The 239,786-nt window shown below is 28.9% G+C and overlaps 8 protein-coding genes and 1 pseudogene across 14 annotated transcripts; 3 read left to right on the forward strand and 6 right to left on the reverse strand.

The window, feature by feature from the left end:
- Positions 1 to 8,594: 8,594 nt before the first annotated feature.
- Positions 8,595 to 16,772, reverse strand: LOC112688241 (putative gustatory receptor 28a). Of its 3 annotated transcripts, none has more exons than XM_025561342.1 (6): positions 16,273 to 16,772; positions 14,325 to 14,823; positions 11,079 to 11,400; positions 9,558 to 9,626; positions 9,293 to 9,382; positions 8,595 to 9,082 (listed from the first exon to the last, which is right to left on the reverse strand). In XM_025561342.1, the coding sequence occupies exons 1-6, from the start codon at positions 16,430 to 16,432 to the stop codon at positions 8,942 to 8,944; spliced, it is 1,281 nt and encodes a 426-aa protein (XP_025417127.1). In that variant the 5' UTR covers positions 16,433 to 16,772; the 3' UTR covers positions 8,595 to 8,941. The 3 variants fall into 3 exon arrangements, with proteins under 3 accessions (XP_025417127.1, XP_025417126.1, XP_025417128.1); XM_025561341.1 differs by having other exon boundaries at positions 9,555 to 9,626; XM_025561343.1 differs by having other exon boundaries at positions 9,555 to 9,626; positions 14,325 to 15,070; positions 16,273 to 16,358.
- Positions 16,773 to 17,991: 1,219 nt separating this feature from the next.
- On the forward strand, positions 17,992 to 19,217 carry LOC112688209 (annotated as a pseudogene).
- Positions 19,218 to 20,354: 1,137 nt separating this feature from the next.
- On the reverse strand, positions 20,355 to 24,501 carry LOC112688130 (armadillo repeat-containing protein 6 homolog). The gene is made up of 8 exons (XM_025561178.1): positions 24,167 to 24,501; positions 23,815 to 24,109; positions 22,552 to 22,682; positions 22,210 to 22,414; positions 21,539 to 21,687; positions 21,297 to 21,416; positions 21,065 to 21,214; positions 20,355 to 20,643 (listed from the first exon to the last, which is right to left on the reverse strand). The coding sequence occupies exons 1-8, from the start codon at positions 24,272 to 24,274 to the stop codon at positions 20,431 to 20,433; spliced, it is 1,371 nt and encodes a 456-aa protein (XP_025416963.1). The 5' UTR covers positions 24,275 to 24,501; the 3' UTR covers positions 20,355 to 20,430.
- A 2,790-nt stretch (positions 24,502 to 27,291) lies between these two features.
- LOC112688108 (ras-related protein Rab-10) lies at positions 27,292 to 34,621 on the forward strand. Its single transcript, XM_025561135.1, has 4 exons — positions 27,292 to 27,980; positions 33,321 to 33,381; positions 33,680 to 33,818; positions 34,316 to 34,621. The coding sequence occupies exons 1-4, from the start codon at positions 27,854 to 27,856 to the stop codon at positions 34,589 to 34,591; spliced, it is 603 nt and encodes a 200-aa protein (XP_025416920.1). The 5' UTR covers positions 27,292 to 27,853; the 3' UTR covers positions 34,592 to 34,621.
- A 992-nt stretch (positions 34,622 to 35,613) lies between these two features.
- Positions 35,614 to 60,611, reverse strand: LOC112688110 (protein tilB homolog). The gene is made up of 9 exons (XM_025561138.1): positions 60,374 to 60,611; positions 59,266 to 59,433; positions 48,476 to 48,650; positions 39,312 to 39,490; positions 39,140 to 39,236; positions 38,540 to 38,770; positions 37,162 to 37,327; positions 36,638 to 36,702; positions 35,614 to 36,301 (listed from the first exon to the last, which is right to left on the reverse strand). The coding sequence occupies exons 1-9, from the start codon at positions 60,381 to 60,383 to the stop codon at positions 36,169 to 36,171; spliced, it is 1,224 nt and encodes a 407-aa protein (XP_025416923.1). The 5' UTR covers positions 60,384 to 60,611; the 3' UTR covers positions 35,614 to 36,168.
- On the reverse strand, positions 52,162 to 54,996 carry LOC112688109 (transcription initiation factor TFIID subunit 5). Its single transcript, XM_025561137.1, has 2 exons — positions 53,972 to 54,996; positions 52,162 to 53,307 (listed from the first exon to the last, which is right to left on the reverse strand). The coding sequence occupies exons 1-2, from the start codon at positions 54,875 to 54,877 to the stop codon at positions 52,204 to 52,206; spliced, it is 2,010 nt and encodes a 669-aa protein (XP_025416922.1). The 5' UTR covers positions 54,878 to 54,996; the 3' UTR covers positions 52,162 to 52,203.
- Positions 60,612 to 60,858: 247 nt separating the features above from the next.
- Positions 60,859 to 70,221, forward strand: LOC112688198 (uridine-cytidine kinase-like 1). Of its 2 annotated transcripts, XM_025561272.1 has the most exons (12): positions 60,859 to 61,137; positions 63,902 to 63,981; positions 64,048 to 64,178; positions 64,473 to 64,646; positions 64,779 to 64,885; positions 64,975 to 65,145; positions 66,025 to 66,096; positions 66,399 to 66,650; positions 69,108 to 69,317; positions 69,378 to 69,563; positions 69,625 to 69,790; positions 69,850 to 70,221. In XM_025561272.1, the coding sequence occupies exons 3-12, from the start codon at positions 64,139 to 64,141 to the stop codon at positions 70,002 to 70,004; spliced, it is 1,533 nt and encodes a 510-aa protein (XP_025417057.1). In that variant the 5' UTR covers positions 60,859 to 61,137; positions 63,902 to 63,981; positions 64,048 to 64,138; the 3' UTR covers positions 70,005 to 70,221. The 2 variants fall into 2 exon arrangements, with proteins under 2 accessions (XP_025417057.1, XP_025417056.1); XM_025561271.1 differs by lacking the exon at positions 63,902 to 63,981 and having other exon boundaries at positions 61,085 to 61,137.
- A 663-nt stretch (positions 70,222 to 70,884) lies between these two features.
- Positions 70,885 to 74,001, reverse strand: LOC112688225 (tigger transposable element-derived protein 6-like). Its single transcript, XM_025561323.1, has 3 exons — positions 73,748 to 74,001; positions 73,351 to 73,657; positions 70,885 to 71,019 (listed from the first exon to the last, which is right to left on the reverse strand). Exons 1-3 carry the CDS (start codon positions 73,999 to 74,001, stop codon positions 70,885 to 70,887), a joined length of 696 nt encoding a protein of 231 aa, XP_025417108.1.
- A 9,128-nt stretch (positions 74,002 to 83,129) lies between these two features.
- On the reverse strand, positions 83,130 to 232,190 carry LOC112688205. Of its 4 annotated transcripts, none has more exons than XM_025561282.1 (9): positions 231,894 to 232,190; positions 206,755 to 206,913; positions 137,060 to 137,183; positions 134,670 to 134,755; positions 114,087 to 114,182; positions 100,304 to 100,366; positions 89,410 to 89,493; positions 86,187 to 86,481; positions 83,130 to 83,507 (listed from the first exon to the last, which is right to left on the reverse strand). In XM_025561282.1, exons 2-9 carry the CDS (start codon positions 206,827 to 206,829, stop codon positions 83,389 to 83,391), a joined length of 942 nt encoding a protein of 313 aa, XP_025417067.1. In that variant the 5' UTR covers positions 206,830 to 206,913; positions 231,894 to 232,190; the 3' UTR covers positions 83,130 to 83,388. The 4 variants fall into 4 exon arrangements, with proteins under 4 accessions (XP_025417067.1, XP_025417068.1, XP_025417069.1 ...); XM_025561283.1 differs by having other exon boundaries at positions 231,691 to 232,190; XM_025561284.1 differs by having other exon boundaries at positions 231,658 to 232,190.
- Between the last annotated feature and the right edge of the window lie 7,596 nt (positions 232,191 to 239,786).

The following is a 239,786-nucleotide window of genomic DNA, read 5'->3' on the forward strand; positions in this document are numbered from 1 at the left end:
ATATTTTACACGTAAATCCGACGAATATTTGACGATCAGACCGAACGAGGTAAGTATAAAAATGTCTTAAAATGAACAAAACGTAACGTGAAAGAAAACGTTATATACGTACGCGCATATAACATGCGTATAAGTATTCTTTACTGTACATCTCGGGATAATTTACAACAACGCACCGAACATCGTGTACGTCATACATCCACCGCCGGTTAGCTTCACACCAATAAGACCGGAAATGGTTTATCGAACGTTTTTCGCGTTCGAAAACTGTTACCTTCAAACCTCGTACAATTCATGGGAGTCGGGCTTAAAATCGCACGCACATATTTCATGTTTTCCTATACGCGAATCTGTATCAGATTCTATCTTTGTGTACGAAACTTTATTCTGAAACCAAACGATTTCTAATCACGCATCTCAAATCTTCAGGATTCCGTGAGTGTGAGAATAAATATTTAAACAATACACGCCTGCCGCTTTAATCCACTTCGCGTTCCAATAACACGAATTAAAAAACAACGCCAACGTTACGAATATTATGTTTGTTTGCGACGAGACGAAGTCGGAGAATATAAGCAAAACGGTACATAAGAACAGAGGACGTCACCTTTAATTCGAAGTTTTTCCGTGTTTTCCTTGTACAGCCTTCGGTTACTGCACCTACTGCTAATAACTCCCGTAAACATTTCACACAAAGGCTTTTTATGTGCACATAAAAAAAAAAAAATCAATGACAAATTTTTATGACTGAGTGAACCGTTGTAACTTTCGTCGGTTGGCCGCTTTCCAAGTTGCCTTTTTTCTCTTTTTTCATGATTCATTTTAATGTAACGAAATCCCACAAATGTGTTTGACTTCTTAATTTCGGTCGTGAAATCGTTACAAGTTGAAGGTCGAAATTTTCCAGAAGAACTTAACATTTATTACGACGAGTCTGAAACCTTTCGTAACATTTTCGACCATATAATAAGATATTAGCAAAACACTGAGCAGTTTTTTGGCAACTCGTATAACATTTCTACTAATGTCTTAGTAAAATATTTGTTCCTTCTGTTACGTGCAAAACCCGAATAATATCTCAATGGTAGTGCTTAAATTTTGTAAAAAAAAAAAAAATTATAAAAATAAATGAATATGCGATCTTCAAATTTTAACTTAATAATTTCATCCTCATAAACTCACACCATTTTGTATTGGTTAAAATATATATTGAATACAATTTTATTTACTTACAGTTGTTTTAAATATTAAAATGTTTGATATTTATGATTTTCGAAGGCGTCTTTTTTTCACGTTGTACCTTCTTTTTTTTATTTCATTTTCTATTTATGCTTAGACTTTTTGACAGTCAAAGTTCTTATTTTATAAAAATATGTAATCGCTTATTTCATACTCTTACGGCTTAATCCATGTTTTCCGTGGGTACTGTGCCGTTCGGTGTCAAGCGTTCATTATCCAGTACTCAACATTTAAATTGAGGATTAACAGTATATGTTTGTACACGTCATGGAAAAATATTACTCTTTCGTTAAAAGTATGAGGTATTTCATGTCGTCGTAAGCGAGCCAAGTTTAAATTGATCCAGAAAAAAAATCGTAGACATCGAATTGCGAAAATATATTTTCTCGGTACCCGATATTTATAACCGTGACCATTTGTACTTCGCATTATGGCTTATGTTATTAGAAACAAAATAAATATCGTATTTCTGTTTACACTATTTTTCTCACGTATACTCGTACACGATAATAACAGTATTATAAACTTAAATATTGTTTACGCTCTGGACTCTTGAGTATACAAGAGAAAATTATATAAAACAACTCGGCTAATACAACCATTGTGAAGAAAAATCGATGGAGAAGAATATTGAATAATTTAATGGTACGAGTTAATCTCGTACTTTTAACGTTTGTTTTATACTATACTTCGGTAAATAAACAATACATAGAATTATATATATATATATTAGATAATAATTCTCGTAGACCTGAATAGTTAAAATTGTTGCGATACATTTGATACTTGCGTACAATTTAAATTTTATATCGTACAAGTAATGAAGTAATAAATTAATAAATTATATACTTAAAAAATAACTTCGATATTCCAGAGATTGCTTAAAAAAATAGGTAAGCACTATTATGTTAACTAATCATATGCATCTCGATTTACTTTCACGATAAATATACTTTTTTTCAATACATCCATATAAAAGACTGATCGCAAGTGATCGATAGCCTCTTCTAGATGATTTTAGGGGTTGGTAACATTTTTAGACTGATTCTAAGTAAAAGTTCGATTTCATTTTTTCACATGTACAATGGATAGTTATTGATTATTAAAATATTAATTGTTGCGTTATTATACAATTAATTTAAACGTCATCGAATATTTATTATAAAATATCAATCAAGAAAAATTGAATGGAGCCTTTACCTAAAAAATCCAAAAAAAAAAAAACACAAAATAATGTAGACATTAATTCAAAAACTCAAAATATCAAAAAGATTTTTTTTCAATTTACCATTCGTCAGCTAGGGAGTTATTCTTATTCTCGCTAACAAAGACAAGAAATTCCTTAGCGTTAAAATGATGAAGTTCAGAGTTGGAAATGTAAATACTTGGAAAATTTCATTCAGATTTGTATTTTTTAAAAATGTTAATTTATATCCAGAGTCACCTACATGCAAATTACTTTTTAAACCATAAAGATTTAAAAAAATTGTCGATTTACTAATTTTTTCAGTTATTTAGATCTAATATTGAAGTACCTTCTAAATAACTGTATGCACAAATGAGTTTTCTTTTTCTTATCACAGTTAGCTGCAATGTATGTGCATAATCAAATTGTTTTTTTGCGCAAACGAATAGCGAAAAAAGTAAATGTTCGCAAACGAGTTGTAGCCCTAGGTACCCATTTTTTATATATATATATATTATATTCTATTTTTGGTAAATAATTTCATTTATTCATTTATTTGAGAAAATTAGTTTTCCTTTTTACTATTATCTAAATACTTATAATTACTTAAAATATAAAAATAATAAGAACATTTTTATGTATTGAAAATGATAAATTAAGTATTAATAAAAATATAAATATTACTTGGTTACCAATATTACAATAACATTTCATCAATTGAGAACGGCTGGGCCGATTTAGCTTAAATTTTTTTAAACTTGTTCGTAATTATTCGAAAAAGGTTTTTACGAAAACATTTTTTGGAAAAGTGCTATTGTTTAATAAATCGTAGTTTAATTTAATAATTTTTAACCCGGTCGATAACTACGGAATTGAAAATTAATTATTAAATGAAACTATTAAAAAACTATTAAAAAACTATTAAAAACTATTTAAGAACTATTAATTTTATTTTTGGTATTAAATGACGGGTATTGCATAAATATTAAACAACAAGATCCTGCAACAGTTGCTAAAACAAAAATGTTAGTTTGAAGGATTATTATGCATACGGTTGATGATTAGACGCGATCATGACAACGTTATTTTACGACGTCGTGAACTTTGTCAACAATTCATGGTCGACATGTATGTAAAGATAGAGAGAGCGAACGATTTCGATACTTGCGTTCAATCAAAAAAAGCTGCGTGCGGAAGATTCTCAAAACAATTGTTAAATATCGGTGATGAGAAAGTTACTCCAGATAAAACAGGATGCACAAAATTCTCGACTCATTTCTGCACAATCATTGATTCGCAAGATGCTCTCATTGACCAGATATTTCTAATGTATACAGACAATATACAAATCATGAGTGGCTGGCAGAAAGAGCAATTTTAGCAGCAAAAAATGTGGACGTCAACGAATTGAATCTCAAGATACAACATTTGTTACCAAGAGACTTGGTGTCATTCAAATCTATTGATACAGTTTGTGATGCTACTGAAGCTGTAAATTAACCAACAGAGTTTTTAAACTCATTGGATTTATCAGTCTAGCCATCGCATAATTTACAACTGAAGGCTGGATCTCCTGTTATTTTGCTTCGTAATTTGAACCCGTGGTGGTTGTGCAACGGCACGCGATTAGTCATTAAAAAATTTAAAAATTAATGAAAAATGTTATTGAAGCCATCATTTTAAATGGAAAATTTCGAGGAGAAAATATATTATTATCACGAATTCCTATTATACCTACCGATGTGCTAATACAATTTAAACGCCTTCAATTTCCAATTAGATTGGCATTTGCAATGACTATCAATAAATCTCAAGGCCAAACGATGTCTGTCTGTAGCTTAGACTTGAGCATATAATGTTTTTCACACAGACACTTTTACGTGGCGTGCTCTCGAACCATCCAGTTTGTTTGTGTTGGCGAAAGATAGGATGATAAAAAATATTGTACACTCTGTTGCATTAAGGGATTGATATTGTTTTTTACTAATATTGTCATAATTAGCGATATATATAATTTTAAAGGATCAATTTAAATAAATTATTAAAAAAATAAATGTTTTTTTATTTTTATATTCTGTCACCGTTTACAGCACTCCATACTTCTTTCACTTGTGTACCACATCCTTACACACTTATATTAAATTAATAATTTTTTTCTAGCAAAATATTCTCTAGAAATAATTTATATTATTATTAAAACAATATTTGTCGGGTCAACTAGTAAATAATAATTATAATAATAATAATAATAATAATAAATAACAAATAAAAAAATAAAATAAAAATAATTCATTTTTGGCATTGAAAATGAATACTCTTTTCTATTAAAAAAATGAAATTTACACCTATTAAAGAGGACATATTTTTTTTTCCGATTGAACCATATTGGATTAATTTTGATGTGTTCGAGAACGGCTAAATAGGACATTGGAACTGAGATTTACGTGTAATATTAGGACGATGAATTTCATTCGTCTGTTAAAGTTTATTTTCAATAACTATATATGTTTATAAGAATCATCGGGCCGTACCGGTAAATGCTGGCGTTTAATTTGAGCGCCGACCGCGCGTACGCAAATTCATGATAATTTACACTACGATTTTGTTTTGTTGTGCTGCGATTGAATTCTGTTACACTACAGTTATCGTAATTTATCGCAAGCAACTAGTCAAAAACTTTTAATAAACTTTCCGAAGTGAAAAAAAAAAGAAAGAAGTTGACGCGCGCGTTCTCTCGCAACTTTGAAAGCAGCGTGTAGAGTTCTCCTTCAGGTCTACAATTACTGGACGGACATGGTATCTTCTACGTTTTATTTTCCACGTCTCGTTCTAATAGTTTTCGTAAACAACACGCACCTATCGTCGTAGAATTTACAACGCGTGAACTCATCTTTCCAAAAGGCAAACATAAAGTATTTAAAATCCATAACAATTAATCAATTACAAAACAACACGTACCACATTACAGACACGACCGACCCGACGGTTTGCCGAGAGCTGAGCACCGAACGCTCGGCGACGATCGATAATCAATACCACTGATCCCATCCGTAGGTAAAAACCTGCGGAACAAAGTTATTGTTTTTAGATTGCATGCCTGTGTATAATAAATAGCGTATAGAGGTGTAGTAATACGGGTAAAAACAATTTTAGGATGGCCTCCTTAAAGGACAGTTGAAGAAATCTGTTTCACGCTCCTGAGGATCTTCCTGTGCGCGACGGACATGTATCTGGTAGAGAAGCGGCAAAAAGTTGTTGCCCGCACGCGGAAAAATCTTAAGAACGGCCCCGTACGCATCGTTTTAATTAGTTGGTTATGTACGTGCACTCGCAGCAGCGTTGTTCGACGGGTTCAAAGTTACACGTTCTGGATCAGACGAGGAAGATTATGAGACTTTAATGCGTTTTATGCATAAAACATTACGATCGTTGCGGAAACGATTCAGCTGCTAAAAATCGAATTACTACACCAGCTGTACCTGTACGCCGGTGAGCACACTAAGATTTTATAACAACAAATGGTACATTTACAGCCGGTTAAACGTTTAAAGGCCGGGACAGGAACGCGCACCTGCGGAGTTTGTACGAGTTTCACTTGTATTGGATGTTTTTAATAAAAGTTACAAATACGGAGGCGTGTACGAAAACAGATAGTTTTCACGTGCTCGCCAACTACTGTGGGTAGGACTACCGCGCACCCGTACTATATAATATTTTATTCGGTCGTAAACGCGGATAACAACCGCAGCAACTACTACCAGTCACCACGGTTTATCGAATGTTTGTTTTATTTTCATTTCGATAATCAAAGAACGTCTAAGTGTATTTTCTCATCAGAAAAACGGTATTTCGACAATATAAAAGAAGATCAACTCGTGGTGTATACCACACACAAGCACACACACGTTGCGCGAGAGTGCCTGATTATATGTCTGTCGGACGTTTACGGTTGATAAATTCATTTAATTATATGAGGTTGTGCACGTGTGCTCACAAAATTCGTAGGGTTGAATATTCCCAGTGCTTTCTAAAAAGAACACTTAAGTTTGTAGGTACATCCGGTTAAATGTTAAGATAATCTATGCTCATCATAACTGTTAATTAATAGCCTGGGCCACAGTATATTTTACCGACCCAACTAATCATTTCACAGAAGAAGCATGACACAATATATTATCCTGAAATAAGTAGAATTACCAGGAATTGAATGGACCTGCGTGATAAGTGTACCGCTGCTTATTTAAAATACTACCAAAATACATATTCTATGTATTATTTATAACTTAGCAATATCCAAAGATATTTTAACGGAGTTGATAAAGTCACATTTTCTTTCTAATCCCAATGAATACCATATGATACCACATAATATCATACTTTTACGAATTACGTGTGTCGTACATACGTGCACAGTAGACGCAACTAAAGAGGTCTTATAGGATTTCACCCAATTTATCTTTTTCTAAAGTATATTCTGAAATAACTCTTATTTTCATAATTTTTTGTTACAAGGTAAGTCCAAATTTGTATGTATTACGTGTTCAAAGTAAATTTACATTCAAATTGATACTACGAGTGTTATTTTTTTTATTAAAACGGTAAAAATTACATTTAATTTCACTTCATTTTAGTCACTAACTATGCTAATTCAATTTTTAAATCTGTTAAAATAGAGTTTTAACATATATTAAAAGCCATTCATAAAAACTAAAAAATGGATTACCGTTTGAACTTAAGTGTTCTTTATAAGAGTTTGAATAATACGGAGTATAATAATTATTAATATCAGCAAAATATTTTCGATCAAATTTTATAATAAAAAATTACCTTTTTAAAATAGTATGTCAATATATTGCGTTTAAATAAAAACCCAAATAAATATTTAAGCATTAAGAAATAGCATTTTAATTAATTTGATTCTAAATTTGTTAAAAAAATAAATAACAATAACAAAACTCTCCCTCAGACATTTCCATTGTTAATAATAATCACATTTCTTATAAATATTTGTTTTTGATAAAAAAAAAAATAATAATAATAATATTAATAAATAATTGTAAATGAAACGTATAATAAAAACGAATTTCGTCTTCGGCTAAGCTATTTATTTATTTTTTTAATCATGAGGGTAGTTTTTTCTCCATGTGCGTATTGTACAACATCAAATGAAACATATCTTATATGGATGTATTCGTATACAAATGTAATCCCGTGGTTTTCAGTAACTGCACCCGACAGACAATTTTGTTCGCAGTTACGGGAGAACATGTTTGGATTAAGCATTGCTATTTTCGTAATATTATAAGCCTACAAAACACATTCGTGCCACCGTACTGCACACAACTGCGAAATATATTTGTATTTGGATAGGAACGCAAAAATTATTATGTTCGTTCGTATACAATCTTTGTGCGGGGCGGCGTGTGCCAGGGCCCAAGTAAATTGTTATGCGAATAAGTTACGCGTATTTTAAATTACATCCGTGTACGATAACTTAAACGTACGAGTTATCTTCCGCACCAAAAACATGAATAGGCATTACAAGCGCAGACGTACATTCTTAACAGTTGTCAGTTGTACACCTGTGGTAGGAACAAAAGAGATAAAATCCACTTTATGGTCATTATTTCTCCACGTTTTAGCTTTATGAAACCGTGCCCGTCGAATTAGAATTATAAAACGAACAATTCCTTTAAACACGGTAATTGTTTATTTATTTAATTGTATTGCGGTGAACATTATACCGACGTGCATCATGTAAAACTACAAATATTAATTATGTTAACGTGTAAACATTACAATAAAAGATTGCAAAAATAATGTGTTCGATACATTTAAGGTATGCCTACCCGGCAGCTGATGATCGTTTGCTTGTGGAACAATATTATGCAACTCCGACAATTACAATATCATACGGTGTTATAACATTTTATTGATATCATATTACTCAGGTCTGTGACGAGGAGAAAATCCAAACGGTTTTTCAATTAAGATTGCTAGATGTATTCTGATGTCCTAACAAATATTACTGTGACCCTTTTATTGTTTATTGTAGGTCATAACAAACTGTCTTAAACTAAAAACAACTACATAACTAAATAACATAAATAAAATACAAAAACAACTAAAAGCTATTGCTTAAAATATATTTCAACAATTGCACTCTGCATTAAATTTAAAATTTATAATATAACTTTCAATATAATGTCAAGTTCACTTGTATGCATAGAACAAATCAACTATTAAAAAAAAATATAAGCAATTTTTAAATTAACTTTTTTCTACATTAACTTAACAATTTATAACTATATTGTTGTTTCTTCTCAACTACGCGTGCTACTGTAATATTGAATATGTTTAAGTATGGTTAAACAGGTACATAGTTTATAAAGAGTTATTAAACATTTAAAAAATTACAACTTCGTGAATAAAATATAGGAATGATACCTTACTTCATTTTGTATTAAACGCAAAATATGATTTAGGCGTGTTTAGGGCTACAAAACTAAGTTTATCTTAAAACCTCTCGAGACATGGCCATGAATCACAAGCGACTTCTACGGTCACGTTACTAGCGTTTGATTCCAGCATTTGTTTGTGACCTTCTATTTGAAATTGCACCAGTACCAGAAAGTATATCAACACAACACCAGCGGTCTGCAAAAACAATATACAATATCCACAATTAGTAATATTACGTGAGGTATTGGTACAAAATATTGCATCGGTTATCTCGCGGGTGCATTAATGCAATAAATTTATTGTAATCATTGTTCGTTTAAGCTGAAAATAATTACTGTGGAAATAATTGCGATTGTAATACTTTAATTGAACCTGGTTATTATTGCTAGTTGAATTTCATCTTACCGCAAACAGAAGTGATAAATTTATATCGAAAAATCCAGAAGCCGTGACTTGTATGGAACGACTGTTCACGCGGAGTGTAAATAACCTCAGCTGTAAATAAATAATAATAGTTTTACCACAGTAATGAATTTGAATAAAATTTATTTATTTTTATATGATCCGATTGCATAGGTATCTACTTGTTGATGAAACGATATTATTTATTAATATATTACACTATTTCAGTATAATTACATAACAATGTTTTATAATAGTTACTAACAACGGTTTGAGAATTCATATCGTTCGATAGTTTTGAACTCAAGTGCTTCAAATGAAAGATTATCCTTTTGCCCTGAAATCAGAACTTTTGTTTCAATACCGTTTTTGCCGGTTAAAGTTACAAGCTCCTTAAATGTATTATTTATACATGGTGTTAATTAGTATTATCGAGTACTCTTTCGTCGGGTGATGATTACGGAATAAAAACGTTTAACGAAGAAATTGTAAACTCTTTAAACTTTTCTCGGCTTTCGTTATACGTTATTATTCACTTATCTAAACAGACATTTTTAAATCAACAGTGTCGTGGTCAGTGATGTAGTGCTAAAAATATAAGTGGGTAGACGCCAAATTCTGTCAAAAATAAAATTTCCACATTAAAAATATAATATGGGGAGCTTCGCCCCCACCCCTCCCTTAGATTTCTTAAAAATATAATTTCTTGATCATCAATTATGAACTATATAATATTATTTATTTTTAATGTAATATAACTCCGTGCTCTATTATGATTTTGTTTAAATTTTGTGCTTGATAAGATATTACAGCCATGTCACACACATTACAATTTACATTTTCATTTTTATTTATAGCAACTATAAATTATAAAATATTGCTTAATAATTGCACTTATTGTAAAATAATTTTCAAATGACACTTAATACATGACGAATTATGATTAACGAAGATAATATAATACAATTCACATGAAACACCATTGTAAAATTGTAAATGGACAAATGTTAATATATTTTTAATATAAATAAAGAAACTAAAGAGTGGTTATACGCATGTACACGACCGTGAACCCACGGACTTGGGTTTTTTTATTGGATACATGCATATTCTGAAAAAATGGAAGTGGGTACACGTCGTGTACCCCATGTACCCTCCACTACATCAATGGTCGTGGTGTAATCAATTGAAATTGAAATCAAACCTAATCAAATCGTATAAAAGATAAGGTAGGTAGAAAAACCGTTCCGAATCCAACAATCGGACAAAATCGACGTGTTAAGAATATTAAGATATCCTCTAGGGATGATCAACAACAATATAAGTAGTAATAAAAGGGAGCTTCTGAATCCATTTTTTTCCAGTTTTAAAATATATCAAGATGGCTTCTAAGTCTATTTTTTACAATTTTAAAATATATCAAGGAGGTTTCTGAATTATACCGAGATATATAGTACACTAAATAATTTTAATAATTTATTAAAATCACTTGTACAATTAACTACAGACTTTATAATGAAAAGATTAATTTAGTATAAGATATTCAAAACTTATACAAAAACGGACAAGTTATTGAAACACTGATATTTAACGAACTAACACTTATATAATAAAAAATTACCGTAAAAAATGTATAAACAAAACAGTATTACAATATAGCATACCTCAGTATGATTCAGAAACCTCCTTAGTATATTTTAAAATTGTAAGAAAAATAGACTCAGAAGCCCCCTCCTTTATTACTATAAATATAACGTGTACAGCGGTAATAATAACCCCTCGAACTTACCTCTTTGACGGAAGAATCGCATCTGTAACACAGATAAACAAATTTTCCAACTATGATAACGAATTCAATGATACCACTGATATACACGAAGAGAGTTGCGTTATCGTCAAACACGCGACGAACAACCGTGTCCCATATGATCACGTACACCAACAGCAACAGTTGCACGTAAATGTCCATGATCGTGAACACCAGTTCGGTTCCGAACGTATTTGACATGGTCTCCATGAAGTCGTCTAGAAACCAATGATCGTTCATCAACGCGTTCAACCGTATCAGCCGTTCGGTTTTCGAACTCACGTAACACAGCTCTTCCAATTCTCTAGAACACAACGGGTACAGGGATCGACCGACAGTAATGGTAAAATATTAATTTACAAAATCAATTCGGTACGACAAACATTACTGGGATAATTTTTGAGTGTGTGTGTGTGTGTGTGTGTGTGTGTGTGTGTGTGTGTGTGTGTGTATGTGTGTGTAATTATATGTCCTTGTTTATTTAATTTCAAAACCGAAAATGGCGAAACTCCCGGATCGAGTGAGACTCCGTGGTAGGACGAGAACCAGGTAATATATAAGATAATAGATAGATAATATTATAGAATAAAAACCAAATAACTTTAAAACTCGTAAAAACAAAATTTGTTGAAATACCTGATTTCATCAAAAAAATGTTTGGCTGTAAAGAAAATCTTATGAAAAACGTTGTATACGATTTTCAATCCTTAAGTATAAAAATTTAAAATTTAGGAATTGTTATCAATAAAAATATAACATATTTTCATAAATGCTGGAGCGTTTTTGCTATTTTTGTCAGTCTTTCGCAATTATTAAGAAAACCGTTGAAAAATGTGTAAAATGACATTTCTTATTAGACAACTTCAGTGGTTGTAATAGTCGGAGTAATCCATCGGATCGAAATCGTCTACACGGAAACGAAAAAACACACACACACACACATTATGGTAAAACCAATACATTTCATGTTTCATTCAGAATCTAAATTATAATCCTAAAACTCATCATGTTTATTACGACAGTAGTCAGTAAACATTATACGTTGTAATACTACATGATTATTAAAGCGATTAAAAACGTTTAAACACTTTTCTAACATATACCAATACACGTGTAAATCGCAGTTACAATATTACCAAAATGTATGTAAGAGAATATTATACAATTTCAAGATTCCACGAATCACATTTTGACGAATTTAAACAAATTAAACTATAATTTAGAGTAGGAGTGGCCAACCCAAATGATCTTGCGGGCCACTTTGGAAATACATTACGAACCCGCGGGCCACATATAAAATTATATTTTTATTTTGCTCCAATACAAAAAAATTTAAAGTAAACATTTTAAATAGGATTAAATTATTATTATAAAATAAGTTTTGGTGTATTAATTATTTGAAAAAAAAAACAGAATGAATTATTATTGTTTTTATAACCGTATTCTGAATCTAATTTTTTCCAGAACTCTTTAAATTGTCGATGCGGAAGCACATGTGATCGAATGTAATTCACTGTTTTTATGACTACTAGAATAACATGGTTCATCGACAATACTTGGGAACAAAGATTTTGTTGATAAATCAAACAGTTTGTTGCGATTATGTTGCTAATAATACGGCGTTCACGTTGTGCGAGCATTCCAGAAAGTTCTATTGGGACGAATTTTTTTTTTTTAAATGTTTGATAATCTCACAGTCCGCAAACATTCCAAGGTGGGCCACATGCGGCTCGCAGCCCGCGGGTTGGCCATGCCTGATTTAGAGTGAACAATTGAAATCTAATACATACGTCGTATATGACCACCTACTTATAAATAATCTTCATATGGCCTCTAAAATAAATTCAAGAACGTGCATTTAACAAAACTTATCGAGTATGGTAACATGAATCGATTTCGGTCGTATCGATTGTTCTCTGAAATTTATTCCATCGGTAACGATTACATTCGATTTGATTCACATTCGGTAGAATAATCCATACTTGACCTTAGCAAATTTCAACTATGTGTATAATATATATTACATCGATGTACCGCTGCAGAGCAAATTCTATTAAAAGATATTGACCACGACTAAAAGAAAATATGTCTTTGTAAAATAATAATCCAAACGTAATACTGCATAACATTATAATACGTTCCGGCTGAAAAAAAGAGAAACAGTGCAACGGAAAATTATTGCGCCACTTTTGTCAACATGTGTGCGATTTCAAGTCGCACGCAATATCGTATAATCAATTGATTTTGGTGCAAGAGAGTTAAGGAAAGCTTAGGTGTCCACCACTCTGTCATTCTCTCTCAGAGCTCTCTTAAGCTCTTCTTAAGAAATATACGAGCGAATGAAAGACGAAACTCCACCTTCCGCCCAATATATTTGTTCGTCAAACCTTTTGGACACAATCCCTACGCAATCTAGTATCCTATTCACGTGCAGGGTTAAGCAGCGGAAAAATAAGCAGCTTCCTACAGGGTGCCGATTTTTTGGTGATGACATAATGTAGACGTGTCGATATATATATATATATATATATATATATATATAATACAACATATAATATATGTGGTGCGTGAGTGCAGGCAGAAAAAAAACCGTATGGGTCTTCATACGAAATCGCAACATCGGTTGACTACGTTCGGCTGCAAAACATAAATAATAATCCTGATTCGGCAGACGGTCGATTACAACGTGCAGTTCTCGGTACACGTTGATTAATGCGACATACACTTCAAAGTGAATACCTGGGAATAGCTAAGACGCTAACACGAAATCCTGGAATGAATTACATAAACGACTGCACAAATATCACGTGCGCTCATCAACGTGGATTAGTTAATCGACGACAAAATCTCCATCCCTTCAGATGACTGATAGAGAAAACGTTTAATTCGTCGACTCGTAAGCGTGCGCTGACGCGAAACGTTGCACTGACATCGGAACGAGAAAAAACGTCAAATATCTGTCAAATCACTGAGACGCCCTCGGTGTTTGTCGTGTAAGCTTTACGTCACAATCGTGGGTCCCAGGCTCTAGCGACGTCTGATGACATTGCACAGAACGACGAAAGGGCATCGTCGCGATCTACACTCCGATCATCGGTCAAATACGTCGATCGGATAGATCTACGGGGTACACCGTAACCTTATTCGCGATGCCGTCAGAGTTCCGTACACCCTAGGGCACCCCGTGTCCTAACCTAACACACACACACACACATATACGTGACCAACCTGTTGATGTCCTCGTAGGAGTGTTGCGTGACCACGCACAGGACGCCGACGAGGTTGATGAACAGCACCGGAACCATGTAGGCGGTGAAGTACGGGTAATAGAGATCGGGATACTTCTGCGGTATGTTGACGACGGTGTGCACGAGCTTGAAGACGATGAGCAGCGAGAAGACGAGCACGGCGTACGCGCTCGGGGACAGCCACCAGCGGCGCGGGTACCGGCACCGGAGCAACATGCGCCCGGTCATGTTCAGCACTTGGACGGACCGCGGTAACCGGACCAGCACCAGCGACACGACGATGGGACTGATGATCGAGTGCGTCAGCAGCATGCCGAACACGCTGCAGTAGTTGTCCTTGGAGCAGTCAAGCCCTTGCCGCTGTGCCAGGGTCTTGCCCAGGTAGAAGCACATCCGGACGAACGTCCACGTCTGCAGCGTCAGCTGCGCCATCCACAGCACCAGGCCGCTCTTGCTCACGCCGAAGCATCCGTCTGGCACTGAGTACGCGGCCGATTATTACGTGTCGACGTACACCGGATGTTCGGTACGATATTTAACGCCGTATCCGTCGGAGAGACGATCCATCGGTCGGCGGTAAATATCGCGATCTCGGTGTGTCGATCGATAACAGTTCCGAAAACCCCGTGGCCGTGTACGGCGGCCATACGGGACCACTATCCGGTGTCCGCGCAACGGCAGCGACGCGCAGACAACAAAACTAACAGTTTTTCAACACTAAAAAGACTAAAAACAAAATTTCGTTCGATAATGACTGAAGATAAGCGGTCCAATTTGATTTCAATAAACGCTCGTAGAGAAAAGAATACTTATAATTACATAGATAACATTTTAGATACTTTTGTCAAGGCTAAAAATAGTAGAGTTTACTATGTGTATTTTTTTTTTTAAAGTTTTTGTCTGGGGACTTGCCCCCCCCCAATATAGTCCCTGGAGCCGCGCCTGCCTTAGGTAAACATACTTTCGCAATAGGCGGATGGGCTATTATTACAACCGTCGCTCGCCGTCCCTAACCGTCATAAAACACCACTCGGGTAATGGGAGTCGGTCTGTTGGTCCACAGGCGAGTTGACATTTTTCACTTGACTGCACGACGTACCGGAATGCGCTTTTATATATTCTCTAAATCCCAAAACTTTCATTTGTTAACGTAAGACCGTAGAACGTACAACCTTAAACCGTCTCGTATGGGATATCTTTATATGCATTAAGTGGGCTGGATACAAAAATATGTGTTCTGCATCATTGCTCATAAATGTTCAATCCGCCTCTGGACCCAAGCGAGTACAGCAGCTACACTTTTATTCAATAGCCAATTCCAATCGGTGCCCTTCCCATTCTCTATAAACGGAAATTATAAAACGAGTAGGCGACATGGGAACGCTGAAGACTCTCGGTGTGTCGAAAAATGTGCACACTCTTATATTTTATTACAATAAACAACAGCGGCATAATATCACACAGTCTTAAAACTACTTTTTGCACGAAAACATAGAACGTTTTTCCAATTACGAAACACAATTTTTTCTTTAAAAATACATTTGATTTGAACAATATCAGTCGAAATACGGACCCCTCACTCTTAGACTAAAAATTTTAGGGCCCCGTTTACAATATTTCGGACGGGGTGCCCGGGCAAACCCGATAGCCCCCGTGCGCTACGGTTGTGCCGGTACTCGCGTAACATCATACGATATCCACAAATATGTACGCGTCCGTATAATACCGTATCGGTATAATGATACTCGACGTGAAAGGCCAAATTTCCAAAACTACCGTACGTTCACAAATGTTCTTATGATTTCGCTGCCGCCCGCCCGTCTTATTAATTTCAATAACTCATGATAACGCGCACTCGTCGCTCGACGCGGTAACAGTTATCATTACCTATATTTCTATCCAATAACTTATGCACGTCATGTTCTCACCATTTTCGTGTTTCCTCCCAATGAAATGTACCGTATTCTTGTACGGGATCGTTCTACTGTTTGCATAGCTGATGGGCAAAATGCCGAACAGCTTACACGCGTAGTAGACGGGAAATATTGTGGCCAAGGGACTTCTCCATCGAATCGGCGGTATGTTCATTGTACGGCGGCAGTTGGCTCGGCACTGCTATACGGTACGCGTTAACACTTTTCCGAGTAGAAAAAAAAATCACCGATTTTTGGGTTCCCGAGGGAAAAAAAAAAACTTTAAACGTATATTAATTTTTGTTGTTGTTGCACGTCCATTCAAATGTATCACACAAAGAGGGTTCCGTTTTATAGCGTTTTTGTGTTCCAATCGGTTTCTACGACACGTTGACACGAAATGTATTTTAATAAAAAGAAATAATATTATGACTAACCTCGACCAAACCCACCCTTACCTATCACTTAGTATTCTCGTATTAACATTGTATTAAAAAATAAACATAAACCTAACGATAAAATACACGTTTACCGTGAATAGATAATGCCGTAGAAAATTACTGTGTGGAACGGTAAAATGGATATTGTTTCCTTCAAGAAAATAGTTCAAATATTTACCAGATAAACATTAAAAAAATATAAATATCCTATTATATTTTTTTATTTTCCATAGTTGTTTAAATAAAATGTTATTAATCCTATGCAATAAATACTTTTTCAAACTGTACTGTCACGGGAAAAAATTTAGTATCTATAAATTAATAAAAAAAAACAAATAGTTTATACGTGGAAATAACTAAATAAATAAACACTTAGTCTGAAGTATTACCAACTACATGTGTAAAGTGCGACCGGTTTTGAATTAAAAATTCATCGTGAGGTATATACAAAGTCAATAAAATCGCGACACTATTGAGTCACGGTTTTATTGACTTTGTGTATACCTGACAATGAATTTTTAATTCGAAACCAGTCATACTTTACAAATGTAATAACACTCCAGGCCAAACATTTATGCATTTATTTATTTATGCATATACACTATTTGCTTATTTATTTAATAACTTTTAATTTTTTCTAAAATTTTACTATTTAAGTATATACCATATGAAAATCAAATAAACAAATTCCATCATCATTCTGTTCCCGATTTCGCCATAATTCCTATAAGTTATGTCACGCCCAGCTCAAACTAGAGACAACTGCAATCAATATGCCAATACATTGGGGGGTTAATACATTTAGATAATAACTATTCTTATTATTACCTATTTATTTACTAACTGGGATTTTGGCAATTGGGGGAAGATTTGAACCCCGAAAACCCCCCTTACCTATGCCATTTGTTTAATGTCCGATTAGTTTTTTGTTGTATAATAAATTATGAAGAATCCATAATACTTATTACTTTTTTAAGCTTTTAGATAGAGCATAAAAATATAGATTTTTTTACCGTGGTTTATTAATATTATAAACCATAATATTTTACAAAATAATGAGAAATTCATAATAAGTCAAATTTTAAATAGTCGTGACACTTTTCTATTTTTCTATTTTCCAAGTGAGCAAATGTTATCTGACCATGAGGTAATATGTTTGCCATTTTTAAGATATTATATAATTAGTAAAATAATCACAAATGGTATAGAATCTTAATCTAATCAGACAAAAATGGCATAGTAATTGTTTTTAACGTGAAAGTTGTATTTTTTATTTACAAAAACACAGCAGAGTTTCGATAACTCGAATTTTTTTTTGTCCCTATGAAATTCCAATACACTCAATGCAATATTTGTCGCGATAAGTCTAATATAAAAATGGTTGAGCATACATAACTCGAAGTCATTTATTAAATTTTATGGTTAGAATAACCAGTTTACAATCATTAATGTACAAATGAGACTATCACTATGTACTATTTTGCAGTAAAATAATCGTCAGTTGCCGTATATCTTCGTTGTGTAGTGTGTACAATTTGTAGATATGTCTCTTAAACGTAAAATGGTTACATTAACAATTTCTGAAAAAGTGAACATAATAAGTGAGGTGACAAAAAATGGTAAACAAAAAAATGAGATTGCTAAGCAATTTAATATTCCACCGAGTACACTTTCAACTATTCTGAAAAATAAAGACGATATTTTACGAAAGTACAAAATTAATAAAGGGTCCATGAAAAGAATGAAGATTTCTGAGTATCCCGATATAGAAATTAGTTAACTCAATTGGTTTATTCAATGTAGAGATTTAAACATTCCAATAAATGGACCAATTTTAAAGGAGAAGACTGAATTGTTTGCTACTAAACTCGGCCACAATCAATTTAAAGCTAGTCAAGGTTGGTTAAGCAACTGGAAAAATAGGAATAACGTCGTTTTTCGTAAAATATGTGGTAAGAACGCTGCAGTTAACCAATCAATATGTTGTGACTGGTTAGTAAAATACCTATCAATTATAAATCAATATTCTCCTGATGACGTTTATAATGTTAATGAAACAGGTTTATTTTATAAATGTTTACTGAGTCAAACATTTGTTTTAAAAAAAAGAGAATTGTGCAGGAGGAAAAAACAGTAAAGAAATAGTTACAATACTTTTAGGTTCAAATATGACTGGTACAAATAAAATTAAACCACTATTAATTGGAAAATCGGCAAAACCTAGGTGTTTCCAAGGTATTAAAACATTTCCATTAGATTATGAATAAAATAAAAAAGCGTGGATGACGAGTGTATTGTTTGAAAAATGGCTGTCTAATTTTGATAAAAAAATGAGTTTAAAAGGGAAAAAAGTACTCCTCTTAATTGACAATTATACTGCTCATAATACAAAAAAGAAATTCAATTCTATTAGAGTAGAATTTCTTCCACCAAATACGACTTCACAACTTCAGCCAATGGACCAAGGTATAATACAAAACTTTAAAATCTTAAATCGTAAAGAGTTATTCGCAAAATGGTTAACAATATCAATGAAGGTAGATCTTTTTTGATAAATTTGTTACAAACTATGCGAATGTGTTTTAGAGCATAGCAAAATGTCGAGAAAAATACAATTGTTAATTGTTTTATTAAATCTGGAATTTTAACTAAAGAAAAAGAAATCAAATATACTCATGTAGAAAACGACGATGGAGGTTCCGATTGGAAAGTTATTGTAGATCACTATAATTTAGAACCATAAATTACATTTTATACATTTACTAAAATAAACACTAATATACATACAACTAGAATATTAAGTGATCAAGATTTTGTAGACACAGTGCTACCGACTCCTAAATCTGACTCAGACGAAGACGAAGAGGATAAATATCCATTAATTGTCTCTACAATAGAAGCGAAGGCGTCACTTGATAAAGTAAGAGTGTTCATTGAAAAAACTGAAGGTGCAAATGAAATACTTTTCAATTACTTGGGGGATATTGAAGACTTTATTTAAAACAACCTAAATGTCAAACTCTTATTTCAAGTTATTTTTGTAAATTGTAAAAATTATACAAAAATATTTTGTGTTTTAAAATGTAATCTTTTAATACATTTTTAATTAATTAATACATTTTGTATAGTAAATGATTTTTAAAATTTAATTTTTTAATTATAATTGTAGTTTATAAATATACATAATATTTCTAATAAAAGCAAATTAAATAAAAAAAATAATGTCTAACTTAAATTTTTTCATATTTTTAAAAAATTCGAGTTATGAAACTCGAAAAATATATAAGTCGAATTAATTTTTATCTCCCTTGAAATTCGAGTTATTGAGACTTGACTGTATTAAAAAACATTTAAACTGTCTTATTTTTATGAAAATTAACTATTTCATAAATATTAAATAATACAATTTAACTAAAAATTTCAAACTATTAAATCATAAAATAATAATTAATGTAAGACTTTAATCCTAAATCAGTCATAAAATGTAAATACTTTTTAGTTACTATAGTTGAGGAAAGGCCTAGGAGATTACCAAGAGTATTAATTTTTCAATAAATTTCATTGACAGGTATCAAACAGAACATAATTTAAAGTTAACAGTTATTTATTAAAAAATATAAGAAAATTAAAAATTAATCAATAATATTACCATTTATGAAAAATAAAACAAAAATCTAGTTTAATAAGTTATTACTGGAATTTGAACAGTGAAGATTAAAATTTTTTTACATTTCTACGATGCTAAATTTTTCCCAGTACCGGTCCATTGTTCTTTGAAGCTAACATCCAATCCAAGGTCTCGTAAGGCACTTTTAGCTTCAAATTCACAATCTTTATGCTGCTTTATTATTTTTTCAATTATACTTTCAATATTAAGTGCCAGAAATTCTGATGCTAGTTCACGAGTCCTTGATACTATATTTCGTACAGCAGCACAAGCATGTTTCTGCAATATGTATACAAATACATTATTGTATTAAAGTAAATGTGTATTATTTAAAAACATAATTTTATTTAGAACAGCATATTGATGTGTAAAATGTTAATAAATATAGCTATCATATACACCTAACGAGAAGATTTATAATACAAGCCTGTAGAAAAATTAAAATCAACCCTTTCAACAAAAATAAACAAACTATAAAACTAAAATTAATCCAGTATTGGTAAACTCAATAATTGTTTTCAATTTTAATTTTACAAACATAAAATTAAATTGAAGAAAAAATAATTATATGTAGACATTTCTGAATCAGTATATAATAACTGTGGAATTCCCCAGGTGTCCAATGAAAAATAATAATCTTCATTAATTAATATTCCATTTTAAATTCAATATTATTTAATAATATTTATCAATATTATACCTGATGTTTGGGATCGTTTGAATGCACTTGCATTGCTTGCACAATTAGTTCAGCAATGCCTAATTGAATCAATTCAGCACTGTTTTGAGGAGATCTTAAAGTTAATGCTGTTATCAACTTCATTGAGTCCATGCAAAGCATTTTGCTATTCTTTAAAAGTATACAACTTTAGAATAATTAAGTGCATTGTCATTAAGCTATATACTGATTTTCAACAAAATAATTAACTTACTATATGCCTTTGCATAGCTGATAGTATGAGTGGACAAAATCCAACTTTTCTAATATCATCTTTTACTATATCATCTCCAGCTAATGATTTCAGAAGTCTAAATGCTTGACAATTCAATCTCTATCATTAGTTATAAAAATTTCATAACATAATTAATAAAAAAATTTAAAAAAAAAAAATGATATTATAGTTGTAATCATAGACATATTAATATTCATAATATGTCTATGGTTGTAATATACCAATGTGCAATGACGTTCCATAGCTATTTTTACCCTTGATAAGCCACCACTTTCATTAAATTTACGACAAAATTCAAAACGAACAATAATTGTTGCTAATGTAAAAAATATTTCACTAGTCACTTCTTCAAGTTCAATTATTTGACTGTCTGAAACGAAATAGATACTTTCTTTAAAATATAATTTTAAAAAATTAAATGCAATAACAATTTTATACATTCATAAAAGTTCTTCTATAATCTATTTGTTTAATTAATTCATGATAAAGTTGAAAATTGTTAATCACTAAACATTTTGAAATTATTACATCATTTTTATAAATTACTAAAACTAAAATTGTTTTTTGAGATACCACTGAAAGTATGATTAAAGTATAACTCAAGTATCTATCCCAGTAGTAAATCACAAAACATATATATTTTCCCATTGCAGAAATATTTTATTTTAATAATTAAACTTATGGTTTTGTATGATAAAATTATTTCTAAAATAATGTTTAGTAATACTTATATATTAACAGTAGTATATTATAATAATTATAACTGTATGTATTTATTTTTCATATTTTTTTTTTTTTTAGTAGCATTATAGACCATTTAGGTCCTTTGACTTTTACACATAAATATATATTATAATTAAAACTCAAAGACTATTGACGAATTCCAACTTACCATTTAATAATGTAAGTAATGGTTCTAATAGTTCACAACCCATAAGCTTAGACCGTTCACCAGCATTAGAAAAATCACCGCTACAATTATCTTCACGTAATTGTGCTCTAACCAATTGACAAACCCCAATGATCACAACTTCATTTGAAGAATTTGATTCCAAGATTTTTTTCATAATTTCAGTTATACCAATAATTTTCAGTTCCTGAAATCATATTATTTTAGTAAAAGCAACAAATGATAAATTTGAATTCATAAAAAAATACAATCTATTGAAAAAATTACTACACCATAGAAGAAATACACTTATTTATTAATTTGATTGTAAATGTTTTTTAATACCTCTCTTTCATCTTCAAGTTCACTAATAGTTTTAAACCAAGATAATGAAGCTAGTAATACTTTTTCATCTTCAGTACTTTTTAATAGTTCAACCATAATGTCTAATGCTTTACCATACACAACTTGTCCTCCTGGAACATTATTATTATTTATAAACTTTGTTGTGTGAAGAACTTATGACTTAGAATAATTATAAGTATTCAACATTTTTATCACTTGATTACATCCTAATCTCTAATTTAACCTTTTTTTACTTACCAAACAATAAAAAAGAAATATAGACACATAAGCAATACATTAATCACCAAAATTTAATGAAAATTATTGTTATAATCAGGGCTCATAACTTATAGTATTTACATATTTTTTTAGAGGTCCTAGAAATACCTATGTGAACTATACATTTGTTTTAGGTAACTAAAAAGTTAAATACAAAATTTTATGTTGCATATTTCAAAGTATAAGTGCTACTTTACTTTTTTTTTCTATTTTTCAGACTTAATCTTGCATATTTAGAAAATTGTTATTTGCTATTTTGCTTTTTTAAGTCTTTTTCAGTTTTGTAGCATTTAAAACATTTTTTCTTAATAATAACAAGTAATTATAGTAATATTAATTTTTAAATTTGTAATTTATTCATGTTAATTAACTAATTGTTCTTCTTTTGGATTAAATTATATATTTATTTGTATCATATAGCGACGCAATCAGAATTTTAATAATAAAATATTAAATTTTTTTTATTATACATGATATGTTTTTTTTAATAATAAATGAGAATTGTTTATTTTTCATGTTATATTTATTTTTGCATATTTTTGTATTTTTAATACATATTTAAGTGCTTATATGAATATTTTTAAGAGCATATTATAAAGCTTATAACTACTTTTTTTAGAGTTAAAAGTTATGAGCCCTGGTTATAATATAAATATATATATATTTAAGCAAAAAATAATGTCAATATTCAATAATAGCATACAATTTTATTCTGTCAAATTATATTTCACATTGTTTTCATTATATCTATTAGTAACAATTTCAACATAATTGCCATAATTCCTGATGAAGTCATCATATCAATATCAAAATTTTTACAAGCATTACTTAGTTTATTTTCATTTAAAAATTATGTTCATAAAAAATTAAAATATTCTACATACTCCTTAACATGCTAGATTAATTACAAGTATTAACCTATTCTAACCGTAACTTATAAGTATAAAATATAAAAAACATACATAGATATATTTTTTTTATTACCTCCAAGGAGTGAATCAAATGACTTAATAAATTGTACTTTTTGATCAGCATCAAATTCAGTAAGTCTCTCTAGGTATCCACATATGATGTTGTAAGCATCACTCAGCTTACATAAAGTGCGGCCTTCTTTAGTTTTGCATTCACTTTCAACAATTTTAAGGTATTGAACAATTTGTTCTTTTTGGGTATCATCCCACACTGGAATCACAAAATATGTTTTTAATTGATACAAGGCCGATGGCAACGGATCACTAGCTGACTCAAGTTTGATTTTTATTCCTGATAAGTCCGTTCCCTGAAAGAGACAATGATTGAGTTCGTTTTCAGTCACCATAACTTAACTGAAACTTACCATTTGCTGAAACTGACTAATAGTGTCTTTCAATGCATCAGAATAGTTCATGTCCAATAAATCCATGGTTTCGCTAACAGCTTCGTCGAATACTCTTTGGTCCATCATAAACTTGTCGCGCGCAAATCAAACGAAAGTATACCGTATTGCTAATTCGTTAATTTTTAATGGAAATTTAAAACGAAAAATTGAAAAACAACAACCAATATCGATAACAATGATGCTTGTGATAATAATTTAGGTATCTGTGGGAACGATAACATAACTTATTAGTAATATATCTATCAAATAAGTACCGTGGGATATAGACATGGCAATAAAATAAACAAAAAAAAAAAAAAGGATAAATTGATATCTATACACATGATAAGTACTTATCGCTTTCACTGATAAAAGAGTGTCCATAATAATTATGTATATAATACTATAATTGTTCAACATACGTACGCTAAGTTTGAATAGTTGAAATTGTATATTTTTGCAAAAATATTAAATTACATGATTACAATTCTAAGGTCAAAAATATAATAAAAAATGTATATAAATTAAATTCAAGATTGAAGATTAATTAGATCAATAATAAATAGACAACGTTTAATCTTGAGGATCATTATTTCGTTCAGTATTCGAATAAGAATATGTCTATTGAGATTTTCAAGGTACAAAATTATTTATTCCTTCTGATTACCGGCGAAGCAACCAACATGTAAATTTAATTACTTATTGAACTTGGATTAATTAACACACAAATAAATTGAAGAGCAAAAACCGTTCGAAACAACGTTTACAAATTTATGTAATATTCTAAAATATTCTATAATCTATATATTCTATTCAATTATGAGATTATGTGTTGGGTGTAACATTTAAAATTACAATATCACATAAGACATATATTGTATAGGTGAAGTTGGTTCGTGGACGTTTCGTCGCAGTCTATTATTAAGATAGGACATTTGGTCCCTGTTTAGGTTAGGTTATTACGTTCTAAATTAATTCAAAAAAATAATATAGGTAAGTAAACTAACAAGGTAACAATTTTACAAACACCTTTTTACCATTATGACACATCGATAGATATTTATCTTAATCGAAGGTCTTTTTATCGACTGATGATATTGCTCGATTATTATTTATATGTCAGACAGTGGAAAAATGTTATTAACTTTTTCTATTTGTACTGTAAAGATAAAATAACAGTGGCGCACAGCAAGAGGGGAGGGGTTATAACCCCCAAAAAAAAATTTCTCCGATGTCTAGGTTAAAATTTACCAATTTTACAAGTTTGAAAGAATGAAGAGCTTGAATACCTAATATCATTGATTATAGAATAGTCTATTCTATTAACAATACTATTATTTAAGTTAAAATATATTAAGGATTTGCATAATTTTATTAATTGTAAAATGTGTTATTAATTAAAATTAATTTTTATACAATTAAATATTTTAAGTGTGAGATTAAAAATTAAAATTAAAAAGGGATCCCCGGCTCCCGGAGGGAAATTGATTTGGGTCAATCCAAAAAAAAATCCAGGTTCTGAAAAAAAATATAAAAATAAATGAATTAAAATTTGAATATTTTGAAACAAATTTAGATTGGTAAATTTAAATAGATGTTTACCTGGCTCCTGAAGAATCCTTTGTTTAACTTCAAACAAAAAAAAAAATCCAAATTCTGTAAATAAAAATAAAAATCAATACAATTGAACACAACTCAAAAAAAATTGGGAAAAAACCAAAAGATACCTTTCATAAAAATAGACAAATATGTTCAATACCAATTATAGACGAATCCATCAAATAAATATCTAAAACAAATAACAAAAAAAAAGCCAAAGAATAAAACAAACCTATAACATACAGTAAAACACATATCTCTATTTTGTAGCAAAAATTTAATTGTGTTCAATAAAATGTATGAAACAACAAGAAAAAAGAAATCAATCATTAACTCTCTTAAAAATTAACAACAAATATATGTAACACCATAAAAAAAACAATCCATTAAACAAATACCTAATGCAAATCACAAACAAAAATTAAAAAACAAAAAACTGACAAATTTCAAACAGCATAAATCACACGATATAAAGAGCAATCCATAAAACAAATACCAATCAAAAATCAACAAATAAAAAACAGACCTACATCAAATAATTAAAACAGTTCCCTAACTCGAAGCAAAAAAAGTTGAACAGCTGATCATCCCTAACTATAGACAACAAAACAAGAGCTCGGGACCCCGGGTTCGCTAAGACCCGTAAACACATAAGAACGTGTTCCCCTGGGGGACAACAAATACCTATAAAATTCACAAAAAAAAGGCAGAAGAACAACACAGACCAGCATAAGAGTAAAAACAGTTCCCTAATTCGAAGCAAAAACAGTTGAACAGCTGATTATCCCTAACTATAGACAACAAAACAAGAGCTCAGGACCCCGGGTTCGCTAAGACCCGTAAACACGTAAGAACGTGTTCCCCTGGGGGACAAAAAATACCTATAAAATTCACAAAAAAGGCAGAAGAACAAGATAGACCAACATAATAGTAAAAATAGTTCCCTAACTCGAAGCAAAAACAGTTGAACAGCTGATCATCCCTAACTATGGACAACAAAACAAGAGCTCGAGACCCCGGGTATTGTTAGATATATAATAGTATTTTTTAATTTACTGAAAAGCGTATGAAATTCCTCTTCAGATAGCCAATGCTATTATTTCGTGAGCCCATAAACGGTTTTTAACCAAATTTACTTTATTGTAAATTAAAGCAGCATTTTCAGCCAGCAACATTTTTCTGAACGTCATCTTGGTCGAGGATCGAATAAACAAATGAAAAATGCACGAACACGCACGACTAAAAATGCAGAAACGCATGTAAAATCGTTAAAGTGTCCCAATCAAAATCGCTTGAGAACATCGCGCGTGTAAAATCGTAGAAACGCTCGAAACGCAGAATCGCTTCCAGTGGTAGCTTTAGGTGGCCGTGAAATTTTAAACAAAAAACGGCGGTAACGGTGACAGTGCAACCGCTCCGAGGGAACGGATCGGACGCACTGCGCGCGCGAGATAACGCGTTTTTTTTTTTTCGCTGTAATCACGGTTCACCAGTCAGGTCAGGTTAGTCGCGTTCACTTGCAACAGATATCGTCCCCACCACCGCCTTGCCTTGCGTAGGTGCCCACTCGCAACAATAATACTAATAATAATAATAATACGTCGTGTCTATTGTATACGATCGCCGTCGTGTCGCACGTCAAACGTTCACAGCGATCGTCGCGTCCGTGATAATTGCATCGATTGCCCTCCTCCCCTACCGTGCACACGCGCGCCCGCACACATCCTCATCGTCCGCCGTACATCGCACGCGCTCGCCGCTGCTTGTTACACGTTGTCTGACCGTCGGCCGGGAAGTGAATAACGTAAGAAAAAAAAAAAAAATTAAAATAATAATCGTCGAACGAAAATCAAATAAACGTACAAGTTGTGCAGACCACTCGTCGCCGTTCGACCCGATCCGGCGCGTCTCGCCTTCACACGGTGCACCGCCGTTCGACGGTTCCGTACGCGTGTGACTACGCCGTGTTCGCACGCGCGCCCGCCGTTATCCTATTCTCGCCGGACGCGTTCCTCCGCGAGTGCCCCGCCGTCGATACACCGCATTCCACGCCCGTGCGGAACCGCCATGGCCAAGAAGACGTACGATCTGCTGTTCAAACTGTTGCTGATCGGCGACTCGGGCGTGGGCAAGACGTGCATCCTGTTCCGGTTCTCGGACGACGCGTTCACCACTACGTTCATCTCCACCATCGGTGAGTAATATTTAATCGGTCGGTTACGGTCCGCACGCTGTCCCTACCCGAGGTGTTGATGAACCGTCGACGATGTGGCTGGGTTTTTCTTTTTTAATTTTTTTTTATTCACGAGACAAAGGATGTTGCGTCTAATCGTTTTCATCTGTTTAACCAGACCGATAATGACGCATCCCATTGGTTTTCGTCCCTGCCTACCAATATCTGCAATGCCAGGAAATTAACGCTTTTTATCGTGTCTGTATTTAAGCTCGGAATAGATAAAAAAAACTAATCGTGTTCTACGTATCCGGTGTCCAAATGCTGCCTTCAGCCTCAATCAATAGTTTAGCCAACACTTTTTTTTTTTTATATTTCCACTGTTTTCCTTATCTGAACAAAAGAAAATCTATTTTCTTTTGTTCACATTCTGTCTCAATATTATGTACGCTATGCATAATATTTTTCATTGAATCGAGATGACTACTGATATCATTATTGCTATTGCTTTTAGCTGTATTCGACAATTTCTAAAAAAAACTTTTTGGTTTCCTAAAGCATCGGCTTCAAATGAAATTTGTTGGCTATTTCATAGAATTGAATTAATGATTTTAAAAAACTGTTTATTAATCAATATGCACATTAGAGCCTCCCACTTAATATATTTTACTGTAATTTCAACTATTTTGCTTACAAATATCTTAATGCAATATTAGGTAATCGACAAAAGCTAAATAATATGCTATATTATAAATATATTTTTTCTCTAATAGTTTTCTACTCGAGTATCTACATTGTTTATTTCATACATGCACACAGATCACGACCTTCAATTCTGTATGAAGTTCATGAGGGAAAGGAATTAAGCATAAATGGTTGCTAATATATAAATTTCTAAACTAAATACCTATTTAGCTTATTTTTTAAATTATTTTACTGTTGTGAGCATTTTCCTATCGTGTTACTTATACATTAGGAACTTTTTCTTTTCTGCTTTTTTCTTTTTTTTTTGTCTTTTGGAACTTGAAGTATACTCTTCTTAATTTAAAAGTTCAATAATATTTTATATTTATCAATTTTAAGACAGATTAAACAATAAATAATTTGCATGCATTTTAAATATATTACAGGTGTCAAATATAACTTAAAATTAATCTTAAAGCAATGTCGTTTCAGAATTGTTTGTTTCAAAATCAATTATCTTTGTTTTACTATTGAGCCATATAATTTATTTGTATTAGAACAGTAATGTTATAAGTTATTATAATGTTTTATTTTATTTTTTCATCAATAATTAATACTCAAATTAATAGTTATAAAAAAAAAAAATTTAAAAATTGATTCCTGTGTAGGGTTAATATTTAATTTTATAAAAAGTGATAAAATTTAACACATGTAGGTAACTGATATTACTTTTATATAAATAGGTGTAAAGTAATTCTGTCTTTATGTTTGATTATTATTGTTGTTGTAATCCTAAGATTAGTCTTGTGGACTATATGTATCTTGTTGGCAGTGATGGTGCTAGAGTTTGCGTTAGTTTGGTGTTAGAGCCCCTGGGCAAAATAAACGTTGGGTCTTACAATTTATATTTATAAAATATTTTAAGTTCAGTTAAATCAGAACCGCGGGGCCTTAATTATAATTTTGATGCGAGGCCCTGGGCAATTATTCCTATTGCCCACCCCCTCACGCCGTCCCTGCTTGTTGGGCATAACAATCGATGAACATAGGCATAACTAGGGTTTTATATTTCGGGGAGATAGATTTTTTTTTCTGTGTTTAGTAAATTACTCTTACTTTTTAATTTGTATTTGAATCTATTGTGTAAGGATTAAATATATATTTAGGGAATAGAAAAGTTTTTGGAGACTAAGCTCTTCCTTAAACCTTACATAATTGCGCCTATGTCCAGGGTTGGACTAGCTTTATAGCTCGGCCCGGGCAAAATAATTTCGAACGGCCTCAATGGAACTTTATAAGTAGGTAGGTACCTGATCAAATTATTGTTTAGCTGAAAATGTATCTTCGTAACTCAAAAAACAATATTCACACAAGTACATCTGAATATTTTCAGATTTAATGTTATACCTTAAATAAATCTAGTTTACGCATAATGTATCTTATCTATAATATTGATATAATGACCTACCTATTAAGATAAATTTTATACCATAAAAAATGATTTGATTTAAATATGTTCATACATTTAATTTTAATTGAGTTAGAACAGTGGGGTCGGCAACTAATGTCTCTTTTATGCGGCCCACAGTAAATTTCAAAACTAGCAAATGTCATTGAATATCATATACATTTTTTATATTGTCTGGCTCTAGAACCATTTTTAATTTGTGAATGTGGCCCAAAGGTCCATTAAGATTGGAAACTAGTAACAGACTTGTTATTGACTAAACGTCAAAACTATTAAAATGTTTTTGAATAAAAGTAATGAATCTAATAAAAATTATTACTATCGAAAAAACAATTTCGTTAACGCATATCTTGCTTGACAATGTCTACCCATACCATGGTCTTAGAAAATTAATCTTCTAAGACCATAACCCATACCAACATTTTATTTTAATAATTGTTTGAACAAACGCGAACGGTACTTCGTATGATTAACATATTGTACAAATCTTTTGTATTCAAATTTCCTACAATTTTTCTATTTATAAATATTCTGATGATATTATTGTTATCAATTGCCCTATCGCGACATTAAAAATGTTAAATTTTCAAATTCTGAGTTACCTAATCCTGTGTCACCGCATCCATTAGTAATGTCATGTTACAAGACGATATTTTTTATTTTATTTTATGAATAGAAGATAGACACATTAAATTAAAAACAAAAAAATCTAAGTAATTTTATTTAACCAAAATTACAGCAGCTCATCGGGGCATGCCCCGGTGCTCTGGTGGTCTAGTCCAACCCTGCCTATGTCAATAAGTATTGTTTATTATGCTATATATAATTTCTTTAAAAATCCAAAATAGCAATATCCTTATTTTAATGACAAGTTTTAACATTCTGTTAAACATATCTGTGAAGCTTTTTTTTAGTATTGAAATTTTAGCATCTAAGAGACTAAACCATTATATCTTGATTTATTTTTAAAATTAAATTTCACATTAGGTGTGGGAACATAGTTTGTTGAATTGTTTAACACTATGATGGTTACCTATTAAATGATATTATTAAATACAAACTTATTTAAATGGATATTTTGTTGAAAATTAAAATTTATTGTTGTAGATACTATTAAAATATTGTTTATTGTTCTAAGGTAACCACAATAATTTTCACATCATTTTCAGAATTTCAGCCCAATGAGAACAAGATATTTAATACTTCTATTATATAATGGTACAGAAATAATTAATATTGCCTATATTCTATGTTTGTATATATCATATCAAGTTTTATTTTGAAATAATAAATTGCGACATTGACAAGTTGAGTAATAATAACTTTGCAAAGAAATTTGATATATTGTATATTGTAAGTATTTCTATAGCTTTTAAATTATATACCAATCATATATTTTATTTTTACTAGATTCCTTTATCATCAATAGTAGACAGATTAATAAAATATTCATAAGCATGCACAGAGCATCTTAGTAGAATAAGTAAAAACATTTGTTAAATATTAGTAAAGTACTATGGTTCATTGTATTGCTTGTACTTATTATTGTACTGTATAATTTCAATATTATTCTTATCAAATTTTGAACCTGGAATTATTAATGATATACATAATTTATTTCATTATTATAGTTTTCCGAACCGTTTTAAATTGAAAACCTAAATATTGCAACTCTTATTGTAACTTGATAAAAAAGTTTAGTAATATTTACCTAAAACTTCATATAAGGATTTTAAATTATATCTAGACTATAGTTTAATATAAATATAACAAAACATTTTAAAACTCAAGTGGTATGCTTACATTTTTGTGTTTGTTTAATATTATAATATTTTAATATGGTTTCTGAATGTTTATTAAATGTTGTTTTATGTGATACTTCATGAAAAACGGCTTCAAAATAAGTAGTTTGTTCTGTGCTTTTATACATTTTTATTTAAATTTCTTTGGCTATTTTTGTTTAAAATATTATTATTTAATTTAGTATTCAATATTTAATTACTTAACTAAATGTGTTATCTCAATTAATATTCATATCTTATAATTAATAGGTCTAGATTTAAATTTTATAAGAAATCATCTGATTTACGTCAATAGGTAATTTTACCTGTTGTTATTTTATCTATACTTTTTACATGAAATTGACTCACAACAACAGTAAAATCAATTTAAAGTCGATAGTATATACAATCTATCAGTTAAAAGTAATTATATATTAATTGGTTTTTATTAAATACCCACTGTAGTGTATACTATCTTAAACATAATAAATATCAGACATAATATATACATCAGAATTCCATTTAATCAAAATCACTGCTAAGAATATTAAGTAATTGACAATGAAAACTAAAAAATAAAATTGTAACTATTGTAATAACATTAGTATTAAGATACTGCATTAACCTTTTTTATATCATTGTTGCTTGGGTAATGCATTAAAATTACATTTTCATGATTGGTCATAAATAATTACTTATTGTTCTTAAAACAAACACTTATTATATATATTTCAAAGCTAATAAAAATAGCTTTGAGTCATTTCTATTGTATATTTTCTTGTTTAATTTATCTTTACAAATGTGATGTGCTGTAATTAAAAATAAGTATTCTCAAAAGTACTTTTTCCTTATATTTTGTCTCTGATGTTAATTTTCAAAGTTAACTAATAATATAGATATATTGCACTCATTCCAAACATGCATAATCTTATCTACATTTATTTAATTATCCAAATAACTAATGTATCAAGACAGTATTGATATGCCGCCTACGTTAAAATTCTTAAAAACAATTTAATGTTATATACATACTGTTCTTATATTTTCTTTAAGTTAAATGTGTTATCTATTATTTCTTGAGTTCTAATAATGTTTATGGAAATCACACATATGGAAATAATAAAAAGCATTTAAATTCTAAAATGTTGTCCCAATAATGCGTGACTGAACTACCAGAAGACTTCCAAAAGTTTTTAATTATTTATGTTTCAAAAAAACGCCTTGGATTTATATTTATATTTGAACATGTAGTATAATTATATAATTTTTCAAATAAAAAAATGAATGAAACTTAAAATTATTTAGTAATAAGATGTTTGAGATTCTAAAAATGTATTGTATATTAATTGACAAATGAGTATAATTGATGATTGAAAAAAATATAAATTACAGGTATATAATGATTAATTTACAACATTTTGTTTCTAGGTATTGACTTCAAAATTAAAACCGTAGAACTGCAAGGAAAAAAAATAAAACTTCAAATTTGGTAAGGATTCAATTAATGTTATAATAAAAACTTATAAAACTTTGTTTAAAAATGGGTTTTTACTATGGTTTTCCTTTGTCTACTTATATCTCATGGGTATGTGATATATATATATATGTATAAATGTGTATATTATTTTACTTAGAATGTCATATGAGTGATAAACAAGTTTATGTATTATTATCTAAATTATGTTAACTTTATTCTTTACATTACACACGTGTTGTGAAATCTTCTATTATCCTTTTATATAGTTTTTTTCATTATTTTATCTTAACTTTGCTTAAATTATTATCAGGGATACAGCTGGCCAGGAACGATTCCATACCATAACAACATCCTATTACAGAGGAGCTATGGGAATCATGTTAGTGTACGATATTACAAATGAAAAGAGTTTTGAGAATATAGTGAAATGGCTTAGAAATATCAATGAAGTGAGTTATTAAACAAAAATAATATTTATATTATGTATGTTTGTATGTATAGGTATTTGTATTATCTGTATAGTTCTGGTCATGTTAGCTAGCATAGCGTTAAAAAATATATGTGCTATGATATCTTTGTATAATATAATTTCTTTTGTTCATTGTTAATTTATATGACTATCTGTTCAAAATCATCTAAATGTAAAGATAAATAAAAACCCAATTCTGAATTATTTTGCCTATGTGTTCAAATCTTTTTTTTTCATTACAATTTTGACAAGCAGACCAATTTTTTTGTTGCTTAACAATAAAACATTTTTAGTTATTTTGTTGCAATATAACTAAGACCATTTTTAATATCAACTTTAGATTACTTAAATATTCAATCTACATTATAAACATTCATTAAGCTATACATATTATATTCTTAAAAATAAAAAAATGCTATTTTTATTTATACTCAACTTTGCATTGATGGTTAGTAATTATTGTAATTTTTTTTTTAGCATGCCAATGAAGATGTAGAAAAAATGATTTTAGGAAACAAATTTGATGTGGACGATAAACGTGTTGTAAGTAAAGCAAGAGGTGAAGGCATCGCTCGTGAACATGGTATTTCTTTTTTGGAAACATCAGCGAAAGCTAATATTAATATCGAAAAAGCATTTACTGATCTTACATTATCAATATTAAACAAAACGACCGGGCGTGAACCTACAGATGTACCTGAAAAGATAAATATTGATAGAACATCAGACAGATTGTCTAACCGCTGTTGTTGAGTAACAAATATAAATTCCGACAAATTCTAATGGATACTATTATTACTGACAGATTTTTGAAACACCAAGATGAACAGTTTTGCTAAGCTCTTTGATACTAGTACACGTGTAATATTATATATAAATCAATTATTATGGATATATACCTTAAAGCATTTTCATTTGACAAGACCAATTAAGAAATTATATTCTATTTAATGCTTGGCAAAATTGTAGTCTGTGAAGCTGTTCCTTATCATACAAATAAATGTAAATATTTATGTTACCATTAATAATAATAATAATAATAATTGTTTATATGAAAAATGAGATAATCATGACCCCATCATAATTATCCAATAAAATAATGCTGTTGATGATAGTGGCTTTAACCACAAAAAAATGTATTGGTTGTCCTTAGGTGGAAGTAATTTATTATTTTATTATAATTTTTTTTTTTTTATATATATATAAAACAATAAAATACACTATCAAATTAAAACATTTTACTGAGTGAGCTAATTCTTATAGGGTTGTAATAAATTATAAGCTTTTTACTTATAAGCTCAAAGTGTTCACAATTGGCTGTAAAAAAGAAATTGTCAAATTTACTTTACTAAGTACTAATATATAATTATTTTTATACAAATAATATTATTTTATAAATTAAATACAATCGGCCTAACACTGTTATTTTTTATTCATTTTGGCTTATAGAATTATTTTTTTTTTTTTTTTATATATAAAATATTTTATCACTTTCTTCATTATTATTTTTTTATTGTTAATTTATTGTTCATGGATAAAAAAATGGTAAAAAAAAATATGCATTACAAAAACTATTAATCATTTTATTGCTTCTTGTTATGTTGTAAAAATACAACATGTTTTGTGTTAATTAATAACAGTTTTATTTCACTTAATGCCTTTTTTTTTTTGGGTTTTAACAAGATACTTATGTCTTATATTGTTTTAATTCTATAATAAATGTTTTTAATACTCTTTTAGATTGAATTTATTATTTTAGTGTAAAAAATAAACAAGTTTTATTTGAGGAATAAAGCTCAACATTAAAGTATTATTAATATAAGTAAAACTGTTGAAATGTGTACAAAAACAAATTAATTCTCTATGGCCCACAAAATTTAGGCTGACCTACTCTCTTTTGTTTTTACACTTTCCGGAAGGGAAAAAAACAGAATGATATGCACAAATATTCGTGTTATATGTCTTCCAACCATGTGTTTATAACATGTTGTTTATGTCCTGATTTTGGTGAAGTGTTACTGTGACTATAGTATATTTTTGTATTCTTGAAAATAATTTTTTGCATGTCTGTGATCATAACATTCATCCAACATAAACGCGAACACGATTGTGTTATATCAAGTAGAAATGAAAAATTTATAACAACAACGCATCGGTTAAAATGTACATATGAGTAATACACGATGGTATACGTATTTTGATTATAAACAATCAATTGGAAAATGATGGACATGCCTAAGTTTTCATTATTTATTGTTCTTAAAGTTTAAGCATTACCGTGAAAAATTATTAATGAAATTGTAAACAAACAGGTGTACTCTGTAATAAGTTTACTCCAAAGGCGGAACTTCAGGATTGTCTATGAAATTTTTAACTACGTTTCTATTTGTCGGTTCATTAGTTATGTTCCAAAACTCCACTTGCCTTTTTTGGTCCAGTACTTCGTCCGTCAATTTGGACCCACTAAAACGAAACAACACAGTAAGTAGTTAAACATGGATGTTGATCCTTTTTGAGTACAAACTACTGTATACCGCACTTGGTTTTACATAGAAGAGGATTAAATTATTAAAGCTTAATCGAAAAATAATATCAATACGCGATGTGCTGTATGTCCCGTGTTTTTTCCCAGGACAGCGGTTCTCAAATTAAACAAAAAAATTTAATCGCGCTTCCCAGGAATAAATATAACAAATTTTTTCATTATTCCAATACAAGCGTATAAATAATTGTCACGCGCCTTACAGTTTGAGAACCGCTGCCTTTGACTGTTTTTAAATAAGTAATCGGTAACCATACCTTTCTTCGCGAACATCTTGATCCTTCACGCGTTGTTTTTTAACAGGACTGATAATTTGTTTTACCTGTAAAATAAATTGCACGCACAAATCAATCGGTGTATACCTATATATATATATATATACACGCATGGGCGTAGCTAGGATTTGAATCAGAGGGAAAGGGGGGGGCAAAATAAAACACATTTTTATTTTTACAAGTATATATATATTATAATTTTTACGTAATAACAATGTCAATCGTCTTGGATCTTCGTAAAATCTGCTTAGAATTTTCTGTTGCAGCTCCTCTTTTTTTTCATCAAGCAGTTTAAACTATTTTTAGACTTATATCTTATATAATTTTTGATTTTAATGTAAGACTTATACGTTTGGTATAAACAAATATAATTATGTTCGAGGCGCAGTGGGGGAGTGCCCCCCTGCCCCCCCCTTCGCTACGCCTATACACACGTATTTAGAAACGACTGCGCGTAACAAATAAAATATACAGTATATAGCGTACATCGCCAAGAGGTAACCTACTTTAGGCATGGTTATTTCCAATCGTTTTGAACCGATCAACCGTTTCGCACTGGATTCGTCCACTTTAACTTCTTCGTCCAGCACTAATTGCAGTATCTTTTTCCGCATAGTGACTCGCACGTACGTGGGTTGTACATCTACGTCTAACTCTTCGGTGTCCATGAATCTAAAACGAAAACGACGACGTCCATAGGCGGATATTTGGTCACATCCGTGGGGGTTTAAAATTTTTGTCTTATCCATTAGCATAAACAGACATTTTTAGACACTTCAACCAACCAACTAGTAGCTACTCCTACTTAATTCTAGTTGAGGCACAAAATATATAGGTACAGATAATAGGAATATAAAAATAGAAAATAGCTACTAATTTTTTTTTTAATTTGATTTGTATAAATCTATTCCTTTACACACTACAAAATATGGTTTTCCTCAATAACTATGGTCAGTAAGTGGACGTATCCGAGTTGGATCCCAGATAATATGATAAATACATTTAATAATTTAGAAGTTGTTTCCGCAAAAAGTGATCAGACTATAGGTGTTATATGACGTTTGGCACCTACGACACTACGTAACCGTTTTATTTCATATCGACATATGGTTGCACTATTTGTAGCCTTTGTGTGCGAAATATGTACGTCGCCGAGTGGGTAAGATGGAATTGCACTTGGATTAAAAAAATATAGCAATAGTCAAACTGCACGAGGTCCACGAAAAATTTGAAAAACATACTTGATTTTAAAGTATCATTTATATCCAATGGTTTTTGAAGAAGAAAAATCTACAGATATTGTATTTTTAAAGGCTAATTGTTCGAATCAAAATATATTAGAAAATCGTATCTTTTAAGTAATTTTTATTCTATTTTTTTTTTTTTTAATTGAGACCATTTGCTACACCTGCCGTCTCACAGGTAACACAGCACTCTTCGAGAGGATTGGACTGTTGTAACCTTGATACTGTTGCAGGTAGGCTAGTTTTTTGCATGAAAACCTAAAACAGCTTGACTAAATGATCACTAATCGTCCTAATATATTCCGATTAATCGTTGAATTACAATATCTTTAGATTTATTTTAAAGGTGAATATATCATATTTTATACCAAAAGGCAGTTTTACTAATTAAATAACTATAAGAAATTCAATCCAACAATTTTTATTAAAATATGTTGTCTTATGTAGCTGAAATTCGTTATAGTTTCATCACGCTACTACAGGAGTACAAATCCTCAGTATCTTTCTGGTGTTCTCCCCCCCGGTTTTCTCCACCCCCCCCCCCCCCCGCTCTTATAAAGCCTTGTTAGGACCACTACATTTTAATCACAGAAATATTCGCAAATATGCTAAAATTATTATTAAAAAAAAAGGCCATTACTTATAGACCTCAACGGTCAGTATATATCTGTTCTGTTCATCGTCCAGTTTGTATGGCACTTTTGCTTGGTTCAAGTTATACGGACGACCGGTGTCGGTAAACAGTTTGGGCGTCCACGTTTCTTTTTTTGGCGTTTTTTTCGCTTCATCTTGTTTGCGTTGAGCACGTCTACTGTGCATCGCCATTTCCACACGACACTCCGGAGTATTTTCACTAGGCTGATTCCAAAAACTAAACATTTCAAGAAACAGTTTACCTGTTATCAAATATATGAAAATTATTGTTTTTATGATAAACACTTAGACACGAGTAGTCGAATAGTTTGTGATTCTGGTAAACATTTACAACCACTTGTACACATTATTAATAAAATATTTAAATTCCGATAAGATTTTTTTAACCAAGAATTCAGTAATTATTTTCTTACTGTTTCTGTAATAATAAACTGAAAAAAAAGTAATTGATTCTATTTTGATTGTTGGTATTATATTTTTGAAAGCGTTTCTATTATTAATACTTTTTAGAAATAGATTATAGTAATGTGTTAAATACTATAAATTAAAATAATTTATACAAACATATAATTTTTAATATGCTTACTCTTCATCTGATTTATCATCATAAGGTTCATCAGTTTCCAAAATGTTTTCTGTAATTTTTAAAGATTTCGAAGAATTTTTTTTTTCCCTTTTCGATTCTATAATATAAATATTAAAATTAAAATCTAATGTCTTATTTGCAAGTATTGATACAGTGATATTAAAACATTTACTTTCGTATGCATTTTGTTGAACGATAATTTTACGTTTGACAGTGGACAACTGTTGTTTGGCAACTAATTTATCACGATGAGTCACTTCTACTCCGTCAAGTACATTAATCTGAGGTAAAGTACCAATAACAAATTCACGATATCCATCATAATCAGTACAAGGATTCCCAGTAAGAAATCTAAACATTTAGAAAACAACATATTAAGGTATATATAGGTTGAAATAAAAAGTAAGATAAATAACCCAATTATTAATTCATACAGTTATATAACATTGTTGAATCTAATTTTCTATATGCATTATGTATACTTATATATTAATTTCAGCAGTTATATGAACAAAAAATTATTTTTATAAAACAGTTATAATTGTATTTTGGCTGTTGTTAATGCTTTGCAGGACACCAGTGACGTATACAGACAATATTTTCGGGAGGGGCTACTATGGACAGAGTTAAATTACCACTGCTATCTAAGAATTAATAACAAGACACAGTAGGTACTTATCTACATTTAATTTGCAAAATGTCTCAAAACTATTTGACGTAGGTCACAAATTCTAAATAAGCATAAAGCACCATTAAAATATAACAAACGTTTAAAATTATTTTTAAGTTTTTTAAAACATTTTGGAGGGCTGTAGTCCACTAGCCCCCCCCCCCCCTATCAGTGGCATATCCAGGATTCATTTAACGGAGGTCATAGACGCACATTGTGTGTGAATTCAGGGGGTGCTGGAATAATTTAAAATACACAGATCCGTGGAGGGCTTTGCCCCCCACACTCCCCTAATACTATAATCAACTGCGTTGCCATAATTTTTAATTTTTATTAATGAATATTTAAAAGTAATTATATTATAAGTTATAATAATATGTTATTATTAATAATATATTAAACAAGAATTAATTTCCTGTTTGATGATGCAAATTTTTCCAATATAATTTTCCCATCTATTTTATTGGTAAGATCTCTCTCAATGCTAAGCGTAGATAGTTTAATAAATCTTTCTTGGCCTATATTAGTGCGTATCCAATTTTTAAATCCACGCATAGCTGAAAAAGAGCGTTCACACGTTGAAGAAGAAATTGGAATTGTCATTACCACTTGAACTAATTTATAAACATTTGGAAACCAACTTTTATTACATTGATTTTTCAAGTCTTCAAATTCAAAGTTGGCTGGTAGACTATTCTTTAAGACCAGCATTTCTACTGATAAACTAACTGTTGATATATTCAAAATAACCTGATATATCAAAAATATGAACTAGTATATAAAATGTAAATAGTAATGAATCATATCGTTTGTATGATTGGTAATAATATTTGTCATTCCGCATACAATTCTGCGTAGCCCACTGGTTAAATATTACTAAAAACTAAGTAATTATCAAAGTTATAAATAAAACATAACTTCGTAGCCAACCGTAAACCGTAGGTAATATAAAAATATAAAGTAAGATAATATGATTTTCCATAATATTTTGATTGCTGTTTATAGTTTAATAGTTAGACAAAAACTGAAACAGTAAAACGTGCAATTATACAATACTGTTTTAATCGTGTATTCGACAATTACATTATATATTATTGTTTATAGTGGAAAAAAAATGTCCAACCCAATAAACCACAATAATTTACAATTTATTGATGAAATACTGAAATAGGTAAATATTCTAGGAAATTGGAGGTGCTAAGCACCCCCGAGCACCTCCTTATGTGCGCCTTTGACGGGGGTGTTTTAAAATTTTTAGACTTATGGTAAGTGGGAAACTTTGCCCTCCTCCTATATTACATAAATAAATACCATGTACTCGTATTAATATAAATTATTATACTAATGAAAATGATTAAGACAGTGTATGTAAAATCGACAAGTTGTAAACAAGGTTTATTCAAATTATACTGTAAGTTAGTAATTTGATAAAATACCATAGAATATGGTCGATGGGGGGTATTCTAACACCCATATCACCCCTCCTAAAAACGCCCTTACCCCCTTTATACGCCACTGCAGGACACTGCATTATTTCATAATTTTATATATTATTTTATTTAACGGAAATATTCTTCGTTAACATAGACTTTAAACGAAGTAGGCTTGAGAAATAAGAACCTTTAAAATGTACTTACTTGAATAGTAAGGTACTTAAATAAAAATAAAACATTTTACAGAAAATAAACTCTTCGATTTAACTTCTGATGTTTACTAGGTAAATACTTTGCTTATTTATATAATATTTTTTATTTTTACAATAAGTATACATATTATGTGTAGAGCTCGGTATAACTACGTCATAATGTCGTATTTATTAGGTACACTTCGATATTTATGGTGTCGGGTCTAGGAAATTTTACGCCCAGAGTTAATAAAAATACATCGCTCTTATATACATAGGTGGAAGTACGGAATATGTTTATGACTTTTTTTTTATTTTTCATAAACTTAAGATCACTCTTAAACAAACAGTACATGAGGGCAAACATACCCACTACCCCCCCTAAATCCGGCGTAACCTATATATTAGGAATTGGAATTTAAACGAATAGATACCTACTAAATGTACAATCATTAAATAGCTTCAATCAATAACCTGGTTTGTTTTGAATACAAGATAAATAAATAAATTATTTATAATTAGCCGTTCAAACATAAATATATTGAAAATATGTATCATACAGAATAAATATATAATTACTATGTGTAGGCCTACTAATAGTTTATTGATAGATAGTCATGTTCATGTTTCTGTATTCCGAGGAGTGTGTTCTTATCTATTATAATTCATTGCAAGTTAAAAAAAGTTATGCACTGTATTAGTGTATTACTGTATCTACTGTATATACTGTATATATATTTGATTGATTCTAAATTTACTAAAATATAGTGTTATATTTGAAATTATCGACCATTAAATTGGACTCATGCTAATTATGCTAATACTACGTGAAATTATATAAGGTAAATTTCCTGAGATCATGCCGAGTTTAAAAATGGAGCATATGCTTAAAAACAAAAATACAGGTTATTACATATAACATACATATACAAGTTATTACCGTTACGCGAATAATAGTATATTTAAAATGTGCAAATGAAGACAAAGAATAAAAAAAAACAAATGGAATACTTTAAAAGTATACAAAAATATAAATAGTCATGTTGAATATAGAATGTCAAATACTTAATTTCATTCAGAATTTAATTTTTTCTTACATTAGCCTATTTAATAATGGTAGTTGTATGATAGCTAATTAACCATAAGCGCAATTTTGGGGGCCTAGTCCCTGTATTTTTTTTTTTAATAATTAATCCATAACCTAATAAATAACTAATATAATATTAAAATAATAAACTAGGTAATAAAAAAATAAATAATTATGGGATATTGTAGCCAACTCAATTATCAGAATACCAATATGATAATAAATAAATAAGTATTATATTTGTATTGCACGACTGGTTAGTATTATTAATATTAATAAAACAAAAATAATATTGACCAGTCATGCGTTACAAATTTAATAATACTCCAGGCTTAGTATTTAATTATTTCTATATTATTTTATGAGAATTAACCATTTACTAATTTTTGTTTTATTTAATTACTTAATTAGATAATAAATAATTAATTTCTATGGATAATTGTTGAGTTGTTTACAGTAATATAATTTGGGAGAGAGGGACTGGCAGAATAGGAATTTTCCGTCCCTTTTGCCATTAGTGAACCTGATATGGGCTGGTGTTGGGATAGTTTTGGGTCGCAAGTTTGCAAACATAATTCATGTAATTTCTAAATAAAATTTAATCATGAAACTTGGCTTGTGCTAATAAGTAAATAATTTAAAATAATAGCTAACATGTTTTAATTTATGAAAACTAGAAGATACCCTGTTATTGCTTAGCATCTAAGTAACTCTTGTAACGCATAAATTACTAATAAACATTTAATAATTTATTATATATTTTGTTTTATTTTTTGTAAACTAATTTATGCCTATTTGGCATAAATAGGACATACATTGGGGTGCAATTTCCCTCAAACTACTTATATATATATATCTTCATATATTATCTAATAAGTAATATATTTATATATCCCTCTACATATGTATTTATAAGTAGTCATATAGTTATAGTCATTGCTGCCTCTCAAAAAAATGGGTTATATATGTCAATGATAGTAAGTATAAAATAATTTATGAAGACTATTTGTATTGGGATAAAAATTTAATTGTAATAAAATGTAATATAATTGTTAGCGAGCCGTTTTTTTCTTTAGTTTTATATTTTATATGGGCTGGTCAAAATGTTTGCTTCCCTCTCTCAAAAACTGAAATTGTTGTTTATTGTACTTCATATAACAAGTAGGTATTTGGTTTTTGTTGTTGAGTATCAAATGTAATGTTCATGTGTTAATAATATCACAACCATAAAAATGACTAATGGTGCGGGGGTGCAACCCCTGCAAGTCTGTTCTACTTCTATAATTTAAGCTCTTGTTAATAATTGTTCAAATTACGCTTATATAATTAACACCAACAGAATAACTCAGAATATAATTTAACATACAAAATATGTGGCACTATGTCCCTAGTAATAATTGAATGCTATCCAGTGATGGGTGATCGTGTTCATAAATTGAAGGCTGGGCAGGAATAACGTGCTATGTAACTACATTTCGGAATTCATTGTTTTTGCAGAATACCGTTCTATGAAGAAAATTATTTATAAATATTTTTTTTTTGAGTATTATGTTATTTATCTTATTCTTATCACACATAACCATGAATTATAAACACCATAAGTGTATACATGTAAATACTCAATGGTTAAGATAACCATAAGGGCACATGGGGCACGACCCCAAGATCCTAGAACTAATAGGGTTCCCGACCGACGGAAGCTCCAAAAAATGTAATTTACAATTGCATAAAATATTGGTTTAACCTATCTTAACTAATTATTTCTACTGTCAGACTTAAATAAAACTCAAAACAAAATGTAAACGCTATAAATATAACGATTATTTCTACAGCGATAAATTTGATTAATAACAATTTATCGACGTACAGTGACAGGCGGCTACAATGTTTAACTTTTTCAGACAGGAGTCAATTTTCCCTCTATGTTCTTCCGGTAGACAATTTTATTGGTATCAACCATTCAAAATTACTTAAAATATGCTTTGGAATAACTTGAATTATAAGGTTGATACTAATACAAGTATTACCACATAGATTATAGACTATTTAATTGAAATCAACTCAACGACAATGTTCATTATTTAAATAATTAAGCTTGGGTGGATATATAAGTACATTTAATATACTAGGTACTTTTTGTTTTCAATTTAAGCTGTAGTATGTTCTTAATTTAAGGTGATTATTTTAAAAAAAAAATAGGCAAGTATTTAAAGAACCCAATTGAAATTGTTGTGCTCGGTAGGGGGTGAATGGAAGATAAAAGTTGTCAACACTATATTTTTAATGACATACCTATTGCCAGGTGTATATACGAGTATATAGATAGTAAGTTATTCTAGTGTTCTATACAATAATTATTTACGAATAGCAAGCATGCGATTTAATTTTGTCGCGTACCATACAATTACATTCCATAATTATGTCTAAAGTCGCGTTAATCGGTTCACTCTTGATGATTATTTTGGATGAATCATAGAAAGTGAAACATTAAAAATTAAAAATATCTGTTTACATGATTCACTATAGGTGATCACACTTTTCATTGTGTAATGAGTTATTATCATTATTTTTATATCATTATTTATTAGTGTATATTATTATTTTTTATTTTAATAATATTACAATATATATTATTATAGTCAATAGATGATAGTATTTAGTCAACTAAAATTGAGTCTAATGCAGTTGTAAGTGAAGAAACTGTAATTGTGTTCCACAGACATTTCCGATCTTTCATTAAACTTAATATTATTGGAGTATGATTATCTTTACATTTAAAAACCATTGTACTTATAAATTATATAAATTAATATAAATATTAAATTCTTAATATTTAATATAAAATATAAAATATAAAAATTTAAATATTTAATTCCAGTCACATATAAATATTGTTTTTAACGTTACGATTGACAAATGCTGTTGGGTAGGTATTTTTATTTTTTAATCACGCGTAATTTTGTTTTCAATAAATTATATATTTGATTCAAAATTATTTTAATAAGTAATTTTTATACATAAAATATGTATCAGTTTGTGTACACACTAGAGTCTACACGTAGGTACATTAATTTTAAACCGCTTCGCTTTTATCAATTCTTGATAGCAATGTCATTAGTGCACAAAACGGTGCTCAGCGCACGTCGTGGGTCTTCTAATTACTGGTAATGTATAAATTACTATATTTATCAAGGCCAATTATTATTAATTTCCCTATCTACATCGTCACCTTACCAACATCATTATGAATTCTAATAATTATAAATCTACGAGTCCAAATTATAAGAATAAAAAGACAGCAAATAAAACGATACCATGGTTAATAATACCAAAATCATTATTAAATCAAATGGGAACTAACTCCCCCTCAGATCTCTCAGGAAATGAAAACGACTGGCAAACAGACCCACCTGAGTCAACCGAACACATTCCAAATCGCAACCTCTCCACTTTAGAAAAAATACACAAATATTTTTATCTCCTCAAATCGTTTCTCTTCTATAGTTCTTCCTGATGATGATTCACAAAGAGTTACAGATATTAATGTCGCGGTGGTCTGCATTCAGCAAATTACAAAGGTTACTCAGTTCATAAAGACCACAACAAAACACGTTAACTCCAATCATCAAACCCTGGCGTAAATATACCTCAAATTTCCAAGAGCCACTCATTTCACCCAATCTCCAAAAATCAAACCGAGCTGAATTCCCTCCTTACCACAAATCAATGTCGAACACACGAATAACCCGCATAAAAAAACCCCTCTCATTCAAACTGCCTCAAGTAATATACATAATCAACTTACCTCTATTATGAATGGATTTAAATTATTAATCAATCCAATAACATCACTTCAGTCATCGTTATAAATTATAAATACTAATAGCCATAGGCGTGCGCAGACTTTGACCGCAGGGGGGGCCTCTTAAAAAAAGTAAACCAAAGATTCTTGTACTAAAGACTACTAGTATTATTAAATATTTTAAATTTTATAAATTATTTATTTAATTCAATATGCAGTTATAAAAATAAATACTATTTAAACTTACACAATTTACATCTAAAAAATCCTTATTTACATAATATGTAAATAATATTATTATTATACTATTTACAACTTCATCCTTCTATCCACGGGAGTAAGATTTTTGAATGTATCAATTAAATCTTAAATTTTTATATTATATGCAAGTTCTGATTAGTCTGATTAATAACTAATAACTTTATTACATTTATTCGCAGATATCAATTCTATACTATAAGATTAAAACTAGCTTTACTTTATTCATGTAAAATGTAAAAATGTTCGCTATCTTGTATAGTATAGTTAAACATTTATTAAAGAAAAAGCCAGAGTTCACAGGGGGAGCCGCGGCCCATTTGGCCATCCCCATGTGCACGCCTATGCTAATAGCCGTAAATAAATTATCCTCTCCAACCATTATCCTATGGAATGCTAACGGAATCTTCAATTTTACAAATTAATTTCAAATCGTCCTAAAAGAAAAATATGTAGCTATCTCATTACCGAAATGCATCTCACCACCAACTCAAAATTTAAAATATTCAGTTACCTAATGTTATATAAAAACTTACTTTAACCTAAATGGTCCTATGGAACTCTTGGGGTTCAGTCAAACCATCTAACACCAGAACCATCCAAGCTTTTCAAGCCATCTTCTTACACTTGACTGTCAACGCCCCTGGGTACATTATCAATGTCAGTCTCCACAATGAGCTGAAAATCGCTACTATCAATCAAACAGCTGCTATATTTTACATTCGCCTCCACTCTAAAATGCATTTTGGCCATGACCGATCACCCCAGTAACATTATCGCTCACAAGCCAGGATTAAGGGTGGAGGGCAGAGAGGGCCATAACCCCAGGCACACAACGAATATCAAACAATAGTGGGCACCTGGGAGATAGTAGGTTTCTTTTAGTTTTTTTTTAACTATTTTTTTAACTCGTATAAAAAACAAGTATAGAAGGAGCAGTTATCAAGACAATTTAAATAATTTTGTGATTTTGTGTTCAGAAAGTGATGTTTTGGAGGTAATTAATACCTATAGTATAATTAAAGGGTTTGCTCTTCCCAAAAAGCAATAAAAAATTATCTATACAAATAATATATTTTGTACTTAAAAAAGCAAGAAATAAATTTATAAATTAGAATATAAATTTTTTTTTATCTCTGAAATATATTAATGTGTGGGTCACCAATATTTTGATTATGGTTGTGGGCCCCTAAAATTGTTTGGTCCCGGAGGCCAAATTATCATAATACGGGTTTGATTGCTCAATTCTATTCCAACCATCTTCCAGTATACCTACCAAATAAGACGCCACAATCGCAAATGACCTAGAGATCTACTATCTATCTATCTTTGAAGCTTACATTTTAAGCAAATCACTCAAGTTCAGGCATTTCAAATGTGAAGTGTCTTCAAGTCTTTCGCCGTTTTTTTTAACTATACAGCTAAATATTTTACTTATTTTGCACCCTAGTACAGATTGTAAATAAATTATCATAATAAACGATAAAAAAAAAAAAAATTATAAGTGTAAATATGCGTTGCCTCTATGCAGTTATACTTTTTGTTAGAAAAGTACTGAAACAATGATTATTATTAATTGGTATCTATATATAATCCACGCTCATTCCACATTGGTCCATTTAATCAACTTCTTGGTTGACAATATTGGCATTTAATACTAATGAATACCATTTAAAAATAATTAATTTAAAATTAAATTGCATATGTTAAAAATTTAAATGACTTGCTATGCGTATATGCGTATATTATACAGAAGGTTGAATATACGAGTATATGTCTACCTACACAGTAATTAATAAATATCAATTAGTTTGGTATTTTTATCCAAAAAAGTTGTAGTTTTCCTGTATTGTAATTACTATAATCAATCATTAGATTATTAAATAGTCACTTACAACGTTGTTAAATGTATATTGTGTTTCAACGATTCGATACTTGTGAGTTCTCCAATAAAATTCATGGTTAAATCTAATTTGTTCAAAGATTCACAACGGTCCAAATTTTCTATTTTTTCAATGCAATTTAATGCCAAATTCAAATATTCCAACTGTTTTAATTTGTTCAAGTTTTCTGAAATTAAATATACATATAATACATATATAAATATTTGAAAATTACAAATGCAATATTTTACCAATCAGTAATTAAATACAAAATTATAAGAATTTTTTTTTTTAAGTCATTCGTGATACTAACCTATATTATAGATCGTATATATTAAATCTGTGTCTATAATAAATATTATAACTTTAACAACTAAATGTGACCGGTAGTAATTGGTACATAGGTTTCCTTTTTTATTGTCACAATTAGAGATGTTCCGAGTACCCAACAATTATTCGATATAATAATTATGACTCGGCCTTTAGCCGGTATTTGGTATAATATTGACATTTTTACTCCGCTAATATTCAGTACCCGGCTTATTATCAATTTTTTATACCAGGAACATATATATTTACAATGTCTTATTATATTATATTTTTCTAGTCAGAACGATACAACGAAAAAAATAATTTTAATAAAAAATATTTTTTTTTTATTTTTACAAAAGAAAAAATATCTGCGTAAAGAAAACAGAACAGTTAAAACGGATTACTATTACACAGAAATAATGACTTATGAAAAATAATTTTTTTTAATGCTGATCTTGTGGTATTAAAACACATTAGGTTTGTATATCCATGTTGATACATCGTTCGCCCTAAATCAAATACAAAATAGTAATTTTTATAAATAGAAAGATGTAACAAATTTATTTTTTTATTTTTTTGAGCACCCCCTGTTAAAATTATCTAAATCAGCGCCTGACTACCCGTATTGTAGCCTCTATTTTTCATAAAAATTCATTCTACTCATTTTTTAACGTACAATAATATGATACAAATCTCCTCTCTAACCACTCACCCCACTTCCTTATGATTTTAATTTTTAGTACAATGTCTATGTGTCGGTATAATTTTTTTACCAATTTATTCGATTGAAGAAAAAATAACTTACCTTTAAAAATAATTAGGTAGGTTGGTAATGCAACTTTTGCGTTCATTAACTATAATGTGAACACTATAGATTAGGGTTACCATATTTAGCTAGGGTATCGTCGAGACGTTCTTCTAATTCTAGGATGGAATGTATAAAAATACTCAATTTTCTAATAAAAATTATAATTCTTTTTTTTTTAGATTTATTTATTTAGGTTTCACTAAATAAAAAGTATTTTGAATTTATTACAGAATACAAGTAATACTTGTAAATAACCATATTTTTCAGAAGATTTTGCTTTTTTCGACAACTATTGGTTCCCTTTAACATATTTGTAAGACTCTGCGCAAGTCATGTTATAATTAACTTGAATCCATAATTTCTGGGAGCAGGTGATTTCTTTCATCAGTCATTAACGAAAACACTCTTACCCATCCATTAAGTTATAGAAGTTTAAAAACCTAATTTTTTATTTTCGATCAGATATTCATAAGTAATAAAACAAAATGTGCAAAATTTCCAATGAACCGTTTCAATCGGGATAGTCTTTTATTGGAACGTAGAGCTCAATACGGTGACAATCCCGATATATCGGGACGGATGACAACCCTATTATAGATGTTATCTATGAAATGGATTCAAAATAAAATCGTACAACTCGTTAAAATAGATATTAATTTATGTTATTAATAAAGTGCGTATTTGTATACATTTGCATATTTATTCTGGTTTATCATATGATATGCTAAGTGAGCACAAAATTTGTTTCATAACATAACAATTTAAAAAATGAAACTTTTTTAGAGCATATTTTTGCATATTTTGACATTTTTATATTTTAAGGGCTTATTTTATAATTTTAATAGCATATTTTATATTTAAGCGCATATTTGGTTGTTTTTTATATTTTTTAAAATTTTTTGAAACGTATAGTATAAGAAAAAAATATTATATTTTTATAGTTTCCATCAATATCAAAATAAATTAATAGGTATATACTTGTAGGCAGTGGCGTACATACGGGGAGGGTTTCCGGGTTCAAACCCCCCCCCAGGGCCAAAAAAAAAAAAGAAAATTGTTTTATTATTGATGACGTGTAATATATTCGTAATTTCATTATTACGCTTTGAACTTAAAATATACAACTATACAAATATTATGATAATTAAATAATTATATTGATAGGTGTTTAGAAAGTTTTGTTAACTATGCTGTTTTTATATTCCAATAGCTATTAATTTACTGTAATGTAAAAGTAAGCTTTTAATTGGTAAAAAAGTTGTATAAAATAATAACTGTTTATAGCAGTTATTTATCTTATTTATCTGTACAACGAAAAAAAAAGATAATGATTATTTTTGTTAACCCCCCCCCCCCTCGAGCAAGATCGAATGTACGCCACTGCTTGTAGGTTTAAACGGTTTTCCCAAAAATAACCTTAGATCAATAATCGGGGAAATAAAATACATATGTATGTATACTAAGATAATAATATAAGATATAAGATTTTTTTGCTAATTTTTTTATTTTTCGTGCATATTTTAACATTTTAGTGCATATATTTATGCATATTTAGGGGTTTTTTAGTGCACATTTGGTTGGTTTTTAATGCACAAAATCCACGCTCTAGTTATTAATCTATTTATTATTATTATTTATTATTAATTAATAGTATGTTATCGACGACGTCGTTATTTCGGAGAAAAATAAATACCAGTACTAAAAATTAACTAGTGATAATATCAGGACAATGTTAATGATGTCGATGAACTTGTTAAATATTATGAATTATATCATATAGTAACTATATTGTAGTTCATTTTCAGTTATATTACTTGGATTAAGAAAAAGTTTTTAGCACCTGGTGCACTCGCACTCCCTATGCACGGTCCTGCCCATGAATTGATTGGATTATAATAATGTAAATTAATTCATACTAATCAGGAAATTCACATTTTATTTTTCTATACAATCAATCAATTAATTAATAATTTTAATTAAATTTTAGTTTTGCATTTATTTGGGCTGTGTACAGAATGCCATGTTTATGAATCATTGACTGCATTATTACATTATAAATATAACATACATTAGTTATGTAATAACTATTAAGTAGCACAATATTTCTACAAAAATTTCTGTTTAAAACCAAATGCCTTTTAAAATGTTTAAACGGAAAAAAACATAGGAGTTCAATTAATTGGCTACTCGATATCAAAATACGGAAATTATTGTTCTAAAAATATAAATTTAAGTTTTCTCACACTCAATTTATTTATTTTATAAATAGGCACACAAATATTATTTTATATTTTACTTCATAAATTCAAATGAATAATATTAATATCTATGACATTACAGTTAAATAAATTATAATGAACCTAAAAATAATTGATTATTAAACTCTGATAGTAATTTCTGTAAAGGATAAAAATATGATTTGAAGGTTAATATAAAAAAAAAAAACATATTTTAGAAAACAAATTTTATTTAAAAATACAATTAATATGTACAATCTCATTATTAAATTACAAAAAATATTTAACTGATCAAAATCAGTATTAATAATAAATAATTTATGGAAAAATAACATTAGTGCCCAAAAATAATATTTATTTTGTTTTGTTTAAGAAATTAATAATTAATTAGATTGAGGTGGACTAAAAGAACATACACAAAACATAATATTTCTTCTTGAAAAAAATAAATGTATAACTGGTGAATTTTTTGTACCAAATGCACGGAGTAAGTATTTATCATTGTCATTGATAATAATTTGATTATGAACATTCATGTCATCTAATGAAAGATCTTCCAACATTTTTGAATAATCCCAGAGCATTATTTTACAGTCATGAGAGCCAGATGCTAAAATAGTACTATCTCGGCTAAAGGTAAGGGTACGAATAGGTTCTTTATGTCCAGTAAGCATAGCTACTAAATGTCCATGGGCAATGTCCCATAAAAGTATATTACAATCATTACCAGCCGATGCTAAGACTCGCCCCTCGTTGGAAAAACATAATGTTAAAATTTCACCTTTATGACCAGTCATCAGTCGTACTTGTTCTCCAGTAACGCAATCCCATAAACGTATAGTTCTATCGCTTGATCCAGTAGCTATATAATTAGAATTAGGGTGAAATTGACAACAATCAACATCAGAAAAATGACCACTAAACAACCTTAATGACTGATAGTTATCTGTTGACCATAATCTTGCAGTACGATCTCTACTAGCAGTTGCAAAATAATAACCATGTAAACTGAACTTAACATCCCATACAGGATGATAACTTCCTTTATAAGCCACAACACAAGACCATAATAGTAAACTCCAAAGTCTAATTGTACAATCTTCAGAACATGACAATAGTAATGTTTTATCAGGACTAAATGAAACTTGGTATACAGCGCCAAAATGTCCAAGTAATGTACGAGTGGTTTCAGCTGATCTATCATCAAGTATTCTATGCATTACATCATCTGCTTCAAGATCAATGTCTAATAATTGATCAGCTGTTTTCATAGCACGTAATTTTTGAGGTACGAGGCTCCATACACGTATTCTGCTATTAGCTAAGCCTACTGCTAACATTGTTGCATCATCACTAATTGTTGCACAATTAACAGCATGAGAACAATTTAATAATGTATAACAACACACAGATGGTAATGTTTCAGGACTTAAGGCCACTCTTTTGGCAGAATCTAAAACTGCTTGAACCTTAATTTTTTTATCAATCTGAAAAATATAAAAATAAGTTAAAATGTTTAAACAGTAAATAATTTCTTAATTTTTTACAATTTTTTGAACTTAAGTACTACTATAAACATATGTAATAATTGTAAATATAATACAACAAATGTACGAGACCCATTATTTTTAATTGAAAATTGATAAATATATAGTTGAAGCAAAATTAAATAATAGTAAATTAAAAATATTCATTGATTTTATTAATTAAATTTATATATTGTAGACTAGATTTTTAGAAATTATAACAAAAAAACAATTGTTCTCAAAAATATATGTAAATATATTAGTTGCCCCAAAAAGATTTACTAATTTAAAGTGATGGAAGTAATGAAGTTTTATTTAAGTCTCTACTACTTAAATTTGGTAAACTTTTATAAAATATAAATAAGTTAATTTTATCAATATAACATAATTTTTTTCAGTATACTTTTATATTGAGATCATATATGGTACAGATTCTTATGAAATTATTTAGATAGGTTATAATTAAATATTATTTCTTTAAATAATGCTTCTTGGTTTCATTTGGAAACAAATATTTAAAAAGAAATATGTTAAATTGAGTTAATTGTTAAATTAATTAATTTACAATCTTCTTAGTCAATAATTTAAAATAACTTTGATAATAAGAAACGGACTTTAAAATTACCTCTCTTAACTGTGGCAATGTCATTCTGTCTATTGGTGGTGCATTGGGATCAATTTTAGTTTTTTTAGATAACAAAGGATTAGTTTTTGATTTTTTTTTTTTTGGTTTTTCACCCTCTTCTTCTTCATCTTCTTCCAAATTAACTGCAGCTGCTGCAGTTTGCAAGTCTGGTTCTTTCATTAATCCATAATATACTCTTAATTTGTTATCTTGTCGAGTTCCTTCACCAATCATTCCTCCAGCTACTGCATCTATTTGTTGTTTATTTCTAGCTAGTCCTTCATAGACATCAAAGAATAAATTTTCTTGAACAATATCCAATAAGACAGTTTGTTTTTTTTCTTTTAAATGTCGTTTTAAAAGAGATAATGTATCTCTTGACATTCGAACAACAAATTCATTTGATTTATAACTGCTTACTATTACATTATCATTTAATTCTTCTTTTTTAGTAATTATAGCCAAATTACGAATGTCGTTTTGATAATAAGATTCTTGTCCTGGAGCAAATTTTTTCATGAATTGAATTGCCTCTGCTTCATAACCATTACAAACAAGATCCAAGTACATGTGTATAAATACTGGATACAGAACACAGCCTAACTCATGTTTGTATATATCTAATGATGTCTCTACAAATTTTGATAAAGTTATATAAGCATTTTCATACACCGATGGATCTCCTTGAGACTTATATACATTTAAAGCATTATTAACATCAAGTTCCGACGTATTGTAAGCAGAATCTGTTAAATTTGCTTCTTTTTTCAATGTTTCAACAGTAGTATTTAAGTTATATTTTTTAAGAATCTTCAATGCAACGCACAGGTTGGTTTTTTTATCATCAGGTTCTTTGGGTGTTTCATCAATCACAGGTTTGATGTCTGGTTTGATATCTTCTTCCATTTTTTTAACAAATATTATCAGTTAATAATATAATTTATTTTAAACGAACTTAAAACTGTTAAATTTAACGATACTATAACGTAACTGGTTAAATTTGACTTATTGTAAAAATGTGTAAACAAAATATTTATTGATAACCATTCTATCGTGTTTGAGATATATACAGTGCTGTAGTATATGCAGCTCTATAATATTGTCTGATACAAGTTACAGGTAACACTGAAAAATGTATGTAACCAAATAATTTGGTTAACAATTGTATTAGTCGATAACAATTATAAAATTATAACTGATTACTTATAAAAATTTTAAAATATTCATAGACCTTATACTAAGATAATATTTAGTATAAAGTCTATGAAAATATTATATTCCATATCACAAACTAAGATTATAAAACATATTATAATATAATAATATCTTAGTCTGTGAATCAATCTTCTAAAGAATTTTTTATTTTGTATTAGGAATTAGTATTCGAATAAATAAGAATTAAAGTATTTAGAATACATATTCAAATACTTGAAAAAGTATTTAAATACTATTATTATACTTTTTTTCTGTTAATTTGGTCTGTTCACTACTTACTGTTACAACTACTTACAGTGGCAGCATGAGTGTGTCAAGAAAAAAATTATAAATAATAATAAATAATAAATAAATAAAAAAATAATAATAAGTAATTAGAATAACTATAATAAGTAATAACAACCAATAACAAATAAACCGAAATTCCCGCAATTCAACGAACAGTGTAATCATAAGTTATTTAAAATGTTGACGTATTATTGGAAACAGAATAGTATTGTAATATGTTCTGTCATTTGTTATTTTATAAATAATAATAGATTTAAACAAGACGAAAATCACATGCAAAACGGGTCTGCGGGATAAAACACAATGGTGTTTATAAATATAACCATATCACGAGCAAATTATGTTTCATTTAATTAAGCCGGTCCCACACGATTCGTGTACTTGAGCATTCGTAATCGTGTATGATCGCCGAGTATTTTGACTTGACGATCATGTCGCTCCTACATGACTCTTATATTCGCCGATTATCCGATCATCGAGTATTATTAATTGTCCTCACCAATCCTCCTAAACAACTCGGATTTTCATTTGACCATTCCATTTTTAATAAAATACGCATCAAAATTATACTACGAATAACTAATAAGTATTCTGATGAATTAAATTATTAAAATATTAATTTAATAAAAGTAATATAGTCACCGAAAATGCGTACACTAAATGTATTGCATATTAATATCATTATTATTATTATTATTATTATATTATATTAACTACCACGTTGCAAACTTCCAATAAACTAATTATAAAAACTAGTGAGTGGTACGAGTAGCGAACCAGGACTAAGAATCGTGTGAGAAACTCCACGATTACCAAATTATCCATAGACCTATTAACTTAATTAGTTAATAGGTCTATGAAATTATCAATACGCGATTATTTATAATTCCTTTGACTCGTGTCACATTTACCGGCAATCGATAGGAAACGCGCTCCGACTCGGTGAATAAAAATAATTGCCATACTTGACAATTAACATCTACATGACTCGTAAAAAAGCATTACGATTGACGAATATTCGCCAAGTACACGAGTTGTGTGGGACCGGCTTAAGATGGCTTTAAAATTTAACATTTTAATGCAAGTCTAAAATAAAAGATAAAAATTATCAATAATGTGTGAAATTGTAATCTTTTATGCTTTATAATAATTGATGCTATTATAATTTAGATGCTTATATTCTACTTTGTTGGATATCTATTAAAAATATTTCATAACTATAGTTGAATTTCCAATTATAATTATCGTAGGTAACAAGGGTGGATAAAGGGTTGGACTAGCTTTATAGCTCGGCCCGGGCAAAATAATTTCGAACGACCTCAATGGAACTTTATAAGTAGGTAGGTACCTGATCAAATTATTGTTTAGCTGAAAATGTATCTTCGTAACTCAAAAAACAATATTCACACAAGTACATCTGAATATTTTCAGATTTAATGTTATACCTTAAATAAATCTAGTTTACGCATAATGTATCTTATCTATAATATTGATATAATGACCTACCTATTAAGATAAATTTTATACCATAAAAAATGATTTGATTTAAATATGTTCATACATTTAATTTTAATTGAGTTAGAACAGTGGGGTCGGCAACTAATGTCTCTTTTATGCGGCCCACAGTAAATTTCAAAACTAGCAAATGTCATTGAATATCATATACATTTTTTATATTGTCTGGCTCTAGAACCATTTTTAATTTGTGAATGTGGCCCAAAGGTCCATTAAGATTGGAAACTAGTAACAGACTTGTTATTGACTAAACGTCAAAACTATTAAAATGTTTTTGAATAAAAATCTAATAAAAATTATTACTATCGAAAAAACAATTTCGTTAACGCATATCTTGCTTGACAATGTCTACCCATACCATGGTCTTAGAAAATTAATCTTCTAAGACCATAACCCATACCAACATTTTATTTTAATAATTGTTTGAACAAACGCGAACGGTACTTCGTATGATTAACATATTGTACAAATCTTTTGTATTCAAATTTCCTACAATTTTTCTATTTATAAATATTCTGATGATATTATTGTTATCAATTGCCCTATCGCGACATTAAAAATGTTAAATTTTCAAATTCTGAGTTACCTAATCCTGTGTCACCGCATCCATTAGTAATGTCATGTTACAAGACGATATTTTTTATTTTATTTTATGAATAGAAGATGACGCATTAAATTAAAAACAAGAAAATCTAAGTAATTTTATTTAACCAAAATTACAGCAGCCCACCGGGGCATGCCCCGGTGCCCCGGTGTCCTAGTCCAACCCTGAGTGGATCCAGCATCTATTTACGGTCGGAGCACTTTGTAGTAGAAATGTTAAGTATAGTTTGTGTAATTGGCGTATGTAGAAATTTCTTGAAGGAACCTAAGCAAAACTCCCAAAACATAAAATTACATTATTGTACTAAAATTCTTAAAATTTATTTTTATAATCTATTATTCAGTTCTACCATTGATTAGAAATACTTAGAAGATTATAAATACATTATATTTAGATTATTAATCAATGGTTCTAGTGAATATACTTTATTTCAATTTTTTTCCCCCAATGGTAGTGGTTCTCTCCAGCGAGAGGATGGAGCAGGGAGGGCTAGAGTCGTCGTCTCAGCCTGATATTCAAAATTATTTTATAATCTCATTCGTCGTAGCATAAAATCCAAATTTGAATATTTTTATTGTACTAAATTACCTATGTAAAAGTAGTGCTCGTATGTCTTGGCTAAACAAGTGTATGTAAAGGGGGTCTGGAATCGATACTCACTTACCTCAATGTCCCCCCCCTCTGGAGGTAAATAAATATAAAATTCTATAAAAATCAAATTCGTTAACAATTCTATTCACATTCCATTAAGAAATAATAAATTACATTAAAAATGGAGATCATATATTGCTTATTGTTACAAATAACTTACCTATATAAAGTTCTGATTATATTTTATTTCTTGTAAATCTTTCACAACAATCCTTAGGACTAAGTTTTTCGTTTAAAGGAAAAAGCGAATGAAGAACAAACATTTAATTTTTACATTTATACTCAACGTTGCTTATATTTTTTAGGAAGAATAATTTCAATTTTTTGACATTTAAAAATATATTTTGGTATTAAATGATTATAAGAAAACATATTGATGTATGGATGCATTTAATTATAAATTTATATGTATTATAGAATCAGTCGTTGTAATCAGTGACCCCCAGTAGAAAAAAAGTTTCTAAAGTCATAAAGATTTACTACGAAAATATAAAGAAAAAGAATATTAATTAATATCATGTAATTGTAAATAACTTCATTTATATTTATAACAATAATAGTAATAGAATAATATAATTATTAATTCATATCTTATATGTATTTTTATCTTATACATAAAATTCTCCGGTCACATTGTAATTGAACTCTTCCAAAACGATTTGACTGATGTCCATGAAATTTTTATTTGACGTTGAAAGATGCATGCCTTGCATGTAAAGTAAAAAATAAACGGCTGGTGTTTTTTAATTTTTATAGACCATCATCGTGTACAGGGCTCCATTCCTCTTTCAATCATAGACACCATCCCAATATACAATAGGTAAGTTATTTTTTATACTAAAAATACTAGAAATATAAGGCGAAACAACGTTTGCCGGATCATCTAGTAATATTATAAAAACACTTATTTTTTAGAAACATTTTAAGCACCCTCCCTCTACACATACACACACACAAAAAATATTTAAAAATACTCTAATTATCTGTAATTAATATTGTAATCATACATTATTTAACTTACCTATTTTGAATATCAAATTTGACTGTAAAAATAATATTTTTAAATTTTTGCACCAATTTTGTAAATTCTCTATTTTAGTAATATCTTCCTGGTGCAAAGATATTTCTTCTAAAGTACCAATTTCACCTTCATTATGTTCAGATCGTTTCCTTATAAGTTCAATAGAAACTAAAAAAAAAAGTTTTAATATAAATATTAATACGTACAAATATTGATTATTTTAGAATTTACTGATATTTTTGTATGTGGAGTTTACATACAAATCGATATGTCACACTACATATTTTGATCCTGGTGAATCGAGACTGAAAAACGCGCAACAAGTCCAAAATTGATATCACATATCGATTCACATGAGAAATTTGCAAGAAATCTCTTATAGGTTTTAATTTATAGATTCGAAATAATAGTCTAAAGATAATTAAATAAAACGCAAGTTTTGAAGATTTTAAAATAATTTAAAAAGATTTTTCATTTGGCCACTGAAGAGAGTAAACGTATACTAGTTTCCTCAACCATTTTAGAAACACTGTATACCGCATATATTATAAAAGGATTATATGTTTAGTTAAATTTGATACAAATAATAAAATTACCAATCAGCCTATCTTAAAAGAGGTCTGCGCACGCCTATGCGTTAAATTTGTTTAAAAATTAAGACATAATGTCTACTTAGATGTTAGATGACTGTAACATAATACAAGTACATAGCGTCTAGGGGCTAGATCCTAGGCGGAAACGAGTTATTTCTAAATATATTTGCAATGTTCGAATGACTGATAAACAGTGGGTGTTTTCCGCTGTAACATTAGGTTTTCACAAAATAATTTTAAATGCAAGTATCGTAAATCGTAAATAAGTATCTGTACCCAGGCACCGATAAACACTACAAGATGTCCATAGACTCTTGACCAGGGGTTACTAAACGGCGGACTACGAGCCTTAGGTTAACGTATTATTAGTAATAAGTCAGTAGTCTCTGGTTTCAGTACGAGGCCTTTGCAAACGTTGAACTTCGAATATTATCAAGTGTAAGTACAATAATAACAATTACGTGCTAGAATTTGTCAAAATCAAATTAACTACGATAACGTTCGTTTGTACTCACTAGTAGCCATGATTGTACTTTTTAAATTTTTAACTTTTTTTTCGTATTTGATCGGGTCATGAAAAACAGGAATGATCGAGGAAACTTCTTAAAATCTCTCGAACATATAACTCGTATGAATTATAGTAGTGTACAAGAGGCGTCTACGTGGCTATGTGTACGCTAAGCGATTTGGACGAATTTATAGTTCTCTGTCGTTGCTATGGAGCCTTTGATTATTGTACGTTTTTAATATTTTCGTCTGATGGTAATGGAAACGTTCTTTTTTTTTCTTTTACTAAGTTTATTTTTCCATGACATTTCTTTTCGAACGTTATCGCCATCCAACGGTTCTATTATCGCCATGGGTTGTTATCATTGTTTCACCAATATCAATTTCTCCGTCGACCACGATAGCAGCTGCACCCCCGCGGCCCATCACCGTCACGAGGAATAATAACACGACCCCCACCCCCTTTCCATCCGTGTCTACAATTATCATTACATCCATTCCGATGGCCTTATTCACACGTCCCACAGCTGTACTGTATTTTTTTTGATACCGTATTTAAAAAAAAAAAAAAAATATAATGAAAACATGTTTACCGCGACTTGACTTTCCGACGATGTGTTGCAATTTTTCAATTCTTCTCTGTATGTTTGATTAATAATAATTTTTGTTACCTGTTCCACTGTCGTTGGTATGCTTTATTAGGCGTGCGCTCGAACACGATGGCTGCTAAAATACAACCATTTGATCCTCCAAGTTCTGCCAGTTCTGATAGGTAATAATTATCGTAATTGCTTTAACAACACACAGAAATATAACATAGGCGCAATTAAGGTGGCACAAAATGGTCTTTAGTACCTTTGGTCTTTCTTTTTAGTTCAATCTATAATAATTTTAGTGAAATACCATAAATTTTATTTTCAGCAATTTCAGCATCTCCAACACTAAATATAGCTCTAGTTGCGCCTATGCAGACCAAATGTAACTGTGTATAGTGAAATAATTTTGTCTGTGTTATAATTAATGTAACATAGGGTAATGCTTTTAGCGCACCGCGTTTAATTTATATTCAATCTTAATCTGTAATAATTATTATTACTTCATTTGATTACTGAAACCAAAATTGATTATTGAATGATCTGTAATATTGGTTACCATTAGGAATTGGATTTATATATCCAAGTGGCATATTCGTACATGATTCTCTTGTGTTTTTCTTTTAACAGGACATATTATCAATAATATCAGTGATCAGTGCCATAACTAAACTACTTGAGGCCTGTGTGCAAATCAATATCTTGAGGCCTCTTATCATTATACATTTTTCAATAGTAACTAAAAACATTTAATTTTTTTAGCGGGGGAGAGATTTTTTAAATTTAAAAGTCTAAATAAAATATGATCTAAATATCTAAATAAATATGATATTTTATGGAAATAAATAATTTATTATAAATTATTATATTTAAAGAGTGTCAAAAAATTGATTATAGTTATCCTCTACCCAGTGGCGCATTTAAAAGGGAGCGAAAGGGGCAAATGCCCCAGGCGGCAAAATATTCTAAGTTTTATTATTGATGTGTTCATGATTTTTTTAATTTTCGCACCTTTTTCGGTATTGTTTAGTATTTTAAAAAATATTGTTGAGCATCTAATAAGAAATTAAAAAAATTATACTATACCTAGTCACCTAAGTAATAGTGAAATAGCAAAATAGGCATATTACATTTATTATTCGATAAAATATTATATTTTTGTTCAATGTTTATAATAAAGAATTTGGGTACACAGAACATGGTATTCACTTTAAGACACATTTAAAAAGTCTACAAAAAGAGTAAAATTGTACCTAAAAGTGTTCAATGTATGTTAGAATTTATAAAAGAGAATAGTTTAGTTGAAGTATATCCTTATATTGATATTGCTCTAAGGATGCTACTTTGTATGTACACCTTCAAGTAATTGTTCAACAGAAAAATCATTTTCTAAATTAAAAATGGTCAAAACTTATTTAAGATCAACAATGAGAGAAAATCATCCTAATTAATTAATGACCCTTAAAATTGAAGCTGATTTAACGAAAATTATTAATTTTAATGATATTATTGAACATTTTTCTTCTCAAAAGTCAAGAAAAAAATTATAAGCTATCAATTATTTTATTGTATATAATTAATAATAAATATAATATTTTTAATCTAATAAAAAACCATGTATTGTTAATCATTGTGCATATAATAAGTGTTAATTCTGTTTTCTATATTTAATATACATATATTTTTTTAAGAAAGGAATATTCACTTTGAAAAAAAAATTAGGTTAACGTGACGATATGTATTACTATAAAATTATCTAATACAATATCGTAAAACAACTGATTTATAATTTGTTTTGTAAAATTAATTTTTTTTTTAATGCTTAACTTTGAATTTATTTATATATATTTTTTTTTGATAAGGGGGAAGGGCGGTAAAATTATTTTGCCCTGGGGCGCATATATATTAAATGCGCCACTGCCTCTTCCTATATTAATTAACATAATACCTAGGATATGTTATTGGGCATAGTTTTTGTTTTTGAACACTAGTTTACTTGAACAATTAATAATTAAAAACATGTTATTCAAAAGAAAATAAATAAATATTATAAAATGTTATTTGTGATTTATTTTCAAATTGCTATTAATCAAAATTTATAATTATTCTGTGGTTCAATATTATTATACGCATTTTGAAGGGACTCACCGTTGCAAATTGATAAAATAGTTTAATAATTATAATAAAATTAAATATATTTATAATATAATTTAAACATGAGAACAATGCAATAACCTAGAAAATGCAGGGAAGGGGTATTGGTAAAGATTGTTAATAACATTGGTTTCATTAAAATGAATTATATATTAATATTTCCATACAGGTCATTAAAACTTTTGAGGCCCAGGGCCTGTGTGCAATGCACACTGCACACAATCAGTTTTTATAGCATTGATAGTTATGCTGTACATTTTAGTGGCTATTCAATATTTGTGTATTGTAATGTAGTGTAATGCTTGATTTTAATGCTGGTTTTAAGTATAGATAATGTTTCTACAATTATTCTAATTTATAATTTTAAGTAGGTCATGTTTAATATTTTATTTTATTAATTGTACTTTTAAGTTGCATTTACATTATGTTGAGTACTTAAATGAGAAAATAAATTACTATTTGTGAATTATTTATTAAAATATAGTTTTTTTTTTGATATTTAAACATTTTTTAATACTTGTGTGTTTTAGGTTTGACCATTTAATTCTAGGTTTCTCATTGCATATTTCCTTAATATTATTTATCAACTATATTAGATTGTATGAATAGATAATAGTCTATATATTTAAATAATTCATGGAGAGTGATTTTAATTGTATTTGACAATTTTGTTTTTATCATGAATTTAATAACTCTAAATATTTCTTATAATTTATATTTTTAGACAACATAATATTTTATTTTTTTTTGCATACTTTTATTTATATTTTATTAACTTTGAATGTCTAGTTTGCTAAATTGTATTATTATACAATTTGTTAGAATAAATTCATTGGAAAAACCACGCATAAAAAAATTAAATATTTAAGGTATATGTTATAACAATATATTTTATTGTTAAATATGTTTAGATTTCATTCTTATTTTAATTTTAGCGATTTAAATGAGTATCGGGATGTAGTTGGAGACATTTCAATAGCTGTAGACAATGATGAAGAAGAAAGTGATAGTATAATTTCTTCAAGTATGTCACCATCAAAACAATCAACAACTGCACCATCAACAGGTAATTAAATATTATTTACTTATAGTAAACTATTTTATATTGTTAAATTGTATCAAATAAAGTTTTAATTGCATTTTGTTAACATAATTGGTAGAAGTAATTTTATTAGTTCTATTGCAAAATGACCCACTTTTTAGATGTTAATCAAGCTTATATAAGTTTTATGTAAATTTTTTGAAGTAATTTAATATAAACAAGATCCATATTTTTGTAATTAATAATTTACAATTTTTCCTTTTTTCCTGTAAAATTTATATTTATTGTTGGATAGTAACAGAGATGTTATTATTTTAGTATTGGTGAAATCTCCTAGATCAACTATACGGCAAAGAACAACTTCTGTCAGTCAATCAACAAAAAAAACAGCTACAGAATCAGTATTGCAGTCTCATACACGTACAATATATACAGCTGGCCGACCACCTTGGTATAACACTGCAGGACAGCAAGTAGAACCATTTGTTATTGGTATGTTATTGTTTTAATTATATTTAAATAGTTTGATATTAGTATTTAGTTCAGTAATAATAACAAGTATAATCTGTTAAGGCTAAATTTTATTAATTTATATTAATTAAATATATACATAATTATATTTAGGTGTATGTGGTGGCAGTGCTTCTGGGAAAACAACTGTCGCTAGAAAAATAATAGAATCATTAAATGTACCATGGGTTGTATTGCTTAGCATGGACTCATTTTATAAGGTTTTATATGCGAATAATTATATTTTTGGAGTTAACAATTTTAAAAGAGTTTGATATTATTAACAATATTTTAATAATAAAACAAATAGGTATTAACAGAAGAACAACATGAGAAAGCTGCCTTTAATGAGTATAATTTTGATCATCCAGAAGCATTCGATTTTGAACTCTTGATCTCCACTTTACAAAGATTGAAGGATGGCAAGAAAGTTGAAGTGCCCATTTATAATTTTATCACTCATGCTAGAGAAACCAAAACTGTAAGCATTTATTTGCTTGATTATTACTATTATATTAATTTTTAATGAAAACAGCTAAACTAATATTTTTTTATTATATTATTGCTATTTGGTGATTTTAATTTATTAACTACTAAAACTACTAATATTAGTGATAAAATATAGATTTTATTGAGACAATCTTGGTAAAACCTGAATAAATTAATTTGGAAATAAAATTTTTATGACTACTATTATCAGTGGCATGTTTTAACTTATATCCAAAAAAAATTAATTTAAATAACTGTATATTTTAGTGATTTTGATAAGATAAATAAGATATAATTTTATTCATATAAAAATAATATTGAATATGATTAGGGAACGGTTTTATTTGCTTATCAATAAGGATTAAAAATGTAACTGCAATTTTTGGATTTGGGTATAACATGCTAACATTTATTATTTTTTTTTTTTTTTTGTTTAATAAATGTAATAATACCATAAATTCATGTTGAAATTAAGTATTATAATTATTAATATAATGAGTATATGCATTAAAGATACATGTATAATTATATAAGCTTTATTTGGAATTTAAATTTGACTATCAATAATATTTAAATAGTTTTGATAGTCATTATTTCAATAAAATCGACAACTTAGTGTTATATGATATACATGACTATTTAAAACTTGTATTAATTCAGATTTAAATTTGGCTTTAATTTTATTATAAACTTAATTATGTCAACTTTATTTTAATTGAAACATAATTTTATTACTTATATTCTTTAGTAAAACTTAATAACATATGTTTCTATTCTTATAATACTGTATTAGTTCCTATTTAAATCTATAGAAGTTATAAATGTCAATTATAAAGTAATAAATAAAGTATATATTATTTATTTGTTTTAGAAAACAATGTATGGTGCTAATGTCATAATATTTGAAGGAATCATGGCATTTTATAATACAGAAGTTTTAAACGTTAGTAATATTTTTTTAAATTTTTAACTCTTAATTATAGAATGACAAGAAGTTCTATTATTTGTTATTGAATTTTTCTTACAAGTTTTTAAAATTTTAGTTTTTTGATGTTATCCTCTTAATATTTATTTTGTTGTTTATAATTTAATTGTATGAATCTAAAAAAAAAAAATATCCATAAAATATATTCTTTATCAATTAATTTTAGTTTATTAATATATTAAAAACTTACAAGATAGACGGTAATTAAGTTAGTTAATGTGTGTTCATAATAAAATATATATTATTTATAATTTCTTTAGATGTTGGACATGAAAGTATTTGTAGATACTGATGCTGACATTAGATTAGCCAGAAGATTAAAAAGAGATATATCTCAGCGAGGTAGAGATCTTCAGGGTGTTTTAAAACAATATTGTAATATGGTTAAACCATCATTTTCACATTATATTGCTCCGTCCATGGTTCACGCCGATATCATTGTTCCGAGAGGTGGTGATAATACAGTTGCTATTGAATTAATTGTTCGACATGTACATAAACAATTACAAGCGGTAAGATGATTTCGTAATTTTATTATCTTTTTTATAGTTGAAATTATATTAATCTGTCAGCTTAAAGTTACATGCAGAAAAAAAACTTGTATATATTAATATGTATAATAGTAATAGTTTAAAGTTAAATTATTTTAGTAAAATTGATAGAAGAAACTATACTTCATTGAATTTTTGTACTTCAGACTATTCTATTACTAACAAATAACTATGGATCATTACAATTTATAATATTGTATTATATAAGATTCACTATTTGAATAATAAACTTGATACAATTTTGTTGTAACACATGTTCGTAGTTTAAATTAACTTTATTTTTTTATAAATTAAACGCAATTGAAAGTTTTAATTAAAATGTAAAATTTTTATTAATACATTTATTATTATTGAAGTACTTACATGGTAACCAAAGTTCAGAGTTTTATATTATTTTTTAAATGTTGATGTAGGTAAGACAAAATCACAGTGGTACATAATGAAAGGATTCCATTATTTAAATTTATTTTTGCTGCAAACATTGCATTATATAACAAAATGTAAATAAGAAATATCAAGAAATGATGCTATGTTATGTTTCAGTTGATTGATTTAAATCATAAATACAATTGTAGCTGTATAATTGAATTGCAGTATTTTATTGTTGTTTGTATTTTAATTTTACAATTTAAATATATTATAATATATAAAAAAAAAATTTCTGTAAAAAAACAATAATTTTAAATTTATTCATTGAACTATTTGTAAATTGCCCACAGTAAATATATAATATTATTTAAAAAATGACTATAAATTATTTCATAAATTAATTTTTTCATTTAAAAAGTTATATTTAGTTTAAATGTATTAAAATTTCTATTGATTACATCTGTTATTTTGTTGACGTGATATTTTTACCTAGTGGTATTATCTAGGGGGTGGGAGGGAGTAACTCATGCATTTGCCACAGCCTAAAGTTTAGCTCTTTCAAAGTTGGCAGACTATCAAAATATAAATGCGTCTTTTGTTAAGGCTATTGACCTGTTGTAAATCTGAAAAATGAAATGTGTACTGTACTGGTATTTATGTTCAAAGTACATATCGTTATATTTTTGAACTAGTTTGAAGTCCCTTTCTCTCCATATTTATCATCACTTAAAATAAGCAAAAATAAGGGGAAAATTTCAACTACTCTAATCTAGAAGAAATTGAAATAATACCTATGCTTTTGCTAGATAAGTGAGCAATTGATTCATGTCAATCAGTATTTTAAAATTGATAATTTTACTTATTATCAAATTTGTTTTTATAAAATCTAATTTCTTGAAAATATAGTATTTATTTTTATTTTTTGCTGTACATTAATTTCAGGCTTTATATTATGTTTCAAACTCATCGTTATTATAATTTTAAATTACAACAATTTGGACATTACTATTGTGTATGTGTACCATTAACTATACTAGATAAACAATTTCATTGTGTACATTTTTCTTTCTTAAAATAAATAATAAATATTTGGTTTCTGAACTGCTTGCTTAACATGTCAATAAATATCACAATACAGCATTAATTTAATGTCCATTTAATTGTTATTTTCTCTGTATGTATATAATAAATACCACAGTATGGCATATTTCGTTAATTATTTATGTGGAATGTATGCAAACTATAATTTTTTATTAAATTGAACTAACCAAAAATTAAAATTAATTTTTTATTTTGTGGTTTTACTTTCATACTTTTAATTGTTAATACGTTTCTTACAACATATCATAATAATGTTAATTTAATTTTCCAAAAATATATTTTTCCACTTTTTTGGTTTCAATATTTTGGAGCATATTAAGTTTTGTATTTTACTTAACTATTCTTGCTTGGGTATGTTTACATATATTCATATTTAATCAATAATTTTATAGTAGCTGTTGATTATTAAATTAACAATATTAAATTTTCTATTGAATATAAAATTAATTAATAATTAATTATATGTTCAGCCATCATCTACAATTATTAATTAAATATTGGAGAACAGCAGGTAGTGTTATGTTGGTACTAAAAGACATAAATATTTTATAATACAATGAGTAATTATATTGTAAGCTTGATCTTAAATAGTTTTATAAAATAAAAAAAAAAAAAAGAATGTGTTGTATCAGTTCATTGTAAGCGTGTAACCATTGTCATTTTAAATATGTTATCTATGTATAATATAAAAAATTGTGATTGGTCTATTTGTGTATGCTCTTGCAATCAATTTTAATGGTTGTACAAATATACATATATTATCACTGTAATATAATACACTGGAATCAACATGTTTGGTTTTAGTTTTAAATATAAAACATACATAGCTTCATCAAGGTATATATTATTTTCAAAGGTCAATTAATATGAAATACATCTTAAATAAATGTGAAAAACATACTTGCAATTTTTTTATGATATTTTATTAATTTTTAATTTATAATTTAGCGAGGATTTAAATTACGAGAAACTTTGGCAATGTCTTCTGTTGGTCAACCTCTACCTAGTTCTATCCATCTGTTACCATCTACACCACAAACACAAGGCTTACATACATTTATTCGAAATAAGGATACACCTAAGGATGAGTTCATATTTTATTCCAAACGGCTCATAAGATTAGTTATTGAGTTTGCACTGTCATTACTGCCATTTAAAGTAAGTCATTTATTAACTTGTAACTCCTCTAAAACAATTATTGTTTCTATTGTTTATTAGGATGTAGTTGTCGATACTCCTCAGGGTGTACCTTATTCTGGTAAAAGATGTGCTAGTGATAAGATATGTGGTGTGTCGATATTAAGAGCCGGAGAAACTATGGAACAAGCAGTCTGTGACGTTTGTAAAGATATACGTATTGGAAAAATTCTGATTCAAACTAATAGATCTACTGGTGAACCAGAAGTATGTACTGAATTAATTATTATTTTGGTTTATGTAATAAATAGTAATTGTTTTCATTTAGCTTTACTATCTACGGCTGCCAAAAGATATTAAAGATTACTTGGTTATCCTAATGGACGCTACAGTGGCTACAGGTGCAGCCGCAATGATGGCCATTCGAGTACTCTTAGACCATGATGTTCCTGAAGACAATATTTTATTGGTGTCATTACTTATGGCTGAATCTGGTACTTATGAAAACTATTTGATTTGAAGTTATACAATTTTACATTTATTTTAATTTTAGGGGTGCACACAATTGCTTATGCATTTCCTCAAGTGCGCATTGTCACATCAGCTGTTGACCCAGAAATAAATGAAAAGTTCCACGTTCTACCTGGTATTGGTAATTTTGGTGATAGATATTTTGGTACTGAACCAGAAGAGTACTTATCCAATTAGTTAGTAAGTTATTAAACATAAGTTCTCGACTACTCAGTTTGTGATTATTAACATACTATTCATATTTTTTACTAAATGTTTCTTATAACACTACCTATTAAGATGTGTTGAAATTGTATGTACTTAGCATAATATAAGACTTCTAGTATTTTAAAAAAAAAGTGATTGTATTATTTAAGAATTGGTTGTATATCATCAAATAAACAATTTCAATTTATAATGTGTTTTGAAGTTTTTAAATAAGTATTTCCTTATTATATAAACATTTTAATTTTAGTTTAAAATTGGAGATAGAACACATATAATTTTCATTATTGAAAGATATAAAAAATCTTAATTTATCAATGTAGTACGTTTTTACTTGAACTATTTAGTTTGTACAATAATTGAAACAATTATTATGTTAAAACTGACAGATGTGCATTGTGATAGCTTTTTGTAATAGCCAATTGAACAGTCATTATTTAAAAAAAAAAATAGAATTCTGATACCTACTTATTATTTCACCATATATAATACTAAATACATTTGGCTGAAATGAATAAAATATATAACAACATTTTATTTATAATAATTTACTGTCAACAACTTAATAAATATAAGGTAAATATTTTTATTATTAGGCATTATTATGTAAATTTACTCAAATCTACAACTTTTATTCTCCTAAATGATTTTTAACAAAAACAGTTATTATTTATTTTTCTATGTTTTCATATACTTCTAAATCTTTATTAGACTTCTATACTCCATTAGATAAAGAAACTACTATAATAAGTATGTTCTTATATATTTTTTATTTATAGTCTATGAATGTACTGATATAAAATCAATAATAAAAAAAAAAAAAAATTAGTAAATGGGGCAATGGCCCCTCTGGCTACGTAACTGGTCTTAATACTGTGATGATTTGATTAGTATTGAAAAAAAATACATACAGTAGTCGCTGTTTATTTGATTCATTTTGAGACCATTCAAGTCCATTAATCACTTGTGTCATGTAAGACGGGAGATCCTAGAAAAAGAAATATGAATATTCTTTTTAATAATTTAATTTAATTAAAAATATTTATTAATATTTCAGCTTAGTAATTCAAATACATGTGTATTTCATAAATGTATATAGTTGATTTGTATGTATAATAATAAGATAATGTATGGGCTAAATAGAAAAATTATAATTTTACTGGTTGAAATACTCGGTTTTTACCTTAGAGAGATTTTAGTACTATAGATTGAAAAAATTCGTGAAAAAGTGCGAAAAATAAGTGTCGCCATTAAGTGGTTGATTTTTTCATGTATATCCCAGCCATTATTTAATATCTGCATGCAAATTTATAATTACTAATTACAGATTGTTTGTTTTATAAGTAGTTAAGAAAAAAAATATTAAAAAGCTCCCAATCCTCTTATATTCTAGCGATCTGTATTTAATTTATTTATACTGTATTAATTTAATGTACATTTTTTCTTGGGTAACCAAAATATGAAAGAATGTATACATCCAACCCAAAACGGTTTTGACTTTTAAAAAGCGATTTTTGAAAAATCCCATTTTATTGTACTTGTAGAAGAGAAATTGTGAAACCGTGTCAAATTTCAGTTGCACACTTTTTTGTCGTTTTCGCGTGTACTGATCAATCAGTGAGTGGTAGTTCAACTCGATGTTCATAGACCACATAAGGTTGTATAATTTTGTTTGTGTACCTACCAAATTCATTTTTTAAAGATGTCCATCCGATTGTCAATTATTCAACTGTTTATTGATCTCGTTAATCAGTGTAGTGAGTGATATTTACGAATTGTTAGTATACGTGCGAATCGGGAGAGCCTATTTTTGAGTCCAAGGGACAAATGTTGAATATGTTTATTGATCGTGAGTCCAATGAACGGTGACCACCGTATATTATACATTAATTATAACAAGCCATTCGAGAGGCAATGAACTGACTAATTGTCTTGTTATTTAATGTTTTAATTTTTATTCGATGGATTATAAATAGTAATTGTAAAGTAATTGTACTGTAAATGTAATGTATTTTAAAATTTTGAAAAATGTAGTAACATGTTGGGATTAGTGTTACGATGAGATAAACTAGTCGCTATTGTTTGTAAATTAAACGAAGAAACATTCTATAGTCATATCAGTCCGAGCCAGTGGCGTATTTTCAATTTTTTCTGGGGGGGGTCCACAGTTTATACATAATTAATATAAACTATATATTATATTGTAATAGTTACGTCCTTATGCAGTTTTTGGAGGAAGTTGAACTAAATATATAATGTAATAATCGTATAGTCTTATGTAATACTATATATATATAATATAAATAAATATCTATATATTTTATTTAGCACTATATATTATAAAGTATTGTTACAAAATAAATTCCAGTCGTCTCGATTTTTTGGCCAACTCCTCTATCACTTCATCAACAGTAAATTCAACTTCCCTGTGTGTTTAACATAGCCAATTCTGCAAATTTGTAAGAATTTTAGTTAATTTTTTTATTTTTTGGAGAGGTTTTGAGGGGGGTCCAGTACCCCTGGACCCCCATAAACACGCCACTGGTCTCAGCACTGTGTTGTACGTTTAACTTGAATTTAAGGAATATACGTCATTTCGACGCGGTCATTTGGACGAACGACAATTGGGCGCATGCGTCAATTAGACACATGCAACTTTGACGTGATCACTTATAGACGTGTGTCAATGTTGACACAAAACAAAAATAAAATATATATAACATATACCTGTATATTATTAGGTAATTCCAACGTAAAAATCTGGTATCTGTACATCTGTATATTATTATTATTTGTTTACCTATTTGGTCACATATATCTAAATTGTACACATTTCATCATTACTTTTATTACGGTTTGCCGTTCAATTAAACCTAAATCATTAATAAAACATGCCATAACCTACAGATAACTGCAGAATATTTTTTGCACTGAGCCGGGTTCCAACTGGTGACTGCGCGCGTCGTGGCCGACATTGTGACCATTGCACCACTCTGCCTCTCGTATATTATATATACAGTAGCCGCCGCTTATTGGACTCACTTTGGGACCCGACAATTTGAGTCGATTAACCGAATGAATCAATAAGGCGAATGACTCAAAAAAATTTTAAAAATCCTTAAATTTAAAACCGTATTTACTTAAAAATATGTATTGAGATTCAATATGTATGTATAAAAATAAAAATCTATACGCAATTAAAAATAAAATAATTAAATAAAATATGTACTTAATTAATAAAATAAATTAATTTTTTGATAAAGTGTATTGATGTAGTGTTAGAGGGTAAGAATACGAGGTTAATATGTTTAAATTTCACTGTAACCACATGAGCCGTGCAGTTATCGACTAGCAATAAAACGTCATGATGAAGTTCATTGTCCCACTTGATCAGCCATTCGGTGAAAATTTCTTTTATCATCCATGCATTACTGTTTGCAGTATAGTCTACCGGTAGATTCTTAACACCCTTGAAACACCGGGGATTTTTACTTTTACCAATCACAAGCAGTTTTCTTTTTTCACCATCCATACTCGCACAACATAATATGGTTAGACGTTCTTTACTAGTTTTAGTTCCTCTAGTTTTTTCATTTTTGAACGCGTAAGTGTGCTCAGGTAATGTCCTGAAATAAAGTCCAGTTTCATCCGCATTGAACACACAAGACGGAGGATATTTGGCGATAAGTGATGGCTATTCTGAATGAATCCACAACCGTGCAGCTACATGGTTGGCTTCTCCCTGTTTTCCATGTGGCTTAACGAATGAAATGTTTTCGCGTTTCTTCCATCGGTGAAACCAACCTTCTGTTGCCACAAAATTATCTTTGCCTATTTTTTTCGCAAGATCTTCGGCTTTTTGGCGCAAAAGTGGTCCTGTAACTCGGACATCTTTTTGTCTGACTTTTGTGAACCATTGCTTTAAAGCTTCTTCAACTTCTTCTTTACCGCCCAATTGTCGTTCGTCCATTTGACGCGCGTCAAAATGACGGGACACCGAATTTAAGACGACCGTAATAAGCATTTAAAGTGGTCAATGATCTATAAAATGCGGTAATTCTGTGCTCGAATTGGGAAAATCGACGGAGTAGAATTTGATTTTGATACTGCGTTTCGAATGTAAGATCAATTGATCTGGGTTAGTTGAATGGGGGGTTTCCACCACTTGTCCACTCAACAAAAACTTTAACGAGCAAGTAAGTAGTATATTATTCATTAAATTACCACTTAAATAAATAATAAATTGCAAAACATAACAAGAGAAAATCAATGCTTATATTATATTGTATACATTCACCGTAATAAATAAAACTTAATAAAATTAAGAGTTATAAATTGGTCATTTTTCTTGTTCAGAAACCGAACTCTTGGAAATTAAACTTTTTTTTGATATCCTGTATTAGTATTCACTATATAAAGCGGATCGACGCATATTACATTCTAATAATCCGTTATTTGAAGCCAGTTATCATTTAAATAAAGTTTGGTCAGTTGAAATGTGTATTATTTCACTAGGAGTTTGGTTAACTAAATTACGATTTGTATTTAAAAATAATATCGTGGCTAACATAAGAGTGAAATATTTTGTAGTTAGTTATTGCTTAACAGTATCGGTAAGGGTTCCATATTTAATTTTTAGTTTATACGTTTTTTGTCAAATTATATTAAACTGGTGACGTGTAAGAATTTCAATACAATATTTTTAAACCTAGCAATAGTTAAGTATTCATTTTTTAAATGTTAACATTATTATTTATTCTTAAATTGTGAAAACCAATGTAGATAAAATAATTAATCAGTTTTATGTTTTTAATAAAGACACGGAAACCTCATATACATTTTTTTTTAATTTTATAGTTTAAACTTAAATAATCAATATTAGTAAGATTCTTTTAATTCATTTATGTTTTTTTTGTGAGTATATAATTTTTCTTAGACATTTTGGAACGATGCGTTGAACTTGATTACTCTGTATCCCTGCATGGAGGTAAATATCCTTATGGTTACATGCTTCGTTAGCTTATCAACCATATTTTCTCTTTTGATTATTAATTTTTTTATAATTTTCGATACATTTTCATGTCAACATTTCTAAATTAAAGTTTGAACTTAGAATAACTACTATAAGTAAAATAATTTCAATCATAATTATGTTTCTTTTTGTTTCATTATTATTTTTATTTAAATAATTAATACTTCAAATTTTAAATTTAAATTTCAATTAATTTTATTAATTAGATACTTAGATACTATATTAGATACTTACTTATAGATTATATAACTTATATTTATATAACTGTTGTATTTTTGCATAAATAAAATTGCTTCCGGGAGCAAGAAGATCCTTTTTAAATTATAATTATGTTTTTTTATTAGTAAATAATTTTATTTTTTTTTAGCGTTGAAAGTGTAAACTTTACATTTTAAAACAAAATTTTTACATAATCAAATTTCTTGCGGGTGCCTAGGGCCTCTCTTATTTTTTTTTTTTGGTAATATGATTTACAAATGATGAAAAACTTCCATAATTTTAATAATAATTAAGTTTTTTTAGTCAATAATTGTTTTATTTTCACCTAAAACAAATTGTCTTCGAGAACTACTTAGTAATAAATACAATTTGAATTTATCTACACAAATAATCGTGAATTGTTTCAGCAAGAAAATTTGGACAGCTTTAAAAGTAGAATATGTAACCGCATACCTCGACCCTTCAAATGACGCTTTCGATCACCTCAACCATCCGTTCGATTCGTTGTGTATTCTTCGAACTTTAAATTCATCATTAGCGTATGCGGTATTCGTCTTTCTCAAACGTTATAAAATTAATGAACGCTAAAAAAAAACCACGTTTAAGTTTATGCGTAGGTGTTTATAGTTTTACCGTAGGCAATGCACTGGATGTGCTGTAGACGCTGCGCGGATTACGTCTATTCGCCGTGACCATGGTTTTATCTCTAATTTCTCTGCGATATTATTATTATTTCTGTTATTTCGAATTTGAAACATTTTCCTCGAATTTGCAAAATCATTTATCGAATTCTTATGTCGGGACGAGACCATAAATGCCGAACTATAAAACGGGGAGGCATTTTGGCATATTCGTGGTATACTGCTGTAGGCACGCGAGACCCGTTTCGAACTAATTAAGCGGTTAAGTGTATAGAGCTTATCGAGAGCTTCTAATTTTATTTTTTCTTATCACACGCTTTCATCATTTATTATGATTATTAATTATATTTTAATAAATATTATTAAAATCGTTTTAAAATGCTGGAAAAACATTTTTTAAGTTCGATGGTGGTGGTGGTGATGGGTGTTATGAGTGAACTCTCAAAGCCTTTCTTACCTAACCTGCCCAAAACATTGTTTAGTCCCTCCCATTTAAAAATCTCGGCTACGCCACTGGGTGCAACAAAACATAATCAGTACAAATTTATAATTTATTTTAATTTATTATGCACCGAAACAAAGCTCTAATGTATTATAAAATCCTTTTAGAACAGAAAAAAAGAAAACCGTGGCAGAACTGATCCCAACGCCCTCGCTCTTGGTACACGACCCAGCCGGGTACACACGTCATACATATACCTTATCCGGATATGAAGACCGAATTAAAATAAGCATGGTGGTTACCTTTATATGATATACAATTAACTTCACGAGTTTTAGTTTTAATGCGAATTAGTTACTAAGTATATATGGAGAAGTACATTGACCATGAGTCTGGATTAAGATTGAACGGTAATATGAATACCTGAGAGGTGGGCTGAACTTTCTATTAGACGTATCCGTGCTCGTTTAATTAATAAATGGAATTGTTGACACAATCTTGACCATTCGAATCCGGAATTAAAATAATCCTGTTCGGATCTCGAGCACGACGTGATGGCAATAATCTATACCAAGTGTATATCATAATATTATACGTGCCACACGCCTCAAGCGAACCAGTGAGCTAGATAAATGTAATATATGTGATAGGAAACAGTTCATTCAGGAATTCCACTGAATTTTCAAGAGAAAACAGTCAAGAATAATTTAGTTTAAATACAATTTTACTGTTCGCCTAGGCATTTAGTTAAACTCATACTCGCTGAATACCGAGCTACGCAAATAATAAGAAAATTAATATTTTCATGATATTTTAAATTAATCATTTATTGTTATCTGTATGCATATAATTCAAACATCAGTACACTATTTTCCCTAACGGCTTGCAGCCAAAACTTCCATACCGATTCTTTTGATATATTAAGGGGACATACTTATTATGTTTTTTGTAGGCGCTTTAAGTAAAGATTTTTCGATAATTGCCCTTTTAAGAGTCGAAACAGTTTTGGTTTTCGTGCTGAATGTATACGTTTTTTCATCTTTTGGTTACTTAAGAAATATTTTATTTTGTTTGAAATGTTGATTTTAAATTAATTTTTTTTTTACATTAAAATAGTAACTGGTAAAATCTAAAATAGTAAAATATTTTTTGGACGAGGCCGGATATTTTGGTCAGTTCTATAAAAAACAAACCCTACAGGATCAATAATATTGAGACTATGAGGTCGGTCAACCGTGAAATGATGTCAAAACCATTGGCCGAAGAAAATCCCTCTTCCCGAGACGCTTGGTCCATATCGCAGAATTCAACGCTCCTCACTGCCTTATCAGTCTCGTAAGATTCCTTGTGGTTCTCACCGTTGAGGTAGAGAATCAATTTCTCGAAACAGATCGATGGCCAGTTTCTTTAGTTTCCAGGTAAACCGAAAAAGCCATTGGGACGTTTGGTGACTTCATTTCGCAGACTTGACATTTGACGATTCGTTGATATTTGTCAGATACAATCCTCTCACATTTGTTACCTTTACAAGTCGTTACCATCGTAACCATCATAATTCACCGATCCGCTGCAGATAAAAACCACTTTCGGTGTTGATGTTGAACTTTCAACCGAGGTCACTGTTTATTTGTTTTAACCAACAGTGGGAGGGTGATGCTTTCACAACACTACTTACCTAACCTTATTTTTTTGTTCGAATCGATGGTCGATCGGGAGCTGTTTATCACATTACTGCTCGCTCGGTCCAATACAACCGAACCTTACCGTGGCGATGGTAAGCCCATCGTTATACGCAGTTTTAAAAATAAAATATTACTATTGAAAAGAAAAAATACGAGTAGTTCTTGGCCACTGTTTAAAAAAAATAAAACAATGAAAAACGATTTATTGTATTTCGATAATTCATGCGAGGTGGACTTTATATAGAGGATAGGTACGTATTGTTCAGAGGACTAGTGGAGCCGAACAATATTTTGAATGGTCTGGTCAATAGCCACCCATTTTACAACTTACGACCTAAACTCACTAACTTACATCTTAAATAGTAATTATTAAATAGGTAGTCATTATTATAACTTATAGTTGATTGGATTAATTCATTTAGTACCTAACCTTATCTACCACGGCACCACCTGACAACCTAAAAATATGGTCTGGTCAAGACTAAACTTGAAAGCCGAGTTGGGTTCCGCTGCTGGAAACCGTCCGTTCTTGCTTGTAATTGAGTCAGTGTATAAACTTTGAATTCCGTACACTGCTTGGCAACACGAGATGATTGTTGTGATGGAGATTCGATGAATTTGTGTAATTCAACTGCACACTTTCTTCGGTCAGCACATTAAGTTCGTAGACGAATAGTTCATTTGAACTATTTACTTTGATGAACTATTCTGAACTGTTTCAGTACCTGTAACTTAATAGTTCACAGTTCGAAAATAATTGGTAGCATTGTAGAAATGATATAGTTCGCGAACTTCTTTAAAAATTCTCTGTGGTTCATTGTTCGAAATCCGGTAAATTTAAACAGCTGTTTACAATTAGATAACAAATACTTAATTGCCCATAAGTAAGGCACTATAATATATGGGTATGCTAAGCCACCATTTTGCGACACAACATTGATAAAATAAACGCGGGTAAATTCGTAATTTCATAATATAATCATTATTTATTTCACATTATTTTTATATTTTACTTTGGCCGTTGTTTTGTGTTTGGTGATTTGGTCTATGTACGTGTTTATTTTATTTATAGCTTATATTTGACTCTTTCGAATAAGATGAAACTATTATTCACTTACATTATTTATTTTGTAATTGAGCTCCAAATTTAGTTACTATGGGATGTTGTACTGCACCAAACTGTAGTAATTCTCGGAAAAAAAAATTAAATTGTTCCGTTTTCCACGAGAAAAAAGCAGTAAGGACAAATGGGTTCAGAATTGTAGGCGAGGTAAGTGGACACCAACAATTCATTCAGAGCTATGTGAAGTAATAATGTCTTAAATATGAATATAGTGTGTTTATAATATATGTAGGTATCTTCTAATTAATTTTCATAAATATTAAAATTTAATATATTCTATAGTATATTAAAATATAGAATAATACTAAAATAATATTCTATAATATATTCTACCAACAATTTATAATAATTATGTTTATGTATTCTTGAATTTAGTTCAACTTTGAAAACTACAAAAAACTAATACGTTATACGTAAGATATACACAGGACTATATGCTGATAAGTGATAAGTGAGTCGCAAAATAGCGGCGTAGCATACCTATTATATATAGTGCCCTACCATAAGTAGTGTGAACTACTAATAAACTGTGTACTGCTGTACTAATAGTGATAAAACGAATAGTTCATTGCCAAACAATATCAGTATGATCAATAAAATTAGTGAACTAGGTGAACTTAAGAATAGTTAATTTGAATGAACTGTGAACTAATGAACTATTCACAGAAATGAACTAAACTTTTCATCTCTAATTTGTGGTATCATTATGTGTGTGTGTGTGTGTGTGTGTTTTTTTATCTTTCGACTAGAAGAACTGTAGTGGTTATCATAATCATTGAATGTTTATGATAAGAAATATTATCTGATTGGAACATTAACTGCAGGAAAAATAACAAAATAAATGAAAATATTTATGATATACATGTTTTCGACAAAATCGAATCTTTGTTTTCATCATTATTTAAAAAATAATGATCGTAGAGACTTAATATTTTCGATGAATATCTTTATCACTGTTGGATTTAAATGATACAATTTTCAAAAAGATATTATTGAGTTATTTATAGATATAAGAAAATGTGAAATTTTCTTTGCATTTTTGTTCGTAAATTATTGATAAAATTATTCTGATTATTATTATTATTATAATATATATTTAACAATTTTGTCAATACTCACCCACCCACTAAAAAACTGCGAGGCAGCCAACTCTCGATTATTCACATCGCCACGCCACTAATAGTGATAATACATGGATTCGACAAGATCAATTGTCTTCCTCGGTGGCTGCCCCGAAGAATTACTTGTTTCTGATGAACACATTTTATTCTGTACCGTCAAAAATAGACAATATTATACATTTGTACAGTCACTATGTATATACTGCACACCGGATAAGCCGAAAACGTGTCGATAAAACATAATATTCCCTCGTGGTGCTGCCTCGAACGGGCGGTTTCACCGTATACATAGAATTATGATTTTAGACTGCTGCTGAATATCATCCTGTCGCATTACCGCAGCAGTGTAATCCCCTTGGGCGTATTCAATTAGCACAGTTACCGCACCGGGTGACACTTTTATTTGCTTTCGAAATCGAGGTTTTCACGCTATGACGTAAAATGAAATAATAACGATTCGAAAATAATGTCACCTTCAAGACGACACGCGATTACCACAACTTAACCGACTTTACGTCGGTTGAATGATAAAAAGTGTTTGCTAAAAAGCCCGAGTTTCGATGCACCTGTACACAGGGTTTATTCTTCTAGACATTTTGACATTTCAACATTTTATTTTCATCATAGTCTTATGATTTCATTTTTTTTTTTTTGTTTTTTTTTGTTTAACAGAAAAACCGTGTTTAATATTGTAATATTTAATACTGTTATAGTATTTTTGCTGAAATGATAAAAAATCGAGATACGATACTAACAAAACCCTACGATCAGATCGGAGTTTACTATTATTCGTTAAACAAAAAAAAAAAAAATGTTAACTATCGACAGGTTAAAGAAAATAAAAAATTAAAACGTCAAATAATAATATGATCTTTATAATAATGCAATGTTCAAATATTTCGAAATAATAACAAAAAAGGGTAATTTTTTCAATTTTTCATCAATATTTGAAATAAGAATATTATATTGTATTCCGTATACCTGAGGTGAATTGTATAAAAAATAATAACTTAATTTGGGGTTAGAATTTGGAAAATTTAAATTTCAAACAGAAAAACTAACACGGTTAGTGATGAATAAATGCACGTCGTTATGAATACATTCTCTTGGGCAAGTCTGTATGCTTCGTGACACTTCAGTTCTTGCAGAGTATGCATACGATCGTTGAATATGAAATGAAAATGAAATGAAAAAAAATTGTTTGCCGTTACACATATGTAATAATCAGGACTCGGAACTTAATGCGTTAAAAAACAATAAAATATGTACATACATATGCATTAAAAAGCGCAAATATGCAGTGTAATATGTAATTATTTTTTTATAAAATATTTACTTATTATATATGTATAATTAAATTTGAAAAATTGTATTTTATAATTAAATTTTATATGTATTTTTTCCTTTTATGTATTTTGAATTATTTTGTAGATATTTCAATTCTATAGATCACGAAATGAATTTTTATCGACTCAGATTTTATCTATGTATCCTTCTAAGAAACATACAAATGGATGAAGTTTTGAACCCTAATAATAATATTATCAATTTGTAAAAAATATGTAAGTACCTATTTGATTATGTTACGATCAATGATGAAAATTAATTATATCATGACCATATATATATCGTATATCATTGTTGTGTTGCTTTTTAGACGGACATCAATATTATTGACCGAACTTTTTGATGAACTACAACGATTTGGGAGTATTTATTTTAATTTTAACATACCATTACTTTAATGGTACAAATACGACCGGGTGTGCCATTTTGTGTACGTTTAACTGATCAATTTAATAAAATACGTGTCGACTACGTAACCGATTTAGGCTACGGTTACTATGGATGCGAGTTTTGACGAGTTCTGACGAATTCGACAGAACAAACAAACGTCTTTTTTTTCAAAGAAAATTTTTACAATGGCTACGAAAAAAAAAGCATCAAAACACACACTATGTTGTCAAAAACAGTTAAACATTCAAACAAATTTGATTTTTTCGTGAAATCTGGGTTTGTTTTGGGTATTTTCATGCGTATAATTTCGAGTAAATTAATTTGGTTAACGAACCATGAATTTCAATAAATTGATTAGTATTGTGTACGAGAACAGGTGTTTGCGGGTTATGAGTGACAAAAATTATCGTGGCAGAGATATGCCGCAACAGACGAGAGATATTTCTCGACAAAAGTGGGAGAAAGTTTCTATCGAACTCAACGCTAGTAATTAGTACAAATTTTTATTAATACGTCATGTTGAAATGAATATATTAAAATCAGAGACGTGTTTAATGGAGGCAAAGGGAACATTTGCTCTCCGGTGTTATAATTTTCATATTTTTAGAGCGGCATCAACATATTTTTAAAGCAAGTAACCAATTATTGGAAAACGGGAATATATATATATAGAACTCACATCCATAGTAGACGTCGCCTAAGGAGTAGTCATGGTTTTAACGAACTTCAAAAGAAAACATGTGCTTTCTTTCGCGATTCGTGTGAAAAGTTTAAGAATGACTTAAAACCTAAGCAGTATAAACACATTATTATTTAACTTATCTGGAGAGATTTAGATACTGCTAACGATAATTATATCTGGTTCTTATCGATTATTCTAGCATTGTTCATAAACGTGCGCCAATGTTAGAAAATTAATTATTTTGCCTACCAACACCGGTCGTAATTATAAAAGTAATGCCTGGTAAATTTACCAGAAATGTTCGTAGTTTGCACTTTACCGCACGTCATTAGAACAATATCAACAATCAACACTTTGTTGTTATTGATACAATGGGTTGGTTAAAAAAAAAAAAAAATCTGTACAGTTGACATAATAATATATATTATATGCAGATAAATTATAATTAATAACAATACAATACGACAGTATTCGTTTCAATTTTTACTTTTCCGTCACGACGAAAATGCGTCGTGCCGTGATAAAACGTTGAACAGTGTGGTATTGTACGTATACAACGCGTATAGACTATTATACTTAAATACATTATAATATTAAAGTATTAGATGTGCGATGGCATAGAAAAAAAAAAAAAAACAGAAAAATAAAAATAAAAGAAGAAATGTTTCTAAAACATGTTTAGAGATCGGTCGTAAAAGTTTTCGGATAGTTTTGTGTGGAGACCATCGACTCGGTGTTTGAATGACACGTCCGCCGGTTGTCGATGATCAGTTGACCTGACGAAGTTGACGACGACTCTGAAACCGACGTGACGCATTGTGTTATGATTATAATAATAATATACCCGTAGAATTGTTAAAATCTATAAAAAAAAAAAAAAACCGTTACTGCGTCTTTACCGTAAAATCGGAATCGGTAACGTTTTGTTTTATTCTTTTCATTACAGGATTGGGTTTGTCGCTGATACACTAAGACTCAAAAGTGATGGATTCGCGCTCGGATATAAGAGATAAACATACAATTTAGGGACAGCGTATCAACATGTAATACTTGAGAGTAGCGCGTTTGCTCGTAAATAATAGTGGCAATAATAATAATTATTAATGTTGTCAAGTTTATAGGAGACGTTTTAAACTTTAGATACCATTAATGCGTACGTTGTGTATGGAGCCGTTTAGATATCGCGGTTGTTGTTTATTATATTGTATACAGAGTTGGTATCTTTGTCTCTCTCACAGTCTTTCTCTCTTTCTTTCCCTCTATTTTTCCTTATAATCAGTACTCGTGTAAGATCCGTATCAATTTGTCAAAATGTTTATTAAAACGGACTATGAGGAGAGAAAAACAAAGGTGAACACAGATTCATGTAGACGGATACTCGGTGCGAGTACATGGAAATAATGACCATAAAATAAGCATAAATAGTAATCGATTATAATACATCATGTGTGTGTTTAGTCGCCGAGGTTGACGACGATCGTCTACCGAAACTGTACGTGCATAAAACGTCATTAAAATACTCTACGTATTTATCATACGCATAATAGTTTTTTGTGTCAAAAAAATAAAATAAAGAAACTCCTTCGAAAAAAAAGTTCTTTGTACTTGCACTATTACAAAAAAAAAAAAAAAAATAAAAAGGAGAAAACCGTCCGATTGAAATACGTCCAGAAAAAAATAAGCAAACAAATCTACGGTTTTCGTTTCGTAAATGAAATGGTATATTTTTTACCTCCTAATAACCACAAAATAATAATGTAGTTTGAGTTTTAAGGATATCGCAAAAATAATGCTTTTGTTATAAATCGTTAGTTGTCACGAACGTATGTTCAACGTACCTATAGTGCAATATAATATAATTTTATATGATACTGGGTATTATAACACCAAGAAAATAATAATTATTTTCGTTTTTTTTCTTTGTGGAAATCGTTCACTAGACATTTAGAGTATTTACTGCAATTGTTCATAATTAAAATTATTCAAATCAAATTTTGATTTAAAAATGCTGATTTTTTGTTTAAATTCTAATTAATACCGAAAAAATTATTGTTCTATATAAATGTCAATGTACCATACGTAAACGGTATATTATGATAACGGTGAATTCGTCATTTTACTATTTAGGTTTGGAAGGAGTAAACACGAACAATGTTGTTGTAATGGTGTATAATTTAATTTTCTTTCTGCAGTTGAAAATGTAAACACGGTTTATCGTTAGAATAATTGCTTATTACAGTCGAGTTGTGATAACTCGAATCGGAAGAGGGAAAAATTCGAGTTCAACTGCAATTATTAACAATCAGTCCATCTTATATTATATTTTAATTATGAAATCAGCTACTGTATAGTATCGTAATTTCCATAAATATATTATCTTCGGGCAATTAAATATTAACCGTCGTTGAACGTGGCATAAACATAAAAAGTTGGTTGTTAATATTTTTTTCAAATAATTACATTAAAATTCGGAAAAAAATCTACGCTTCGTCGATTTCGAAATGTCAAATGTTATACTACTGATGTGATAGTACTATTGTGTACTATATTTACTTTACTCGATTGTCGCTGTCGTAGCATATTTAGATTAAACAATCCCCCTAAGAGGGTCGTGACATTTTAAAAAACGGTCGTTAATAATTTTGTACCAACGGAAGGGTTATGGATTACGTGTGTCAAAAATTGCTTAAGATTAACGATTTCTCTCGGACGAATAATATAATGAATGTGTTGCGTAGGCGAAGAGATTTGCATCATCGAATTAAAATACGTTTTGGGGAATCGAAAAAGCGTGTTCTTCTCGACTTGTTGTCTCCCTCCAGATTTGGAGTCGGTAATGTTTTTTATTTCATTTTTTAATAGCCAACACGTCGATTTGAGATGATCAAGAACCGTCTGTTGTTTTTGGACTATTGCAAGTGCGGGTAGTCGACGGGAATTTCCCGCGCACCGGTTCACGTGATGCGAGAAGATTTCACTGCCAGGACAATCGCCGCAGGACACTTACGGGACCGCGACGTGAGACAACATCGTAACGATCGCGCAATGATCGTACGGATATGGAAAAACAGATTTGAATCAAATTCCTATCCGGATTCGACGAAACATCCGGATTTGCGAATTCACTTTTACTACAACTTTTAATTATTTTTAATTTCTAGTAATAAAACACAACGTGTATTACATACATCTGTGACCTACAGCGATAGCATGACCAAACGTCCAATGAACTCGTCTCAACCGCATAACCATCGAGTGTTTGTCGAACGCGGTTTTTCGAACACGAGTTAAATCTGTACCGTCGAAACACACAATACGGGAACGGTACAAAATAACAATCGTTATCGATTTACTTGCACGGACAAGTTTTCTTACGGTTACCGGACGATCCGGATAGCGCACCTAAACCGGGATTTCCCGTAACCGGGATTTCCCGTCGTCGATCGCCCACCGTATACACAATCGTAAAACGTTACCGGGCGCGATGCATTGCTGCTCCGGCGGCGGGGAACAGCCTTGTTTCCAGTTGGCGTGCAACAGGTCCGCGGACTTGAGGCCGGGCACGTCGAAGTCCGGGAACTGCACGTGCTTCCTGGAACCCCTGCGCGAACCGCCCGAGGTGCACGTGGACCCGGTGGCCGCCGACGTGGCCACGGCGGTCACCGTCGTCTTCGTGGGGCTCTGCGTGGGCGACGCCGGCAGCGTGGCGGGCCGCCTGGAGCTCAGGCAGCTGGTCCCGGTCGGCTGGCTCGTGTACCTCACCGGCGATATCTGCACCACGGACACACGCGATAACGCGCGCGTCATCAAATTCTGATCGGCGAAAAACGCGAACGGGCTATCGCCTAACCCCGTGTCGTCGTTTTACCGTTCAGCACCGGGACGAGTGGACGCGACCAACGTACGCGATATGATTAATTACGACCCCGCAGTCGAAAACGTGACCGTGGTCGCGACGACCCGAATCGGAAGAGGGAAAAATTCGATTTTTATATAAAACGTCCGACGTTCGACCGCGCGACTGTTGACAATCGGTCTTATGTTTTAACCGCGTGATCGGCTGCTGTACGGTGTGCACGCGCGAGGGCGCGGACTATGGGCCTTTCCCCCCCCCCCCCCCCATCCCCCTCATCCAACATTTAAGTGCCCTGTTCACGATACGTCGACCGTGATCCACGTTTTTTTGCGTGCAATAATAATGTAAGGGTTACCGCGAGTCGGTTATATCGTTCGTAGGACCAGCGTTTCTCTGAACACAATAGCTGCGGTCGACCGTCGTCGGCGAGACGTAATATAGTAATTATAAATATGAAAAAAAAAAAAAACCAACTAATCTTTCTAACTTTTTTTTGCCGCAGGTTGATAAATTTATTTTTATTTTTATATTAGCTACCTATTAAAAGTTTACTACTCAAAAGTAGTTTTTGTTGTACACGATTATTTCGATCGAAAAATTGAGCGTTTCGGTAAACTTTTCGGAGAAATTATTGGATGAGACGGGTTTTAAGCGCTGCGACAGGTATAGGGTTGACTATCCTTGTGTCTCCCGAATTACTTTAATATCTGGTTGTAACTCGGCAAGATTTCGAGCGTTAAACTGTCTTCCTATACGGATTGAATATTATGAATTTTTAATTTGAATGTACAGAAAATAATCGAAGAAAAAATTACACAACCGACCTTTCGCAGCAGACCAAAAATACTAGAAATGCGGCACGTCGGTATCTTGGTTCCAATAACGTAATCGATTTTGAATAATTTACTCAGAAGTCGTATTATAGTTTCTACGCACGCCGAAAAAAAGTTTTTAATACAATAAGAATGATAATCGTAACTGTTCGTATTCAACTCCATTAATACTCAATTAGATTTTTTTCTTACAATATTATATACTAAAAAGTTACAGCTCTGCTATAACCTTTTTTTTATTTTATTAAGAGTATTTTTATTTTTAAAGGAGTATTTATTACTATTTTAAATCGAGCCAGGTACTAGGATTAAAATCTAAAACGGTGAAATGGGTCGTGATCCTTAAATGTATAGTTTTGAACGTTCACTACAGGTCTTAAAAATGGTCGCTCAAAGACGCGAATGACGGTTTATCATTTCTCTTCGTCCCTTGAATAATTATGTTGCATTATTATATAATATTAGTCAAAAAGTATTAACAGAAACAGTATTACTGGATATAATTTTAAAGAAACATGAACACAAAATAATGCACATGAGGTTGTAAAAATATGGGTACATTTTACCCAAAGTCTAACATAATATTACACATTGCCATAATGAAACGATCGAATAAGTAAATAATAACTCAAATAAGAGCAATGTCGCATTTTTCTGGTGTTGAGCATTTTTTTGTTTTTTTGAGAACAAAATTTTAAGGGGGACATTTTATCGATAATTTCAGAAATACACTTGTTCATTATCATCTCGCTGCTCCAACATTTTGATTTTTAACGTAATATAACATAATGTCTATCTGTTTTACGTAATATTACCGTTCGGAAAAGCTGTTTTAAAGTTACAATTGGCCGGTTAAATTTTTAAAAAACTATTTTATAAATTGATCGATATTTTAATAATAGTTGCTCGTGAACTAAGATTTTAGCCATTTCAAATATGCGATATTTAATGACGATATTACAAACTGTTATTTAATTTATAATAAAAATTCAAACTTGAAATGCAAAATTATAATATTTTAAAATAAATATAGTGCAACGAGAAATATATTCTTAGGAAGAACTAACGGGGAGAAAAAACAGGAATTGTTCAAAGTGAATTATATTTGTATTCGTATACGGTCAACGGAATAGATTTTATAACATAGAAATGGGGAAAACTGCACGGTAACATTACAAATTGTTCTTGAAAATTACATTTGATGAACGACGATTATGATTCAAAACTAAAGATAATTTGATTGATTAAGTCTGTTTTTGAAGTATAATTTATTAGAAAACCCGCCTTGGATTGTTACTCATAAACGATGTTTAATCTCTTGCAAATGGATATTTTATTAAAACTGAAGACTTTGATTCACATAGAAATTACCATAAATATAAAGTTGGGTCGTGATGGTTTAAATGTATTTTTTTTATTTATTTATTTTTTTCCTTTATGAGTTCAAAATGTGTTTAATGTATTTAATCTTAAAGTCAAAAAATTTCTTAATGTTTTAAAATGAAAATTATTAAAATATTAAAACATTTAATTATATTTAGATGTTAATTTAGGATGGTAAACAAATGAAGCGTTCGAGGTTTAAATCCTCTCCCCCTAACCAATGTTTTGAAAAAATATTTCTTTCTTAGCGTAACTATACATATTATTTATGTTTTTGATGAAATATTTTTCGTGTACGTATCTGTGTTAAGTTATGAAAAAATATTATTTCGCTTAATTAAAAAATGGGATTCATACGCAATAGTGTTATTAATACTTTTATGAGATATGCTATAGAATAAGTAAATTATAAAAAATTTAATGAAGTGTATTATAAGCAAAAATCTTTTGAAAATGAATAGAGTTTCATTTACTTTGTTTTAACTATTTTAAAACCTTTAATTTAATACAACTAATGTACTAAATTAAAGTATACATTTAATTAACTAGCAATATATGTTCACCCCTAAGCATAATTTTTACGTAATTATACGTTTTTGGAGAAAATTAAAAACTTCGGGTGTTTACCTTTAAAGTTTGTTCAAATCGCGCTGTACCTCTTCCAGCCATTAATTCTTGATATTGAGATATCACACAGAGTACTGCGTACATCTGTAAAATATATAATAATGTTATTGTTAAAGATAACACAGAAAAAATATGTATCTAATACGTGTATGGGTATGGGTGAAGATAATGATAAAAATATTATTATAAAATACATTATGTATGCGTAGGATCCTCTACTGTCATAGGGGTTATATGTTGTACTACCTACTTTTATAAATTGAAATGTTTGTTTTCCCAAACATTATTAACTTAACCGTATGTGTTTACCTAATTTTTTTATTTATATAATTTATAAAATGATTGATCGAGTACACCAAGTAATTTGAATGGAATATGGTGATGTGACTATTTTTGAAAAACTGAAAAGAGGAACTAGATTCGTAGATTCGTCTTTTACATATACTTAGATGTATCTGGATTTGTAACAATATTTCGTGAGAAAATAAATCACCAAGTGAAAACTGCAATTGTAATAGATGCTGTACTGCGTATCAGTTTAAAGATGATGACTTTTATTTTTTTATATATTAGCTATTCCTTACACTTCAATCCGGTGACATACTGAATTTATGCTGCGACAAAACCAACCCGTTAACATTATATGTCGTCATTCGGAATTCACCGAAAAATTTGCTTTGTGGCGCACAAAAATACAGACTGACAAGTTTTTTTGTTCTCCGTTCAGCGTCCCAATTACGAATATTAAATATTTTTACAGTAGTCCTCAGAATATAAAGGTGTTGGGATTCGCCATACAATCCATATCTGTAAAAACCTTAACCTTGCATGAAATTAAAAAATAATAATGCATTGTTAATCATTCCGTCGCTTAATCTATTTTATTGAGACATGAGTTCTATATTTTATCATATTTACCACCCGCATAGATGGACTGTAGACTAGTGGTAGTTATAAGTATACTTTTTTGGAAAGGTGACTTGCGTAACCTAACCTCATCCCACCACAGAAAAAATAATAATATTGACATATTTATGGAATTAAAAACATTATAAAAATAATGATAACTTATTGTAAACGATTAAAAGCTGTTTTAAAATGTTTGTTAAAACATTTTAATATTAATTTATTTTTTAAGGAAAAATACAATCCATAAAAACATTTGTTCAGTAAACAGTTATACATATATATATATATATATAATTATATATAATATATATAATTAATACAATATATCGTAATATGAATAAGAGAACATTGGGACATTCAGTACGAATGTTAGAGGAATAAATTTAAACTTGAATAATATAAATGTATTCATTATTTATGTATAATATAATATTAAATCAAAATTAATAGTCAGTCGATTCGGAAGACAATATTTGTCGAAAATTTTGTAAAAACGAAGAAAATGAAATGTAGATTATAGAAAGCTAACGATTTTTGTTTCACTATTTTTTTTTTATAGCAATCCGTTTAATCGATATTTGCACGTGCAAGTTGTAGTATTTTCTATTCATGTATGTGTGTATAGTTTAGGAATACCACCAACAAAATGAACCGACCGACGTGACTGTAATCTCTGTGACAATATTACTCGTATATCGAATAATAATATGTAGGTATATTGCTGTCGGATGTCGTCAGTACCGAATTAACCTACAAGCAAGTTGAGCCTGTAGAATTTTTTTTTTTATACAGAGAACATTTAAAATCTGTAGATTTGCACGTAAAGTCGACAGCCAAACGAGACTCGGCATCGGTCGAATTATTACGGGGCAAGTTTCGGTCGACAGAAATGTTCAGACTAAACCTGGATTTTTGTTGAGTTCACCAAAACTATACAGTATACATAATTGAATTTCTTTCTGGAGTTACAAAAAGGCTATATTTTTAATAATAAATTTAATAATTTTTCACAATTAATCATGTTGTACATACTGTTATCGAGGTGAATGACGAAAGGAAAATAACAAATATACTACTCGTGCGTCATAATATTATGAAAATTAAATTAAATCCTACAAAATTTATTTTTGTTTGTTTGTGCTTGTTTTTATTTTTTTAATAATAACATAAACGCGTTTGTATTATGTAAATAAAGTTATTACAAAAACTATTAATATAAGTATTATATCGATTCGAAAAAACTAAATATTATGTTTTAATCAGGAATCCACTGTATTCGGTTGTGTACGACCGAATTTATTAGGTGTAATGTGATCATTACAATTTAATTCCATATTTTAATTTTTTTCATTCGTATTCAACCACTGCTGGATCTAGTCTGACCGTAGCCTAAATTTGTTTGATTGGTAATTAAAAATATATTTCACGTTTACGACCGAAACGATTTTACACATGGGTTTAAACAGTTTTTAAGTTTTTCATCGACATCATTATTATTAATTAGGTATTAAGAACGAAAATGAGAATAAGAATATTTTGCTTAATATAAGATGATAGTGGATTTAAATGTGATCGAGAGTTTTCTAAATGTTGAAAGGTTATTACACTTAAATATTTTTCTTATGAACAGTACCGGATTTACAAATTGTGTAAATCGGAGTACAACATAATATTAGCTACCCTAAAAGTTGCCAATAAAAAATGCATGTGTCCTAACGTGTGTCAAAATACGGATTATTATTGGTGATTTAAATTTTAAATATTCACACAATCAATAAATATATCATACATATATTTAATATTTATATATTATGGAAATGTTTATTTTTAATAAAAAAACAAATAATTTAGAACTTAAAACTATATCATAATTTAATGAAGCATTAGAATCTAATATTAAAATAATAGTAAACTAATATTTTCTCTTATTTACTATTTCCTCTTGTTTCTCTAGTGTGCCATCTGTATTTTATAACAAATGTACGAGTGCATATATTTTAGTATTTATAATTCAAAAATGTATCTGACACGATTATATATTTATATGAATAAATAAAATTATAATTAATTTTTAGTTTAGAAGCACGGTTGAGATATATAGGACAGCTGTATACTTTTTTTTTACTTTTTATGGCCAATAAGGCTCGTCTGACTTATTTGTTCACGAAGCACTTAATCCGGCATTGGCTGTGGTGTAATCCGTATACCCGACATAATAAACGCCCATCCGTCTTTGTTCCCGTCGCAATCTTCATTGCCTATACTTCTTATTTTTCTCTGGACGAATGTGTCGCTTATGGATTGCTGCTTTTCACAAACTATTCATGTGTTACGTTCGAGCAATTGTAAATTTTTATTTTTTTTTCTCTTTGATTGATTGTTTTATTACCTTGTATGAATGTATTCCTACATGACATTTACTTATTGTGTCATTAGGTACAGATTGTAAATTTCATTAAAAAAAAATGTTGATAAAACGATAAAAATTCCAAACGTCAGTTACATTGTAGTAAAAAATGCATAACATTTTAATTTCTTTTATATAAGACTTGAAAATTGTGTATAAGATTTTTGATATGATTTTATTTGTTGCTAAAAAATATTTAATTGGAAAGTTGAAAAAATTATTTTCTAAGTATTACAAAATGAAATTTAAACGAAATCGGATATTTTAACAAATTTCCATTGAACAATATAAGTTATTTAGTGAAAGTTAGTCAGAGTTTCGAACTATTTTAACGAAATTTGTGCTTTGAACGAGCAATTCAATTTAAGATTTTTCTAAATTCAAGATATTTTTTTTTATTTTGCGAAACTTAGAACATTAAAATTTCAACCTACAGAAACCTAAAGAAATTTGGTTCTTCTTCTATATTGACCATATTTATAAATATAAACTGATCCATCCTACCACTTTCACTCAGAATATTTATTTTTTTTATAGTAATGGTACATTTGCTTCAAGTTTAAAAAACCAATACGATTCAACCATCTCTGTATCTCACCAGGCCATGGTGTCTCACTTAACCAAAAGTTCTGCCTTTTTTATAAATTACATTTCGAATTTTGTTCGAAAAAAAAAAGAAATTTAAATTAACAGTAGGTTTTCTAACCATCAACAAAGAAACATGTTAATCGAGTATTATTTTCTTTATAAGTTTAAGCGAAGCGTTACCTCACTTTCTTCACCATCAAAGATGCCACACGAATTAATAACTCTATGGTTAAAATCGTAGATATTATAATTATATATGATATGGATGTCAGATCGGGATGATCTGTTAAATTAAAAATCAGATATTTTATACGAACTAGCTTCAAAACACTAAAATTCCGTCAGTGTCGTTTGGACCGAAAATATTTTTGCTAAAAATTTTTAATTTATGTTTATCTTAAGTTCAGAGATTTTTTTTTTGTAGATATTTGATTAAAATTTTTTTTTTGTTAAAATTATAAACTATTTAAACTGTAGTCTCAGGAACGTGTCGACTGAACATATTAATATTTGGATTAGTATTTACTTGTATGTTTTCATCATCTCTCCCGCTTACTTTAATACCTTCCAAATAATCGTGTGTACACGTTATTGTTCATCCGATACTAACACTGAGTAATACCAATACAGCTTACACACCTATGTTCACTCATCCATTCAGAGCGGAGTTTCCATGCATTTTATTATTATAATTTTTTAACATTATTTTTATGTTCCCAAACAGTAGTTAGCTCAAAGATCAACGTGGATATAGCAGGATTGACGAACTGTACGTTTTCTTTTTCATTTTAATTTTTCTCCATATAAGGCGTAAAAAATAAGTATAGTTATACAGATAATATATAAAATTAATTCGTTAAACAAAAATGGTTTTTCAATGAAGTATACACGGAGTTTCACGGAGGAAATGCGTCATGTAAAGAGCCCCATTAAATTAAGGTTTGACAGTAACATTGAACAAATTACGTATTTCGTACCCAACAATAGCTTTTTATTATGCTAATAATCCATAGGGCATAGTAATAACCAACTTCACAATTTGATCAACCACGATCAGTATATCTTGCTCCGCAGAGTGGTGATGAACCAGTAACGGTTCCAGGAGGGTTTTGGGGGTTAACCCCCCAAATTAGGAAAAATATGTATTAAAAATCAATAATTTTCATTATCAAGGGAAATTATTTTTCAAACCCCCCTCCCAAAAAAAAAAAGAAAAGAAAATCCTGTATACGCCACTGTGTTGAACTACTATCAACTGACATCATAAAGATGATATTTAGTATTTAGTTCGATGCGTATAGGTTACATATTATTATAACGCATTATTAAGAACTCAGGTTTAATTTCGGTAAAATCTTTTATATTTGTCTTTTATACTTGTAGGGATTAGTGTCTGCAGCAGCTTTTGACATCGCTGTGAACGATTCATCGTGCGCTATAATTGTGACCACGGATCGTTTTAGATTATTAATGGAGTGAAAACCCGTACACGTTCATAATAATGTGGTGATTTTTATCGGCGCGAAGGAGAGCATTATTTCATGTGTAGAAATGTACACCTCGATAATTCCGCATGGATCGATAGCATACGGTGGTTGGTTGTAATTTGTGCGGAACAATGTAAATATTGATATTGCACATCGGCGATGGAAAATATTAAGTATTATAGAAAAAGAAAAAAAATGCTCACGGGAATGTTTAGAACTTGTATCGATTTCAGGTTCAATACCAATGAACATCACAAGACGTCTACCACCGAGGTGACAACGTTGAAAAGCAAAAATTATCTCAACGTGTTGCGTTCCGTATTCGTTAATCATTAAATATTTCATAGGAATTCAATAGAAAATATTAACCTATTAATTTGTATAAAGAAAGTTGTGAATTATTTAAAACTTTTAAACGGCTCGTTATCGGAAGTGTACTGTTTATTCACGTGCGACCCGAACACTTTTTAATATACAATTACAAACATGTTTACCGCCTACACAACAAATCTTACTGTATTAGATACGATTTGAAATGTAAGTGTAAATAAAATATTACATATGTTTACATAAACACATAATATTAAGCGTGTTCATAAAACGAAACCGACTTTCCCGTTGATTCTCCTAAGTTCGTTTTCAACCGAATATGAAAATACCGAACATCGTTAGTTTCCTAAGGCCGCTGTAATTTCATTTACTCTCGGTTGGGTGTTGATTTTCTGTAGCGTTTTGAACGGCGAGCGTATAAAACCAAATATTCTTTACCTGTCGTCGCATATCATTATTTATATTACCTTTACTATGTATATTAGGTATGTGTCTCTAAATCTTATTTACCCTTCAACGTTGTTTCGTAATACTATTATGCGATATTTGAAGAAAATAAAAACATAATTTTAAATATATTTACTTTTTGTATATTTTATCTACATTTTATGATATTGGTCGTTTGGAAAAGCATAAATATCGTATAAAATAAGACAGCTAAAAACAAACTTGTTTTTATAACTTGCGGAAAATATTTTAAAACCATTTTAAAACATCAAAAAAGGTCCACAAAAGATTAGAAATTACCTAATAATGGAAAATTAAAATATTTTATGATTTGTAGATCAATATCAACGCAGTTATCTGGCAAATAAAGCATTGCCTATACTCTAAAGCTTGTGTTACACGATGCTAGTTTACAAGGAACTGGTCGCTATTTGCAAGTAAAAAAGCATCGTCTAAATTGAAAACGACGATAGTAAATCGGTAGGAAATTTTCCTATGATACCAGTTTGCTAGTGCAAGTTGAAACACATCAACTATTTGACGAACCAGAGTGCTATTTTATCAATGGAGGTGAAAATAGTATCGTGTGACTGTAAAACAAGTTGTTTATTTTATACTAGTAGCTTGTACAATACCTCGGTAGTACGATGTTTGTTTATTTATCAGTAATTAAAACGGGCTGAAGTTAAAAACACATATGTGACAATAATAACAATAATGTCAATTATAATAATAACAATGATAGTAATACAAAAGTGCTAGTACAATAGATGACTGTTGGTATCGTGTACACGAAATAACGGTCTTACCATGCGTTAGTGAAACGGTTGACTAGTATAACGTTTCACTGGTCGCAAGTAAATTAGCATCGCGTAAACTGCGCTCAAGGCTCTAACCTTTTCTCTCATGCACTCCGCGAGCACGAAGCGTTTGCTAGACAAACCTTTCCGTTTTCTGTTGTATACTTAAAGATGTATATATATATATCACCATTACATACGATACATGTGTCGGTCGGTTGTGTTACAGCGCCGCACGTAAAACAGTTCAGGTACGCCTGCGATTGTAATTCACGCTCCCGGCTCGGGCATTTGTTGACCTAGACGCGATTCTGGATTAAACGTTTCATTACTGTAATGCTGTCGGCGTAAAAACAAGTGTAAAATATGACCCGAATGGGTCACGGTTCGATTGCTACGTGTTTCCTTTTCGAGCGTTTTGTTGTAATTTTGATTTACATCGAATGATCGCATTAAATACTTTCGAGACCGTGCAATAATATAAATCGTTCAACACTTTCAATCAATAATAATCATCCATCGGGTATCTGGTGCGTCCGTTGCTGTACAATAATTCAATAATCAAACAATGTGTTTCCGTAATAATAATGTGCCGTTGGAGGAGCGTCGATAGTTGAAGGGTTTAAAAACGACATTAATTATCAGTGTTCCGGGTACGAGATGAAGTCAGAGAAAGTCAGAGAAGAGAACGTCATTTATTTATTCCGCTGAGAAAATTAATTTTATTTTTCGGTCAATTAAAACGCATTAAGGGTATGGGTATAGTGTAGAGAATTGAGGTTTATTCGGAATAATTCATCAAACGGGATATACCGCAATATTTTTATACTTCACGCATTAACGGTTGACGACCATTGATTAAAAATATCTTTTTTCAGAACAAACAATAAAATAATATGCTATTCTAAAATTATAACACGATACCAGTAGTGAGTATATAAATACATTTAAAACCACGTGCTTATAACATCGGATCTTAAATATGATCAATTATCTCACGAAACGAAGTAATTGCTTTATTTAACCATTCATAGCCGTACGTCAAATTTTTAAATTTATTTATTTTGAGTCAGTAATTTGTCACTCGGACACTGCAGTTGTTTTTTAGCATCGCACAATACATATTTTATTTATATTCATTTATTTCTATTTATTCAAGCATACGATGGTTTTATTAATGTAAATTTTAAATTTCACAGAAAAACCTAGATAGACTATTTCTACGTTACACATTATAATTTCTTAAAATTTATTTATTCTTGTCTTTAAAGAAAGTAATAATTGTGTTCTGCATAAATTGAGTGTATTATATGAATATGGCTGAAAATCGAATGGGCATTTAGAAAGTCCGTAGGTTAACCCAGGTTTTATTATCCAGATGACCTGACATTTTTTTGAATTCAAAATCTGATAAAATGAACACATATATTTTTATATAAATAATGTTTTCGTTTTTTAACAATTTTCGTCTTATGGGACAATTAAAGTAAATGTTGTATATACTTATATCAAAAGAATTATATAATTAAAACCGTTTTTAGAGAGCGCAATAATAATTGATTTAAATATATTAATTTGATGGTGCTACTCCTTTTACACAGTTTTTTGTGTTTCCAAACCATCAGAGTATCATTAATGTTTGAAATTTGTATAGTCAGGATTTTCATAAATATAAATGTATAATTAATGTAGCATATAATTAGTATTTGTCTGCTAATTTTTTTCGATCGTTAATATATAAAAACTATATATATATATTATAATTTAACGATTACTGTAAATTAAGCACATATTATTCAACATTTATTTACTGACAAGTTTCATTAATGAAAAGTAATAAAAATAATATTAATTAATACGTAGTATGTCTAGGAAATTGAATTTCGTTAATTATATTAAATAAAAATATTTATTAAATTAAAAATATTAAATAATATCAAATTATTTAGGTATCAATTAATATTTTATATTTATTTCATACAGAACTTGCTTCTAAAAATAGCTCTAAATAAATAAACCATTATAAATTATTTAAAGTTAAAAAATATTAAATAATTTGTAACCTATTTTATGTATGAAGAATTAAAATAAAATTATAAAAATGTTTGAATAGATCTAACAGTAACTATATTTTATATAAGTCAAGTAAATTAAACTGATGAAATAACACAAAATAAATAAGATAATCACTAGATTTTAGACTTCTTGTATCATGGTATTATTTTATGATCAAAGTACTGTTAGTGTAAGTTAAATAATTAATACGATATTAATTTATTAGCGTTGAAAAATGAATAATTTATTAGGATAAATGCATTGTAGATTACTTTAATTAAATCTTGACGTTACATTGATAATAAATTGGATTTCTGGAGTAAATGCATTTTGTAATTATTTTTATTCTATAAATTTGAAATGGTTTTTTTCGATTTAAAAAAAATTAATAATAGTTGACTTTGGAGATAATAGTGTTTTTTTTTTTTATAAAATGTGAATAGCTAATTATGATTTAAATATACAGAAAATCAGTACAGTTTTTTTTTCGATATTTGATCGATATTTTTTTCTACAAAAAAATTTAATTTTTGTACGGGAAAATGAAAGTAAAACACTTAAAAACAAACTCATAGACACAGTTGTTTAATATCTCGCAATGTGTGAAAAATTCTATGGATTTAATTTGTTTGGATAAATTCAGTAGTCGGCATTGAACAAAATAAATAATAGCTGTTTACATATTATTGTAACGAAGGTAAAATACTAGTCTTTTATGATTTAAATACTTGTAGGTGTTGGTAAGAGAAATTACCATGTAATGAAATACAGTAAAAAAAAAAATTGAAAGTATGTAATACGATAATACAAACAGTGACATTTATTCAAGGTAATTAAAAAAAAGGAAAAAAAATGCTTTGAATGAAGCTCGTAGAACCAATAACGATATAAGTTGTATAAGGGTTGATGTTTCCTGATGTGCGACCGAATATTCGAAATTGTTTTCGTAGAACCCGATTACGTTTATAAAATCGTTGCATTTTCTAGTACTCACTTGTACAGAAATTCCAAAATCAATCTACACGAAACACTACACAAGTTCAATTGACGCCAGTCAACAGGCATAGCGTTACGCACGAGTAAGCGTTATTTCTACCAGAAAAAGCGTTTACACGCGATAACCAATAAATTAATTAAAAAGAAAAAAAAAAAAACACACACGACATTGTAGAAACAATATTTATCACCAGTGCCGCCAATAACCGAGCGGTTACGTGTGTTGAACACACGGGCTCGTGATTCAATTGATCGATTTTGTTTTGTAAACATCGCGTTTATTTTACGGCCTGTATAACCGAAATTAAAAACGGTTTGGTTACAATTGATTAAAGTTACGATTTCTCCGCAGCGTCCAGTCGGCAAAGGAGGGCGTTCGATTTTATTTACAAACGGGCCCAAATTAGTGTAGTTGCGGCACAGGTTATCACGATTGCGTTGAGAATCTATTATAAGGTCCGAGGGTGATCGGCAGTGTACATCTAAGCTGCGTCATCATATAAGCTTATACAAATGCCATGCTCGAATATCCGTGATTGCATGACGAAGGAAAATCGAACAGAGTCGTAGAATATTTAACTCACTGCCGGAATATATCTACGTATTACGTAAAATGTTCTAAGCGAAATGTATTTGTCATCGGAACGGACTGAAAAATAAAAGTTTCTTTCCAGTCGCATACAAACTATACCGCCTACACCTCATGTTAGCAATGCTAACTTAGCATATTATTTTGATTATCAACCAAGCGAGATGGTCGTTTTACCGCACAGAGCGAACTATTAAATGCTAAAAGTATACAATCTATCGTTAATAAAAGTTGAAATATTAATATTACATATGCAAATACTTACGTACAGTGATAAAATACTTACGTTTAAAATAAGTAGAAAAAAATCGATAGTGTACAATATGGCCGTCGGTGGATTGAATTCGACCTGAAAAAAATAAATGTCAGTGAAAAAATCAAACCTCTTCAAAGCAAATATTAAAATATAATCGTATTTCAACAGTGATGAGACGTATATCCCGGGAACAGACTAATAATAATGACTGTAGGCAATTGTCGATCACGTCCAAAGAATGTTAAGGGGTCAATGTGTTTTTGTTTATCGTTTTCATACAATTTTACACAATTTCAGACGTCTCGTACCGAATGTTCCATTAATGATAAGCGTGTAGTTTATTTAGTCCGACGGTTTGATCGCAGTCCGATGACCATCTGTTGAGCATTAACAGTGCTGTGTTCACCGTTTCAGCTGTTCTTCACAGAACTGTACCACACAAAATCACTCATCGTAGAAAAAATATTCGACAATATAATTTATAACTTATGAACTTTTAACATAATATTTAGTTATATTTAGGTTATGAAAATAGTGAAAACAACTGTTTGTTGTGTTGTATAATAGTATATTATCAACATTGATTATCATCTTATAGGTACATTATTGCTATGTTATTTTCCTGCACTCTATTTGTACTCTTTTTAGTATATTTAGCATGTTTAATAGAGCTAGACTACTCTAGCTAGAATATTGGGCGTCGTTCATAACCGCACACTTTCAAAAACAGGTATTCGTTTAATACCGCACACTTTTATATCTTAATCCCACATATTTTCGTCAAATTAAACCGTTCAATACCGCACAAATTTATACATACAGTCGAGTTGTAATAACTCAAAGTTGAAGTGAGATAATAATTCACTTGGAGATATGTATTATTCGAGATATAACTAATTTTTAGAAGAATTTTCCAGGGGAATAAAACACAATTCAAGTTGTTAAGTTTTTCGAGTTATCGCGACTCGACTGTATATATATATATATATATATATATATATATATATATATATATATATGTATATATATATATATATATCAATCACGTATACATTTATCTAAAATAACATGAGTGCATCTCAAGTCCGAACGGGGTCACTCGCTCGTTCAGACAGTTAAAAACGAATATATCCCACGATTTGCTATGTAACATCACCCCAAGTAGGTCCAGGATAAAAAAAAGATTTTGTGTTGGACTCATACGAAACCGGTAACGTGAACTGTGTATGCAAAGTGTGCAGAGAGAAAGGAACTGTTAACCAAATGTGTGCGGTTTTGAATTACCGACTTTTCAAATTTCCCCTTTTAATAATAGAATAAATATGAGCGGTATTGAACGATGTAAAATGTGCGGTTATGAACGGTAAGTGTACGGTTTTGATAACCATCGAGAATATCATATCTCTGTGTACATTGTTTATAATTGTTTACTTTATCAAGAGTTTGTTGGTCTAGCAAGAGTTTAGAAAAGCAACTGATAGAGTTCTCTAGGTGTACATTACCTAGACTAAGCGTAGACAGCACTAGCTAGAATAACTCTACAAAAAAAAAAAAAAAATCTACAGTGTATAGTGCTCGAAATGGAGTGATTTCACGGAAAAACTATGCAGTGCCCCTTAAGATTTGCAATAATTTAAAAATATTTAAACAAAAAATGTATCATTTTTTTTTTTATCAAAACGAAAATGTGTTTGTCTTTATCTAGTTATAATACGAATCAAGTTATCTTTTACCTTTATCTAGTTACATTTGAGTTGCATCACCTTTATCATTATTTAATTCGAATGACCGAATGAGCGGTTTGAGATGGTCTCGGGAGTTATGGAATCGATAACACCACCTACGGCGTAACGGATTCCGAGTACGCGGCGGTGTTTCTGCAAAGGGACGTAGAACCGTATGGAATCAATTGAGATTACCGTGTTCCATACAAGCGCATTATTTATGGTACGTCCGGTCGGTCCATAGACGTCGGTCTTTCACCGACCGATCGGATTACGATCGACGATGGCGATAATCGTTCAAAATCGTCCGGTAACTTCCTTTCCTACACCATCGGCCGGCGATTCGATTGATTGTTGTCACTGCAACACGTGCGTACCACATGGTTGGGGCGATCGTCGACGTTCGGGTTTTAATAACTTCCGGACGGTATACTGTCCATGACACCGAGGAGCCGAAATAAAAGCGCCGGGAATCGATTCGAAGGTCGTAAAAACCGTAAGTAACGAGCGCACACAATCTAGCCCGGCGGACGAAGGTCATCGGACTCGCGATAGTGTTTCTCGTTTAGATTATATTCTGTTTGGGCGCACTTGTCAGACGATAATATATTTTCTCCTCAGGTTTTTTTTTTTCGTCCCTCCTCAACTTGTCCGCAAAAACTTGTACGGAATTTCGAATCGTAAATTTCGAATGTTCGGATCGTAAACGATGATTCTATTTTGATGTTTATGTACGAAAAACATATTTGGTCAGAATAACAAGTGTGCGCAGGGAGGAGGGAAGGAAACCATATTTTAATAAAATACTCGACGAAATTATTCGGAAACGGATGGACAAGCGAAGGGGAAGGGATCGTGGTGTTAGAGTCGGTGAACGTAACGGGTTGTACGATTATAGCGTATATATTATTAGCTGTTATAGTAAAAAGAAGTTTTTAATACACTGTTGAATTGATACGCATAACCAGTAGAAACGCATGCATGAAATGAAAGTTGAAAACAAAGAATTTATGACGAAAACTACATTATACTATGTTCAATCACATCAACGAGGTGGATTTCGGGATGAAAGTATTGCAAAAACGTTTAGTTAGGTTGTATGTTTTATGAGCAAGTCATATCACGTTGAAAAATTCCTTTTGTATATTATTAAATAGTTGCAAAAATGCTTATCTATATGTAAAAGTTGTTTAGTTTATAATACTTGTTATACGGAAGAGTCCTATGTCATATTTTTCAACGTCACGCTCTAAGCGATTTGCGTCACATCACGAATGGCATGCACGAGATGTAAAAAAGTATAAAATTAAACAACTGACATATTTTTGATTTCATTTCGTTGGAACCGTATAGCTTAAACGTATAGAAAAGGTACGAAGACGTACCGGACCATATTCGTCTCGTTTCGGTCGAGTCGGTAACGCATTATCGTCGTATTATTTCGTATTTGAACGTAAAATCATTTCACAGATTGGTGCACTCGAAAAACCACGTCAAACACTTGATTTATCCGGGAAAAAAACAGAAAATCCGTGAAAAGCGATACCTTTTGTATTTAATCGCTATCGGAGCTTGTTTGATTATTAGCAATTATAAATCACGAAGATGAATATTGAAAAATGAATTCCCTTAAGTGCCGATTGCGTTCTACTGAACAATGGGTCGGCGGCCAACCCATCGATTCATTTATGAAACTTTTGTACTACTTTATTTTAATACTATATATTATAGTGTTTATTAAAAAAAAAAACTAGTGTGCATAACATTGCACAATCAGCACATATTATTTTCTTCGGTTCGATCAAGAACTAACGAATTATTTTTTTAAATACATCAATAAATGCATATTTAGTATATTCTGTAAATAGAATATTTTTTCTACCAATGATATGGATTTGCAGATGAATTTGAATAACTGTGTTATAGGTGAAATTTATGAGCGAAATACCTACGTTTGTAAAAAAATACTTTAGCTACTCGTTATATTTATTGGAATATTTCCTTTTTCGGGCATGTCTTCAGTCGTACGCTATTGTTTTGTACTCTTTTTGTAGTTTTCGCTTTTTCATTTTTTCCCGTTGCGGAAATACTTACTACTTTTATTTCCAACCGTTATTTATAATGTTGGTCCCGTGCTCGTTGTTATTTTAAACTGCACGAGTTTTATCGTTAGTTTAATTTTTACTCGTCGAATATGTAAAGAAATGTAGTTACGTGACTACAAAGTATGTTGAAAACATTATCGAAAACAGTTAACATATAACAGTTATAATATTATTCATTTAGTTTTTCATTTTATCGCCTATAGAAATTCAGTACCTATTAACTTTTGTAAAATAATTACATCGTTTCATTGTTCTCATTATAAACCAAAAACGTGTATTGGTTTTAAAACAGTTGGAAACGTTAAAAACTAATACATTTCAACTATAGAAACTGTGCATTATTTTATGTATTTTTCATATGCAAATTTAAAATTGTATATTTTATTTTAACAATCTTGTTCAGCTATAATAATAGCAACTCGTGTGTAATAGTTATGGCACACCGGATTGGAAACGAATGAGAACCGAATTGTTTGTTGAGAATGTTTTGACAGATTCTGAAGCATTCCGAACGTGAGTGCATGCGTATTAGCACCTAAATGCACGTACTAGTTCAATCTAGTCACTAATTTACTTAGTTTCTTAAGTTGGTTTTTTTCTATTTTTCAATTGACTTTTTCTTTAAAATGTTGGACAAAAAAATAACTGTAAAGTTCTAAAATATCCATGTTTACATATGATTCAATATTGGAATATTGGAAACAATATTTTACTATCCTTTTTGAAATGCAGGAATAATGTCTGAAATTTTCCTAATTTTTCATTTGCCAAATTAATGTTATGAACCCACAGTGTTGTTTTTTTTTTGCAGCGTTTTCCTTTCCTTCTTTTTCTACTAAGAAATCAAACGTCAAAATAATATTTTTTTCATCAATACTCGTTTCACTCGTAATAAATGTTTATGTATATATATAATTTATACAATACAAACCAATATAGAAAAGAAAATATGAACGTAGGTCAGCTAACTGCTTAATATTAAATGTTAACAAATGATTATGTATACATTTATCACAAGCGGATAGAGAAAAGTGCACAAAATCTAGATGGCCGTGGGGCGTGAAGTTCCGATTTGTTCCGACTTAATGTGCTGAAAAAGTTTAATTTCATACCGTTCCGATTCTATGTGCGGCAACTTTAGTAGTCAATAACAGTCATCAGAAAATATACACATATATATATACACATGTATACAATTATTACGTTCGAAAAAAAGTTTATGGTGTTTATGAAAATCTAAATTAATTTTTAATTGATTGTAATTCTATTTTAAATTTTTTTTTATTAATCTACACTGTTTAAAATAATTCCCTCGCCAGTTACCATTTAACATCGCAAATCCCTTTTAAATTTTAATCAATTTACAAACAAAAATTTAATTTAAAAAATGTATTGAAATACAATAACGCGTTTGTTATATGTATACAGTACATCATTTACACGGTCATGAATAATTAAAGAATTGAATTTAAAAGTGTCATTGGAATTTATAACAAAATACACGTATAAAGATATTTTGTACGACCTAAAAAATCTACAGTGTATTTGCACGTTTTTACAGGCATGAATTATTGTAAAAACTACGATAAATAATTAAATACAGTCATGATTAATGCTTGGTGTAGTTACTGAGATTCATATAAGAACGGATGAAAAAAAAAATTAAATAAAAAAGTTGTCGTTCCATAGAAGAAAGTTGTATAATATTATATCATGCAAATATTTTTTGATATATTCGTGTATAATTTGAATTCATCTTCTGTCGCACATGGGGGCGCGTGAAATAATTAATTTTAATGATATTAAAATAAATTGAATTCAGTGTGTCAACATTTAAATTAAAGCACCCACACGCTAACATGGATAAAACCGATACGTAGCAAAAGGACTAATATGATATAAATATTAAAATAATCATACGTGGTATAATATAATTTGTTAATCTAGTGTAGGTACCTAAATTATAATGGACATTGAACGTAATATAGTCACCGTGACAGGTTGTGCGATTGTCTCAACATAAACATCGACGCTTCCACGTATAGTTTACTTCGGCGACTTCATAATAATTACAAATTTTTCGTGATGATTTTTTTTTTTTTTTTTTTTAAATAGCGTTACAGGCTATTTAGGCCCTTTGTTGTCAATACTAAATTCTTCCATTCTTCTCTATTATACGCATGGTTCATGTCTTCATTCCAATCAGGTCTCAGCTCCTTCATATCTCTTTTGACTGTATCTAACCAACGTTGCTTTGGTCTACCATGCGGTCTTTTTTCTGTTTAAATTATTTACAAGTACCGTCTTGACTATACTTTTGTCGGCTCTCTCGTGATGATAGTATAAGAATAAAAGCGTATAGTATGAGGAATAAATATAATTGTCATAGAACATAATATAGTCGATGTGTAATAAGACGATCATGTATTAATAATGACAAAGTCTTTATGATTATTATAAATAACGTCACTGAATTTTACAAGCGAACGACGATAAAATAAAATAAAATGTAAGGTAAAACAATCAAGCCAGTAAGAGAAAATGAACGACTTCTAAAAATATTACACATTTATTGCATTTATTTTGAAGTTATTTTATAAAAGCAACTTTATAGAATATTGTTGTTCACGGTTGCAAAATGACTATCAAAAGGTTCGAGTTTCTTTTATTTATTATTTATTATTCACCTTTTCGTCTCATTTTCATTAACATTAAAACGTGTTTGTTAAATACGAGTAAAACGTAATCGTAGTAAAATTATTAACATCTTGTCCTATGCAGTTCGACTGTGGGACATTGTTGTGTGTCCCAGAACGAAAATATTAAAAGCTTTACAATGAATTTTCCTACTAAGACAAATAACTTTCACATTATGGGTGTGTACCTAATAAAAATCTTCAAATAAGGATCTATCCACTTCAAAATAACTGATCAAATCTCATTACACAAAATTTCACTCTTTATGCACAGCTCTCGACCGAAAACGTTCTCACTAACCACTTATCGTTTATCACACTGCCGTGGAAATCGCTTTCAGAAGATTAAGAAATAAATACGGGTTTCAAGAGTTCTACTGCTAATATAGTAGGAGCAAAATATTTAGAATAAACGAAACACACGTACACTTCTTGCAAGCGCGAGCACTGCTGTGCGTGTTTATATAAACAAGACATTTTTACACACCTACTGTAATTATTATTACGGTCAGTCATCATTGTTCTCGCATTTGTGAAGATGGTAAATGAAAATATTTTTTTTTTTTTTTAAAGAACCATAGTTCTATGTAAGTTTTAACGTATACACACCGTGATTAGTTGGTGCAAAATTATTAAAAAAGAGAAAATCTACGTCGTTATATTAAATTTATACAATGGATAAATAAAAAAAATATTGATTATTTTCTTTCTGATTGAATATTTTAAATATATTGTAGTGTAACATAAGAAGTGTTTTGAAAGTACTTCAAATGGACGTTTATAATTTTAAAACTGCATATTTTGCATTTAATCTTATATTCGTTTCAATAGTTAAAAACAAAACGAAAAAATATTTGCATTTTAAAAATAATAACTGTTGTTGTATACAGATCGTCTCCGATTCAAAAAAAGAAATTCAACTACGAACAAAAGTAATTTAAACACAGTCAAGACGAAATACATCTAAGAAATTAATTAAAAATAGTATCAGATGGCGTTTGAAGTAAATATATGTTGAAGAGTTAACAATCAAAATATTCACCGTATATATTAAGCAGGTAGGCGATTTTAATAATTTATTCAAAACTGAAAATTGAGTTTTGTACTAATAGTCATTGCTTTACTTCCTTTTTACGCAAGTGTATTAGTTAATCAATTAGAAAACTCTTCTTCTTTGGCTTTTTACAGGCCTTTAAGACCCATTGCCGCAACAACATATTGTCTCAAATCTTCTCTATCTTGTGCTGTTTCTTCAGCATTCCTTACTCTCAACATCTTCAGGTCTTCTTTTATTCTATCTGTATATCTTTGTCAAAGTCGTTCTCTGGGTCTCTTTGCGTTTGGTTTCCATGCAGTTATTTGTCTGATTAGTCTTTTTGATCTCCATATATGTTCAGCCCAGCCTATTCGAGCGCTTTTCAAGATCCCAACAATATTGGTTTCGTTATATAATTCTTCTAAATTTTTATTGCTACGTATTTCATATTCTCATTCATTGTTTTTCTTTAGGCCAAATATCTTCCTCAATATCTTTCTCTCAAATACTTCTAACTTTTTTCATCTGACTTTGTCGTCGCCCAAGTACTGCTTGCATACAAAGCTACTGGTCTGACTAGGATTATATAATGTTACTTTGGATTTCCTTAATAATAGTTTTGACTTGAACAATGGTAATAGTCCATAGTAACACCTGTTTGCTGCGATGAACCGTCTTTTCACTTCTTCGTGGCTATTAGCATCTTCATTAATATCTGCACCTAAGTATTTAAAATGTCCTATCCTTTCAAATGTGTACTCTTTATTTTCAAAGAATCTGATTTGTGATTTTGTCTAGATATTATCATGTGTTTTGTCTTTGTATCATTAATTTTTAAGCCAATTTTTTTCCCTCCTTCAGCAGTATATCTGTTGTGTTTTTTAGGTCTTTATCTGTTTCAGCTAATAAGACTATGTCATCCGCGTAAGCAACTGCTATTAGATGTTGATTGTCTTTTATTTCTATGCCCTTTGCTTGGGATATTACTGCCCTCACAACTGATTCTAAGGCGATGTTGAACAGTGCAGGTGATAAAGCGCCACCTTGTCTGAGACCAGTCGTTACTGGAAACTCCAGAAACTTAGAAAACTTTTAGTTACAAATTATTTCGAAATTAATGGTTAATTATGTTTGATACGTTCAATTATAGAACATGTAATTAATATTTACATTGGATATAAAACAATCATATTAAGCGTATAACCATTTTCTACGATAGTTTAACGATACAGTTTTTAAAAAACCGCTTTGTTTATACAACTGAAACTGTAAATATATTTACGCAGTCTTCTAGCATGTCATTTTATTAAGGATGCAAAAAAAGTATAAAGTTAAAGAATAATGTGTTTGTATAAAAATAGACATCGCTATAGAAACAGATGTAAATAAAAATTTAGATTTTACTAAAATTTGAGAATTATTTATAATTTATTTTGTTCAAGTGTCTGATATGTAAAACTAATGCGTTTAAAGTTCCGCCCGATGTTTACGTTCTAAAAGACAATTTTTTTTATGATTTACTTTTTTATCTTCTTGAACGATAAAAATACACTAAAACTTTCATGTCTTGCGAACGCGATGTATCTCGACGTTATCACTCGAGCGACACTCTCGAAAAGGGGCAATATATTATATAGGGAGCATAGACATTTTTATGCCTATATGATATATCAACTCTGGTCACAGATAACATATATGATTTAAAATATGAAGTATCTAAGTTACCGGTATAACTGGTACAAACGTTTTAGCCGTAAATGGTTGGGTAAGGAAAGACTAAAATTTTTTTCATTTTTTTTCCAACTATATGTACATTTTCATAAACTTTTGTAGAAATTAGTCGATTTCTATACTTTTTCAATAGGTGCAATAATTATATATTACTATCGTGAAATAAAAATATATTCAGAAATTGCAATGATAATCTTGAAGATTATATAATATAAGCAGAAAACGTTTGATGATTTATTATTTGGCTTAGTTTTTAAATTATTCAGTAAATTCGATATTTGTTTAATATTATCATATTTTGTACTAAATTGGTACAGTGCATTTCCCGCAAATAATTTATTTATTAATTTGCATTTATGCATTTGAAATAATAACTGTGTATTTTTATTTTTTAATAATTTATCAAATCAATATTTTGTTTATTTTAAGAATGTGCTGCCATTGGATAATTATAATTACACATATTTATATATACTCGTATTATATACTTCAGGATTTAATAATATAAAAATGTATTATAATATTCATTTTCTATTTAATTTATAGGTAAGATGGACGGTTTAGATTTAGATTAAAAAGATATATCCATATTCTTAAATGGGTAGGAAGAATCAGTTTAAATATTATATGATTTGAAAACAGCAAGCGTCTAGTTCAACCGAAATGTTTTGTAAAAGCGTAAAAATTACAGAACACATTCAAGTTGCGAGTAGGTATGTATGAAAATGAACAAGAATTTTCCGATGAATCTGTCACAAACATAATGAAATAATGAAAACGTAATACGGCAGGAATTGAATGAAAATTAACGGCTAAATATAAACAACCGTATGTACATACCATAACATTATTAATTTACAACTGCAATCACAGAATTAAAGACAAAGATCACTGATGTATTCCAAGAAATAATCTATGTATATATATTTATGTATTATATGAATTATGCTTTAAAAAGACGCCTATGGTCTTAATTATTATTGAAGTCGGTTAAAATACATTTAATTTCTGTGATATTATCATTGAATCTTTTATGATAAAAACTTGAAGTATGTAGGTATGCTTCCTCAAGTATTATCTAGTGTCAATTTTTGTGTGCGTCTCAACAGGTTGGTTAAAATGAAGCTTGTGTAGTATATAAGCTATATATTCTGAATTCAAGTACAGTGGCTGCATGTAACAGATTAGTACGTCTTATAGAACTTGAAGCTTATAACTTTGCTTAGAGTTCAGGAGTACACTCAAAAGTTTACTGATATAAGTAAGTTCGTTTTTGTTTTGAGCTATTTTCAACAATGTCACGAACGGAGTTTTGACATTATTGAAAAAATAAAAAGTTGATGTACTCGTAATTTTTGGAAGCTCCATTCTATGTATATAATTTCAGTATAGTAATATGAATGACTACGGGGTGACAATTTCGAACGATAAATATTGCACTCACGGAACCAATATTTTTTAAAAATCTTTACACCAGTACAAATAAGTAAAATCGTTAAACAATTGCTGTCATAACTTAATATTTTTCTTTAATAGCAACGTTTGCATAATCTATGGATTTTATAATTATAAATATTGTAATATATGATTGCGAAACGCATTGCTTATTTATTATTCTCGTTGTCAATATGAATTTTACATATTTAAGCTAAAATAATCTTGTATTGATTTATTAATGTATCTATTATTACGAGATTTAAGGTTCATTTCGTTTCACAGTAATTGTATTAAACGAACTTATAAAATAATTAAATTGTATTTCAATCAAACTTATGACTCGTTTACAACTAGGTTTTAATAAAATAAATTAAATATAAGTTATTTTATCTTAAAATGTATATAAACGTGTTCGATCTTAATTCAATAACGGCGATTGACTTATTGCGTAAATATATTATATTTTGTTGGGCTCTAGAAATCCGTTAAGACTGTTAAATAGTTTGGCTGATGGATGAAATTACGAAATGTAAATTACTATCCGCTCTGTTTTGGATTAATTTAAATAATAGTAATATATTCTGGACACATTTTATTTAAAAATAAACATTATATTGAAAAAATGTGTTAACGGTCAGTATATTAATAATACGTTCATTGTAATGATCGGCTGGCTAGCTTCGGTTAAGACATATCTCCGGTCATTGGTAATCGGATTGGTGATCATCTAAAAATCAAGAGGTGCAGTGTAAAAATTCAAAAAATGCATTTTTCGAGATATCGAGTTTTTGAATATGATCAAATATATAATCGATATCTACTGCAAGTGAACATCGTTTATATATTGACCGAGTTATGGATTGTTCATGGATATGGATATGGATATGTATGGCGGGGATTTCAAGAATAGTTGCGTACCATATGGATGATAAATATTTACCGAAACACTTTTATTTAGTTATTATTAATTTCCGCTACTTTATGTACTCTGCACAGTTATTATTTTTTAACATCTAAGAAAAGTAAAAAAAAAAAAAAAAATTAATTTTATGGAAGTTTTAATAAAATTATTTTCAGATAAAATAAAAGATAACTGTGTTTAATAAAAAAAACGTAATGACATTATGCTTGAAGTGAAGCGCGTAAAATGTCTTACTAAAACGTCATGTTTGCTTTATCGTTGTTTAAAAAGGTTTTAGGTGTTTAAAATTGGGGTCGCAGAAAAACTGCTTGAGTCTGTCACCGATGTTAAGAGTAAAACTTTGTGTTACGTCAAAAACGAAAAATTGCTAGGTCTAAATATACAGAGCAGTGTTACACGAAATATACGTATAAACACACACAGCGCATGGTTGAAAACATCGAACGGTTTCTGAAGTTAAATTTATAAATGTTATGTATAAAAATAAAAAAGTAATTATTTTGTTTTTCAAATTTGGTTAGTCGTGACTCGTCGTGACACAAACAAAGCACAATTCTTGTAAAATAAGCTTTGTTCGTGAAATCTGTTGTTTTTTTTCGAAGTTAATTCCAGACGTCGTCTAGTTAACATGACAGTCGTAAGACAACTGTCTAGAAGAAAAATATTAATTTGCACATTGTTTGCATCAAATTCAATATTATTCCAGAGTCTTTATCCCACGTGGCAGAAGTGTTAAGTTTAAATAACTTTTGGTAATTAGAGTTTGAAATAGTGAACCATTTATAATTTATAATTATTGAACGAGTTGGACAACAGCAGGGAACGCAAATAAAACGTTTAAAAAATTTTTTTTCGAATAACTTAAAAATTGACTCGTTAATTGTCAATGTACCCACCACACACACACACACACACACACACACACACACACACACAAATACATTTGATCAACATAATTTCTACTTTAATTTCATTATATATACTTCACATAAAATTTATATATGTAAATATTGACGTATAAATGTTGTCGGAAACTTTTAAATAGAGCTTATAATAATTTATATAAATGTATTTGAGAATATTGTAAATCTTATGACAATATTTTACACTCCAATGAAACTGATTAGGTTATAATACCGTAATTTAGCATCGCATGACCGTAATGCTATTATTTTGCGTATCCTGAGCGCCGTTCGATGGGTAAAGTAAGATTCTATATTTTTATTTTCAGTTACGGCGTCCATACAGTAGTGTATAATTTAACGAACGATAGTTTTGGATACAGACTACATAGGTGATTTATCAAATTATTATTAGAGCTGCAAAGGATTGTCTTGGGAAGGTTTGTGGAGGATATTCAAACTCTGGTAACTCTACTTGAATGAAACACCGCATCAAAGTTAGTTATGTATTGTGCTGTATATTTATGTGAATTAAAGAATACGGCTGATTATCCCAAAGACATTACAAGCGGCGCGAACTACGTGCATACATTTACATCGTGATGTGTTGATAAGTACGGTCACCGCGTAATGCGCGTTATTATAATTAATGAATACATAAAAAAATAAGTAAACAGTTTATATTTAGAAATAAATAAATAAATAAATAAATAAATAAATAAATGCTTACCCTGAAGTATTATTATACTTGAAGTACGAAATTTACCTTAAATGAGTCTTGGAAAAATTACATATACACAATGGAATAAATAAAAATAATTTTAATAATATTCTAAATGTACAAACCTATTTTAAAAATAATATCTTTTATCAATATATTTTAGATAATAATAAATAATAATAACCAAATTGTTTATATTTCTTAACATATCTATAATAATTTTTTCTATTAAAATAAATTATCTCTATATAAAATAATCAATGTTTTCTTCAATGTGTTCCTTCTTTTATGTTTCAACATTTAGTCATGATTTTATTGACTTTGTTACCTGACGATGGACTTCTGATTCCAAACCGTTCGTACTTTACAAGTATAATAATAATCCAGGGGTAAGCATTTATTTATTTTTATATTTAAACGAATTGTTTATTTATTTATATATTCATTTACGAGTATTAACTATTTAATAATTTTAAATTTAAAATTTTAATTATTGATAGTAATTATTTTTTATTCATACGCGTTTGAATATAGCTTACCGTGTCGAGTCCATATAAATATATCGAATGTGCGACGTCAACTGCAGTTGCCAGGAACATGGCAAATATCCACGGTATGAATAAAACTCTGAGATCCTGTAACATAAATATACGCAATACGTTCAACATGGAAATAATAATCGGGGCAAACTAATAAGTAGAAACATGAAATTGAAAAATATGCCATCACTTTTTAAAGTAACGCAACCAACCAACTCTTCGTATTTATACTAATTACGGAATTCTTACAACTTTATGCCCCTTAGTATATTATAACGAGTGTATAAGTAGAATATTTTTTTTCTCGGCAACGATTACGTTATATTACGTCATGATTTTATATTATACGAAAGCTAAATATATCGTTATGTATCGGTGCTTCGAGGAAAATAAGTAATTTCAGTTGCTTTTAACGTAAACAAACAAAGAAACTGCAATATTAAATTGAAACATTTTCATCAATTAACTGTAGTTGTGTACTGGGTCAATAGAAATTTTTTTTATTTATTTCTCACAACTTATTTTAAACACAGTATAAATAATATATATTTATAATATGGCCACATTCTGCATAGGCGGAAAAAAAATCTTCCATTTCACAGAAAAATAAATAAAACGTTTTATTTTCACAACAACATATTGAAGTTATCACATAGAATGCAATTAATTTTTATTATCTCTGAAAGAAACTACGTTGTCAAGATTGATTAAGCTTCACAATTAAAAAAAATTATTTCTACAGCCATTCTAGATATTAAAAAGCTTTTGGCTTTGTTATAGAATTAATCTAATGATATTCATGAGTTAATTCTTCAAAATTGTTTTAATAAATATTAAGCCAATTTAGGTCTATATGTAACTCTAGGAGAATTACTTTTGTTGTATAAAAACAATCACATAAGCAACAATGAGATTTAAAGCCGTTGTAAAATTAAATGTGTTTCTCGTTCCATTACCCAAAGGGTATTAATATATAATGTCATATCACGAAACTTTTAGTATTTGGTAGTTTTCCATAAACAGCTTTTGAATACTTTTACAATATTTTTTCCAAAAAGTAATGGTGTATTCTAAATATTATATTCAATAGAAATTTTTAGTATTTAAATTATATTTTTTATTAACTAATTATTTATTAGCCACTTATATTAAATTTAAACAAAATATTTTAAGTGACGATCTTATTGACTTTTTTTATACCTGACGATAAACTTTTAATTCGAAACCGGTCATTCCTTACAAATATAATAATACTTCAGAATAAGCTTTTATTTATTTATTAATTTCTATATAAAGGGTATTCCTGAAATAACTGAGGAAACTAATATACGCGTACTCTCTGGAGTGGCCAAATGAAGAACAATATTTTAAATCTAAAAATGAATATTTGTATTATATTTCTTGCAAATTTCTCACGTGAATTTATATGTGACATAAATGTTCTAAAGATAATTAAATAAAACCCAGGTTCTGGAGATATTTTGAAAAATAAATGTAATATAAATATACGTAACGGATAAATTTCAAAAAATTCTTCATTTGGCCACTTCAGAGAGAACGTATTTACTAGTTTTCTCAACCATTTTAAGAAAACCTTGTATAAACTATCTGTATATTTATTTAAATTTTAAAAAATGTATGTTTTATTTGTAGGAATAAATAAGTTTTATAGTATTTGAACGCCATGAGTATTTGAATATTTATTTAAAATATTTTTTAAATGTATTTCACTTTAATCTGGATATTTTGCATATTTAAGATTGAAATCATGACGTTTGCCGTGAATGTTAATACGCAGATTCTTAAATAGAATCTTTATAACTCCATCAAACAGAATCCTTCAAATATTAAAAAAATTAATATAATACATTTGTTCGCTTCTTTCATAATAAGAATAATAAATAAAAAAAATAATTTAAAAACTGAACAAGATCAACTCTTAACTTGCTACGGATAAGATTAAAAAAAAAATGTTTCATTCAATAGCAGTCAAACGTATACTAAATTTAACTTATAAATTGATTTTTAAAATTATTGTACACAATTAGACATTCGTAAATACCAACAACGTAAATTAATTAGATACAATTCGTTAACAATTTATCAGCAGTGTTATAATTTATTTTTTTCCATTCAAGATTAAATGCTGAGTGTAAATGTCAGTTGGTCGGTTGAATGTAAGTTGTGCAACGCCTTTAAATGTAGCTTAATTTAATTTAATGACGACTGAAATGACATAAACTCGGATAGAACCAGTGATCTGTGAACACCGTATTAATCTTTGTTGTTAATAACACTAGTATTATCTTACATCAACCATGTATAATTAGTGATCAGCGAACACTATCTTATCCTTCGTTTTTATCAATTTTAGTATCGTCGTTGGGCGTTGCATTAAGCATACTAATATCTATTAGACTGAACGTCCGCTATAACATGTGTGATGGTCCGGAAAATGATTATCTTTGCTTCGAACAAGAGAAATATGTATGTAATTCGGTTGCGCGCACGGAATAATAACGGACGGATTCGGCAATGAAATCGAAACGATTGTAATAATAATTGTTTCGCTGTTACAATAACAATCGCTGCACACACGGCTGTGCATAAAGATTTTCGACAACGGCAATGTAGAAATATTAAAAAACGTGAATTTATTTTTACAAAATGTACATCGTTCGCCTATAAACGTTTTCGTTTTTCAGCATACGAACGTTTTCTTAGTGCTAATTTATTGTCTTAAACAACTACAACTATTTATTACAAATAGTGATTCATATAACGCGTATTTGCAATTACACGTGTATCGGTTCGCGTAATTAAAGTTTCACGTGTATAAGTTCGTGTTATTCAAATACTCGTATAAATGTGTTATTTATTAAAATTTTATATATTTTTATTACAATTTAAGAAATTTTATTGTCCATGTTAAGAATAATGTCTATTTGAAGTTCTGAAATCAGTGATTATACTGTCAAAATCACTTAATTTTAGATTTTAAAAAGTTAAATTTTCGCTTTTTTACGACGAAATTAGTTTGATAATTTAATTAGCTAAGTAGGATAAATTAATGTATTAAAGGGTGCCCGCGTGATGTACATAATCATTTCTTATTCATAATATTTTCAATTAATAAATAAATATTCACTACACGAGTTTCGTGTACGCTTGTACTTTAAAAACACGTCTAAAATCGTTACATTTATTTATAAATCATACGAATGCCTTAAATTAAAGTTAAGAAGATTTTTAGTGGTGCAAATCAAACTTAGTGTCCATTAATATTCGATTAAATGCGAAATGTAAAATGTAAATGTTGATGTAGGTTGTAAATGTAAATTAACATAATTATTTTCGTAATTTTATCATCACTATATTCCCCCCCCCCCCCGATCCAACTCTAAATCTCTCCCCTGGAAGAATTCCTCACGGTTGGAAACCACTGGCGTAGTCGATTAACGCGCGCGCGACACAAACGGCAGTGTCGCGTTGAGCGTTCCGAGGGCGACGTGAGTTCGATACGATTCGATTTCGGATTTCGTACACCAGTCGTTCGCTTTCACCGCGTTTATTTTTTTTTATCGCCCTGAGTACGTCTTGTTGTCGTATAAAAATAAACGTCGTGCTGTGATCATTGCGAGCCATGAGTTAAATCATACTTTTTCCCTTCCACGGCATAACACTTTCGATCCTAAACCCATCTGAAAGCGGTATTTCGGCAAAGACCGCTGCCGATATAATGTGTACATTATACAAAGTGTTCCGACGTGATTTAACGAATCTAATAACTTTTGTTCTGCGCAATATTTTAAAAACAATATTTCGGAAAAAGATTCAGTTTAAACCTGACGTTTTAATAATCAGAGTAGAGGTTATTCCGTTTATTTTCTCCGATTTTTCTTCGAGTTTGTGAAAGTTGAACATTTGTTCTTGTACTCGTCGATAGTAATGTAACATGTAGTAATGGCCGACCGCGAATTGAAAACACTGATCTCTGCTGAATCGACACAGATGAATCCGAACGTTCGAAAAATCATAACGAATAAACGACTGAACTTTTTAAAGAAATCTGATGGCCAACGATGTTCTAAAAAAATCAGTTTTACCGGGATAAGGATATTTTATGAATTTCGTGCAAAAAAAATGGAACAGAATCTTATCAATCGAAATCATGTGTTATTGTTTTAAAAAAAAATGAAACGTTTGGACGGTCGAACGAGACGATACGTTCGTCAAGCCCCGCCGAAACACTCTGCACATTTAAACAGGTGCACGAAAACGGATGATGAATCGTTCTGCCGGAGACGATTCGCCACGGACGCTTTGCAACGGGAAAACGTTCACGGGCCGCTCACCACTTCCCGAGTCGTGTTAGCTATTTGTTGTAGTGCTTAGCTCGTTTACGGCGAACCCCCACGTGGGAGCTGCGTACCACGATCGAGTTGATGTCGCGATAGCAGCACGTGCCATCCACGTCGCGTACCTAGAGGTGGAACTAGGAACTTTCACGCCAGGGGTAAATAATAAAATTACGCCCTATCATAGACCAATAATCAAATAATCTTCTCGAGAATGTTTTTCTAATAACTAATATGCATTCATGGTTGTTGAGTTTTAACCTAATATCAGTATTCAAAAAAGTTACAAATATCAAATTAGTTGTTAATAATTAAAAGAATTACACTTTTTAAAATTTTACGCCAGGGGATAAACCCCCATCTTTCGCCATCTAGTTTCGTCCTTGCGCGTACCATCCCCAGTCGTACGGATGATTGCTGATGATTCGTTGTTTGAACAGAGTGTTGCGGGTTAGTACACGTGTAGTGCCATTAATCCAACGGTTACGCGGCTCTATTGATAGAACTAGACACAGCCACCGGACGTAATGGTAATCTTTTGACTTTACGAAAGCGGGGGGGTCGGGAATAACAATACGTTATACGATCAATGGTGTTTTTTTTTTTTTTCAGAAACGCGAACTATCCGAAATCCGATTGACGTCGCTCGGCCAAGAGTTAATAATATATTTATCAATTTCGTCTTCCGTTGCAAAAAACTCTGTTTATATTCAAACAATTACAGCGAAGTCTAGTAGCTCCGTTTGCATAGGTTTTACCAGTTATATCAACTGGATGGCGTATTTGCAGTAAGTTCTACGACCGACGGTCGTACAATTGGAACATGTCGAACGAGATTTTGTCAACCAGATTTTTTGCGTCTTCTCCTCCGTCGACATTGATGTCGAATAAATCTCGGGACTGCGGTGAGATCACGGTTAGAGCATTCGTTCCAAAACGCTTTAAGTGCGACAAATCAATTTGATGACGGTCTACGACGATGGCTTTTACAACCGTCGAGCGACACATTACTATGATTGTCATTTTGTGCTATAGGCGTTACAAAATATACAGATAACGCATAGATATATTTACGCGCGTCCCCTTCGATATCAGCAGGCCGGTCAATACACGGAATTCATTTGTTTTTGATTTCGTTTTATCGCCAAGTAATATTCACAGCACAGTATTAGTTTGATTATCATTTATTGTGCACGATAATGAAATTGATTTAATATACTTCAAAAAGGGCGTTGTAAATCAACGGTGGTAATACGGAAACGTTAAATGGGCGGGTTCGGATCGAACGGTCATTTTAGTACCGTATGTTATTCAAAAGTGCAACACCACACTGGCTGTTCTTCCCATGCAGATAACAGTGGTTTAAAAGCACGCTCAACACATGTCAGTCGATCTGATTTTCACGAATTCAGATCGCCTAGGAAACGTTGTATCGAAATCCCGAAGAAATGATTATGTACCACTCGGTATAGTTATCCTCGAATGCGTTAAAAAAACTGAACGTTTGTATATCTTATAATAACAGCAGACACGTATAATCAGTTGATAGAAAACTATTTTAAGTTCCACGACCATATAGGATAATTTAAAATATACGCTTGTGTTACGTATAGTTGTAACGACAGAAAACTTTTCAAAAGCTTAGAAAGAAAATACAACTCACCTCAATAATATCAAACAGATAAAGCTGGGCGAGTTAACTTGTTACATTCATCTAGAGAAATGAAGGTTAAGTTTAAAGATAGTTTCTCTTTTTTTATTAACTTCATATTTAGGTTATTTTTTTTTTTTATTTATAATATCATATTTATGTAAATCTATATATAAATATATATATGTACATTATTATGGTCTCTATTAAAATTCAAAAAATCAATAGTTTAAACATAAAACATAAAATTTTTTTTCTTAGCTCTTAATTTATAACCAGGAAAAATGTGTGGTAAGTTTAAAATTGATTAATTGATAATTAAATACATATCGAGGAAAAAAATGTAATCCTTTTAGTTAGAAATTACTAGACAAAATATAAGATTATTATGTAACTCAGTTGAAAGTAACTAAAATTTTTAACTTGTTAATGCCCTGAATGTAGAAATCCATATTTTATATATTGCCTTGCTATAGGTATGCGAAACAATATTACGAGTATCACGCTGTCGAATCACCAAAAAATAGCAAATGGAATTTCTCGCGATTTTGTAAAGACATTAATACTCAAAAGTTTTTTTTTTTTGTTTTTGTTTATTAAATAATCCTGCGACTAAATACAGTATATAAGCAGCAAGATAAATTCGGATGGCGTATCGACTGATTTCGGTGAACACGATATCTGACCATATAACGAGTAGACCATTCGTTATGATCGATCACGTCGTTAGTAAATGTACCACCCTAGTTAAGAGTTTCGATTCGACATTTAATAATAATTTTTTCTAAACCGATTTCTCCGATATTAATCTGAAACAATAATATCACGAGTGGACCACAACTGTTTGTTTCGCCTGATGTCATTGGGGACTATGCAATATATTTTTAAACTTATGAAACGAACGAAAAAAGATAAAAAAAACATTTTTTTTTTTTTTTTAAAAAAATATCGCGAGATGTATGCACTGGAATGTGTTACGCAGAATACAAACAAGGCGAAATAATGAACGGACTATAACGTTAGGGTGTCTCCGTCTTGGATAAAACGCTATAGGCTTAGGATTGTGTACGACTGTCAGACTGTCTTGTGAGTAATTTTTAAAAGTCTTTTGAGTAAGAATAAAATCTTTATTAATAGTTTTAAAACTTGTACGCTATATGCAGGGTGTAGAAAAAAAAAAAAAAATCCGAAAAAATAAACGTTGTCGAATTGAAAAATGTCCATTTTTTTTCGACTTAGTTTTATAATACATGGGCCACGGGATCAGTTGTACTAACGATCGCTCATTGGTAACTAAATACAAGTTATATACATAGGTTTGTAGTTTTACTATATCTTTCGAAACCATTGATTTTCTAAATTTTTTTTAAAAATGGATGACATACAGAGCTGTAAAGAATATTTTTAAAAAATATTTAAGTAAATACTCAAATACATTTTTTTTCGAGTATTTAAGATAATATTAAAATACTTTAATTGTATAGTATTTCAAATACTACTCAAATACTTTAAAAAAGTCTTTGAAATACTTTTTAAATACTTTTTAAATACTTTTGTAATAAAATATTTAAAGTAATTAGGCTAAGGTAAACTAACATTTTGCTGATAAATAGTCGAAAGAGATGGAGTCGGTTCTGAATCAATTTCATCATCAGTATTATGACTAGAATTACTCATATTAAAACTCAAAGTAATTTTAGTAGCCAGTAGGTTATAAGCACAACTATATAAGTCTTTAAATTAATAAATAAAAACGGTGTAGGCTTGCAACTAAATAGTGATTTGTGGGAAAATCTATGTTATTCTCGTAATCCCGTATAACCAGGCAGATATCGTATCTGATATTAATAGTTACCAATCTAAAAATACAAAAGGAAATTTTGTTATTGAATATATATTTTTTAAAAACCTGGTTTTCACAAACCTTCGGGCTTTGATTATAGTTAAGTATTCAATACAAATAAGTTTTTAGTAGAAAAAAAAGTATTTAAAATACCATTGAAAATACTTCGTTCTGAAAGTATTTAAAAAATTATTCAATACATAAAAAAGTATTTGAATACTTTTATTCAAATACTTTTACTTTTCAGCACTGATGACATCACACTCATCGTCGTTACTTATTTACGACATACCTTCTCGAATACGAGTGAAATGCATTGTTTCCCTAACCACATACGGCGTGATGTTTCGGACAACGTTTTAGCATGGCCCTATCGCTGCGATAGAATATATGTATTTATGACAATATAATCTATTTCGTTACACGGTTCTTACATCTTTTTACTCTCTATAGATTAGTCACCGAGTTAACTTGTATTAAGGAAATAGTAAAATAAAAAAAATAACTAGTTTATACAATTTTTTTTTTTTATTTTAATTTATATCTTTTTGGTAAACTAGAACAAAAGAAAAACGCTTCTTAAAATGTTTGTTTAAAATATAATTCTAATTTATACAATTTTTTTTTTTTTTTTGTATTTTTAAGCTAGAGAATTGTACAATCTGTAAAATTACGGTTTACAATAAGCACAAGTGATAAGGAAGTTAGTATAGAAAAGACAAATAGTGGGTAAATTAACAGTCGAATAATTACTACTATTTACATCGATTCAGACAGGGGGTTTGAGTGAAGAGACCATCCATTGATGGAACTTCATGATAATTTAAACAATTAAAAATATTATTTAATCATAACTTTTTTTCGTATTTTACATGAGTAATATTTCTTCTGTAGTTTCTATTTTTCTACCACTAGTAAGAGAAAATGTTGTTAATTATTGAAACACTTGATTTGTGTGTTATTATTTTTAACAATGAAATAAATTGTAGTCAATCAAGTTTAAAAGGAAACGGCTAAGAATATTTAATATTTATTTTTAATAATTATTTTCAGTGGCTTAGAATTTTAAAACACTTAAGACATTTCAATTTATTGAGATATTGGATCCGTGACCATAAATATTTTTTTTATTAAATATACCCATAATCTACATTAATAAGAAAATATTTACTGCAAATGTTTGTTTATGATATTACAAATGATTTATTGTTCCTTAATTATAATTAAACGAATGAAGGGCAGTCAACTTAGTTTTATAACTATCGTATCTTTCAATTACAGCGTAGTAATTTATTTAAATTTCATTTAGGAAGTAAAAATAAATAAAATGTAGATAAAAATAAGTATTACTGTTATGTAAATTTTTACATAACATAAAAAATTTATATATACATAGAACATTTGATAATTCTGAATAACAATGGTAATTAGAATTGTAGAATGATTGGTAACAGTGAAGATATAGCGGATCATACAAAGCTTTTTTGTATTAATGGAAAAGTGTAATGGTTCGTGTGCAAGTTTTCATTGTATAATATATATATATTTTTTCACTAGATTATTTACCGAATTATATTTTAGGTTAATCTAAAAAGAAATAACGATTCCAAAATGGTACAACACGACGTGTTTGAATAAATATAAAATATTTTTTTATATTGCTATTTGAAATATATGTCATTCTCAATGCTCTCATAAAAGTTCATAAATATTCGAGATCAATTTATTAAAATAAATTAATAAAATATCTATAATATTCATTGCAACTTTCTAAATATTGGGTTTTCAACAATATATGTATTTAAAACCTAACATGAAAAAATAATATACATAACTAATATATATATATATATATATACTTAATGATAAATTGATGGTAAATTAATGCCAATCAATAATTAAAAGAGATATTAAAGAATTAGCGTTAATTAATTTAATTCGTATGTAATCGTTAATATTCGGTATCTTTTTTAGGATTGATTTTTTTTTTATGAATACCTAAATGATTAGGTCTCATAAATTAATTTTGTTTTTCGCCGTTTAATTGAAAAATTAATGAGTTTATCGCGCTCATGCTATCGTTGTTTTTTGTAACCTCTTGTACCAAACTAATCGAATTGTTACATATTAAAAATGCATTTTTCGTGTACAGTATTTTCGAAAAACAATTATTGCTTAACAAGTATCCTAGTTACGGTTGTACATTATACAGTAGCTGAGGCCAAACGGTTACAATAGAATCAATATATTTCCAGATATCCGATAATTTGATAGAAAAAATCATTTTTAATTGATAACATCACGTGGAATCATTATAATAATATTGTTAAAAAAAATAATAGGTTAAAATCTGGAAAAACTAAGAAAATAATGTGTTATATAACACGGTTGAGAAACGGTACATCGTTTACATTTAAAGTGTAATCAGGTATTCGGTGGCGTTAAAATTATCAAAATAGTTGTAATATCCCGTGGGACGGAAATAAATAACGACGCGCTCGCATACTAAAACGAATGCATATCAAAAGTTTCATCGTCGACCGACGAATGCGAATAATAATAATAATATAATAATCGGGTGTGCTAGGAGCTCGATTGGAAAACAAGCTGTGTGAGTTGGTGAGAAGTGAAAAGCTATTTACACGCGAAATAAAGTGCCAACGGGATCGTGCGTGGTTGAGCGAAAGTCACGCAAAAATTCGATGCATATATACATGTACGAGTATATCACGAGCATAACGTGGTGAACAAAAAAATATATATAAAACAAAGGACCCGGGCAGAATAAAACCGTGACCGACGGAGAGTTACGGTTTTCGCTTCGCGTGACCGGCCGCGGGAGAACGACGATGAGGTAAGAGCCGGGATTGGCACTGCCTACGGTGTCGTAGACAATTATTATTTGACCGGAGACAATTATTGTCTACATGACAATGATTATGACCGTAATATTCGGTTACGACCGAATCCCGTGGCGGCTCCATTGCTCGGGTGTACCGTACACGCCGTTCCTGACATTTATCTTACACGTTACCGAAGATGGAACCGTGCACTACCGCTTCTGATTTCAATAGATCCTATGGCCGCGGTAAAAATATACAATCAGAATTTAAATCGGCCAGTGAACGAAGAACACACCGTCGTAATACGTATTGATATTTAGAAAAGTGCTCGGCACGGTCGTTGCCAGTACAATTATATACATACAGTCCAAACAGTCAGGGCCGTCCCAAGGTTTTTCGGGGCCAGGGGCAAATTAATTTTTGGGCCCTTCGACCATAATAATAAGATATGATGAACAAAATATTCACTGAAAATAACAACATTTTTGTAAACGTATTTTTAACCTTAACCAATCAAGCTCTTTTAAATTGATGTATTGCATACTTATTACTTACATAATGCAAATATTTAACTAACCACACCGTTGGAGGAAATTGTTTTGACTGTGTGACTGGTCTTACGCGCGCATTGTATGACTGTATAAGTATTACATTATAATATTATGTGAATGACGCAAAGAAGATAATCTTTGTCTCAGTAACAGTGGTCGGCGACAATTCGTTATTATTATTTATTATACATCAAGATTTTTTGAGGGCTCCCTAAAAATATTACACCAATGGTGACTGGGGAAAAATAGTCCAGTTGCCCCCCCCCCCCTCTGAACGGCCCTACAAATAGTAACACGACTTACTTGTCTAAATGTTCGACGTAAATGCGTCGGCAAAACGTGTCGGGCGAGGAAAGCCATCCTCAAGAGCAACTCCCTCGATGTTAGAATTTCGGATGACGAATTATCGATAAGGGGTTATACACGCGTTGAAACGAAAGCGAAACGCACACGGAGGATAGTGCACGGGCGAATCCGACCCGAGTCGTCACTCCATCTGAAAATCAACAGTCACCACTGGGGACAGGCAAAATTATTTGAACGTCGGTTTGTATCGTTACATCGGCTTTCAAAACATCGATAACGTCGATGCAACGATGTTATTTCGATGTTAATAAACATTGAAAAAAAATACGGACATCGTAACTGCAGTTAACGATGAAATAATATTTTCATGCGCTTACAGCGAAACATATATATGTTGCTATAAAGGTGTAAGAAATTACGCATTGCTTACATGTATTTTTAAGTCGATAATTCTTTGAAATGTTATCATCATTAGTTGGAGTTGGAAATATCAATAGCAATAATACCTTCATCATTTTAATATCTGTTAACAAGGAACATTTTTAAATCTACGATGGTTTTGTAGTTGTTATTATTAAATTCAAATGAATAATTTTTCTTAAAGAAAAAAGTTAGAAAAAAAAACATAACTTGTTGTTGAATATTAAACGTTAAAAATCCGGTAAAAATAATTTTATTTATAATTTCCTCTTCTGAGCTATCACAACCATGAGAATATTCAAATTATTAATTTCACTCGAATTATAATCCAAAGATAGGTTTTATAGAGCATAGTCAACCCTTCCAAATATTTATCTTTCAGGCTCTCCGAAAGAAATCCCATGTAATTGATCGAAAGCATTTAAATCTAATGCTGGCAAACACGAATAACTAACCATATTTATCATTCGTACTCATTATTACCATAATATACTGCGGGTGAGTTACAACACGAAGCTGTTCGATTAAATGGTTTTAAACAGTTTTATTTAAATGAAAACCACTTTGCTATAAATCCAAACGTCTTCTTCCTGTAGCCCGACTGGAATATTAAAATTCACGGTTACTTCTTGTGCGTACTACACACTGTTTGAACATAAATTGTATTTCTACGGTTTATTTGTGTATAATATCCTCATAATAATATATTAAACCTAATGTTTGTATGTGATTGATTTTTAATAAAAAAAAGTATACCCTCCGATTAATAACCTCTGCCTGCGGGTACGTTTCCGATCACTCATTTTACAAAGACCTCAACATCGAAATCATCAATAAAATCGCTTACATACATTACATAAAATTTCATTCTAAATTAGTAAATCACTCCAACCCACTAATTTCCATTCAAGGTAGTGTAAATATACCAGATAATTCTCGTCGATTAAAAAGACACTGGGGCAGTGACCAACTAAATATCTAAATAAAATCACTAACTTTTAAAGGTTGTAAATACTTATACTTATTTATAATTAATTACTTATAACATTATTTATTTCTATACTCCTTTATGCCTATTGCACCATATACGTACAGATTGTATAATTTTCTAATAAATAAATAAAAAAAAAAAACTTTTAAAGGTTCTATCTAACTGGAATATCTCCCTCCTCATATTATTCCAGTTGTGTTAAAAATAAAAATTGTCATCTCATCTGTTCTATTTTTAATAATAATATTAAAAAAGAAGTAATAAAAATAATAACTTTATCTATTCATATTTATTTATTATTCGATTTCTTAACGTGATAATTTCTAGTAGACGTCTTGATGCAGATATTTTGGCGAAATAAATTGTCCACTAATTTATTGAAAACTTGGTGAACTCGACTGCTCCACTATGGCGGACATATTTAAGATAAATGGAGTCGGTATTATGGGCGCAACGAAGAATTAGACGTGCATAAATTTCAACTTTTCCCCAGACTCGTTTGACAAAATAATAAATTCAAAGAAAATTTGACAACCAATTTAACTTGGGCTGTTCAGCGTATCACGATGCCGAGAGATGTAAATCCGCCTCCAAGATTGAAGATTTTCAGATGGGGTAAGAGGGTAAGAGGAAAAAAAATAAATAGTACTCGGCTTCTGATATTATGGTATAATGGTCCGGACAAAAAGAAATCTGTAGATTTTTCTGAAATTTGAATATTTCTATTCAGAATTTACTTTATTGGAAGACGAAAAAGATTTACGCGCTCGCCTACATCACTGTGACATGATATATGTTATATTCACAATCTTCATTTACATTTTTATTCGCCTAGTTTAAATAACTCTCTTCAACTAAGTATCAGTGTTATATTTACATGTTGATTTATGCGTTTTGTTATTAATTTTGTTTTATTTTTTGATAACACGCGTGTAATTTTACTGTAAACTCATAATTCATGTTTAACATCGTCTTGGAATTTTTTTATTACAAATATATTATTTCTGTGTTTTGTTCAGAAGTGATTTAATAAACTTTGTAATAATTTATACTGTTTTGAGTAGAGCAAATTACTTTGACTCCTTGAAATTTTGTATTGTGGATTATTGGACGCATAACAGAATACTATTAATAGATAAACTGAATGTGCCCCATGTATACGTCGCTATATTAAAATATAGTACAACAGCTTTTCCAGATACATTCTCAATCGCGAATTTCGTTTTCTACAGAATAATAAAATGTATCAGTAACTATTATACTTGTGGGGATTTAATGAGTTTTTGGTTTTTAATTTGTTGATGAAATCCCAACATTAATAATAATCATAATATTTAATATTAAAATGGATCCATGATGTGAATCTCAAAAAATCTGTAAAACAACTATAACATTTTCATCTTCTGCCAATATCAATTATTATGTTATTTATGGTTTTATGAAATATATTTTTGAAGATATTTTATGTAAGATTTATTGTTAAAACAAAAAAATCATTTTGAAAAACGTAATAGAAATAATTAAATATTCTTGGCACTTTGTGTGAATGGTGCACCAACCCTTGTAAATTATATTCATTCAGCATCTATGTAATGTTTTATATATTTTTATGACTGACAAATTATAAGTAAGTTTAACATTTGAATGTTAATCTGTTGTGCTAGGATTATAACTAGCATATATAATTACATGCATAATAATGAATATAATCCATAAGCTGAAAATGTGATCATAATGGATCCATGCATATTTACGTTTCAATTTAGGTTCCATTGAAATCTTTTTTCTTTTTAACAGTCACATTAATTATTGAACAAAGTAAATAAAAAAAATTGTCAATAATTAAATTGGAATTATTAACTGAAGCGTTGAAAATAAAATGTCTGCTACATTTTTAGTTAAACCAATTAAAAATTATCAAACTAAACAATTAAATTACAAATAAAATCGATCAAATACTATTCCACGAAAGTTAATATTTTATTATTACTGCTACATTTTTTATTGTTATTCCTTTAAATTGTTTTATAAAATATTTTACATATTTTTTAAGTATCGTGTAGCCCAGATAAAATTTGAGGGGTTAGTATATAATTGTGTCACGAATAGCTGATGCTTCAGCAAACTATATTTTTTAACAGTTTCAACTAAACAATAACACAATAATAAATTGTGAAGATGTATTTTAACTCAAAGCTTCTCTCCAAGGACATTGAAATTCAATTATCATCCAAGCACTGGTGTGAATGTTCATCGTATTATTATCACCCACGCAATTTCATGATTATTTATTTAATCATGACTCGTAACTGTATTACGAATGGTTATGCGTGCTAACGGTAAATCCTTTGATAATGTGTAATAGATAGATTTGCGGAAGGGTAGTGTTTATGCATTAAATGCGTCATACACTTAATAGTCCGCTAATGCAGAGCAGTAGAAATGATTACTAAATGATTTTTATATATTTCAAATTGCATCAACAGCTGCGGAGCTAATATTATGTAATTGCCATATGTATGACCGGTGGATTTTAATGGAATTATGGATGTATATTTTGCTGTATCTCTACCTATGCGTATTTAACTAAAGCAAGATAGTCCATAATACATTTATATAAAGTTCATATATATATGAACTGTATGAATCCGAGTGTCCCGATAAGTCCCGTGTTCGAAACCGAGTCTTGGTCGGTTTAATTTCCTTAAGTTTAATGAATTATTATTTGTGCGCGGACGCCGTTTGGAAACAAGATAATCTATTTAAACATTATTTGGAAGTACCTATACGTTTTTCAGAATACGTTTTTCGACGTTCTGAATACTGATAGTGAACGACAAAAAGAATATATTAGAATAAACGTAGGTAAAATATTCTTGTTTCTCTATTGAATTGCCTTGTTTTTTCAGTTAAAGGATTATTGTTTCAAATGTTTCGTGTAGTTTATGTTTTTAATAAACGGATACATTTTGTACACATTACAACGTACAAAGCAAAAAATGTATACATATATATATAAGCATACATTCGTATATTTATTATTAAATTAAACAAATTACTATCGTTGTCGTTCGATCAAAATGGTTGTAATTATTTTCATATTTGTTTGCTTATTTGCTAGTCGGTCTCGGAGTGTTTCCATAATAATTAGGTACTACCACCATAATATTAGTTTGTTTTTAGCATAATTAGTCAAATTTGATTTATTCGATATTTTCATTTGCATTTGTGTGCAGGGTTAGTATGCACGAACGTATGTTTCGGTTGCGTGTTATGTTTGCGGATTACACCTTTACAGATCCTATTCTTGGTCAAATCTTCAGATACATGCTAGATAATTACGATATTTTTCATCGTCCAGTATCAACCACGTGTAATACATGAAGTTTTTTTCTCGTTTTTCATCTTCACCTGATAATCGGTTGGTGGTTAAAAGAAACAAAAAAAAGCTTATGTATATTTTGATAAATTTCAGTATTTATTATGGGCCGGTTGAAGGTTTCGTACGAGGCAATTAATGCAGATTATGTCGGCCACCATCTCGATTGCTTTATGTCAAATGAACTCGATTTTCAGATTGTCGTTAACGGTAATTTTTTTTATTTCGAGATGACCCGTTTACTGTAGTTATTTTTGTATCTCAGTAAAAATTATTAAATAAAATTTAACTTTCCTTTGTTAGTAACTATAACTATAACGTCATAATAATGATGGGAATCGATGGTCTGTGTGTTGATTTTATGTTTTACGGTAAGTTGGAATATACGTATTATTTGTTTGGAACGAAGAATAACACGTGCGATGAGGTAAGGTCGTATTAAAATATGGGTATTTTCCACCCTTACAAAAGTAAACATGCACACACCATAAGTCTTCTGGTTTGAGTTTGATTTGGCGTTTTCAGTGTATATTTAATTTATTCCATAGAAATGAAACAAGTACCCAAAAGTATTTTAATGTACAAAAACATGATAAAAGAAAAAAAACCATATATTTTTTTCTTCTAATTAATAATATCATATTTGGTTATCATTTATAACCATAAGTTAATTTATGAAATATATTAATGTTCATTAAATACTGTTGTTAAATAATTCATCACAGAATTCAATAATGAAATCCTGTGATGATTTTAATTGATGTTCCGTTACAGTGGAAAGTTTTTAAATATTATATCAACTTTTGATATATGTACTATTAAATTATGATGTACACTTCGATAAGTTTACATTATATTTTTTTTTTTTTTGCTCAAAATATTTGTAGTTATAGGTTTTGACTCGTTGAAATATTATTTCATTTATATTTTGTAAAGTTTTTAGGTTTTTTTCATCCTTAATATTGTGTTTAATAGATATCTTCTTGCGACGAATTTTAAATTAAGGCTTTTATAAAATATTGTACTTTTTTTTTTTTTTTTGTACCTAAATGTTTAAATTGAAGTAGTATAATAGATTTATTTTCAAAAGTATAATAGGCCATTATTTCACTACATATATAATGTCATTGTTTTTTCTTTTTTTTTTTATATAAAAAATAAAATATAAAAGAAGGTTCATTATAATAATGTTTCAAATAAAGCTGTGTAAAGTACGAACATTTTGAAAAAAGTGTGAAATTAAATATTTAACTATTAAAATCACAACATAATTTAACTTGGGGCAGTACAATAAGTTTCAATAATGTTCAAAGTTTCCAATTTTAATATTGTCAAAATTTAACTCGTACTCAATAATTCAAAATAAAATTATTTACCCATTAGTATGTGATTAATAAAATTTAAAACATAAAATATAATACTAACAAATTTTTACATTAAAATAAAAAAATTCCTCGACCATCCAAATCTCTTAGCCAGAAAGTATCGGATAATATACTTGGTAACCCCCCAGGCAACTGAAGTGATATAGGTTTAGAGATCTCGAAACAATCTAACCACTACTAACTCTATTGCATTTTTTGATATTTTAATTATTTTACTTTATTGTATTTTAAGTATTATCATTAAAATGAACTTATAAGTTTAAGCTGCGAGATATTACCAATACATAATTCTATCACCTAAATGTATCATACTACTACCATTTATCTATTTTTTTAATTTCACTTATTGTACATACAATTACAGATTGTGACAATTAAAATATATAAAAAAAGTATTAATTTTTCATGTTAATATCGAAATGGTCATTACTATAATTTTCATTTTCTAGTCGAAACGTAAATAAGGTCACACATATATTTTAAGCGTGCATTGTTAACAAAAAATAATCAAATACCTGTTTTTTTAGTGCATTTTTTTTAACAGTTCCATCAGACGTATATTGATTGTAAAAAACTATTAATATATATTTGCGTCACGTCAAAATGAAGAAGACTTCCAAAAATGAATTGCTATACGTTTACAGTGAATATATATTTTCGAACATATTTAAATCTATATGAGTAAATACGAATATTGAAATTCAACTGTCAGGGTTATGATATTCAATCAAGTAGGTGGAAAAAAATTATTTTTTGTATACGTTTCACTCTGTAAATTAATTAAAACCAAAACTAATGATTTTGTAAAGTTATTATTTTTTATTATTTTTATTTGATTCGTGCATTAATGCTACTGAAAATGTGATTCGGCTTTCGAAAAATATTATCAATCACAAAATCGCTGTACCGTCGGCACAATAGGAATACTTTGAATATATATATATATATATACATATGTAATTTTGGTTTTACGTACATAAAAAATATACAGTCTGTTTTAATAATATAAACAGGTGTTAATATGATATTAATTATTATTGTAACGGTCGCGTGCGAAATTCCGTAATATTTAACGTCGCGGGTGGGTATATCAAATCATTTGAATCGGTGTAATGACATCACATCAACCGTATAGGAATCTATAGGTACGTGTGTGCATTAGCGTACTGATATGCGTTTGATAATGTACATTACCCTCGGACATTAGTAATGCAAATCGAAAGGCATTTTCTAATCAAAATCTTCTGTGAATGAAATATTAATTTCACACACACACACACACACACATACACACACACGCATACACCTGCAGTATATATATATACAAATACATAAACCTGTTGGGTAAGTGTAAGCCCATCACATTTCACGCCGCTGGCTTGTTATATTAATTATTCACCGAATAGGACATACGCTCTTCTGTACTCAACCCACGGCGACATACTCGTACGTCATATTATTATAAATACACGTGTGTATCGTAATGCAGGAACTAATCGAATAACCGCAGGTTACCGATGATGTACATCTATCCACGGCAAAATTGTTTTATTAGAATTTGAATACGTTGTACAGTGCGAAGTGGAGCATACGCACCTGCACGTACAAACGGTTTTGATTATCACAGTAATCACGTAATAACTGGTGAGAAGTGGGGGACGCCGAATCAACGGTATACTTTGCGTATTACTCATAAATTGTTATTTTATCGCAATAAGTATATTTTTATAGTACAACTTGAATGTCTTATGTAAAATGAAAACTAGAAATTATAAAATTGGACAATTCGGCTTCGTTCATTTTCTTTTAAGGATTCGAAATATTGAAATTGCGTGAATTCTATTGTTTTCATCAATCAACTGCGACGTTCGTTTGCGTTGCAGAAACTGCCAGTCTAAAAAGTGTTATCTGACAATTATTCTTTTATATTATGAAGCATTTGCATCACAGAAATATTATACTAGTCGAGAGATACGCATACGTGTATAATGTCGGCCATGTAGAGTTTTTCAAATGCGATGATTTATCGTTGCTTCTAAAATATCCACAAATAATGGGTTCGGCATACCAAAAAGGGCAAACGCTCGGACCCATGGAGTTCCTCATACCGATAACCTAACCGATAGGTTTCTCCCCTTCCGTGCCGTTTGCTTTACTATTGTTACGCGGCCGAAAGGGCAGCGTAACAAATGCTCCGTCGAATACATATTGATGAACCGTACGCGATAAATGGACGCGTTTCATCATCGTAGGGAAATGCGCGTTCGCGATAACACGTTTTACGTTACTGCGGGTGGTATAAATTATGCACGTACACTTGTCCGAAATCCAGGGACTGTGCCGTTTCCACAGGGTCGGCGATTGATAACCAGAACAATCGAAACAGAAATATTATTGACTCCCAGGCCAGATCCACCGACGGCACAACGATAAGTTCTATCGTAGACGACTGAACGTTTGCCTATCGTCAGATTGAAACGCGTCCGGAGGACGTAGTTTTTGGTATCGGTAGCGCTTGACGTCGTTGCAACCGTTTGCGTTCAACGTGATCGAAACGGTTTTTCAACGATGGCTGAACAGCAACCAGTACTAGTAACAGAGTCTTCTGTTGTTGGAAACCTGTTTCTATTAAGTTGAACGCGAACGAATGAAGCGACGTCCAGTGGTCGCGTCCGCTCGCGCGGGCGCTAACGGTTTGAACGTTTTTACGCCTACTACTACGACTACTCTTAAGCTCTAAGCTCCACGGGCCACGATAACCCTCGGCTTCCGAAAAAAAATTCTTCTCCAGTCGTTGCAAATCTTAGTTTTATGTCTACGTTACATTAATATTGCAATGCACAATCGGGTACTCACAAAATAAATGCCTATCAGCAAAACGATGCTGGTCAGCATACCGCATCCTGCGCACACCAGCACCACCATGTGAAAGACGACGGTCGCTGAAAAACAAATTAAATCGCATCTTATTATTGTGTACACCCTAATAAGGGAGTAAGTAACGGATCGTTGGCTGTCCGTCGGCCGGTGCACGGTGGTGTTCGGAAGACATACGAACAGAGGCGGCTTGATCATCAATTTTGTGGTCCACTGAACCACCAAAAAGCTTGGGGTGGGTATCATTTTAATAGGTGGGAACATAGTTTTTGGTGACTGGCAGCGGTAGGTAGTATAAAATTGGTAATTTATTAGAAATTAGGTACATTTTTATATCCAATATGTCTTTTTGGTAGGTGGGTGGGTGGGTAGTATTAACTATGCTTGAACCACCAACTGAAAAATGTCAAACCGCCTGTGCGTGCGAATATTGTCCGAATCGTAGTGCAATTTGTTGCATTGAGCTCTCTAAGAGTCTACGACGTACATCGCGGTTAGACGTCCTACGTTGTTAGATATTTCACCGACCAAAACCGCTGCGCTAATGTCCCGGACGAGTCGACGATGTGTTTCCAATAAGGTTACGCCGAAAACGCATATGATCTGCACGTTCTGATGCGAAAACGTTTTGGCATATTTTAGAAGAACTCACGTTGTATTTGTTCACGACGTGTTTATTTCTACTGGATTTCGAAACACCGGATGGGCGATCCATTGTCCAAAGTGATTTTTACGAAATAAATCGGTTAAAATTACATTGCGTTTCTCCTTATTCCGTGTTTTTAATAGGGAAAACAGTTTATTTTCATCAACCGCGAAGATAAAAGTAAAATCGTGGTTAAAGAAATCAAAATAATATTTATATAATAGAGAATTAAAGGTACCTATTTTATCTGAAAATATCGTTGTTAAAATGATCGATTATTGTAGATTTTCGGAAAAATTAAAAATGTATTTATTTTATAATAATATTATTTTTTTTTGTTTTACAATGAAAGATTTGGTAGTAAAACTGACTGATTTTTTTGTTATTTTCGTAAAGTCAAATTCTTGGAAATTCTTAGATGTATTTTAAATTTTTTTATTTTTTTCATTATTGTTTCTTGCTACGAAAGTAACTTTATATTTCAATAATTATGTATTTATATTTATTTTGATAAAATTAGCTATAGTCTTGTATTTTATATTAAACCAAAGTTATAAAATTATAATTTTTCAAATATCGTTATTAATATTTATAAACGTTAATTTGGTTCTTTGCACGTTTTAGATACAGATATGTAAGAAAAAAAAAGAACTTTCCACGGGTAAATAAGATAAAATAAACGCTGTATACGTTTAGAAACCTCTTGTACTTTTCGGAAAAAATATTTTATCGAAATATCCTCAGGAATATATAATAGTACGTACGTAATATTAACATTTCAACTATATTAACAAATAAAAAAAAAATTGTTCTAGAATAAAGTAAAGTAGAAATATATTTTATATCATTGTACGTATATCCAATATGCGATGATTAATCATAATTTGCATATTTTTACAATACATTATACTAAAATAGTCTTAAACAGCTTAAACTAAAAATCGTTATGAATATATTATTTAACGCGAAATTATCATTTAATATTTCCGATTGTAAGAAGATAATCAATTTGTATTTCCAAAATTGCTTTGTGATTTTTTATATATATTATCCTATAGCCTTGACCACATGAGTGTGTATTTTTCGGTTCAAAAACGTGTAATACAAGATATTCATTGATAAATCCCCAATTGGTTACTCATCCGAGGACTTTTAGTGCCGAGTATATTTTTTCAGTAGCATGGGACAACTACTGAAAATTATCACGGCGCCACACTATCCTTCCCAGTTATATAATTAAATTATGTTGTGTGCTTAAAAATTATAAATGGATGAATAAGCTCACTGTCCGAAAAAATACATTTACCAATGCATACAATTTGAACCTTATTAAATCCGAGAGCTTTTTTCTTAGTATTTTGATATCAAAGTTCGTTTTAAGTTCCAAATAGAAGATGACAATGAGCTTCAGGAAATTTGATTACTGTAAGGGGGAAGATTCTATGTACTCTTTGAACTAGTAGACAATGGGCTCAGAACTTCATTCAAATCTCTTGAGATACCATAGCCAGAAGCTTTTTTTAAGATTGTTTTATTTTTATTATAAAAGAGCTATTTTGCTACGAGAATTTTCTCTGGGGGCTTGAATTCCAGAACCCTGTAATGCGTTCATTGTTTTCAGGTTTGACGAATGTAAATGTAATAATAACATTTTAAATTCTCATAATAAATTGTTACATTAAATATTAAATTATATATTAAAATAAAATGCAGTATTGCTCACTTTCTGATATTTTTTCCGGTTCTAGAAAACTTTTACTCTGCGGTGCCGTTCCATTGCCAGTCCAGTACGGTCTTTCGATGTGTAAAAACGTTCCCAGTATGCTCGTGTTCAAACTAAAATATGCCTGAAACAATTAAAAAACAAATATTATTACATCAGTACCACGTGTCGAAGAATGAATGACCAGTAACGCTTAACGTCACGTAAACAGTTTGAAATGATGGACCGGTATAACTTAAGCAGAAATTACAAGAATGAAACGATAGGAAAAGGAAAATAATGAATAACATTCACGGCTTTCGTTTAAACCATGAACATGCAGCATCGCAGGTAATGCGGAATAAAATTTATCGTTAAACGTGCGACAAGCATCGTATGTTTTAGTGCACGTTAATGATGCGTATAGAAAAAATAATGATCGTCCGAAAAATTTAAAATTTTTTTTTTTTTATAAATAATAGAAAATTTACAAATTTTTAACATATGTAATAAGTAAACAGAATGTTGTGGAAATATATTAATAATACATATATATTAGTGTACGAGGAGGGAGGCTGTCCTGTGGTAGAACACTCATACAGTATTATGGTTGGGGATTTAATAAATCTCTGCACCATGGTCTTTTTAAGAGACGGGGGGTAGGGATTGATCGACTTACGACGGACGATATTGACTTTACGAAATACCGTTCGGTCGTCGTGCATCAAGAAACAAAGATTACATTATTATTATTATTAACATATTTTACGTAATCCATGGTTCGACTAAGATATCGTGTAACGGAATAGCATCAATTTCAACAGAGACAAGCGATGACGGTGTCTGAGGGCGTATCGCGTGTGCACTGTTTACGTGTATTATTATATCTACTACGGTATCATTGTTTTCCAGTCGGTATTAAGCCTGTGTCCGAGATAGAGATTTACAGTTTTACCTATAGTGTTGTGACGATCTTGGATATACGTTAAACCTGTTGTTGTATAATAATAATAATAATAATAATAATAACAAATAATTGTAATAAATCGAAAAAGAACGAAATGCGGTAAAATATCGATGGGTTCGAATGGGCGTTTCCGACGGGAATCGCGGACACGGCGAGGACATCATTACGCTACGAGGGTGATTTACGACAGAAAAATTAAAATATAACGTTCCGTCTTAAACGGGTGGATTTCAATGCAACCACCGTCGTTTCAGACCAAACTCAGCGCGTGCATCTAAATGTACTGTGTGTCAAGTGCATAACTTTGCGGACAAAACTTTTTCTGGCGTCAATATGTACCGGTGTATCTGCCATTGACGTCTTCTCGTGCATCGCATCCGGTCGCCGCAAAACGCGGTACGAAATCACTTGTTCCGGTGCTGTTACTACAACACTAGTGCAACAAAGAACGGATTATTATGCGATTGAAACGTATCTTTTTTTTTCTTTTCTCTCCGATTGTTCGTACGATAATCTTCACACGCTGTATTTGCTGCGAGACCATAGATTTTTATTGTTACTGTCAATCGATCGGTGTCTCGTTATTATTATTGTTGACATTATTAAGTCCGTCATTGTTGTAATAATAATCGCATGAAAATTAGCATATTTCATTATTTATAGCTATGTACGAAAATAGTAATGCATAAATGTAATAAACAATTAGTGTTTGTACTCGCTTACAATCACCATAAACTTTGCTTTAGGAGAGTATGTGTCAACTTGTTAGTTAAATATTAAATGTAATTATTATATATTTATTTACGCGTAATGAAGTTGAAACGTCAAAAGATATTTAAATATATAAATTTTTTTGATTCTGTTCCATTTACTTGAACATAATATTTCATAATTGTATGTGACGACGACTCGTTAATAATATACATTAATAATATTCTCTGAACGAATCTCGTTCGTTCACTTTGTAGTATTATTAGGGCCCGGATTTAGATGTTCTAAAAAATATATGAAAATATCTTCAGAGTAAAAAAAAAAAATAATATCCAGAGTTTTAATTTGTTAACGAACTAAATACTTTTTAAAAGTTCGTAAAATTTTTATTACTTACGTTATTGGGCTTTAAGTAAATAGTTACAATATATATATATTGGTATTTTTATTTAAGTTAAAATTTAAAAATTGGTTGCAATCTAGAAAATATTTAAAAAATATAGTAGTAATTATTTTTTATAACAGTAATATGATAATGAACTCGTGATTTTTCTAGAAAAATGAGAAAAAATAACTTATAAACGAAAAAAAAAAATTACCTGTATAGATTCACATGTTATCGAAACACATTTTAATCTAGAAAAGCATCTGGATGTTTCAAAAAATAAAAAGACGCAAAAGTCATTAACAACCGAAACTCATTATTATGTATAGTACGAATTTTCTTTTTTTTTTTTTTTTAGTTGTAATGATCAACGATATTATTTCATAGTAGATTTCTTAGACTCATATGTTATATCAACGACAATTTTTTTGACATTATACGATCGATTAAGTGTATAGTGTTAATGCCGGCACTCTACATTTGACCAATGTCTTCGGAAATGGGAAAACGAGTTTACCGCACGATTGTGTGTTTTGACAATGACGTATCAATCTGAATCCTTCGTCTTTGTACCCCCAAAATATCATGCACTACATTATAAGTGCGCAGTTGCGATGCTGTTTAAATGTAAAAAGGGATAGAAAAAAAACATTAATTTATTAATTTTTCGTGATAATTGCTCGACATCACCGTGTTTATACCAGGGATGGAAAACGTTTTTAAAAAAGTATAGTATATTGAATATTCATTGTAACTATTATAAGTTAGGTGTAAGAAATAAGGATATATAAAAAAAAAAAACAAAAATTTCAAAAACGTTATTTGGAAACAATTTAGAAAAATAACATTTTTAAAAACGTAATAATCAAAAACGTTTTCCATCCCTGTTTTATACCGATCGAATTTGCTTATTCTAGCCTATTTTAAAAATGTTACGCAATATGTTTGCATACGATGAAGATTTCCGGTCATGAATTAAATCATCACCTATATTGCGGTTATTGATTATTTTTTTTTTTTGTATAAATTATTCTTAAAGGACGCAATGGCAATGTGCGTATAGGTAGCTAAATCGATCTGTCAGAACATGTATCCGTATATTTCATCGGCAGTGGCTCGTGGAATGTTTGTGGAAAAACTTTATTTTTATTTTTTGTTTTTATTAAAAAGAGATGAACTTCTATCCGTGGTTTGGGGAAGTTTTATTTTATATTTCTTTTTGTCTTATTTGTGTTTGTGTCAATATTTTTTTCACAGTATCATAGATTTATTTACTATCCAATCATCGTTTTTAACTGAATTAATGCTAATAAAATGGAAATCGAATCAAAGATATACTGTATATTTTCTTTGTACTTGTGTATTAGAAAAAAACAATTTATGAAAATTTTAATAATTGTTTGTAATGAAATTAGATAACAAATTTTCTAGATCACACCATACTGAAATATGATTTGGAACCACTGAGGGATATGTAAAGAAATACTTTATATTTTTAAGTGTCTTTTAGAGTCGTACATATTACGTCTTATTAACGATAAAAAGAACTAACCCTAATAATTAACAAAAGCCTAATTTAAATTAATTTGAAGATAAAATATATTATATACGTTAATGAATTAATTTCTCTGAAAAAAAAGAGTTAAAAATGTTTACAAATATCGTCACAATCTTAAATATAACTACAGCGCTTAATTAGGCTCTATAACCAAACATTGAATATTTTAATCGTGTCTTTAAAAGTATGATAGCCTAGAATTTTTGGAGGAAAAAAACCATAACTATTACTTAATTGTATCGATTTTAATTATTAATTCAATAAAATTATATTATATTAAAATCAATGTTTTGAGAATTCAGAAAAAATATTCATAACAGTCCTAAGATTAATAGTAATGAACTATGAAAACAACAAACAATTCAAACTTGATTCGTTTTATGAAATTTATGCTATATTTTATAATATACATTTTATTTTACTAAAAGTGACAAATGTGTATTTGAATTGCTGAAATGGTTCAATTATTGATGGGAAAATATTATCATGTGCCACGAGCACTTTGTGATTTACACGGTGTATCACGACTTGTCCGTACTTCAAACTTTGACCATAAAATAGTCGTTTCAGCAAAACAATAAACTATAAAATGAGAAAACCAAAAGTTGTCGAATGTCGTAAACGAATATATTTTATAATAATACAAAAGTAATTTTATACTACTTAGACAAAACAAAACTCAAAAACTAAATCCACATCATAAACATAAATTAGTACATAGAAAACTTTATTTGTATTTTAAAGTGCTACAAAATCAAATATCTAACCATATATTGTAAAATATAGTTTTTAAATAATATCATTTGGCTAGTCATAACTTTTATATATATAAAGATTGATTCATATGTATATATATATATATATATATATATATATATACACTTGACTTATCGAACTTCAACGGAAGATTCTTTATGCTTTTTGTAATACAAAACTTTTTGAGGCTTTTTTCTTTGAAGTAATTATTCTTTCACTGACCGAGAAAATATTCCACTCAACATTTGGTATACTCATAATATTACTATTTGATTATAAACAGAGCTCGTAAGTTTATGCACTATAAAACGCATAAATAGGCATGCAATAATGTACTAACATTTGATAAAATATGCATTTAAATATACACTAAAAAATTTAAAATACGTATTTATATGTATTAAAAATCTTAAGCTATGCACAAAAAAAAAATGTATAAGGTTTTTTTTTTTAAAAAAATAATAAGAATTATCCACTCATATTTTTAAAAGTCATATTTTATTTCTTTGATTACATTTTATTAAAATTATAATTAATGAACACACGTCGCGACGAAAATAAATTAATAGATTGCAATGCACACGTCAATAAAAGGAGGGTGGTAGTGGTGCAAAAATAACATTGATTCCATGGCACTGATTTTAACTTATAAAAACTCAATATCACACAAGAATAAAAATACCAATAAAATACTAAGATTTTGTAAACATGTTCGGAAAATTAAATAAGAATGAATTCAAGCTATTATTAATCTAATTTTTTATCAATTTCCATGAAAATGATTTTGCTAAATTTACATAAAATAATATGTGCTAATAACCCTCCCCTCCCAAAAAAAAAAAAAAAAAAAATCAACAATATGCCAAATATGCTAAAACACACAAAACATGCAAATCTATTTATAATGGAAATACTATTTTAGCACTCGTGAGTCAACAAGAAATATTTTTCAAATTTGCCGTCCCTTTGAATCCACAACTGTAGGCATGTGTCTATAGGACTTACAAGTAAATACGAGTATATACCATTATTTATCAATACCATTGTATACATGTGAGTATTATTTGATATTTTATTAAAAATATATTAATTTTTTTCAATGTGGAAATCCATAAATAAACAAAATCAATTATTCATCGTTTGTGCGTGAAACCAATCGACAATAATGCGACAGAAATACATGGTATTATATTATTTCGTACAACGGCTAGTTAAAATCATTTCATCGCGATGAATATCACTAGAATAGTTTTAGTAATAGTGTTCAGGGGATTACGGAACACGCGTGAAAAGTTTTGAAAAATGATCGATCATTAAGAGCTTAGATTCTTCAGTCTGATTGGACGTGGCAAATTTTTTTACTGTATGTGCTCACTATATCTGTGCGATGGTCAGAATTCTCGTGTTATGAAACAGTTACACGCTCATAATAATCAAAAATACATATAACGTAACATTTACAGTCAATTTCTACGCATTTCCGATCGTTGGTGTAAATTTTAATGACTTATAAATTAATAAAGATTACATTTATATTTATATTAAAAACTAACGCTACATTCAAATAATGTGCGCAATTTGTTTTTTCGAAAAAATAGATCAAAGAAATCGTAATAAAATTATTATATATTACAGCCTATTAAGTTTATTGTGCAACGCATAGATATTGTACTAGTGATAAAAATAGTATATATAAATAATGATGATAAAGAATGATATTTGAATGAAATTGAAAATCAAAACGATTGGTATCGATGCACATAAGCATTATAATATTCTCGATCACGTGAAAAAAAACTGCTTCATTCAAATCTTGATTTATTAATGTATATGTGATAATAAATTATAAATTTATATTTCTTAAAAGTTTAGATTTTCATTGTTGTCTATATCAGAGAATACAGTTTTTATTTTTTAAAATATTCTAAATTTATATAATTGTTCTAATATCAAAGATATTAAAAAACTAATGATTAAGTTCGTTTCATATTTTTTTCGGTACATCTTACATTAACTCTTGGGGTTCGTTTATTTAAGACGTAGGCAATTATAAAAAAATTGATAAGTAAATGAGGTGCCGTTAATATGAAAAAAAAAAAATTAACATAATCCATAATTGTTTCGAATAATATTGCAGATTAAAAATTTTCAAAATATACTAAGTATTAAGACTATTTATTTTCCATTGTCATAAATTAACCGTTTCACAAGATAAATGGTTTAAACGGAAGTTCTTTGGTAATAATTTATTCATTATTATTATATTTTTTCTATTATAATAAATTATCTAGGTGGACCGAAGAAGCTATTTTTATTTTTGAAATTCACAATAATCGAATAATTAAAAATACAAATCAACATAATTTAGAAAAAAACTAATAATCAATTATAATAAATATAAATAATACTTTACAGTTTTTCTATCTTTTGTAAAGAATTTTTTTTTTACCTAGAAAGGTGAGTTTTCGTCATAATAATGTTATGATATTTTACATACTTATATATGTATGCATTGTGAAATATGATTGAACGGTATTTTTGAACTTCATTAAAATGCTCTAAAATATGGACCTCACACTTAGTTTTAATGAAATATGATAAATAGTTTAAAGGAATCCAAAACATTTCATTTCAATTGAAAATTAGTTTGTATAATATGAGTACCACCTGTGATGAAATGATTTCTACTTGGATGTAAATGTATTTTCATTCAAATAGCAAATTATAATTTTGAACTTCGAAGTCTAAACTTGGTATACTTAGGTATATCTTGCATATTTTGGTTATTAAATTTATTAAATTACAACACATTTCAGAAACAATTTTTTATGGTATCAATTATTTTCGTAATCGTGTTAAAAATTAAATTATGATTTGATATTATTTTATTATTTTTTGGTTATTTAGTTAACTAATTGTAAAAATAAATTCTATATACATAAAAAAAAATCTACTTCAAACTAATCTAATAAATAATTATTTAAAAAAATGGCTATCAGGTTAAATTTATAGATTTCTTGCAGTACTATATAGAAATACATACATAATTATTATACTAGTACTTAACTTATACTTAGAAAAATAATATATATATATATATATATTTGTGTGTATGTGTCTGATTTTTTTATATTTATATTAAATTATAGTTTTACCTATAATTTTACATATACGCTTTAATGGCAAGTATTCTGCGCATTAAAAATATACGAAATATTGACAAAAGGTATTTTATACATGGATACTTATCGGTAAATATAAAATGTACTATATTTAATATGAAAACAATTATATAACTACTACAGTCGAATGATGTAAAACGCTTCGTTGTAGACGACAATTTCATATTACATATACGATCGAGTTTTAGACGTTAAATAATAATTATTTATGAACATTTTTAATTTTTATTAACTTATTACTCAGTAAACATTTGTTTCTATCTATAATGCGTTTTTCGGTTTGGATATAAAGTTAATTAAATGTATATTTTAAACATGTTTTTTTTTCTTTATTGTAGTATTGAATTTGTTCGTGGGTTGATATAACAAGATTTATGGTTGCTGCATTCGTATATTCGTATAATTGTTATTGTAACGATAACGTTTTTCTTAAAAACGAATTTTTTTTTTAAAAAAAAATTAAAAATATCAATTAAATAATATGCCATACGACTTGTCATAGTTATGATAAAAATTGGAGTAAAAAGTGTATTGATTTATTGTTGGCATTCAACACTTAAATAAATTTCGGCGTAAATATTTAAGCCCAAGTCAATGATTATATTATGGTAGAATAACGATATTTTTATTAATTCAAATTTTGATATCATATTTTAACAATCGATTACTATTTTACTGAAGTTAATGAAATACTAGCTGAACTACCTCTTCCGGGAATGTTTTACTATTTTAGATGAGAGCAATTATTATTTCAATATAAAAATGTTTTTGAAAATGCACAATCGATTGAAGCATAATACTGTGCATAGCCGTCAAGCGTTGCAAACATTTTTTATGTTTATAACTTATTGTATTTGTTGTACAACCGTCGTATATTCTAGTGATATTTATTTTTATCTATTTTTTCTACATTAATTTACATATGTCTCAATCGATAAGATCAATGTATTAACGAAGCAAAATTAATTTCCTTAATGACCAGAGTGTGGAAAAATGTGTACGTCCAGCTAATAGCCCAACACTGTTTTGATCGCTTAAAATTCAACTTTCAAAAAATCCTTTCTTAGTGTTCCTACACATTTTAAAACTACATTATAATTAGTCGGTATGTTACTTTTGACTGTACGCTGATCAGTCAATGAGTGAATGATATTTGAATTTTATATGATAATATACATTGATAAACGACCCTACAGCGTTACTAAACAAGAGATGTGCTGTCAACAAGTGTATGCACGAGTAATTTAGCACTATTTATGCGTCAATGTTGATCTGGCGTAATAATATCCTTGACTTAACATGATTGTCACTTAAACACGAAAGTGAATAGTTTATCGCATCTACTTGTATGCATAATGAACATGGTAGATAATTAATAAATTATCTGGCTGAAATAATTTACGTTTATTACGTGAAACGTTCTCAAGAATAAGCCAAGTTATATGGTTGAATTGTAGAAAAATTGTACAGAAATGAATCGATTTGCTGGGTTTAGTATTCAGTCAAATTTCAGAAAAAGTTTCGTCCACAAACTATCAACTTCTTAGTATTGACAAACTTTAAGTGACTGATAGTTTATCTAAAAGTAACTTTTGAAACATCACTAGGATCAATTTTTTAATGTTTGAATGGGTTAAAATAACCAAATATGTTTGAAACCAGAGATAATAGAATAATAGATAGGTCATGCCTATATTAACTTTATTTAGGGTCACGGTATTTTTTGAAGAAGATAGAAATAATTTTTAGAAAGGTTCTCTTTTTAGCATAGGGCATGTTTTGAGGTTATGCATCAAATATCAAAAAATACAAATTTGAACGGTAATTGATTACGAATAATTTAAGCATTCCAGTAGATAATAAAATATAATTATTATTTTGTTACTATATTATTCTATTATATATGAACTGAAATCAAATAATTTATAATTTTTTAATATTTTTATTATATGGTAATATCGACATATGAAAAGATAAGAAACAATTTATATAATATACAAGTAACAGTAAGCAATTATCTAGTTAAAAAATTGTATTATAATAATAAATATAATTTTACATTGTGTATTTCATATTATACCTATTGTTTATTGTTTATTGTACTTATTGTACTTATTGTTTATGATAAATAAATAATTTAATTATTAAGAATTGACTTCAAATAACCATAAATATTTCTCAAAATATACTCTCTACATAAGGTTAGATGGCCTATCCATTACTCTATTATCTATGTTTGAAGCACACATGTATCATGCCCAATCCTTTCTGTCGTTTTGAAATTAAAATAAAATAATTTGGTATGTTTTTGTAATATATTATTGATTATTGCAAGTGAATTATTTATAACTGTATTACTATAATTAGCATGGTTATGAACAAAGTAAAAATTATAATGATGTTTCAATAAATATACGTAAGGGCAGTTAATACTTATTTAAATATGTAATAATAAAAAAAAATGGTACGATTAACCATAGCAATATCGTATTAAAACATTTCAACAAAATTATTACGGTTACTACCAATAAAAACCAAAAGTTTTAATTTGTAAACGTGTCGTTCAGTTAATATTAAATCTATTGGAAAATTTGACGATTATTTGTTTTAAATTGATATGGAAACGCCACCATTATATAATTAAAAAAAAATAAATACTTTCAACGCAATATACGACGTATAAATCAACAACATTTTTATGTACCTAGTAATAAATTGTTAATTATTTCTCCGGTAGTAAAACGCAGCCAATTTTAATACACTTTGCTCAATTATAGTTACGGTTTTAGCGGACATTTTAGTGCACTTTGCAATCTGCAGGCGAAAGTCCTGAAAGCTTCGTACCGAGAAAACTATACCATTCTGATTCGAGATATGGAATTCGGAACACGTTATAGATTACCGACGAGAGCAATAAAATACGTACTTAACCAACGTATATGAGTAGCCAGTGATTTGATATTTATCGCTAACGTAGGAGCTCTATGGTGCATACCACGCTGTGATACGAATCCTCGTTCATAAAACATGGCACCTACCCAACCTCATATATTATACACATCGGTGAAGTTATTCGCGAAGTAAGTCAGTTTTTTATCAGGAAGTCGCAAACTTTTTGGAGACTGTATTATGAAATGTTTTTCAAATACACATCAAAAACTATTTACCCGTATTTATTTTCCTTTTTAATTCTTTACAGTACACTGCTGTGTATCGCAGCAATACAACTGTCAAATTACCGTTTTTAAATATTCGTTTAACTAACGCGTAAAAAATATGTTCAAGTAACATAATACCTTTCCTATATTCTAAATTGTCGCCAGTATAATATTACACAGGATTGACTTTCATATTGACTTTTGTTTTGTATGCATAAATGGGTTGTGTATTCCTTTATATAAAGTATCTTAGAAAAAGATTTAAAAGACGACGCAACTGTCAATACTTAACACGAAAAAGCAGTAGTGCACGCAGGATTTTTTTTCGGAGAGTAAGGTAGTTTTACAAGTATAATAATTTCCTGTACTAGGTAGTTATCATTCGAGAGTCTACAACGATTCTACAATGTACTAAACTAATAATATATAACACTTAAAACAAATATTGACATCGACAGTAATGAAATTATGGTTTAAATGTTTTTTCAAAAATCTCTCAATGCCGTATATATATCAAACAGACGCCTCTGTCTACGGTAAGAAATAATTTGAAATGTTTGAAGTTTCTTAATTACACTTAACATTTGTAATGCGTTTCATAAAACATTATATATGTGTTACAAAATTAATTAGTAGAACTTTCATGATAATATTTTCACTAACCATATGTATTCATTAATTTTAATTAAAAATAAATGTTCGGTGGTAAGTCATGTTTCAATTCTAAGATCTTTGCAATGATATATTCATTATAACAAAAGAAGTGATGAAACTGAATTGTTGAAAATACAAATTGATGCACTTTTTTTTATGTTAAATATATAGTAATTAGTGACAATTAAGCTTTATTAGTGATTATTTTTTAATGGATACAAATTATAGTCTATAATAATTACTGCTTTGAATCCGTAAACAAAATAGCAGAGAAAATGTATAGAAACACACTATTGTATTGGTATAAAATAAAAATAAAGCCAAAATTTTTAATTGTTTTATAAATCATAATATAAATTTATTTTTACTACATTGTTAATGGAAATACAGAAGAATTTACTCTTTTTGTTGTTCAATATTGAACATGACAAACTATCATTGAAAAATATGTTAAAAATATAGTTGGGAATTAACAAAATCTAATTATATGCTTTTGATATACACATTTTAACTATAAAATACAATTATTTTTAAAACGATAATGAAATGAAATGAAAATAAATTTCATTACCGAAAAAAAATTTTGACGGATTTTTTAATACAATAATAAAACGTAAATATTCAGACTAAAATACTTACTCATAAATCAATCAAAATTACTTTTACCAAGTAACATTACTTTATTTTATAATGATAATAAAAATAGCATATGTTATAAGTAAAAAAAATGTTAATAGAATTTATATTATATAATATAATTTATATTATGAGATGAGTGTAAAAATGATTAGTGCTGTCGACTATTTTTTATTGACATTTTAAGTACATAATTCTTTACATTATTTGCACTTATATCGGGAAATTAATTAAGAGAGTGTAACATACGTTTTTTTATTTTTTAACACGATAAAGTTTGCCTTAATGATTTTATTTTCTTAAATTCAACCGAAACAAAAAATAAAAAAATAAAAAATTATAAGTTCAAAGTTTTATAAGTTTAAAAAATCAAAAATCATGTAGCCCATGTAAACCAAATTGTGTGTAGTTTTACTTTATTTTGCAGCCTACCTAAGTCTTAGATTAACCGAATCCATCGTGTCTGCTTAATAAATGATAAATGGTCGCGAGGGCTATATAATCAGTGGTGATACGTTCTGTTCATAAGCTCTGTTTATAAGGTACAAAACTTAAGAGCGGAAAAAATATTTAATAAAAAAAAAAATTCATATATTTTTATTTTTAACGATTATTCGTAAACTATAATAATATTTTCTTTTAATTAACAGACCTCGTCAGTGTTCATTTTCGACAAGTGTTTAATTCTATTTAACGTACATAAAATGTAATTCTAAGTGATAATGTTTTGAAAATTATTAACATTTATTATTTTTACTGCGTATAGTCATTATCACATTATTAAATTAAATACAAATAGTTGTATACTTTCCGTATAATAGTTAAACGTGAGATCCGTAGTACAAAATGTTTTACACTTATGTTTTAATTTTCAAGAGCTTATGAATTCACCAAATTATAATTTATTTTGTGCAAAGAAAATTTACATCTATTTTTTTCAAAGGATTGAATAATATTAATATATACATTAAACCTATTATGTTAAACATTCAATGTATTTATTTCTTTTCCGAGAATTATTGAGAATTAATGTCTACATAATATGTTCAATGCACTATACACACCATAATAATTCGAATGACTTCTGTGTTATACTACTTTGTTCGAAATTATAAGCTAATTTGTAGGCATTATTCATGATATTATGATTTTCAAAAACTGACAAACGGGTATAACTTACTTGAGGCAGATAAGAGGTTACCTAAAATTCTATGAGACTGCAAAATATATGATAATTTGCCAATTCATTAAATTATTTAGATACGAAATAAAAATATTTAAAATGTTTTTTGTAAAAAAAATGTATGAGATTTTGATAAAACAGTTCCAATTTAGCATAATGTATCGACTGGTAAACGGCAAAAAGGGTCAGGAAACATTTTAGTGTTATGCGGCAAAGTATACACTACGGGACAACCGAGAGTTACATCATTAGATCGTATAAGTACAAGTATTCTTAAAATGTTTAGTAAGTAGTCATGAATCATATTTTTATAAGGTATGTAATAAGTTTATTAATAATATTCTAGATCACTCTAAGACTACAGTTACTATAGTTACTATTGTAAATATGTAAATATCAGTGTTATTGTAATCACCTTGTTACTTCTGTATATTTATTAAAAATATTATCCTTAGTACTTAAAAATATTTTAATTATCATGTTATAATGTTAAAACTATTATGTAAACCGTCAAATATCCCTAGATTTAGATAGCCTTAGGCTAGGAATGTCTTATGTTTAGTAAAAAAAAAAATAATAATAATATTAAATGTTTGAAAACAGCAAATAAAAGTGAAGGGAATTTCGGTACTACATGTAATACACATAAAACATTGACTATTATCGGATCAACATTAAATATATTATTTAAGATTACGACGAGACTATATATTAACCATTCAGGGTTAAACGCCCAAACTACTAACTGTTATGTTAAAAATATGATTGTAAGTAGGTTTACTGGTTGGTGACTTTTGTAAGCAATATTTGCTACTCTATTGGTGCTGTAGTAGTTGAATATAGTTGTAGTGGTCACTTTGTGGGTCATTGGATAGTACGATTTAAAATTGTATAATATCAAATTATTTAAAATCGTTCGTTACATTTTTTTTTATCATTTATTTTCGGAAGATTTAAGAATTCAATTCTACGAGTTAAGATAATATTCGGTGTTGAATTTGTACGTTTTAAGACGATAAACCGTATTTATTCAAAAACTTTTTTAATGTACAAAGATATACCTATAACGTTTTAAATTAAAATGTTGAATGAATAAAGATGGAAATAAAACAGCTATATAGAATTATTGATCAATGAGATGAATAAGCGAAGAAAAAACATTAATTCAACATAATATAATCCCGAGTGAATTACAAAAATACATTACTGATCTCAGTCGTGTAATATGTTTATATATATATATATATATATATATATATATATATATATATACATATACCTCTGTAACCACATCAACTCTAAAAGCATTGTGTATTACACTACAGTGGTAATTATAATAGCACAAGTATAACGTGCATCATCCATCATAGAGCAGTATGTCTTTTTCAGACCGTTCGTTTTTTCGATACCTCGCAATGAATCTAATTCGTCCAAACTGCCGTCGTAAAAAAAAAACCGTAAAGAAATTCGAGGAAAAGATCTTTTACACATTAACTTCGCCCAAACGTTTCGAAAATATGTAACATAATTATTAGATGCATAAATTAATGCTATTTTCATCACATCCGAGAATGTAGGTCCACGTGTTTAAAACGATATACGTGTGTACCGCACACTCATGGATCGCGATCACTTCTGAAATTAAATTTTTTATCAGAACTTTTTCTGGAATGGTTATTGGACAATGAACATATTATGCAATATGTTTTCGCGGGGCGTGTGTGAAATGGTTGCGTACAAATAACGCTTTTACTAGAACATGATTGTGTTTTCATTTTAGACCCGTATTATATTAATGGTTTTATGATAGGGGTTTGACGGAAGATAAGGTTATATAATAAAAAATGACAAAAAAAAAATGTTCTAAATGTAGATATTTTTTGAGAAATCCTATAAAAGAAGTAGCATTATATAATTACACTCACGATGTAATCAACATAATGAATGGTATTTGTAACAGAAACAATTTTATAGACAATGAAAATTAACTGAATATAAAAGATAAATTAATCACCATGGCAAAATTATTATTTTAATATTAATCAATCATCTTTTACGTTGGATATTTTAGAAATTTTCATAATATTATGTATATTATTTCCATTATGGATATTATTTTAAACGATTTTAAAGTATAAATATGTAGAATCATTTTTTGCCATACTTAAGATAGTCTATAAAAATAAAAATACTTTTTCGGTAATTTTTTAAATTTCATAATTTAAATAATGCAATCAAAGTATAATCAGAATATTTTAAATAAAAAACCTTATTGTTTATTATGTAAGCCAATAGAATATACGTATAAGTGGTTCGTAATCGTTTTAATAAAGTAAAGAAAACTCCGGAGTTCATTTTATTCCAAAAACATTTTTAATTGCTCTGATTAAATTCGAATAAAACTTTTCGGTCGTAGTACTTCAATTGAAAACCAAATTAAAATTTCCGTCATCTATGCTCCGAGTGTTTTGGGTCTTTATCAAAGTCTTCATTTTTAATCACTTTTATAAAACTGAATCGCGTATTGATAAAATATTTAAAGTGGAGTTTATCTTTTTATTTAAATATTTCGTTTAGATCGGCCGTAACGTTTATTATGAACACACGCACCGAATTGCTTTCGCTCCGTTATCGTTGTACGCGCTCATTAATAATTATTTTGGTTAGTATTAACTATCAGTCTCAATTAAAAAAGCCATTAGGATAAACAATGCTCAGAAAACTGTTCACGCTTCGTCGCATACGCCAAGGTCCACGAAAAGAAATTTGTCAACCTCATAAATTTCGTCTGGCGAAAATGACAAAAAATCCAACGTTTCACAAAACCGCTTCGTTTCACTTGTCACTTATGACACCAATGATGAAATTTATTTGTAGGCCCTTGACCAACCTCAAGGACGGTCTTAAGAATTCGCCTCACACCGATCGCGACATATTGCTTCCGGCTCCATCTATCATCGTTATCATCAAAAACGTTACCAACTACTCCGCTTTCAATACGGTCCTAACCAATATCACCAACTCGCATTACCTGTAGGTCAAAGCCATCACATTTCATCGTATAACCTGCAGGTCGCCTAAATATTAATAAAATATTTGACCACTTACGTGAAACTAATGCTAGTTTCCATTCGTACACTCACCCGCCACCTTTGCGCAGATAGGAACATCATTAGAAATCTACACTATTCCGTCTTGAATAATAATATTGTTAATGTTCTGGGCGATTTCGGACACTCAGTGAAATATATACACAACGGGAAAAACAAAAATAAACGTCCTTTTCTTTTATTCATCGCGGATATTTTAACACAAAACAAGAAAATCAACTAGGAAATTATCGAAATAACGTAACTACTCAATACTTAAATATCAATTGAGGAACCATATAGGGAGAAACGTGGCTCATCACAATGTCACACCTGTTAATCCTATGGACATGCTGGATAATTGTCATCACGAACCTAGATGCGTTTAATGCAAAGGAAACCACCCCACTAATGAATACTCCAAAGACCACCACAGTATTACTAAATTTACCCTCAGCACCAAGGACTACACTTCTAACTTCAAAGGATACTGAGTTTTCAAAGCAACTTTCAAAAAAACTATTCTTCCAGTCAAGGACCTTCATTCTAATACGCATTTTAAAACCAAATCTTACGTAGAAGGCACTATAAATCAAAACTTACTCACAAAACATAAAATAGTTGACATTCTTTCAAGTTTTATATCAAATGCATTAGTTAGTCTGTAAATAGTGAAAACGGTATTATTCCATAATAAATTAATGATCAAATAATCTTCATTAAAATGTAAGCACTATAATACTTTAATAGCATAACAACTATTTTTATTGTTATACCCTGTCTTATATTATTTATATTATTTTAGACTACTTATACCTAATCAATTACGATTGAACACAACAAAACACAGTATTGTACATTATAAAATTCGTATAATTGTTTAAACTTCTAATAGCATTTAATATGAAAACACATTCAAAAATATTAATAAAAAAATAATAATAATAATACTTAATTTCAATCACCAAAAACATTACAATATTTAAAAACAATTTTTTTCTGTTTGTTTTGATACTCTAAGCGTAAAACACAGACGAAATTACCTACTAAAGTTTCTATGATATCCGAATAGCGCAATAAATATTCGTTTTATACAAAATGCATACATACTACATTACAGTGTCACTTAACATACTACTTGGTAAACCGGGTAATCGTATACTTTAGGAGCATAATATATCATTGAATAAAAAAATATATAACCCAATCGATTTTAAATAGAAAAATGTATCTATTACCTACTATGCAACATTAAATAAAATAATTAAAAAGTAAGATTTTGTAGTATTTATAAAGAAAATATGTTCTTTATTTACATTTAATTGATGTATAAGAAAATTAGATTATTTAGAATAAAGCAAATATATAATATGTATTTATTTATTTTTAATATTGTACAAGTGTCGAAGGATATCGTATGTTATAACAATATTATTAAGATAAAAGTTCTAAGAATGCAATAACAAATCGACCTAAAACGAAATCATCGTGATTTTTTTCTCTCCGCACTGTGACATAATGAAACAAGGCAGTCAATAATAATTTAACAACGTCGGACCGACAAACAAATCGCTAAAAACAATATTTGCTGCTAGTTTACAATTTCTTCTTGCCAAAGTCTTCAAAGCACTTAGAGATGAGAGAAAATTTTGAACGAGAAAGATTAAATTCAGGTTTATTCTATGTTGAATTGTGTTAAATATAATACTAGTATAATATGGTATACATTATGATGAATGGGGTTTAAAAAAAAAAATTACATTGTACAAACGGTTTTATTCATTATTTTGATTTGCTTGATTTGAATTTATATGGTTTGAGTTTTTTTTCATTGTTTGCTTTTTTCAATATTAGTATCGTACGAAATGTCCTTTTTCGTGCAAGAGTCATTTATATCCGCGTTTAGTTATTATCAGAGACTGCTGTTATACTGTATAGAACATAACACTTATTTTTATTATATCGTATTTCTCTCATGTATTTTTGCAAAAACGTAACGTATTATTAACTATTCACAAAATATGGATGTCTGATGATTTGCGTGACAATAGCAGAGCGACATCAAATCGTTATAGTTTTTTTATTATTTTATTATTAGAGCTAACTATTTAGCTCAACAATTACATGTAAGCTCGTGCATATAGTTCACAATTACATATATTATAATGATAAATAATGATAAATTTTAATATTACGAGTACAATATTTGATAGGGAAAAGAACGATTGTTAATAATTATGACATTAGCTGGTTAGAATGAGCGTAGACGTGATGGATAAAAGGCATGGTACTCAAAACCCGTTTCCCCCAAAAACGTAATGACTGCATTGAAACTATCTTTGTCTTTGGGACGAACACTTAAGTATGACGTACTTGATACTATACGTACTTGATAACGAATTTTTGACTAATCTAAAATCATTTTAATTTGGATCGGAGGAGGGAGAGTTGTAGCAGGACTTGCGTGTCTGGTTTGTAGCTTGGTTTCTGGCTAGTGGTCGGTACTATGTATAGCACCTGATGGTCTGTTATCGTATGACATGGAAAACACATCATCATTAAAATCGTTTTCAGTTGATAGAGCTGTAAAACGATTTAGTGACGTGAATAATTTTGGCTTTTTGTCGTGGTGTAATGGTAAATTTACGGTCGAGCATGATGATATAATACATCTGACATTTGGAACAGAAGAGGTCGTAGGTGTTTCGTCCAAAAGTTGGAAGAGAGTCACTTTACCATTAGAACCGTAAAGAATAGAAAGTTTACCGGCAATATGCATTGGACTATGAGAACAATGTTTGCTATAATAATGAGATTAATTTTCCATGGTGCATTATACGCGTAATGGTGCTGTCCTTTGAACTTTTCACTGATAACGGACCGTATATCGGCATACGTGTGCGCTTCACGGCCAACTTAACGGAACTAATCTTCATAGTTATTCAAACAATTTGTAGTTAGAATGGCACGAAAAACACCAAATTACTTGAGACGGTCGTATAAATATTGCTTTGGTGGTACTATGCATAATATCATATTTTATTGAAATCATTGTGACGTTCGATTTTTTATTGTTTTAAACAATCGTTGTTCTGTTGACAATCATACCCGAAAAATAAAGTACACGTATTTGCACGCTTTAATTCTAAACCGTGATCGCCAGTGTTTCAGGCTAAAAATGTTTATTTATTTTTTAGAATAGTTATAATAAAACTTGTTGTAGACAATGACGAACTGAACTTACATTTTAAATGACGCATTTTCATGTACTTATCATTTCCATTCGACCCCCTGTTCTCCCCACTTCTTTGTTTTTCAAATTTACTCGTGTAATGAGAAAATAATACTTCTTAGGTAAACTTACTTCGATAAATATTTGGCAATTTTTTAACCATCCATTGCAATATGCGTCCGAATTCGAAATTAAAACTGTCGTATAAGTGTAATACATTAGCCACGTACAGTTTACTTTCTAAAAAAGTATCCATGGTTGATAAAAATAAAAATAAATATCACTTCTTTTGAAAAAATGACACAGCTGTGTCAAAATTGAGTTCTTCGACCCTCCATAAATGTAAAATATATTAAATAATAACGATCGTAATTGAAAAAAAAAATAGATTTGGTGCTTTGAATGATTAAATTACTTGTAATAGTAATACATAGGTTAGGTGTACTCGTTATAATAGATTAATAAATTAGGATTGGTAAAATTGTTCAAGGAATTATAATTTATTCTTATTCTGAATAATGGACTATGACATTTTTGAATATTTGATTGCTATTTTAATAAATATCTATTTAAATTAATATTTTAATCATGAATTCAAGTCGAAATAATATCAAAACGTAATTCAATGTCATAACAATGAAACTTTGTTGGAAATAAACACGAGAGACGAATGCGTATATTTACTGCCATTTCATTACGAAATATCAAGCAAAATAAATATAAGTCTGAAAATTTAATATTATACAGACAGAGTGATAATGAATACTACATTCATGAATTTACACCGAAAATAATAGAATATCAGTTTAAAATGTTCACAAAAAATTGTTAAAAATAGTCTCTCAAGAAAACAAACTTTCTTTTATTTTGTCACAGTTAAAATGAGCAATAAACAAGAAATTTGATGATATTCAAAATTCTATTTTATTTAAATATAATTTATTAAAAAATATAAGCAATTTAGGACCTGAGTGATATTTCATAAGAACTATGTTTAGGGTAAAAATCTTTCGTTATTAAACGTCTGATAAAATAATACATTATAAATGATACTAGAAAATTATGATTTTCCAAAAAACGCTACATTGAAGTTAAAATTTATTTTTATTTTGAAAATAATCGTTATGAAATAGTTATATGGTTAGTTTGGCCATCTATATATCGCTATACGTTATCGTTGAAATGAAATTGTAGGTTCTGAATCAGTAAATTCCAATAATATTATTGACTAACAAAGAAATGTAATTAACTGAAACTTAAACCGATCGAAATATTTCAATTTTTATTAAAACAAAAATAATTGTGAATTATAATAGATAAGGGGTGGACAAATCATAGATAATATATATCTTTATAAAGGATAATTCAATACTTATTCATAGTTTCCAAACTTAATTATGCGAATAGTGTACTGATATAAATTTTAATTTTAATATTTTTATTGTAATTTTTTCAAGATTATTCACTATTTCAATCAAATAACACAAAAGTCTTAAAAATAAGTATTATATAAAAAAATAACCTGTTTATTATAAAGTAGTCATGTTTTTTTGTTTTTAAATTTTTGTTCAATTGAAACTGGTATTTAAAATGCGTAGAAATAAGACGAAGCTGATAAAAATTCTCTTGATATTGATGAATTTTTTTAATTGGTTCAATGTAAATTAAATATGTTATTATTTAATTTATTATTTGCCTTTTAATAAAAAATACTACAACTATAATAATAAAATAAATGTTATGTATGTACCTATGCAACTGAAGATAAAAATCAAAATTAAACATTTGCCACTGCAAAAATAAGACTTTAGAATTCAATACATTGTAGATTTTCATCAAGACTGAATGCTTTAGAGTTTATATATACAAACGATTTTATTCATTTCATAATAATTTATTCGAACTCATTTATTTATATAATATTTAACTGCTAAATGCTCACAAACATAAACCATTGTCCGCGGGGAAATTAAAATACACGTACAACGCGAGTAAATCGTTAAACGAACCCGATATTTAAAGATATAACATAGAAACTCCATTAAACCACAACTATCGTATACATTAATTAATGAAACCGACTTTTAGTATCATAACTATCAAACAGGGAGTTTAAAACTGAATACTTTATACAGTTATATTGCATATAGTATGTTTATAAAATCATCGCATATACAACGAAATGTTTATAAATCAACCGAAAAATAGATTTAACTATTTCTCCCTAATCACTTACTCAAGAATTTTTACCCAATTCCACGTAAATTATTAATTTTGATCTATCACGGTTTAGTATATAAAACTATTATAGATGTATAATTAAAGTAGTGAAAAACGTGATGATAATATTTAAATCGATTTATTTCTCTAGAGGTTATAATTAAAAATGATGAACTGATGATGATATAGCAACATAGTTTATTCATTTGTGATCAGTCGATAGGTTTAATGTTATGGAATTTCAATAAAAAGAAAACACTGTTCAAAATCATGTAAAATTAATATCGTCGTTGTTTCAATCTAATCAAGTGTATATCACAATAATATGTCTTGGTAAAATGTTGATTTTTAATATTTTTGTCATAGAGACTGGACCGTTATAATAATCAATTTTCCTGGAGACTAATTCATTTGTAATGAACTCAACAAGTAGGAATTATGTAAAAGTGTTTGGTTTTCAGTTTTTGGCGATGTAGAAGAAGCAAATATATTTGTTTCTGATTTCTGATTTCTGGTTTCTGATCGATCAGTTTGATTCTTGTATGCTTTTCGTTTTCCATTTACTCCGATGAGTACGATATGATAGTATTAATGATTTAATATTACACTGCAGTCATCGATTTATCCGACACGGAATGATAATTGATATCAAAAACACAACGTGGAAGAAAAATGTCCTTTCTCGTGTACGAAATTGCAATGGTGTCCGATAGCGTTTCCAATTAATAGACAACGTCGGCGGATGGCGGCCTAATAGCCAACGTTTATTTTTCTGCGACCAAATAATGACCACAACAAATAATCGTCGAGCGCTCAATTTACCGACACCGACGGAGGTCACATGCATCGTTTTGCACCGTTATATTTGTAGCATGTTCATCCGCAGTAAAACAACACATTGGTACCTATTTATATTTGCTACTGATTGCATATAACGTTAACAGTGGTAAACTAATCTTTACTAATATTTTGCGCTCGACAAAAATTATACGACGTTGTGCTGTGCTCTACCTTTTACTGATCACATCATGTTACGATCAAAACCACGTGATTCGTTGAACATTTTTATTACGTTTACATCGAGATAAAAATTTATTATTTTGATTTTTATACCAAGTAATTTATCACATAATTATTACCATTTATCGAGCAAACCCGTCGACGCTATATTTTTTTAAAATATAAAAACAATACGAAAATCTTCGATGTGTTGTATCGTGTTCAATAAATTACGATTATTTCTCTCATTATTCATACGTAGATACTATTCAACGATGAATAATTTATTAATATTCTTTTGAAATAAAACTTAATTACCTGTTTTAAAAGAATTTCGCCTAATGGTGAAATATAGTACATTTTATACTCTTATAGACCCTGATGAAGAGTTTGATAAAAAAAACTGAGTCTCATAGCTAGTGACGGATTAAAAGCTTTGCAAGTCTTAAGCAAATAAGTCAGACGAGCCTAATTGGATGTAAAGAGCAACAAAAAAATATGTATATACCTGTCCTATATCTCAACTGTGTATTTAAACTACAAATTAAAAAAAAAAATAATAATTTTTTTACATTTTATTTATGAATATAAATAATATTTGATACATAATTCATATATTAATTATATAGTAATAAATAATTATACTTAAATATTTATTTAAAACCAGCAAAAATAAAATATACTAATATTTATATAAGCTATGGCTTTTTTTTTTTTTGCTTATTAATGACTTTGGTAATGTTTGTGAGCAAACAATTGATATTGAATTATACACAATGAATTAAAAATTAAACATTGACGTTTTATGATTTATCATGTGCATATAAGTAATATGCGAAGAATATCATATGTAGGGTTCGGAACTTCTTGCATTTGCATATTGTTTAATAATAACTGTAGAATAGTCTAAGTAAAATATTAATTTTTTTTAAGTCATGACAGATTGAAATACAAACATTTCCAATTGCATGTTTTCACATATTTGACAAATGTTGGCAATTTAATTGTTATTTATAGCATATTTATGTAGTTTTCATTTGATGTTAAATTGTAAATTTATTTTAAAGGTAACATTATTTATTTTTGTATTTTCTTGCATCGGCAAACATACCTAATCATAGAACGAGTCAGGATAGGATATCACGGGAAGTACCTAACTGTTTCTCTACATAACACGGGTATGAATAAAGATGAGATAATAATATTATTAATTGGTTTTGGCAACATTTTTAGGAAACACCTAATTGTTTATGAGTAAACTATCGGTTATCGTAAATCGTTTAGAGAAAGTAAAAGGAAAATAATTTTTCCATTTATTTTTTTTTTTTGCAGGAGAAGATGGAGAAAATGAAATCGAACATACCCAGTAATATAATGTTTACAGTATTATTGTTGTCAAAAAATACTAATTAAAAAAAATTGTCTAAATTTAAACCAATAAATCAATTTTTTACAATTTGTGTACAATAAGTCCTTAATCTTAGTCATATGCTATATTATATCAAATTTATGTCATAAAGTGTTACTCGTATTACAAAAACTTTCACTCGTTTTGCGTTATATTTTAATAATATAATAAGATTTGTTTCGTCAATGTTCACAGTAATTAATGATGCTGTAAACTTAATTTTATGAAAGATAAACAATATAGGATTATTTTAATAATGTATATTATAATCAATTGTGATACCTATTTTATTAACTGTTGAGCGAAAATATCAAAAACATTTATGGGTACCTCTGTTTCAGATGAATAAATAAAATAAAAAATAAAAAAACAGCTTTGTAAGAATATTTTACTTTTACTTATTGATGTAAAGAACTTAAATAGGAAAACATCAAAAAGTAATATAAATATTTTAACTAAAAGGGTTTAAAGCCTTTAAAAAATAAAAAATAAAATAATAATATTAATAATAATTAATTAAAATTACAGCCAATACTTCGCATCCAGAGTTTTATGATTGGAATAAGAAACGTTGTTTTTATAATGATGGTGGGTGTTTATTTTTTTAATTTTTGGAGATTTAACTAAAATAATCAACATAATTCCCTTTTTCAAAATGAGTATTAAAGTTCTTCTACTTTGGAAAAACGTTCAAATGGCAACATTTTCACTATCAAATAGATTTAAAATTAAAACAAATATATAAATAAATATATAAATCTTTAGTCGAAATTCGTACATGGTACTGAAATCCTTTTACTAGAATTTCTTGCAGAATGTTATAAATAAAGATTAATAGATAACTAATTTAAAACTAAGCAATATGCTTAAGATTTAAATTATATGTACTCGAAACAAAATTTTTATGAAACAGAATCCTATCCGGTATTTGTATTGAAAAGAATGACAAATGCTCTTCAAGCTGTAATCGATATTCTTTAAAAATATTTGATATATTGTTGTTAAACCCAATATTAAAACTTTCAACCTTTGAATCAGATAGTTAATTATAGAATTAAATTAGTCCTTTTTTAAACTATCATTTTAACACCATCATACTTAGTGTTCACACGTTCGTATAAAAATATTTACAATTGGTTTTTTTTGTTTTTTTTTTTTTTTTTTTATATCTAAAGAATATTCATTAAGTTCCACACATACGCCTACGTTATAATTTACGTGGAAGCGGAGTGAACTAAAAACTCTGAAAACTATTAAGTATTAAACATAACAAACCTAATAAACCTAATAAATGTCAACTTCAAACGTAATTGTTCTTTCTAAAAAGTTAGACATAAACTGTGTATTTAAACAAAAATAATTTTCTCATTTAATGCTACGCCTTAAATCATTGCAGCCTGACGACACCTGTGCAAAAGTCATAAAACAAAGTAAATAATTTATATAATATAAGTCCTGTACTTTACTGCAATTTAAGTATAGTATATATACCAGTCCAAACTGAAAATATTCTTAAATGAACCATGGTTTATCTTGTAATTGACTTTGGGAATTTTCTTAATTCATTTTTCCAATAAATCACTTTTACTAATACTATTAATAGTAAATAATAATAATTTACTTTTATTAAAGTAAGAGTAAAGTGATTTGAACGTATATTGCTTTAAATTTTAAATTACTCTAAACATTATATAGGAAGATAAATATCAACCAAATTACAGTAAAATATTTTTATATTTTTAATTAATGTAATTTAACTAAAAATATTGAGAAAAATACTTAACTATATTTTATAATCATAGATTTCGATGATTTTTTTTTTTTTTAACTATTTTAAGTATAGTAAATTATAATTTATAAGTAGTATTCAATGTTTTTTTAGTTATAAAAAATATTTTTTATACCTTTTTATTTCGTATTTTACTAGTTTTTTTACATTTGCATCTTAAAATACATATTTACTTGCTGAATAGTAAAAAATGTACTTAATAGAAATTGAAGTAGTATTGTATATTGTTTATAGTTTTATAAGCAGATAAACAAAAACAATAGTAGGTAATAAAAAAAAAATACATATAATACATGTATGTATGTAATATAGTCTAGAAAGCCTTAAGATCACGTCTGTATTACCACTGGGTAACTACTTTCTTCAAGCCTACATGCCATGTAATATTTTACATTTTTATTTTTCTAGCTCGTATGCTTATTGTGAATATTATTACTGATTGTATATTTCCTAGAAATAATATAAAAAAAGTAGAAAAAAGATATACCATATCTTTACTCTATGGTTATTTCAGTGAGGAGCTTTTATAAAAACATCCTTACTGAAATATAAATATATATCAAATTAAATATAAAAAAGTAAATAACGTTTAAGTTAAAAGTTAAAAATTATACTAAATGAAATAATAATTTTATTTGTTATTGATATATTAGTCACAGTCCGGGAGGTCTTACACTTATACATGCGTATTAAAGTTTGCATAAAAGACATACAGAATACTTACTTTTATTAACGAATACATTTTCATACAATTAAATGATATTATCATGAAATAATCTCATTAAAAATGTTTGTTATTTTCATTTAATTAAAATATAATATGTGAGAAACATAAAATTTAAAAGAGTTTACGATGATTTTTTCGCTTATAAAGTTTTTTAGATAAAAATTTTTATCCTTTTAATACTGTTAGGAATACCAGTAACACAATAATAACTACGATGAGAAAATAGTTTTTTTTTTATCTTGAGACGATACATTTTATATTAAATGATTTATACCACCTCCTTTTCGTATTGCGTCATTATATTTCGGTTCAATAAAATACGAGTCATCAATCGTTAAATTTACCGGAAAATAAAAGTTACTAAATATTAATAACGCGATATCATATGTACATGTACATTGGACCACTGAATACTGTGTCATAATAAAAGTAAAATACGATAAAGAATCTAGAGTCACATTGATGACGAATAAAAAAGGTATTCCTAAATCATCCTTGATCAGTATACAATAATAATATGTAGGATATGATGAATATTTTATCAATTCGGACGACAGTATAGTATGAAATATATTTAATAATTATAGAAGGTATTTTAGTTTTAGGGTTAACGGAAAAAGATAGAAACTATGATCGTGTTGCAGAAACTTTAGTGATGCATAATAAAATCACTAATTATTGGAACAAAGAACAATGGATGAGAGTTGATATTATAATGAATGCCAGACTTTGTTTTAAGTTATAGGTTTGTTTGACACACGATACCGAAGAGAGAGTGGTAAAGACGGTACGGATAAATTGATTTTGGTTGTTTGGATTGTTTAAAACCGATGTTCTGGATTTTGTTCCACGAAGTCTTTTAATAATATCTTTCAACGAAAACGGACCTTTCTATTTTAGATGACAGCAAAAGTCTTCCAGAAACACTGAGTTGTCACAGAACCTTTTCTCGGTTTGGATATCCGTAGAATGCCATTCGCTGAATTTCACATATTATACACAAAATGGATTGTAGTACAAAAGTACATTGCAATGCATTGTTAAGTTGTAATGGGTACGTATATCACTTATATCTCGTATTTCATTGATAGTATAATATATTTTTCAATATTGAAATGTTACATTTGATACAAAAATTACATTTCACAGAAAATAAGTGATAAACAGTTTTATTTTTATATTCAATTACAATAGCGTGTATTTACACTTTCATTTGTACAATGAAAAAAACCATTCAAATATTTATAACGGTATTAATAATTTTCCATCTCGTTGTTTGTACATAAAATGTTTAATTTTGAGTGAAGCGCGGAATATTTTGGTTTCACATTAATTATGCAAGTGTTACTGATTAACCGACAGGTGAATATCTGTGCAAATTAGTTATAAACACATGTTGTTGGTTACGATTCAGAAAAATAGCGTGTAACAGAAAGTAATAGTGTTAAAAAAATTGAATAAATATCTGGTCGTAAAGAGATTAAAAAAAAAAAAAATAGAACAATAAAATCTTATCGAATAACCCTTTATATAATATATAAAGGGCTACTCTGTATACATTATATACAGCCTGATATGAATTCATGGAAACTACCCTCTATTTGTATATTTGACGCCTAAACTTTAATTTTCTTTCCAAGAATAATATTTTAATTAATCAAAACCATTCGTTGATTACTGTGACAGCAGTAACGAGACTAGAGTAATATTATTTGATTTATTTTCTTAACTCACGACTTAACAGGATAGAATATGTCGAAATTTACTATTGACATTTTTAATATAATGTTTATACTACACTATAAATAACAAAATCATATTGGCCAGTAAAAATTGATTTTCATTTGAATTAAACGATTTGAAGCAAAAACGGAATAGGTAAAAATGTAACATTGTAATCCAAATATTTTGATATAAACCACCGATCATGATTTTCATTTTAAAACCATGCGTGTATTAAATATACCTAAACATCGTGTATGTGTATTCATATTACAAAAATATAAATATTCGTTAGAATTTTTACATTTAACAAGACAAACCAATAAGTATAATTATATACAATTATGTTTATTAATTTTTAACGGAATAATAACGATCAATAATAAATTACATGTACCCTATGATTAATGTTCTGTTACATATAAGATTCTACAACATACATGCTATGAGTAGTCACTACTAATATGTTTGCGTTGGTATGGATCGTAAATTGTCAAAAGAGAAACCAAATACAATTTCCACTGACCATTATTATTTTCTTTGTTCAGTTTAACTTTTAACGGTTCTCCTTATCCATTTTGAATTCACGCCCTCTGAAGCTATCAGGAAATTACTTCTTTAAAGGTTTTATCTCGTGCGTACGGTTGTTTATTTTTATTTTCATTTCGGTTAAAATTTTACTTTAACGTACGATTACCGTTTGAATGTACACTATTCATATGATACATGCATGTTATAAATATTTTACTATTTTTTATCATAATAATAATTACAGTGTTTTATTACAACTACAACAACTATAGATGTTCGGCAAATTTAAAAAAAATTCAGTTGCGATCTCGTTCTTTAAGCAGTAAAATACTTGAAATACATATATAAACAGATTATTAGCATATAATAATGATAATCCTACGTGCAATAAAATTAGGGCTATACTACTAATTAGAATAAAATAAAATTTAGAGATAAGAGAAAAGAAAACGTACGTTTTACATAGAATATTTAAATGCACAATTCTTATACTCATTAAAGTTAATAAAATATAATACATTTTCATCATAACAGAATACATTTAATAAATGGACTTCGATAAACAAAATTAATTTTATTAAATAGAATATTGCGATGCAGTGGCGTATATAGGGGGTGCTTAGTGGGCTACAGCCCCCCCCCCCGAAATGTTTTAAAACTTAAAAATTATTTATACGTTTGTTATATTTTAATGGTGTTTTATGCTTATTTAGAATTTGCGTCCAACGTCAAATCATTTTGGGACATTCTGTAAATTAATTGTAAATAAGTACCTACTGTTTCTTGTTAGTGATCCTTAGATAGCAGTGGTAATTTAACTCTGTCCGTAGTAGCCCCTCCCGAAAATATTTTCTCTATACGCCACTGTAACGATGATTGATCTTACGTCTTTGACGTTTATTTTAGTTGTATACATGTGTAATAATGTTAGACGTGCATGAAATAAATTTAAAGTTTTAACATTAAAAATTTCTTTTCTTTTTCTTAATCTGTAGACTGAATTCTAAGCGTTTCGTTATTATTTTTGTCCACTTTTACCCCGGACGACAAAAACGGTAAACGTACGATTCACGGGGAAAAAAGCGATTTTCAAAACGGAACAACCGCCCGTGCTATGGAAAATCATAAGGATAAATTGCAACCCGACTGCAAGATGAGATGTAATTGAAACGCAAACTCTGATGACGAGTGCTGTTTGTACTGTACGGTTATTATTGTTAATAACAATACCAAACGTCACGGTAAATGTTGTTCGGGATGTTCACGTGTGTCTCGACGAAACAACACTTTCGAAATCCTCTCCAGTTGAAATAATCCTGTTATTCAATTGTTACGCGGTCGTTGTTTGTACGTCGGTACAATTACACGTATTAAATCGATAACGCCCGTTGTTATTGTTTCCAGAATGCCAATATGCTTCCCTGAAGCGGAGAGAGGAGCGAGTATTAACGCGTACAATATGAATGATAACGGTGCACGTGCGTGGTATCATTTGTGTCACGACCGTATTAGATCACGGTTGCTCGAGAGGACGGAGTTGTCTGCGTCTGACACACATAAGTCATGGCGAATTTGTGAATCAACTTTAATATCGGAGTGAGCACACCTGTAATATCACACTTTACGGGAAGAACATTGTCCGTGTTTCGTTTCGTTGGTCGGTTGTTTCCGATATTTTGATTTTCAAGTGAGTTACGTGAGATTGTTTTTTCTTTTTTACTGTCCAATAACACGATTAACAATTTAAACGTCGGAAAAAATCGATGAAAAATGCACGGATGGTTACTCTTTACTCAAAAGGACACTAAGCGTAACGGGGAAAGAAACAAAACTATGGAAAACCAACAAAAACGCCTATGAAAGTTTGATCGAACCGTTAAAACACCTATTACTTTATTTGTAGGGAATAATATTTCAGAGTAAACCTCGTAAGGGTTTTTATTTATTCCAAATTAAAAGTTCTCTACGATAAATACAATAAAGCATTATTTTTATTTATTTAAAAATTGTTACGACCTTTATTCTATTGAATATTTTGCGTACGAAATTCACTGGACAATGTTGTTCCTCACTAATATCGTACAATAGATGTTTTTGCCCTGAGATTACTTTTGAAGGCGTTTTCGTTGGTTTGCCGTAAACATGTTTTCACCGAGAATAATAATCGGTGGTGTAGAGCCCACTTAAAGTTTAAAACGGGTTAGTTTACTCCGGTATCAAACCTAACAATTCACTGGATTTAAACAACCGACATTCGGAGATAATCATATGTTGGAGATATTGGGAGAGAGGAACTTTGAGGACTTGAGCTCCCCTCCAAGAAATGTTTAAGCCCCTCCCCGGAAGGTTCAAGTCCTACAAAATACTTTTTCCTATCAATTCTCAGCAGACGATAAACTACTGCAAACTGATTGGAATACATAATATTAATATTAATACATAAATAAACAATGGTTTGTATGTAGAAATGGTTAGCTGAAGTATTATTTTATTTATAGGGTACGGCCGATTTTGAATTAAAAATTCATCGTCAGGTATTCGAAAAATCAAAAAAATAGCAATTTTTCCTGCAATGCGACGAATCGAAACATGGCTTCGAACCTCAATTATTCATGAGAGATTTACAGTCATCTCCGTTTTATATATAGAAAAATATATTTAAAAACTTTTCAATACAGAAAAAAATTGTAGATTAATTGGCAGCAAAAATAGATTTATAACAATAAAATATACAGTGGATATAATAATTTATTTGTTTGTTTGCAATGCACTATTGCCTATACATATTCGGCGCCTAACTCGGTTGAGAAAAAGTTTAACGGTCGGTCAAAATGTAAAACTAGAACAATGAATAAGTAAGGTTGAGATGAACATTTCACGCCCCTCGCAGACATAACCGAATTTCCGCCGATGGAAACGGCGTTCCGGTATTTTCGCTGATATTGTACAATATTGCAATAAGCGTGCAGTGGATTATTGAACATATCTGTGGACATTTTATTCGTCAATAACTATATGTTCCGGTTTCGTAGAAAAAAAATAACAGGCTATTCCATAATAACACCACTGTTAGGTGAACTTATGTCTTAACGTACATTGCCTTACCAAATGTATTTCGATAGATTTAGTAAGTAATATATATTTTTTAGAAAATTTTTTCGAATACGTACAAATATTTTATTGGAAAATAGGGCGCAAACGTAAGCCGTATAGGTTCCGGTTTTGTTAAATCATCTTCAGAACCTATTTTTAATCGGTGGCCAAATGAAATACTAAAAGAGACATAATATACCAATACCGTACCCGCCACGCGATGACGTGGAACTTTAATTTTTTATACTTAATGCAGCTCTGTTGTTAAATTTTAATTTATCGATTATTCAAATGAAAGCCATCACAAACATGCCGTATTGGCTGTAAACGCACAAATATTATATTATATTTAGTTTTATAATTTTGAACTATGATCGAGAGCCTATGGTATTTATTCGGTAAACGGTGAATACCCTCCACTACAGTCCTGATTATTTAAATGGTAATTGAGGTATTTGGTCGCGAATCATTATATCCTCTGGACTAGTGGTTTTCAAACTTTACAATTACGGAAAGTACCAAGAAAATAGTTTATTTCGTAGAACCCAATTATCTTTAAATCCAACTCGACCCTAACTTTTCGATTATTTATTGAAAAACCAATCCTAAAATGGTTCAAAAGATAGTTCATGATTATTGTTTATGGCAATAACTATTCTCTATATTCACATAAATATATCTTGCAGATCCCTTGGGATTGTGTCAAAGAAAAATTGCTTTTTGCATAACACACTTTGGGAACCGCTGCTCTAGACGTCTGACCTTCCGTTATCGTTTTATTTCGGGATAATTAGATTGCCGAATAGACCCATACCATTTGTTAGAACGACTTAGTATCCATGTTCCTAGAAACACTAGGTATTAGGGTACTTTTTACAAACTATCAAGTCGTTCTAACATCTCCATTAACGGATGATTGTAAATTCCGCCCGAAGTGAACAGGTAAAAATAAAATCGCTGGCAAATTCCGCCCAGAAAAAACTGTAAGTAAATTATATGACATGTAAATTTCGCATGGAAAAATATAATGGTACAGTAATTAATTTTAATTCTAATCATTGTTATAATTGTAAATTTTTAGACAAATTCAAGCAAATTATGATAATTATTGGAAAATTATATAAATTAACTATATAAATATAGAAAAATTAAAAAATATAAAAATAATAAAATATCTATTGATGATTATGTAGAGAACGTGGCTAATTTTGGAGATTTTGAAAAAAAATACTGATTATGTAAAATATATATTTATTAATTATGTTAGTAGTTATGTGCTTATTAATTATAAATTTTTTTCGGATGGAATTTACACGTACCTTATTTCACCTGCAGTTAATTTTAAACGAAATTTACATGCACCCTACCAACGTATAACTTTAAATCGAATGATAATTGTTGTTAATTAAAATATTGTATCTAGGTCTAACATTTCACTATATCCTTAATGCGTGAACTATAAATCTTCGCATTTTTGAAAAATGCTTTCTTCGTAACCTTATACATGACAGTAATAAGTACATTGCCTCATAATAATGAATCGTTATAGTAGTTTGCATTGATCAGTGAGTGAGAAGTATTTAAATTTAATATGATATATAGATCAGATAAAATTATCTTCATCCAGCTGCTCGTCAATCGTCAATCGCTATTCCATATTATAGCATATTATATTTGGCTTCTCGATTTCTACCGTTACATCACTAATATGGCACATGCTTTGGTACTAGTTTTCTCTATTATCACTCAATGTGATATATACAAATTTGTTTTTAATTTATAACGCAGCAAATTTTTCGGGGTAGAAATTGAAGTAAATTTTCAAACACGAGCGTGCATATGTAAAATATTATTCATATAATCATACGACTAGACATGGGCGCTTTAAAGACGATATTAATATTTTTTCATCCGTAGGATAACGTTTTTTGACACGGCATACGTTCATCCTCAGCTGTCTGGATAAGATATTGTGCAGACTAACGATTATTGGCCCCCACGGTTCTCTTGTCAGTATACGGCACGTTGCCGGCGGCGGATTCGCGATTGACTCGTCGCGTGCAACAATAAATCCTAGCGAATACAACGTGAAGGTTAACTGCCGTAGAAAAGTGTCCGATGAAAGCTATTGCCGCCGCCGTATAAATTATAACACTACCCACGTCTGGTAACACAACAACCTTTAACCTAAACGCGCGCGTGTACTAGAATTTCTACGCCATTAGTTTCGCATCGTTGAAGGCAATGACGAACTATTGATCTCCTCGCCACCAGCTCCATCGGGTAGGTGCGCACGAAGGGGCAGGGACTGGTGGAAGCGCGTGTGGCGAAGTAGGGTACGGCGAGAACCCGACGGCAAACCGAAGACGGCGCAACGGTGTGCGAAAGACGTCGAGATTTATCCGACGAAATCCCCGTACCACTGGTGATTATGCATATTATACTATGCATACCCGTATTATTATAATGTCGTTGTTTCGCCGTCAACGCGTGGCGGAAAATGGCAACAAGTGTTTGTAAAGTTTCAAGAGTTAAGTTTTCCCCAAAAACTACGTCAGTATTGTTGTGAACACGGATATGATATGCGATCGTTTTTTTTTTTTTTTTGTTGTGTAAATATTATTAATGCAAATGACAAAAATGAAAATGCTCACGACTGCTGCTCGCAGTACTCAATCAATGCGGAATAAACGGAAACGATTTGATTCCTCGTACACGTGTGACATAGAAACGAGCAGTATCGATTTTTTTTTTTTGTTTTTAAAAGTTTTTTATTTTTTTATTCGGATCTTATGCAAATGTAAACAATAAGAATAATTGACGAAAACAAATTGATAATTATAAACAATAATGAAAATAAAACGACGGATTAGATATAGTGTAAGGCTTCCCGGCGGAGGTACTACGGCGTTATAAAATTAATTATTTAGGTTAGTTGTTCACGATACCATTGTCTTTTAAGTCTTTTGGCTGGGTCTTTATAATGCACTAAATGGCTGTTGAAACGTTTGTTTTGGATTTTGGCTGATTCGGAAACGTATGACATTTTAAGATCAGAGCGGCGAGTGTGGTTTGAAATATAGAAAGCGATTTTAATACTTATCCGTATAGTTATAGATTTGTTTCTTTTAATGTGGTCGATGTTGAAAATGTTGGTAGCGCCTCAAAGTTTAATTCTATATGCTCATATGGGTTATTTATATATATATACTTGGGTTATCATATGGGTCTTAGTAGGAGTTTATAGAGTATTTCAAGTGGTTAGAGATTAGAAGTGGTCGAAGGAGTTGAAACAGTAATTTAGTGTTCGAATTTTGCTAATTAAGTGTGATTACCAGATGAGTCGGTGATCTATAAGTGTAACAGGGTATCGTATATATTGGGTAGGGGGAAGCGGTTAGTTGTTGAGGAAAAGGGCTAGATATATTCCGTAGCTAAGGGTGAAGGTACAATAAATGGATTTATTTTAATTTATTTTAACTCCTCATGTTTTATACTAAGTTTCAAAGGTGTTTAGATGGTTTTGTATGTAAGAAGATGCCAGTAAAGGATCTGGACTAATTGTTAGTAAGGTTTTTTCATCAGCAAAGTCACCGACTAGTGTATGGATAGAGATTAACTGAACGAAGATGTAAAGATTGAAAAAAAAGGAGCAATTACATTACTGCGCCTTGGGTTACACCGGATTTTATTTCTGTTGGAAAATATAAGAAACCTACGCTTCAGAAGAAAAAGCGATCTATGTAGTAGGATTTGAGGATAAAATAATAATGACTAGGTAGGAGAAGTTTTAGTTTGTAAAAAAGTCCTGAGGATCAACATTTATCAAATGTTTGTAAGACATCTAGGAATGCATCGGTACAGAATGGTTTTTCCTACTGGGCAAACAAAATTTCGTCAACCAGGCGATGAACCTGGTGGATTATTAAATAATTCTTGCAAAAACCGAATTTAAAGGCAGGTAATTTATTGGCTTTCTCAACTATTTAGCTATATTCGTTTGAGAAGGAGTTTTTCGAATAGTTTGGAGGAGAGCTTGTATGGAGCTTGTATGAAGAGGAACAGTAAAAATGTCTTCATGGTTTTAATGAGTTATATAATAGAATATTTTCATAGTATAAGAAAATAATATAAACGAAGCATATTATTATAAACTTGTGTTAGGAAATTTTCGGGGTTGGTATTTCGTCACTTCCGTTGAAATTCGGTCAAAACCAGGCAATTTTTTTGAGTGAGTTATTTTTTATTTTTTTCTACTTCACTAGGATGAAAAACTTGTACTGGAAGTGACATGTTCTTAAATAAATCCATATATATATATATATATAATAAATTATCTACTATATATATATACTTTCATTAACAATAGATAATTTAGTAAATTAACCCTTTACAGAATTAAAAATAATAATAATAGTTTTCTACTTTTTTGATTTTAGTTGGAAAAATAATATTAAGGTGTTGTTGAAAAGTGTTGGATAGGTGGTTGTCAATTATGTCTGCTTAGGTTTGTTCAGATAATGCCCAGCTGCATTAGTGTTTCGTAATGTAGGAGGAAGTACGAGGCATATTTTTTAAGTAAGTACCGTTTTGAAATTGCGTCTTTGTAGAGGTATGGTCGACATTCCGCGCATACGCACTGGGTATCTACATCTGTTGGTCATGGTCAGACACCAGTACAGCATTTATCGCCGATGCGTACGGTTGTCCGTGACTTTTTAAAATGCCTCCGCCAATCGAAAGTCCCGCCGACTGTGAAGTACGGTCTGTTATCCGTTTTCTTTGTGCAAAACGCCTAAAAGCAATCGATATTCATCGATTTATTGTGGGGATAAAATAAATTCAATAATGTATTGTGAAACTTTGAGAAAACTCCGTCATACTATCCAAAACAAAAGGCGTAGCATGCTGACTAAAGATATCATTTTGCTGTACGATAATACCCGTCCGCATGCGGATACCTTACCCCAGGATCTGATCAGAGAATTTGATTGGGAACAACTTGATCACCCTTCTTACAGTCCAGATTTAGTACCCAACGGCTACTACTTGTTCCTTCATTTAAAGAAAAACCTGGGCGGCAAGCACCACGACGACGATGACGAAGTCAAAACGACTGTGTTGGAGTGATTGTCAAGGCAGGCGGTAGGATTCCACGATGACGAAATTCAAAAGCTAGCTGGGCGATACGATAAGTGCCTCAATATTGGTGATAATTATATAGAAAAATAGTTATTAAAATATCTCGGCTCGTTATATTTTTATTTCAAAACGAAACTTAAAAAACATGCCTTGTATTACTATAGAGAACCATCTTTCGTAATTAGAGAAAAATTAAGGATTGTAGAATATTCAGATTACCAATAGATGTTTCAACGTTTGGGTAAGTGCGTTATAGTGGGATTTGTCAATAGGGTATCTAGTTCTTTGCCATATAGAACGAGTGTGGCGTTTTTGTGAAATGAAAGTTCTTATATAAGATGAAGACTTTCCTTATAAGGGTATGAATTTATTTCAATCTCACACTGAAATTCGAAAATTAGATATGAGTAGATTTACTATATCATCAATATCGAAAGAGGTTTTAAGGTGGAGTTTTAAGCAAGGTTTTTCCCATGAGATTTTACTGAATCTGTCCCAGTTGGAATTTTAGATAGAACTGAAGTATTGTATTTAGCTAGAGGATGACGGTTTAATGAAAGCAAAAATGGAAAGTGATCTGAGTAAGGGTTAATGAGATTAAATAGTTGGGTATGGAGATATTTAGGAACCTTAGTGACAAAAATATTTAGGATGTCTGACATTTAACGATGTGAGGTAGGCCAGTGATGTATTTAAGAGATACTATGATGGAAAAAATGGTAGCTGATAGCGATTGAAGGATTACCTCTAGGCTTGGAAGCATTACAACCCCACTGAAAACGGTTTCGATTTACGAGTTGATTGTAAGCGTATTTGTGTTAAAGCGTGAAATTATGTTTTTTTTTTCTTCTGTAAAAATATTCACGCAATTTATTGGTTCTAAAAGTTTCATGAGGTTATTTTTTGGTATTGAAAATTGTACTTTCAACAGATTAACCTTCGATTTTCTCAGTATATTTTTCGATTTGAAGGATAAACTTGAAAAACAAATCCAACATTTTCGTAAATGATAGTAAGTGTTACTGTTAATAAATTAAGAAGTTTTGTGTTTTACGTCTTGGTAAATATACGTTTACAAAGTCAATTTTTAGCTCATTAGGAGTGAGAAGTTTCCAAGTATACTTAAGTAGTAAAACTGATGCTCAATGGTTTCTGTGTTATATCTAAACAGATAACTGTCCAGAATTAAGAGATTGTGATAGATCTCCGTTGCAAGGTAGACAGTTATGTCGTTAAATATTCTGACAAATACCGGAATGAATTCTACGTAACTTGGATAACTAGTTATAAGACCAAAAAATGGCTTTGTAAGTATATTATGTTACAGAATTATAAAATTTAATGAGATATTTAAGGCATTCAATACAATATTATTCAAAACATTTCACATTCACCTGTGCTTCGGTTTTTACTTCAAGTACTAAATATTCGTTGTTTTTAAATGTAAATTAATTAATATGCCAAATACATATCACAATAATTAAATTAAACCCCCTTTGAATTTCGCTTTACGCCTTAGTTGTTTCGTATACTTGTGTTGATTACTGCAAGTCTTATTATTATCAATATTACCGTCGTTGTCGTTAAATTTTAAAACCATTTAATATCAATTTATAATATATTACTATGAACATAATAAACAACTTTTTAACCGTTTCCATTGTATTAGTTTAAGTGTGTAATGGTAATTCGTTTAAAGTATTAAAATGCATCAGTAAATAGACACCAATTATAATGATACGTAATTTCGTAGTACATCAATTATTACACTCGTCTGATTTAATATTGAAATTATTTCAAACTCTGCGAACAAAAATACACATAAATACATTAGAAAAAAAAATATTTAGTATGATAAGTTAAACTGAAAAAATTAATTATCTTATTTCGATACTGTCCTCTATTATTAAAACCGTGGTCCGAATAAATTTACATTAGACAGGAAGTACGAATATTTTGGGGTGCCATTTAAAAGACACGGAATGGGAAATTCGACTTGCTGTTATAATTTATTGTATACGTTTATACATATACTCCTGGAATGGTCCCGGAATTATATTTTGATTTAAACGAATTTAATTAAATCTTCATTCCATTCGGTTCGTAAAATACAATTCAAAAAAATATAGACACATTTTTATTTTCTTGTAATCTATAATATCCAATAACTTTATAACTGTTTACTTTAAACAAAAATTTAAACTAGCCAAGTTTTTTTTTTTCAAGATGAAACCTCAAATATTAAATCGATAATTGATACGTATAGTTATTTGGTACGATTGGAGTATTAATGTGTCATGAATTCATGCGAATATTGGGTTAAAATCATTTAAGTTATAGTTCTTCTTTGTAGTAAACTTTTTTATTTATTTTTAAAGCGTATGGTTAAATATTTCAAAATATTAACATTAAAGAATGATATATTACATAATTATTTGTGATTGTATAAATCAACTATCGTATAAAAACTATTGTTAAACTTTTAGTCGGAATGTTTTGTTTTGTTTTTTTTTTTTATTCAAAAAATGTATTTTTTTATTTAATGGATTTAAATTTAATAAATTAAAATAAAAATTATGTCAAATACATTTTTAAAAATGTTATTTCTGAACACTTTTGTGTATCCGATATTATTTATTTGATTAATTTTGAAACTTACGTAAATATATAATACTATTATTATTTTTAATCATTATACATCCAGATTTATACAATTATTTAAAATTATCAAATTGAATGTAAAAACACTAACATATTTCGTGGTATGTGTAAATGAACTATATTACTAAGTCACAACTGTTAATAATGGGCACATCATTACAGACCCGTGTTTGAAAAAGTGAAATACCAACAAAAAAAACCAATGACTAATTGCATTAACATAATAAATCATTTGCAGAAACCAGAAATGACTTTTTACGTACTATTGATATTTTGAAAACCTATCGTGTTCTCACGAAGAACAAAACAAAACTATCTACTGTTATGTTTGTTCTTATGATGTGAATGATGACGGCACAAAGAGGGAAGTTACTGTCTTTTGAAAATGAATTATTCAGAAATATCTGTGAAGCGATTTTCGATGACTAATTAAATTCTTGGCACGAAAGAAAAAATGCCAAAGTTCAAGATATCACGTAAACTCCATGGACAACCAATTATATCAGCAAATACAATGGTTCGAAAACGCTATGTGAAGGAATGAAGCAAAGCAATAGTCAGTTCCACAAGGGCGGCTATAGAAATCAGTTCAAAGAATACCAAGAATTACGTCACCGAAAATATAATTCGACAGAGTAAACTAAAGTCTTAAAGGTATGATGAGTGTGAAATATAAGAGGGAAGCGGATGGAGGTTATAGCGAGTCAATTGCAACTACAAAATTCTTGGAGAGTTGGACCACGAAAGAAGAAGAAAAAAAGGAATGTCTTACGTACGTAACACTACAAATGTCATAACTATTGTAATTCAATGCTGAAATAGTAATCAATTTTTAATAACAAAAATACTGAATTTAGTTTTAATATTAATGACTTGAAACATAAAATGATAAAAAAAATAAATAACGTAATATGATAATAAATAATTGTCGAGGATTGTTGAAAAATCGTACATATTTGTATACAGCACGATATCAATAAGAGTTTTTTAAATTTAAATTACACCGTGCAAAATTGGTTAAGTGTACTGTATGATTTTTCTTACATTTTGTGAATGGTTATAATTGAGTTTTACTAGATGCATGAGCTGCCCAAATGTTTCGGGATAAAAAATGACTGTAAGAATAGTACATTAGTTTTGAAATAATTATAAATGATGATTATAGTTATAAAACACAAGTGGCAAGCCTACGGTATAATACGCGTACTTAAATAAGTGGCACGAAGATCAAGATTTAATGGAGCATAAATGCTTTATAAATTGTATTTTATTTTAAAATGTTATAAAAATAAAAACCCTATAGAATTATTTTCATAAAGAAAAGTAAATTTACGTTAATTGTGCACATTTACGTCTCGAATAATAAAAGAAATAGTTTTTTCGATGTAACAGAAAATATAAAAAGTTTTTAAAATTTTTATATTAATAATTTTTTTTTTTTTTTAACTTTAATATATATTTTACGGTACGTGCATTGTTTTAAAACCTTGATAACTGCAATTTGGCACTTTGCCCAAAAAAGATTGGTCACTTCTGGAATTATATTTTGTTTATTTCGTATTAATATATATGTTGTTAATACGCATCTTGCGTAGTTAACTTAGAATCAAAGCAGGAAAAATTTTGTTTTCGAAATGTTTACGATACAATATTTTTAAACCATAAGTTCTCTGTCCCACTAATCTGTAGATTATCAAATTAAATTTTACGCAATTTTCATAAAATAATGATATACACATTTGGTTAGTGTTCCTACGTTTCCTGTAATTTCACAATAAACTTGAACGAATGAAGAAGATTAGAAATATCGTTTTTAAATATCAGTGATTCACAAACATTTTAAATCTAAATTTGATACGATTACGTCTCGTGGACAGACTGGACAAAGGACTTTTGTTATAAGTACAACAAAACTAATAAGTTTTAGTCGTTTTGGATGTATGATGTCGATTTCGTCATGTGTGCTCGGAATATTTTTACATTTTGATACGAGGCGAACTAATAAAAAGTATAAATTTTAAATCAGACAAATGATCATTCATCACAGATGTACTCGTATCTTGACCATTTTACGATGTTTTGGTGTATATCGACAAACTGATCTGTTTCATCGGTTTTGCCGAGCAGAAAATAAATGTCAAAAGCTCACGGGACGCATATTATTATGTGATGACTTCGATTGTCATCAAATGCAATTTTTATAAATAACTCGACGCGAATATAGAACGGCAATCGCCGGAATCGTTAGACAAAACGAGACGAACGATATGAGAGATAAAAGAGAAGCACGATAAACGTAATTTCATTTCGATCGAGTACAATTTCGAGGATGTACGACAACAGCAATACCTGGATAATGCATTATGTTCAACAACGGTTGTCAAAGACGATCAATGGTGTTAGTAAAATTGACAGACAGTTTTATTTGGTTTGCTTTTAACACCGCGACAGTGATAAAAAACAAAAATTCGCCAGAAATCGACGTGGTCGAATCACGATTCAAATAAATGATTGGAAATTTTAAATTTACCGTTCTCGTCAAGTTTTAAACGAAATTAGGTCATTTTGTGCGCATAATCCGAAGCGTATAGAATATTTTATAAAATTATAAAATTTTAGGAAATCATAGATACGAAGCTCTAAGAGAATTTCAACGATAAAAGGTTTTATAATCGTTTTGCCGAAATCAATACTACGCGTTACGCGTTTAGTCTTACCGTTTGGTAAGAATAATTGTTCGCGATGCGATTCGACGAAGAAAATACTAATGATCGAACATTTTCGAGTATTCTGCTTACATTCAACGAACTTACTTGGCGATTACGATTGACGAGCATAAATATGTCGACTATTATACTATTGAAAACCATCGAAATATGTGATGGAAAAATCCAGAACACTTTAAGGTCATATTACATCAGTTTACTAAGAATTACGATTGTCGGTTTGATGTTTAAGTTTCTGTACAATAACTTGTAAATATATTGCGATGAATTCGAAATGTGAGAACGATTAAGATGGAAGCTGATGAGTGGTAGTGTATGAAAATCATACCCACGTGCCTCGGAAACATGCTTATTTATGTCTGGGGCTTAAAATTCCACGGTTTTAGAAAGTTTGCCAAGTCTAGTAATATGATATAATTGTCACTTACCATGACGGTTCCAGTACACTAATGGATCATATTTATGTAATATTATTTCCGCCAACCTTATTCAAAGATCTTTATAGTGTCGTAACTTTTAATTCGATGTAATAAAAGAAAAATGAAAACTGCCAAAATGAAGAGAAAAACGGAATATTATGAACGTCAAAAATTGTTTTCGGAGTAAAATTACCTAAAGAAAAACTTTTTTCATCTCGACAACTATTACATATTTTACTTTCGAATCAAAAATTGTTTTTTAATCTTTCAAACAATCTCTAAATATAGGTGGATGATAAATAAGTTTTGATATTACTGAGTTCAATTCAATCAAAAAAAGTAAATACAATGTGCATACCTACATTAGAAATTTGCAATGGCTCGATTTATGGCAAACTGTATTAGGTTGCGTTCATCGAAGAGAACATTAAAATATGATAACAATATTATTTCTCTAAACATAGCATGAAAATTATCTGGGAACCGTACAATTTAGATACTATTTTTTCATATTTTAATCACTACATATATTAGGTATAAATTGTCTAACGATTACACTACTATATTGCGTCCCAATGTTTTTCGTCTCTAACCTTTTGCATTATTTATATCCTTGTTTTTCATATTACGATAGCAAATTAAAAAATATATAAATTAATGCCTATTATATTTTACTTTTTTATCATATGAAGTAATAAAATGCAGTTCAAAGTAACGCTGTTATATTTATTTATTTAATTCTCTTTCAATGTATTTCAATTAAACAAGAAAAATAAATATTATTATGAACATAAAATATAACATGTAATTGTATTATTTATGGTTACATTAATGGTAATTAATATTTGACAAATAACATTTTCATTCAAATTATTTTCACCATATTTACTATATATTTGAGCGAGTTAAAATATGTTAATTGTGATCATCGATACAAAATAATTGAATATTAATTAAAAAGGGGCTATTAATTATATCGCGTAGGTATATTTATAAATTAAACCAAATTTAGAACAGAATATCACTTTTATTATTGATCTTGTAGAAAAATTATGAAACATTGACAACTAACATGATTTATATGAGTAAAAATTATTATTATGTATGATTTTTACATTACAAAACATAAATATTATCAAATAAGGTCTTTTATGATATAAAAAATATTGTTTATTACTGATGACAATTTCATTCAGTGAAAATGTGAATAGTTAGTTAGTTATATTTAAAATAATTGCAGTCTTAGCGAATGAATAATAATTTGAATCTCTAAATACTACAAGTTTACAATCTACAATCTACACTGTATTAACAGGTAAAACATTACTATTTAGTTGGTGGTTATTATGAAGTGCACAAAGTATTTTACATCTTAATAAGGTTATTAAAGGTTTTTAAAAATGCGTATTGGCTTACAAAAACATGCTCAGAATTTGATTTAAAATCATATTTATAAACTCATAAATCGTATGTATACCGAGAAACTTATGTTTCTTTGAAGTTTTTTATTATTAATGCTTTCAGTGCATATTTAAAAAGTTTCGTGAGGAAATTTAAAGGTTACATAAATTATCTCACGTAAAATTTATGTTAATTCTTCATTATTAGGTTGAGTGCACTACGAAGAACTTAGAGGATTTGCTGTTTATAAATATTCTGTACAACAAAAGAAAAAAAATTAGAAACCCTGAAATATGTCGCTATTAAATAAATACACATAGCTTACATCTGATGCGCAGAATCTAAAATAAAAACTATTTGTACCCACTAAAAAAAACCTTACCGACCATCCAAGAGTGTTCAGTATTTACTCGACTGATGTTCAGAAATACGACATATATTCAACAAATAGACAGGAATAATGATTGAAAGTAATAAGCAAAATTCGCAGAAAAATCATATTAGAACCTTTTTTATTTAAACGACGGACGAGCCTAGTTAGGTTATATAATTGTTATGTTATTTTATAACTTAATCACCGTGTAGATAGTGTGTAATCTTATTTCTAAATATATTTATCTTACAAATTTGAAATGAATTTTCCCATGAAGCAACTAGTATTGAAATTGCATCTACATACACTTTCTTTCAGACGTAGATTTAATGATGTATTTTATTTTTAAAGCCTTAAATAATAATATTCATTGTCTCTCATTCAATTGAAATATTTGAAAATGTAGATTGGTCGATTCTCATTTTATCTTGCTCAATAGTTTAGTTATACTATTTAAATCTATTAGTAATGGTTAATGGTTTTCATATCAATAATGATTGCGGATCTAAACTCTGGCATTTATGTTAACATTTTTGAAGTATAATTTATTGTATTCTTAATTATTTTTTATTATAAGTTTTTATATTGAATAACCATTATGTTTTTCATTATATTCACAACTGTATTTCATATTAGTAGGTTTTGTACTGTAAAATCTTAAGTTAATCTATATCAAACGCGATTCTTTGTACATTTTGTAGTCTTCGGATGTCAAACAAGAATATAAATAAATTAAGTCTTGATTTTTAAGAATTGAAATATTTTAAATTAAATTATGATTATTAAATTATTTTAATTTTAATTTTAAAATTTAAATATCCAAAATGCTACTCAATTTATTTTTGGGATCCTTAGTTAAACTCTAATAATATTATTTTCTTTACACGTTTCTGCTGAAGTTAGTACATTGATATTTTAAATTCAGTAAGACAGAAAAATGTATTGATCCTGTAATAATATGTTTATGAGTAATTTTTTCAGATGGTTAACCATGTAAGTACTCGTATTTGTGACGTATTGGAGCAAAAAATTACTCCACAGAAAAATAATTTGAAACTTCATCGAACTATTACTGTAAGCTATGTATAATTTTCAAAATACATATCTATAGTTATAACTTGAAATAATAATTTAAGGTTCTAGACTTTTAAAAGATTTATTTTTTAGATTTTAATTTTTATATATTTATATGCTAACAAATAATAATAATAATAAAAAAGTTTATTTTAGCATTGATTGGCAAAATAAATCATTTTCATGAGTGAAGATCGTTTTTTTTATTAAATATTTTAAATATGAACGAAAGGAGTAGTGTATCAACATTTTCAAACGACAGAATATTCACATACAGTATTATTTATATGTCTTCCTCCTGGTTTATTTTTAGAAAAATATTTTTTTTCGCTGTTAAAATTGATAATACACGTTAAAAACGGCGAGGGAAATTTCCAGGTGGAATTTAAATATGAAAACGATAAAAATTAGTTTTTTTTTTTTAAAGCATAATGATATTTTTATAGAAAACACACAAAATTACTGGAAAAAAAATCACAATCTATCCTCAAACGATTTTGTGTTTATATGGTAGAAATTGATTCACATGCGTGTACCACCACATCGACACTAGCATAGCAATCAATTAAACGAATGCATTTTTTGAACTGGTGACGCGTTCCAACGGTTTGTTCACATTATTTCTACAGTGATATTACTACACTATATTATATTTCTCCTATTACAGTGTCTTCTTTACAGCTCTCGTGCGGCCACAGTAAGACGCGTTCAAAACATTTTATATATTATATGAGAGATATGGAATTAGGTCGAAGTAACATACATGCACGCGCGCACACAAACACACATACTCACGCTCCTCAGAGTTGAAGTAATTCGACGTTTTATTTATTTGGAGAAACGTGCGCAACTCTACTGATACACCTATATTAATAACTAGATTATTACACGTCAAATAAAAAAATGACGTTAGGTGAATTGTGTCCCTGTTTTATTTTAAAACTAGGTGAATTACATACATCCCTATTGGAATTTAGTACTAGGTGAATTACGTCCCTGTTGTAATTCAATTTTGTATATATATATTAAAATTACTCAACTATTCGTCAATTATTTATGTAAAAAAAAAAAAAAAAATTATAATTGTATAATTTAGTATATTTTATATAAAAATTATATTAGTGTATTATAAATTTTAAATCGGTAAAAATTTAAACGAAACGGCTTTGACTGACGTATTTGAATCTGGTCAATAATTTATTTTTATATTCAATTATTTTTTTTTCGAATATAATTTTCTTTTTCCATTACTTCATATTTTTATGTATGTTTCAGACTGAATATTTTTTAAAACATCAATAAAGTTGTAAATATTTGGACGACTATCGTCTATAGACTAGCATCTGTTGTAGTGTAAGTTTGCAATATGTATTCTATGAATTATTTTATTCGTTAATTTTCAATAAGTGAAATGTATAGTAAACCATTTTGAAAGTATTCTTGTACCACAACTGAATGTAAGAAAGGAAATCCAAAAGTATACTTTAAAAATTGACTTGATTTCACATTGAGTTGTTTTAAAACTTCTAGAGAACGATTAGAGGGGACGCAATTCACCTAACTGTATATTAACATTTTATTTATGGGACGCAATTCACCGAACCCGAATTAAATTACACCGACCAACGTATATAGATATATATGTCTGGGTGCATTAGCAAATATACAATTGTAAGTTAATATTTTATGTATTGTAAATTATTTTGAAAAAAAAAACAAAGAAGTGTCGTAAAACAGATTTTTTAAATAATCTTATAGTGTTTTTGAAATCGAATTAATTTGGTCGTTCACAACAATTTTATGAAATCGAAAAAAAGGTTACGATAAGACGCATATGAATTTGATAAAATTATACATTAAATTATAGGTATTACTTTGAACGGCAAAATCACAGGAACGGAAATTAATGCGAAAACATTTTTACCAGGTATATTATTAAAACAAAAATAACACTGCAGTATGATATTTAAAATATTTTCAATGTGTTTTTTTTCTGTATAATTTATATTCGTTTTCCTCGTAATTGTTATTATACTAAATTCAATATAGAAGATGTGTAGGTACTGACACATACGTTGTATTAGTGCCGCTTTCATAGCGTGTGCTGAGCGTTGCATGAAATATTAAAGTTATGTATAATGAAAAACAAAAAAAGCCGATGATCGATATGAATTATTTTTTTATGTCAAAAATACCAACACAGCTTAAGGTTATTTTTCATTAATAAAAATACCATAACAAACGTCTATCATTCAAATGGTTAACATAATGGTAACGTTTATGTAATGAAAATGAGCCCATCATCTTGGAAATCTAATAACAAAGACATTTTTAAATTTTTATGGTATTTTTGATTGTAGGCTTTATAAGATTTTCGAAGTGCAACTGTATTCAAGGAAAAAAAAACTCATATTTTTCTTTTTTTTTTTTAGAGTAATTTTGAACTTTCTAAATATATTAATACTCCAAACTAAGCATACAATTAATTATTTATATTTGTATATAAACTATTTGTTATAAATAATTTCGAAATTAAGATTATAATAATCTAATATTTGGTGTAACGTGCATCGCGTATTGTTCTCCAGTACATAATCCGATTACTTGAAAATAACTTGAACTAACTTGAAAATATGATAGTGGTCGGAGGAAAAATTTAATGATTTTTCTATAATAAAAGATAAAAATAAATAACAATACCTAGTTGATTATTTTTACTACCGAGTGCATACGAAAAACCTGTTTAAGAGGGCTCCCTATAGCATTTATTTTAGGAGCAACATTTAGGCAATTTCTAATCTCATCGTCGGCATCCAAGATCTATGCGTTAGTTGTAAATGCTTATTAGTGTGTGTATAACGCACTGATATATACAATAACAGATTTTATATATATTACAGATATATACAATATGAGATTTCATAAATCGAATTTATTTCATATTAGGGTATAATTCTGGTTGCGCGAAAAAAATATGCCAAGTCATACACATCCGAGGTCTAGTTATCATCATTGATTTTATAATGAGCATCTCGGGCGTTGTATCAATCAGTTATTGAGCTCTGATGACTGTACATGGACGAGAAGCTTTTGCCAAATGCTCATTTAAAGAGGCAAAATCATTGCCACAAACTGGGTGTTTGAATTTTGAGTTTAATGGGTTTTGGTCGTGCTTAGCTTCTAATGTTGGTTTGGCCAAGGCTTTGTTCTGTAAATCGCTTGTGGACGTCATGCCCCTTGATATAAATGTGGCGGTGACCTGACAAGCGAAGATATTACCCTTACAGGACGCTCATATAGGCAACCACTATGGTTATGTGTACTATTTCTACCAGAAGAGAAGTCACAGTTATAGGAAAAAATGAAAATTTCGTTATCTTAGTATATTAAGGGGGAGGTAAATTTATGAATTTCCCAACAGTTTTTTTAATAATTATGAAAATTCATCGAAAAATTATAAAAAAAATAAGCAACAATATTTATGGAATACAGGGTTTCCATACATTAAATTTTTGTTTTATCGTAACCTAAAAAATAATTATTGCCAAACCTTGAAATTTTTTCTGAATATTTTTATTACTAGTATAATTTTCCCAAGATATGGCCTTTTTTTTAAGCTATAAACATATGTTATATTTCAAAATGTCAAGCTTTCGTAATTATTTCGTCAAAGATAAAATAACTATGGTAAATTCTCGAAAAATAGTCTTAAAAACGTAATAAAAAGTTTTTCTTATATATCTTCCAACTAATAAATAGGAGTAAAATAATTGAGCGTGATTTAACATTAAATGTTGACAAAACTTAATAAAAATCACAAAATAGGAGTACGTGTTCAAATACCGTATATAAAAAATTGTTCTGACATAATTTATATTACTGGAACAAAGGATTCCACGAAAAAATTAGTTCAAGTATGTATCAAAAATATGTTTTAATGAATCGGAATTTAAGTTTAACACATTTAAGTAAAATAATTTTCGAAAAGAATGGCTGTAATGAATAGGTTGAAGAAAAATTAACAAAACAGATAATGTCTATTTTTAAAGTGGTTAATTGTGACCGTACTAGTTTATTTATTTTATTAATTAAATTAAAATTAAATCTTTTAATAAATATTTGAAAATTTCATGATTTCTAAATTAAAATGTTGATAATATTTACTATACTTTTATAGTAAAAAATAAATTAATGAGGATATTAATATTGAATTTTGATATAACTCGATACAAATGCAATGAACTTTTAATTTCAATTAAAAGTGTTTAAAAGACTTCTGATATGTTTTATTTTTAGAAAAAAATTTACAAGTATTATGTATTAACGAATTCGGGTATTTTAACAAATTTCCATCAAATAGTTTCTTTCGTTATTTTGTAATAATTAAAATTGTTGTTAGGAATTGGAGGAAATAATATTTAAGTTGAAAAGTAAAATTAAAAAAGAAAATAACAATTGATCAACGTCACCATGGAGCGATAATTGGAGTTAAGGGTGAAAAAGTTCGAGAACTTCAGAAAATATTTAATGTTCAAATTAAATATCCCCAATCAAGGTAATTAATAGTACTTAAAGTATTAATATGTTTGTTTTTTTTTGTATTTTGTCGGTTAATAAATAATATTTGGTTCCATATTTTAGTCGAGGCTAGGAATAATTTAGTTAAAATATGAGGTTTGAACGATGATGTGAAAAAGCATTTAAATCATTAGCTGAATTGGCCGAAGTATTGGATGAAACCAAATATGTGTTGGAAATTTCTATTATTGAACAATTTCATAAACTTAGTGCTGGAAAGAGAGCAGTTTATTAAAAAGGTAATTATTATTTATTCACTTTTGTGATTCAACCTTTAGAAATATTGTTATTTATATAATTTAATATTCTAGATTAGAGAAGAGACTGATACGAGAATTTTTTTATCACGTAAAGGAGACAATAGTGATGTTATTGAAGTCATGGGAAATAAAAGAAAAGTTTTAATCGTTCATGATATGATTAAAAAAGTATAAAATTAAATAGTTGGTTTTTTATAAAATATATATTTATTTTTCAATTGTAATATTAATTTATCAATCATGTATTTTTGGGGAAACATAATAACAAAGGAAATGGTACTAGAAAATGTTAAAGTTAGAAATTTCATTGTAAATCATTGGAATAAATTTATTCAATCTATAAAAGAAGATTGTGGTGGTAATGTAACATTGAATTTACCAGCTGTTAAAGGAGACAATGTAAGAATATACATATTTATTAAACTTATAAATTAAAATGACAATTTATCCAATTTTATAAATTATTATATGTGTGATATACGCTCAGACATCGATTCGACCCTGGCCTTTGGCAGTTTCTCTCTTTGTGCGGGGGACAATTATTTCAAGAGAAGAAGCTACTTGCTCTTCCCTAATACAATAAAAAATTTTCAAGAAAATTTCCAAAATGCTAAAATCTATTAAAAAAATAGTAAACAGTTATTTTAAAGCTAAAATTAATGCATAGACTATAGTTATCAAAGGGCCTGAAGATGATGTTAAAAATGTTATTATACAAATTCAGACAATGGTTGATGAAGTTCATAAATATGTGTTTGATTTGAAAGTAAATCTGAAGTTTCACAAATATTTAATTGGAATAAATGGAGTCAATGTTAAAAAGGTATGTTATTAAAATAATTTAGTAAAAGGGTACATTGTGTTGATTTATAATTTTATACTTGGATTCCAGATCAGACACAATTATAATGAAATTGATTCTACTAATAAAAATATAGTTAGTGTTGGTAAAAAAGAGAATGTTAATAAAGGTTAAGCAAAATTTGAAGTTATGATAACCGATATTGGTAATGTAATCGAAGAACATTTAGAAATAAATTAAAAATATCATGGCACTTTAGTGGTCAATCAAAAAGAATGTTTACACAAATTGGAAAATGAATGTGGCGATGTTAAAATTTAATTTTTTAAACTTGGTACTGGAGATAGAGTTTATGATAAGTGATAGCAAAGCAGATGTTGCTGTTGCTAAACAAAGACTTTTAGACCATGCTAAAGTATTAGTATGTATAATTCAATACGTGTATTAAACTAACCTGTCTATTTTGTATTGAAATTGTATTGAGGTTATATTTACATAATTGTTCATAATTTTCTTTACAACAATGATTTATTGATATATACGAGTAAGTCATATAAAATTAAATAACTTAAGATGAAACAATTAAAATAATCATTGATGCACCTAAATGCAACTAAATAAGTTAATCATGTAATCATTAACAATTTTTTGTTAGAAAAAATTAAGAAAATACTATTCTAGCTGTAGTAAATGTTGATCTAAAGTATCATAATTACTTTGTTGCAAGACGTGGTGAAATTATCAATCGAATTATTAAATGATTGCAATGAGTGTCAATAACATTTCCGAAAATAGCTTCTAGTAATAGTGCTGTCATCATAAAAGGTGATAAAATAAATGTTGAAAAGGCGAAACGTAATATTGAAGAAATTGTTAAAGACTTGGTTAGTATTTACTAAACAAATATTTTAATTTATAGTTATTGGAATTATTAAATTCATAAAAAAAATCCTATGACTAACAGTTATTACATAGTAAATAATTAAACATTTATAACTATTTTATTTATTTAAATAATAGATGTACAAAAATCATAATACAATAATAATAATTATAATCTCGTAATACATTAAAATGTTAGAGAAAAACATAATTTAAGTCACTATGAACGTTCCTTCAAAATATAATTTTGTTGCTCACCACGCTGAAGTAATAAACCAGATAAGTGGGATACATAATGGAGTTACTGTTACATTTCCACAAGTTAATTCAAATTCTAGTAAAGTTTTGATTAAAGGGCACAAGGATTATGTTGAAAAAGTCAAAAATGAAATCGATAATATTATTATTGACTTGGTAAGTTGTATACTAACACTTATTGTTTTATCGTTAAATTATTAATCAATAATCGTGTTACACAGCGGCGTAGCAATGGTGCAGTAGATACGAAGTACCGAGGCCTTCGTGATTTGGGACCCTCAATTCAAAAGAAAACTGATATAAACAAAAATAGAAGCTTGCATTAACTACAATCTATTGTTTGTTTTGATTTTTGGTAGAAATAAATAATGAAAACATTTTTTTTTTTCAAAATCTCATCAACGTCTTCTATTGTTAGATTAGTCAAAATAATTAAACTAATACATTTAAATGTAATTATAATGAAATAAAATATATTATATATGATAAACTTAATATAAAAATAACTATATTAACAAACTTATTGTTAATTGTTGATTATGTTTTTTTTTAGTATTTTGGGTTTGGCCCCTTCCATTTTAAAATCCTGGCTACGCTATTGAAAGATAATACTCTTTATTACATAAAGCGAATTATCTATAGTCATAAATATTTTTATTTCATATTAATTGGTGTAAAAAAGTAAAGGAGGATTATTAAAGAGTTCTAATAGTGTTTTTAAATTACTTAAATACATTGGGAATTTGTTAATCAAACTGAACTCCTATTTTGCTTCTATTATATCTGGTTTATCTGTAAAAATAATAATCTCAGCCAAGAATGATTGTTATAATTTCATATATCCTTCAAAATATGACGTGTTCCAATAATTAATTTTACAAAATCATAGATTATGTTTAGTAATAGGTAATTGTAATTTGTAAAAATATTTATAAATACAACTGCATCATGTTGTTAAATCAAAAACTTCAAATATTGTTAATAAACGACGTCAAATTAGTTGTATTTTATAATTTGTGATAGGTACTATATGTTTCAATTTTAAAATAATATGTTAAAAATGTTTATTTCGTAAAAAATACGGTATTTGTTTTTTTTCTCTTAATTATATTTAACTTTTATGTCTTTTCATTTATTTAAATTTTACTTATTGAAGAAATGGTAAGAATAGTAACCAGCAAGTATTTAATATTTTTTTGCCGACCGAAAACATGGTGGATGTATGATAAGAGCAAATAACCACATATCATAAGACATAAAATGAAGTACTCAAAACTATTTTATTTCTTTTATATTCACAAAAAAGTGATGGCCATCGGTATTAGATATTAAAAACAATCAGTTATTCTGTACTTCAAACGGAAAAAAATATTTGAAACTATACTCAAAAGTTTTTGATATTTTTGTAAATGTGATAAAATAATGAATGGACCATTGTAACTTTATAACTTTTAGCATTAACTTTTAAAGTTGTGAAATACAAGTATATGAATAAAATAAATTCAACTTTTACTAAATGCCGACGTTATTCAAGAGTTATTATTTTTCAGGTTTTCATTAATGCCGGAAAAACTACTGAAAAAAAAAAGATCCAATTCAAAATTACAGTGTACATATGTACATATATAGTTATAAATAGAAATCGTTAATTTTGGCGATTGTTTCGAAACTACTAAACGTCCATTATACGTGTAGTCGCGTTAAACAAATTACTGACGTATTTCGAATTTCAATCGGACCGTCAACAACCCACGCGTATGTTAATAGCAGTACCCATTTGAATATCGGATCCATTCGGTTTTTTCCAGTAGTCTGCTGCCCTCTCGCCAAAATTATAAAAACCAACGATCACGCCTCGTAGTTTGATGGCTTTTCACGATTATAACTATTTTATCAATCCATAGCTCAAAGATGACTACACAGGTTAGTAACTATAAATTTAAATTTAAACTAACCCTGTGTACGTGAATGCATTTGGCAGTCGGGTGACGAGAGTTCTTCACATAGAAAAATATCTAACATTCAGAAAACCAATGATCGATTGTAAATTCCGAAAACGTAGAAATTAATTTTTAAATCTGATATTCTGTACTTGACCAATATGATTAATGGTGGCTGAACGTTATTTTTAAATATTGTTACGTTTATAACATTGGCCATTAAATATAAGCAGACGTAACGTAATTAATAGTGTTGAATTATAGTATTTACATTCTGATGCTTTTACGTTCTCGTGCACATAATTACGCCAGTTTTCTCCGAAATGCCATCCACACTTCAATAAATGTCCAAAATCTTCAACTATGGATAAGGATTAAGGAATTTAAGCTTCTTAACTACACGGTTTACTCGTATTCATTTTGATAACATATAATAACTATTAGTAGTATTATATTTTTATGGTTGCTGCGAAATTGTTGTTTGTTAAGAACAGAAAACTAATTAGCGTGGAATGGAAATAAACGTCTACAGGAAAAACGATAATAGTAAAAAAAGAAAAAAAAAAGATTGTTATATCATTTTTTATTTCGTTTTAAAAAATTAATTTAATTTTTATTTTTATTAATTTTATCAAAAATTAGTTTTTTTACCACAATATATTTTTTTGAAGTATATGGTTATGGTAATATTTCGGAATTTTGACTATTTTTATTTTTCCCGGTAGCTCTTCAAATATTACCAACAATTCGAAATTCACAGTATTGCATCAGACTTTACATAATAATTTGTCAGTGTTCTTCCCACCCTCGTTTATCAATATTTTTACTGTCACGACCTATAAAATAAAGGAAAAATAAAGTCAGTCACCTCACGACCCCCTTATAATAAAAATTAATTTTGGGTTAATTATCTGTTTTACCTGTTATAAAATATATTGTACTAATAACCATTAACAAAGCAAATAACTATTATATGAAAACATTAAGAATTCTAATAATAGAAAATAATTTATTTTTGTGTTTTAAATTCCAAATCACAAATAAACAAACTTTTAAATCCAAAACCATCAGAAATTAGTATCTCATTAGTTATTTTTTTATGCTTTTTCATTTTTCTAATTATGAATTTTAATTTTAATGTTTTTATTACAAAATTTAAACCAAAGAACTTTTTGGAAATGCACGTTTAATTAATTCTGATCGATGCGACCCTCAGCTTGAGAATCGCTACTCCACACGAAAACCGATAATAGCAGATACTATTTATTTTTATTTTTAATTTTGTTTTTTTGACCGCTGTCATATGCTAAGATTAATGGAATGGTGTTTATACATCATCGCTCATTAATATTTTTGTATCGGCTCGTTGAAAAAATTAAAGTCCATTTAAATTAATTAACTGGCCACGTTATAACTAAAGTTCGTTGGACGGTTATAGAGCACCGAAGTCGTAATAAGAAATATAAAGAGAGAAAACTCCTCGGGCTATTGTTGGTTTTCGTGTTTGAATTTTATAATTTATAACCAGCGACCCGAGTGAAGTACGGGTGTACGTGATAACATAATTTAATTTTGCAATAGAACAATCGCACGTATTTCAGCCATGGTCTTCAATCGAATTTATACTTTATATAAATAAATATTGTATACGAATTTATATTTTATATAGAACAGCGATATCCATCCAAAACGGAGCTCGAGATAAATTACTGACTGTAAATATCTATATATATAATACACAAAAGTGCGCACGGGGGATGAGGAGTGTGCTAGGGCAACCCTCGACATGTTCTAAATAAGGACCATACGATTAAGTAAATAACCTCTTAAGTCTAAAATTGAGGAATCCGTATTTTACTAATGTTACTCAAATTAAATGTAATTCATTATTTATATTTGGTAAAAAATAATTGATGTTTTGTAATAGAAAAAATAGAACTACATTTTCTAAATTTTCATGCAAAAACTTATTATAATAATATAGCAACTAAAATTGACTACAAAAGTACAAATCATAAATAATTGAAGTTATATGAGAAAAATTTACGAGATTCAAGGGAAACATATTTATCGGGACTGATATATTACAATATTAAATAAAATTAAAGTTATGTTTATTTAATTATAATATATTAAATGTACCTACTCGTTTTGTTAAGATAGTAAGTATTGGTTTAGTCGAAAATAATGCATAAAGTAGATACGTCGGAATATTTCCTTGATCTTATACGATTCTGTTTTATATAATTTTTTCACGCATGTTTACAAGAATTCGATACGATATCTCCAACAAGTACAATTTCGCGAATAATAATTTCCTATAAATAACTTGGCTGTTTTTATTTTTTAAAACAGTATTCATTATTATTATTTTTTTGATCACTAAAAAAAACCATCCAAATAGTGATTTATTGACACTAATCGTAATCGTCGATAAAATAACATGATAAATATTTTCCAATAGTTAACTTTATATTTTATTATTTATTTTTGTAATTTTCTATATATATATATTTACATTTTACACGCGCCTAATTTAACCAATTCGTGGTTACCGAAAGACTCTCGTGATAACGCGCCCTAGTTCTGCGGGTTTTCGGTTCACTGGACAACTCTTGAGACATCATCGCCGCAAAAATGAATATCCATCATCAATACGTCAATGATATTTTGATGAATGAATTTAATCCACGCGAAATAAATAATACATAGAACAACTTTGATTTGACGAACATTATATTTATAGCAACCCAACGGTTTCTTAGTACTGCATGTCGGTACGACGACGGCACCGAACACGCGTTTTTTAACGGAAAATGGTTCTCTTCGTGCAAGTACGATCATCGTAGTTAGCTCAGAGATTGATTTTGGGTGGTTATTAGAAAGCGAACCGTGTTAAACATTAGCGTATGGAAATATTTTAAAGAAAAGTTAGTTAATTTAAAGTTGGTTAATTTTAAGTTTTTAACATGTAAAATCTACCGATATTTTAACGAACTTGTACGCACAGGAAAGTATTGTTTTATTTGTTCACAAAATAGTTTTTACTTTTACGATATAAATATCTTATCATAAGTGAATATTAACTCACTGAAACACTATTTCAAATAATAATTATTATTTTTAATACGCACCTATAATATATTATTTCATAGATCTAAATCGTATCGACAGAAATTACACATTTGAAATCAACCTTGATTCAGAGCTTATTATACTTGAATTTAATTTAAAACTGAATACTTTTTATTGAGAAAAAAATTTAATGTTTTCTGTAGTAGGATAAATAAAATAAGATGTATCGAATTAGTTTTGTTTGATTCGTTTCGCTCTAGTTATTAGTTAACATTTAATATATGTTAAAACATATTATGATAATATTAACTGTGACCATTTTATATGCGGTAACAATGTACGTGTGAAATGGCTAACTACAATTATTGTGAAATAGTGACTTAAATGAATTATTTAGTAAATAATATGTGTGGTTTACTTAGGAAATAGAGAATTATTGTAATTAAAATCGATAAGAATCAATCGCTTTTGGATAGTCTACAACGGTTTTATGCTTCAAGTGTCACACTAGTATTGTCATGTTTGTACCTTGAAACACATTCTTAGAGGATAATATTATAATTTATTTATTGAAAGTAAACGCCCTTGGTGGGCTCAGTTCAGAAAAAAAAAACAATACTTAATACCAAGGATAGCATAAAAGCACGTGATAAATTTATAATAACTTATAAGTAATAATAATAGTGAATAGAGATTTTAAACTAAAAACTTTACCTAACTTAGGCATTCTTTTTATAACAGCAAAATGACAGTAGTTTTGTCTAATCGTGTCTGTGTAGAAAGTATGTGATAAACGAGTATTAACATTAAGAATATTTAGTGGTATTTGACATATTAACTCGGGGCAATCAATTTGGAAATTAAGAAGTTTGCGTAGTCAAAGTAGATTATATTTTGTCTTCTCTTCAAGTGACTCAATATTAAAATCAGTTGCTAATAATTCATGGAATTGTGGTTTTTTCGTGGATTAAACTGAAAAACCTCAGGTTTATCGGATAACGAAACAACGATATAAATTGTTGCATAAATATTTTACGTATTAAATAAGATTTTAAATAATTTCTAAATTTTTTTTCGCAGGATAACAGTAATAACTTTGAAAACAAGTAAAAATAAAAATATACAGTTTTGAATTCCAACACATTATGTATGCGTTATATATACAGAACAAACCAGGAGACTAGTACAAATATTTATACGAACACTCACTCATCGCAAATATGTAGTGTATACTATTTTGCACTCTGCGACGTATTGAAAAGAATAATAGACTGGGAAAATCTAAGTTGGAATGGTAGAGCTGCGGCGACCACCAAAGACGACAATATGATGTAAATACGAAAAAGATATAAAAGAAAAATTAAATACATACAAAATGCAAAAATCTACTATTTACTATCCATCAATATATCGACGCTGTATAGTATTTACTCGTAAACACACATACATATGGTCATATATATATATCTACAGCTTTTACTTGCGTTGAAGTGCTCCGACGAAATTTGTGTATTTAGTTACACAACATTCATCCCGTGACCGCCAAAGAGTAAACGCGTAAAAAAAAAAAACACGCATCACTCTTTTTTAACAAATCACAAAAACCATGCTTGCATTATAATGATAATATTGGTTTATAGCTGACCGTGTTTGTATATCAAATATTCGGTTAGCTTACATAGAAAAAAAATAACTGAACATTGTTTTATCTTAATTCGGTAGAATTTTAAAAGTAACAATTGTATTTTTGCTGCGAAATATTATAGACTACGTAAAAATGGGAGAATAACGAATTTATAATATAGTACTGGAAGACAAATCGATAAAATAACATCAGCAATAAATTTGAGGAATCGATTAAAATCGATACTAAAATCTAATACTTCGCGGTGTCTAGTATTGAGTAGATCCGAACACATGATTATTCGTATAGCGTGCGAGTGAGACGAGCTTGTGCTTCGGACTTGAATGGACTCTAATAATGTTAATATTATTATTCGCATACTGTATCTTGTTAATCACAAACTGTTAGGATTCGTACGGTTACGAAATAATAAGGCCGGTGACTCATCATATAGGGCAATAATACAGATCCTTTAAAAAAACACCTTTACTTTGGGTGCTAATTGTTTTTTTTTTTTTTTTATTTTTATTATTTATCTATTCATTATGTAGCCGTAATACTCGCTATTTGTGCGATTCCTGCAAACGCACCGCTGGCGTTTCCTACGAAACAAATCCTTTTGGTACTTGTCGCAAAAGCAATATTGGCGGAATATGAAATCCAACGCGAGTGTCGATTATTAACGCTGCGCCATCGCTTGGGGATATGGATTCTGAAAAGGTATATAGTAAGTACATGTAGCAACGACCCGGGCCGACAAAGAAAAACAAAAATTACGTATTATTTTTTTTTTTTTTTGCTTATGAGTTTTTATATTACAGTTTGTTTTTAGATGTTTTGTTTCTGGATTGTTCATGAATAGTAACAACCGGAAATTGTCAAAAAATTAGTATATTTTAGTATTTTGAATACAAATTGTAAAACAAAATTCTAATCGGAGAAATGTTAGCCTATTTTATAAAATGTAGCTTATTAAATTATAACATACTCTATATTTTAAGGTTATGATATATGGTCGTGGTCGTAATTAATATATTAACAATGTAAATAGCTTCAGCGGAAAAGGCTCAAATTCAAAAAAATCCTACCAAATATAATGTTTAAGCCCTATTAAAACTTCTTTCTGAAAATATAGCCAAGAAATTACACTTCCAATGTTAAACAACTTTTAACCCTTTTAGGGGTTTAATTTTGGGAAATACATTCTTAGGAAGTCAGTAAACCATGAAACAAAACTACTGGCTAAATTTTATAATCAGTGCTTCAGTGGTTCCGGCTAAGTGATGATGAATCACCCAGGACAAATAATTTTATATATATATATAGATATAGAAGATAATAAAATGTAAGTTATTTATACATTTTAAATAGTATAGGAAATCAAAGTAAATAAAATACGTTTCCAATATGCTATAAAGTATTTGTAACAAACGTTAGGAATTGATTAAACTTAAAATTAATTTAAATCACATAATTATAGTAACATAACATATTTTTATGAAATAATTATAGTTTAAATCAATGAAAAAACTTTACAGTAGTATCGATGATTTTTTTTTGACAAGATGTCATTAAATAAAAAATATTAAAACATACTTTTATAATAACAATCTATACGTTAACCAATAGTTATTAAATTTACAATCAACCTTATTAATTGTTAATCATAACTAATAACAATTTTACCACAAACGTATACTGCTATAACTGATGTTAATGTATTAACATTTAACATTTTTACAACCCTCTTTATATTTAATTTTAAAACGTAGATCTTATCATATATTTTTAAGTATAAACTTAAGGTTTTCCATATGTTTTTTTACCTAAATATATTTAAAACACAATGTGTACATCGATGTACTAATGTATATAACTTTTATTAATTCGATACATTATTTAAGTTTAAAAATCAGTACTTAATTGTATCAACAAAATATCAAATTATTTTAAAAGCTTATGATATGTAAAGGTATATTTTCTAATGGTCAAATTATTATTTTCAATGTTTTTGAAGCATAATGATAAAAGACAAAATTCATTTATCAGTATATGTGATATAAATAAATATATGATATAATATTTGAGAAAATATACAATATTTATTCATCATTATTAGACTTTTTATTTAGATACGAAAACCAGTTATGGTGTAGTTTACTGCGTAAAACGTAGATACAATATTAAATTATTTGAATTGATGAATTTTTTTTTAAATTTTATACTCTGAGTTCTAAAGTTATTTTAATAAAATCTTTATTATTATTTACTTTTGAGTTTTTCTACCATAGGAAAATTATATAAATATCAAATAATCTATTAAACTATACAAAGTTTGCGGAAATTCGTTTAAAAATTAAATAGATTATAACAATTACCGCTAGACGTATACGAAATGTAGGTATACGCGTAAGTAAAACATGAACATATAAATAATTTCGTCGGTTTTGTATGTTAACTCGGGTGTATAAAACGGTCAAAGTAACCGCATTACATTTCACTCCGTCTAAACGTTTCGCGTAATCATATATGTGGGTACGATATGTGTGCGTGTACAACGTTACACTGTACATCATACGTATATATGATATACGAGTGTATATGTATAAAATATTCGAACGAAATATACATTCGACCGAGTAAAATATTCATAAAACGATATAAAAACAAATAAAAAAAGTAATAAAGTGTACAAGACAAGAAGAAGTAACGTTATTTGTCGTTATAACCGTATCGTGTTGACATTGCATTTGGTCGTCACAAGAAATATCTAATCTTGGTTTTCAAAAAACGCGCAGTCAACGTCAAAAAGGTAAGTCAACTCGCCGTCGCGTCTATTTATTTGCGCGAGTAATAACGTCGTGGAATAAATTAACGTAGCAAATAAGTTTTTAAACCATTGCAGACTAAACACAGAGCCACTTGTTCTGTGCTCTGAAAACGATTATGTACCTACACGCGTTTGATGGATTTATGTATTATAATATTATTAACGAAACAAAACCGTTCGTCTACGCTACTCCGGCTTCGATAAATAATAAATATATAGGTTTAAAATCTAATAATCTTCTCTTGCGGTTGTTTAACACGACTTGGCATTTATGTTAGCACGCTACAACGATGGTTCATACTTATATTTGTGTGTGTGTGTGTGTGTACGAACAACGTCAAAATAACGATTACATTATGACGGTTTCTAACCATTTATCATAATGCATTACAGGTAAGTAGTTTTATATATCCGACTTGAAAGCAACAATAATACGTTGTAGTGTTATGGCATTATATGTTATGTACAACTCTTTAGAAGAACCACGAATGTGAACTTTAAAATATTGTAAAGTACAATGCCCTAAGTATTCGGATTCAAAATGTCTATCCCAAAATATTTCGAACCTTAGAACTAAGTTTTCAAATATTATAAATGAGCAAATCGTTTAATTCTACATATTAGGATGTTGAGTTGATCCACAACCTACATGAACACACTATACCAGTCTACTATTCGGTAGATGAATATTAGTGCACGATTATTGATTGATGATTATTGTAAATAATATTATTTGCTTTTATACAAATACAAATGTATATTGGGTAAATATTGTTTAACAGCAAAATAAATTAATGCAATTATATTATGAACTAAATTTGAAAAAAATAGTAAAATAAAAATAATCGTACGAGAGTTCTTGTTATGTATATATTTTAGTCTTAAGAAGAGTTAAAAATAGCAAAGTTACTTAAAAATTATTTAACCAGATATCTTTGGTTTAGTTGCATATATTCTTGTAAAAGCAAAAAGAAAACTATAATAATGTTATTGAATTTCATTTATACGTCTTTCGAAAATATATTATTATATTATTTAGGATAATGCGTTTCAACTTTTTAAGCAAAAAATAAATGGTGCATATTTTATACAAATATAAACCCTATATAAACATGGAGTTATACGTTTATCAACAATAATCTTTGTTATTATGAACGCATATCGACAGTTAATATTAGTGTAATAAAATAAAATGTTTTTTAATTAAAAATGTAAAACTTTAAATGTATTATTTTCTTGGCGTGTTATTATTAAAACAAACATGAAACTTTAGTACAATATTACGATAAATTATTATTGTTTGAAATGTCACTAGCCGTGCTAGGTAGTAAAAAAAAAAATGGTTATTCAGTGAACACCGAGCCGTGTTCGTATATTTTCAGATCGTTTTTCAACGGAAAAGATTGATTTCGGGAGATTCTGAGTTGTTCGGATACGGTTTCGAAAAGGACATATCTAATAAATTGACAAAACATAAAAAAAAAAAAAAAAAACAGTTTACCGCACCGTTTTAGTCTGGTTAGCTGTATCGTGCGCTATATTGCGTGATATACGTTGCTTACGTAAAAACAAATAAATATATATTTATATATTCTCCCGTAAAACCGTAAAAAGATTTCACAGCGCGCGAAGATAATCATTCGAAAATGAAGTATATACACCAGAAAAGGGCGTAAATAAAATAAAACCACAACATTGATTTCAATTTGGGTTTGTGTATTGTTCCAATTCGAACAAACACACAGATGTACGATTTAGAGCCGGTCCATTTTCACCATAGCTGCTGCAGCTAGACAGATATACAACGCGATTCTTCGGTACCCCAATCCCTTTGCGCGCTACTGTGTCTAAATTCATTTATATCGATCGCGCGGAAAGGATGCTCGTCCGTCCCTCCTGCAGTGTACTTCTTGTGCAGCCACTACAACCGTAAACTATTTTCGGCGCGTTCCGTTCGCCACTAGTGCTGAGATACGCTAGATGCACGTCTCTCCGTCCAGCGAGTTTCTAATGTGCCGCCGAGAAAGAGAATTTTCCGCTGCGAGACTTCATGACTTTTACTCCACCCGGATAAATTTTCGTTAATATTTTACAAAACAAAAAAAAAAAAACCGGGAAAAATGTCGTTACAGTCATTATGAATTCGCTTAAATTTATGCGATGAACTTATTCGCATTTCTAAGTAGCTCTATTAATTATATATACTTTTTTTTTTCGCCCCTTATATGTACGTATATTATGTACTTATGTAATATTACTATTATATATTATATATTATACACGTATATATGCGTACACTCATGTAAAATCTGTACATATCAAGGTCGAATGTACGTGCACCTACTTCGTGTTCAATAATAACAAATGAACAATTATTAAATTTATTAATTTAAATTTAAATTTATTAACTATAACAAATAGATATGGATGCACATGTTCATCGTCTAATATTTAAAACTGTTTTTTTCATTAAAATTAATTGTTACTTTGAATCAAATGTAACTGCCTAGTAGTTACATTAATAAAATTTCAAAATAATAAAAACAATAATAATGTTTAGGAGTTTATAACGTCGAAAAGTTCATAAAATCGTGAAGCTAACTACTAAAGTCAATGTATTATAACAAAAATATCACTTTAATTCTTTAATCCTGTACTTATACGGATAAATTTAAATAAAAATAAATAAATCGAAGCTCTAGTTTCTTTCCCGGTTATATTTTTAATGTGAGATGCATTTTGAAACAAACGCGCACAGTACATAACTTTTAAAATTGATTAACTAATTTTTAAAATTTAATTTAGAATAATCGATAAATATTTCCAGCGTTCTAAAAAAACAATAATCTAATAAATTTGACTCATTATCTATAACAAGTAAAATATTTTTGACTTAATTAAAAAAATGTTTTGTTTATTAACACTTTCACACACAACTGTTTTATTATTTGAGGTTGATTTTAAAATGTTTGAGTATACAAAAATTATTAACTATCATGCCGATTGTAATTAATCGTAAAATAAAATTATAAACAAAAGAAAATTCTATAGATAGTTGACTCGGTTATATCGTTTGAAGTAGAATTTAAACTGTTCAACTAACTATAGTTGTACAAATATAGTTTAACAGGTGTATAGATTTGTTAAAACGTACAGCTTCATATTATATGCTTTTGACTAAACGTTTTCAATTAAAATTCGACCTTACCGCATTGTCTTAACTTATTATACATAATAGTAAATGTTATTCATAAATTGTTCTACATCGAATTTATTCAAAATTATCTTAACTATAATAATAATCGACAAACTACTAGACTTCAAGCTACAATATATTTAGTTCTTTCTTTGCATGATTAATTTTTAATCAAATGGTGTATAATTAAAAACTAAAATGTAATTTAGTTCTTGTTTATTATATGCCAACAAAATATTGACAACCTATGTTGTTAATTAACTTAAATATAATGTTTACAACTGCTTCAAATTTGAATTCAATTTGTGTTCAGTGATACCTTGTAAAATTAAAATATACATTTACCGAATATTAAGCTGTTTAAAAGCTTTTTATTTTACTACCAAAAATTACATATTTTTTGAATACATCTATGAACATCAATTTTGTTGCATTTTCTATAATAAAATACGTTTTCCGACAGGCAATTCAATACGTTATATTATACGAACACTGAATAAGTTGACCAAAAAACTCATTGTAAGAGTACAATACGAAACGTGGATTAGGGTGAACATTAAAATGTCTATAATTTAGTTTTGCTATTGATTTTAGTCGATTTATTCCCTTCGCCAGCGCCAAAAATGTTAATCTTCACGAACAATTTTAAATCGGGTTTTTTACCCGAAAGTCGTCAAGTTATTCAAGTTATTTTTAAAAATAATTGATGTGAACGGTGAATTGTACATTTTTTCAAATGCATTTGTCTACAAATGTTTGTGTACAAACATATTCCTACTGTATACAGTTCTACATACGTACTTGTATAATATTACACTTTTATTTTCGACGACTTATTTTATTGAATACTGAATTGTTCAACAACGCAATTCATAGGCTAAACATTACTTTTTCAATACGTATATAAAATATGTTGTAATACATCAATATTGTGAAATCAATATTAATCAATGCGAATTAAACGCATTATTGATTTGAAAACTATATTAGGCATAATACTTTTTTGAATAAAAAATAAATTTTATAATATCCATTAACTATTAAGAAAAACGTTATAACCTATTGTTGGTTCATAAAATGTTATCAAATTATCAGCATGGAATGATATTTTTTTAAATAAAAGGTGGACAAAGTATTCAAAGTAATTTTAATCAAGTCGCAAATATATTTTCGCTGAAGGTATATTTTATTTATAAACATTATATTTTTAAAATTTGATTATTTACTGATTGAACAAAAATAATATTTTCGGTCTGAAACATATTGATACTCAATTTAACATTAAAACGATTTTTCTACTATTCCAATATGAAAATCAAAGTGCTCGCAAACTTCAGCTGGTTATCATTTATTTTTTATCCAAGATTGATCATGGACCTGAATAATTATTAAGCTTCACATTCACCAAATCTCCCATGCTTTGATTATTATATTGGCACTGTCCGAACAATTTATATTTTTATTTATATAAATTTTTCAATTAAAAATTAATTCATTTCTTTCAATACAATAATTGGTTAATAAAATATTTTTTTTATTTTAAAAAAATATATTCTATGTAAAGGAGATTTTTCTTCTAAAAAATGTATGTATTCAACTTGTACATAATTATGTTGAAAATTGTCAAGAGTATAAACGCAGATGAAAAAACTATTTTGACCACTCGAAATTACATTTTTGATAGCTAATCACTGATGGAAAAGTAATTGGAATAATATTGCAAAATGTCAGTAAGATATAGGAACCGCATAGTTACAAATATATATATGGTTACCGAACAAATAAAAAAATTGTATGTCCAACTGGAGAAGTTTCATCCAATTTTCAGAACACTTAACTTTATAAATTATTCCATATTTACACTGTATGAAATAATGTAGCATTATTATAACACAAATTAGTTAGTTAATTCAAATGATGTATGTTTGTACATGGTAAAATATATAAAATAATATAAACAAAATTATATATTATTATAATTATTATTATTTATATTATTTACTTTAACAAATATAAGATAATATTTGCATGAAAAATCTTTATGATGATAGAAATCATAATATTTTAAGTACGCCGTAAACCTATTGTAACATAACTTAAACATTTTAAATTAATCAGATTTTTAATCATATCAATAAAAAATTCTTTATGTTTTCATCGCATATTCTCTTAAAACAGATTTTTTTCCATACGAATATTATATTATATTGTCTCAACAAATAGTTTACATAGATACTAAACTCATTTTAATTCTATCTATCTTCGATTATAATATATTTTCTAATAGCAAGCGCCTACAATAGAACTTTTATAGTTATATCATTGTAATCGAATGCATCATTATATCATAACATAATATGTACTCGTAATTATGAAATACCTAATTAATTTAACGATAAGGAAAACCATGAAAAGTTGCGCACATATATTTCGTTAAATGTCCTATGATAGAATATATTTATTTTTACCAGTTTTATTCAAAATTATGTATTTGACATCAATTTATAATTAGGTAGTCAACGATAAATTTTATACAGAGCCTATAAATAATAAGCAGACAATGTATGTTTTGAAATATATTTACAGCAAAACCTAAACGAATTATTGTGATGAATATTTTTTTGTTTATATTTCTAACTAACTCGTAAGTGCATTTTCTTAGGATTTTAGGATAAAGAGACTGCAATTATGTTTTATAAATATATATATATATATATATATAGATGGTATGGAGCTATTTAAATCATCTAAATTTAAATATTAAAAAATGTAAATGTATGTATTTTAAATTAAAAAAAAATCTAATTATTTTCCATTATTCTATTTTTTATACTAAAATTGAGCATATCCCTGATTTTAAAGATTTAGGTAGAGTTTTTGATTTCAAATTAAATTTAACTTTATACATAGAAATGATTAAAAACAAAGCTATGCGTAACCTAGGATTTATTAAACGTATTTGTAGACCTTTTACTGACACTAATCCTTTAAAAATCTTTTATTGCTCCCTTTTTCGCTTTAATTTAGAATATTGCCATCGCATCTAAACTAATAATACAATGAACAAACTACTATGTTAGATAGAATCGGCTCAAAAGAATTTTCTCCGCTTCCTTTCATTTAAATATAACATCTATAGACCTCTACAAAGCTCTTATAACAATATTATAAATTCCCTTAACTAATTTCGTACAAAAATGTCTTCATAAATTAATACTAGATGATATTGATTTTCTAGAAATTTTATCTTTAATACGCTTTAGAACCCTATGCCATTTTATTCTATATTTTCTAATAAACATTATATTTTAAATTCCCCAGCTAATATTTTAATGGATACTGGTAACACCTTTGTTTATGATAATTTATAATGTTTCTTTCCTTTTTACTTATTTTACAATATTATCTTTATATTTTTTTCTCGTTATATTCGCTTTAATATTTTCATTATGATAATAACATTTTCCATGGTAGGTATTATAATTTACCCAAAATTTATACTACTGTAAAAGGTTTCATGAAAGTATATTAAATTAAATAAATAAATGTTTGCTTTTTACACGTTTTCGGCAGATCTTGTGAGCGACAAATGTAATAAAATATAATCGTCACGTGAAACACCATGTAGCAGTTAGCTTTTTTTTTTTTTTTTCTATATTCAGTGTGTCGTACACGTGAATTTTTACTACAAAATAAAAAAAAGTTAACATTTTAAAAACGATGTAGCTCTATAGTGGAAAAGAAAAATTATACATCAAAACGCTAAGATTTTAAATTTAAAATCATTACCCACTATAAAGTATAGTATGCCCCTTCACAGTGTCCTTCACTACTTATTAATATATAAATAATCATCGTTATATGGACGAACTCCCACGTTGTCATGAAATACATGAAATATACACACATATGATTACAACACGAGATATAGGCACGTGAGACTTTTTGAAGTAATATATGTACCATATCTAATTACTTTTAGATGTTAATCGTCATATGATTTAATTTTTAGTCGTTTCATAGGCCGACCGTGTATATTTTATTATATGGTATAATTTCGTAAAAATCATTAAATACTAGACTAATCTCATGATTTTATATAATATCAAAGCCAAAACTCTATGTAGAAATATAAAACCTCTTCCCGGAACACGCATGTAAAGCAGCTCAAATCACTCAAGATATAATATTTTTCCACGTAACAAAAACCCAAACGGTTTGAAATATAAGTATCATGTAACGGGAAGATTTTCTATAGTATTTGCAGTACTTGTGTTGAATTTCGGTATTTCATTTTGGGGTAAAAAAAAAAGTGCAAATCACTACAAATCGTATTTCTATTATTAATTGTCGTTTGAGCATTAGTAATCTGGAACTGGCACTCGGCCCACAGCATATGATCTAGGTAAAATATGTTTGGATGTTTTTTATTTTACTATCCTTCTTAGTTTTAAAATTAATTTCAATAGACTTACCATTGCATAAATGACGCTGGCATAACATCCCGTTCTGAGCGACTGAAAACAACAGCAAGATTGGAGGATGGCCATCGTATAGCGAGAAAAAACTATTCGTTTTCTTTAAAATACGCCAGAGTTGAATATTTTTACATTCCTCCGAATTTAATTGATTCGCTGAAACCAAAAATAAAATAAATTATATATATAAATATGTTCAAATTAAAAATTTTTTCGAGGTCGAGTAAGACGCTTACATGTTATGACATCGAAATATTTGTTTGTACACTTGTTTTAATGCGATTACAAAATGTAATACTTGATATTCTAATGATGTTAGCATATTATTATTAATCAAATCAATTAATTAATATCTTCGGTGAATGTCTATGATATTAATCGAGGTCTGAGTTTTCGAGTGAACAATTTTTGTTTTAAAATATTTACTTTTAATTCGTTTAAACCTGTGATTTAATATCACACAATCAATTTTAAAATATTCTATTAGTTAATAATTGTTAATGAAAAAATATTTTATTATTTTATTTCTAAACTTGAAACACATTTCAATGTATACGAGTAATTCACACTAATCACAACTAATCTTGATCGTAAATGGATGAAAAAATTTCCAGTAAACCATTAATCATTTGAAACAGAATTTGTTTTAGAATATTTATCATTTATAATACTATATAGGTACTAATACATCGATGTTCCGAAAGTTCAGTTCGATTCACATCTTGTGGGTATCGTAGTTTACAAATTAAGGATTAATTAATCAAAACCTATGCAAATCATATTTTTAATAACAAGAACGTTAACTTTATTTTATTGGATTAAAACAGTCAGTTATTGTCAGACGTAAGTGGTTCATTATAATAACTCACATTTTATTGTGATTTATCACTCTAAACTTTTTCAAAATTAAAATTTTAAATATGCATTAAAGTGAGTTTTTTTTTCTTTTAATTGGCAATAATATATAAATTATATAAGGGGATAAATCAATTGTCAACACGAAATGTTTAAAATAAACAACATCAATTTGTAGTTCGCTACAATAAACACATAAAGCGTCATATTTATTGCGTTCCCTCCTTGCTTCTTAATTTTATACAATTTAATAATCACATACACACATGAACTCACAATATTAATACGGTCAACGACCAATCACTCAAATTGGTTTTTTCGATGATTTTTATGATATTATAATCAACTGTCAACAGGAGTGCTAAAGACACACACGCACATAGATATTATATCTACATAATTCACGTTCATCAAAATTAGCCGTTTAGAATAATACGTACTATCGATAATCACAAATACATTTGAAATGTTCTTACATTTGTGATTGATAACTCCTTTTAACTGCCTATTCAAAAAATTTAATTTTGAACAATTTACGTCAAAAACCGCTTTAAAATTTGTCTTCTTTTTTTCCTCGTTTACAGTATAACATTCTACAATATGTACATCTAAAAGAGTATATGTATGCAAATAATTTTCTTTTCTTCGATAAGTCAAAAAACAGTTGAAAATAGCATTACGATTGGAAGCATGATGTTTTCAGCACACTATACAATGGTCTATAGGATTACACGCGAAATAATAAATTAAAATTAAACACCAACATATAAACGATTATATCACAGATGACTATGAGCTCGTATACGCAACTAGAGTGGATATTACAAAACGAATACGGATTTTCTCTGGGGATCTTCGTTTGTAGTGGAACGCCAAAAAACGAGGAGAGGACCTATTTGTCATGAAGAATTAAAAGTAAATAAATATAATTATAAACCACATTTGATCGTCCCAAGAGCTACGGTTCGGATTTCCAAACAAAAAATTCCATTGTTGCAATGTTAAAAATAAAATACTAAACTAAAATAAAATATTAGATTTTAACATTTATGTTTCATTTAAAAATAATAATAGTCACATTTTCATGCCGTTCCGGTAACCGAGGTGTAAATATTAATCAATATGAAAATAGATATATGGTCACCACCGATAATGCTCGTTTCCGAATCATATTAATAATATAGTACAATTATTGAAAAAAAAATACATACTCACTCGTAGTTCAACAAATTGTTATGTTTTTTTATTTATAAAACCACTCTGTTTAAACTTTGGCAAACGATCTAAGCTCAACAATGTCGAAGCACCTGGTATGATAACTAAAATTTTGATTATTACATAATATAGTGATATTAAATTAAATTATGTGACGTCTACTTTGATGTGTATAGATGTGTGTCTGTGTATGTATGTGGAGATAATTATATTGGTTATAGAAGAAAAAAAATGAAGTAATATTCTAACTTGAATAACCCCATTTATATATATAGTAAAAAAAAATTGTTTGTGTGGAAAAAACAAATAAAAACGCTTTATTTTTAAAAACACTGAAACAATGTGAAACACTGAAAAATAAATTGGTTCATACACGTATACACACACACACACACTAATACATACCACTCACATAATTATTAATAAGAGTCGAAATGTGAATTATTAATAGTAAGCGAAATATATTGTGACATATAGAAACACTATTATGTCGTGGATTGATAAGTTTGTTGGTGAAGAAAATAATAAGAAAATATTCAATACAGTGGTAATGAAATAAAAAATAAAAAAAATGCGTTTAAAAAAGAATAAAAGAAATCGGTTTTAAAATGCTAGTTCGATATTAAATACATATACAATATCTACCATCAAATCCACATTATATAAACAACCAAAATGAAAAGTATAAATAAAAATGATTTATAAACTTTTTGAAATACGCCTAAAAATATTTTAAAAAATAACCAAGTAATTGTATAAATACGAGTAATGAATTATATTAAAAATGTATTTTTATAAAATATAAAAAGAATATAATACCATCCTGGAAATCATTGATAACTTTTATTTTATTCCCTTTGAAAAACAAAAACTCTTTCAACATTTGTTTCGAATTACTAAATACACTCGTATTAATTTTTCTAATTCTACTGGTTTTCACAAATTCAATTTTTACTAATAATATTTTATTATCATTGAAAAACGATTATCAGATATATTGTAACGCATTTATATATTATAATATATATATTCAAATAATACATACAAGACTTATACATTTTACTATCATATTTTATCCTAACATCGATAAATCAAAATTGCAGAAATGTCGAAAAATACTTACTATTTATGATTTTTACTTCTCAACTACAGTAGTATTAAAATTATTAAAATTACGTGACACATCAACCATTTAAACATAAAAATATTAGTTTCGCGGAACAAAACTACCAGGTATCAATATATAGCAGGGCCGTCCTTAAGATTTATGAGGCTCAGGGCGAAAACACCTTTTAGCCATTCTCTCTCTTTTTATTCAACCTTATGATTGGTTCGCAGTCGGATATGCGCACTCCACTCTTCCTTATTTCCAGTTTACATCTTCAATTCAGTATAGTATGGTTTTACTATAGACTATAATGACATTTTTGTATTATTTACTCATATTAAATTCATTAATCTTCACTTATTGACATTTCTATAAATTTTCATTAATTTATAAAATAAAAATTAACATACAAACACCAAAAAATAACATAAAAATAATTTTATTCATTATTCATCAATTTTATTATATTACGGGTGCGCATTCACATGTAAGCACTCATACTGTAATCCGTATCGTCGTTGACCTATGGAGGATTAAAACTGGGGCACAGTACAGAATATCATGTCTACTCAACAATCGTTTATCATAACTTTCTTGCCACTATTTCAGTCAAGATAATATAAACAATGGTGTCGCTAAATTGAAAGCATAGCGAAAAACTATTTTATTTGCATTTTATGTTCATAACCTCGAGTTTGGAAATATGATAAACGACGAAACTATTATTTTTTATTTGATCAGTCGCACAAACATTTTTATCATTGGTATTGTACCCATTATCCCGAACTTGGAAGAGATCGTTTCAAAACTTATACCATGTAGAATAATTTTAAAAATAATATTAATAAGTTTAAATTAGTATAATCTGTCTCCAATTTCCGATCTATAAAAATAAGTCGATTTTACGAAGAAACTTTTAGAGCACTTGTTTACGAACGTACAGTGAAGAAAAATAAATAAGTGTATAATATTTGAAACACCAAGAATTTCCTTCTTAGAATCAAAAAAACCATAAAATATTGTAACAAAAAATTAATGTCGTTCGAATTTCAAAACGCATTAGCCGAATTATACTCGTAATCTAAGATAGTTATTATTTTATAAAAAAAAAAAAAAACGTTTTTGTAAATCTCGTTAAACACAAATAGTACATATATGTCAGTTTTTTCTATGTTTATGGTTATAATATCAAAGTACAATTATTAAACAATAATTTTGTTTTAAGAATTATTTAATAGCCAAAATTCGGATGAAAAATAAATTATTTATATTCGGATGAATTTCATACATATAGGAATATTTTAAATAAAAATATATCGGAATAAACCTCGCACCATGGAAATGTGTAAATATGCAGTTTGTAAATTCCTTTCATGTATTCGTGTAATAAATGCAAAAGCACAAATGGAATACTAATCAAGTAGTATTTTCAGATGAAAAAAATTAATTTAAAAATCTGGAATATATTTTAGGCGATTTAAAAAAAAAACATGAAATTAAATAAAAATATATATTATATTACATTTTTAATATATCATTTATTTATATTTATTTACAACTAATTTATTCATTTTTAAATGGATATTTCATTGTCTTACATTTTTGTATTTAAACGTTCATCATATTTTTCACAAAAATTGTTATGTTGTTATGACAGTTAGTGTTGTTCATAATAATAAGTCGTATTATTCTTTAAGTATATAACATTTAGGAGTTGTTAACGAACCTCTGAGACTTATAATTATTCCCATAGCTGATTTAAAAACGGAAAATGAATTAACAAACAATCCACCAGCTGATTTAAAAACGGAAAATGAACAAAACAATCCACCACAATACGTAATCCACGAATTAAAATTCAATTTAATTTTAATTAACAATACTATTTCGTTCATCGGTGGATTATATTGTAACCGATACGTGTTGTTCACAAACCAAAAAAAAAAAATATCAATACAAAAACGGAAATTAGAATAAATTCCGTTTTTACTTATCAAAAATGAAATCCTATAATTGTTTCATAAGCTTTATTTACAAATGCTAGCGGGTGAATTTTCTACACACAAACGATATGTCAAGTACATAAATTATATAACATAAAAAATTTAATATTATACAAACAGAAAAAAAAACAAATAAGAGCTTAAATAAGACAACAAATAACCAAATTCAAAACATTCGTTAGGATATTTTCGAGTTTATCTACGTACGTTCGCGGCAAGTAATGTACTCCCTTTAAATCAACCTTGGAATGTTTGTAATTCAAGTTATTCCGAATCCAGTATAAATATTTTAACTGTGGTGGAGATAGCATTCATATTAGACCTTTTGTTTCAAAGGTTTACGAAACAGAATATAAACTTCACAACTATTTACCTTCATTAAGGTCTTTGAAGAAACGTTAACGTTTGCCCTATTCATACTAACCGTTTTAAATTCGTCAAATAAATTAATAAAAATATAGTACAGAGATACTTTATTTTTATAGGTCTTTCCGTCGAAAATCCTCCAGTCGAACAAAGAATTCACACACGTATATATTATACGTGATAATAGCACATTGAGTGACGGGAGTTTCCCTAAATACAGGTAATAATTTTCGTTGTACAATCCGTATAATATCGTGTTTGTTTTCATTATGCCCATTTTGTAATAAGCATATAATTCAATACACCAGCGAACATAATATTGTACTATCATGAAACAATAAACAAGTATTGTATTGTTTGCATAATTCCGATTTTGTACTATTTCTACCATTATTGTTTTGCTCTGCAATATTTTAAAGACATCGAGAGTAGCCGAGTATATTATAGTTGATCACTACGTATAGTTCATTTTGTATTATAAAAATGTTCCTTTTTTTTGCCTGGGGATATTTTCAAGCATTGATACACTGTATTGCATGTCTAACGTGTTAAATATGTTGATGTCAAAAAAAGCGACATTGTATCGTTCATGAAACATGTGTATATAATGAAAAAACTATGGGTCAATCTGAATTTTATATGACTAACAAGTCCCTATTGTTCGTTCAGTAAATGCATAAAATGTTAATTTAAATTTATATTATATAAAATAAATTACATTAAATAATTAGCGATAATCGTTGATTACCAATTTGATTTATTTTGAATGCATACGGTAATTTAATGAATTTGATATAACCAAAAAAAAAAAATTAATAATTTTAGTCTAAAATTAAGACAAACATTAATTATTAACAAAATACAATAGATAATTAATACTAGTATTTCATATTATCTTAAACAGTATGTATTTTCAAAAATAATTTAAACCAATAATAGGTATTCAATATATTACTCTTTCGATTACCTAGTATAGATACACGATAAAACTCAAAGTTTTAAGTATGTTAATAAAATGTTTGTAAACACAAATTCTTTTTGAAAATTCTATTCGTTTCTATTTGAAAAAAATTAAAAGTTAAAATTTAAGTTTTAAAGGTAAGGATAATTGATTTTAATATAATATAGCAATTGATTTTCAAAAATTAATAATAAAATAGAACTTATATTATACAAGTATATTCAAAGCAGAAAAATAAACATGTACAGCGTGATACAAAAAATAGTAAGAAACCAATTATAATTTGTTCAAATTTATTTCAAACGCAGAAGTTTTCTAGAATCTTAAATCATTTTTCTGTGATATAATAACAATGATATTTGGATGTTCAATTTTCATTTCAAAAAATAGTTGTTATTGAAATATGATACTCGCATAAGCATTAGGTTGCAGAGTATATCTTATCTTTTGTTGAAGTAGCATTATAATGCGACCGCCTGGAAAGTAAGACAAATTATTTTGAAGAATAGCAGATATTATAAACTAAAAATAAAAATTAACCAGAAAAATAAAGATAATTCGTTAAGAATAAGAAATATTGGAAAAAACATAAATATACAAATAAATATAGTTTCCTGTTCAACGAAAACTAATTGTAAATATTAATACGTGTTGGGTCTTGCAAATCAGGATACCGAATAATTTTTGAATTCTGAAAAATATCTTAAACCTTTTATGGAAATACATGTGTTCTCTTATATACATATAAAAAAAAATTCTTCTTATTTTTGAATCTCATCAGCGAATGATGTATGTATATAATAATAAATTAAAACTTCAAAATTGTATGGATATTTAAACAAGAGTACTAACTAACAATTATATATATATAATGTTTAATTTTAATTACAGTTCTAAACGTAATAAATCATAAATGTTCATCGATTTTTGAATACTTGTACGTACAAAAATGTTTAATTACAAAATACTATATTCTTGTTTTAAACAAAAGTCACGGCTATTTACCGGATTATTAGTTAAATTTATGTTTAATTGTTATTATGATATATTATGATTAACATCAAAGTACTAATAGTTATATAGTTTAATTATGATTTGCCGGACCTATATATTTTATTCCACTTCATAAATAAATACATTAGAAATGTTCGAGAACCGTATTATCAATTATTCTAGTGAAAACAATAAATAATTCGACCTATTTAATACGAAGAATATATTATTTTGTGTTAATTATGATTTGTAATATTAATAAACATATCTGAGTAATTTATAACAGTATTCATGTGTGACAAAAAAAACTCTGGATTGAGTGTCATATTATTCTAATAAATGTCTATATTAAAAAATGACCGAGAGAACGTGCTCAAATAAGCAACTTAAGAATGACAACTTCCTTTGAACAACATTCTATAATCCTACCACGTTTACCGGAATAAATTATTTTAAATCAGACTTATAAAAGACAACGGCTTAGTTCATTAAATGGTAGTAAAAATGTTGTAATCAGATAACATTTTATTACCTTCCAATAATAACCAATAATAATTGTATATTATTTATCACCTGGGTAATATTAATAACTAAGTATGTACATGGTAAATCAAAATGGTAAAATCAACAGATAATTAAGTGAAAAGGAATTTGGCCCGTTGAGAGTGAAGTCTGTAAAAAAAAAAAAAAATAGTTAAGCAGGATTTTTTGTTATGATGTTATATTTAGACCATCTATTGCTATGTACATATTTTTTTAAGGTCACATCGCACAAAAACCAACATTTATTTATATATAAAAATAACAGTTTAACTGTAGTGTTCAGAATTAGGGATAGTGTGTTTGTATAAATTCAGGACTATACGAATTATAAATAACGATTTCATTATTTCCGATTACGCGTCATAAAAACAAAACTAATAGGTAAACCTACTGTTGTAATATTATTATTTACTAAAATATATTTTAACGATAATCATGTTCGTCAAAGATCAATATTTATTTCAATCGAAACGTTTTGTTTATTATCGTTTCAAATAGTTACTACGGATCTATAAGTTAACGTTAAAAGAAAGTAAAATCAATTTCAGTGTTGACGGATCGATCATGAAATATGTTACTATGTTTACAATCTTCGATTTATGCGTTTTGAACGCAAATTTCCTTACCGATGTAATAATAGACAAAAATGACGGCAAATTCGAATAACGAAAACAATACGAGTATATTATCATGTTGACAATGAATGACCGGTGTAAACAAAAGCGATTATTTCGATACGTGAAAATGTATACTGGCCGAAAATAAAATACACATAAACAAGCCGTACGCAGAGCACAACGCATCCGTTTCGCGCATCTCGACTGAGCTTGTTCGCGTGATTCGGGGTCGTTTTTTCTTTCGCCTCGCGCCGGTGTAAGCGCACGTAAGATAATATTTTTTCGTCGATCTTTATCCGTTTGGGACGAAAGGTACCACGCTATGACGGCAGTTGACTGTGTCGGCAACCGTTTTAGTCGTCACTTACCTACGGGTGTACAATTTATAACGTACCGGGTACTTTTTCGGTGATTCTAATGAAGTAAGGATCACGTTTTTTGTACGGGTACTGTGTTGTCCAACTAGGAAAAACAATTATTTGCTTTCCGACTTTACCGCAAGAAACAGATCAGTGAAAAGCCCTTGACAAAGAAAAAAAAATTATAATAATATCGTCAAATTAACGTGATGCGATTTTCATAGAATTGTATTGATGATAAAATTAATTTCATGGTAGTTTTGGTAACTGGGCTCCGCAGGTGATCATTTGTTAATTTGTATTATGCTATTATGTATTATGTAATTTCTATTATGCTACTATACGTACGAAACTAATTCTTCAATATTCCTAGTTGGTTTTGATTTTTAAGTACTAATCATTCAAATTATACGTTCCAAATAAATATTTATATATATATATATATATTCCATAGGAATAAAAAGTTGAATATCCACTCAGAAATGTAGTGGATAAGCATAAAGCGCATATAAACCAATACAAATGATTTTTTTTAATTTAAAACCAACAGAACTTATTTTAGCAAAAACCACCGATATTATGTAAGAAAAATAAAAAGGCAACGCTTTATATTTTTTGTAGATTTAAAAAACGGGATTTAAACTATCGAAAAAATCAAAATAACGACTTCCGAAAAAAAACCGTATGTGTTCGATTTCAAATCTATAACTAATAGGGATACATAAAACTTTTGAATCACTTTTAGGTTTTACTGTCCTAAAAAGTATAATAAAATACACATCTTAAAACCAATAGCTTTCTAGTTCCGCTTAAGTCTCAAAATTTATGGCGTTATTGGACTCCGAACGTATTTTTTAGTGACTGTGAATTTGATCACAAACTTTACAATTTATTATTTTTCTAAGGAATTTCAGGTTTATTATTAATATATCTTTAGCAATAATGCATTGTATATAAGACAATAAACAGTATGGAATGTGGATAACAGTTGTTGTAGGTAATTTAATTACATTTTTACTTCACGCTTAAGTCTTCAACATTATTTATCTACTTTTTTTATACGTTCATAATCAAAAAAAATTATGTAACTATCGAAAACTTACTTGGATGCTGTAAAATAAATAAACTTACGTTTTGTTCATAAAAAATAATTTCAATTATTTTCTAAAATCAATTATGTAAGAACCCACATTTAAAAAAAGTAAAATATATTCATTTTGTCTGCTTGATATTTTCATAAATTTACTTAATTGTCTTTCGTTTTTTGATATTACGCAATATATATATATATTAACTAAGCCATAGCGTTAAATTAATTAGAAAGTTGTTAATATTAATTTTAACTATTTAACCGGAAGAAAATGCTGACCAAGAAGATACAATTTTACCTAGTTATAGACTCAAAGGACGCCACTGTTCTAAAATATCTAACAATCTACTGTTATTATTGGATTTTCTAACGTTAACATTAATAGTTGTATCAATGGTCAGTTTTCTTATGAAATTAACTGAAATTTAGATACTTAAATTATTGTTTCAGAAGTAGAAACGTATCTGGTATGTATCATGAAGACACAACGTCTTAAATTTGTAAGACGTTCTATAATCACTTCACGAATAGTAATAATAATAAAATAAATTACAAGAGCTCATTATCGTTATGTAAAATTGCAAACTAAATATAAAACATAAATATAAAAAATATATATATATTTTACCAAAATAATTCGCACACCTTATAGTTTATAACAAATGACCGACAGACACAATTAAAAACCACAGAATGACTATACTAAAATTTATTTTTAATTTACCAAGGAACTTTTTATATTTTATTTTTACTTTATCCACTTAATTGACGGGTTATAATGATATACTTATAGTTCACGCTTTCAATTTAAAATTGATAATATAATGTTAATTAGAAGTCATTAGTTTTTAATAAAATCGTTGAAAGCTGTATTTAAGTGAATTGTGCAGGCTATTATCTTGGAAAATTATATTAAGAAATGCTTTATTATTTGCACAGAATATTGAGATATAAAATATAATACATAATTATATTGCTTCAAATTGTGTATGGACAAATATTTTTGTTTTAAATAAATAATTGATAAACTTCTACATGTAACAACATATATAACGAGGTTAAGTTTATAATATCGTTTACAAATTTTAAGTTAGTTTAAAGTGTCATGAAAAGTTGAGTTTCAAATATTAAACTAACTTTATCAATAATACTTAAATAAGGTACAAAATATATAAAATAATGATTTATCATGTTTTGCTCGATACCATAATTTCATTTTTTACATGAAATATTCATGTATTTACATTTTATGATATTAATGTGTGTCTTTTTTAATACGTTTTTCTGCTAAAAATTAATACTAATTTAAAAGCAAACACAAAAATATTTCTCTAAAATTGTGTTGAATGCCTGAGTTATCTTTGATCTCAGGTTAAAAGTGAAGAACCAAATATTTAATTTCTTGCATAAACAAAACTCACTCCATTCTAACTTATAAAGATATTTTAGATTGAATTTAAAAAATATAACGACATTTTTATATTGTTACTTTATTATACCAATTCGGTACACGATTAAAAGTGAAGCTCGAAATAAGATACCTACCTGGGTAATGGTTATGTGTAATATTATAAAAACCATATTTATTAATATGTCATATATCATAAGAGTAGCCAATTTATTCTGTAAACATAAATATCAGAAGGGCAAAACGATTACCTATAAAAACATAATATGTTGGTAATAGCTATTCTATAGAATAAACTTCTATAGAAATACTTTTCCACTTGTATAATAGTCATGGAAATAGGGAGTCAACGTGTTTTCATGTTTTCGTCCATATGAAACTTTTGATAAATAAGACTTCAAAAATAGTCGAAAATTTTCTTAGAATTTTTAATCAAAATGTATAAGTCGTATGAACTTCCATGTTCTTTATCTGCTATGCAACTTTAACTATAGAAATCTTTCCAGGAGACTCAAGTGACAATGGCCCCGAGACCTTTAAAAATATTAAAACACAAATCCTAAATAACCAATTACTAAAGTTAAAGTGTCATCACTGAATGGTTTTTTCCTCATGCTTTATAAAAACTTTCCTTATGCTTTTTAAATTATAATCTATAGATTGTTTACATCTGAATGAAAAAAAAAAAAATTATTTTTTAAACTTTGTATAAAAATTAAAAACACAAGCAATACATATACTTTGATAGTAATTATCTGCAGAAAAGCGGATGATTGTTTGTTGATGAATGTTTGTTTTTATGTTTATAATGAAAGTCTTCTACATCTGCATATTAAATTATCAACCACTAATAATGGAATATTGGTTCATAATTAATTGATTTATAAAGAAAAAAAAAATGCAATAAGTATTCCATTATTTTTCGTGTTATTGGATTTTTCACTTGACAATAATGAACAAAACTATTGCTATAAAGGTACGAGAACTATGAATCTATAGGAAAGCATTTCTATGTAAAAATGTAATAAAATACTTTTATCTTGTAAATAAAACAGAATAAAAGTTTAACTGACATGTGGTCTTTTAAAAACTGAAAAAAAAATAAAATAAAAAGTGATGTGACCTTTTCTATTCGTTTATCCTCGAGTCTATCTAACGGGTATAAAAACGAAACTCAATACTGTGGGGTTTTTTTTTTTCAAAAATAATATAATTCAAAGGTAAATAAAAAAACGTAAACTGTCACTGAACTACTGGATGTAAGTTCAGAAAATTTAAAATAAAAATGTATAGTGTCTTTTTTTAACTTGAAACTAGATTATTTATACAAAATACTATTAGCAATCAAATATTCTTTTTTTAGTAAAAATTATTTGTAACATATTTATAACAAAATTACAGAGTTCTAACTTGAGTGTTAGTTTAAGTTTCAAATTCTAGCTATTAGTTGATTATTTTACAATGACTTTTTGTTCGATTCAAAAAGTGATCTATTTTTATTATTTATTTATATATATATATATATATATTAAACAAACTAAATTAAATTTTGGTTTGACCATAAAGTAAATATTGATCACCAGAATTATTTTTACTATAATATGTGTAGTATATACGTATACATTTAAACGGATTGATTCATTTATTTAATATTGACTTTGATATGTTCTAAGAAATACCGTTCCTTATATTATAATACCATGGATTAGTAAATATTCAAGTAGAACACAAATAACAAATAATTACGATTAAAAACATTGTGTACAATTTACAAAATATAACACATATATAATATATAACACTATATGTTATATTAAATGAATTAACTATGCATTTTTTAATTTTTTTTTTATTACTTATAATATTAATTAATATTGAAACCATGAGTGCTAGTGTTATTTAAAAAATTTAAAAATTAATTAAATTGCAACTTTATCCACCAATAATTTATATGTTAACAATAATTATTCTTATTATCAATCGACATGAATGTTTTTTCAAATTTTAAAAGTTTATTTGAAGTAAAAACACTGTACGAAAACATTAGTGGTTTAGGGGTTGGGTACGCCTGAAGATTATTATATAGACATACAATTAACTAAAACATTATTAGTTTGACGAGAAATAGTGGGTATTGATTTTGTGTACCGTAGTAGACCATAGTTGTGCAAAATAAATCATCGAAATCTTAAAGGGGAAACAAAATAAATCTTTAATAATAATCATCCCGAGGGATTTTCAGCAGATGTCCCAAGAGTTAGTTTGTAGGCTTATTCGATGAAGTTTATACATCCCAATTTCGAGAATTCTGAACTAGAAAATTCTTAAATATTTTTAAAATTCGAAACTTGAGTTATTTTTTCTAGCTGGAATATTCGAATAGCTTTGAAATAATGCATTTCAACATAGAGATTCAATCTATTTTATTTTTTTTAATTTTTATACAAATATACCAACAAAACCTAAAAGCAAAATGTTCATGATTTATATTTCCAGTAGTTAGCCTCGATATAATTATGCCCATTTAAAATATTAATTAAAATAAACAAATAAAAATAAAACATAATAAGTTATCAAGTAAACATTTAAGTCCCATGAAAATATTACTTTCTCGGTAATAATACGAAGTTAAGATTAAAATACGAATGATTAATAACACTATAGTTGAATCGGTAAATACGAATACAATTATGATGTTTTTCATTAGAAAATTGAAGGCATCGGTACATCAGCAGTCACATTAATTTTGTTCAAATTTACAAAAAATGTTAAGAAAAAATTCCCTATCGATCGAAGTAACAAATACTTCTCCAATAAATATTATAGAAGATTAATTTAAAAAACTACATTTAGGTTGCTGTTCGGTGCAATAACCAAATACGTCGGGATTTAACTGGTTCTTGCACCTCACGGATGTAGATAATGTTTATTGTTTTATACGGTTTTATGTGTTTAACAAATAATAACATTATATTTTACTACATGAATACTGTTAATAACTTTTTTTGTGAATAACTATTGATAACTATTTTTCATTATTAAAAATTCTTATTGGAATACCTTTATGTAAAGCATTCTTAATTTGAAAATGTTTTTAATGTATTTAGTTTAGTAAATGTTATGATTTATATGTTTGCGTAATGTAAAAAAAGAAATAATTGCTTTTTTTTGGAATTAGTAGCTTATGTAACACATAGATATTTAGGAAGTGGTTCATTATATTAAATTATAAGCATACCGACAGATATAATTCAGATAATTATAATGATTTTATAAAGGTATAGTTGATTTAAAAATTTGTTCTATCATTATAATCAATATAAAATATTGTGTTATTTTTACTACTTTTTTAAAATTATTTATACTCTAATCAAGAATGGAATATTTAAATATATATATAAATAATATATTATAATTCGATTAAAAATACGGAATATTCTCATTTTAAGATGTCTACACTACGAATGTGAAACAAAATGTATCTACACTTTTAATCAGATAAAATAATATCCGTCTAATAAAACCATGGAAGTCTACTGCTGTCATCTATGAAACTCGATAAAAACCGACCCCTAGTCTATGTTAAATGTATCAACGGTTTCCGGTTATCATGTAGGTCACTTGACCTCACAATAAACATGGCACAAATTTTTTTTATGAGGTCAAGTGAGCAATTAAAGGTTTCTTTTGCATTACAAATTCATACGCCAAATATTAATTATTTTTGAACCTTGTTGAGTTTACACTTGTAAATCGATGTATTCGTTTTCTATCGACATAATGTTTTTTTTTTTTTTTTACAACTATAAATAATATTATGCGTAGTACTTATAAATTGAGCTAAGAACATTTATTTTTATTTTGTACCTAATACAATATTGAACCTTTTGTTTTTAATTCATATCCATCCTTTTGATTATTATTTTGTTGTTACAATAATTATTTATGTACCAATCAATATCGTTTGATTTGTTATAATATTTTTAATGTTAATATATTATAAATATGTAAGTGTGTCTATGATATAGTTACTATACCACACATAATATATTTATCTGTATAATAAATTATATTTAAACTATAATCACATAGACACTGTGTATTGAGTGGTTCCATCTAAATGGATTTATCTTCACCCTCTTTCGTGAACATTTGTTGAACCAATTTAACATGGGTCCAGGAATATTAATGGAGTTAAGTGTTAAGTTATTATAAAACTAGTAATACGTATATGTATATTCGAATAAATATAAGAAAAAAGTATTTTTCTTTATTCACTTACTTTTAATTTGATTGTTATTGATTTTTATATTCATCATTTTAATTTTTACTGTTAGCCATTAATAATTTTTCTAAACAATGTGTTCGATATTCTATGTAATTATATTTAACCCGAATTTTACATACACGACTTAAAATTTCAACTTATTAAAATTAATATGTTCCGTATTTAAAACATTCGGGTATTACATGATATCAGAGATTAAGGCATTCAATTTATTGTTATTATTATAAATTAGGACTAATATGATTTGTTAAAGATATATCGTTGTATGTCAATATTCAGTATTTACAGATAATATTAATTGACAATTGTAATTGTTACAATAATTGTTAAGTATTCTCGATTTATTTTTATTTTAAAGCACTATGCAATTGTGGTTTATTCGACATCAACAATTTATTATAACTTTTTTAATATTTCTATTAATGCGTAGAATGCATTTTAAAAATATGGATGATTTAAATGCGAGTAAATAATTACTACTAGTAACAGTGAGAGCACTATTTATTGTTATGATTATTATTACAATCATGATTGACATGGTCATTATTATTATTATCGTTATCACTATTCTATAATATTGTTTTTATAATTTTGTTCTACAAAAATTAAATTTTATTCCAGTGGCGGATCCAAAAATTGTTCAATGGAAAGCGCATAGACATACATATAAAAATAAGATACGTGTATAGTGAGTTGTGGCATAAGGAAAAAAGTTAAATTTGTCAATAATTAAAGGAATAAAATAAAATAATATTTTAGTATTAAAAATTAATAGTATACTTTATTTTTATAATACAAAGATACGAAGTCAAGTTATCGTTGTTTTCTCCAGAAAATGTATTAATTATATTTTTTAAGTTGTTTTCACTGTCAATATTTATATCCTGATGGATGTACAAGATAGTAATTTTGATCTAAATGTTTCTTCAATGTCTCATGAGAAAAATTTATATTTTTAAACCCAGGATTTACTAATAAAAAACTATTGTTTTTTGTTCGCGGAAATGACCGAGACTACGTGTGACGCACGATAGTCAACGATTTCCTGTAGTAACGAAGATAATGTTTCATTAATCTTTATTAAAGTGCACTGTATAATATTATTGACTGTAAATGGTACAATACGATAAACAAGATACAACACAATTATTGATGTGTGGCTTGAAATCATAATAGAAATAATAAATAATAAGAAATCATAATCGATTCTGAACAATATAAATTGTTCATATAATTTTATCGGTAGAAGATAAGTTTAGGACTCTTCAATGATCAATAAAAAATAACTGAGTAGTTTCATTTTGCGATGTAAAAAAATGTTTGGGAAATTTGGGGGACATCTTGGACCCGCACCTACATTATTCAGTAATTAAATTATTCAGAATTATCATATATATTTTATTCAAACAAATACTACTTAGAATAAAATATGATTCTTTATTTACAAAATAAACAGTTGTTTATGATTTGATCTTATATTCATTATTTTTATTTGTTTTTGCTCAACTCTAATAAACAGCTACAATAATTGTTTTGAGTTGGATATTTTCATTAATTTATTGTTTGAAATTATTGAATCGAAATATTTTACCACCACGGAAAAACTTGTAAAATTTTAGTTGCTACTAAACAAATATACATACGCCTACGTATAACAACAAATTAACAGTTATTTTGTATGGATAATGGATAACAGTTAGGTTTATCTAGGTACCTATACTAATTTTCTGCATTCACGGATTAAATTGGGATAAAATAATAAACTCTGTTGTTATATTGTGCACACTTTCAGTGGTTTTTCATTTTGAATATACACCCCTAATTGGAAATTGAACACTATATAAGTCGGTAGTGTGATTTTCAGTACACAATGGAGCGATGGTGATGAAATGCAGGGACTGATATCCTTTCTATTGATTTGTTTTTAACTGTATACAAATAGATTAATAAAATCAATAATAAGTAATCTCGTGCTTTAATACTAAAGTATACACTTTTTGTAATTGTATGAAAACGCATTACCATTTGTTCACTTCTGAATAGACAGTTGTTTCTAACCAGTCACCACAACTCTAATAACAAAACTTATCAGCCAGCATTTATTTATTTCATTTGACGTATCTATATGTATCTATTTATAATTTTAATTCTAAGATAATATAATTTGAAAATGTTTAAAAAGATTTTTTGTACATTCAAATTTTAAAATTATATTGTAGTCCGAATATACATATGACATACATTTTGAATTCTAACATAGTAATTAAAGCGCAGTTATCATATATAAATGATATCGTAATATTACACCCGAAAAGCAAAAATTGTTTAAATAAAAATGCTTATTTTTGAGTTTCATGTAAAAAATAATTTAATACTATCTAATACATCCTATCACTATACATTCTGGTCTCAGTGTTTAGGCGATGAATATTATTTTTCCCAGGTCTTCCGAACGGAACGTAAAAAAACGGTTAAAGAACATTATTGTTGTTCATAAACCAAAATATAATAGAACGAAACCAATTATTTAATCTATTTTATTGGTCCTTCATATGAAAAAATAATATAAAGTATTAAGTTTACTGATCTTTTTACGTAAAACGTTATAATCTTAAAAGTTCTTTAAAAAATTGACAGGAGGAGCGTCATAATCTATTAAGTTCGTTGAACAATTACTTTCTAGTACTTTATAGTAAACATTATAATTTATTAAGTTCTTTTAGCAATTACAAGAAAAATGTTATAACTTATTATCATAAGTTCTATGAACTATTACATGAAGAACGTAATAAGCTAACACGTTATTCAAACTTTTAACACATAGAATAACACAAACTAAACCGTTTATCGAACTTTGAAGAAACGTTATGAATCAAAACTATCTTTTGAATATTTTGAATTTAAAATTATTTAAGAATAATTAGTACTTTAATATCAAAATCTAAAACTTGAATTACATTTAATCCTATCTTTACTAATAACTAAGATAAGGATTAAACATATATCCCAACAACATAATGTGACTTTGAAAGAACTAAAGAAGCTTCAGTCAAAATAAATCCAATAGCCAATCATTTATTTTTGACAATATAAGATGATATAATATTATGATGATAATATAATATTCGGTTCCTTAATTTGAAATCCCTATCAATCAGGTCAAATTGAAAAATTAGAAAAAATACAAAACAGATTTATTAATTTACTAAGATATAAATCAGGGAAAATAAATACATCAATTCCTATATTAGCCTAAGAATTAAATATCGAATCTCATGAAAAAAGACATTTTAATATTGACATTCAATTTATGTATAAACTGTTAAATAATAAAATAGATTGCTTTGAATTACTTTCCAATATCTCTTTTAATGTACCTAAACATAATCTTCGCACAACTAGCACATTTTATATCCAACCATTTAAACAAAACTATAGCCTACACTCTCCTTTAAATATAATTATGTATAACTGCAATTCGTCAGAAAACTTTGATTTTTTTTTTTTATCCCCCTAGCTATTTATGTTTAAAATAAAAAGTATTATAAAAATTCTAAAATTGTACCTATTTTGTCTTCATATTTAAATTGTACTCTTGCCTCCGGGCGTAAATATTTATTGTTTACAATAAAAATATTATTATTATTATTATTATAAATAATAAGTTATTAGTAATAATACAGTAGTATATCCATATTCTTGAAAGCTTCCAAATATTTTGGTAATCTCAACATCTTCACCAATCTCCGTGATTTGTTTATAGTTGATATACTTTTTATTTTAAATACATCTAGAATCGATAGTTGTAAAGAGTGAGCAGCACATTATACACTCCTCAATACCTCTATGTCAATACTGCTGCACTCAAATCGTTGAAGATTAAAGGCAGTGTCTCTTGATTATTTTCATTTTCTTGTTCATTTATTTTATTATTATCTTCATCAGAACATTCAGAAATATTGTTACTGTTTTCTTCGTCTATGTGAACTTGGTCATCTTCAAAATTGTGTTCATTTTCAGAACGTTAAAGAAATAGAAACGTTATTCAAGAACGTGTAACTTTAAATCATTCGAGAACATATGACTGTAAAATGTTCTTCTGATTAAATGTTCAAGAACGTATTATTTCAAAACTCTTCTAAATAAATGTAAAAGAACGTATTATTTCGATAAGTTATTTTGATTAAATGTTCAAAAACGTAATATTTCAAAACGTTCTTCTAATTAAACGTACATGAACGAATAACTTAACAACGTTTATTAAGTCTATCATTCAATAACTTTTAATTTTTTTACGTTTTTTTTTTTGTGAATATTTCAAAAAACATAAACAACTTTAACGTTTTTCTAGTAAAATGTTCGGAAAACCATTTAATTTATACGTTACATCTAAAACCGTTTGTTGAACATAGCTTGATTTAAAGTTTATCACAAATGAAATTAAAAAACAAATTATGGAACTGAACCGAAAATTAACAGTTAAGGTAACCCTGATTTTTCCCTTGTTTTTGCTCTACTGATTGAGTAACTGAGGAATCAATACACATATATTTTCGGGATGCTATCTCATTTTAAGCAATAAAATAACAATATGCTTTCGAAACCGTTTGAATAGATAATTACTCACATAAACACTTTGTTTTTAACTGAACTAGATAATAGTATAAGTTTAACTATATGTTTTTATGATTTTATGTGTAAAGATGAATTTTAAGTAGATAAGTTCTATTTCAGCAAAATCGATATGGATGATAAAATTAAAATTAATGTTTAAATAATTGTTTCAAAAGTATGCTCTTTTTTTAACCGATTCTTGTTTCTTAGGCTATATATTATTACCATATATTAGAATATGGTAAGACACACCAAGATTAAGTATAAGTAACCATCATTTTGATAACAGTTGGAATCATAAAAGTTAAAATAAAATCCAAAAGAAGATTTACCAGAAATTGATATATATTTTAAAAGACCTTATATTTGACGTTTTACTATAGATTTGCAGACGCTATTGCACACTGGGTAGCATAAATACATTACTATCCCAATAGGAGGCCATCTTGTCAATAAACTTATTCAAACCACATAAGTGCATTCACCCTTCGACCACAAATTTTTGAACAGTTTTCTTTAAAAAGTGAGTAAAGTACTTCAATATTCAAAAGTATGTTTGCTCGGAATTTAAGAATAAAAAAACTAGCCATTGGCGAAACCCGAAAAGTGTTCTTCGAAGTATGAAATATCGATACTTAAAAGGGGAAAAAATATTTAGTATTCGTAAATAATTTAAACAAAATCATTAACATAAATGTCTATATTATTATTATTTCCCAACAATATTGTGTACAAAATGCCCATAGAATTTAGTGATGGAATAAAATTCTTCCTTGTCCAACTATTTCTAAACACAAATTTCTCTTCACATAAATTATTATCTACCTGTTTAATATTAATACTTTTAATGCATTCTAAAAAATAAATACTAGTATCATTAATTAAATATTTAATAATATATCTATTAAATTTTTGGTTTTTAATCACCTACGGCTGTATTGAGTTATTTTGATTATTTATGATTTCAAATTTTAAACACGACAGGTTGTTAAATTGTTTTATTGATAATACATATGACCATACAATTTAAATACACGTTTTGATATATTTATTTGTCGCACAAATCAGTAAAATGTTTCATTATTTACAAAATGATATTTCTTGTATAAAACATAATTACATTTTTTTACAATTCATTAAAAGTATTTAATTATTTATAACGCAATGCCAGTCGTTAGAATTATTTTTATTCTTACATTATATAATTTATAAATAACTCATATAACTTTAAAGTTCAAATATTTTGAAACAGCTTGTAAGTATTAAAATTATAATGTAAACCGTTTTAGAATGTTTCTAAAAAAATGAATGTTATAAAATGTTATTTGATAAATCGCCTTTTTGATTGCCTATTCAGATCGCCGTTTTTATAGTTATACAAGAAAAAACAATTCTCGTTAATTATTTTTGAACAATATTAATTGTTTATAATTTTCAAGATGTTACAAGAGTTTTTATCAACCCAAATTGTATTCAATAAGTAATTGTTTATACCGTATTTCAAAAATCAGAACTTAAAAGCCAATACTTACTATAGTGAAATCAAATTATGTCGATTAATTAAACTTTTTTATAAACCACCTCGTAAATCACTAATACTTCATGTTTAGACACTTGATGTTCAATATATAAATGCATTACTACACACGGTTTAGTATAATCTTCGCGTATACCAAATATTCATTATGTAGTTAGTATATATGACAAAAATCGAAACCAACATTATATGCAAGTAATTCAATGTACGTATTGAGTATTTCCAGGAATTTTTCAACCAGAGATGCGTATTATTCATAGCGTACATGTTATAAATTAGTATTACGTGAATTTGAACTTGATCACAGATTTTGTAATTTTATACGGATAAAATAGGTTTTATTCATAAATTTCTTGTGGCTGATCACTGCAGTTAAATAGGGTTACATAAACGGATCAACTGTTAAGAGATGATAGAGATGTTAGAAATGTACCATAAAGAATCTCAACGGAATTATATAATTAAAAACATCTACTCGTAGTTAAATTGGAACGCAGAGAAGCTCAAAAATAGCGTAAACATTTTATATGAGAATAAGGTATTCGATTATAGTAATTACTTGAATGATATCTATCTATATACGTAAAAACTAAGAATATTTTTCTTCCCGTTTAATTCTGCAATTTCGCTTTGTCGAAAATATTTTTTTTCAACGCTGAAAAAAAAAACCAAACCCATCATATTAAGCTGTGTCATAAAAAATTACAGTGACATTTTATAGTTTTCTAATAATATAGAAAACAAAGTTGAATAATGCATTTTACCTTATAGGTTATTCCTAGAGTACGTGTCTGTGTTTATTATAAAATTATAAAACATCATTGTCTTTTTGAATTTAATTTACAAAGTTTAGATACTTACAAATTTTAGATGACAGTATTATTTAATTTAGACCGTTTTAATGGCAAGTTACGTTCATTATATTTTATTAATGATACACACATAATTCAGCTATCATTGACACTTATTACATAATGTTGTTATCATCTCATTAAATTTACATGTTTTATTATATTTTATATTATTCAGATCATTAAATTTTAATTAGAGAAGGAAAATTGTATGCAATGAAAAAATGTGTAGTAAAATATTATTTTAGTACATTTGGATTGATAGAAACGATAATTTGTATACTTATATATAGATCACTTGTCAAAAAATGAAACTAAGTAACTTCGTAATACATGCAATAGGTACCTTATCTATTACCAAAATAATCATAATATAATGAGAATGACAAATTATTTTAATATTTTGAATGGTCTTTACATATTATATACACGTATATAAGTACTCATTCATAAAAAATTTACATCATTTGAGTGTTAAATTAGTTTGAAAATGAATTGTTTATTCTACATTTAATATAATTTAATAAACACTTCATAGTGAGTTATTTAAACAATTTTTTAATCGATTATTAAATAAAAGTATATTATTTTCATTTATTATGTTTTGAACCAAATTTAGTTTATAATTTCTTTTAAAGATTTTCGTTTCATTTTATTGAAATTCTTATAATTAATTCGTTGTTTAATACGAATAAGACTACATAATAATAGGTTCGAAAACGTTTTATTGCAGTATCAAAAAATAATAGTTCTTTTGATCATTCTCGAAATTGAAAAGATAACAACATTTTTCTCAAATATAAAGAAAACGTGTTATCAATCTGATATAGTTATTTACTAACATAACATCCTCCTGCGAAAATAAATAAAATAATAATAATAATAGCATGTGTATATTTATGTCGAAATTATATGTAATAATGTAATATTCATTTTCAATTACAGATTTATATCGGTATCACGGGAATTTTTATAAATGGGAAAATAATCCTACTTTCTTATTACCTTTGAAGTGGTTTTTTTTTTAAAAACAACAAATTTTTATGTATCAATAACCATAATTTTAGTTTAAATATTCCTTTTTCATGTATAAACTAAACTAATAATATCCATCAAATGTTCACCAACAAGTATGGATGTTTACGTTAACTTACATTTCAAACTGATCATGTCTAATTGCATAAATAATTACAGGATTCCAAACTCATCATAAGAGTCATATTTTTAAATAGTATTATGCAAAAAACTAAAACCGTACAAAAAACTTTATTCAAACATTTTTATTTTGCCTTATATTTCTACAATTTACGAAGTGGATTCGTGATTATTATTTTATTTTCTAGGGCTGTTCTCTAGTAATTCATTAGAGTGTTTTAATATTTCAGATCCTGTTCATATGTGATGTTCAGAGAATTAGTATTATTCAGAGGTATTTTAATCCTGCTCATTTCTTGGTTGGCTTTTCTTATTCGTGAATTTTGGGGTCTGTAGAGTAAACAATAATAATAAATAATTAGTATAATAAAGTGTATATAATACGATTACAATTCGCAATGCCTTGTTCGATAATACAATTAGATGCCGGAGAGGAAGGGAGAGGGGGGGGGGGGTTCCCACAGAAGAAAAGCAAATAATTTAAATTTTTTACTACTTGAGTATTGCGTTTCTTTACCCTTTGATATTAATCAATACTTTCAAAAAATGATTTAATAAAGATATTACAGGCGTTCAGATTGGCACTTTGGATCATTTTGTCGACCTCTTCGCATTCTGTATTGTCACTTCTTAATGATTTTCAATTCTGTTTTCTGATGGTTGATTCCAATTAATTTTATCGGTAACCAACGGCTTGATTATAATTGAACATCATAATACAACGTATTTAATCAAATTCGTATAGCAAATATATGCGTTTGATAACTACATGAGACTGTCATAGAACACGTTACGAATGGTAGTCGAATTGGATTTTTGAACTTATTTTGAAAATCATTATTTCGAACGTTTAACCGAAAAGTAACTGAAAATACCGCTCGGACACGTATACGTAAGGGTGACGACGACGTTCTACAAATGTTCTAAATGCACATACACGTTCAAAGTTTCTACGGAGACTATTTTTTACCGTGAACTCAGACCCGTCCTCGTCGGCTTGTACGCGCGACGATCCTTATTTTCTGTTTCGTCAGCTTGCCGAAATCCAACGGATGACTACCGAAAAAAGTTTACCGCGGGAAAGAGGAAAGAAAAAACGAGCAAAAACAAAATGATCGCGTACAGCGCTCGCACGACCGATCTGAAACGATCTGAACACGGTTTTTCGCTCACCTGCCGCTCGATCAGCTTTCCCGTGCGTGCGGTGTGCTCGCACACGGTCGTGTCACGTGGTCCGTCGGTGTACGCCGGGGAACGGATGCGGGTACCGTGCGGCCGGACGGGACCGCGTGGCCGGATCGCGTGCGTGTCGGTCGCGTTCTACGAGCGCGCGACGGCCGGCGACCGCGGACCACGGCGAGCCGCGACTGATGACGACGCGGCGGTGGTGGTGGCGGCGGTGGCGGCGGCGGCGGCGGTGGTGGTCAACGGCGAGTACGGTTCGGCGGCGGCGACGACGGCAGGACACCGCATCCTTCGGGGTGACGGTACGCGCACGTGACTGTGCCGGTCGCGCGCGCAGGACGCGACCGACGAACGTTCCGGCGCATGGCCCTCGCGTACCCCGCGCGCACGCCGACGCCACCGTCGTTGTTATTTCGGCGGCGGCGGCGGCGGCGACAATAATAACAACATAATATTATTATCGCGCGATAACGTTCGGAGCTCGAGACCGCAAGACTTCCCCTCCCCTAAGATAATTTTCGCGCTGCGCAACGTCCCGACCGCGCGTCATCGCGGATTTATATATTTTTAATTTTTTATTTATTCTTTTTTTTTATTTTTAATTTTTAGATTTTTACGATTTTTATATTTTTCCTCGATCGTCAAACACGATCGTAACTCGTTAAAAGATTTCTCTTTAACATCGTAACGATGACCGTGTCCGGATAAATGTTCATACCTGTGAGTTCGACTGTTGCCAAGTCATTTCTTTGTCAAAGTTGTTCGCAGTGGCGGTTTTTGAGAAGCCAGGTCAGGTCGGGGACGACGAAAATATCTTGCGCATACTTACGATTTGCGTGCATATCCCATTTATTTTTTCCTATTGCTTGGTACACGAGAAGTAATTTCAAGTTCTATAAACTGTACGCCACAATGACATACCATGAAAATATATGTATCGATAAAAAAATTTATTTTTATTCAAACTCAATTAACAGTCAAACTTATTGGAGCAACCATTTTCGTTAACAGTAAACAGTTTTGAAATAAATTATCGCCAAAACGATTTTTAGTAAACCGTTTGCTCATCATATTTTTAGTTTTTACTCGGCTCAAGGAAAGGGAAGTCCACTTACCGCCACTGGTTGTTCGTACGTTTGCGCTCGGCAGTTCCGAATCGATAAGCTCCGTCGTGCAGCGATATCGTTTTGCCGCGATCGATTCGTCGTGACGACACCCGACGGTGATACGCTAACCGTTTTGACCGATTTGCGATACGACGTAAAACGTGCAACCGCGACAAAACGCTCGTTCTATAGCGATCGATCATTATTATGATTAATAACGTACATATATTTCACTAATCAATTTGAAGTTTAATTTAAAGTTTAATGCTCTTCAAAACGCCGTTCCGCGGACGATGTGTACTGTTTCGTATATTTATAATGTTGGCTCGTAATGAAGGCTTAGAGAAAAATAAATCGAGTCATTAACTATCGACAATTAATTATGTATAATCGATCCGGTTTCATACGGACAACCAAAACGCAATATTCGGGAACGAACGATAATATTTTAGATGGTTTTGTAATAATATTATTTTACGTGTAACCCCGTTGGTATTGTTAAAATATATGCGTTATTATATTTGAGCTCATTGAGAGTAGCGTACTCGCGAAACTTTAAAATATCTGAATCGTGACTCATTGAATGGGAAAAAGAGTGTTGGTGATATTTTTACGTGTCAAGAATAGTCGTCGAAGTCGAAAACACAAATGTATAGAAAAATCATAATTCTTGTGGGAATGAAGATCGGACTATACGGACTCTTTTTTTTTTTTTTTTAGATGAATAATGAACGCTTTAGTTCAAAGAAGTCTTACCCTTTATGAAAACCGTAACGAATACATTGCAATCAAAACCATCATCTTGGTATATTTATTCACAGTTTTAAAATACCAAACCATTAACTTAGAAAATTGGTAAATAAAAAATATAGTAAATAAAAAAAAAGAAAAGAATCTTCGTCTAATGTTAAATATATGTATTCTGCACAAAACCTTTAATCGAGCTTTTAAACAATTTACTTTTAAACAGTCTCATTGCAAAAGCTAATTTAAAAAAAAAAAAATCTGTTACAAAAAGAATATGATCATCATTTACTGCTGCTAACTTAAAATTTGTTACAGTAATGTATACGTCTATGACATAATGTTATATAAGTTAGGTTTAATGTTATCAAATATAAAAAATAATTTATTTTTTCACTGTTCTATCGATATATGAATGTGAATTGTCACGAAATATTCTGTATAAGGTATTATGCAGAACGTAGTATGTTGTTATTTATTAGTGTTTTTGAGTTACATTAAATAATGCACATACCTTCGTGTTTACCAGCACAAAAGCGTGTATGCAAATATGATAATTTACTCTAAGTTACTCTAGAAGTGTTGATAGGGTTTTTAAGATTAAATCATTAAATACAGAAGTCTTAAATTCTTTTTAATTTTAAATATAAGTGAAAATTAATTTGTATGTAGATATATTTCAAACAATAGCATGGTGTATACAACTATAAGCAGTCGCCGTTTGCACGTGACGAAAATTTTAGATTAATTTATTGTTGTTATAGACGTCAAAACATCGTAACCTGAAGTCATTGGTTTCATGTATGTCAATAATATTAATTTCATAATATTATTTGTTTTTCATTTCTTGTAAAAATTAATTTTCCAGCGCTTATAATTTATTTATTTTATTATATTATTTTTTATATCGTACAAATATGTTTAAGTGTTTAGGACTGTGCTCAATATATATCGAAATAATCTAAGGTTGATGTAACTGAAGACCTAAAACAGCATTTTATTCATTTAGAAACCGAAAAACATCGTTCTCCTTTACAATTTCTAAGTACAAGATGACATTCTCAAAACCACTGTTAAACTGAGACAAATATTGATTGTTATTTTTTTTTTTTTTTATATGTATGGCATAAAATTATTAATGATAAATCTATCAGTTTTTAACTTTTACGTGTATTTAAAATGATTATATTTATCTTTCAAAATTTTGTTATTTTCGGTGTCAAAAGCGAAACGGCTTGTAATAATACAATTTATCGAGAAATTGACGAAAATACGGTGATAGCATTTACACTCAGCAGTCGCGGAAGGAAAGTTGTGAATTTAATTTAAAGCGACATCGCACGTTATAAGACTCAATGTGCACTCAATGTCCCAGGTGTACAAGTTCATCCGCGTCTGCGTGGACATTTTTTTTTTCCCGTAAAAGCGATTTATATCTCGCACTCCATACTTGTAGTTACACGTATTTATAGCCCACGATTTGTTGGTAATATCACACATCGTATGCTTAACGCGTTGCGAAACGAGTACCAGACGGAACGGGCTCGGTGCCATAATGCGCACCGACAAAATTGCGGTTTGGAGGAAAAAAAACAAAACGATTCTTGTCCACCGGATCCGCCGGATAAGGGAAATCGCGCGTGATCAATCTCGTGCGTTCAACGGTTTCATTCGTACCGCCGCGGTGTGTCACAAGGGCGGAACCAGGGGGAGCTAGGGGCCGCCCCCCCCCCAAACCCTTACCGTATTTATAAAAAAATATATATTGTTAACAAAAAATGCATATTATAATATGAACTACCATACGACACGCACAAGTATGTAGATGGAGCCATAGAGGTATGACGGTTGAAAGGAATTTCTCCACATTTCGGAGACTAAAAACCTGGCTTCGTTCAAGGATGACTGAAGACTATCAGCATTATGTCTAATTAATGTATATCATAAAGTAGATATTCTAGATCAAATAGATCGTATTATTGATATTTTTGCCAATTTTAAAAATTGACGACTTGAATTTGAGTTGTAAAAATTGTTGTTTTCTTTTTGTTATAAGATTTTGTGAAATTATGACTTGCCTCCTCCCCCCCTAACCAAGGCTCTGGAACCAACCCGGGTGTGTCGCTACACAGTTATCGTAATCGTCGATCGTCGAGATCCTCGCGGCTCGTTCGTTTTTCATTCGACTCGAGCGGGCACGGTCGATTTGGTACGCGTTTTCGACGTTGTATCCGCCGTTCGTGTTACAACTAGGGACGTGCTCGATTCGAACGACTTTGGACATCGCCGTCGTCGCTCGCATGACACTCTCACCCGGACGCCGCTTTTCGGGTCCGAGGGCCACTGGGCGATACGTTTTCCCGGGGCCGTTCGGCCGCGGGGAGTCGTAACGTCCCCACTTTAATGCAGTTCGTGTTGGTGTTCCGAACCTTTGGAATTATGTTTATTTTTACGAAGTCTCGGGCACTCGACCTCGGTGTGTAATACTTGTACTACGGAACAGGGTCACCTCATATAAAACACTGAAAACTACGTATAACTTCTAAATTTAGAATTTATTAAACATATAATATATATTGCATTATACTCGTATTTACGATACAACTATAGGGTATAGGTAAAGTTCGTGGATGTAGTTAACGACGATAGGTCCTCCGACGTTGTTGAAGCACTCGCTTAGATGGGTTCCACACTACTCACTGCCTCGGGTCGGTCGTCATCCTGACGCACACCGCCGAAAAACCTAAAGGTGCGATTCCTTAGAGCGCGTCTATAGACGACCGATGCGGCTAAGCTAATTTAGCTTAATTAAAAGACTCTAATTTTAACTGTTTTTCCTATTTTTAAATGAAACCTATTCCCAACACCGACGCGCGTCTGTTACGTCTCTAATTGCGCGACTGACGACCGCTTGGTAGGCGGTCAAAACGCACAAGACGCGCGACCGATTATGACGATTATCGTCGACTTGTTCATTTGATACCGTTTATTTGATTTACCTATATAATTTAAAATGTTTTATGATAACAGTGTAGATTATATACCTGCCGCGCGTCTCTTGCGACTGCGTTTTATAGTTGTACGGAATACCTACTCAGTCGCGTCGCAAAAATTCAAATCGCGCCACGTCAGTCGCGTCAGTCGTGCGTCTACAGACGCGTCCTAAGGAATCGCACCTTTAGTCGGCAATCGTACGTCGATCCCATTTGCCATTCCTCACATTCAACACGTTAGTCGTTCCTTACTTAAAGACTAATGTACGATGTTGGTAGACGATAATCGTTACACAGCGTACGCGAAACGCCGGCACAGCTTCCCGGAAGCATCCAAGAGCGGTCTTACCGATGCCCGGTCGTTCCGTCGGCGCGAAGCTTTTGACGTCCCGTCGCGTCACGGCGAAAAACCGCCGACCGTCATTGCGACAAACGCCATTTTTTCCCGTCCGACGTGTAGATATTTTTGAGATCTACACTTGCGATACTTGCGGGCACTGCGTAGGTGAATGTGTTACAGTTTTTTTTTTTGTTGAGTTTTATAGTTCAGTAACCGTGTAATGGACCTCCGTCAGCTCGTTCACAACTTTCTATCTGCAATTATTAACGAAAAAAAAAAAATTGAAAATCATTTGAATATTTAATGTGTAAATGTGTAAGCTGTTCATAAAATTCTCTGGTTTCGTCTGGTACAAAAATAAATAAATAAATAAATAAATATTCAATATTAAAATAAATAATACAGTTAAAAAGTATTTACATTAACATTTTACAAATTAAACAAATTTAGTTTTGTAAAATATATTATTATCATTAAAAAGAAAAAAAATAATGGGCTATAGTATAAAATTAATATTTTATTAGATTATACAAACTTATTGAATTGCCAAGTTTTGCGCGAGAGATATTTTATTAGTTTAGATTAGAACATGTAATATTTCTTAAACATTTAAATATTTTAGAAAAATAATATTTATTGCTTAAATAGTAAATAAGCAAATTATGTGTTTTCAAAAAATTATAATACAGTGACTCTTAAACACAAGTAACAACATTTTCTATTAGAAACCTACTGTAATTATGATGTATGGAACATTATTTTCAATCGTATTAGTTTTTTTTTAAGTTTTAATATTATTTAATTGTTAATCACATAATCATACAAAAAAATAAAAATGAATTTTAATATTTGATATAAACAGTAGTTTGTAGATGTTATGTAAGACTAATAAAAAATATAAATTTAAATTACTTTTTATATGATAATCGAGCTATTCTTCTGGTCGAAATTATATCCATATATACAAAAAAAATACTTCGTAGTAAAAACAATACATTTCTCTTTTCACACAAAAACTATAATAAATATTAACCTTTTAAATATATTAAATATTTAAATATGTATACCTAAAATACGCATAAAATTGTATTAAAACAAAAATATCAACTCAAAAGTGAAAAAGACCAAAAAAAAGCTCTTTTAAAATAAAATACCTATAAATGCAAAATAAAATGTTGATTCTTTTACTCTACATAAAAAAAAAAAAAAAACATTTATTACTAGGCGCTACTCGAAATCTAATTATAAATAATAGTAACATTTTTAAATACTTATTTTAGGTGGAACTTAAGGCATTTCTGCTGACTTATATCATCATCTAAACATGATCGAATTAAAAATCTGTACTACATAGGTTTTTAACTTCCGTCTCACTTATTATTTATCTTTAATAAATTTTATCCTAAATAATAATGACAGCTACTACCATATTCAATGTTGTACGAAGATAAATCAAATTAGAATAGTGTAAGCACAAAAGTGATTAAGATTATTTTATGTTGAGTGGTTTATGGAATATTATAAAAGTATATACACTCGTATAATAAACATAATAATAAAATTACATAGAATCCGTGATTCGATTAACTTATACGTGAAAATTTTGATTTCAGAAACAATTTACAATCATATCCAAAGTATTTTATGATCATAAAACATAACTCAATGCTGAAAAACAGAGTGTAAAAAAAATCATAGAAATACATGTTAATAATTAACATATATTTCTAAAAAGATACCATTAAATTATTGAATGGTATCTTTTTGAAAACCGAGCACAACAGAGTACTCGAAACGCATCATTATTTTAATTATTTCGTATTTTTACTCTTCTAAATTCAAATTTAACATTCTTTTATATTTCTGAATCTTCATCAACTGTTATTTCGAAAAAATTGTGATAAAATTATGATAATCAAATACGATCAAATTATTCGTACCCATAATTTATTCGAGTAATTTCAAAATTTTATTTTCGAAACAACATTTTTGACTATAGGATATTTAAGCAAAATAATATACCTACTAGTATATATAAAAAAAAAAAAAACTACTCCTTTTTAATTAAGTTTAATTTAACTGTCAAACATGATGGCTTATGTGTTATAAAATAAAATTTAATTTTAATCAATTTTTAGCGAAATTAGTTTATTACAGACTTATTGACTTATTCATACTGATTAATCAACTATACATTTTACACACTAATTTAGGTTTGATGCGTAATTTTGGAATGACTGAAAAGTAATTAAATATTGATCAGAATTTTGTTATAAGTAAACTTGTTTTACTTTCAAAGTTCGCATTATCACAGATTAAAATAATAATTATTGTAGAAAGCACACATGTTCGACTTCTAAGTATTATGAAATTAATGATTCACATAAAAGTGAAAACTTAATAAAACTTGTGTATGACTTTTTTCAAAGATATTCTAAAATTAAATACAAAGATCGATAGAACAATAAAAATAATACATTGACGTAATGACGAAAAGTTGTACCGAAAAAATTTATGAATTCTTAATCGAAACAAATCGCGTGTGCGAACTCTGCGGTAAAACATAAATGCCGAAAATGTCATTATTTTTTCATCAACAAAACTACCAATAAATAATTGAATAATCCGTTCTTAAACTCCGCATGTCAAAGTCCCCATACATGTTATCACTACCATAGGAAATTACTAACAAATCACA

Source organism: Sipha flava, unplaced genomic scaffold (genome assembly GCF_003268045.1).
Source record: "Sipha flava isolate LNK unplaced genomic scaffold, YSA_version1 37_pilon_pilon, whole genome shotgun sequence".
NCBI classification, from domain to species: Eukaryota; Metazoa; Arthropoda; class Insecta; order Hemiptera; family Aphididae; genus Sipha; species Sipha flava.

Excerpts from the sequence above, each read along its gene's own strand:
- LOC112688198 (XM_025561271.1), top strand. The coding sequence starts at position 61,085 with ATGGCTGCTAAAATACAACCATTTGATCCTCCAAGTTCTGCCAGTTCT. Across the intron at positions 64,647-64,778 it reads AGTAGAACCATTTGTTATTG|GTGTATGTGGTGGCAGTGCT; the intron begins GTATGTTATTGT and ends AATTATATTTAG. Across the intron at positions 64,886-64,974 it reads GCATGGACTCATTTTATAAG|GTATTAACAGAAGAACAACA; the intron begins GTTTTATATGCG and ends TAAAACAAATAG.
- LOC112688225 (XM_025561323.1), bottom strand. The coding sequence starts at position 74,001 with ATGGACGAACGACAATTGGGCGGTAAAGAAGAAGTTGAAGAAGCTTTA. Across the intron at positions 73,658-73,747 it reads GCCAACCATGTAGCTGCACG|GACATTACCTGAGCACACTT; the intron begins GTTGTGGATTCA and ends ACTTTATTTCAG. Across the intron at positions 71,020-73,350 it reads GCACGGCTCATGTGGTTACA|GATCTCCCGTCTTACATGAC; the intron begins GTGAAATTTAAA and ends TTCTTTTTCTAG.
- LOC112688241 (XM_025561341.1), bottom strand. The coding sequence starts at position 16,432 with ATGAACATACCGCCGATTCGATGGAGAAGTCCCTTGGCCACAATATTT. Across the intron at positions 9,383-9,554 it reads ATATGAATTCTCAAACCGTT|CTGAGGTTATTTACACTCCG; the intron begins GTTAGTAACTAT and ends ATTTATTTACAG. Across the intron at positions 9,083-9,292 it reads ATTTATCACTTCTGTTTGCG|ACCGCTGGTGTTGTGTTGAT; the intron begins GTAAGATGAAAT and ends TTGTTTTTGCAG.
- LOC112688108 (XM_025561135.1), top strand. The coding sequence starts at position 27,854 with ATGGCCAAGAAGACGTACGATCTGCTGTTCAAACTGTTGCTGATCGGC. Across the intron at positions 33,382-33,679 it reads AAAATAAAACTTCAAATTTG|GGATACAGCTGGCCAGGAAC; the intron begins GTAAGGATTCAA and ends AATTATTATCAG. Across the intron at positions 33,819-34,315 it reads GGCTTAGAAATATCAATGAA|CATGCCAATGAAGATGTAGA; the intron begins GTGAGTTATTAA and ends TTTTTTTTTTAG.
- LOC112688205 (XM_025561282.1), bottom strand. The coding sequence starts at position 206,829 with ATGGCCATCCTCCAATCTTGCTGTTGTTTTCAGTCGCTCAGAACGGGA. Across the intron at positions 114,183-134,669 it reads TGCTGATAGGCATTTATTTT|GATCTCAGAGTTTTATTCAT; the intron begins GTGAGTACCCGA and ends TTTATGTTACAG. Across the intron at positions 86,482-89,409 it reads GATTTGAACAAACTTTAAAG|ATATCGCCGGTGAGGTACAC; the intron begins GTAAACACCCGA and ends TCCGTGGTGCAG.
- LOC112688110 (XM_025561138.1), bottom strand. Across the intron at positions 48,651-59,265 it reads AAATTTGATATTCAAAATAG|AAAACTTGAACAAATTAAAA; the intron begins GTAAGTTAAATA and ends ATTTAATTTCAG. Across the intron at positions 37,328-38,539 it reads CTGACCGTTGAGGTCTATAA|ATTCATGGACACCGAAGAGT; the intron begins GTAATGGCCTTT and ends TTTTCGTTTTAG.
- LOC112688130 (XM_025561178.1), bottom strand. The coding sequence starts at position 24,274 with ATGATGGACCAAAGAGTATTCGACGAAGCTGTTAGCGAAACCATGGAT. Across the intron at positions 24,110-24,166 it reads TTAGTCAGTTTCAGCAAATG|GGAACGGACTTATCAGGAAT; the intron begins GTAAGTTTCAGT and ends TGTCTCTTTCAG. Across the intron at positions 21,215-21,296 it reads CAGCTATGCAAAGGCATATA|AATAGCAAAATGCTTTGCAT; the intron begins GTAAGTTAATTA and ends ATACTTTTAAAG.
- LOC112688109 (XM_025561137.1), bottom strand. The coding sequence starts at position 54,877 with ATGGAAGAAGATATCAAACCAGACATCAAACCTGTGATTGATGAAACA. Across the intron at positions 53,308-53,971 it reads CATTGCCACAGTTAAGAGAG|ATTGATAAAAAAATTAAGGT; the intron begins GTAATTTTAAAG and ends TATATTTTTCAG.